Source organism: Neopelma chrysocephalum, unplaced genomic scaffold (genome assembly GCF_003984885.1).
Source record: "Neopelma chrysocephalum unplaced genomic scaffold, ASM398488v2 Primary Assembly neopelma1_23b, whole genome shotgun sequence".
NCBI lineage: Eukaryota > Metazoa > Chordata > Aves > Passeriformes > Pipridae > Neopelma > Neopelma chrysocephalum.
The window spans coordinates 2468301-2734578 of record NW_020897692.1 but is presented as its reverse complement, the minus strand read 5'-3'; the positions used below and the strand labels follow the sequence as shown (position 1 = coordinate 2734578).

The 266278-nt window shown below is 39.0% G+C and overlaps 4 protein-coding genes, 1 long non-coding RNA gene and 1 pseudogene across 14 annotated transcripts in view; 3 read left to right on the top strand and 3 right to left on the bottom strand.

Moving 5' to 3' along the window:
- Nucleotides 1-6042, top strand: part of FHL5 (four and a half LIM domains 5) — a 30999-nt gene extending 24957 nt beyond the window's left edge. For 2 of the 3 annotated variants that reach the window (XM_027694883.1, XM_027694875.1), the window contains exons 4-6: nt 1475-1644; nt 3757-3943; nt 5149-6042. In XM_027694883.1, coding sequence (XP_027550684.1) covers nt 1475-1644; nt 3757-3943; nt 5149-5300 — 509 coding nt within the window. In that variant the 3' untranslated portion in view covers nt 5301-6042. Of the gene's footprint in view, nt 1-402; nt 618-1474; nt 1645-3756; nt 3944-5148 lie in introns of those variants that run through there. The other variant, XM_027694894.1, reaches the window with a different exon arrangement.
- Nucleotides 6043-66551: 60509 nt separating this feature from the next.
- GPR63 (G protein-coupled receptor 63) lies at nt 66552-94059 on the bottom strand. Of its 2 annotated transcripts, none has more exons than XM_027694849.1 (4): nt 93795-94059; nt 77734-77819; nt 73020-73097; nt 66552-69920 (listed from the first exon to the last, which is right to left on the bottom strand). In XM_027694849.1, exon 4 carries the CDS (start codon nt 69776-69778, stop codon nt 68519-68521), a length of 1260 nt encoding a protein of 419 aa, XP_027550650.1. In that variant the 5' UTR covers nt 69779-69920; nt 73020-73097; nt 77734-77819; nt 93795-94059; the 3' UTR covers nt 66552-68518. The 2 variants fall into 2 exon arrangements, with proteins under 2 accessions (XP_027550650.1, XP_027550659.1); XM_027694858.1 differs by lacking the exon at nt 93795-94059 and adding an exon at nt 93482-93553.
- Nucleotides 94060-94290: 231 nt separating this feature from the next.
- On the top strand, nt 94291-100714 carry LOC113973114. The gene is made up of 5 exons (XR_003536137.1): nt 94291-94448; nt 96706-96846; nt 97751-97889; nt 99228-99351; nt 100191-100714. It is a non-coding gene; the product is annotated as an uncharacterized LOC113973114 (long non-coding RNA).
- Nucleotides 100715-121271: 20557 nt separating this feature from the next.
- Nucleotides 121272-124699, bottom strand: NDUFAF4 (NADH:ubiquinone oxidoreductase complex assembly factor 4). Its single transcript, XM_027694833.1, has 3 exons — nt 124532-124699; nt 123706-123803; nt 121272-121588 (listed from the first exon to the last, which is right to left on the bottom strand). The coding sequence occupies exons 1-3, from the start codon at nt 124656-124658 to the stop codon at nt 121292-121294; spliced, it is 522 nt and encodes a 173-aa protein (XP_027550634.1). The 5' UTR covers nt 124659-124699; the 3' UTR covers nt 121272-121291.
- Nucleotides 124700-138018: 13319 nt separating this feature from the next.
- On the bottom strand, nt 138019-140648 carry LOC113973102 (annotated as a pseudogene).
- Nucleotides 140649-142558: 1910 nt separating this feature from the next.
- On the top strand, nt 142559-261933 carry KLHL32 (kelch like family member 32). 7 transcript variants are annotated; one of them, XM_027694764.1, is made up of 12 exons: nt 142573-142675; nt 166413-166500; nt 168987-169167; nt 191063-191170; nt 199132-199230; nt 221676-221786; nt 223112-223327; nt 242450-243176; nt 253147-253205; nt 255967-256159; nt 258679-258773; nt 260584-261933. In XM_027694764.1, the coding sequence occupies exons 2-12, from the start codon at nt 166478-166480 to the stop codon at nt 260743-260745; spliced, it is 1974 nt and encodes a 657-aa protein (XP_027550565.1). In that variant the 5' UTR covers nt 142573-142675; nt 166413-166477; the 3' UTR covers nt 260746-261933. The 7 variants fall into 7 exon arrangements, 6 of the variants coding, with proteins under 6 accessions (XP_027550568.1, XP_027550565.1, XP_027550577.1 ...); XM_027694767.1 differs by lacking the exon at nt 166413-166500 and having other exon boundaries at nt 142571-142675; XM_027694776.1 differs by lacking the exon at nt 221676-221786 and having other exon boundaries at nt 142578-142675.
- Nucleotides 261934-266278: the final 4345 nt, after the last annotated feature.

The window sequence follows — 266278 nt, the reverse complement described above, 5'->3', positions numbered from 1 at the left end:
CCCTCCCCCTCCCCCCCGCTCCCCCCCAAAACCTGGAACGGCAAACCTGTGTGTTCCGAGGCTGCCCTCTCCACCTCCACTGGGTCCAGCACCCGACGGCAAGGTTCCCCCTCCCTCCACCACTCCCTGCTGCCCCCGCTGCCCCTGCCGCCTGCTGCAGCCGTGCCCTGGGGACTGACCCGCGCGCGCGGAGCGCGCAGTTTAAAGACTATATACTGTATAAATTGTATATAGTTCACAAAAATGTTGTCAAATAGGCACACCTTACTAGATGTGATGAGAATAGTACCAGAATTTACTCAGGTTTGCATTATTGTCTTCTGGTGTATATTCATGTCTCAGATATTGCCCCAGAGTCTAGGAGTATAAATCCTTGCAGTAAGTGCCTGAAGGTAACAGTGCAAACAGAGAACTGAAGGGGCATGGGAACACCAGCCTGTCTCTGTATCATTAACTTCCTTCTCATCAGCTCGCTAGCTCTGTGTTGAAAAGACCTAGTAGGCAAAGATAGTGAAGTTAGCCTTCTGATCACTGGGATTACTGGGATGAAGCTGCAAACCTTTTCTGTTTGAATACAACCAGTAGTTTCTCCACTAGCCCCATAGTACAGGAAACAGGTTATGTGGGATTAATCCATTATACTGGCAATTCTCTTCTTCACGTGGAAAAGATGGTAAATTACCTTGCACCTCTCTTAGCAGTCTGATGCTACCTACAGGGAAGGAAGTTATGATGGAGATTCATTGGAAAATTTGTTCTCAGTTGTCTGTGCATATCTTAGACTTATGCTTCTACCTCAAGGTGTGCAGGACACCTGTACACAGAGATAAAATCTCTGAAACTCCTCTGACAGGCATTTAACTGAACTACTTTCTGTCCTTGAGCTATATCCAAAGCATCTGGTTAAACATGATTAAAAAACTGTTGATCTAGGATGAAATTATGAGTTATAAGAAGAGGCAGTGTAATGCACTGCATCACAGAAAAAATATTTACTTTTAAAAACTTGCCAGTTTAAGATGATTAAGATAAATAATGCATTTATAATTGAAGGAGCCTTAGTTAAGGAAGACAAAAGGCAAGACAATAATAGATGTAGTAAGCATCCAAGAAATTAATCTCTAATTTACAGAAGTGCTGTGAATCTGAACATTATCACTGAGTTGGCTGGCTTGAGAGAAAATCTGAGTAACTGAAGCATAATCACAAAGAAAAAACCCCAAAAGATTCATATAAAGACAGACTCAAAATCACAGCTTAGGCATTTTAGCACATCTTTTGCCAGGTGATTGTATGGATCTGAATATGTTCTTGAAATTTCAAGTACATTCTTAGAAGTTCTATTAAATTTAAGATAAGTGCTTTCTTAGATAACCTGCTACTAAGATTGAAGGTTGAAAACGAGTATTCTCAACATTTAAGACTTATACTACAAGGCTGTATCGGGGGGATTGTTCACTTTGGGTTTTTTCAGGTTCTCGTAAAATGGAATTTAAGGGGAGTTCCTGGCATGAATCCTGTTTCGTTTGCCAATATTGTCAGCAACCATTGGGAACAAAACCATTAATCACCAAAGATAATGAGAATTACTGCGTGCCCTGCTTTGAGAAGCAATTTGCCCACCATTGTTACTCTTGCAAAAAGGTAATTAAACATGTAATATAAAAACTGTCCTAGTGAGACATGGGGGAAAGGGATGGGTCATACAAAATGTCTGGTGAACTAAGAATAAGAGCAGAGTCTTCCTTTTGACATTGGGCACTGAAAGCCAACTGCAACAGTGTTGGCTGTCCACTCTGGTTGATATTAATCTAAGACTGATTATCTTTGAAGTATACTTATTGACTGAAACAAATGCTTTGGGCTTCTTTTTTTTTTACTGATTGTGATTTTTAGCAAAGGTTAAACAGAAAGTTATGTAAAAGCCTTCTTTCCTGATAATGTCTGATTTTGCCTTGGCAAACTTGCCTCTCTTTCCATCATTTTTATGCATATATTCACATGTATAAGTCACCTAAGCTGAGCAAAGCATCCACAGTCTTGTCTTTTTTTTCCTTGAAATGTATCAGGCAATTATCAGCTCAAGTAACATTCAATTGTGCTAACACTAGTCAAGAGTTCCACTGCTTCAATACATGATACTTTCCCTGTGGCTACCAGAAAGCTTGATTTCAAATGAGTTTTTCTTTTTTCCCCAAGTACAAATAAATCAGTTCTTCCCTCCCTTGATTTCTCACGTTTTAAAATTGTCTCTACTTGATGAAAAAAACTCAAAGTATCATACTATTCATCATACTATTCTAATGTGATACTGTTTTCTAGGGAACTGTTTTAAGCTGGTTTTTATGGCAGAATTTAACTTATTCTTTAGTACCTCTATCACTCTGGAAGCAAACAAAATTTTTTTTTTCACTTCATCAAATAACTTATAATTTATGTTGTTATTTAATGTTTACCTGTAAACTTGTTTTTTTCTTCAGTAATTAAACTTTAGAAAGTACTTTTATATATTTTCATGTTTCTACATCTAGCCTTTAATTTGTATTATATGGTCATGTGGCAATTGTAGTAATTATGCTTGATGTTTATTAGACGCATTGAGGTTAGCAGCACCAAAGTGAAATAATAAGGATTTGCTTCTTAAAAATTCTAGGAATGCAAAGTGTCCCCCTGCATAATAGCTGAAACAATTGTACTTCTTAAACTTGCATCAGTTCCCATAAATGAGAATTGAGCCCAAAGTGATTAAATTGCCAAACTGAAACCTTGAATTTTGTGCCAGTGATTTTTGGATTTTAATGGAAAAGCAAACGTGAATTTGGAATAGCCCAAAACTGGAATGTTAAAGGGATCAGGAACTATTTAAGTCTTTTTATTGCTTGACATGATGCAGTATTATTCTTTATTTCCCTGAAACTGTATTCCCCAGGGAAATTTGGTGATAGCGCTATTTCTACTTAAATTTCTCCAACTAGCGCTATTTCTACTTAAATTTCTCCAACTTTTTCTCCTCCTGTTCCAACTGTATTCATTCATTCATTCATTCATTCACTGTCATGCATGTGATTTGACAGTAGAAACACTACCTTACAACTCATCTTTATAGAAATTTTTCTGTACAGTCTCTCACAACTTCTGTGAAACCAGCTCTTTACCACACATATGGGAGCAATAAAAAACTGGAAATTTCACTCTTCAGAAATAATCAGTGCAGAGCTGTGAGTGAGTTGCTGGGAATGAAAAATTGATGACACTGTTAAACACCATTTTTTCTTCTTCTGACAGTGTAAATGTCTGTTTCGCTTAGACTTCTTTACTGTCTTTCTTCCTATTTAAAATAGTGTTTCAATTGTGAGACAGCAAAATACCAGTTCCAGTTGGAGATTAACCATTATCTCAGCATCAGTTCTCTCACCCACTGTCCATCACTGAGAATTTTTCTTCTGAGAGCATCCCTGATTTTAAACCTTTATCTACAATAAAACAGAAAAATTTCATTAGAAGATAACCTGATTATTACACATTTGGAGGCTATATTGTGATAAAAAATTGAAAAACAAACCACTAGCACATTGAGCTCAACTGCAGTTAGTCAAATTGAAAATCCAGATGAAAAACAGTTGATGTGACCACAGTCTCACCTCTTGTGCATACGGGAAGAGAGAAAACAAGTGGAATTACTTATGTAGGATTGGACAATCCTTCCTGATTCACACCTTTGTTTCATCGCTCTATCCTGCTTTGTCTATACATTAGGTAATAACTTCTGGAGGCGTGACCTACCATGACCAGCCTTGGCATGAAGAATGTTTTGTTTGTGCTGGGTGTAAAACCCAGCTGTATGGACAAAGGTTTATTTCCAAAGATGAGTACCCATACTGTGTGGACTGTTTCAGCAAATTGTATGCTAAGAAGTGTGCTGCTTGCAAGAAACCTATTACAGGTGAGTCTCATCTTCTAAAGCGGACTGGACAGTGATGAATCATCAGTCTCTTCCAAAAGCTTTATTTTAGAAAACAACATTAAAAAATAGTCTCATCACAATGAAAGACTGAAGGAGTTCACTACTAGAGAGACACACTCGATATCACATGTAATGTATCTTGCTAGGACATGCTGATTATACGTGTTCCCTAACTGCCGAGTAGTCATTTTATGTGACGAAAGGAGTTCCTCCATCATTTGATTTGATTCTGTACTAAAATTCCTCCTTAAGAATATAAGAAAAGGTGGTTTTTTTTGCTCTTCCCAGGACAGTACGCACAAGTCCCTCATGTCTGTAATTTCTTCAGATTTGTTTTTAAATGCAAGTGTGATCAAACTGAACACAGATTAATTGCCTGCTGGTAAGGCACACTTGTCAAATTAGAAAGCTTGCCAAATGCAACAAAGCTGTATTGCATGCATCCTTTTGTACTTAGATGATTTATAATTAGACATATATGTCACTAGTCTATGAGAGCTGAAGTTTTCTGAGAGCATTTGCTGATGTTCTATGTTGTAATTCTATTCTGTGTAGACTAAACTGTTGAAAAAATACTGCCTGATTCTTTCAGGTGCATGCTGCATATTCATATGATGAATACCCAATCAAATGTGCATGATTTTACCAAAAAAATCCAAATGAAAACAAAACAACAACAACAAACAAATCAAAAACATTCAAATCCCCACAAACCTCAAGATTTCATTTCAGATACTTTTGTTAGGAATTCCATAATCTGGTAATTTCCAAAAGACTCTATCTTGAAGAAACTTAGGTGGAAATTATTAAATTTCATTAAATGTTGTATAGAAACTATATGTATAAGCATATTGCAAATAATTTTCATGAGAGTTTGTTGGGAAGATCAGCAAATCTGAGAGGACATTCTGATAAAACCATTGTGTTCAGAGCTCATACTGGGATATGCAAGCAAGCGAGTGACTTGTGGCTTTACTTACAATACTTCTCACTTTATTTAATTTTCAAGTTATGGAGGTTTTTTTGATTCAGCCAACAAAGAATATTTCAGACTACGGATTTTTGTTCATTTGTTTGTTCACTGTATGCATAACAATCTGATCACACATCAGAAAACAATCTGTTACATTTCTGAACCATCTTCCGAAATACTGGATTCACATCTTTTTCATAATCTATTTCAGCTCTTGGAAGTGCCAAATACATCTCATTTGAAGAGCGACAGTGGCATGGGGAATGCTTTAACTGTGCAAAATGCTCTGTCTCACTGGTGAACAGGGAATTCCTCACTCGACAGGATGACATCCTTTGCTGTGAATGTGCCTCTGCTTCGTAGTTCTGTGGAAAGTTGTACAGCTGCATTATTCTCACTCTGTAACAACACAGTTCATTACTCTGCTGTAAGAAAACCATATAAAAGTTATAACAGTTATTTAGTCACTCAAGTAACTTTTCCTCAGCGGTTTAGTTCTATCATATCTATAATTGCTTATAAAAAAATTTAAACAGCCCCATACTGGTTAAGAAAATGATGCAGAAAAGATTCATATATATTTTGAATCTAACTACAGTATGTTTTCCTTGTAACACACTGCACTCTGCTGTTAGAAGCTTAAAAATTTACTTTTCATCTCCCATGCAACCAAGGAGGATTCTGAAAAGTCTGTATGGTATATGAATATTGATGAGGCATTAACATTGTTTTACAGATGCAGACCTGGGCATGGAGAGCTAGGCATGCACATTTTTCTATTGGATCATAAAATTGATGAGAACAACTCATAAATAATTTATTCATCCACACTTTAGGCCAAAAAGATGTTGACAAAGCAGGCAGAAACTGTGAGGAGGAGGTGCTTCCACACAGCGGGCCACTGAGTCAGAGATGCCCCTTCCGGGGCTAGATAAAGGGGAAAAAAGGTCACTTTCCTCCCCTTACTGGGATTGCAATTGCTCCTCAAAAACATAGTCTTCAGGCATCCAAAACAGTACAACACAAATCCTTTCCCAAAATTGGGTAACTGTGCTTAATTTTTCAGACAGAGTTGCTCTAGAACATAAATAAACTCGTATTTTGAGCTACTGAAAGAGGTGAGGATTGCCCAAGACTGAATAGTGCTAATGTACATTTTCCCATAGCTAATATACCTTAAGACTCTTTCTCCATTGTCTTCACTAGACCTTCAAATACATGCATAAAGTATATATTTTAATTAGCAGACACAAGAGGACACTCACATTTGTCCCTTTAACCTTGTCCCTTCAAAGCTTCTTTGACAGCAATCAAAGCCCTGTTAATGGCCTTACCATTTCAATCCTGCTAGGTCTTTGATTCACAGTCCATCTTTTTTCTTGTAAATGCCTGCTTGTGGACAACAGGTTATAAGCTCTCCAGAACCAATACTCAATTCACGTTACCATGTGCCACATGTACTTGCCAATAGTATGTCAAGAATTAGTAATGTTGTCATTGCAAGCTAGGCAGTTCTTGCTTGCAGTGCAAGGTCCTGGTTTCTAGGTAGCTGGCTTCAAGAAGGTTCTATCTGCTTGCTAAGCTTCAGCACTCATGTACTGGGCCGTTGTGAATGGAGCAGTGATGTTAAGAATGGTAGATTCTGCACTGTGCAGCACTGTTTGAGTCCTCATCTAGCATGTTTTTAAGTCACTCTTCTTTAGGCTCTGACCTTAAGTGCATAGAATTTTTTGGCTGACTTGAGTGGCCTTTATTCACAGTGAAGACAGCTGTTACTTTAGGTAGAAAAGTGAAAAAAAAGGTAAAAAAAAGGGATATGTGTGCATAGCTAAGCCAAGGCTGAACTGCAGTGGCATAAAATCAGTTCAGATAATGACTGACCAACAAGTACATAGCAATCTGTTTTCCAGTCAATAAAATATTATCTTTTGCTCTACATAGTGTTCATTTTTGGTTTTCAGTTTCCTCTTTCATGGTTTTTATTACATTCTAGATTTTGATGAGTTTATGCCTTTTCATTTTATCCCAGCTGCTTTCTTTTCTATTTACTAATCTCACATGGCTAATACAGGTTCTTGGTAAGGCTTAAATTCCCATAAATAGAAATATGTTTAATTGCATTATATAGACAGATATATATATATATATACATATACACACACTTATTGGTTCATGGTTGTGTATGATGTTCTAAAAATTTGCACTGAGTTATCAGAGATTAGCATATTAGTAAATGTTAATGGTCCTCAATTTTTTAATTAAAATGATGAATCACCATATTCAGGTTTGTCTGTGGGGTGTACCTTTTGTTTGTTTGTGTGAAATAACATTCAGCACATTGAAAGAATGTGGTTTGGGCCCTTTATTCAGTCTTGTCTGAACAATATTCCAGCTTAATTACAAACTGACGCAAGAATTACCAGGCAGACTCCTAAGACATGACGCAGTCACAGGTCAGACACGCTGATCATGATAAACCCAGTCTTCCAGCCTTAACATTTATGAAAATGAAATTCTTCTCTGACTCATCAACTAATTATATTTTTAGAAATACCAACTGAATTACTTATTTCTTCTGCAGTAAATACACAACAGTCAAATCTGAAATGGAGCATTTTCACTTCAGAATAATAGTAAGAAATAAATGTTATTGCTATAAATAGTTTGAATAAAAGTTAATAATAATGGCCCATCTTCGCGAACGAAGATTTTGGGAAAGGTCTTTTACCTTTCCAGCCTGCGCAATGGATTTTTTAGGTGAGACACAGCCTGCGCTGAACTGAGCCCACCCTTTAATCCTAAGGTTCATCTGCCGGGGCCAAGCAAGCTTGGACAATGGCAGTGAGGTCCTCAGGACGTAGGTTTGTTTAGAGTGTCCTTCTCATAGATGGATGGCCACACAGGGCTAACGACCTCCATCAGGCCAGGAGACCGGGATTTGAACCCGTGGTCACAGCAGTGAAAGTCCTGCACGCTAACCACTAGGCCACCAGGGGTCTCAAAAATAAAAGTTATATTAGATAGCAAATTGCTATTTCCTAGTCTCTGTCACCAGCTACCAATGCCTAAATGTAAATACAGTGATACTCTTGTGGTGGGCTGACCCTGGCTGGACATCAGGTGCCCACCAAAGCCGCTCTGTCACTCCCCTCCTCAGCCGGACAGGGGAGGAGAAATATTACAGAAGGCTCATGGGTCTAGACAAGGAGAAAGAGACATCATTCAGCAATTACCGTGACAGGGAAAACAGTCTTGACTTGGGGAAAAATAATTTATTACCAATCAAATCAGAGTGAATAATGAGAAATAAAACAAAATTTTAAAACCACCTTCCTCCCAACCCAGGCTTAACTTTACTCCTGAATTCTCTACCTGCTTGCCCCACAGTGGTGCAGGGAGATGGGAAATAAGGACTGCAGTCAGTTCATCACAGGTTGTCTCTGCTGCTCCTTCCTTCTCAGGGGAAGGACTCCTCACACTCTTCCCCTGCTCCAGTGTGGGGTCTCTTCCATAAGGTGCTGTCCTTCAGGAACAGACTGCTCCAGTGTGGTCCTGCATGGTGTCACAAGTCCTGTCAGCAAAACTGCTCCAGCATGGGCTCTTCTCTCTATTGGGCCATGGGTCCTGCCAGAAGCCTTCTTCAGCATGGGTTTCGCACAGGGTCACAGTCTCCTTTGGGCACTCACCTGCTCTGGCATGGGGTTCTCTAGAGGCAGCAGGCAGATAGCTCCACCATGGACCTCCATGTGTTGCAGGGGAATCTCTACTCTGGTGTCTAGAGAATCTCCTCCTGCTCCATTTTCACTGACCTTCGTGTCTGCAGGGTTGTTTCTCTCACGTGTTCTCACTCTTCTCTTTGGCTGCTGTTTCCACAGCAGTTCCCTGCCCTCCCCTACTCCTCCTTTTTAAATCCATTATCCCAGAGGCACTACCACTGTCACTAATGGGCTCAGCCGTGGCCAGTGATGGGTCCATCCTGGAGCAGGCTGGCATTGGCTGTGTTGGAGACAAGGGAAGCTTCTGGTAATCTCTCACAGAAGGCCCTCCTGTAGCTCCTCACTACCAAAACCTGGTCATGCAAACCCAACACAACTGTGCACAATTTGGGTCAACTACTCTTATGCAGATGAAGCCAACTGGAATAGGTGTAGAGAAGGGCTACAAGAAGGAACAGTGTGTCTCTGTGGAGGACTGCAGATGGTGGAAGAGATTACATGGCTACTATAAGCAAAGAGGATACATTTGATTCAAGAACAAAGGCAAGTAAACTCCTCAGGACTGGAAACTGGAAATTAGAAGGTGACAGCTGCTGCTAAGCAGTAATGCTCCAGGAGAGCCTTTTTCCAGAACCAAGAGGTAAGATCTATGTGGTCAGTTTCAAAGTGATGCTTGATCTCTGCGTTAAATGCTGTATAGAACATGTTTGTCTGGTACAGAAAGGCACTGGGCAAAATGAACCAGATGATCAGCTTCAGTCTTTGTTGCTAACATTGAATTTACTGCAGGATGACCAGGATACAGACTTCAGAGTAATTCAATTTTCTTTAACAAATTTCAGAGGGTGGAATTTTGAGAGATTTATTTTTAAGTCGATTTTTAATGTCATGTTTTTCTTTAACATTGTACTATTTTAGTTTAAAATATATCTAGTTCTTCCCTGCACATGTAGCAGCCCAACTCTAAGATAATCACATTACTTTTGTTACAATCAAGCTAAATTTCCCTAAGGTGTAGTGATGTCTCTAGTAACCTGGTCATATCTCCACTGTACTCATAGTTATCGCAGTAGACTGGGAGGGAGGCTGCCCTTTGGGACTAACTAAGAGTGAGGTAGTTGCCCTATTACCTCCCTCAGTACTTCCGTCTATAGTTTAAGTTCCTCAACCACTGCCTAATTCTCAGAGAATTCCCAGAAATAACAGGTTTAAAATATTAAGATAAGCCCTGAGGTATTGTTGTCTAGTGACCCTTCTTTACCCGTGTTTCTGAATGTCACATTTTTCACTCTGAGGCAAGTTCATGTTCTGAGAGCAAGATATCAGCCTTTTCCTGGACTATTACTTTTAAAATCCAGGCAAATTATTAGTAGATGCTATAACAGGCAACACAGAGCAGCAGTAATGTCAGAACTTAGTGCCATGGTCTACCACAGTAGTAGTGGATCAAGGGTTGGACTTGATGATCTCAGAGGTCCCTTCTAACCCAGCTGATTCTATGATGCTATGATTCTCTAACTCGGGACCACTTCTGCATTTCACAGACTCCAGACTCATGGCTTCTGTCTATGGTTAAACCTAGATATTCTTCATTCTCTCTCCTTATGTCCCAGTTCTCCAGAAAGAAAATCTCTGAGCCTAGACTGGGAAAGAGATAGGCATGGCCTGGCCCTGTCAGTGAAGAGGGTGTCACACCACAATGTAGCTCTTCTGCAGTATCTCAGCACATGCAAGTTCAACTGGTGCTTGTACTCTACCAGTGGATACACAGCAAGTTTTCCTCATGCTAACAGTGGCTCAGTGCAATCAGAGAAGCATTAAGAAGGGAATAGTAAGGTTTTGCAAGTCCTTCTGAACCTGTGGTTTCAAATGCTTCATGGGCCAGGCCCATCACAAGATGGGGGGAGGATGTGTTTGTGTGTACGTGTTTATACCCTACTGAATTGACCATCAATGTCAGCACCTGGTCAAAGGTTTTATGAATCTCACTTGATTCAATATAGAATGGATATAGAGCAGGGTATTATATTTTAGGAAGACAAGTAAAAACACAGTGATTTTTATACAATAGCTGAAGGAAAATAATGTTGAATTACTGCCTAAGTGGAAGCTGAGACATCATTTCTGTAAACAAAAAAAGTTGGATGGGATTCAAAACTATAGCCTGAACAAGCTTGTTTACCAATCAAGCAGGAATGCTGCAATAAATCCTCTACATTCTTGTTAATACTATCTGAAAGAAGACTTGTGTGTATACGTGCATGTTTGTTCACCTGGAATTGCCAAAACTTGAATGGACTGAATCATGGGAAACCTGGCAATTTAAACTAAAGTACAAAACACCTAGCATGGTTATAGACTACTATAACCACAAAGTTTCAGTTCATCATATTTGAAAGTACAGTCATGTTATTCAGAAGCACCAGGTACAAGTAGTTCAATACCAGAGATAAGTGCTTTGGAGGACAGACATGGCTGCACTCAGGGATGTAACACAGGGATGTTATCCAATTGGCAATACACAGCTGCAGTGGAGCATCTAGAGATACCAGCTTTGGCCTGAATCATTAAGCTTTTCTTAGTTTGTTAGCAAGAACTTTTGTCCAATAGTGTTCATTTAAACATTTTTGTAGACGTTCATCCTGCGTTTTCCACTCAAATCCTTACTGGGGGTCCTTGAAGATGAGCCCAGAGAGAAACAACCCTACAGCACAGTCACACACACTTGCACAATGCCTATAAGAACCCGAATTTACTCAGTGAAAACTAATTCAGTGTCAGAAGAACAACCATTTCACAGCATTATATCCAAGCTAATAAACCTTATCTCTGTCTTGGAAATAATTCAATATCTGGTTTTATTAACTTGTGCCTCTGCTGTGCAGTTTTTTCTGTCCTCTCCAGTCAGATATTGAAGACTGTAGGCACTCACCTGATTTACTGCTGGCTTTCCATAGCACGAACTGAATTTTAAGTTATTGAATACAAGAAGCTGCACTACCACCAATGTCTGAAAAACAGGAGCCATGAGTCCCTTTCATGCATAGTCTATGTGAGGCTTTGGGAACAAGTCACATTACAGCAACAAAGAAACACACGGCTCCTGTCTGTAGCCTGGGCACAGATATGAATGTGACCACCAAAATACTCAGACAAAATCACTTACAGAGCAAGCAAAGGAGCATGGCCTCACATGTTTAAGGAACTGAGTCAGGTAGAAGACTACCTAGCAAAATAAAAAAACAACTGAGCAAGTTTTTGGGTCTTCGGACATTTCACTCCAGTATCTCAGCACTCTCTTAAGTCACTTGTTAGCTTGCATCCAACACCTCATATCCTAACTGTCCTCAAGTACATTCTCATAATTTCCATTTGTGACCAGGAGAACAGACTGCTGGAAAAGGATCTCAGTCTGGCATAGTGAACCAATCTCAGGAATCTCCTGGGTGGCTTACTAAATAGAGGATTGGCTCAGCTGGAAGCAACAAAAATCCAAACAGCCTTAGATAGATGCTCACGTTTTAACCCCAGTGCTCAGCTTAGAGTACCTTTTTAGAAAAGACATACTTCAGGTAGCCATTGTTTCTGGATGAAAATCCTCATTTAACCATCTCTGTCTTCACCTTAGATTTTTTATTAGCTTTTGCTAGACTAATTATCAAATAAATAAATAAATAAAACCTCTTCCATTCACGCACATCTTCCCCGGATTAAAAAAAATAAAAATACAGTGCAAAATGATGTAAACAGTTTATCAAGTTCCGCTAAATTACATTTTTTGCTACTTTTGTTTCCCAAAGGAAAAAAATGGACTACTTATTTCTTGAGAAAAAGCTTTTTACTTATAACAAAAAGCAAATTAAACGCTTAGTCAAATATTTTCATTGGAAGGACAGCAATCTGAGCAGAAATTTATGGCTATGAATGCAGATGGTCACAAAAGGCTAATATGGAGAATAGGATTTACCTCAAATTATGAAAAAAAAGCCTGCAATGTAGTTTGTGAGCCTGTGACAGAGGACCAAACACAGGACACTAGTTTCCTTTTGGGGGCCAGATTGTTCTCATATGGCCTTGGAGAAGCAAGAAGTTGGAGAAACAACAACTTAGGTGACCCTAACATCACATTCCAATGTTTTTAAACATTTAGAATTCTTCAGCCTTTAACTCTTCAATTTCCTGGCTTTCTTACAATAGCCATCTTATTCCCTGTTAGCTTGATTCTTTTTTAATTGCTAAAAAATTGTTATTGTAATCTTAAGTCTTAACTCACTGGAAAGTAAATCCACCCTGACTGATTGGAGGGCAATGTCTATTATTGGTTACCAAGATCTTTGGTTTAGGGTATGTTTTCACAGTCAAAGTTAAATGTTTTGTGCTGCAGTCTGTGCCAGACTTTCTCAGGCCAGTTCCTGATTTCTTCTTCACCTTTTTCCTTTTCATTCTCAGAAGACTTCAGTCAAAACCATCTTACACTTCACAAAACAAAGCATAGAAAAAAATATAACATTTTCCCTACACTTAAAAACTCTGAACCTTTTTCTTTGAAGAATTCAGGTGCTTTGCTTGATTTTGGCTTGGGAATTGATGTCAAAAAGGAAAAATTTCTTTTGTGGAGATGTCTTCTGCCATCCCTACAATAATCCAGTTGTCCCAATTATATCTCTTCTGCATTAAGGAACTGCAGACACATTTCCCACAGGGTAAATATGTGATCAAGATACTATGTGCTCAGTGACAATTACTTGTAAGCATTTTAGGTTGGGTACATGTTTCAGTTCCTCAGCTGTAAAAGGGATATACGTCCCCATCTTGAAGAAATCAAATTAGATAATTGTGAGAACTGATCTCTCTAAAGCACTGTCACAGCAGGCTGATGGAGACCGATCTGACAAGGTTAGCCTCTGAGCTGAGCTCCCAATTCTATCTTCAGAATAGTCTTCAGCATGGAGCCACAAAGCAAGCAAAGCTGAGAGTCCCAAATGCAGGCTGGTGTTCATTGTGAGAGCATGATCCGCTCTGCCTGAACAATGGGGAATGGCTTCCGTATTAAAGTAATCACTTTGTGCCATCTTGCTTAAAGCCTGTGCAACGCAGGAGAGGTAAGGATGCCACAGAGGCAGCTCTAATTCCAATGCTCCTTCACCTGGATCAGAAAGAAACTCTGAAAAGTCTAACCCAAATTTGCCAGGATTAGTCACTTTTACTTTTTTTTAATATTTTTGGTAACCTGCCAAAGCCCAAAAAGCTTTTCAAAAGAGGGCTTTAGGAGGATTTCTACCATCTGCCTGTGCCAAGAACACAGCATAGGGTTAGCTACAGCACCAGGCAGGCCTTCACCTTAACCCCCACTACACAGCATGGCATGTTGGCCACCTGGACTGCAGCCATTCCAATGCAAACCTGCCACCAACCCCAAAACTTCATAAATCCTTGAAGTTACATGAACCCAATAAAGTTTCCCTCACTTCTGAGGCAGAAGCATGCCTGTGGACTCAGGCTCATGAGTTCACTGCCTTGAAAATGCAGTGATATTTATCTTTTGGATTTATTAATGCTCTCTGGTCCTTCTGTTGATGTGCTGTCAGGCACCAAGATGCGAGGCACACTGGACCCAGCTGCCTCTCTTTCCACTTGTCTTCTGATTTCCACAGAGCTATGTGTGGAAGATGGAGATATCCCATCAGAAACAATAAATGTCTGTTAACTACAGAGGAAAGACTCAGGCTATGATACTGTTCTTTATGGGCATCTAATTGATTCTCAGTACTAAAATTAAAGTCAGTCTGTGGGACAAAAAGCAACAGTGAAGGGTGGAGATTGAGCTGGAACTATAGTCTGTTAGTTAAAGAAGAGTAACTTAGACCTGCCAGAATTCTTGAAGAGGAAGGTAGGCTTAACAGGATTCCTACCTTGCTTCCCTCTTGCCCAGAGGCTTAGGTAGTCTGCTGCATTCATGGTACAGAAACACCTGCTGTTGTTTGATCATGGGAGGGAAGCAAGGTCATATCCCTGTTCTACCCTTCACACTTAACTCCTGCTTACAGCAGGGTCCTCAGCAAGCTGGGATTTGCACTCTCTACCAAACAGAGCACTTGCACCAAGGAAAGGTAGCTGGTAGGCACCTTAGTGTCTTACATCTCTTTTTTGCTGCCCAAAACAAGAACAGCAAGAACGGCACATTCTTTCCTTTCAAGCATTATAACCATCTGACAGTGCAATGGAAAAGACTGCTAAATACTCTGCCATCTGCAATGGTTGTGGTGAAAAAACATACCCTGAACACCAATGTTTGTTTGCAGACACCTTATCTAGTTTTACAAAGTCTGTGTTGTACTACTTAGATTGCAAGGACATCACTGTCCTGAGGAATCACAAGGGGCTTTCTTTGAAGAGGCACAGATTGGCTGCATGATCAGCATTTACAACCACCATGGTGGAGTGTCTTAATTTTCCAAAATTAAGTAAATTGGAAAGGTTATAGGTTAAGTCACTTCCAATTCATTAAGGACAGGAAAGCAGCACATCTTTCTTTGGGATTCAAAGCTGTGAAAGCTCTACCAAGATATTCAAGGACTACCAAGTTTTTCAAGAATCTTGACAGAAGGACATTTGTGCATTACCATTTTTTTAAGTGTGAGTGTTTAGCAGTGAGCATGGTCACCAGAAATGTGAAAAGCTCTCTTCTTTGTCCAATTTCAATTAAGGATTTAAATTTCCTCAGGAAAGTGTTCTGTCCTGAGCACTGGTTATCTGTGCATTCTGGAATCAAGACATTTCTTGCTGAAGAAAATTTTGTATTATGTAGACTAATTAAACATTCATTGGTTCAAACATGTAAGAAGACCTCTACTTTACATAATCATGTTGCTCTCCAAGAAATCTGGAGTATCCAATTCTAGCTTCAGCAGATGACAAGTCTCTGTGTGACTGTATCAACCAGCCCCAAGAATCAGACATGCAGTTTCCCAGCAGAAAGACTATGTCTGTGAACACTCATACAATAGGGTGAGGGCATTTTTAGCTTCTCACCTCTTGAAGTTGCACTATAGACATCATGGTGTGGATTTAGCTGAGATACTCTCCAAAAACAACATAGAACCAGGTTCAGCACGGTGGTTCACAGCTATAGTTATTAATCAGTAGTATTTGCTGCAATATTCTGAACAATTAACTTTATTTCCTCAAAACAGTAAACATGGGAAGCAAGAAATTTAGCTAATTCATAAATACTATCAATAACATTATGACTTCAAATACTGGCCCTGACAGGAATTGTCTCTCTTCCCCAGCAGCATTGGAGAAATGGGTTTGCAGAGATGCTGCTGGACTTCCAGAGGCTGGGACAATGACAAGACAAGGGGTGGTGGATCCTTTGATGGTGGTGGGTCCTTTGACAATGGTGGAAGTTTGTCATGATCTACCTATGATCAAACAACCTGAGAGCTCCTCTTACACCACATTCCTATAGGCAGTGTGGAGGTGAAAAATCCTACATTTTATCAGGCAACTGGGAAACCTTATAAACTTGTCTACTTTCTGCTTCTCATTCCATGTGGCCAGATGGGAATTTTAAAATTGTATAGAATGGAAACTGTCAAGAATACCTCTCAGTTAGAGGAATTGCTGGGTTAAAAAGGATTATTTTTACTCTCCTGAATGATTTGATATAATTGACTGCTTTTAGTAAAATCTCTGATGGGTACTAAAGGAGATAGAACTAGTACCAGCTGGATGAGAACTTCTCAAATATAAGGGTATGGTGTAAGCAACAAAAGAGTGGCATTAATGAAAAAGTAAATGCAGTAATAGCTAACAAAATGAGACAGAAAATAAATAAATAGGTCTGTTGTAGCTACTTCCATGTTTATTTATGAGAATAATCCTTTTAAGTACTGAACCAAAAGCATATGTGTAATTCTTCTGAATATCAAATATTACACATGCAGAACATGTTCCAAGAGTGACAAGCATAGTAAAAGAAAAGTGAAAGGAAGCAAATGAAATATAGGAAAATAACAGTAATGCATCAATCAGTATTGAAAGCAGAATTTTCTTATTTTAAAATGATGTAGTAGTTTAGTCATGGAAAGGTGATGTCAAATATGAATACTTGCCACATGAATCAGTAACCTTTGGAAGAAAAAAAAGAAAAGAAAAAGGAAATATCTAACTAAAAACCAAAGTCTATTGTATTGTCACAACAGTCCCTGCCTGGGTGAGAAGTTAATGCAACAAAGTGCCATGACAAATTTAAATACATTTCTCCCTATAAATGATTTATATATTTTCAGCATACTTAGTATTTGCATCATTTAAGTCACATATAGTAGAGTGTGTGTAGAAGTCTATCATTATAATTCACACTAGCTAAGATTACTTTCACTTGATGAAAACATTTTGTGTTACCACACAGATTGCCTTACATTGTTAACCAGAGAAATAGGTAAATGTGTGTACATATTTTTTTCTCACTTGTCCCATAGCCTTCATACACAAAGAATGGAGTTCTCTTTGTTCAAGTGGGTGTATGAAAAGCAAATCCTTCAGTGTTTTTTAGTCCTGCCTAACACAAATAGGACAAAATTTTGAACAGGTTTTGGCTATCCTACCTTGTGGCCACACTAGCAGTTACAAATTCAGTTCTCAGTAACCTGGAAAAAGTCAGGAAAGTTGGTTTTGTACAATTTAGAAGAACTGGTTTCTTCATTCACATATGGAAGACTTCAGTCAGATAGCAATAAGCCTGCCTTACCTCACTGCATGCAAGTATGGCCCATCAGGGTGCAAGCAGCTTGCACAGCTTCTCTGTTGTTATACAGCACACAGAGAAGCATGGAAGTTAGCTGGATAGCCAAGCAAGGCCACTTTTAATCCACCTTTGCAATCCATCCTCTACTCTGTTCAAATGAGTCTATGATAAATTATTTACCACTGTAGTGACAGATGTATTCTGTCACACAGCATGTGCCAGCCACTTGAGATGGCTCAGAGACAAGCACACCAATCCTGACCTGGTCACATGAAGCTCGCTCAGCAGCCCCCTGCTGTCCTACACATCAAACTGGTGCTGAACAAGCCTTCCAGAGTGCATTCTTCAGTGAACTCAAAAGCCTGTTTTGTCAGGTCATGAAAGAGAGATGGCAGTTCTGACAAGTGTAACGAAAAACCAGAGCAAGCACCTTTTACGCTCAGCCCTCTGGAGTGACCGGAAACTCAACTTTCAGCATGAAGAAGCAGAAATCCAGCTAATTTACCGTTATCCTGTAGAAATGCAAAACTTTCTAAGGAAAGCTGTTGAAAGGATGATCTATTAGAATTGGTTAAACATCACCTGCAGTGCAGTACTTTTCTCTCCCACCACAGGAGTCTGTTCATATGTCAGTCAGGTCAGCTACGGTACCTCTCACAAAGGGCTCTTCACAGATTCCATCATTTAAATCCAGATGACTGCAACTAACTCTCACTGAGTTCATCATTAACTTCATCATAAAACACTTGTCACTTCCTTGGAAACAAGAAGTTCAATATGACACACTGTTGCCACTTCTACAGTTGGTTGAAAGTCATCTCTCTTGAAACATAGTTGCTTGATGTTGCTACATGTTACTTGGCAAAAAGCCTGCCAGAGAAAAGTCCATCACCCCAAACCCACCTGTAAACTCAGTACACTGCCAGTTACCTGCATGACAGGTTTACTGCATGACAGTGTGAAGGAGAAAAGCTACAATATTTTTTGCTTCCCTACCAACTGTCAATCAATCCAGTAGTTCATCATAGATATCGATACTACTTGGTAGCTAACATTCACCATCTTTAATGCCAGAATCAAAGATAAAACTATCCTGAGTCAGGAGTTCCAGCTTTGCCTGGAGTTAAGGTCCTGCTAATACTGACAAGTGCATTGCCTCTTTGAGGATAAACTCTTACTGACAGTCTGTCAGCAAACCTAAGATCTAGTTGTGTGTTCTGCCTGGAAAGGAAAAAGTACAGTTTGAGGCTGTCCTCAAAAGCTGCAGACTTGTGGCCATGTCATGAGGACTAATCAATGTCAAGGGAAATTCCGCATTCAGCCTTTCAGTACTGGATAACTGGTCTGGGCTTGTTTTTGAAGCACATCAGGAGCAAATGCTCATGTATCAGTTTAACACTTGGGATAGGAGAGAAAATGCTTTATTAGGACCATCATAAGAGAGAAGATGGAGGCTTTTTTGACAGTGATGCATTTAGAATTGGAATTACATTCATAAACACAGTTCTTTAACTGTGATTTTCCTTTTTCATATCTGAGACATTAAGCTTTTATTTTTAAATTCCAGAAGCACAAATCTTTATTTAATGGTATTTGGCAGCTTTTCAGTATAGCACTTCACAGTGCTTTAAAAATGTTAACCACATTTTCAAGGTACAGAATAGCAGCTAAATAAATTGATTGATGTATTTATAGAGTCATGGGCAGTTGGGAAGCATGGGAAAATGGGCACATAACTGCAATTCTTTATTCTGTGGTGAAACAGAAGTCTCATCTTCATAAAAACCGCAGCAAGCAACATAAACAAAATCAAAATCTTTAGAAACACAGTGGGAATAAAGCAACACATAAAAATACAGTTCTTTTAATGATGTAGACACATTTTGAAACACTATAACTGGTATTGCTTAATTTTGCTAATGACCCAAGTAACAGGAGAGAATGTACCCCAAGAAGCTGTGGATCACATTAAATTGTAGGTAGTAGTTCACATGCTAGAGGGCTGAATTGCCATTCAGAGGGCCTGTATGAGCTGGGGAAATGGGCCAACAGAAACCTTATGAAATTCAATGGCAGGAATGCAGAATAGACCAGAACAGCCACATGCACCAGTACAGGATGGAGTCCAGATAGAAAAGATCTTGTAGAAAAAGATCTGGGGGTCCTGGTGGACGTCAAGCTGAATGTGAACCAGCAATATACCCTTGCACAATAGAAGGTCAAGCACATCTTGGCCTAGTGCTAGCAGGTCGATGTTTGCCCTCTCTTCAGCACTGGTGATACTGCATCCAGAGTCCTGTGACCAGTTCTGGGGTTCCCAGTACAAGAGAGACCATGCTAGTGTGGAATGAATGGGTCTCTATCCCATTCTTATTTCTGAAAAAGACACTAGAAAGGAAGATACTTGAAAGAGCATGGAAAAACTTTAACTCCTTCCCTCTACATAAAGAAAAAATGGTTGTATCACCTAATGGAATTAAGAATCTAAGGGAGAAAGCATAAAAGAAAATGTTTAAGAGAAAAGAATGGGATAGAGACCTGCAACCCAAGCCCAAAAGGTTAACTGAAAAAGACATTTCCCAGGCACATAATAAATAATTTCATGTGACTTTCTCATTCTTTCAAAAGGAAAAGGAAAAAACCCACAAAATTCATCTCTACTTCCTACCAACACTCCCTCATATCCATCTAAAAGGAAAAAAATAACTTAAGTCCCCCAACAACAGAGTTTGCTGTGGGAGGGGAGAGAAGAGCAGAGCCCACTCCCAACAGAAGCAGTCAGTGACGCTTGACTACACCCACATCCACAGATGGTTTGCCAGGGCATGCTACTGAACTGCATCATCAGCTACTTCAAGACCAATTAAAGGGCACCTGTTTTATTTTCCTACTACTACTAGACAAGTTCTCTTTTCTGAAAAGTGACAATAGCCACATAAGTAGCAAAACAGTTCAACTACAAAGGACTTCAGACACCTAAAACTGGCAGCACAGAGTGGCCAGAGCTTAGAATGCTTCATGCCAGGGTTTCCATAATCTTAATAGCTACTGAGACTCAGAGAAGAATCAGATAAATTAGATGTCTGCAGCTCTTCTCTTCCTCTCCATTTGTAGATTTAGAATTTACCAGGATAGTAGGTGAAGGGGAATGGAAGAATTACTTGACTTCTTTTGGTCAGACAGACCAAGCCAAACATGCTGCCACAGCACTGATGGTGGTAGTGCACCACTAATCTAACCCTTGAGAAGTTTCAAAATTTTTTAGTAAATCTTCTACTTAAAAATAAAAAAAGGGCTACTGTATATGTTCCTAAAATGAAAGCACAAGAACTAGAATTATTTTCTCAAAAAAGTAGAAATCCAAGCATCAACAAAAATTAATCAAATTAATTGCAATATCCTGGTAATACTTATTTTCATTTCAAAATAGGGAGAAAATGTTTAGCTTGCCTTTCATTTGTCTCAAACTAGAACAAATGGTTTTTATGCAGTTGTTCTGTGTGAGAGCAATGACAGTCGAGGTTTTGGGTTTAAAGCTATTGTTATCCTCCCATTTGAATGTCCATCTTTCTGCTTGCGGTTACCACAGCTAAACCAAAAGCATCCTCTGTGGACTAGAGAGATTTGTTCTAAGGGACTGTGCCGTGATCTGGAAACACCAGTGGTTTTGCTGGTAGAAGCTCAAACACTGATCAGAGCCACCATAACCACTCAGACAGCAACCTTCCTTTTATGTCTTCTGCTGTGTCCCAAAATCAACTTGCTATAGGAAAGCTTTGACAAATCAATGAATGCCACAAAACATTCTGCTTACAGACAGGATTAATAATTTCCTCCAATAGCTCATTCCAGATACATCTCAGGCATCAGCCTCCCACTGTTGACCTTTAATTAGGTCAGTTTGAGCTGATTCTTTCATGAGAATCCATTGAGAGAGGTAGGAGGAGTACATAGCCCTCAATGAACTGTGCAAAACTGAAGCCCAGGTTTTGAGAAATGGCTTTTATGTGGTCAGCCCAACTGCATTTAGTTTGCTGACAGCCAGCCTGACTCTGACCGAGATTAATCATTGTACATATGCATTTGATCATATACAGCAAGTGTGAACATGGCAGCAGCTGTCTTATGACCCTCTTTTGTAGATGGTATTAGACCTCACAGGCTGATGCATTACTTTTCCATATTTTTTTAAGTATATTGCTCCTAGAGATGTTTGTGAAGCTTGTCAGGTGCCATTCAGTACAGACATACATTTAAACTTACAGGGTTAAAAACCCTTGCATAACTCTGACCGCTAAATAAGACCATGAAAACCGCTTCTGTGTTGAACATAATCTAGTCTCTCATCTCAAAAATACTTGCATGCATAGATATTTACATATGCATGATGTAGAGTTCCTGTGTTTTCAAGAGCCACTGCTACAAGGCTATCTCAGCCAATATCATCTAAACCCATTCTTGCACCATTTGATAATAAAAATTTCTTAACACCATTGATAAAGCTGAAGCTATGCCATTTGAAGCCCATCAATATGGACATTTCTTTCTTCTATATTTAAACTTTTCTGGTTAATTTCTAGTGATATATAGGGTTGTCCTTGCCTTTCCTCCATGCAGTAAAAACCTTACCCTCAATGGGACCTCAAGCTTGTATTCCAACATCTTTAAAATAACCTTTCAGACAGTGATTCAGCAAGGCAATGGAACTTTCTGGATTTATTTGATCTGTATCTTTGGAGCAAACAGTTAAGCCGCCTGTCTCAGAAAGAAAATAAAGCACTTGAACTCTTGCCTTGGTCCTAATTTAGAGTTCTGTTTGCATGTTTGTTTTAGCATCTTCTGGGAACATTCTGTCTCCTCAAGAGCTATTCTACCAACATAGAAACACAATTTCATAGATTTTTTTTTTTCCCATAGCCTTTGTCAACTTGATTTTCTCTTAAATATGCAAAATGCAAGGATATAAATTATGCCTGGCATGGTAAACATATATGCCCATAAATAGAAAATCTCAGCAACCGTTACGCTGCCACTATATGTGAATACATATTTGGCTGCTAAATAGGTCAGACAGAGGTTTTTTCAGAAAAGCTGAAAGATATCCAATTTCTTTCTCCCCAGTAATTTTCTCCAAACCACCTAAATACATGTGAGACACAATAACTAAGTGCAAGATCACATCTTTATGGGCTTCTCACTTCCGTGTCTTTGAGTGTTAATCATGCCTCATTGAACTTAATGGTGTTTTGCCTTCTTAAATTACTGCTACGGAAAAGCAAAGGGAACAGTTCTTTGGGTTTTGATAGTCTGATCAGTAGGCAGAGAGTCAATTTAAAGCAAGTTCAGTGAGCTGTAGCATTATAGTCATATTGGAGTACTTCGCAGCACAAAAAAAATTCATCTTTATTGAGGGTATGAGCACAGCAAATGTCTGCCAGAACTGGAAGCATTGTTCTGCATACATTAACATATTTGTAACATTGCAGAATCATGTAAAACCTCACTGTAGAGTGAGTCAGTTGCACAAACACATGGGAGAAATCAATTTGTTACCAAAGGCTTAAACTTTGGTCAAGAGGCTCCTTGTGAGAACCAAACTGGGATGGAAGTACAATAGGATTGACTGAAGAATGGGACAAGCTACAAGGTAAACAACTTTGGACCACTGTAGCATGTTTACATTGGATATTCTCAAATGCCGTCATCAGGGCAATGTCAGTGATAGCCAATCTGTCAATAAGAGACATTTACTTTGCAGCCATGCCAGCCTCAGAGGCTGATCTTCTGCACCAGCCCAGAGTGTCAATTTTGTACTTACACTGTCATGTCATGTAATGTCATGTCATGTCTATGGCACCAGAAATTATGTAGTTTTAACCAATTGTTTTCTCATTGCTGAACAGCACTTACTGGTCTCTTAAATTTAATGCTAATTCTGGAATAATTCTCAGCTGGTGATCCTCTGGCTCACAAACCTGATCAGGTACAACATACTAAGAACCAAATGATAGCTTTCCATGCAGGGGATGGCAGCAATAATGTGTACCCATGGAAAAAAGCAAGTCAACGTAGCAGCTGCCATTGTAAGTGTTGGGGGAGAAGAGGAAAGGGACATTTGCAACATTAACAGCTTTTTCAAACAGTCATCAAGATTGAAGTGTAGTAAAATATGTAAAGTAGAAATATCAAGACTTGAGTGCCCCAGAATACAATGCATCTTAGGACTGTATGAACAACAACAAAAAACCCCAACCAACCAACCAAAAAACAACAAACACAATAAAAAACTATTCATCTATTGATATAATAAAATTGCAAGGAATTTAGACCCAGCATATGAATTTTGGTATGACTTATCACCAAATGGACTTGTCTTCCCTCCTGTTTTACTAGATTACATAACATGAATGAAAGACCCATGCTTGTGTACCTATTTACAATCCTAGTGGAAACAAGCCAGTCATACTTCTCTTACCTTTCTATATCTGAGGACTGCAAAAGCTGACAGAAACTGCAAAAGCTGACAGCTGTTCTCCAGTCCTCTCTTCTCATAGTTTTTTTCTGGCAGAGCATCTAATCAAGTTTTGCTTGGATGCAGTTTATATGGTATTGAGTAAACAAACCCATGTATTTACTAAAGCGAAAGAAAACTCCCATTGTCTGGTTGGATCATTCTGCTTAACACAGCTTGGAGCCATCGCTATATACCACATAAAACTGCAGAGAAATAAACATCTGAAGCCTGGTGGATGGTGGAACTAACACTAAGAAGTACCTAAACTTTTAGTCAAGAAAAAGCAATGTAGTGGAAAAGTAGATGAGAAAAATGAATTCTCAGTGGATGTGAGTGTTCATTAAAGGGATCTACATCATCACCAAAATACTTTCGTAAACCTCCTGTGTTAATCCTTTGTTTATTAGGACAGTGAAGTCCAAAGTCTCTCTCATTAAAACAGTAGCCCAGATGTCTGTAAAGGAAAGCAGAAAAGCTCTAAGGCAGGCAATGGAACGTGCTCTAGCTGAAAGCTGCCAGTTTATTTCCAATATAGTGGCAAAGGCCTTTTCTAGAGCCAATAGGACCATTTCACTATTTGGCATCTAGAAGTCTGGCATTCTCATCAAGAAGAAGGAGGAGGAAGTGAAGAAAAAAACCTGTTGCAGTGCAATAATATATTTGTCATAAAATCTGAGGGTTATATTTTCCCTCCTCAAAGTCTAATGCAATTTAGTCTTTTCTGGCATACATTGAAACAACAACAACAAAGAAACAAAATATCAGATAATGGTTACAATAGGAAAATAACAACAATTGAAACATGGTGATTATTGTCTCTAAAATTGTAGAATAAATTTAATATAATGAAGGAGAAAATGTGTTAGACAAGAATAACCAAGCTTCAGGCAAGACTCACAGATGCAATTGGTGTTCAGTTCACATTAAAATTAATGAAAACCCATTTCAAGCCACTTATTCAGAGAATTGTACCTTTTAACCTACAATGACATTTCTCCTAATTTAAGTAAAGGAGTTCTATTATAAAGTTCCTAATTAAAGATGCAACAAAATGCTATAACAAAAATGTATCACAAATACAACTGAACCTAAAAGAAAAAGAATTTTTCATGTTCTCTTGTATATGAGAACATTTGTTCCTGTGAGTGTTTCCAAGTTTTTTAACTGGATTCTAATTCTGGAGAGGAATAATATCATTCCTACCCATTTCCACCCTATCCAAACACTATTAGTTTGGGCAACAAAATGATGCTTTTGCTGTTACCGCTTTTCTAGGGAAAAGTCTATGTAGAACACGAAATCTCATTTCAGTCAAACAAGATATTCTGTAGCTTATTCAGCTTTACTGAAAAAACGCATACCTTTCCAGAATATATGGGCTTTCTAAAACATTCAGACAAATTGAAGAGTAATACAGTTCAGTTATACCAAATGCAGAAGACTACACCGAATACTTTAAGCTAATATGTTCAGTTTAAACCTTTGACAGCTCTGATTATCCACAAAAGTTCTCTGTCCCTCCTCCTACACTTTCCTCCAACCTCAGCTATATTGCTCCCAGCTGTTCTTAAGCTTTCTCTAACTTCCAGTAGCTAACCATCCCTCATTCCTCCTGCAGCATCTTGCAATGCTCTCCAAGCCATATACAAACTGGGTTCCAAATGAGTGTTAGCAAACTTCAGAGTTGGCTGACTCCAATGCATGGGAAGCATTCAGTTGCCAAACTGGGTTTCTTTCTTAAACAGGCTGTGGAAAAAGAAATCACATTTTGGAAGATAGTTTGCAAAGGTCTATTGGTTTTCAAGTTCAATGCAGTGAGGGATTGGATTCTTAATAACTGTGTCTGACTGTGGAGTTCTATTTCCTTGCACTTCAGCTTTATTTTTGTTATGGGAACAAACAGACACTAGAATAGATCTAAAATTTACACTATTTACAGCAAGTTCTTGTTGGCAACCTAAAGCTGCAATCACCAGTACTATTTGTAGGTCCTCAGCTGGCTTCTGGAAAATTTCCAAGTTATTTCACCAATAATTTGGGGATCTTATGCATATAACCTAGGAGGACTGCACTGCTAGGCATCTGAAATGAAGGCACAAGTTGGACACCAAATTTAGGCAGACGATACACCTCCCTTAATTCCCTTCCTCCTCTTTTGCAATCATTTCTGTTGAGATAGCTCAGTTTAGCCCAGACACCAAACCATGCAGTGAACCTGAGCAGTTCTATCTAAATGAATAGATTCAGGCAGTACCCTGAACAACCTTTCCCTGAACTGCAGCTGACTCTGACAGCAAAGGTTTCAAAATACTTTTTTCCTCACTGATCTTCCTGTCAAATTGCCAAGGAACTCTAAACATATAAATTTACAGAGTATGGCCAATGTTAGAGAGTCCAAAATTGTAAGAACTGGGTCCTGATATTAAAAGGAGCTAAAAACAAGAACTAAAAGATCTTTTTGTTAGTACTGTAGCTTTTGTTAGCATTCAGCTTTCAAAGTCTGCAGTAGTTTCATACAAGTTGGAAGGACACTTCTCTACAGCACAGAGAAACTGAAACATGCCTTATCTTTTGTAAAATATCTGATCTTCTCACTGAATCAACCAAAAACTTGGTTATTAAGGAAAAAACCTACACCACAAGCCAGGCAGGAAAATGGAGAATAGTGGCAGTGCTGCTTGCCATTTCTCTCTCATCCCTCCCCCAACAACATGGAAACACTGATGGTTTAGTTCACATTGAAAAGACAAAAGGAAAGGACCAACACCTGCAAAGAGCTGCTCCTTTTTAATTCCTCTGGAAGTTAGACTTTTCAGAGTAAAAATGGTCCAAAGACTTGATTTGGTACAAAAGGACAACCTTTTGGTACTTACCTTTTGTCCTCTGAATATCAAGGCAACTCCCCTTTGGCAAACCAGTTTTGAGCTGGTTTGTCTAGGATTAACCATGATCAGCTATTATTAGGATGGAAGTTTCTGAAGAGTCACCCACCAGCCTTACAACTACCTGTCTTTGGAGTATCAAGAGCAATCCAATATCCAGGCTGGGTGGCCTCCTTAAAAGAATCCTGGGATTCCTCTAAACGCTTGCATGCTGATTACCTGTGTCAGTGTTAGGTATTGTGTCTAATCCTCAAAACTAATGAGGTCTATCTCCAGATCCGAGGCACTCTCATCATTCTCAGTCTTCCTGAACTGAAAATTCTCCCAGGGACATAGCATGAGACAGCTCGCTGGAATAGCTAACAAAGGTGCTAAACATTACTATCATGGCTAGGCTTCGCGAACGAAGATTTGGGAAGGACTCTACCCACGTTTCTTGCAAGCGCGTTGGTGGCTAAAAAGGCCAATACGAGATAGACACGTCCGGTTGCAAAAGACACAACAGAAAGACTCCTTAGATGGTATATTCTGCAAGGCTCGATTCTTTCTGCGTTGTCTTTTCTCCTCAAGAGTGATCCTGCGTGCTTTCTCAAAAGCATCAGCAGCATTATAAATGGTCTGTCTCCAGGCCTCCCGATTAGAGGCCAGAGTAGACCAGTTATGGTGATCAATATGCCCAAGGCTGAGTTGTTGCTTCAAGGAGTCCTTGTATCTTTTCTTCGGAGCTCCTCTCTTGCGACAGCCAGTGGCAAGTTCACCATAGAGCAGGATCTTAGGGAGGCGGTGGTCCTTCATCCTGGAGACGTGCCCTGCCCATCGCAGTTGCGTTCTCAGTAGCATGGCCTCAATACTTGTGATTGCTGCCTGTTCAAGAACAGATGTATTGGTCACGTAGTCTGACCAGTGGATGTTTAGGATTGTGCGGAGGCAGCGTTGATGGAAGCGTTCTAGGAGACGCAGGTGGTGGCGGTAGATGACCCATGATTCAGAACCATATAAAAGAGTAGACAGCACTATGGCTCTGTAAACACTGATCTTGGTACTTTTCTTCAAGTGTTTATTACGCCAGACTCTTTTATGGAGCTTTCCAAAGGCACTATATGCCTTTGCTAACCTATTGTCTATCTCCCCGTCGATCTTACCATCTGAGGAGATGAGGCTGCCTAAGTAATTAAACTGTTGGACTGATTTGAGTTCTGACTGGCCGATGGTGATGTGGGGATGATGGGGGACTTCCTGAGGTGCAGGTTGATGGAGAACTTCAGTCTTCTTTAAGCTGACTTCCAGCCCAAAGAGCTCAGCAGCATCTGCAAAGCAGGATGTTAAACGCTGCAGAGCTGCTTCTGTGTGGGCAACAAGGGCAGAGTCATCAGCATAAAGCAGCTCCCGGACAAGATGGTTTAGGGTCTTAGTGTGGGCCTTCAGTCGCCTTAGGTTGAATAGGCTTCCATCAGTACGATATCGAATGTAAATACCGTCCTGATCATCGAGGTCTGCCGTGGCCCTTTGGAGCATCATGCTGAAAAAGACTGTGAATAAGGTAGGAGCGAGAACGCAGCCTTGTTTCACGCCATTCTTTATTAGAAAAGGCTCAGAAAGTGTGTTGCCATATCTGACTTGGCCGTGCTGATCCTCATGAAGTGAGATGATCATTTTAAGGAACTTGGGGGGACAACCTAAACGTTCCAAAATCTGCCAAAGACCTTTTCTGCTCACAGTATCGAAAGCCTTGGTGAGGTCGACAAAGGTTACATAGAGACCTTTGTTCTGTTCCCTACACTTCTCTTGCAGTTGTCTGAGAACAAATATCATGTCTGTGGTGCTCCTGTTGGCTCTGAAGCCACACTGACTTTCAGGTAGAGTATCTTCTGCTATAGCGGGTATTAGTCTGTTCAGGAGTATTCTTGCCAAGATTTTGCCAGCAATGGAGAGCAGAGTAATACCACGGTAATTTGAGCAGTCTGATTTAGTACCTTTCTTCTTATACAAGGTGATGATGACTGCATCACGAAGGTCTGAAGGTAGTTCGCCTAGTTCCCAACAGCGCACCACAAACTCGTGAAATTTAGCATGGAGTGCAAGGCCTCCATGTTTCCAGACATTACTATAGCAACTGGGGAAAAACAGAGGCTCAGTATATATCCCAGATATATTTGCTATGTCTTTTATCATTCATACTCAATCTTTACACAACTGTAATGCAGTCCTTTGGCAATATAAGCCCTTATATTTATTACAAATAAAGTAAACCAATGTTAGTCAGAATAATTGCATTTCCTTCCCTGGAGATTCACCTTGCACATTCATTGACAGGTTGGCTCCCTTTCTGTATCAACATAGGTAATTAAAGCTTTCTGGCCTAAAGTGAACTGAAGAAGAGTACGAAGCAGCATGACAGAATGTATAATGAAAACATTCTTTGAATGTAAATCATGTAACTTCTTCTTTTTTTAATTGTTTCATAGGTTTTTTTACTGTAACTCTCGTTGAATTGTAAGAGACATGAGGGAGACCTTAACACTTCATTTTTCTGGTTTTTCAGCTATAGTATTTCTCTGGTAGGTGTTTGAAGGTGCACAGGATATGGAATTCTGCTTGAGTGCATAACAATTTTTCTTCTTTAATTCTTTTAAACACCTAAATGTACGATGTTGGATGAAGAGAATTTAGTCTGTCCAAGAGTGTGCTAAAGGGTACTCCAATACCTGGATTCCAAAACTGCCTGGGACTAGGGACCAGACCCTAGATTTCGCCTTTATGTGACAGAGATTATGCCAAAAAATATTGCATTCTCTGTCTGAAGGAAACTATCTCCCTTTTCTCCATTATTGCTGTGTGGGTTTCAGCACTGGATACCACTCACTGTTCTGGCAATTCTCTCTAGCTTCATAACACTCTGCTGAACTATGCCATAAAAAAACCAGAAAGAAAGTCCATCTGCTTTCCAGCAATATGAGCTAGGTGCTTGTTTTTTTATGTTGGCCTTCAGATATCAGCAGAAGATGGGGATGTAAGTTCCACATGTGTACTCCACAATGACTTCTTCTCGTGTAAAAAAAGCCTTTTACAGTTATTAACTTTTTATAGAGAGAATGTTTCATGGAGATGGGTGTATTTATCTCAGATGGCTTTGATGAAATAATTCACTTTTTTTATTGTGCATTTTATCCGAGTTTTGGGATAGTTCTAATAATTTTCAGACAGCTCAGACTAGGTGTACAGTCGAAAGAGATTTTGAAAATTAATCTTTAAAATTAATAATCCTTTAATCTCATATTTGGACTAATCAGCATTTGCTCCACTGTGCCTATTTTTTTTCACTTTTGTTTAAGGTGATTCTTTTAATATTAATCCTAACAATGTGCTAACCCAAATAGTAGTACTCATATTTGAATAAGTGATTTGTTAAGCAGTGTCAAAAACAATGAAGGCCTTGATTTTCATGAAGTTTTATTATTTTTGGTTAACAGCTGGCAAGGTACGACTAATTTGTTTAATAAAGACAACGTTATAATTCATATTCATTTGTTAAAGTATAAATCTGGAAAAAGGACATAATGGGTTCAGGAAAAGTGTGAAAAAATCTTAGCAACTGGAAATGGGTCATAAAAACTAATATACCTTGCCTATTTCTAAAAAACTTCAGAAGTGTTCTCTTTTATAGGCATATGTCTGACATACGTCAGGTAAAAATAACTTACATAGCACTAAGGATAACTCTGCTATTACCTGAGCCTGCTTTCATAATCAAGTAGATGCTGCATAATCTGCATTTTTGAGAGTAGACTTACATAGCAAATAATTGAAAACATTTACTGTTTGTAAGTAAATACAGTATAATTAGCAAGAGAGAAAACTTATGAGTAAACATGAGAATAATTACTGAAGCAATAACAAAAGAAAATGCTACATGAACAGAGAGACAGAAGAGGCCTGGAAACATCAATCTACATTGTGTCTCAGCCCTGTCCTGCTTCTCACCCCAGCTCGTCCACACGCACTGGGAAAACAATATCAGTTACTATGACTCATCTGGAGCTGAGTCCATGTGGATAGGCCAACCTGTTATGTGCATGCCTTATTAGCCAGGAGGTTGCTATGAAAGAGGAATACAATGACTGAGCTGTGCCTTCCTCAGAGGAGTCATAAATTTCTCCTTTATGCTGATATTCATTTCTGTTAGACTAGTAGGAAAACGTCTTTGAGTACTCCACCCTTCTTAAAAGCTGATTAAAATTATCCAACATCAAAAATAATGGGGGGAAGGGACTTGGCAAAGGGATCAATGCAAAAATTATATAGCAGTAATTTTTTTTATGAACTTGGGTCTAAAATGATTATAAGTTGAAGCACTCATGTTCTGTTTTATTATTATATGGGTTTTTGCCTGTCCCAAATGCAGAAAAGTGAAATGTTCATTAATTTCTAAAGTAAAAAAGTTTTCACAGCTCATAACTTGAGCCTGACTTGCAGTGAGCACTGCAATCTCACTGAGTCTGCTGCAAACCCCAAGGACTCAGTGGGGCTGAAACGTTCTGGATAGAGATGTGGAGCTAAAATAACTACCTAAGTTATTTTGATGACAATAGTTACTCAGCCAGTATTTCTTTGGTAGCTAGCACCTCATAAACTGCAAACAATTTATTTTCATCTCTGTGAAGTACAGAGGCTTCTAATTTACATGTAAGATACCTCCTAAAGTTACGTCCACCAAGGGAGATGACTAAAAAGCCATTTAGCATTGTTGCAGTAAATTTTCAGATGCCATGTGTCTAACCAGAACACATGAATATTCATCAGGTCCTTGATTTTTTTTTATTCTGCAAAGCTGAGCAATTTAAGTGCCCATACTTGGGCAGACAATATGCATTTAGACGCCTTAGGGTATCCCGTCTTGTCTCCAGATGACAGTCCAGGAAGATAAACGTCTCCAAACATACTGTACTGTCTCTGTCTGCTCCACATTGATGACTTGGTAACCAAGGACATCTCCACTGGCACTTGGCACTTATGTTTATGTATCTAAGTTCCACCATAGGTGAGGAATTCACAACAGCCAGGACTCCACGGATGAGACTGAAATATCTTTTTAAAAAATTAACAAGCCCAGAATAGGCAGGAGCATTAGAAAAAAATACTGAAGGACTTAAAATTTGAGAGATTTTTTAGGGTTTGGGCATGAAGTGGACATGTTCCATGTAGCATTCACCGGGAAGATACTGCCCACACTGAGAGCTGTAGATGTGAAGAATTTTGTAAAACTTTGCAGTCACTTGAAGACTAAGAAAGATCTGATTTTCAGGACTTACGTTTTGAACTTGGCTGCTTAAATACCAGACCAAAACAATATTTTAGGCCTTAAAATCATTTGCATGCTTGAGCCAATATGATTTGATCTGTCATAAAACATCTGGAGGAGAGAAATAAATTAGGCCTCTTTCTCCCATCACTTAAAGCACTTGCCCATCCACCCTTAGAGCACATCAGCCTGAAAACTAGTAATATAACAATACCAACCCAGTCTCTACTTGCTTGATTCTTTGTTTTGATTTTATATTTTCTGTCCTAGAAATGATTCTCAGAGAAGTCTAACATGACATTAAAGAGGTTTAAAGAGAACAAAAAGGATGCAGACTTTCTGGTAAGTGAAAGGGAAAGCTTGAAAGTAGGATTGGAGAAGGTTAAATAGGACTTATTTGTCCAATTGGGAAGTACTGCTCAAGAAGGGTCTTACTTCCTTTAGTTCTAGTACCAGAAATGATGCACTGCCACTGCAGAATGATTTCTAAAAAAATTGAAAAACAAAATAAATGGCAGCCCTTACTTTCCCTAATTAAAACAGTTTAGTTACAGCAATTTACTGTCAGGATTAATGCAGTAGCAGCCAGGCAGATGAGGCCTATTAAACAGCTCTGCTTTTGCCAAAAGGATTTCATTCAGTACAACTGGATTTTATAAAATCTTCATTGCATCTAAACATCTGCATCTAAATTTTTACAATTCCATAGCATTTTTTTCATTCTGTTTTCTAAATGTTTTATTACCAGAGCGTATTATAGGCTTTAAGATACTTATAAATATGCATTCCTTTATCTGTGTCCTCTTTTGAGTTTAAAGCTTTGCCTAGATCCCTGTGGCAATTATTTCAATCTCATCACTAACAGGAAAAATCAAGAAAGCTACAGTTTACATGGCACTGGACCTCCATCTAGTGAGAAGAATAATAGTGCATGTTTCTGGTGCATAAAACCGGCACAGTTCTTGTTTCTACATTATAGAAGATTTTCCTAAGGGGAATTGTGTTTAGCTGCCAGAAGAGATGTGGATACCTTTACATAAAATACAAAGGAAAATGTTATTTTTTATTGCAAAAAACTTCACATAAGTTATATCCTCAGTTTAAATTAAGTGTCAGTGATTGCTCACAAATCTCAGTAAAGGAAACAGACCTTGAGAAAATCCTGCTGTAGTCAGACACACATAATGGCTGGTATCATATTGTGATATCATGCTCCACTATTTATCCAGTTTAAAGACTGGAAAGGCCAGTCTAAAGCCGCTGTTCCAAGATGGGGAGGTGTTGTCACCCCCACCGGATAGGTATGAAGGAAACACACCAATCCAGGGCTGGATTTTAAAGGTTTAAAGGTGTCGAGATAGGCACCTACTGAGCTTTTCAGATATGCCTAAATCTCTATTTTTAAGTCAAGGTGTTAAGTGCCTGACTCCTCCTAAGCATCATGGCAGATGGCTGTCTGCATCTATTGCCACATAAATGCCTGCAAAACTTGTCCTGACGTGCCAGACTGATAGTCTGCTCTTCTTCCCGTTCGGAGGGAACAGAACTGCAGAATTAGTATCTGCTCACTGATGCACCTGCAGTAATGACAGTCCAGTATTCCCTAGGGCTTATATCAAGGAAATCTTCAGGGCATATTTCATGAGACCTCTGTAAAAATTTCTGTGATCCTTTTACACAAAAGACAAAGCCACCAAGGCCATCTGAATGCCCAGTTTTCTCTGATGCTGTAAAATTGTCTACTTGAAATTTTTTTCAGCTGCTTTTTCCAAATCCAGGATTATGTCTGTGAGATGCTATAGTATAAAAACATCTTTTTCAAGCTAGAAAGAATACCTTTGCAATAGCATGCCTCAGTATTTGCAGGATAAGGACTATTTTTTAAGAGGCATAGGTATTCCTTATAAATGACAGATAATGTCTTCAGACATCAATTTGCTTTAAAAGTAATAATATAACTATACTGTATTTTCAAAAGAGGTTTGCAAAAGAATATAAAGCACTTATGTTGATATAAATCCAATCCTATTTTTCAATGCCAAAATCTGCTCATAAATACAAATTCTATTTTGATAATATTATAATTTCTTTTATGTAAAAAATAACTCTCATTTCCCAATTTTGTTAGACCATATAATTTCCTCCAAATCATATATTTTGTGGGTGCACAAGAAAAGTAAGAAACCTAAATAGTATGATCTGCATCCCTGGAAAATACCATTGTATACCAAGGAAATTTCTTCTCATAGTCTGAATTCCACATGAAATACTGCAGTGGTGAAATTTATTGTCACTGTGTTTCACTGTTCACTGGTGTTTTATTCACTCTTCCAGCCTCACTGTAGTCAAATTAATGATAGTGAGTGCTTCTATATCATTTGCACCTTGAGCAGCAAGAAAAATTAAATCCACTAGGTACTAGAAAAAGTGGATCTTAATAGTAGACTTGGTCAAAATATGTTAGGTTTTGCTATCTATCATCTAACCCATTTTTAGCACTAGAGTACAAAGAACTGCAAAAATGATAAGGAAATAAATGTATATACTCAAACCCCCAGACAAGCAAAAAAACACAGTCAGGGAAATGGGGTTTAAAACAGAAACACTGTACAGTATGGTCCTAGACTTGGAGTAGCAGCAGGGTTTAAATATTAGAAGGTCCTCCGATTTTATTTTTCAGAGTGGTTAACTGAGCCTTTAATTTTCAAAGGTTATGAAACTTTAATTGAATTTATGTTCACAGTGTTTTTACATATGATTCCTTATGATCCTGGACTTGTGCAAACCATTTGGCACCGTCCTGCATGATTTCCTTGTCTCTAAACTGGAGAGATGTGGATTTGATGGGTGGACCACTCAGTGGATGGTTTCACTCACACAGCTCTCAAGAGTCACAGTCAACGGCTCGATGTCCAAGGCGAAACCGGTGATGAGCGGAGTTTCTCACGGAGTGGTTTTGAGACTGGCACTTTTTAACGTCTTTATCTCTGACATGGACAGTGGGATGAATTGATGTTTGCTGATGATACAAAGCTCTGTGGTGCAGTCGGCATGCTGGAGAGAAGGCATGCCATTCAGAGGGATCTGGACAAGACAGAAAAGAGGGCTCATGTGAAATTCATGAGGTTCAACAAGGACAAGTGCAAGGTGGACTTAACGGTACACAGCCAAGTGGTTCACAGACAGTAAGAAGTTGAATGAGACAAAGCTTCCAGTGGTTCAGGAAAGACACATCAGAGATTGGAAAACCCAAAAGCAGAGCTCTGACTTCCTACATGAATTCCAGGGATGCCCTGGAAATCTCTTCATTTGATTCCATAGCCTAGATGTCACTCCACTCTAAATTTTTTTTTACTTTATCATAAAATCTAAGGCAAGAAACAAACCCACGTTCACAGCAATTCTCAGTTCAGTTCTCATTTTAGAGGTGGTGCCACTAGGCAAACAGGAGCTATGGATAAAGCCAAAGTAAACAATAAATAAGTTCTACAAAGAGAAAAACAGCTCCTTCCTCAAAAAAAATGAATATATCACTTGACAATATTAATTACTTGCAAATTACAGACCACTGAGATATGTATATCCAGACTGAAATTCTCTAAATAAAATATAAAGACACCAGACATTCAATGAATTACATCTAGAGAGCTACTGAGACAACTTAAAATACCCTTAAATGAGTTGAGCTGTTAAATTGCAGGGTCTGTATTTGGCACACAAATCTAAGCATCCAGTTTAGCCCACGTGGATACTTATTGCAAAATCCTGTCTAATAACTGTGTCCTTTTTTTTTTCTGCATTGTAAAATGAGAGTCTGAGAGATTGGTTCTGTGTATTAAGATGCTCTAGTCTGGTTTTATAAGGACTGGGAAATTTAGTTTCCTTTTTCTGTGGAAATTCCTACAGATACTAGAGAAGTATTCGTGTTCTACAACCTTGCTACAGAATGAATGGATCTGCCCAAAGATAATGTACATCAGCTATTTTAATCCATGTCTTAAGCCATGTAGAGAAGGTTGGTTTAAACAATAAAGAAGATCAAGTCTGGCAGGGATACACAAGAATGTTAGAGTTGACAAAAAATCATACAGACTGGAACGGCTTCTCTACAACTGTAACTATAAACATACCATGATGCACTCTAAGAAGATAGTATTGTTAATCAGAGAAATCCATCGATCATTTGAGACATGTTCTTAAAACAATGCAGCATTTGAAAAATAGAATATTAGGAATTATTATAGAAATAATTGAGAAGAAAAGAAAAAGTCTAGTAAATTCCTCCAGAACACTGCATATAGTTTTGGTCACTTCATCTTGAAAATAACAGGAAAGGGTAGAGGAAAGGATGACAGAGATGATGGAAGATAGGAAATAATTTCCTAAGAGCTTTGGAATAGGATCCTGACAAGGAAATACTGAATAAATTAGGATACTTCGGTTGAAAGGATACAACTGAGAGAGGATAAAAATTACCCTACCCAACAGATTAGCAATAGAAAATAGAAACACCATTCAAGATCACAAAAGCCTAGCTCTGCCTTTGCTCATTCCTTTCCTTGTGCCTTTCTTGTGCTGCAGGAAAGCCTTCATTTGTCCTTGGGGGTCATATGTGCCCAGGCAAGGAATCCATTGAGCAGGTTCTCCTTATAAGAACCTTACAACAACATTCAATGCCTTTGACAACAGGCCGAACTTTTAACAGGAGGGACATTGAGTAAAAACCAGGTCCCAGGCTGTGCACTAGTGGGTAAGGCTTTACAGGGGCTTGGCCAGGCTCACCACGTCCCCAGATCATAGCTGCATTTCTTCCACCATGGTCTCACCAGAATGACCCTTGGCTTTAGACTATGCTCATTTCATAAGTCCTGAAAGAGCTTTTCCAGAGCAATGGTATTTGTTCTGCCTCACCCTTGTCTTCCTGATGTAGAAATAAAGTCCAGGTGCAGTTCCTTAGCTCTGGTTAGTATCAATTTCCATTCTGAAGACCAGTATTACAAGAAAAAGCTGCAAAATCTTAGTTTTGGAGAAAAGCAAGGTAGCACTGTTCCTTCTGATTCCCTAAAGTTTCCTCGGTTATCCTGGGACTTAAAGAGCTTTCGCAACCCTGCTGCAGCCCAGAAGCAAAACACAAACACACAGGATAAATAGAACAGATCCAGCCAGCTTTATTCAACTCCTTCAGGTGTTAAAATTTCAAGTATTTATAAACCATGTAAGAGAAGTTTACACAATTTCCATATGTACAATAAAAGTGTGTAAGATACGTATGTAGATGTCATTAAAATTGCCTCTTTGACTAAATAGTGACAGTAAGACCAAGAGCTATTTTATGAGTATTTGCTGCATGCAAACTGGACGTAGAAATGCATAAACAAATGTCAGATGCATCATTAATACCATGGTAATTTTTTTCCTCTCTCTTAAGTTCCTGAATACTATGAAGCCCAGATAAGTCTTAAGAAACTTCCTATATTATTGTCAGTCACAAACTTGACACCTCACTCAGAATAAAACCATCAAACTAGCATGCTTCTCTTCGTTGAAAAGATTCCCTGTATTAGCAGGAGATTTGCACTACCAGATGACATTATACCTTCCCTGCTTCCCTATCCTAATTTGAAACATTACTTTTGAAGGCTGAACAGAGGTAATAGATTGAGAGTAGTTTATTAACTGGCATAACACAAAAGAACCAAGACTAGAAATGAGATAAAAATGTTGCAAGAACACAAAAATAGTATACATGAAATCATTGACTTCCTGAGGCTCCTTACACCTTGATGTCATTTCCTTTTAAGTGTCTTGGCTTGTCTGCAACCACCACTACATCCCATAAAAATATTCTTGTACATTTAATAGAAGAACACTGTGCTACATTCTGAGGGCTTTATGTAAAAAAATCCATCCAAATCTCATCTTGAAACTCTGCAAAGAATCACTTCTCTAGGATGAGGTATCTGAAATATGACTATAAGATTACAAGGTTCTCCAATATGTACAATTATATTCTGCCTTCCTCTAGGTATGTTTGGTATTCAAAGTTACCTAATTGCTTTGTTATCTTGTGAGAAAGTAAGGAAAAGTGATTATAAATTTATATACATACATATAGCCACACACAAACTTATCATTGCTGTATATATATATATATAATAATAATGGCCCATCTTCGCGAACGAAGATTTGGGGAAAGGTCTTTTTACCTTCCCAGCCTGCGCAATGGATTTTTTAGGTGAGACACAGCCTGCGCTGAACTGAGCCCACCCTTTAATCCTAAGGTTCATCTGCCGGGGCCAAGCAAGCTTGGACAATGGCAGTGAGGTCCTCAGGACGTAGGTTTGTTTAGAGTGTCCTTCTCATAGATGGATGGCCACACAGGGCTAACGACCTCCATCAGGCCAGGAGACCGAGATTTGAACCCGTGGTCGCAGCAGTGAAAGTCCTGCACGCTAACCACTAGGCCACCAGGGGTCTCATATATATATATATCTCCTTGTTATTATCTGGTGTTCACTCATTTGTAGTACAGCTGTCATACTTAATTATTTCTTAAATTCAAAACAGAGTAAATTATTATTCTTTTGTTCTGATCTGCATATTTATTTGCATTTATTCTATATGAATGTATTACACTGCACTGTTGTTATTATTTACTTTTTTTTTTTTATTTAAATTTCCCAATTATTTTGGATCTGTGAATTTACTTAAGAGATAAAAATGGGGGGGGGGGTGTTCTAAATACACTATTGCCTTGTTCCCAGCATATGCAGTAATTTCTTGTGTTTTTAAATGCCTCACTTGATTTCCTTTGTCCACTTCAGAAAAGCCACTCTTATATACAGCAGGCTCAGGTGTGGATTCCTCACAGCTATTTTTAGGATGTGTTTGTACTAAGATATATACCATTCTCTGGAGGTGTCTGTCTTTCTACACTGATTAAATTGCAAGGCTGTGTGATTAAGCTTCTAATTTAGGCATCTCGATGCTGGGTTTAGGCACAGGCTGTTCTCTAGGGTCCTGGCTACATCACCTGCATATCTGGCGTCATGAAGAAAAGCATTTCCCTTCTTACAAAAAATTCTCACCGCACAGTGAGAAAGTGACAATTTGTTAAGTCCTTGGCCAGGGGAATAGCAAAATTCAGCAATACCTTCACTTCATGAGAAGACTTTGGCCACTTTGAGTGGATATCTCAAATCAGTTGCCTGTGATTTTCTAAGTCCCAGATCAGCATCTCCACATACAACTTGAGTTCAGCTGGTAAGACTCTACACATGTGAAGAATGAACACGTACAAAGCCCACCACGTAACGCAAGGCTCACCTTCAGGATTTATGAGTCAAGAGGATGCTATTGTCAGTACTGCCAGAATCTAGTCTCTGTTTCTGTTCACTTCTTTTATCCTAGATCTTGATATAAGAGCCACCCATCACTTTTTCTCAGTGTATTGTTTATAATTTAAATTTGTCATGTATTTTCATCCTGAGGTTCATACATGATTGTCAAATATCACAGAACTTTATAATTCAGATAGAGATGGAGAACTTTAAATCTTTTCCTGTTTCAAACATGAAAATTAAAACATTTCTGTCCCCTTGACTCTTAACCATTCATTCAACGAATCATAGAATTTTTTAGGTTGGAAAAGACCTCTTAGATTATTGAGTCTAACCATTAACCCAGCACTGCCAAGTCCGCCACTAAACAATGTCGTTAAGTGTCACATCTACAATCTTTTAAATATCTCCAAGGATGGTGACTCAATCATTTCCTTGGGCAGACTGTTCCAGTGCTTGACAACAAGCTTCTATGAAGACATTTTTCCTAATATCCAATCTGAAGTGCCCCTGTAGCAACTTGAGGCTGTTCCCTCTTGTTCTATTGCTTGTTACCTGAACAATAAGGTCTCTCCTGAGCCTCCTTTTTTCTCCTCGGCTACTTCTCATAAGACTTGTGCTCTAGACCCTTCACCAGCTTCGTTGCCTTTCTCTGGACACGCTTCAGCACTTCAATGTCTTTCTTGTAGTGAGGGGCCCAAAACTGAACACAGGATTCAAGGTCTCCCAGCTCAGGGGGTGGCTGGGTACTCAGAGAACGACTGGGTTAACTGTTAAAGACTGAGGGAAAGAAGACCTTAAGTAACTCAGCCTTTTCATCATCTTTGACACTATGTTTCCCCCCACATCCGAAAAAGGATGGAGGGTCTCCTTAACCATCAATTTGTTGCTAATGTATTTTTAGAAACATTTCTTACTGTGTTTTACAGCAGTAGCCAGATTAAGTTCTAGTTTCGCTTTTCTCCCTGCATAACTTCACAACATCCTTGAAGACCTCTTGAGTTGTTACCCCTTCTTCCAAAGGTCATAAACTCACCTTTTTTCTCTGAGTTCCAGACAAAGCTCTCTGGTGAGCCAGGTCAGTCTTCTGCTGGCTCATCTTTCAGCACATGTGTATGTCCTGCTCCTGTGCTTTTAAGATTTCGTTCCTGAAGAATGTCCGATTTTCCTGGACTCCTTTTCTTTCAGGACTGCCTCCTGACTCTGTCAAACAGGCTCCTAAGCTAGCCATGCCTGCCTCACAGAAGTCCAAAGCGGCACTTCTGCTGGTGCCTCTCCTTACTTCCCTGAGAACTGAAAATTATCATTTTGATGACCTCCAACATCACCCACCAGTCCTTCTCTGTTCACGAACAGCAGGTCCCTCAGAGTGTCTTCCCTAGTTGACTTCCTCACTAGTTGTGTCAGGAAGTTATCTTTCACACACTCCAGGAAACTCCTAGACTGCTTTCTCTCTGCTGTGTCATATTTCCAGCAGACTTTGGTAATTGAAGTTCCCCACAAGAACAAGGGCTAGCAATTGTGAGACTTCTCCCAGCTGCATATGGAATATTTTCTCTACCTCTACATCCTGGTTGGATGGTCTCTAACAGACTCCTACCATGGTATCTGCCCTGTTGGCCCTCTCCCTGATTCTTGCCCATAAACACACAAGCCTATCATCACTGTCACAGTGGACTCCCATGGAATCCCTTCCTGGAGGAAGAAACCTCCCTGCCACGGGTAGGGACACCTTCCACAAGACCGGCATGCTCAAAGCCCCATCCAAACTGGCCTTGAACACTTCCAGGGGTGGGGCATCCACAACTTCTCTGGGCAACCTGTTTCAGTGCCTCATCCCCCTCAGAGTAAAGAATTTCTTCATATATCTAATCTAAACCCACCCTCTTTCATTTTAAAGCCATTATGCTGTGCTCTATTGCTACATGGCCTTGTAAAAAGTCTCTCTTCAGCTTTCATGTAAGCCTCTTTTAGGTACTAGAAGGTGCTATAAGGTCCCCCTAGAACCTTTTGTTTTACCAGGCTGAACAACTCCAACTCTCAGCCTGTCTTCATGGACAAAGTGCTTATGGTTCCCTGATCATCTTCATGGCCCTCCTCTGGGCTCGCTCAAGTAGTTCTATGTCCTTACGTTGGGGGCCCAAAAGCTGGACACAGCACTCCAGGTAGGGTCTCAAAGTGGAGTGGAGAGGCAGAATCACCTCCCTCAATCTGCTGGCCACACTTCTTTTGATGCAGCCCAGGATATGGTTGGCTTTCCGAGCTGCAAGCGCACATTGCCAGCTCATGTCAAGCTTCTCTTCCACCATGACCCTCGAAGTCCTTCTCATTGGGGTTGCTCTCAATCCATTCTCCGCCCAGCCTGTATTTGTGCTTTGGATTGCCCTGAACCAGGTGCAGGACCTTGCACTTGGCCTTGTTGAACTCCATGAGGTTCACACAGGCCCTCTTCTCAAGCCTTGTCAAGGTCTCTCCAGATGATACCCCTTCCCTCCAGCATGTTGACGGCACCTCACAGCTTGGTGTCACTTGCAAACATGCTGAGGGTACATTCAGTCCCACTATCCATGTCACCAACAAAGATGTTAAACAGTGCCAGTCCCAATATTGACCCCCGAGGAAGATCACTTGTCACTGGTCTCCACTTGGACATTGAGCCATTGACCAGAACTCTTTGAATTTGACCATCCAGCAATTCTTTATCCAGCGAGAGGTCCACCTATCAAATCCATGTCTCTCCAGTTTAGAGAGGAGGACAGTGCCAAATGCTTTGCACAAGTCCAAGGAGATGATGTTAGTTACTCTGACATCATTCATCAGTGCTGTAACCCTGCCACAGGAGGCCACCAAATTTGTCAGACACAATTTGCCCTTAGTGAAGCCATATAGGCTGTCGCAAATGACCTCCTTATTTTCCATGTGCCTTAGCATATTTTCCAGGCGGGTCTGCTCCATGATTGCGCCAGACAGAGGTGAGACTGACTGGACTGTAGTTCTCCAGGTCTTTCTATTTTTTCCCTTTTAAAAATGGGGGCTATGTCTCCCCTTTGCCAGTCAGTGGGAACTTCGCTGGACTGCCACAGCTTCTGAAATGTGATGGATAGTGGATTAGCTACTTCATCAGCTAGTTCCCTCAGGACCTGTGGGTGCATCTCATCAGGTCCCATGGACCAGGTTCCTTTGATGATCTCAAACTTGATCTCCTCCTACAATGGGAGGTTCTTCATTCTCCCACTCCCTGAGTTTGTCTTCTGTGACTCAGGTGGTGTGGCTGGAGCATTTGCCGGTGAAGACTGAGGCAAAAACATCATTGACTAACAGCCTTCTCTATGTCTCAGGTAACCAGTTCTCCTGTTTCTTTACGGAGAGGGCTCAAATTTTCCCTAGTCGTCTTTTTGTCCTTGATGTACCTATAGAAGCTCTTCTTTTTGTCCTTGACATCCCTGGCCAGAATTAATTCCATCACAGTTTTAGCTTTCCCAACCTGATCCCTGGCTGCCCAGACAATATCTCTGTATTCCTCCCAGGTGGCCTGTTCTTGCTTCCATCCTCTGTAGACTTCCTTTTAGTGTTTGAGTCTCTCCAGGAGCTTTTTGTTCATCCATGCAGATCTCCTAGTGCTTTTGTCCGAATTCCTCTTTTTTGGGATGCATCACTCCTGAGTTTGGAGGAGGCGATCCTTGAATACTAGCCAGCTTTCTTGGACCCCTCTTCCCTCCAGGGCTTTATCCCATGCTCTACCAAGCAGATGCCTGAAGAGGCCAAAGTCTGCATGTAAGTGAAAATGTGGCCAATATATGGTTCTGCTCTGATTTCTATTTTTAAGTGTATGAATCCAGGAGATAAGATGTCCTTTGGAGAGGAAGGCAATGTTTTTCTTTCAAGTGGTTTTCTTTAATATATCTTTGTTTGGCGTGTGGGATGGGGTTGTGCCGTAACTATTACACAGTAAGAAACAAACAGAGAAAGTGCATGAAATAAGCAGAGGAAATACACATCAGTCATATCAGTCTGATCTACTTCAGTATTAGAGGTCCACAGAAATGAGGGCCTTGGGAAAGTAAATATGTGGATTTCTCTGACAGAAAGAACAGTTGCAAACTGTAACAAATATTATAAGAAAAAATGCATCACATGGTGAATTCGAATGAATCACACAACAGTACATGGACAGCATTATCATAGCCATGAAAGGCATTTTTCTTAATACAGCACCTTGCTGACTCCTTTAAACACTGTTATTATTTCTGCAACTCAAAGCTACAAAAACCCAGCACAAACTGAAAATAGCTGTATCATTCTCCTCCCTCACCAAAGTTTAAAGTTATCTAAATTTGGATAATCTTTAGATTTACACTGTGTTAGATTACAGAATATTTTGAAAACTAAAACCTTAGGAGAAAGCAATGGCTGTGAAGCTAAAAAAGGCTTGAAATAATAAACCTAGCTCCTGCTGGAACACAGAGATTCAGCACTGCAACAGTGTGAAAGCAAATCAAATAATCAGTTTGGAGTACCAGCAGATCAGGACTCCCCAGCAGCTGTCTTTTCAGTTTCTCAGTGGAGACCAACAGATGGAAAAAAGCTGAAGAGAGCAGGCTTGCTTTCTCTGCCCACTGAATTATTTCATTCTTATGCCTTTTTGTGTATCTATAGCTTATACCTCTATTTACCCAAAATGATTTCAGCTTTCTGTGAAACAGAAGCTTGGAGGAACAACAGAAGGTCATATATATTTGTGCTGATACAGCCACTTCTTGTCTTGCCACATACTCCATTTATTTACTACTGACTAGCTCAACCTTCCTCCCCAAGCCCAGCGAAGCCAAATGGAACCTAGATTTCTTCTTTTCAATTTTACTGTAGCAAGGTAACAAAATTATAAAAACTGCTCAATTTTGTAACCTTTCTGTAGTGAAATCTGCCCTATCTTAACCAAAAATTGTCGTGGTCTTACCTCCTGACACTCACTCAACCATATCAAGGAGGTGATGATGGTACAGGTTTCCAGACATAGAAAATAATTTTCAGTCAAGTGCACAGTCAGAAAGGCATGAGAGGGGGAGCAAGGCAGGCTATTTATAATTACAGAAGAAGCTTCACAATAGCAAATCAACTAAGCCCTGGTTTATTTTCCAAAGCAACTTGGCTCTGCTAGAGATTAATTTTCTCAGCAAGACTTTTGGCAATGTTGTTATAGCCTGCTGAGACACTTTGGACTGCCAAAATCCACACTAGTAAGGATCTCCGATATACTGCCATTTCTAGGTCAAGTTGGTTCTGAGATAAGATTTTTATAGAAAATATCACAAAGCATTTCAAAAAATGAAACACCTACATTTTTTTAGATGCCCTTCTCTGTAAAATAGACATTGTCCAATTATGTGGAAAGTTTCTCAGAAAAAAATGTAGATCTAGCTACAGCTCCACTCTACCTGACAATTTTTTATGGAACATACTTTAAAAAAGAAAAAAAAAAGGGGGGTAATCATTTGTTGATCGGATAGGGATGAAGCAGCCAGAATTAGACTTACAACAGAAAGTAATTCATATTTTATCTCTGGACTTACTGTACAGCATCTGTAGTTTCAACTGCTCTCATTTTGCAGGAAGGCAAGAAGCAGAAAAATGTGCAAAAGACTGGGCTGTAGATAAGGTAAAGAAGGCCATGGACACATGTCTCTGACTTTCTGGAGCAGCCAGGGGAAATGCAGATAACTAGTTTGGTGGCCTTTTGCCACGGTCAGTGTCCTCTGCTTCTCAGAGCGGCTGGATGAACTAAGGCACATATTTAAGATATTTTCCCAATTGCTTTCAAACTGTAATTGACCTTTAGACAGGTCATCTCTCTTACTGACTTCTTCCATGAAGAAGCAGTGTTTATTTTTATTTCCAATCACAATGGTTTAGTGTTTTTAAATGTTTTGAGAGGATACAGTCTTTAAGTTGGCAATCTGCTTTTGTTATTGTGATCTTTTTGTTTCTAATGAAACCTGTTAGCTGCCTGGACTGAAAGAACAACTTTGTTTGTTAACAATACTTGCACTGGGAAATATTAGGCTGCTTTAGTCAGCATCAGCATTTTATTTCAGAAATTCTGTTACACAATCTGTCAGATTATATTCATTGTTTGAGATTTTTCAGGAAGAAGCACTCAAATTAGACTTAGAAATATTGCAAAGCATTGAGATATGCTAGAAAGAAACCCAGAAAAAAAGACCCTACTGAAAAGAGGGCCCGGAGACTTCAGGTGTGTTATATAGGCTGGTAGCAACCACCTGCCCAACCAGCACGTGAACAGGTCTAGCTTAGTCAGGGTCTGTTCTGGCTGCCATTTAGATCCAAGGGAGCTCTGTGGGGAGGCTTTGGCACACAAATAGCTTGAGTTGACTCCAGCAGCTTCATGGTTTCACACATGCTGGGTCTCAGCTCCCTTATAGTTGGGGAGACCCACAGAGTACCACTAATTTCTTTTCCAGTACTACATCCATTGCCAACAAGGAACCCATCAAGGACACATATATTTATTTTCAGCTCAGAGAGTGTCTGGAAAGAAGTATGAGGTTATATCTGGGATAAATCCAGGTAGGGCACATCAGGACACAGTGACAAAGGAAATTTAAATTGTAAAAAAAATCAATACCTCCTATCTCAAGGGCTAGGATTAAATTTCCCATGCACACCATATCTACTCCCCCAGTGAATTCACTCAAGAAGTCTCTGACTGGAAATCTGCTTCTTTAAGTTACAAGATTATAGAATCATAGAATCATAGAGACTGGAAGAGACCTTAAAGATAATCTAGTTCCAATCCCACTAGACCAGGTTGCTCAATGCTTTATCCAACCTGGCCTTGGATAGGGTATCCACAACTTTCCTGGGCAACCTGTTCCAGCGCCTCACCATTCTCACAATAAAGAATTTCTTCCTAAAGCTCTTTCTGCTTGCATAATTGAGGTGTTCATCCACTGGAGGAGACTGGTCTGTGACTCTTGGTTATCTACAGAAACTTTGAACAGCTCTTTTCCTTACCCTGAGGGGACAGACACTGAGCTCCAGCCAACGAGGGCAGGCTCCTCAAAGTTTGAACAGATGTCCCAAGTTTGGCCATAGTCTTTTTGTATTGTAGCTGGGTACCAGCTGCTTGAACAGTGCATCAAAGATCAGAAAAATTTGCAACCCTTGAACTCTTGCCAGTAAGAGGGCGCAGAGTTGATATAAGTGATGCTGGAGAGGGGATGCAGACAAGCTGGGGGAGAAGCGTGGGTAGAGGAACCAACGTTGGTGAGACATGAAAAGTCCATGAAACATCAAGATGGAATTTTTTTCTGCAAAGCTTTACACTCAGCTGAAGCAAGCTGGAGATGAATGGCTGTGTCTAAAGGAAGTGGAGACCAGAGTAAAAGCCAAGCAACTTATAGTGTTCCCTTCAAGGAAAGAAGGCTTTTTACGGTTTATGCCTAATTCCACTGCTAGAATAGCAAAGCACTCAGGCTTCCCAGAAGCAAGAGAAAGGAAATTGAAGAATTCAAGCTGTAGAGTAATGAAATGCGCTTTCCACCCACTTAGATTTAAGATTGTGATTCAGTACTGCATTTATGCAGTTTCTGGAATCGAAGGGCATTGTGATGCATCTAAATCAGAATTCTGAGCCAGTGGTAGCAGATGGACCTCAAGAAAAAAACCACACAGTCAGATAGCTAAAATAAGGAGATATTTTTTCCCACCTCTATTTCAGTGATGGTCACCCTCTGTCATTGCCAATTCTAACTAAACTACTAATCTCTTTAAAAAACGCAGCACACGGGAGATAAAAATATCAAGAGCAGAGGTTAGCTAATTTTGTAACTTCGACCTCTTTTGCACAATTTGAGGCACCTATACCATCTATCTGACACTTTGACACACAGATATTTTACTGGCAATACAGGAAACCAACCATTAAAGGCTATTTCATGAATATTATTATAAAAGATTACATTAAGAGACATAATTAGAAACTGATGGCAACCATACTTAATAATGAATTCAATTTTAAGGAAAAACTGTAACAGACTGTGAATTTGTATAGATTTATTTTATCATTAATTGGCTTTATTAAAATACAATTCTGAAATAAAATATGCCTATGAGGCATTGGAAAATCTTTTATGCATAACAACCTTAATAGACAAAAGTTTCTTTCACTTTAGAAGTTGCGCAGCCATCCTGCAAATTTTGCTTAATGTTTCCCTATCAAAGCAGCATTTGCTTTTCTCATTCCTGCATTGAGGAGTTCTGTACTGTCCCTTGCTATTTAGGAAAAAGCAACAAACAAACACATAAAAAACCAACCAACAAACCAAACAAAAAAAGCCACAAAAACCCCACTAACTTCAAGGACAGTATGACTTATTTGATTTGGACAATCCAGTGCTACTTGACAAACCCAAAGTATTCAGTTTAATCTGATGGAGATAAATCATCCCAACATAATGCCAAACACTGCCTGTGGTTCCATGTGGAGGAATAATTATTCCTTTCCAAGTCTAGCCTAGGTGGTGATATTAATAACAAGTAAATTTAGATTAGCATGTAAAGTAGAAAAATTCAGTCATCAAGAAGCAAATCAGAATATTTTATAAATTAGGAAGAGATATGCACTGACTTAACATTTTTTGTTTCAGAGACTTCCAGTTACAGAAATTGTCGTAGTCAAATACGTCATTACCATTTCATTCAGCACTTAAGATAAAATGTGGCCAAAAGCATCCATCTGTTCAGCTTTAGCACCCACCCAGACAGAATCCATCGTGCCAGTTTCTGCTCAGAAGTACACTGAGGTAAACCAATAAGAACTACTTTGACAGTAATGTATTCGCTTCAGGTTTAATATAGCATAAAATTTGTTTTCTGTTTGGCAGATCTCAGAAAGACTAGAAAATCTCCCTGAAGCCCTACCTCATATTTCTTCTGAAAAAATCTCCCTAAAGACCTACCTAACACTTCTGGAAAAAATAACGCTCCTTATCTACAGCAGTGTTTAGGTCACTGTTCCACAGATCAGTGTAAATACTCTGTCCACTGTTTAACTGCTGGGCAATCTGCTTTAATGTATCATAAGTTAGAAAAGGTTTGTGAAGTAGCACTGGATTGTCCAAATCAAATAAGCCTATTGAATATGTAGAAAAACAACCTCGAAGAACAGACTTGCTTTAATATCAGGTTCTCTAATTAGAAAATAAGATATCTGCAGGATATTGTAGGAAGTTTTGAATGTTTTTCTTCAAACACCCAGTCTCACCCTGCATGAAGCAAGGATACAGAGGGTTAAAGTCACATCAATCTTCAAATCAATCCACCTTGTGTGTCAACCAGCATCATAAGCACATGAAACCCCACATAAGACTTGCACTACACATCAGATTTCATCAAGAAGAAATGCTTAAGAAAACCTGTTTGCACCCATCTTCGGATGGGTGCTACATTCCTCCATATTGGCAGATAATGCTTCACTAAACTTGCCTGGACAATTTGAAAGAATGGAGTATTTTCCCGCACATATGCTAAGGACAATATTTTGCCTGCCCATCTCCACCTTTTTTCCCCCAAATTCTGTAAAGCCCCTTTAGTCTCATTTCAAAGACGGCCCAGCCTGTACCAAGTAATGTAACGTGCAGTTCTGTTGTTAATTTGAACAGAAAGGTAAGGAATGATATTACAACACAGTGAAAAAAAAATAATCCAAACTTGTCCCTCCCTAATTTACAATTTTCTACAAGAACACAAAAGCAAGACATCAAAAGATTATGTGCTGTCTATGTGGCAGGATGTGGAAAGCTCTACACCTCTTATGTTCAGTGGAGACCACAAGTGAAATAATGTCGAGAGAATAGTGATCATATGATCTGTGATCATTTGCACTCTCCAGAAAAGTGAAGGTCTACAGAACTCTACAGAAGCTATACATGAAATGAATATCAAAAATTGATTGATATTAAGTTTAGAAGAACCACCTGTTACTTGATAGCTTCAGAAATCTACTTTGAAACCCACTCCAATTAATTCAAATTTTATTAAACTCTCTTCAGCCTGAATATTAGAAGCACAGTCACCATTTACTAATGAAACTATGACCAATGGAAATGCATGCTGTGATCCAGTGTAATAAGTTAGGTTAAAACAGCACTGGGATTGGCTAACAAGGTACTTTGATTCTTCATATCTAGAGGCAAAATGAAAGACATTTTCTTTATCCTTATGTTTCCAGTTCCAGTTATTTAGGCTAGCTAGGATAATGAAATAGCTGTTGAAAAAGTTTTAAAATAAGCCATTGACACTACCCTACAAAAAACAGAAAGGCGGCCTTATTGAGAAGTGGAATGGATGGAAAGAGAGCTGGGAGCACTCTCTCCTTTGTTTCCTCTTTTACTGTTTCTGGGGCAAGCTACGTACCTGCCCCGAGCCAAGCAGCCAATGGGCTTCCAGGACCTGCCATGGGCAATGACTACTCCACAGACTCAGTCTGTTGCCTCACTTCAGATGCCCTTCTTTATTCCTCTCCCCCTGGATATACAGTAGACCCAGGATATGGTGCTGGTGAGAATTTCATTCAGATGTAACAGCCTGCTTAGGAATTGAGCAAAATGTTCCTCACTGCATTCCTTGCAGAGGGGGTATCAATTTAGCTGTATGACTTTGTTGGCACTAGTGGAGTCATGCAGCAATATCTGGCACAAATGAGTTTGTCTACACATTCCCATGGCTGACATTCACTAATAAGATTGTGTCCAGAGAAACACGGATTATCCTGTTCTATTATGATTCTCCCATATAGTGGGTAACAAAATATTTGTCTATATTTCTGTCCATTTTCACCTTTGTCTTTGCTCAGACAGTAAAGCTACATTGATAGATCAAAAACTGCATCTGCATGCACAAATAGTTTTCAAAACAATGTACGTTTTGCAGCTCCATCTGTTTTCAAACAAATTTATCAGTTCTTGCAAGGGCTAAAATCAGTTAGGCGTTTAGAATTTATAGCAAGGAAGAAGTTCCTTGCTTGCCTGGTTATCAACTCCCATTTTGACCTGTAATCAACAGATGAAGAACTATTTGGTGCCCTGGACAGATCTTGCAGAAAATCCTCCTGATGAGTCTGCAAACTCAGTATGCCAAAGAGCACCAGTGTTGATGGCAGCTTGTTAAAGCTTAGAAAGAGTTCTTAGAAACTCATCTTGCTTACCCCACAGACTTGCTGGGAATAACACCATATGCTATGACATTAGACACTATTTCTTCTGCCTATTTAACACAGCACTAGGTTAAAGCAACCTGGGCTATGTACTGTAGTCCCATAGTACATTACAGTAACTATTACAGTACTCACATACCACAGTACATTACAAGATGTGTTGTGGCTATATTTAGGTCCCAGATTGTGAGGACAATTCTCTGTAGGTGGAATTGAAAGACTGATTTGCTGAAGGTATTAAAAATATCATTGGAGAGGTTGGATGAAAAAAAAGAAATGCTGTTGGATGCAGCTTGGAGCTAAGTGAAAAACCTTTAGGCAAGCTTTTCTCTGTGCTGTATTTTATATTAATAATTTTTTTAAAAATAGCTAAAACAATATGATATACCCATACCATAACAAGGACTGCTATAAAGCAGTCTAACAGTACCTAAATATAACTAGCAATATAAGTATTAAATCCAGAATGTGACGGTAGTAACATCATCGTTAATACTAATACTAATGATGGAATATCTGCCTTAACAAAAGCTTTTTTGATTAAAAGTCAAAATCTTATGGCAATGATGCAAACATACAGTAAGTTAGCTACAGGCAAAATTAATGGATCAAGTTACTGGAAGAAAGTAAAATCTGATGAGTCCTGAAAAAAGGGTGAGTGTGAGTGCCTGCAAGGCCTGTCATAAGAATCACACTGTAGAGTCTGAGAACTGAGAACTGTCACCTAAAAGCTTAAGGGGTCATTTGCAAGCTTTAAGTAATGTCATGCAGGAGAAAAACATGCTTATTATTTCTGCTGCTCACACAGAGGCAAAAAAACCCCCAAGATGAGACAACCCTGGCCAGTCAAAATTTGAACTAAAGCAATCCACTGCTTCTTTATACACCTGAGTAGAGAGGACTGTTGTATGTATTCAGAACACAGTGGGAATGCCATATGAGGAATCTCACTTCCCTGTCCACAGAGGATTTGATTCAGTAAAATTATTGAACAAGTACCACAGGATAATCATGGTGTAAATCTGTTCTTCTTTCTTTTTGAAACAAACATGACCATGGTAATAAATAAATCACAGCTGAAGAGAAGGAGAAAAAATGAACCTTGTCTTACCACACTTCAGAAGTTCAAAAGTTAGCGTTCCCCCACTCCCTCCCCATTTAAGCTTACCCTCCTTGAGAGTCACCGGAAGCAGGTGGGCATTTCTGGAGAATGATTCATTCTTCTAAAATAATTTTCTTGGATAGAAAGGATGATTCACCACCTGAAGATAGCTAGAGAGCACATGGAAGTAGTTTAGATTAGATCCCTCATCTATTAGTGCTGAAAGTTAGGTAAAATGAATCTTTAATACAGTAACTACCTGATATTTCTCAGAATCCAGAAATAAAAAAATAAAAAAAAAATTACAAAAGAAGATGCATGAATTTGCCTCACTCCGCTAGAATTACATTGCCTTTGAAAAGCTGACAAATAGTTACCGCTTATTCTTGACAGAATTCAAAGCAAATGCCATTAAAAGACATGTACCAAGCAGGTAAATGCAGTAACAAAGTAACATGTTACTGTTTCTGTTATTTCTCACTTTGCTATTACAGAAAGAAGACACAAAGTGATGTTCAGGAAACCATAATGAATCCCATTGTTACTTTCCAAATACAAACCTGTTAAAGCAATGTGCATCTCACATAAAAAACCCACACAAAATCATGCTGATCCAAGAGATTGACACCAAAATCATTAAGAAACATCCAGCCTGTTTCCAGTAAAGCCCACCAGCCTATAATAACTGAAGAAAAAAAAAGTCCAAATTCAATTCACTGCTTCGTCAAATGAATGTTTCAGAGTGGTAGAACTGGATATACTTCCTGCAGGTTGCATAATGGTGGATGCTTCCCAGCTCCTAATCCTTACTGGAGACAGAGTGCCTTTTTTTATAAAATATCTGAAGGTATAATATACAGTACGTGGAAGTAATAATCCATTATTCTCAAAATGAAGCATCCTCTGTATTAGTTTCACATGAGGATAGCAATATATGTCTCCAATGTCTTCAGCTGGAAGAGGTTTCAGTCCACATGGCCATGCAACTCTTTTCGTGGGACAGGTGTGAACAAACTGCCAGCAAGAGACTTCCACAGACCTTGTGCTATACTAGTCCTGTGGCAAGGAAAGATCAGAGAAGTGAAAAAGTCATGCATTTATTTTTAATATTCCCTTGGAGGAGAATAATCTGGCAAACACATTTAAACTAATTCCTCAGATGCATATTAGGAAACAGCAGGAAACTCTGGGCAACAGCGTGTCCTGACAGGCATGTTTAGGAAAAGGCTTCTTTTTCCAGAGGTGTAAGCACATTACTGCCTAAGCCATATTTGCACTTCCTCTACATTTTTTATGAATGATTGCATTACTAGTATTGAATGAAAGGGTCAGAAAAGCAATAAAAACCTAGAGTTTACTATGCACATGCACACACTTGTTTTGAGTCAAGTAAACCAAAGTTTTCTATTGTGCTCTGAGCTTGGCAGGGTATCTTATAGTTTGGGGCACTGTTCACACAGAAGGCTATGATTAAATACCCCTGACTGGAAACAAGTTAAATTAAAATACCACTGGCTTGGATAAGTTAATTGGAAAAAATGTCAAAATGTGATTTCTCAAGATTTGCTTGCTAAGAAATTTTTATGAGGTCTGGATAAGAAAAACAACATATAGGTCATCAATGCATTACGAATACAAGGGTTTGTTGTTCTACAGGAGACATTATACTTCCATGTCTGAAATATTTACCCAGGTTTACATTTTCAGCCTGCTTGGTTTTTCTCCCTCTGTCCAGGGTAGCCCTCAATTAGAAAATTGAGCCCCTAGATAGAGATTGATATTATATAATGAGCCAAGGGGTGGTCAGCAGAACCCATTCACCCTTCAACAGCCCCATCTGGCCTGTACGTAAGTCCGATGGAGAATGGAGACTGACTGTAGACTATCATGGCTTAAATGAAGTCATGCCACCGTTGAGTGCTGCCGTGCCAGATATGTTGGAGCTGCAGTACAAGCTGGAGTTCAAGACAGCAAAGTGGTACGCCACCATCAACATTGCCAATGCATTTTTCTCCATTCCCTTAGTGGCCCCTAGCGGGCCACAGTTCGCTTTCACCTGGAGAGGCTTTCAATACACCTGGAATCAACTGCCCCAGGGGTGGAAGCACAGTCCAACCATCTGCCATGGACTGATTCAGGCCACACTAGAGAAGTGTAAGGCCCCCGAACACATCCAGTACATCGATGACATCATTGTATGGGGGGACACAGCAGAAGAAGTTTTCAAGAAAGGACAGAAGATCATCCAGATTCTCCTCGAGGCCGGTTTCGCCATCAAGAAGAGTAACGTCAAGGGACCTGCCTGAGATATCCAATTCCTAGGGGTGAAATGGCAAGATGGATGACGCCCGATACCAACAGATGTAATCAACAAGATTGTAGCAATGGTTCCACCCACAAACAAGAAAGAGACCCAAGCTTTTCTGGGAGCCATAGGCTTTTGGAGGATGCACATCCCAGAATGCAGTCAGATTGTGAGCCCTCTTTACTTTGTGACCCATAAAAAGAACAATTTCCAATGAGGTCCTGAGCAACAACAAGCTTTCAGGCAGATCAAGCAAGAGATTGCACATGCCGTGGCTCTTGCACCAGTCAGGACGGGACCAGATGTAAAGAATGTATTCTACACTGCAGCTGGAGATAAAGGTCCCTCCTGGAGCCTCTGGCAAAAGGTGCCTGGTGAGACGCGAGGGAGACCACTGGGTTTCTGGAGCCAAAGCTACAGAGGTTCTGAGGCCAATTACACCCCTGTGGAAAAGGAAATCTTAGTGGCATATGAAGGTATACGAGCAGCTTCAGAGGTAATTGGTACTGAAGCACAGCTCTTCCTGGCACCCTGATTACCAGTGTTGAGCTGGATGTTTAAAGGGAAGGTGTCCTCTACGCATCATGCCACCAACGCCACATGGAGCAAGTGGATTGCTTTTATTATGCAATGTGTCTGAATCAGGAACTCGAACCTCCCTGGCATTTTGGAAATCATAACCAATTGGCCCAAAGGTGGGAACTTCAGTCTGGCAGATGAAGAAGAAGAGCCAGTGAGTCGAGCTGAAGAAGCTCTGCCATACGATCAGCTGCCAGATGAAGAAACACACTATGCCCTTTTCACCGATGGTTCCTGCTGTATTGTAGGGAGGACCCTGAAGTGGAAAGCAGCTGTATGGAGTCCCACCTGATGAGTGGTGGAAGCCACTGAAGGTAAAGGCGAATTGAGTCAGTTTGCGGAACTCAAAGCTGTCCAATTGGCCCTAGATATCGCAGAAAGAGAAGGATGGCCAAGGCTCTACCTGTACACCGATTCGTGGATGACAGCCAATGCCCTATGGGGATGGCTAGACCAATGGAAAAAGATGAATTGGAGGTGTAGAGGGAAACCAAGCTGGGTTGCTGATCTGTGGCAAGACATCGCTGCCAGAGTGAAGAAACTGAATGTGAGAGTCTGCCATGTAGATGCCCATGTGCCCAAGAGACGAGCTAATGAGGAACATGCTAATAACAGACAGGCAGACCAAGCTGCACAGGTCAAGGTATCACAAGCAGACCTAGACTGGCAGCAGAAGGGAGGAGTGTTCCTAGCTCGATGGGCCCATGATGCTTCAGGTCATCAGGGCCGAGATGCCACTCATAAATGGGCATGAGACCGAGGGGTGGATTTAGCCATGGATACTATCTCTCAAGTTATCCGTGACTGTGAAACCTGTGCCACTATTAAGCAGGCAAAAACGTTGAAGCCCCTGTGGTATGGTGGACGCTGGGAGAAGTATAAGTATGGAGAGGCCTGGCAGGTTGATTACATCACATTGCCACAGACCCGCCAAGGTAAATGCTATGTGCTTACTATGGTGGAAACAACCACAGGATGGTTGGAAACATATTCAGTATCACATGCAACAGCCCGAAACACCATTCTAGGTCTCGAGAAGCAGGTCCTGTGGAGACATGGCACTCCAGAGCGGATTGAGTCATACAACGGGACTCATTTCAAGAACAGTCTAGTGGCCACTTGGGCACAGGAGCATGGTATTGAATGGGTAAATCACATTCCATATCATGCACCTGCTGCAGGAAAAGTATAAAGGTGTAATGGACTGTTGAAGACAACTCTAAAGGCACTAGGTGGGGGAACTTACAAAAACTGGAATAAGAACTTAGCCAAGGCCACCTGGCTAGTCAACACTAGAGGCTCTGTCAATCGAGCTGGCCCTGCCCAAGCAGAATCCCTCCACACTGTAGATGGAGACAAAGTTCCAGCGATCCATCTAAGAGGTATGTTAGGTAAGGTCGTTTGGATCACTCCTCCCTCAGGCCAAGACAAACCCATTCATGGGATTGTCTTCGTTCAAGGGCCCGGAAATACCTGGTGGGTTATGAGGAAGGATGGAGAGATCCAATGTGTGCCTCAAGAAAACCTAACCTTGGGGAAAAACTAATTCTGTGCCTTAAGTTGTGTTTTACAGGAGGCCAGACACCAGACGAAAAAGACCCGAACAAAGCTCATACCAGTATGCAAGGATGTCCGATGATGAGACAGCCCAAACCAGTGAACCAGTCCTAAACCAGAACTGTGATTGTGACTAAAGGGCCAAACCGAGCTGCTGGTGTTGCTGATCTTCAATGACAGACGACAGCCTCGAAATAAAACAAGGACTATATATATATATATATATATATATATATATATATATATATATGTATATGCGCGGGATATAGATGAACACAATATACAGGTGTTATGTAAAGAAATAGTATGGAATAAGGGGTGGAGAATGTGATAGTTTTCACCCTGGGCCTTCCTGGAGACCAGCTTGTAACCAGGAAGGAACTAGGAAAGTGACAAAGGAAGTATTCCATGCTATTCCTTTACGTAACCTGGGGTATAAATAAGGCGCAGATAAGAGAGCTCGCTCTCTTCTCTTCCGGCGAGGTTTGAGAATGGTGGGTGCCTGTCTTGGTCTGGCTTATCTGGAGCTGAGGCCCACAGTGACTGCTGTTGTCTGCCACGTGTGAGGGGAGAGTGCTGGGCCGCGTCCAGTCGTCCTGCTTCACTCAAGGGAAGTGGTGAGATTTTGCCAGTTCTTTAGTTTGCTGGTTACCGGGTTTTAGATTGTTTAGACCTGTTTTGTTTCTGTCCCTTTTCATCCTATTTTGTCCTTTTTTCCCTTCTCCCTTCCCCTCTTCCCTTTAGGAAGCTATTTAGGGTTTCTGGGGTCATAGGTATATAGTATTTTCACTGTATATATCTTGGCGGGAAGCCAGCTCAAAATATGCACAACTCTTCACCATCCACCCCAAAATAACTTGAGTTTTGCAAGCAAAGTCATTTGAAAATGGTTCCTTGGGCAAGATGTAAATTTTCTAGCACCACGAATGACAGCTTTGTCTTTTTCCACTCTAACAGGGAAGAAGGCCAGTATAAAGGACTATGGTCATCTCATTATTTTTACATACTGAAAGGCAGGAAGAAATGCATAGCAGCATTGGTTGTATATATCTTTGAAGACCAATTATATGGATGCAAAACAAATAACAAATGCATGACTTTTTCATATTATAGCATGACTTTTTCATATTATATAGAGCTTTGTGTGGGTAGGTCTGTAAGCATAAATGACATGTAAGTACACATACACACATCTCAAATCCCTCCCAAAAGTACACTCATCCAAAAAAATACTTAGTTCTGGAGAGTGTCATACCTTTAATACTGGTGTCTGCATAAGTCCAGAAAAGTAAGACCTACTGCAGAAACAAAACCTGAAATTTTTCATCCCAAATTATTCTTTAGAATAATATTAATTACTCCACCAGTATCAGAACTAAGGAATCCTGTTTTCCTAGTTTACAGATTAAATATATATATGTACCTTCTCCCAGAATAGCCACATATTTCTCTTCATTCAACTTAATCTTTGTTCCTTATAGTTTGGGATATAACAAAGTGTTCTGAAGCCACTATAAACAATAACTGCTCTAACATCAAATTTTAAAGTAGTGCTAGTATTAAAATTTTTAAAAAACAGTAATTTTCTGAAGGTTTATGACTCAAATCCCTAAAATAAGAGTTCCAGATATGCAATTGTCCTGTGGCAACACTGTAAAATCCCAACTGCTGCAAGACTGAAAGCTATACTTACTGTAATCAATTAATCAGACCTCCTGCAACTTATTTATTCCAAACCCTTACTTAAATGATTTACAGCTTACAACATAAAATGAAGATATAGTTAAAGAAGAGAACATATTTCTAACCGCACTTTCATTTTTTAAAAGCCTTTCAGTCACTCAATACATGTAATAGAAGCAGATCCAACAGAGACAGGGGTGATGTTTAAGCCGAGCTGTGAAGTTTCTACATAGCTCTGGGTGGGAAAGATATGAGGGGTTCAGATTCCTAGGCATGATGTCCCTGACTGTTTTTACTTCATTTACTCTCAGAGAAGTCCTGAGGAAACTGATTCTTAAAAAAAATGGGTCTTTGCTCCCTCTAAAAGCTAAATCCCTTTGAATTGCGTAAGCTTTAACACTCAGAATCAGTCATCCAGAAAAAAAAATCCATCATACAAAATGTATGTACTGGAAAAGGTATGAACCATTTTAGTTCTGAACCGAGCACAGACCTGAAGTTGAACATAACCCTTATCTGCAGTTCCAGGTCAGTCCAATTCTATTTTCAATTTATTTATCTGTTTGAGTATTGAGATAGTGCTTCACGGTAGCATCATCATTTTCACCTGATAGGGCATCCTCCAGAACAATCACCAAAACACGAGCTGCAGATTATTCCTGGGGACAGCACTAGACTGTTTTAAGATGCTCACTACATAGAACTAAGGTACTTGTAAGTCCAAAACCAGTTACTAGGTGCAATTGCTACAGGTGCTTTGTCTAGAAGAGGAGAGAAGTTAATTCAAGTCCTTGTTTAATGAACAAATTGTTTTATTAAAGTCCTGGGTTCTTGAGGAAAAGAGTGGGCATTACTGTAGTAGTTCTGTAGGCAAGAGTTGCATTAAATGCTTGGACAACTGGAATCTGTTGCTTAGTAATAGTAACCTTCATGGAAATTAGCTTTGGTGTGACTTAAGTACCTACATTGTAGCAAGATGAGGACACGGCTGCTCCCAGGCATGCCCAAAGAACTGATCCCATGTAGCTTGTAAGTGTAGACACCTGCTGACCCTCAATACCTCCAGGGACAGGGAAGCATCTAAACAGAGATTATGTTTACTTCTTCATTTCTTTAAAAATCAGTGTCTCTTGTGCCTCACTTCTCATTTTATAAAACTTTGGATAATAATAAATATTTCTTTTATAGTGATAAAAACAAACTCAACCATGTTAAAAAAAAACTGTGAACATAATGATCAGAGCAGCTAAAAAATTATTTTTGACATTCTATTCTTATCTTTGGGAATTTGACATTCATGACAAGAATTTTTTTTAACTCAAATATTTAGAAGCTTTTACTTATTTCCAGATTGTATATATCCTGCCTATCCTACACATACCATGATTAGTGAGTTAAGTTGTATGACATCGATATTGATATAATACTGATATTTTTATTATTGTAAAGTTTATGAATTCCATTGAAAAAATATTGAAACTCATCTTATGCAAATTCTATGCTAGAAAATTACACCACTCAAACAGTTACCCAAACCGAACACAAAAAAGAATGGACAAGACCAAAGGAGCTTACTCAAACACTTAAAAGATTACTGGAAGTGCTTGTGAGGTTTTGTTTTTTCCCACTTTATCCTCTATCATTTGTATCTTGCACTTAGCAAAGCTGGTGGATAAAGGCAAAGTAAGACGACAGAATTAAATCTCTGTCCTCAAAAAGCTGAATATACAGATGAGGATTTTACTTAAGCAAAGCACAAATATTTATTTCTACTCTGACACAAAGCTGCATAAAAGGTGACATCATCTTTTGTTACTCAAGAAAGCACTCCCATATTTCATTTCACTCTCTCCTCACAACTGGAATAACTATTCTTTTAATATGGCTAAGATATATTTCAGGTGATTGCTTTTCTCAGAAGAATTGTGTATGCTGAAACATATTTGGGACTGTTTTTTTCTGCCTTGGTCATGCTCTGCTCTGTGTTTGAGTAGAGGCTGAGTCTTGCTTTACTTTCACTGTAGATGGTTCATACTGGTCTTTTGCTCCCAATGGAGTTTTCCCATTGGCCGAACAACAGCTTTCAAGGAAGGAGACTACAAAACAGGCCCTGGACATGGTAATATTTGTGGCCCCTGTGTCTGGGGATAATATTTCATCATTCTTTGCACTGCGTTTTGTTTTACTTTTTGACCATATTGCAGTTTCAGCCCCTCAGGAGACACTCTGCAGAACCTGTTGCTTAGTAATAGTAACCTTCATGGAAATTAGCTTGAACTTCAAAAGAACAAAACATTTTTCATTAGTCACAGGTTTTCAGATAATGAATTCCTCTGAGAAAGTTTATTAGAAAAGCAAGCTTTCCAGAGTCAAGTGCCTCCAATGTTGACCTAAGATGAATGGTCTTCTTGAAAGGGCCATTTCTTTGTGCCCCTTAAATTACGTTTGAGATTGTTTCTATCAATAGTTAGGCTCACCTTGACAGTGTCACTAATAAAGTGAAGTTTTATGTAAGTGGAATCAGCCTCTCAAACACAATAAAGCCAGAAAAAATTACCGTAGTCATATAGTCTGGCCTCCTGTGTAATACAAATCACATGAATTAATTAGTGTGCTAACAAAAGCACCTCTTAAAAAATTATCTCAAACATAAAATACTTTTAGAAATTTTATTTTTCCTTGAAGACCTGCTTTAGTTAAAAGTACTCCTGTTGTGTGATAAAGAGGAGGTGATAAGGACCAGAGGGGCACCAGAATTGCTGCAGATTCCATTTGGGAGGGTCAGAGGCAAAGACCTGCATCTGCTGCCCTGTGAGTGGAGAAAGTCAGCCACTGCTGTGGGCTGTCTCAGGTCATCCAGGCAACAGAAAAGCAGCTGCTCAGTAGAAATGCTTAACAGGACTGAGACCTTCCTGCTGAAGTTCTGGCTTCCATCCCCCACTGCACCTACCTGAAATCCTACATTTCCATTTCATGTGGAGGAAGGCAAGGATCCAACTATAAAGAACACATCTCCTTTAAAACACAGCCACATGTTGAAGGACTATTCTCTCAGCATGATAGCTAGCATGTGCTGCTAAGGAGGCAAAGTGAGGTCTGATTGCCTCTCCCACCACTCACCTGGGAGGCACAGCACACTGCAAGAAGCAGTAAAAGCTTTGTGGGGACAGAATGCACGGCACAGGAATTAATGAGATGCTGGTGTCTGGAGACCAGGACACATAAAGCCTCAGCTTCCACCTACATTTACAGGGTTGCGACTGCATTTCACATCAGGTAATCTCTGAAGAAAAACTGAAATCAGCTAGGTACTTTGGGCTGTCTTCAAGCATTCTGACTTGCCCAAATTAGTAGGTAGCAAAGTCAGGCCCCCTCAAGTGTGTTCCTAGGCTTCCTTCTTACTTTAAATTTAGTCTTATAAATTTTGCATTGCTCCCTCTATCTAGTCTAACAAAATAGATAGGAGAGCAGCTCAGCCTTGATGCCTTCTGCATTTCTAAATTTGACATAACAGAAACTTAAAAATCATACTAGAAGGCTGGGTGATTTTAGAACAGACTCTATAAAGCCTTTTCTATGTTGGAACATGAAAAATCAAAGACCAAGTAATTAAAGGTACAAGGGCAATACATTCTAGTTTAACAATGCCAAATCTCAGTGTAAGTTTTCTCACATAGAGGCAAAGTGCTCTAAGTCCTTCAGACAATGTGGACCAAACTGAGCCCAATATAATTTTGCAGGAGAAAATCCACACCATGGTTAAAAGTGCAGGAATTTCACACCTCATCTACAAAGAAGCACTGAAGGAAGTGAATCAAGTTTTAAGATGCACAATCTTCTGTCCAGTACAGTTATCATCGGAAATCAAAAAAAAGTGTCTAGGGCTTTTTTGGGCTCTCTCACTCCTTTTGGAAGGTTACCTGCCAGAAGAGCTCCTAAAAACCTGAAAACATACACTCATCTCCACTGACTGCAAAGGAGCCTCAAATGATTGGTGGAGTTGTCTATGCTATAGATAGCTAAAATATCCACAGATGTATCTCATCATGGATGTCTGCTTCTGCATATATCCAGAAGTGTTGCAGCACTGATGACAATGAACAGTGCTGTGCCCATCTCAAACTGGAATTTACAAAACAGGCTTTACATTATCTATGCCCCATGAGAAAGTCCAGCCATAAGCATTTTCAGAGCTCAGTCAATAGCTAAGGCTGCAAAAACCCCCACAAATGAACCCGAAAGTCCTGGTAGACTACTCTCCTAACCTCATAACTCAGTAGTGAAAATATTTAGGAAGGAGATATGATTTCAGTTGTTCTCAGGATCCCAGAGGATTTTAAACAGTCTCTCCTCAATGCTTTAATCACTGGATTATTACCTAATCTGAGGTAAGAACAGAAAGGGGACCCTCCCCTACCCTGTAAAAGCTGTTTCACTTTCAACAGAATAATTAAACATTCAGCAGAAGTGAGACACGCATGGCTGGGGTAGTTACTGCACGTGATGGGGAGAACCTGACTTCCACTGCTGGTCTCCTGACAGCCTAACTGCGAAACTCTACACCACCTTGCATCAAACGCTGGCTGGAGCACAGCCTCTCACTTTCTTCCCATCTCCTCTGGAACAGACCACAGCACACAGGCTGATAAATGACTGCTTCAAATCTTCTCCAGTGAGGAAGGGAAGGAAATCCAAGTCCAGGGAACCAAATTCAGAATTACCATTCTCACAGTTAAAGTGTCAATTAAGAAGCAGATGATGGAAGAGATGTCATTTCATCTCTCTCCTTTGAAAGGAATTACTTTTACAGGAAAAGGCAGCACTGACACCCCAAAGAACAGCAGGGCTTAAACTACAGCCCTGAGATTTTCACATAAGCTTCAGTGGCTCCCTCTTGCCATCCGAGTGTTCAGGTAGTACCCTCAGCTACGAAACTCTCACCTCTGTCTTTGACACAGAGCCCAGACCCAGTAAATCAAAAGAAGCTATTGTTAAACTTATAGCAGCTGTGATTACATCCCCTTTGGAGATCAGACAAACTGACTTTTGGAGGAATTGTCATTTATTTCACTAGACCTTCTCCTTCAACAGACAGGGCAGTGTTGGTGGAATTCCTACTCATGTTGGTGAACAGGCTTAATTTTATTTCAGGTCTACCACAGAGGTTTGGATTGCAGTAATCTATTTAAGGCAGAGCACCAATTATACAAGGAGTATGTCTCATTATTGCTGTGTTCTGTGCCCACACACCAGCAAAGATGGTTATCTAGACAGGACAATAATATAAACCAGGAACATGCTCTTCTTTGGTATTTGGTCATTGACTTAAGGCTGTTTTCCCCCTCATATCTGAGTAGAGTTGTGATTGTCTCCATGAATGCCATTTTTCTTTGAGAGCAAGCTGTAGGACCTTTTGTTATGGTGAAAGGTCACTAGCAGATCCTGTGCCCAGAGCCACAGATACAGAGACACGAGTCAGCTAAGGGATTCTTATTCAGTCATGAATTGCCTATAGAGAGATGTAGCTTGGGCTCCAAAAGATGAGTGTGGAATAAAACCTGTAACACTACTGGGGATAAAACAAGAATCCTGCACTAGCAGGATTGCTATATATTCCACATATACTTGCACTAGAGGCAAATATATGTGCTCCTGTTCAGTCCAACCTGAACTCAAGGCAGAAGAGAGTGGAGAGGTGAGAGGTTTGCTGGCTGCACAGCTTCTCCAGCCGCCTCCACCTCCTCCTGCCACCACTGTACCTGTTGCAACACAGCAGTGCAGAAGGCGCTACCTCAGGGAGGTCGGGGGGACCAGGAGAGGACAAGAGAGAAAAAAGTAGTTGTTGCAGAGGTACAGTTCTCACCATCAGGCATGTGGGCAGCTGAGAAAGGCCATTTCCAAGCAACCAGAAATACCCATTCCCTCTCAGGAATTCTTTAGTGACTTTAGCATTTAGAGAAATTGCTCCAGCAGAATTTCTGTTAAATCATTAGCAAGCTGAAAGACTTCCCCAAAACAGTCAAGAGCCTGAACATTTTTCACTCTACTAATATGAGGAATAATCTGTCACATACAAACATGCAGCACTTGAATCATAAAGGTCATTATCTTGTGTTGATATGAATCATGCCATGCAGTACCGCTGCCTAGTTTATTTATTGTAGAATCTTAATTACTCAGTCCAAACTAAAAGGTAGTACACCCAGTTCAGGTAGTATTTTAGGAAAATTATTTTCTTTTTAGGTATTTTCTCTCTTGCTGGATACTATTTCAGTTGGTTTAGGTACTATTTTCAATTGTTTTGACATGTCTCTACCCCCGTGTCTTAGAAAAGAGCACTCTAAATGCTTTACATGAGAAACATTTTGGCTTAAACAAAACCACTTAAATCAGGCAATCTTTGTTATTTAATATACAGATAAAATAAATTGTTTGAGACTATGAAGTTGGGCATTAAATCCAAGAAACCTGTGAATGTACAAACATAGAGTCAATTCTGAAGACTTTTGCTACCTTTTCGGAGAATGTTTATGTTTATTTTCTCTCTTTTTTTTTTGTTTATTTTCTCAGGTGTTTTCACAGGTGTAATATGTACAGAAAAGACAATGCCATTCTACTTAACAGCTTGTTTTAAAACAGTAATTCAACGTTTCTCCACATCAGAAAAGGACTACTTCTCAAAAAAACCCAAAAAGATCAAGCCAGTTCATAATGGTTCCTGGAAAACTGGACTTAAAATATTCCTCATCATTCTAACCACAACAAACTTGTGCTCTGAATTTTTAGTTTTCACACAAAAATAAATTAAAATCTCTTTCAAGGAGGGCATTGTTGAATGATTTGAGAATTTGAAATCTCAAATGGTTACAGAAAAATCATTGAAATCTTACCGTTTTTTATGCATATGCTCAAAATAAAATATGAAAGCATTAAGCATACAAGTGAAAAAAATAGTAACAGAAAGCAATAAGAGGCAAAACAATTTTCTTCTCTATATACAGAAATATTTTACACGAATAACAAGAAATGACAAAAATACACAACTTTGAGTACAAAAGAATCATTTCATTAATAGATTTATACAATTGAGAACTCTGTAAGCAGCATGCTTTAACAGAATGAATTAAACTGCAACATAATTCAAAATACATTCATTTAAATCCTCCATATTAAAGATGTCTGAAAATGTAACGTGAGGGAATACAGATTAGCAATGACTCATTTCTGGAGAGGAAGAAAATTATAATTCCCACATAGAGTCAAGAAGGATTTATTTGAGTTTTTAAAATCCTTGCTCTTGGTCAAGCCTCAATAGCCCAAATTCTCCCAATATGTTTATATTTTAACATTACAAATGTTAGCATGGTTATGCAGGATCCTTGGCAGGATCACAGGCAGCAAGACTGAGCAGTTTAGAGGTCTTCAACTTGGTTCTAGGACTTCAGCTGCAATTATCAAGGCACTGCTCTAGAGATGTATATTAGACACAATAGCTCAAATAGACCTGTAAACACATAATTACCCTGGGGATACTTCTAAACCACCTTGATTTTTGAACACCCTTTTGTTCACATATGCTCTGATCACCTCAAAAAACCTAGTAAGTGTGAATACTGTATCACTGTGTAAATGACCTCTGAATATGGGTCAGGAATTTGGATTTCTTTCCTCCAAGGATCAGCAGATGCAGCTCTGAGAATAAACCTTGTTACAGTCAGTGTAAGCAAACACTTAATTATCAAAACAAATTAACTGTCTTTGATGTTTGCAATTTCTACTTCACAGCCAGTACTTATCGCAGATTGAGAAATCCCCACAAAATGTTTTCCCCTCCTCCTTCAAGAAAGTAATTTCACTAACTTTCCTGTATTACTCATCTTCTTCTCTTCTTGAATTATTATGTTTTACAACACTCATTCAAATCTCTTACGTTGTAGTGCTGGAAGACAGCAAAAATACCTGTTCTTGCCATTTAGACAGTGTATGCTCTCTATTACCTTAACTCTAAGCACAGTTTTGCTGCTTTCAGAGATAAACAGGCATGACAGCTCTGAAACGGAAAATCTATCCTAACCAGGTCATAAACTTCTGCTATCAATGTAAATGTAATTGAAAAATAAAAGCTTTACTGCAAAGACACACTAAAACACACTCTCTTTTATCATGGAAGTCTTTTACTGTCTGTCATTTCAATCAGAAAAATCCATACCATCATCAGTGAAGTTGACAACGAAAGGAAAGCATGGACATCAATAACCTCACCACTGCTGGGCAACATGTAACTTTACATGTAAGCCACAACCTCACAACCTCAGCTAACAGCTTTTTTCAAAAAATGAAATTACTAAATTCAAAATTGTTCCTTTTATGCTCCTAAAATTTAAATACTGCCAACACTTTTACCAATAGCTGTCAGTGAGAAGAACAGAGATAACTTAAATTAGTTCTTCATTGAAGAAGAATTCACATTGGGGTGTGAATGTTTTGTTGTCCTCAGGAAGCAAGCAGTCCCTGGACATCCACACAGAACAAGGCATTTTCTTCATGCAAACATGTACTGCGTAGATAGACAGAAGTAGATAAAATTGCTATTATTTGCTCCTCAGGTACAAGAACAATGAAGAGGTCCCCACGTTTTGGGGTTCTGAAAGAGAGATGGAAGCAAGAGAAGCCCAAATTCTAGCTCTGGTTGTTAGGTTTGTTGTACATCAATGCCCCTGTTCTCAGTCATGGCCTCAAAAAGCTCACTGCAAGGACACACAAATTTTACCGGCATTTTTCCCCAGCCTCAGAGCAAAAAGCTCTGAGCTTCAAAGCCCAACCTAAATCTTAATTTTACTTATCTCACAATAAATATTTATTTAGCTGATTGAAAAAAAAAATAATCTGAGTCTGGTTTGCCATCATTAAGGAAAATCTTTGCCTTTCTGCTTTCCAGGCAGGTACCAAGACAGCCTGACATTAATCAGAAAGGTAGTTTGGCATTTCAGGGAGAGAAGCTGATGCCTAACAGATGAGAATAGCAGAATAAACCCTTGAGGCAGCAGCCACTACAGAGACAAAGAGGCAATGAAAAAAAATCAATGTAAAGTAGTATCAGAGGGAAAAGGGGAATTTAACTTACATCCCCAGCAAATTCTGCTGGCTGACTATTATAAGGGGTAATGGCTGAAAGAGGGTAGATTTAGATAAGATACAGGAATAACTTCTTCCCTGTGAGGCAGGTGAGGCACTGGAACAGGTTGCCCAAAGAAGCTGTGGATGCTCCATCCCTGGAAGTCTTCAAGGCCAGGAAGAATGGGGTTTTGAGCAAGCTGATCTAGTGGAAGGTGTCCGTACTCATGGCAGTGGAGTTGGAGCTAGATGATCTTTATGATCCCTTCAAAACCAAGCCATTCTATGATTCTGTGATTGTCTGTTTATGGTTTTGATCCAATATTTAAGTTGTAAAACAAGCAAGTTGAGGATTTTTTCTTCCCCTGTAATTACTATACAGACTAAATCCTAACCTCAGCTATGGGTTATTTGTCATCTCTTTTCTAGTTTACCCTACTATTTCCAATTCTATCCCAACAAATGCCTGACAGCATGATTTCAACAGTGTAGAGCATACCCAGCCTTATATGAGCTCCGAGCAGAAACATCACTACAAAAACGCAGTATAAATTGCAGGCCCAAAAATCACTATTTCAGATAGGTTTTCAGGCATATCATCAGGTTTGAGTACCTTGTAACAGCCTCAAGTAATAACTAGTCACCCTTTACCTCATAATAATTTTCACATGAACACTATTTTATTAAATCTTGTGTTAGCCTAAACCTCGGGTCATGGAATTTTTGTTGCTCTCTTTCCCTTCCATTCCTCCGTTTTCTCCTTCTAACTCCTCTGATAACTGAGCAGTTAGTTACTTTTGACCAATTGTTAAAAAAACCAGCAAATTTATGACTGTACATGTAGCTATACCAACATAAATTGCTCTCCTAGAACTTACGAGTCTTTCATTGAAATTCACCAACATAACAAATTATAACAGCAATAATAATACACCCTCAATACAGAATAAAATATTCCGATGAACAAATTATATAGTAAATTTTGTAAAGTGCACAAAAATATTAATGGAAATATTAAAAAAAGTTTTCTAATGTTATAATGAAAACTTCTGAAATATTGTTAAATTAAATAGAAGTAATCTAATGAGACTTTTTGGATCTATTATATCGGCAGACAGCAGCAACATTTTCCAGAAAAATTACATCAACTAAATACATCATATCTCAGCAGCATAAAAAGTCCCTACAATTAGATTGCAGGCCTAGTAAGCACAAACCTGACAAAATGTTACAAACGTAGTTTTCATTTAAAAGAAAGGATTTCCATGGAATCCCAGAGGTAACATTTGTTATTTTGTTTACATTGTATTCTGGTAGTAAACCCAACTATAACCAATCACTCTCTCTCTCTGTCTTTCTTCCCAAAATTGCACAGAGTAGTGGAAAATTAAATCAAGTTATAAGATATGGCCATACTGAAAAAGCCATATGGAACAAAACAAAATTCAACCTAAAGCCTGAAAATAATCCCAAAACACAACAATCGTTGTCCAAGAGCCACAGTTTCAAACCACTGATCGGTGCTCCCCACACACATAGATGGCACTGGGTCGAATGCGCCGCCTTGTATGGCCAGGTAGCTGTGGCAGAAACTTGAAGAATTTGGGCATCAAGTCTAAGCATGCATCATGAAACTTCTTAATCCTCCAGTAGTAAATCAGTGGGTTCAGTGCGGACTTGAGGTAGCAGAGCCAAAGGAGCCAAGTGCTTATCTCAAAAAAGTTGTGCTTGTAGTAGAAGTGGCTGTTGAACGTGGCAATAAGGCTGTAAGTGGTGAATGGTGCCCAACAGACTATGAAGACAAGGAATAAAATCAAGATGGTTGTGAAGGCACGAGTTTTAAAGCTCATATCAATATTCATCTGAAAAGGTCTCTGTAAGCTCATGAGACCAAGTTTGCTGGCCTGGCTGAGACATATGCTATCAGGGTGGCTATGGATGCGAACTGCATTGTGGCGGACGGTGTTGAGTATGCCCATAAAAGAATATAGCATTACCAGGAAGGGAATAAAAAAAGAAATTAGCAAGATAACTATCACATAGGCTCGGTAACCTGGGCTCGTAGAGTAGCCAAAAACACACTGAGGTGCTCTCGAGGGTATCTGCAGGTTAGGATTCCCTACTGATAATGGAAAAGCAACAACAAAGGATGCTGCCCAGGAAATCACAATGAGAATCTTTGCACGGTAAGGGTTCAGTTTATCTTGCCTCTGAACTATGATAAGAAATCGGTCAATACTAATAATGAGAAGAATGGCTACCCCCTCTATGACAAAAAGCCAAAAGAACATGGCAGAAACTCTGCAAAATATATCCCCAAAAATCCACTGAGTGGTAATGATTGTTATAAGAGCAAATGGCATATTCAGCACTGCCAGCAGCAGGTCTGCAAAAGCCAGGCTTGCTAAGAGGATGTTAATTGCAGATCGCATAGCTGCCTTCTGGTAGACCATGAGGCAGACAACAAAGTTTCCAAGGAAAGAAACCAACAGGATAAATATCATAGCAGCAGAAAGAATGATCTGGAGTGGCAAACTTAAGCTCCTGAAAACTTCTTGCGATGGCAGGATAGCTGTAGTGTTTACCAGAAAAGTACTTCTCTCAGTGGTGAGCACAACACTTGAACTATATCTCAATGGCTGCGTTGTGCCACTATGAAGCAAGAACTGGGGAGTGGTAAAATTCGTATAGGCATTTTCATAGACAATAAAAGTAGCATTTGAGGTCCCAGAGTGGGCCAGCGTCAACATTGCTGAGAAAACCATTGCTTCAGGAGAAATGAAAGCAGAACCAAAAGTCTTCAAGGCATTTCATCTTGTTCAGGCAGTATTTTTAACTGATCGTTTAACAATCAAAATTCAATGTCTGAAAGCATCAAAGTTCTTAAGTTCATGTCAGTATTTCCATCTGAAAAATAAGAAAGAAACGTAAAGAAACAAAGTAAAACTCTAAAACCAATGGGAACCAAATGATTGCTCAGCTTTCCTTAATGATAAAAGCACCTTTAATATATGTTTACGCTTCAGGTTGACACAATTTACTTAAGCACTAGACACAGAAGTCTCCTAATATTTGGCCTTTCTCTCCTGCTCCTGTAGTGCTGCTGATACCATACAACACTCGCAACTCACCAAGTTTTTTTTCTACCATAACCAAGGCTGGAAAACTTTTGTGTTTGAAAACAAACTTTACTGATTAAGAGTGAATAAATCAAGTAAGTATCTTTACTTAAATCTCATAATTTTTAAACCAACGTCATTATTTTGTTTTGGAATTGCCTACAGATGGAAACTTTAATGACATTTTTAAATAGATTAAATAGTATCAGTATCGCCTATCTGCCTCTTTGGTAAGCACTAAAAAGCCTACCTATCCAAGTTACTGTACATAATACAGAATTCTTGGTTCTGTGTCAGTCATCCACATTAGATGTCTCAGGAAAAACATGCAAAACATTCTAATTATCAAGTAACTTGTCCACAGGATAAAAGTATTTCTCAATTTGTTGCATTTAGAGACTGACTCATATCAAGATGCAGGAAACTATCTCTTCTTTGCTCACTACAACTCTTCCCATGGCAGCAAGTTTTCCTGCTTTTACTGGTGTAGGCATGTCTTTGTTAATTTAACTTGGTATCCCAAATAATTCAACTGTGTACACCCTCTTTTTCCCTGTAGATCTAATCCTTAGACTGCTCAACTCTCTCCCTTGCCATTATACAGCTTGGGCTGGGAAGGACTGTAAAGGTCATACAGTTCCAACCCCACTGCCACCTTTCACAAGTTTTCACCAGGTTGCTCAGAGCCCTGTCCAACATGGCCTTAAACAGTGCTAAGGATGGGGCATCCACAACTTCTCTGGGCAACATGTTCCAGTGCCTCACCACCCTCATAGTAAAGAATTTCTTCCTAGTATCTAGCCTAATTCTCCCTCACTTCAGCTCAAGGCTGCTGCCCCTTGTCCTATCACTACATGCCCTTGCAAAAAAATCCCTCTCCAGCCTTCTCGTAGGCCCCTTTTAGGTACTGACACAGTGCAACGTTTCTTTTTATAGTTTACATGTACTGACTCATTTTTACTATCTTTACGTGCACTAGTATTGTATTATTACATGTACTTACATGTACACGTTCTCATAAATAAAATACAAAGATTTGAGAGTTCTCTCCCCTTTTCAGTGCTAGCTCCTCCCTTCTATCTTGGACTATTAAAGACTATTAAAGACTCAGAGCACACTGGCATCTGATCAAGCTGGAAACCAGATGGATTCTACGCCCTTTTAAAAAACAGATCACTACAGCCAGAAACAGAAAGTGGGATTCATCTCATTCATTCGGGATGACTGCAACAGTCCCTTCTGGCTGTTTTCATGTTTTCATGTTTATAATCAGAAGAGGGATAGAGGCATCTTCAGAGGGCATCTCCTCCATTTCTGCACACAGTGACAAGCTTGTGCTGCTAACACGAACAGCTTATGTTTGGTAGCACAAATCTTGCCCGCAGTATTTAAGCAGATTCTGCTTGGTATCAACGTTAGGCAAAAGTGATGGAAGGAAGGAATTTTTTTAATGAATTTACACAAGGACCACATGCTTCATGTAGGATCAAAAGTTTACCTTTCACTGGATAATACTTCACCGGCAAAAAAAATAATGGTTAGCTTAATTTATTAACAATTAAATCAGAGTAGAGTAATGAGAAAATAAAACTAAGTCTTAAAAACACCGTCGCCCCACTCCTCCCTTCTTCCTGGGCTTAATGTTGTGCCTAATTTTCTCTATCTCCTCCCCATCAGCAACGCAGAGAGACAGGGAATAGGGGTTGCAATCAGTTCATCACATGGTGTCTCTGCTGCTCCTTCCTCCACAAGTGGAAGACTAACTCACACTCTTCCCCTGCCCCAGTATGGGGTCCCTCCCATGGGAGACAGTCCTCCATGGACTTCTCCAACATGAGTCCTTCCTACAGGCTGCAGTTTTTCTTTGAACCAGTCCAGCATGGGTCCCTTCCACAGGGTGCAGTCCTTCAGGAACAGGCTGCTCCAGCATGGGTCACCCCCAGGGTCACAAGTCCTGCCAGCAAACCTCCTTCAGCATAGGTTCCTCCCTCCAAAGGGTCACAGGTCCTTCCAGGAGCCTGCTCTAGTGTAGGCTTCCCATGGGGTCACAGCCTCCAACTTTGCTGGCCTGGGGTCCTCCTGGGGCTGAAGGTGGAAATCTGCTCCACTCTGGACCGCCATGGGCTGCAGGGGCACAACTGAATCACCATGGTCTTCACCACAGGCTGCAGGGGAATCTCTGCTCTGGTGCCTGGGGCACATCCTCCCTTCTGCAGAGCTCTCTCACATATTCCCACTCCTCTCTCCAGCTGCAATTTGCTTCTGCCCAGTAACTTTTTCTCCATTCTTAAATCTGTTACCACAGAGGCGCTTTCACTGTTGCTGATGGGCTTGGCCTCGGCCACTGGTGGGTCCGTCTTGGCACCAACTGACATTGGTTCTACTGGTCATAGAGGAAGCTTCCCACAGAAGCCAACCCTCTAGCCCCACTGCTACCAAAAGCTTGTCACACAAACCCAATAGAGTCATACAAATTCCACTTCCTAGAGGTCTGACTGCTTGAATGGGAGGGAATGACATAATTTTCTATTTTATCCTATTATATTTCAAAGACTGTAAAACTCAGTAAAAGTATACTAGCTACGTATATTGACATTTTTGCAAAAATGAAAAATTCCATTAACTTTATTCTAGATTTTTTCCCCCCATTATTTCTCTTAAATTTTATTTTCACACTAACTCTTTTAGAGAAAGCCTCAATGATAATTACAGGCTAAAGCATCTATATTAGCCAAAATTATTCTTTCTTTGGTCTTTATAAACTTTTCCTTTAGTAGTCTTCTTTAATATATTTTTTAGAATAAAGTATGGAACCAACAGCAAAAAGGTTAACAGAACTTTTCAGAAAAAGTAAGAAATATTTTAGCAATGAAAAAGAAAATCTCACCCAAAGTTCCACTGAGGTTTATGACTCCACAAGACAAGAACACTGAAGAGGAAAGGAAGCTGTAGCATTCTGCAGGGACTGCAAAAGAGAATAAATTCAACAAATCATTTTGGATTTAAAATCTTGGAGCAAGAAAATTAGATCCCCTGGGCAGTATCTTTTAGAGGTCTGTAAGCAATAAGCCAGCAAAGGTAACTTTTACATTTCTGATTGGCTTTGACAAGGTCTCTCCAACAGTGCTCTAAAAGAAAATAATCTGCCATTAGATACATGTAAAACCCTCCTATAGACAATAATCAGTTTCAAACAGGAAACAAAAGAAGGAGCAGTTAGTTTTACAGAGAAAAAAGGTCACCAGAATGATCCTACAAAGCAAATCTATACTAGGGTTCAAGCTCATCAACCTACAGAAGAGAAGAGGGAAATGCAAAACTATGACATTTGCCGAGGATGAACATGAACTGTTTTTCATGGCAATATAATAAAGACTAAGATCAACTATAAAAAGGCATAGAGGATCTCTTGAGAAGTAGTGGCAAGCTACCAGTCTGCCCAATAAAATTCAGTGCTAGAGATAAAACTATGCCTGGACTGAAAAAATTTATCTGCACAGTAACAGGTGCTAAACCAATAATTACCATCCAGAAGAAAAACAGATCTTCAAATTTTCATAGTCTGGTCTATGAAAACATAAGCCAAGTGCTCAGAATTGTTAGCAAAGACACTGAGAAGAAAACCAGGAGGTAGCTATATACACTGTGTACTCAGATACCGTATCTGCTACAATACATATCCATGGCATCTCTTATCTTCAGTACTATGTTCAATTCTGCACCACCTGATCTCTATTTAAAGGTGACTAGAAAAAGGTATCATAGAGGTCTACAGAATTATTAGTGGCACAGGGAAAGTGAATGATTGCTGTCTTTCATAACATAGGAAAAATCACAAAAACACAGACTAGTTGAGGTTGGAAGGTACCTCTGGAGGTCATCTTGTCCAACCTCTGCTCAAGCAGGACCACCTAGAGTCAGTTGTCCAGGACCATGTCCAGGTGGCTTTTGAGTATCTCCAAGAATAGACTCCACAACCTCTCTGGGGGATCTGTTCCAGTGCTCAGTCACTCTGAGAGTGGAAAAAAAATTGCTTCCTGATGTTTCAGTTTCTGCCCATTGCCTCTGGCCCTGTCACCTGGCATGACTGAAAAGAGCCTGGCACTGTCCTCTTTGCACCTTCCCTTCAGGTGTATATATATATATACATTGATAAGATCCCCCTGAGCCTTCTCTGCTCCAGGCTGAACAGTCCCAGCTCTCTCAGCCTTTCCTCACAGAAGGGATGCTCCAGTCTCTTCATCATCTTTGTAGCCCTTCACTCTATTCTCTCCAGTATGTCCGTGCCTCTGAGGAGCCCAGATCTGGAAATTATTATGTCACAATTAATTGTGAAAACGTTTGCCACAGGATGTTGTGGATGCCATAGAGCTTCTGTGGATTAAGAAGGCAATTTAGGACATATTTCACAAGATCTTTATATAGATGTCCATGTCAGGAAGAGGTGAATCACCCATCTCCCTCTGCTGACTGCAAAGGGTACATGGCCATCTGATTTGAATACAGACTTTTGAGCACATACATATGCAGTTACTGGACTAACTTTAAATATACACAACAGAATTTGCTCACTTAGGTTAAGTTTACATACTTTATGCTTAAGTTTACATCCTTTATGCCACATAACTTTATACTCTGAAGTATGAAGTTCAGCAGAGGCTTAGATGGTAACATGTATCATAAAAGTTTTAAAGAGGAAAAAAAATCAAACAAAAATCAACCAAACAACTGCTAATATTCCACAGAAAAGGACCAAAGTTTTAGAAAATACTGCTTTATCATAAATTTTCCTTCTAAACAGAAGGAACCAGACAAGAGGAGCAGGAGCAAAGATGTTCTGCACCCTTAATTCAGTGAGAAAGATTGTGCTACTCCACATTTCTCAAGACAAGGAGCATCCAGATTATAGCAAAGGACAAAGGACTCACAGACATCTATAGCCTATTCCTAACAAACCCAGGAAAAGTATCTAAGAAAACTAATCTCATATATGCTCTCTCACCATCCCAGCTCACTGTGCAAATAGCTACCTCCTATTTTGTGCTTCCTCCCCTCAGTGTGATGCTTATATGTTTTCCTGTGTGGCGTTAACAGAACGACCTCATGCAAGCTGCTGCCTGGACCAGCCAACTGCTTAAAGTGGAAATGAGTGGAGGCCATTTGGCTATTGCATAAGTCATCAGCGGTATCTTTTCAAGGACAAAAGAGTGAGCACTGATCAACTCTTGCAAAGAAGACACCTAACCTAGTAAGAGGACTGCAGGCTTTGGATCCAACATAAAAAGTAACTGTTGAGTGTTGTCCCTGTGCTCACTGCTTCCTGATGATTTCCAGGCAACACCCTTCTCTGTACTCTGTTTATCACTTTGAGGTGAAATCTTTCTGTGCAATGCATACTGAATCTGTATGTTCAGATGTGATTTGGATTTACACTTATCTAACCTGCAGGCAATGCTCTTTCTCAGCTATCATCCTTCATAAAAGGGACTGACAATTCAGCCAGTAAATTCAAGAGGATCCCTTCTATTGCAGTCATAAGTCCTTTTTTTTTTTTTCTACTTAAAGGGCTTCTACCATGAGCATCTACATGATTATTAAACGTGTTCCCCCATCCTTCTTCCTACCCTTCCAACTTCCCCAAAATTATGTAAAGATAGAAATATAAGATGAAAGGAACCACTAAGATAACTTCACAGCAATTCCATTTCAGTCCTCACTCGCTCTTTGAGAAAGACCGATCCTATAATTTCAAAGCCACAGTCATTCCTGAATGGTAATCACATAGCTTGTAAAAGACAACCACATGCTTTGATAGTTTAAATGGGTAAGTCTATTGATGGTCAAGTGCTCAAGCAAGAGGCAGATAGATACCTTTTTGTCACAGCATTCTCACTTTTGGAACATGTACTCTCACAGGTTCTTTTCAGATGCAAAAGAGGTTCATACAATCACTGTTTTCAATTTCAGTGCTGAAATTTACTGTGTATGCACATGTTCTCTCAAGCAAGGTTTTCACTCATATGCAACTTTCTTTTTATGGAACATAATAGACACAATTATTTCAATGAAGTACATACTTAAAGCTAAATAACACGCAAATTCCATTCATCAAATATACTTATTGCTAGAACTATGGCATCTGTTTTTAACAGCTTTAGAAGCTAAAAGGTTTCTGTTCAAAATTTGGATAGCATGCTGAACTGAAAATAAAACATTATATCTTATATGCAAAGACAACATCAGTCAAAGTCAGTAACAGGGAATCTAACAGTGCCATAATAACAGTTAGGTTTAATGCAGATCAGAACACAGCTGCCAAAATGTTCAATGATTTAATATATTTGTCTGCTAAAAGCATATTTTCAATACTGACCAGCATCAAGATTTGGTCTAGCACCCAAAAACACTGTTCTTATTCAGGAACTTGAAGTTAGTAATGCCTGGTACAGTGATCCTATTTCTTGGGGATGTTTTAAGGTTACAAATGGGAAGCTTCTGCATGCTTTATAGCTACTATTAATGGTTTTATTTTAAAGGCAAACTTTGGCAAAAATTACTTTTGCAATATAAAATCAATTTAAAAAGCAAAGTATTTCTAGGGGAAAAACAATAACAACAAGCATGAAGGCCATGGGCTTATTTTGTTTTCAAAACAATTTATATGTCGATAGAAAATACTCAAGTATGTGCTCTCTGACACCCCGTTATTGTACAAAGCAGCCCAGGACATACATCCCTCTCAATACGAATCAAGCATTGTTTCCTGTGCAATTAAGTAGAGGCAGGAACACGTTGCAATGGAATCCTTTCTGCTAAAGCCAGTGCAAAGAATGAGTCAGAGCACAAATCAGCAGGGACAATGTTCTTACCTAAAAGGAACCAGCAGTTTTCAGTTTTAATACATATTTACATATCCTAAATTGAAACTAATCAACTCCACTGCATGAGTAGATGACCCATAAAACTATTCACAGGAGGCATTACTTTAATTTAGAAAATTGTCCTTTTTTCCACTCTACAAACACTACTGTAGCAATTGTGGGAAAACAGTCACCTCTGCTTTGGGTCATTTAGTACAACTAATTGCCCTCTTGAGGATATTTCCTTCTGTCCTTAATTCAGAGAGCCATTAACTGTCAAGGAATGTCAGCCATGGGAATCATTATTACTACTGCAAACCACAAATATGCAAAATGTAAAGAATAAACCTATTTTCTTAGCTCTCAGGAAAACTCATGTTCTCAAGTTGTAGATCAAGTGAAAGGACTTATGCAGTTCTAGGTTCATTTCTTGTACGGTCATATTTCCCCTAACTTCTAACTTTCCCACTAGCTCAACGGTCATATAACTATATTCATGATGAAGTGCTAATTAAATACTGTAATACCTAGAACAACAGTAAACATTGAAAACATTACTGAAAATATACTGTTTTAATTCATAGTCTCCTAGTTATTAACACACAGCTAACAAGTTGGAAGTTTCCTAAATGCTTGGCTTCCTAAATTTTAAGTGGACTATAACATACAATCACTATATATCAGTGTAGCAAAAAAAATCCAAAACAAAACAAAAACCAATGAACAAAACACAAATCATACCAATCCAGACAGGCTCCCATGAAGAGCAGGAATCATAAGTCATCTTGTGCTGTTGTGTTCAACAAAGTATTCCCTTCCCAAATAACCTGTCAAAAAAATAAAGAAAGTAAAATGTGACATATTTACTCTCAAGGCAGGACAAGATCAGGATAGCAAAATTTTCCCTGTAACAAAACTTTATTTTTATTGGGAAAAGTAGAATACGCTGTGTCTCCTGACAAAAGACAGATTATAAGAATCTCACCATTTAATACTAACATTTGCCAGGACTGGAGTAACATGTTGTTTTAGGTTTCATTCAGACACATTTATTTCATTTGTAGACAAGCACACAGCTGTTAGCTGCTGGATCTATGAAAATACATGCTTGGCCTTAACCATCAGAGTCCTGATCTTGATATCCCCAAAGACTCAAAATAATGACATTTAAATCTACCAGGTACTACTGAGAACTATAAAGACGATGAATAAATTTTGCCCAAATGGCAAAGATATTAGCATAACAGTATCAGAAAAACAAAGGGCAAGAAAACAGGTCTAGAGGGGAAGAATAAACCATGAAAGTTCAGTGCAGGATCTCAGCACTTCTTTTACATGCACTTGTACCAATCATCATCACGGTGCCAATACACCTTAGGTAGTTAAAATTATTTCTGCAAACTGGGCCTAACATAGCTAAAAAGCTGCACATTCTATCATGACATACCTGTTCTTAACTAAGAAAGTCAATTTTTAATGTAGCTTTTACTGATACTCTTAGAAGGAAGTCATAAAATTTCAGTGAGCCTTGAAAGCTGAGTTTATGTCACACTAATAGACTTAGGTGATCTAATTAATTTATAAATATTATTTATATACAAAAATCAAGAGAACAAAGATATGGGACACAGACACTTTCACACCCTATTTTTTAAAAGGCTACAAAAGTTTTAAGTTCTGCCAGAATAAGCTTTAGGAACATCTCTAAGTCACCTCCACACTGGTGCAAAAGATGTCAGGATCCTTCAGGAACAAGTTTCTAAATAAAAGCTGTACACAGAGCTTGAAGGACAAACCAACGAATGAGTTCACACGGCAATAAGAACAAACTGTATTTGAAGACCACCCAGAACATACTGGCTCCTACAGTCACTCAAGTGCTGAGTTTCTGTAACTGCAGCCAACTTAACACGGACTTCAAACACCCCAAACATAAGGCCTGATTTACCAGATTTATGTCTGCTGAGAAATCTGCCTTCTGCAAAAAAACCACATTATCTAGCCACAATGGAAGTCAGTGTCTGAAAGGTTTTTATGATAATCTATTAATACAAGTTGTTTTCCATTAGCATACAAATTTGATCTTTACATTTATTCCACAGAACAAAGAGGGAAGGAAAAATGTGTCAGATTTAGCTATGTATAAAAGAGATAAAATGTAGCCATTGGATTATTATAGACTTTCACCATTTGGTTTGTTCCCTCTTTAGTGAGATAAGTATTATGAACTGCTAATCTTCCCTCTTTCTGAAGTGTCAAAGAAGTGAACAGGTTTGCAAGCAGGCAGAAAACTGCCAGGAGCCTGGACAGATTAAATACAGCAACAACCTGTAAGATCTTCCCACCGTACAAGCATATTCTCTGACATAAGAGCCATTTCTTTTCTCAAGTGATCATAGAAAGTACCACAGAAAATATTCCCAACTCTCATTAAAATGAAAGTATCTTTAAAATCAATTTAGAAAAGCATCCAAAACATCACTATGAACTACAAAGTTCTTCCACTTTGAGCCTCCAAGAAGGAAAAAAATAAAAGTACTTTTTCCAAAGTAAATCTGGAAAATTTTACTAAATTTGAGTACCTTGCAGAGCTTGCTCTTAACTGGGCAGGATTGCTTTAGGTAGCTTTCTGTTGGCAATAGGTTAACACTGTTTCATAACAGCATTCTTTTTCCCCCCTCCATTATAAATGATTAGTCAGGCCTTTTTTGTAAGAACAGAGGGGAAAAGCTCTGTAACCCTTCATGAAATTGGAATGCAAGGATTCCTGTTTCTGCAAAGAGCTCTACTTGTGGAATTAGAGCCTTGATGATATCAGCATTTAGACCTGGCAGAGCTCCTGAAAGGGTAGTCCTGACCTTTTCCTCATTCATTCACTCATCCCTGAACCCAGCTCCCCATTCCCAAAGCCAAAGGACTGATCTGGACTAAAATAGACTTTGACAAGCAAATTTAAAAGCTTCACTTTTCTGTCCTGAAGCTCTGAGATGCTGGGGTACACAGATTAAGGCATAAATTGTAGATTTAGCTTCTACATAGTAAGAGGTATTTTAATTCAAGACAGTGCTGTTCCATAAGCAAGAAGGGTGCAAAACCTGTTCTTACTGATGATCATAGAGAAATTTAGATCTTGTTAGATCTATTTCGATTCCCCAAACCAGGAGCTGTCATTTCCAAAGACCTGAAATAGCAGAAGTCACAGGGATCTTAAACACCATTAAATTTAAAAATGTTTCCCACAAGCATTCAGATTACATTATAGACTGAGTGAGAGGCTGGAGAAGGTCTTAAAAATATTATGAAATTGCTTTTCAAATTAGTAATAACTTTTATTACGTACTTTACTGACAGCTCTCTACATCTATTTGCACCTAGTCTATCGCCATATTTTATCAAGTTTCCCTAACATTTTCTTGGGATATTAAAATAAAACCATGAGCAAAAATGAAGTTAAATAAAGAAAGCTGTCATTATTCATAACAATAGTCAATCTATCGGAAGATAATAGGCAAGTTAAAAAACCTGCTTCAAGTTAGAAAGCTTTACCAGAGTTGTCCTAAGGCTATTTCGGCTTTTCAACTACAGAAACTTCTTCAGTATGCTCTCTCAATGAAAGATTGAACTCTATGAAAATGTTTCACCTTCATATAACATAAGGTAAAGAGGCTATCTATAAAAGCTCCTTGTATTACACCATTCTTACTTCCTCTGTAGTGCCCCAGTATACCCAACATACACTATTGCATTGCTTTCTGCTAAAAACAGGGAAAGATGAATTTTCTTATTTTTCAGTGGTTTTGACAACAGCTGTTAACACACAGTCTTCTTTTGTAAGCCAGGGTTTACAAAATTTACCTTATAAAAATGGTAACACCATCATCAACAGAATTCTACATTGATGGAATTTAAGCCGTCTCTCCCACAAAAATGTACCTGTTTCTTGAAACAAGATTATTTTAACAAAAAGTCTTCTTATAAAAAGATGCAGGGATGTTAATGGAAAAGTGATTAGAATGACCAAATTTGTACTTTCTTCACACAGCATGCTGCACACAAGTTTCTGGGATTTTGTTTAGTTCCAGAACAAAGCAATCAGCCTTGATTCTGCTTTTCCCACAGGAATTCCACTCATGCTACAGCTAAATCTGTGCCTGCCCAAGAGTCTTGCCTTGCTGCTGCAATACAGGTGTTATGGATCTTACTTCTTGTCACTTGGCTCACAGAGAAGAGGTGCTGATAGAAAGTTAAATGAGGTGACTGTATTTCAGCAACAGGAACACTGCTGATCGGAGCATCCTGTTCTGAGAGTACTAAAAGGTTGCAACCGTAAGATTTAGCTGAGAACTAAACAAATATTTAGTTTATATGCATATTTATGTATTTATATTACACACTTTTCTTCTTATACATATACACACGCAATTCTTTTCAATACTTATTAGCATCTCTATTCAGCCAAACACAAACATAAAATGCTCAATGCAACAAAATAATGTTATTTGTGTTCCTTTGATTTTTTCACCCCAGATTTAGCCTACACTTTGCTGTTAGTCTAAATGAGTCTGTTAAATATCAGTAGATGTTACAGTAATAACTTATTTTTCATATCATAGAAACAGAGAATAAATAAACTACCTAATTCTTAATAGTTATACATATAATCTATTTTTTTTAATAGCTTCAGAATTATCTTTGGCTCATGTCAGCCAAGTGGAATAACACTTTCAAGATAGCAACTATTTTGGAGAAACAATCCTAGTTAGAAATCTATTCACACTAGATATTAAAAGACAGTTAGATTAAGAGTTCCCATCTGGACAACTCTCAGTGTGAGACGACATATTACAAACATTGTTTTAAGGATTCTGTATCAGGATTCAACTGAAGGTGTCAAGACTTAAAATACAAATATAGTTTTCCTGCCTTTCTCTGGGATTAATTTGAAGTTAAGTATTTTTGTCTAATCTTCTGATTATTTTCTCTCTATTTCAATCAAACCCACTTTCCTTCTTCAGATGTAATAATAGTCAAGCTTCTGGTAGCAGCTGCTTTAAACTCGTAGAGCGGTTGAAAAGTTATATAGATTTTTTTTCCTATCAAATCACTATTATCTTTTCCATTGACAATCCAGTTGAATTTAACATATATCTACAAAATCTCTCCAACAAAAGTCAGAACTGTTTATATATGATTATTTTGTTTACACAAAAAGAGTCACTCTAACAAGACCTGTTCCATATCTGGCTACAGTACAGTTCATTTACATTAGTTCCCTCAAAATATTTTTCATTCAGGTTCAACCAATAGCCACAATTAATTCTTCAGAACATTTTCATCTGGCTTACTATCTTCTTCCTACCATCCCTCTCTATGGGCACTTTGCAGCAATAGTTAACCTGGTCTACAGCGTGTTCTTTATTGCCAGCTCCCTTATGGGTCCTAGAGCTCCTTCCACCACACAACAAATACACTGTTTGTCACAAGATGAGAGAGACTTTCAGGAAGGATTCAAGGCATCCTTGGGGAACAAACAGCCACCATGACAAATGTGCTTAATCCCAAAGTCCCTCAGCAAAGGGACAATGAAAGAGGAAAAGTCATCCTTCACATACTATGAAGTTATAGTCTGCTCCTGGTTACTGTTCCAGTGAAAAAACAGTGGCAGATTCTGATCCATATGTATACTGACAGTACTCATATAAATACAGTAACTCCAGTCATTTGACAAACACGAAGGGAAAAGTTATAGCGCACTTAAAGCCATCTCCACAATAACCTCTGTTGCCTACCTGGCTGAAAAGACCAGAAGCAGTTCTCTCAAATGTACTCTAAATAACAGTTTAAACACCGCATGTTGAGGAGGTTTAACACCGATGGAATAATGACTTATTTTCCAGAATGTGTTTTACTGAAAATAGTTTCATTTCAATTCAGAAAACATAGAAGGGAAATTCTACTGACCACCTGCACACACTTGAAAACCTTCCTTAGCCTTCGATTTCATATTTAGCTCACAGACTATCTTTGCTTGGCAAGTTCTTACCACTTTCAATCTTACCAAGAGCTTTCCAGATGTCCTTTTTCTTACAGAAGAAGCTAAGGCAAGTTTCTGAAGCTCTACAGACTCAACCATCACCTGTTCTCCTCCCAGCCCACTGTTCCTTTTCTTCTTGAGCAAACCCAGCCTGTGAAACACTCAGTCCATGTCCGTCTTGAGTAGTTATGCCTCATAAATAATAAAAAAATCTGAAAAAAGCTATAACCACTTGCCCGTATGCTTGAATTTACACCCTTGTATGCATGGCATACAACTTCAGAACAGCAGAGCAGACTCTGTGTGTTAGGTTTTTGTGTTGCCCTTCACTATCTATCTATCTGCTATCACCAGGGCTTTCTTGGAAGTGGGTGCAATTCTAAGTATATTGCATTTAGATAGTCTAGTTATTCCTTTTCTCTTAAAATCACAACTCACACCATGCTGAGAACATGGGTACCACTACCTTCTCTAGCATTTCAGTTTCCAAGCCCATCAACCTGCAAAGGGATTTTAACTGCATGAACACAAGGCACTTGAAGTAGAGCAGCAATGCCAAATAAGCACTTTACCTCTTACATTGCAGACACTGGTAAGCAGAAGATTCACATCTTATTTATATGCTTTTTAAGGTCTGAGGTCTGCAGGTATTTCAGGCTATGCAGAACTTTTCCTGCCTTCTCCTTGTCCAGTCAGTCCATCTTACCAACTGGAACAGTTGCTGTCTGTCCTGTGGGTTCAGTTTACTTAAGCCTTTAACCCTATTAGCCACATGCTTAGCTAGAATGGCTCAGATATGCCCTTCTCAATGGTAAGAAGAAAAAAACCTCTGCTGTATCAGTCAATAACTCTGGTTTGGAAACCTGATACATTTTCAGCAAAAGCACCAGGAAAAAAGAGCCAAGGTCTCTTCTTGGGCGAACCAAGTATCGAAACCACAATTCAGTTCCCTTGCTCTGAGCAATTTCATATATGTATATCAAATAGGTACAATACAGATGTTAAACACTTTATACATGAAGTTAAAAATCTGTAACTTCACCAGATCCATAGCAGTCCTATCCTTTCTAAAGTACTTTGAAGAATCTCAGTTCACTTCCTCATCCCAGTTTTTCAGCAGGACCATATTGCTGCCAGGTCTTCGTTACACTGTCATCTATTCACTGGTCAGTCGCCTAAATGATTATTTTAGAATCTGTTTTACTGTACAGCTTTCTAATTTCAATAGTAAATTTTTGTTCAGTGACCCACACACTAGGTGGTCTGAGTGGGAAGTTAAGGTACCTTTTGTAAATACTAACAAAACAATAAAAAAATTAATGAACTGTAAAATACAGGAAATTAACTTCTCATCACATCATGTATCTACCCACCTAAATGAGTTTAAAATACCAGCTTCAAGCAGTCTGATGTTCTAGGGACACTCAGTTGCCATTTCATTTATAGTCTGTTTCCTTAGCAACACTATAATCCATCTGGCTGCAGAAAGCTAAATTCCCAAACCATATCCTCTCATACACCGGAAATAGGCTCGAAAACATTTATATTTTAAACAGCATACAGTCAGCATGATTAGTGAGCATATAAATGAATCTGGAAAGGCAATAATATTCTTAAAACACACACACAAACTTCCCTGCTCTAGTCTGAATAAGAGGTTCCTGTACTGAGAATATCTTCCACCAAGAATTTCAAAAATATTTCTCTCATCTTTGTTTCACTATGCCCAGCTGAAGGAGCCTTCAGAACTGCATATGGTCAATCAGTTCTCTTAAGATTTTTCTAAGAGAAGCAATTTAAAAGACCTGGGATGCAATGCTACTAACGGCAGCCAAAGACAGCCCGATGAAAGCTAATAACATTACAAAGTAGAGCCACTTGTCTTAAAAATACTTACTCTTCAGCTTTTTGCATCTAAACTATAAATAACATCTATACAAACTAAACTAAAAATCCAGTCCCGAACAGCAACATTTAAACATTAAGAGTGTAAAAATCCCCAAATCAAAATATTCAGGAAAGCTAGCTCAAGACTTGGAGGATAACTAGCAATTCCCCAATGAAACTGGATAACATCAGACCTTTATCACCAGAATGAATGGATACAACTTAAAATCACAGAATATATTTTAAGTGTACACCATTTTGCATGAATTTGGCAACTTCAACCTTGAAAAAGGCAATTTTGTTCTCATGTAGTTATGTAGAGTAGAACCACCTCCTCGTTGCCTATATCTCAAAGACCTATTAACAGTCTTTAATCCACAGAAGGATTCTGCCATGCAATGAGCCATTTTAGTGACAAATCTGCACAGCTTTGCCTGACTCTGCTGTACAGTAGTGGTCCACAAGTCCATATCGCTCTGACCTGCTGACAGCAACTGAAGACAGATTTGAGCAGGCTGAACTGGGTAGGCCTTTTGGCAATGTCTGGCAACTTTAGTAAGTGCTCATAAATACAAAGTCCCAACCTCAGGCCTTAGGTAAGTCTGTTTCCTTATCAGCATCTGTTTTTACACACACCATCCCCCTCCTCATTTTCTTCCCACTAGGGCTGAGGCTGATCTCACCTAACTTCAACACAGCTTTGAGGTAACTACATAAGCTTACTCAGCAGTCAGAAAGAATATGCATTTCTGGAAAGCAAATTCAACTAAACTATTTCATGCATTTATTTTATTTTTCTTGTTTCTTAACAGTACTGTACATTAATACCCCTATGTATCTACATCTGCATACATCTGCCTCATAATCTGACTCAGACGTATGCCTCTACATTTCACAATTCTGTAGTTTCAGAAAACAGAAATTGCCCTGTCAACAGTTGACACCAGCCTACCCCAGGAGTGATTCACTGGTGCCCCCCTCTCTGGAGTTAAGATGCTGGGATCCTCAGTGTGCTCTGGAGCTTGCCAAGCTTGCCAGGAGGCCACAAAACACCACAATGGAATCAAGATCACCCATCTGTCTCATAATTTCAGAAGTGTGAAATTTTGGAAGACCACTAAAGCAACTGGTCAGTCTCTGACTCGATGCCAAACTCACACTCATTTATACTGGCATCAAGAAACGAAGAACCTGATTATTTATTGAAATTGCTGCATATTCAGGAACAGAGACAGACTTTCAAAACAGCGCAGAAAACAGAGAGAATATTCTAGGGCTGTTATATTTTCAGCCTTGTTGATAATATTTCGAAGTATATCTCTGTATTGGCAGTGTACAGTGGAGATGCTTTTTCAAGTCTACTATTTGCAGTGGACTTGAAAATACACATTTAATCCCATTTATTTGGATCTAGCAGTTCAACAGCTGAAGTGCTATTACCTGAGATTTCATGCTTTGATTTGATATCTCAAGAAAAGATGAATGCAGTTGGAAATTGCCTTCTTATCAAAATGAAGGGAATGGGGAGGCAAAACAACTTCAGTCAGCAAATGCACTCAACCCCATCCCTATCCCTGTAATAAATGCAAGGGAAACTTCTTATAGCAGCTGCAGATGTCCCAATATCTTGGGGGTGCTGATCGACAGGAGGCTGAACATGAGCCAGCAGTGTGCTCAGGTGGCCAAGAAGGCCAATGGCATCCTGGCCTGCATCAGGAACAGTGTGGCCAGCAGGAGCAGGGAAGTGATCCTTCCCCTGTACTCTGCATTGGTGAGGCCACACCTTGAGTATTGTGTTCAGCTCTGGGCCCCTCAGTTCAGGAAGGACATTGAGGTGCTGGAGCGGGTCCAGAAAAGAGCAACGAGGCTGGTGAAGGGACTTGAGCACAAGTCCTATGAGGAGAGGCTGAGGGAGCTGGGGTTGTTTAGTCTGGAGAAGAGAAGGCTTAGAGGCGACCTCATCACTCTCTTCAACTACCTGAAGGGAGGTTATAGCCAGGCGGGAGTTGGTCTCTTCTCCCGGGCAACCAACAATAGGACAAGGGGACATGGGCTCAAGCTCTGCCAGGGGAGGTTTAGGTTAGATGTTAGGAAAAAATTCTTTACAGAGAGGGTTATCAGACATTGGAACGGCCTACCCAGAGAGGTGGTGGATTCACCATCCCTGGAGGTTTTTAAAAAGAGATTGGATGTGGCCCTTAGTGCCATGATATAGTAATTGGAGTTGGATCAGGGGTTGGACTTGATGATCTTGGAGGTCTCTTCCAACCCTACCTATTCTATGATTCTATGATTCTATGAATATCAGTAATGCATAATACAACTTCTCCCTGTTATAAATACTCTCAACATGTCTTTATGAGTCATTATTAAATATTGCCAAATTTCTTTTAAATGTCACCTCCTTATCATAAATGACACAGTTGGAGCTTCAGCAGACATGCTGAATGAATTCAGTCGTCTGAAGGATGGAATTAGCTTTTCTCCGCTCTAACAACTCACGAACCCTTCACACCAGAAATAAGGCAAGTGGTGGGAGGCCCCACTGTGACTCAGTTGATTTTGTTTCAAAAAGAAACAGGTAGTTCCTCTCCAGGCCACAAATTTTTCCCAGAGTACTCAATACAAGCATATGAAGGTCTGGGGTACTAGTGTGCGTGAGTGCACTGTTGAGAGAATGGAAATGCAAATACAGCACACATATTCCTTCAATGTTTCATAACATGTCTTTGGCTAGATGTGGGAAGTTTGGATTTTTATTTAGACATTTACTTTGGTTCTTAAAATCACTTTGGTAATAAGATGAAGCACAGGTAATTTGTATACAAATGTCATTTGAAATCATTATCTGCACTTTGGAGTTTAGATATGCAAAAGCATACACACATATAGTTAGTGACATCAAAATATCATGTGTATATTACATTCAATACTCCTAAACACATCCACGAGTTTCATGTAAGTCTCAAGAAAAAGGTCTAGAGAAATCAGAAGTGATAACTGACAGAAGAGTGGAAATCAAAATGATCAAGTAATAAAAGGCTTGTTGGAGCATTATCTACTGAAGAACTTAATCAACATAAAATGTGTTTTCAAATTACTTTTCAAGTCTGACAAAAAAAAGTCATCTTTATTTTTCACAAGATATCAGTCTCTTTTCTATCATTATATTCAATGAACCTTGTACAATCCTTTGAAAGGGATAATTTTGTGAGTTACACTACTGATGCAGATTTGTAGCAGTAACCACTTCCAAGCAGTATCAGGTTTTGAAGTTCTAAAACAGCTTTAGAAAGACAGGATTATTATTTTGCGATTTGCATTAAAAATACATGCTTTTTCTTCCACTTTGTTGCAGAGGTTTCCTCTTTTGCTCAAAGCAACCCAAACTGAACACCTCTTGTTTGTGAACGTTTTTCTATCGCTTTTTTCCCTTTATCTGTTTTTAAAATGAGAATATAACTTGCACAAGACAATAAGGTAATGAAGATAATTTAAATGTTCCTTAAGAAGTGAGATATTATAGATATGAACACCAGCACAGAAGAAACACACATTGAAGTTTAATTATTAAGCATTCAGAATAGGTTGTAAATAAGACATGTGATCATATATTGAACAATGACAAGAAAATAAAGGACTGAAAAGGTGCTCATTAAGGATTAACCTTGCCTAAATGTGGCTGCCCTAAAAGCTGGATAGCAAGGCTAAAAGAGCCATTGAGACTCCCATGATACAAAGCAGAAAGACACTGAGCAAGTAATACAGCCACACATATTATAAACCACCTTATGGACAGGCTTATTTTTCTCCATTGACTGTGCCTGAAAGGCTAGTTGAGACCATCTCAGTGCCACCACAATACTCTGCAGATCATTTCAAACAGAGCCCTGAAAGGTAGCCTATAGTCAGTGGGTTTAAATTTGCTATGCAGTGGTCCATACACCTAACAAGGCTGAAAAAAAAATCACAATCACAGGACAAGATAGTTGGCTTTCAGAAGCTCTGCTTGAAGACTTAGATTTACCTCCTAAACCACCAGCATCCCTTCGCTGCACATAATGAGGCAGTCACCTGATGGAAAATACAATGCATGATCATGTGGGAGAAAGAAAGGAGAAATTTCAAACATCACATGTTTCAAAAAGCAAGGCTAGCAAAAGATTTTTATTTTGCCCACATAAACAAAAAAGTAATAATCTGATTTGATCAGCCTACTATTGAATAAGGTGTGCAAACCTGACTGGAAGAGGATAGCTTTTGCCAAGCATGTAAAAACCTATCTATATTCATGGCAGAGAGTGTGTTATTAAGCATCTGAAAAATATTTTTTGCTTTTAATGAGCACAAGAATCTGACTTTTCTTGGAGGTTCACAACAAAGGACAAGGGAAAACACACACAAGCTACAGTATGGGTCACTTTGATTAGGTCTTAGGAAAAAAGCTTCATAGTGACAGTGGTCAAACACTGGAACAGGTTACTCACAGAGGCTGTGGAATCTCCATCTTCTGTGATATTCAAAACCCAAGTGGACATGATCCTGAGCAACCTCATCTAACTTCCAATCAGGCTCAGCAGTGAGCCAAGTGGTGGCCTACATGACCTCCTGAGGTCTCTTCCACTCTCATTCTGTAGTTCTATGCTCCAGCCTCAGTCCACTTAGGCTATAACACTGATTATTTCCTCAAAAAGCCTGTAAAATCTAAGCATAGGACCTGAAAGCCTGTTTCCCCTTTGCTTTCTTGACCTGATCTTCTTGGCCAGATGACCTGACCCATGCAACTAGAGGGTTGCATGCTAGATTAGGATAAAATATTCTAGCTGGCCAACAGAAGTGACTAGCAACTACAAATTATATATTACATCAACAAAGAAAAGGATCTGGCAGAAAAACGTAGGCAGCAGCTGGGCAACAAGATAGTCCAGAAGAAACAGGTCAGTAAAATATTGCAGGGAAAACAACAGTAAAGTCACCAGACAGCATTGTCCTGTGGACAACAGAATGGAAACGAAGCATTGAAGTTTCACCATCCTTCTTAAGTCAGTGACATCATATTACATAAAAATTATGAGGTAATGTGGGTCATTTCATAATCCATGTTTAAAGCATGCTATTTCCCTTCATTGTCAATCCACCTATTGATCACGACCTACTGCTACAGCTTGGACAGTTACAGCCTGAGTTGGCATTTAGAGAGTTCTAACTCTGCTAAGGACATAAGAAGTGATCAAAGATACCCCAGAAAAAAATACACCTTTTGCTTCTATCTGTTTTAGGGGTAAAAAAGAAAGCACTGGGGAAATTATACACCCAAAAACCATGTTAAAAAATTAATGCTATCATGGTTCAAAAGTCAAGCTCTGAAGCCTTGAGAAGTAGCAGTTATAGAACTGAAATTAAACACTAAGATATAGCCTTTAACTATGTGACTAAATACTACTTATCCACACAGAATCCAGCTTCCTTTTGAAAGTGCATTAGTCATCAAGATGAACAAGTGTCCAAAACCTTGCTTTCTCCACAATTATTCTCTGTTACTATGTCAAACCTAATCAACACAATTCAAGCCTTGCTTTAGTAACTCCCAGGAGGAGAAAAATCAAGAAAGACATGCAAAAATCATAACCATTCTTTAATTCTGACTGCCTGATTTGGATGCAAAGTGCTCTGAAAAAAATGTGGTCCTAGACCAGCACAGCTCCCAAAGGCCACATCATCATCACTTCAAAGCTTTAAATTTCCAAACACTTCTGGGCTTATGTGATCTTAACAGTATTCTTTTAAACACAGCTTGTGTATAATAAACATCTAGATTGATGTAAATTAGGTTACAGTTATGCAAGAGATTTCTGAGATTTCTCAAAGTGCCATTCGGACCAGTGGGACTCCTCAGACACTGACAATGTGTGTTTAAGTATAAATACACCTTGCTGAATCAGTGCTTTTACACATGAAAAAAATGGATAGCTCAACTTTCTCCTAAAGCACACACTGAAATGTCTCAATATTAAGAACTGTATTTTACAAGGTTTCATTCATACGAAATGAACTGGAATGTCACTGAGCCGAGCTGCCTGTTCGGGAAAGCACTTTAGAACATTTACCCAACCCCATCACATATGTAAGGTTTACATAAGTATCTAAGTGTTATTCTCAACTGGAAATGAGATGGTTAAACAATTACCCTATTTAAGTTCAAACTGTACTACTAGCTAGGTTAGCAAAATAAAGGCTGCGAGCAAATAACAGAGATAAGAAGTACACCATTCTATTAAAGTATTTTATATGTCTATGAGAAGCACTGCAACCTGACAGAACAATTTTCAATCTGAGACTCTACTTCTGGATCCTACAACTATGCTTCCTCAGATAATAGTCACACTTCCTCTTGCCTCACTTTCCTCATTTGTAACAATGAAGTCTGACAAACTTTAGAGCATTGAAAAAAAACCCCAACATTTGCTCTGCCTAACTTGCTACTTGTAACACATTAGGAAAGTAGCAAACCAGCATGTGACTGCATTCACATCGAGCCATCAGGATTGCTTATGGACACGCATTGCCCTGGGAGCACATTTCTGGACAAGCAGAACAAGTCACATGAGTCTTTCCCTGACCCTGTTTACCTCTCCTTTACTGAGAGGTGGGAAAGCCACCACTCGTTCACCTACTCCCTCTTCACCCACAAGCGGAGATGAAAGGAAGAAAGCCCTGCCAGTTCTAAGCAGCTGACTATGAAAAGCAGCATTTTATAGTGCCAGAGATCCTCAATGAACGGAAATTAAATCACTATGATTGAGTATAGAGTTAAGGGAGGCTACCTGCAGATAGACTATGTTACAGATAGACTATGTCCACACTAGTAAATCAAGCAGTGCCAGGAACCATTCCCAGGAAACAGAATTCCCTCAGTCACAGACTGCTGAACTGAAGACTGGCACAGCATTCTTCTAACATAGGGCAACTACAGGTCTCCCATGCAATTTTGAGGTACAGTTTTGGATTTAACACAGGCCAGGTGCCAGTCACAATCACTAGCTTGTATTCAGCTATCCCACTCTGGAAGGCAGGACAGTTCAGCAGCATTGACAAGAGCCAACCCACACGAGTTGGCTTCAGAACCAGAAAACAGTCTTGGGTGCATTTAATTAGCTGCAGAGAAGTGGTCATAGCCTCTCCAGGCTTCATCTGCTATTATTCCTAAAGGAATATTTTAAAAGTGGAAAATGCAACGATGAAGCATATAAGCATTGCTTGATCAACACCACCTGACAAAAGTCACCTACGCACTGTAGCACACGAGAAGAAAATTAGAAATTAGCAGAGCTCATCTTGGCTTCTTCCTGTTTCCTCTGAGTAGGCAGACCTTGCATATGATCTACTAATTTCCACAGTCTCATTTATTTTCTCAGTTTAAAAAAAGACAAAGTTTATACATTTAGAATACATTCTTACAGTAAAACTACCCTCTACATGAATAATGCAGAATAGCGTAAGAGGCTGCGCTTCTAAGGGCTGATCATTTGGCAGTAAATATTTCAAATTATGGTTATTTAGAAATTATTTTTCTTCTAATTATTAGTCATTACCAAATTTGCTTCTGTAGACTAAAAATGTAATTACTGGTGAGTCTATTATGTTATTCCGGAGCTACTGCAATTTTGGCAAATACATTTTCACAATAGATAACTGCGCAAAAAAACAACAGTAAAAACACATTTGACAACTGACAATACACAGCTATTCCGTGTTATTAATCTTGAAACAAATCTGAAGTTTTTTTACATTTTCATCTATCTAGAAATGGTCTAGTTAAAAATGCCCTTTTCATAATCTGATGCCTCTGATGCCTTTGCTCTAATGTTAGAATGTGTAAGATGTCCCACAGAAAATGCATTATGCAAAACCCTTTTGCCACTGCTTAAGCATTCATGGTTTCAGTAAGGACAAACAATTTCATTAAACAACCCTCTTGGGCATGGATCTAACTTGCTCTGACCATTTAAAATATGTATGTTACCTGTAAATCTTTATGTAAATCAACCTTTTTCTTGGAAAAGTGTTTTTATTGATTTACAAGGAAAACTTCATTATATGCTTTGGGTTATATATATATATATATATAGTAGGCTGCACTGTATTATCTGACTTTTACAAAGCAAGTATGAGGAAAACCATGCAGCACACCCAAATAAAAATTACATACTCGTCTAGGTAGATGAAAAATCATCAAAACCAAGCGAGGCACTTCTATTTTTTTCCAGGAGCCACACGCACGCCGTACTGACACCGGCAGGTTCAAGAGTTGTGCACAAGCAGGAGCCTAAAGAAGCAGGTGACAGCAAGAAGCCAGCCCCACCCCGTGCCCCTGACCAGCGGCCCGGAGGGCAGGTCCAGGAGAGCCGAGGGGAGCCAGGCCACCTCCCGGGGACGGAACCCCGGCCGGAAGCGCGGCCCCCGCACGCCGCCTCCGCGCCGGCACCGCCGCCGACGGAGGAGCAGGAGGCGAAGGAAACCCCCCGCGGGCGGCCCGACGGGCCATGGGACGCGGCCGAGAGCACCCACCCGGGGCTGGCAGCGCTCCCGCCCTCGCTGCCCGCCCGCGGCTCCGGCGGCTCCACCGGGAGAGGGGGCGCCCGGCTCCGCGGTGCCCACGCAGCCTCCTCGGGGCGCCGGCTCCCGAACCGTCTTAGCCCACGGACACGGATCCTCGGGGTAGAGCGGCTTCCTGGTCGTGGGATCCCGGCTGGGGCGAACCAGCATAACCGTGCGGCGCTCCCGGCGCAACTCTCTCCCCGCTCCTGCCGCCCGTCCCGCCGGCCCCGCGGAGCTGCCCCCGCCGCTGCCCGGCAGCGCTCCTCGCCCCGGCTCGGCTCACCTCACGGCGCGGCCGGTGCCCTGCGGAGCCCGGCGCAGCACAAGCGCGGCCTGAACCCATCCCTCCGGGAAGTTTCCTGCCATCGCAGCAGCTGGGGAAAACAAAAGCTTCAGAGCCAGGAGCGGGAGGAGGAGGAGGAAGGGAAGCGCAAGGGGAGAAGTGAGAGGCATTGCTCGCCCGCCGCGCCGCTGCCCTCGGCTGCCGACTCCCGCGGACGGCAGCCCGCTCAGCGCCGCCTCCCCATTGGCTTCGGCGGCGGCTCTGCTGCCCGAGCAGCGCCGCGGAAACGCCGGACTGAGGAGCAGGCAGGCGAGCCAGCGCCTCTCTCCCCTCCCTGCCTCCGTCCGTCCCTGCCCGGCGCCGGCAGCGCTCCCCGCACCGCCCGTCCCGCCGCCGCAGCGCCGCCGAGCCCCGCCCGCGCCGCGGCTCCGCCTCCCGGGGGCGCGCGCACGCTCGGGCCGAGCGGGTCCCACCGCCCCCGGTGCCCGTGGGCGCTCCCGGTGGAGCGGCCCCGCCGACCCTCCGCTCCGCACCAGCGGGCAGCTCGGGCTGGGCTGGGCTGAGCCGCTCCGCAAGGCCACCCCTTCCAATTCTCACCGCCCAGCGCCAGCACGTTGTTCCTGTAAAGTTGGAGGCGTGTCTTTAAAAACCGAGGTAAAAGATGCTGAAAAGCAGGATTAACAAATACAGAGGAGCTCCAAGCTTCCTGCCAGGCAGGGACATAAATATGGTATGTGCTTGGTGGTACTGCAGTCCTTGTGTACATAAAGGGAAAATTATTGTATCTCTAAGAGTCGCTTTATCACAGAGAATTGTGCTAGATGATTTTTAAGGACTAGCTTTCAGAAGCCTTTATGTCACAGCTAATTTGGTAAGGGGGAAGGTTTGCCAAATAGGATATGGTTAGCAACGTTAAGGTCGCATAGTATGTGGCATTGGCAGCCCTATCGCTTCCGAACTGGGATAGGGTGACTGCTGATGCTGAGAAGTGCAAGGCCATAAATTGTAGTTTCAAGCCAAAGTCTACATGGTTCCGGGTAGCTTTTTGTGGTTCTCAGTAGTTCTTTTAGTAATTATGTATTATTGACAAGACTCACTATATCATAACAAATAGCTGTACAAGGATGTAAACTGATATGAAAACTCTGTATTGTATTACAAAACTTGATGTCTAAAACAAGGAAGAGTCTTTCAGAATCCCTTTTCCTATTCAAAGTGCATTTACCTGATTGCCAACTAACAAGTCTCTACATCAGATCACAACTGCTCACAGTGAACTCAGACCGTGAAAGAAGAGAATGAGGAAGCTTCTCATTCTCCCAAATGGATCTCTTAAGCATGCAGCTGATGGGATGCCAGCAGAATGCTAGCAGCTACATCCAGTCAAAGCACTGATATTGCTTTGATTTTTGAGAAGTTCAGGTCTTGATTGAGTTCAGCAGCCACAAGGCTGAGAACTGCAAAGCTAATACAGAGAAAAAGCAATTCTTTATGACAGCTTTAAAAATTCTTTACTGAGTAAAATTATTTCTTTATTCTTACATCTTGTGTAACAAGTGGGTGTCAGCACTTTTTAGGTTGTAATTTCCCATCACAGAAAAATCGCTGTGAAGTTCTGCTACTCATTTGGAATGCATAAGGAAAATAACCTGTGGACCTTATTTGTTTTGTGGGATGCACTCTGAACTCCTCCCATCTGAAATAGGCATAACTAACTACTGAGAACCTGCTCCACTGGGGCTTCTGATTTGTTTTGCTGTGGTTGAATAAAGTTTTTCAAGGCTTTTTCTAACATAGGGGAGGCATGATATATTGATTCAATTTGAAAATTCTCAGATATTATCAGTGCACTCCATCTTGTGGAAGAGGCTACAACGTGTTTTAAAATGATCCTGTTGTGGTTTGTTTGAGTAATTAAACCTAACAATGTTTGGTTCTTACTGCCAAAGCAAGCAACTACATATAGCAGTGGATACAAGAAGTTGTTTAATTCTCAGTCTGCCTAATTGTACCCAATGGATTTGTGTAAATGTCCCTTGGTTTAGGTATGAGCTTCACATCTCCTCTTCCTTTGTTTTTGGAAGGAGCTTTAGGAAAGCATTTGAAGAGTCTAATTTGAAAAGAGAAACTAAAGCAGAAAAGAATCTGCTTTCTAGGTGAAGTTGCCAAGGAGCACCCAGATTTGTGAGAGATTTGGGGATGATGATCTGTGGGGATATGTGGCTGGGGTGAAGACTCTACTAAGCAGGACTGTGTAGGGAGCTGACTGGTTGGGGTTTTGGTTTGTGTGGGTTTGCTGGGTTTTTGTTACCCCTATATGAATCACAATAATCTAGTTGTATCTGGACACTATTGAGGATTACTATCTGTTTTACCAATAAAAAAGAAACAAATGATGAGGTTCTCTCTGTCCTTCTGAAACTGCCTTTCATGGTTTGTGACCTTTTTCTCCTTGATGTTCAGTGCTGCTTTGGGAAATCAAAATAGGTGTTGAGGCAACAACTATGAACCATAGCAAGGGCATAGTCATATGTATTTATGTCTGGCCAGGTTCAGAGAAAATTGAGATCTGGATTCACTGCTATGGAAAGGTTAACCTTATAATAGTTACCCAGGACAAGCTTGAAGAGAAAGCCATTTAACTTTAATGAATAACTTAAAATACAAAGGGCTAGTTATTCCAGCTGTTCCTTGGATGGAAAAAAAAAGATTTTCTTGAGAAAAGACTGTAGAAAAGCTTAGTCATTCAGACCCAAAGAAACAGGGGAAAACAGGAAGAAGTTAGGAGGAAATTCTTTTGTGCAAATGAGGATCTTACAAATTGCCCCACCCCAGAAGTAGAATTCACAGGGAGACTGAACTTAATTAGCGGCCATAAACTGTGATTTTCTTTTTGTCTTTTTTTTCCCAGAATTCCCCTCTCTCTTGCAGTAGCAGAAAAGTATGCACCTCTCTCTCTGTTGTGGTGGGGAACAGCAGTGCTGAATGAAGCACTGGCCTTTTCTGTTTCATTTACCAGTGAGAGCCTTGGACAACAACTTGCTGATTGCTGGTATGTCTTACTGCTCCAAACTGTGCTAAGTCTGGTAAAGTAGAACTGATCTAAGTAATGCCTCAGTGCAAACAAGGCCTTGAAGGTGGAATGTCTCTTTCTGTCTACTATTCTAACATTGGTATCATTAGTTCCTGATGTAATAGTAAAGGCAGGGAATCCTCACTGACTACTGTATTTATTAGCCTTTTCCAGATTCTTTGGTCATTTTCCTAGAGCAATGACTCATGACTTCATCACTGCACTGATTACATTAAATTGTTATTATTATTATTACAATATAAGTAACATAATGCTTATGTTAATTCACTTTGTGTGAAACTGTCAGAATTCCTGAAACAGTCCTCAATTGAAAGCATCCTACATGAGCATTTTGGCATTACTTATACTCTTGCTAATTATTCTATTCATATTTATTATATTTAACTCTGTTCAGTGATGGTTTTTGATATAGTATGCAAAAACTCGGAGCAAATGGTCAGACCATTTTGTGAAATCATTAGTCTCATTGGAAGGGAAATCAGGTCATAACATGACTGCTCTTTCTCTTACAGAATAGGCCAAAGAGTAATGTTGGGGCAGACGTGAAATGGAGGAAAAATGAAGAGTCTGCTTTTTAAAACCATTAAACACAGATGATAAAATGATGCAGTTATTTTTTTTTTCTAACAGTAGCAAAAAAACATGCAGATGAACAGAACACAAGTCAGATGTTGAAAGATTTTATATTTGCACTTATTTTATTAAGTGGTTGTTGTATACAATCCCAATAGTCTTGAGTTTCAAGGCTGGCTCTGAACTCTGTGCCCTGGAGAAAAGAAAGATTTCAAAATGCAGTTTCTGGTATATCCAACATAAAAAAACACCCTTATCATCTTTTTTGCTTGCTTTTTCTTCGTAATAGAGTGAATTTGAGGATATGAAAAACCACAGCATAGTGTAACAATGAAGGAATAGTACCAAGGTCTGACCTTGGTGCATTTATTCATGTGCTTGAAGTTACACATGTATTTTGCTCTGTTTACCACAGTAACTAGCGTGAGGTAAGAAAGACTGGGTGAGTTAAGGACCAGAGAGGAAAAATAGACTGCTATTTTGAAACGGAAATTTATGACACTGATCTGAGAATTGGCTGGTGAATTAGAGCTGAGTTTGAAATGTAGCATGAAAATGCTTTCACACCTTTCTCTAGAAAAATAAAATCCTCTAGAGCCATGTTTGCAGTGCAGCAAATATCAACTAGTCATTTCCTCACAGCTTCAGTTCTTTGTTTTCTATCCTGTTTTCATTCTGAGGGTAAAAGAGAAAGAGAAATCATGTCAGCAAAATTTGTGCCATTGCCAAGCAAATATGAGATAATTTAGTATATAATTTCAGGTATTGGCATGCATTCAGTCTCTCTTATCCTCTTTTGGCCATTTGACTGCTATTGAAGTAATATATCTTTTATTTCTCATAGCAAAGATGAAAAGATGGTCAACAAACCTCATAAATTCACCTGCCTCTCAAAGGCCATTTGCTGCTTCAGTTGCTACTGTTTGCCTTTGAAGCAAGATAAATGAGCTCTACTGCATCTCTGCACCATCCACATTAATACAAAAAAAATGTTTTGGGAAAATTCAGCATTCAGTTTCCAGTGTCCAGTCTATAAGACCCTGAAGTGTCTGGGTCTTCAGCAATTATAATCATTTAGGAAGCTTGTGGAAGTGGAGGACATGGCACAGAGTAGTCTCCAATGTGATATTTTGCTCCTAAAGCTCAGTTCTGAGAACCATGTATCTTCATCCCACTTCTAACACTTCTCTTCATTTGGACTCTCACGTAATAGAACCAAACCAACCTCCCCTTGTAGTTAACATGCTGGACACTTCCTGGTATTTCTGATCTTGGCAGGGAGGCTATGTCCAGTATTACTGAAATTGATACACTCTTTTTAATATGGCATTTGTTTCATTTTGTTCTGTAATCCAGGAACCAGGGGCAAAAAAATCTTGATGCAGAGGTTTCCTAGAGAGGAACAATAAACTTCTTCCCCCACTCTCTACCCTTCCCTCCTCCCAGTTTAATGTTTCTTGTGCTTCCATGCAGAGAGGGTAATAAAAGAAGTGTAGTCTTGCCCCCATCCCAATCCCAGCTGTGCCTGGTTTTGGAATTTTGCTATTCTGTCACATTCAGCTTCCATTTATATCTACTCCAGTTACTTGATACAATTTTCAGTAGAATCTTTGTGGTATATATTGGTATCTTTGTTTTCAAAATTATTTTTACTGATAACATAGGAATTAAAATTAACGGTCTTTGTTTTTCAGCAAGTGCTTTGGGATCCTTACATTATAGTCTAGTGAAACTAGCTGGAATGGCTTTCCAATGTCTTAATGCAGGAAATTATCTACAGTGCATCATCTGAACGTGTCCAGTGTTTTGTGCAACTACACTCTCTAAGAAGATGATAACACAACGGGACTTCTGCCACAAGCACCTTTCTTTTGTGATGTCACAAATTTGGTAAGGCAAAATCTAATTCTCTGCATCATGTTAAAACTGTAGCCATTCATTCATCAGCAAATTTGACTTTCAATAGATCCTGTAAATCAAGATGGACAACATAGATGGTATTTATTAGAAAATTACAAAGAGTCCCTATAATAATACAGGTTTCTGAACTGCTAACCAATGACAAATGCTTCACAGATCCTCCAATTAAATAAAAAACAATGGTGAAAAACTCATTTATCATTAAAAGAGAGCATTACTTTAAGTAAGGTAAACCATTTACCACTGAGAAATATCTGTGTTGGAATCCCCTTCTATGAATAAACAATTAACTTCAGCAAAGAATGAACATGAAATAATGAGTTTAAAACAAAATTTTCTGTTCAGTCAATTTAGTAAGAATAAAAAAATTTTACTGTGGTGTTGCACATAATTTTCAGTTCTCTCTTTAAAAAGGTTACTACCCTATTTTAACTACACCTGGGATTAGGTAAGCTTTCGAATTCTTTTTAAGTACCCCTTGTCCTAAATATTCCTTACCATTTTTAGAACAGCACTAGTAACTTAACAGTGACTTTCACCTGTGGAGGCCTTTACAATTCATACTCCTCAGACAGAATGAAGATGTCTAAGAACGTACATGAATGTGGGAAATGCCCCACTGGGTTGGACTGTGGATCTTTTTTTTGTCTCAGACAGGGGTAAGAGACCCTGGTGCACATAAGATATTTTGTGTGTACATCAAATGAGGAGGCTCCCATCTCTCCTCCAGAAATGCTCATTGAACTTCTAGCTGCACTTTTTCCTCTGAACTTTTTATTTATATGCTTCCTAACCAAGGCCCTTTCCAGTTGCAGGGTCTCCTCATCAACGGCTTCCAGGCCCTGCCTGTGTTGGTTGTTAACGTCACCAAAAGAAGTAAGCTTGATGGGGGGATCCTGGTGACAGTGGGACCTGTGTCCATTCATTCCATCATCCTTCCACACCTCCAGGCAGAGCATAACTGGGCAGCATCCACCTGCTCCTTGGTTAACCTTCGAGAAGCGACGGGTGATGTCAGGGCTTCTCTGCTTCATGCCCTCCTCCAGTTCCCTATCTGTGTATTTCCAGTCCTGTAACTCTTCCCTTTCTATCATTTGTTGTTCATTGCTGTTCAATTTTTTCTCCTTGTTTTCATTACCTATAGCCCTCTCCCTCCCTAGGGGGCCTTCAAGGTTTTGCTAATACATACCTAAACAGAAAAACAAATAGAAACAGCAGCAGTAAGAGAAACTATTCATAGAGTGCACGCAAGCTTGGCCTCCTTCTTCAAACCATGTTCTTTGTACTCCCCTAACTTCCATGGCTCTTATGAAGATAAATCGTTGCTTAGTCCTTTCACTATCCATTTTTTGGATTTTTTGTATGTGAACTTATCCAATTCCTGTCTGAACCTACTGATGGCATCTGCTGCCACAACCTCTTTCAGCAGCAAGTCTAAAAATACACTAGCCACTGTTTAATGTGTTATTTTTATCTGTTTTAATTTAATTCCACCAAATGAGCCAAACTCTGTAATGTGGTGAAAAATGGTTCTATATTCATCTTTTCAGCCACCTCTGTGATTTCATAAACAAGTCTTGCCACAGTGCGCTCCCAGTTGATAATTTTTTATTCTGATCTCGTAAAACAGCCGCTACCTTTAATCCCTTTAATAATTGCAGTTGTTTGCTATGTATCTTCTCTAACTTTTATCAGGTCCTATTCCAGATACTAAGACCAAAACTGTACAGAGCATTCAAAATGTGGATACAATAGAGTTGCATTAGAGTTAAGGCAAAATGATGCCTTCTCGCTACCATTTCAGATTATGCCAAACACTGGGTTTTGCCTCTTGTTTGACAAACTCACGTAGGGATTTCAGAGAATTTCAGTCTCAAGAACTTTAGCATTTCTGAGCTGTATCTGGTCATTAGATCTGGAAGTGCTTTGTGACAATTTGTATGCTTCAGAGAAAGCTAATTAAATACTGTTGTTAAGTTTTAGAAGCAATGTTAAGCAATACAGGTCCAGAATTTCATTCTGAATCCCATAAACGATTAATTTTTACCATTTTTCATATCATCCATGAATATGTCTATTGGTCCCAGTTCTGTAGGTCTTCCAAAGGAACAGCTCTACTTGGAGTGAAGTGGAATTTTAGTTTAAATAAGCTCAAATGTGTCTTTGGTATAAGGCAGACAAGGTGAAAACACTGTAGATCTTAGCTAGGAAGACAGCAGAGAGAGCAAATTGGAATTATTTTTGGATCAGTACCTGAGTCCTATGATAGAAAAGCCAGCTGCTTCTTCTGTGGTTGGTGATCTCCATGCTGAGTGTAGAAGGAGGGGAATGAGTGCTCCTTAAACATCACTGAAATTTTCATAGGTTTTTGGTTTTTTTCTTAATTTCTAAATTTTCAATGTCCAAATACCAAAAGTGAACAATTAAAGGTTTTTATCAGAGACTTTATGACTTTGAGCTGTTTGTGTGTGTATGTGTGCAGACATCCTGTATATGATGCACTCTTTGACTTGAAGGCCTTGCACTCAAACAAACAGGTACTGGGTGAGGAAAGAAATTTGTTTGTATCCATTTTACGTAGAGGAGTAATGGCTATCTAGCAATCAGACATTTTGCATATTACATTTTGCTTGGCACATTAGTTCTTACCTATTCAATATCCACATGAAACAGTAATGTATGACACCTGTAAAGGCAATTGCAGAAACAGACAGCAGGCTATTCTTTTATAAGGTTCTTTCCTGGTTTAGTTTGTATTTTAAAAATCCAGATATTTTAAATCCATTTTATAGCAAATAAAAGAAGGTGCTACCTGTTGGGTTTTTTTAGGGGGGAATGTTGTAAAATATCCAAAGAATAAGTAAAATATCCATTTAAAAATTAAGAATTTCACACCATTCTGTTCTTATGAATGCTGATTACTGGGGAGGAAAGGGTTGTTAATGTGAAATCTCTATGTCCTTTTAAAGGAACTCTGTTATTAAAAGGAGACATGTTTGAAGAGTGAACCTTTTGGTAATGATGAGCATCCCCTTTCCATTTTTGCCTTCAAATGGAAGATCTGATTTATTTTTTTTTTTTAAATTCAGGGAGGAGGTGGTTACAGCAAAGTTGTGCTTTAACTGAAAAATTTGATAAAGCCATCCTTTTTTTCAGTTTCAGATCATGTTTACTGAAGCATATTTCTCCTGATTGCTCTCTAAAAAGTCCTTTCTAATGTTATGATTGATGCCTCTAAATACACAGGCAGTGAGATGGCAATCACCAAGAAGGGAGAAAAGACATGAATAAATTTAGGGTTGAAATTCACAGTGTTTCTAATCATCAGAAGAATCAGGTTCTGGAACAGTTTTTCAACAGAAATCATGGTGGGATGAACTCTTTTCAGTACAAGATGACATCTGTGATTTCCAGCTCTGCCAATTTAATCAGAAGACTGTAACACAGCCTGGAGTCTTTATTTCTTGTGCAGAACAAAGAAAAAAGCCTGAATTCTGCAGTCTGGGCATCCTACTGTCTACATGGGGACATAGTTACAGCTCTGTTTTAGAGATTAAAAGGAGAAAAACCACAGTCTGCTCTGCTGCACCTTGCCTGCGCAGGCAGTGAGCTGTTACTGAGCTGTGGAGTTAAGTTAAATAACTTTTGTGAAAGCATCTGTGGAAGTTTTAGACATGACTGCTTTTCTGCTGGAGGGCACTGTCATCAGAACTGAGCTGGTAGAAATGCTCATACAAGTGTTTCTTATTTTCTTCAGCAAAAGGTCAGCCAAGATTAGCTCCAGATATGTTAAACAATAGGTTAAATGATGCCAGCTGACTTAGTGCAGAAGTAGATTTGGAGTGCCCACAAAGGCCATTCCACAACTGAGCTCTAGAGGCAAATGAACTCAGAAAGCAAAACCAACAGCTTCTGCCATTTCTTTGGTGACTGACACAGCTCAGTGGCTGTATCTATGCAACCAGTTATTTCTGCTGCAGTCTGAATTATAGTCTCCATACAGTGAGGACCTTTAAAGTATCAGGCTTGTAACATTTCTGGACAAGTTGAAAACACTTTGCTTCCAGATTTATGCATTCTCAGCTGTTTTCCTGTGGTACACTGGGAAATGCCTGATGGAAGGAAAAATCAGTGGACAATACGGACTTGTGCTTGCTTTCATGCTGCCTTGATGTCCCTTTCTTCTTGGCCTGGATGGCTCTGTACCACACTGCTGGGCCTTGCAAGTGCTGAAATGCTGGTGAGTGGGTGTTTGACACCTTGACTAATGAATGTGTCATTCTGGCGAGTCACTCACAAAGCTACCACAGAGCTTTAGCATGGCACTCACACTGGCACATTTTAGCCCAGTGTATTCTTTCTAAGGGTGATCAGTAGGTGCTTACAGGAGCAGTGTAAGAAACATGTACCAGATTACATGTACTCTGCTTTCCAGCCGTGAGTGACTTACGGACTTCCTAAATCACTTGTTCTTCCTAGGTGTTACATCCCAAATGCTGTGTTTAGCAACTACATATTAACTTGTACTTCAGCGTTGCTTTTTGGGGTGTTTTTTTTTTACTTCTTTTTTAATCTACTTATATTTTTGACCTCCATAACATCTCAAGGCAATGAGTTCTGTGGGAAATAAAGAATCGGTTTTATTACAAGCAAATGAATTTAGCAAATCACTAACATAAGAGTTTTTCTTTACTAACCTATAGGGCGTATCGCGGAGCTGTAAGACGCCGGATTCAGCCTGGAACCGGTGTCAGGGAAACATGCGAACGGGAATAGGGAACTGTAAATGAATATTGGTAAGGAAACCCCTTATACCACATGGCTGGTCCTGGAAGCTGCCATGCTGCTGGACACTCCACCTCCCAGCACGACACAGCCAACCAGAAAGAGGGGAACGCCTCTTCTATGACGTAAACGGGGTTGAACCTTAAGAATGTTTAAAAAGCGGGACTTTTGAATTGAAGGGTGTGTTCCTGGGAATCCTGCGTGCCTAGGACACCCAACACGTGTTGTAATTTTTCCTTTTCATTTTATTCCTTTTGTTTTGCAAACTTTTGCCGTCTTTCTAAATTCAATAAATGAGATTTTTCTCACAGTTCCAGAATTTAATTATACTTTAAAAAAAGAACTGACTGGCTTGCAGGACTTACAGTACACTGTAGCTATACATTCCTCAAAGCCTATTTGCCATTTTAGTGCCCTTGTTGCAAAGTTCCAGCCTACAGGGACACATACAGAATCTAGAAATGGAAAAGATCTATTATATCATAGTGTTTGCTCCAGCCTTAATAGAAAATGTTTCAGTCACAGCTTGACATGATAACATCAGTGTACTTTAAAGATACAGCAGGTCTCCGAACTGGTCTGCAGGGTGTGAAAACAAAATGACTTCTACAGCCCCCAGGGTGTTTTTCCTTGACAGAATGAGCAGGGCACGATTCATGCTAGAGCTACTGTGAACATTTCTTATGGAATAGGTGTTATTTTGAGTAGGCTTGTCGTTTTCCTGGCAATTGTAGTTCTAGAGGTATTTCCTATCTTTCAACAATTGCTAGACTAAAACTGTGTGCATTTCCTTTTATTTATAATACAGAGATGACCTCGTTGTATTAATAAGCCACAGTTTGTAAGTATCTTCATGGGGAATACAGTTGGTTTTCCATACCATAAACACTGTTTAAAGAAGAGGCATCAAATGGTTGAAAGTTTACCATAAACAGTCAGTCCAGAAGTAGAGCTCAGTCTTAAACATGAAGGTCATCTTCTAAGGATTATGCAGGATTGTCTCTCACTTGAAATTGTTTGATCAATAGTGGGTTTGTTCTTTTTTCCCCAAAGCTTCTTCTCTATTTCAAAGAAATAGAAAATTAAGGAAGCATTTACATCACTTTATTTTAGATCACATTAGAGCATCACAGTGCTCATGTCTAAGATTATATAAAGTGTGAAATAAGAAAAAAGGAAGAACTCAGCATAAACTGTTGAAAAACACAATTTCCTCTGGAATAATTCAGAAGAAATAAACATCAGTTAGTTTAAACAAAAACCCTTTTGGTTATCTACTGAGGGCTTTTCCTAACAAACAACAACAACAACAACACTGCAGATTTATGTAATTCTTTTATTTAGTGGCAATTGAAAGTGGTATACAGATGATATATGGGAATATTTCATGCATCTTTAAAAAGCAATCTCTTCCTGAATAGAAAAATTGTAACTATTCTCTGTAAACAGTAGTATACTGTATGTCGGAGTAGCAGGATTGGTTTCTCAATATCTGGGTAGTTCTATCTATAGGCAAAATATATGAGCTACTGTCTGTTTTCCTCTTTTCAAAAAATGATAAGAAACAAATTCTGAAGAAAATGTCTAACTATATGCTAGAAAACCTTCCTCTAAACCAGTCCTCAATATCTGATTAAGATAGCATAGATTTTACATTAACCTAGCTTTTTTTTTCTGAAAGAGAAAAAATATATTACCTTTTTTTTTTTACTCAAGAAGTTTTAAATCCTCCAGCCCTGCTAGTAGATGCAAGGTTTTATTTCTGTCTTTTTTAAATGGAAATGTCTAAACCTAGTGATTGTAGAAAAAATATTATAAATCTGCATCAAAGGATCAGTAATTCTAAATCAAATAAACCCGAAAAACTCTATACTTCTTTTAAAATTCCTTGAGGGCAGTATTATGATTCTTGGCAACTGGGACAAAAGACTTTTCTGTGCTTGGGACTGATAATATTGTAATTCCTACCTCTTTGTACCCATTTGTTGTAATGATATATAACTTAGATTGTGTTTTAGCCTCACTCTGCATTCCAACAAACTCATACAGATTAGGTGACTCCGAAGTGAAGATGTTATTTATTTTCAAAGGTATGTCCTTTTTCCCAAAGTGCCCTCAATTAATAGGAACATTCAGTAGTATGCTGAACAAGGACACCAAGCTTTTATAAAAGATGAAATTTTGTAAAACTCAGTAATTCATCACATCACCTGCCTGAGTTTATTTTACCTAGATAGAGTTGAAATGTCATACACATTTTAATTAGCACACTATATACTATTGGTAGGTTTTAAATCAGGTACAGGTTTATAATATCTGAGAGTATATGTAGCAAGAACAAATTGCCAATTTGTACTTGCCTGAACACAAAATTAGCAAAATTTGTTGCAGGCCAGTTACGTAAAAGACCTCAGTTTTATTGACCCAGATCTCAAAGCTCACCTTAGGCTTTTTATAGGAGTTTTAACCATTATAAGTGGCTATGATTTATGTACATTTCTAACTGAAGCAGGCTTTCCAAACTGCACATGCATGGAGTCCACCTACGAGGCATATGGGGACTGTGGAACAAATAAGATGCAAGCAGCATTGGCTTTGGGGAACAAATGGATTCTTAGTGAACCACTAGCATCACCTCAGTAAGTTTTGGAAGTCTGTTCAAAGCTGCCCTTCTCTGTCCCCACTGAGAATTCGCATCATTAAAAGTAGTATAACGATTTTATTCAAAATTCCTTTTCCTTTTTTTTTTTTTTCTGTGATACTCAACATTAATTTTCACTGTAATTCTGTTCCAGGTGTGGAATTCCAGGTGCGGTGTAATTCTGTTTCCAGGTGGAAACAAAAGATTTTTGTTTCCAAGTACATGTTCTGCTACGGTAATTATCCATCCTGCACTGTTGTTCGAGCCTGAAAGTTGATTTATTCTCCATGTGTTCTTTGTAGAATTGAATGTGTCACCTTTGTAACTGACTTACATCTGACAATGCTGATCTAAACAGTTGCAGAAATGTCTCATTGCCTTTGCAGTTACGAGCCCAATTAACTTGTCAACATTTTCCAGTAGTTATTTACTACAGATTCACCACATTTCTAATCAGCTACAGAGGTGGGAGAAAGAAAGACAATTAGTGTAGGGAGTGTCTTTCTTTGCAGTTTTCTAGTAACAAGTGTAACTAGAGCCTCATTTCACAAGTATTTTAAGATATGTAGGAGTTGGAAACGGTGATGGGTAAGAAAATCACAAAGAGGGTTGTTCACTGAATGTGATGTGACTCCAAAGCCTACTGAAATTAGTTTTCGTACTAATAATTTTTTCATCTACAGACACATTTAAAAATGAGATTACCCCATCTGTCTTAGCATGCTTCATATGCCACTTCACATGCAGTTTGCTTCCTAAAGACCAGCTTCTGCTATCTCTGTTCATCATATGCTGAGAACACCACAGCTGCATGGAAAAGGTGAAAATTCAGAACAAAATGAGAACATTGGCCATTGTTCTGATAGCATTAATCCCTTTCATAATTTGCTTCTTTGTGTGTATGCAGTATTACCCAAACTAAATTTCTCCTAGGGAAATATCACAGTGAAAGTTGTGTGATTTAAATATAGCCAGAGACAGCAAGATGCCTTGCTAAGGGCAGGTTACTGTGCATTGCACTTTCTGGAGTTGTTGAAAGGTGCAAAGATCAGAAGCTGACACCTTCACAATAAACACTGTCTTCAAAACACCTTAATTCTTTTATGAGACTACAAGCAACTACTCTCTTTGAGAGGGCACTGGCCTCACACTTTTTCTTCAGCATGCTCTTCTGGCAGTGTGGCAGGAGGCAGTGGCTTCGGTGGTGGCTGCTGGAGGTTTCCAGCAGCCTTTTCCAGGCCTTCAGTCCATCATCACCTGCTAGTGACATGACAGTACCATGGTGGTGGTGGTGCTGAGTGGAACTGTCCAATCCATTCTCTGTCAGGGTACATCATAACCTGCCATGTTTAAAAGGTTCAGCACTCTTTGACAAAAGGTTTCCCTGTGAATGTGTTTAGTGTCAAACCCTGCTAGGGTGAAAGGAGATGCTATTAGGTCTGGGAAAATACATACTGTGTTCAAAAACGAAATCATGATGATCTGTCCTTAGATAGTTCAAGCTGTAATTCTGGTTTTAAGATACCCAAGGGATATAGGTAATGAATATAAAACTAAAGTTGTTTCTTTTCCAAGAGGGCGCTCTGGCTGAATGGAAACCATGGTAACTAGGGTGGCATATGCTGGTACCTTGCTCCTGAGTGATAAAAATGCACATAGAGTAGGTTTTGTTCTTAGTAACAAGGCCTAATCAACTGAGTTTTCAAATAGCTCCCTCCAGCCCTTCATTGCAGCTGCCATGCTTGTCCCATGCAGTATGTATGCCCAGGCTTCATGCTTTCATGATCACTAATCCTTCAGGCATGCAGTAAGCAGCACAAAATACATTTCACACAAAAGAAAACAATTTATTCTTGTTGGTCATTGCTTTAGTAGAATATACAACTCAGATCCCCTTCCCTGCAGAGCTGTTGTGAAGTATGACTCATCCTTGCCCAACATGTTGGATGTTCACTTTAATTAGAATATGTGCATCTAAAGATTTTTGTAAACACTTGCTGTTAATAGCAGATTACTCCCCAGTATACAATGGGAAGTATAAGCAATTTTAATACATTTAATATAAGCTGTACATTTTAAGTCATGTTAGGGCAGCGCACTGACAGAAATTAATTAGGGAAATTCTCTCATTAGCGTACATTGGCTGCCATACAAATCACGCTGGCATGAAAAATTGGAATAATGCAAATTGTACTCCACAGTGATGATAAAATATTTTCTAAACACTAAATATTATTATACAGATCTTTGATATCTATCCTGTGTGGCAAATCTGGATGAAGATCCAATTTATTTATAATAATGAGTGAAAACAGATAAAGTATTGCTACTTTCTAGTTGCTAATGGTACATGTGAAATAGGCTAACCTTCATAGAATCATAGAATAGTTTGGGTTGGAAGGAACCTTTAAAGGTAATTTTTTCCAACCCCTTTGCAATGAACAGGGACATCTTCAACTGGATTGGGTTGCTCAGAGCCCCACCCAAGCTGACCTTCAATGTTTCCAGGGATGGGGCATCTGCCACCTCTCTGGGCAACCTGTTCCAAGGTTTCACCACTCCTGTCATACAAAAATTATTCCTTATATCTGGTCTGTATCAAACCTCTTTAAAGTAATTTCCTCTTGTCTTATTACCATCTGTCTGTGTAAAAAAATCTGTCCCACTCTTTCTTACAGGCTCTCTGAGTGTATTGATAGGCACCTATATGGTCTTCCCAGAGCCTTCTCTTCTCCAGGCTGAACAACTCAATTCTCTCATTAACTAATGAGGCTCCAGCACTCTGATCTTTGTGGCCCTTCTCTGGACCCACTCTAACAGGTCAATGTCTTTCCTGTCCTGTGGACGCCAGAGCTGGATTCAGTACTCCAGGTGGGGGTCTCACCACATTGGAGTAGAGGGACAGAATCTCCTCCCTTGACCTGCTGAACACGTTTCCTTCTCATTTCACATACAGATGTTTTCCTCAGTGCAGGCAGGTGAAATACCTTTATACTTACTGGGATCTAACCAACCCACGTAACAGTGCCAGCATCTGACAAAGCGCAAATTGATGATTCAGAGATTTTACAATCTCTCTCTGGGGAGATTGTAAAAAAGATTGTCTTTCCAAACGTAGCTTAGCACACTTGAGTAAGCTTAGACTGTTTTCAAAATCTAATAAGAGAATGATAATACTGTGTGTTTGTGTGTACATGTCTTTGTTGTGCAGTAATAAATCATACTTGTCTGTAAGCAACTTATCTTTTTTCTATTTTAAATTTCAGTGTCATTCACTGACTCAGGATGTCAGAGATTTCATTATGTACCATAATGCTGTATCACTATGTGTTAAAAAGAAGGCTCTAGGGTATTAGACTAATTGACTTTATTAAAATAATGTATACTTTGTGTTCTCACATCATCAGATCAATAGCACATGATTTGAGCATTATCATGCCTTTTACGTCTCAGAAGTCTTCACAGGGTGCCACTTCATGCTTTCACAAAAGAGTATATTTCAATGTTTTTATCTGTCAGCCAAAAAAATCCCTGAACACCAGAATCTTAACTGAACTAGTCTTATTTCTGAGAAATTCATAGACACCTTAATCTTATTGTGGATATTTTTGATCACATGCATCATTTCTGTTGGTGGAAACCTGACCATTTAGGTAAATAAATATTCACATATCTAAGCTGCAGGATCAGGAACTTAGGGGTCTAGCTCATTCCATTCACTTGTTGTGGATAACAGTGTACCCCTGCACTGGCACAGGCTGGACTTCACCAGTTCTCCCACAGTCCTCTTGTGGCACGTCAGAATTTTTTGGCTTTCTTTTGTCATTGATTTGAACTTAAGATGAAGATCTACCAGAAAGAAAATGTGCATATGTCACAGGACTATCAGAGAGTCTTCCTGGAGTGATTTAAGTGATATAATGACAGCAATTTGGTGTATGCTCCTAAGGCAATGATCAAAAAAATAGAGATTTCTTCATATGTCTGATGTAGACTTGAGGCATTAAGAAATTGGGTTTTTTTTTGTGGCATCATTGAGTAAATGTGGGAGAACTTGAAAGTAAAATGTCACTTCGCTTGTATCAATGTATCAGTACTATTAAAACACAGAATCAAGGCATCATAACAATCTATAATAGCCTTGTTTCCAACTATTTCATAGAGTTTGGTGCCTTAGAAAATGAGTAACAACTGTGGATCTTTAAAGTGTGCAATAAATGGAAACAATTCCTTCCGTAAAATGCTCAGACTATAATGTGGATCCTGTAACCTTATTACCAGAAAATGTTACAACAGAGGAGTTGCTAAGGGAAGAGAAGCAGTTGTGAGCTTACATATAATTCTTCTACATTACTGTTCATTAAATAAAATAAGGCAATATTATTTCCAGTGGTAAACCACAGAGAAAAAACAAGGATAAATTTTGTTTGGATTTTTGCTCATATTTCCTTGTTCACCCACCCGCGGCCCTGGCTGCTGCTCTTCAGAGACAAAAGTATTGCCTGATACTAAGTATTTACAGAGAAAACATGCAAGCCAGCTGGAAGAATGATCCTGTTACTATTGCAGGAATAATCCTTAAATTGTATATTTGTATTCTGTTGAATGATTTCTTTGTCTTTTAAGCTATATTATAGTACCTTTTCTCTCTACTTACGTTTTATAGATGAGGCAGTAGAGTTAGTTCCCCGTAGAAACAGGAATTGGAAGAATAACATTCCAAGCAAAGGAGTAAAGAATAGATGGATGGAACCAGGTTTCTTTCCCCATAATTTTGAATATTCTGGTGATGCTGAGAGATGTTTGGCTAGGCATAAGCAATATAGAGTCACTCTTCCAGCAGAACAACGATGGGCAATAGTCACAAGTTGCAACAGGAAATTTTGCCTAGCCATAAAGAAATTACTTTTTCCTTGAAGACAGTTAAGCACCAAAACAGGTTGCCCACGTTGTGGAATCTCCAGCCTTGGAAGTATTCAAAATTTGACCACACAAGATATGTTATTCCCTTACAATCTAAATTATTCTCTGGTCCTATGAATTCAAAAATGTTTACAACATTGTGCTCCATGTTTTGAGGTAGCAAGTGGTCTGCCTCTTTCCCAAATGAAATGCTCAGTTCTTCTTCCAAAATCATTCCTTGTCCCATTAGATCCCAGATGTCTAGATGGCTAACTGCAGTTGACTTGCAGGATGCCCAGCCATTGTTAAAATTGTCATTTAGGTCCTGCAGGTCAGTAAGACTCCAGTACTCATCTTTCCAATGTGATTGCCTTTGTATAACCTTGACAGAATAAGGACAAGCTCTGAAAATATTGCAGACATTATAGGTGCTGCTAATGATCTGCAATTTCATAAGTAAAATTAAAAAGTGAAATAGAAATATTATTGTAGCGTGGCAAGAGATGCATATGGAAAAAAGCATGCCTAGGAAAAGTCAAGAATAATTTCTCATAACTATAATTTTATAATTTTTTTATTCTGACTCTGCTGCTAGCAAACCTGAGGAAAAAAAATAAGATAATATTATTCCTAATGGCAAACCAGAGAAAAACATAGCGGTAAATTAAGTAATGTTTTGTATGATGACTTTTCTAAGAGCTATGAGGTGAAGTGTCCTTGCAGAACACAGACAAAACAAATATTATTCTCATAGTTTACATTTAGGTGCATCCTGGTAAGTCACCTTCCCAAATGATGCAAACAGGTCCCCTGAGATGTCCCCGCATAAATTTAATGATATTCTTATAAATCTCTGGGGACAGTTAAAAGCTTTGCTAATTAACAACATTAAACAAAAATAGGGCCACCTGCAGCATTGCCAGGGCTTTTGGGAACAGCTGGTTTTGCAGAGAGGGATTGTTTGCAAGGATTCAGCAACAAAACCATCTGCCAGTATCTCCTTCACAGCCTGGAACTCCATTTTTGTCTAGTGTATCTAGTGAAGGGATGCAACAGATAAGCTGTTTTCTCATCTTTAAGCTACATTTTTTCAGCTGAATCTTTAGATAACCGCTCTGCAACCATAGAAACAGTTTGACCAATTGAAATGCACACTGGATTTTTATCACTTAAGTAATCGTTTTTCCTTATCATGAAAATAACTTGAAAACCAGCAGCATGTGAAGTTAGTTCAGATTCAAGTTGTCTTCCACTGGAAAAAAACCTTTGATCAAGACTCCACAAATGCAATGTATCCATGTGTAATGCCTAGTGTAGAAAGGACATAGCATTTGAAAATCCTTCATGACACATTCTTCAGCCTGACATTTGAATCTATTTATCTACCATTTCCTCCCTCATTCAGGAAGCTGAGATGATCTGTGCAGAGGAAGGCAAAGGAGGTGCTATCATTTAATTAAGGATAAAAGATTATTTTAGCAAAGGTATTTCATATTGTTAAAAACTAAAACCAAGGGAAATTGTCACAGAGTCTGGGTTAAATTCAAGACAGAAAAGATTAATAGCACATCAAGAACGCTATGTAACTTGTATTCATATATTCTGCATTTTGACTCTAACTACATTTAGATTTTCATCTTTCATTTCCAGAAGTATCTAGCAGCTAAGGCAGAGGAAGCAGTTCATATTTCTCAAAGTATTGTTTGAGGTTGCAGCAGACTCAAGAGGATTTGAGTAGGCATGGTTTACAGTGCGTTCAGCTTTTTTTCATAGCTGAGAACTAATTACACTTTTTTGGCAAAATTAAACATGTTGTGCTACAGCGTGATGTTGTAGCAAGGGGTGAATTCTGTAACTAGTTCCACAGCAGCAGAATGACAGAAAACACAAAATTTTGAGGCTAAAAAATCTAACAAGGGTTTCCCATAGTGCTCTGTCAGTAAAACTATGGTTTTTCCTTAGGGTATCTCCAAAGCATTGCAGTTTCATTACTTTCTGAAGGCTAGAGAGTTATGTGTGTCATGTACCCTATGCATCACAAGCAGGTATTTAGGCTGTTGAAAGAACAGACTTGGGTTTAGTAGCAGCTTCTCAGTTTTTAATTTTAGCTATGTGACCATGGTAAAATTCAAATTTTTTTTATTCCAAATGTACACATTTATTTTAAAAGGGTTAAGAAACCATGATTAAATGTCAACCTATTAAGAGAGTCACAAGAAAAATGGCTCTTTCTCAAATTGCTACATTAATGAAAACTTTGGAATATAAAAAGGGTTTAATATTGAAGTATTGCATGTGCAGAAGTGAGCTGATAGAATTTATCTTTGTTAAGTGACAACAACTGTGAATTCATTCCCACAAAGGAAATCTTTAACTGGTGACAGCTAATTGAGAAAGGCAGAACACAGTATGAAATTTATTCCCTCTTTCCTCTGTGGAGAAGCAAAGCTAAGAGTGTGGTATTATTTCTTCCTGAAGACATCTTCAGTAGCCTCTTTTACATTGATTCATTGCTATTCAATGCACTTGCTTTCTATTTATTCCAGTTTCACTGTAGCTTTGGTAGACAGTAAATCAGCCTCGCTCATTGTACACAATTAATTGCTTATCTATGAAACAGGACTAGAAACCTGACAGATGATAATTGTCAACAAAGTAGCAGGGGGAGTGGGAGGACTGGATTTAGGTAAGGGTGGGAATGGTAATAACTAGTATGGGGCAAACTTTTGTTTAACAAAAGTCTTAGCATTTCTTTTTGATATTGAGTAAAGTAAAAAAAAAATCATTATTTGGTAAAGCAATGAGTATCTTTGGTGTATTGTTTGGTGAACAAAATACTTTGCATGCAGTTTGAACTGTTCTTAGAAATAAATGTCATCTCATACCACCAAACCAAAATATGTTTTTACAAATAAAAAAAAGGTTTTACAATATGCTTTTCCAATCCCAAGTCAAATAACTTGGAGATGATGCATTTCAAAAATTTCACAGAAGCATTTTGGTACCTCTACATGTTCAGCTTTTTGCCCCTAAATTTTGTGCAAGCAAAACATACCCAATTTTAATAACTTCTTTCCCCCAGTAGACATGGCTGATAATAAAAGTAAGCTGAATATGTGCTGGCTGCAGCCAAAGGGTAGCCACTGATGCTGACAATGGTAAAGACTGTTTCTCCTTCTCAGTTTTAAATATATGTGTTTTGGTTTGTTTTCTGCCATGCTGATGAATTAAAGTGGTTCATAAAGTGGTCTGAAAATTGTCTTAGCTAGCATAAAGAGAGGAGGTGGGCTGTAGTGGGCTGCAGCACTGGGAACAGGTGATGAGTGATAAGGAACAAGCAAGGCTTCCCTCCCTGACCAGCAGTGAGCCGCCTTCCTGTGCCCACTGGGCTGTAGCCCCTACCATTTCCCCACCTCAGCCCCACCAAGAGGGACTTGAGCCCTGCTACTCTTGGTGTGACTCCTAGAATGCTTCCGTCAATGCTGCCTCCGTACAATCCTAAACATCCACTGGTCAGATTATGTGACCAATACATCTGTTCTAGAACAAGCAGCAGTCACAAGTATTGATGCCATGTTGCTGAGAACACAGCTGTGATGGGCAGGACACGTCTCAAGGATGAAGGACCACCGCCTCCCTAAGATCCTGCTTTATGGTGAACTTGCCACTGGCTGCTGCATGAGAGGAGCCCCGAAGAGAAGATACAAGGACTGCCTGAAACAACATCTCAGCTTTGGCCATATTGATCATCACCATAACTGGTCTACTCTGGCCTCCAATCGGGAGGTCTGGAGACACACCATCTATAACGCTGATGATGCTTTTGAGAACGCACGCAGGATCACCCTTGAGGAGAAAAGACAACGCAGAAAGAATTGTGCCTTGCAGAATATACCACCTAAGGAGTCTTTCTGCTGTGCCTTTTGCAACCGGATGTGTCTATCTCGTATTGGCCTTTTTAGCCACCAGCGCGCTTGTGACAAACGTGGGTGCCCTTCCCAAATCTTCGTTCGCGAAGCCTAGCCATGACTCCTGGTGCTTATGAAGGAAATTTATGGTGCAAAGGAATTATGCAACTAAAATGAGATCAATAGTTTACATTTTTTAGGGGGCCTGGATACTGCTAAGATAGACTCCATTCAATTTCTGCTTCGCATTAAGGGGGATGCAAATCCACAACCCTACTTTAAGAGGAGACACCTAACCATCAAGCCTGTAGCATCCTTTAGCCTACAGTGCTGTGCTGCAAACACCACAGACCAGGACAGATGGCAATGGAGTGTGACACGTCTGCAATGCACAACTCCCACATATACAGCAGCTGAGCTGACCATCCAGGCCTACTGTGCTCTGCCCCTGCTTCGTTGCTCTGCCTCTACTTTGTACCCAATGCATGGCATGGGCAGAGTCAAAACTCCTTGAGTTATGAACCACACTGTGTTGATTTGCCTGGGAACAAAGCCTGATGCAATTAACAAAAGCGTCAGAGAAAATGTTCTGAAGATTCCACCTTTATCTCTTTTTCCTGCTGCCAACACAGGCAATTATAACCAGCTCTGCACTCCCAGTTGCACCCAGGTTGCCAGCACTGTCTGTTGTCCTTTCTCCAGAGCCCCAATCTCTGTGTAACCAGAGCTCCCAGCTGTGACTTTACATTCAGGCTTCCAGTTACATTGGCCCTTGGCAGGACTGAATCTAGCTTTCACCAGCACCATGTGCAGCTCATCATCATTGGGATCCCTCAGTCCCTGCATGATCCCAGCTCGCAGGTGCGGGTGCTGCTGAATGACTATTTCAAAAGTAGAAATTCATTCAGTCACACCATCACTTCCCTCAGCTTACTAAAAATAGTGGCCTCGCTCCTACAAGACACCATGCATTTTCCATTCCAATGCAAGGAATCCTTATAGGAGATGATTATGGGGTCTGTCCTGCCAGTTGCTTCCCTCCAGGGTAATGCAACATTAGTTGCAACACTGCTGCTGTGCAAATCTCAGTCTCTGTTTCAGACCAAGAAAACTTATGTTAAGTTTTCAAGAGAATTTAATCCATGGGATTTATCAGTCTTTTTCAGCAGAAAACACTTAGCTCTGATAACAACCCAACAGTACCTAAACTGTGAAAGGTTACAGAATTCATTAGACTTGTAGATTGCTAGAAACAGATTTAATAACAGCACTGACAGGCTGTTTTGATTGCTAATACCATATTGGTGTACAACTGCCACAGTCTCAAATGCCAAAACCTGTTTGCACCTGAAGCTCACTTGCTCTGGTCAGGCCTCCCCTGTCAGCTCAACACCAGTACCACTTAATTAAGAACCAGAAAAGTCCTGTTTAAAAAGGGGCTGCAGAACAGAGCTGTGAAACATGAAGCTTCATGCAATCTCAAACATGCAAGCATGATGCTCACATGGAACAAGGTGAGACAGTCACCTTTTTTATCTTTTGCATTTTGATCCTGTTTTATGACTACTTGAGCTTTGACTCCATTTTTCAATACATAAGTAAGAAATTCCATTTTGTAAGTTCAATACACACCTCTCACATATAAACATGATTTTCTTTTCTCCTTGAGTAAAAAGAGGCAGCTTAAAAGAGAAGTTCCCTGTGCTGAAAGGCTACAGAAAGATCACTTTTTGTACTGAAGGTCCCTCTGACTAACCTGCATGGAAAGCAGAGTTAGAACTCTTTCCTGCCTCACAGTTCCAATCTTGCTATCTTGCCATCAGACTGCAACAACCAAGCTATGATTAATACATATACAGTGAGACAGAAAAAGATGACTTAGGTTCTCATATCCCAAAAGAGCAGCTTTTGAAGATGTAAAAGCTACATTCCTTTTGAAAACCTGTCCTATTCATAAATTCTGCAGAGCAAAACATGTGCTCAGTCCTCTCATCTTTACCTCAGCAGGTGTGCTACTCCTAGAAGGCAAGAGAGCTCTGCAGTAATAAAATAGGTTGTTGATACTGAAAGGGCAGAATACAACCAACATTTGCATGTGAGCTAGTACAGAGGAAGGGTGCAACTGTGACAAGTTTTCATAGCAGAGAAGACTGGCTGGAGAAGGCTGGGAATAGACTTAGTGATAGAACAAAGCTGGAGAAATGGGATTATGTCCAAGAAAATATGGGTAAGTGAGCTACTAGACTCCCCCTAAAGAATCTTTTTAAAAAATAAAAAAAATCAAGTCAGGAATTCCAGTATACCTGCTGGAACTCCCCTGAAGAAATTAAATTTTATTTCTCACCAGGAATGTAACCCTCATTTTCCAATAAGGCTCAGCCTGCCCCTGTGTGTTCACTCTGTATCAGTGCCCAAGGCAGCCTGGAATTTATTCAGTGACATTTGGAGAACTGGTATAATAATGCCACATATAAGAAGTTCGTCAACCATGTGCCATTTACACAAGAAATGAAACAAATCCCTTACAGGCTCACAAAGCTCCTACTTAATATACATTTTACATTAATTCCACAAGAAAAAAGCAGTTTGAGTGAGACAGGTTGTTCCTTACCAAAGGTAATGATCCTACATGGTGGCCAAAAACACCTAAGCTACATTTTAATGCACTGCATGCATGGCAAGAAGACATGAAAAATTCTTCACATGAGTACCAGAAAACTGAATTGTGAGTTCCCACAAATTCCCCATAATTGCCTCTTCAAAACAGTTGCTTGAAGAATACCTTCTCTTTAAGCTGACAGCCAAACAGCTATAGGAAAGGGATATAGACAGAAAGGAACACAGACAAAACCAAGTCTGAAGGGTAAAGAAAATACCATTATTCTTCCAATTAGAAACTAGTAAGCAGGCAAGATAACTGATGGGTAAAGACTCCCTTGAAACTGGAAAAAAGGAACTAAGTAGTTCCAGAAAAGACATAACAGTAAGAGTAGTCTTATCCCAGACATCAACCCTAAAGACAGCATTATCTTCAAACACATACTCACTGGAACGCTGGTGTGTTAAGCACACACACCTACTGTGGTCAATAAGCTGACACAGGACAAGATGGTAGCAGTGACAGTGCTTGATCAGGGACAAGCTTTCCCACCGGAGTAAAGATCCATGCTTCTGGCTCTCCTTGTAATCTTCAGACAACTAAAATGCTCCATGTCTGAAGACACAGTGAAAGCTAAACACTCAGACTGTAGATAATTTGGATAAATAATGGTACAGATTTTACATGATCCTGTACAATCAGCAATACCTTTGAAGTGCTGGTTTGATGCTGCCCAGCAGGTGGGGCAGGGGACCAGCAGAAGAATCTGTGTGCTGACAAACTGCATTGCATCTAATTTTCCTGGAGTGAGCGCCCTTTGCCAAAGAAGTTCCCTGCTCCAGAGGAGCCTTCTGGGCCACAAGTTTACCTGCTTCCAGGGAGATGGATCCCTAGACCAACTCTGCTGTGACCTCTGCTTCCCCACTGCGGATGATACATTCTGAGGAAGAGATCTTGGCTCCAGAGAAACAGGGAATAGCTTTGCAGTCACCACATTTGTGGACAGGATTTTGTCCTGAAGGTATGGCTGGAGCACTGAACATGATGAGCATCAAATGTCCCAAAGCACATGCCTATTGAGGGTGTAAGCAGTGCAGTAGTATAATGCCTCTGGGGACTTTCAACATGAAACAGGACACTGTCACGGTGCTGACACATTACAAGACTTTTCACAAAGGCAGACAGAAGATGCCAAAATACATATCACAGTGATCAGGGGGGCATGGTTAAACTGCTGTCTGGTGCCAGTTCTGGTGTATTTTTAATTGACTACAATCCATAATTAAAAGATTCATTTTTAAAGAAGGAAATCGCAGCATGTCCAATAATAACAGCAACAATATCTGCACCAAATGCATTCCATAGTTGTTTTCTAGATATTACTTAACTATTACATTAGGACGAACAGGATTCAAACAATGAAGTATTTCTATTAAAACATTCTATAAAATAAGAGTATTTTGTGCAAAGCAAAGAAATCTTAGTGTTGTACATAACCCAGGTACCTTAGTTTCAGAGTGCAGCTCTGTACCCCATTTTATATTACAGGACAAATGACAACCCTATCCCCACACATCCAAAGACTAACAATTTTGAATTCTTATACAATGCACTTGGTGTCATCTTCCACTATGGTACAGTGTTATGTACTTCAGAAGTGAATCAAGCAAAACCCTGAATACACTGTGGCAAACTGTACTGTAAATACTGTGTTCCAACTCTGAGAGAGAAGTGGAAAGAATCTTGCTGTGAAATAATAAAGCTGATCATCTTCTTGCTAAAGTGTTTATCAGACTCCAAATCTAAGACCAGGCAAAAAAGTTCTTGAAAAGAAAGTTACATTGTAGGCCTGGTACTGACTTACACCCTTTTAATAAATTCACCTTCTTTGGTGATGGGCTCTAGAAATATTAGTGCCACATAAAATTAAGTTTTTGGGTTTTGAATGAAGGCAGCCATAATGCATTTTTAAATATCAGTTCTGATTATCTGCCCCAGCTTATCTGGAAAACATAAACCACTTTTCACTACAGTAAGTGCAAAACTTCTTACTGACACAGACCTGAACAGTCACAGTATCAAGAAGACTACAATCCACGGCTACCACCTCACAGTTTGTGTCATCCTTTACGAACAATTGGAAAGGATGCTGTTCATCCTCAGTCTGGTAGTATGTGGGTAACTTGCTGTGAGTAGACATGACCTGATCTAGCCCACATTGGGTCAGTTAGACAATGCTTCCGTGGGAAAAAAAAGGGTTGTTGTAACAGGATGGGCACATATTCACAAAAGACCTACCAGTGGGTCCAATTAGTAGATCCGGTTGAATTGCACAGCTACCTATTAACATGAAGCATTATTTCTCATACAGCAGATGCCATGGACTGCTGAGACCATGGCAGGTGCTAGAAGATCATCACTCTTTACAAATTCCCTGGCTGACAGCACCTAGGAAGGTGCAGATATTTAAGCTAAATCAGAATAGAGTAGAAAAGGAGCTATGTATCAGCCATTACTGTTCCAGCACCAGAAAGAGGCTTTCTTGCTATTCACTTTTTTATTTTATAGTTGACACAGCTGAATTTCCCAAATCTTGTGGTTAACCTTCTTTACAAAGTATAACTACTATTCCATTCTTATACAAAAGAAAGACAGCTGTTTGCATATACACACACCTTGGCAACAAATCCTTGAAAGAACACAGCAACGTGAAACTACAGAGCTAACACCTGCAGAGCACCTGTTTAGCTGCAGGCCAGGAAGTCTCTGCTAAGAAAGGCAATCTTTCAATGTTAAAGTACTTTAACTGAACTTGTAATGTTTGAATGGGATAATCAGAACTGTGTGACATGCTCTCATACCACTTACTGGTCATATTCTGGTTTACATACTGTAATTGCTGCATTTCGTTGAAGACATCCAATACAGAATGGAATTGCTTGAATACATCTCACTGGTATAAGGACGCGGCACCAATGCACAACATGTTACTGACTTTGAACTTTCAGACACTGAATATACTTAAGAGTAAAATTAAGACGCAAGTGAGATCACACCAGGTTTTGGCAAGTATTTTTATGTTGACTTTATAGCTTTTTTGGTTTCTTTAGGAAATTCCTGCACGGTGAAAGGAATGAAGAATTCCAGAAGAGAGTTGACATCCTTCAGTTCCAGACTGTATTCTGCTGCTATTTTCTCTGCAGTCCATATTTGAGGATGAAGTTTATGGTTATTAAGAAGTGTCAGAGCCTCCACAATGGAAATTTTGCCTTTGGAAACTTTCTTAACATCTAGAGCTCCCAAATGGCCTAGTTTTGTAAGTCTCTTTTCCTCCTGTTTACACGGAAGATGTTTTCCACCTCCATCTTTTACCTAATTGTGGGAAGGAAAACAAAAAGAAGTTAACAGCAGTTCTGTTTACTATGCATACTGTAGCAAAGCTGTTTTCCTAAATATGGTATTTCCTGTAAGCTTTCTTCATTTTCACAAAAAAAATAATTTAGCCAGCCTTGCTGCTTGTAATTTCTTCCACAGCCATTCCACATACAACTGCCTACATGTCAACTCCCAACCAAATGCTGAAAAGCATCCCATCCATTGGACTCTACATGTTGTACAAACTTGGCAGCCCTTCATACAAATTTTGGTAGCCAAATGTAAACGCAGATAACCTAATACTTGGTACTGATTCACTGCAAGGGACAAAAAAAATAAAATCATACAACAAATTGGTATCCTTCTGATACTACTGGAAAACTTTTTTATGTAGTCTCTCTCCCCTTCCTTTCATATTCAAATTTTAGTTTTGCTACTAAAAATATTCCTTCCTTTGCTCTGTCTAGAGAACAAGCTTTCCTGGACAAAAAGAAACTATTTTGCAGCATCATATAGAGTTTCATTGCCATGACTACTGAAGCATAAAGACACACAAAGTCTCTTCTCCAAGATCCCTTCATATTTTCAAGTAATTTCCAAACCAGTTTTGGTTTCCTCATATTGCTTTTATTAAGATTTTACTAGTGAATGACACACACACACACAAAAAAGGACACAATTAAATCTTTCTTACATTTAAGAAAAAGTACTTTTAAAGTAATCAGAGTCCACAGCCACTGACTGGTGCACAAACACTCTGTATTAACTCACATGCTGAGAAAACTGATGTGGATGCTACAACATCTGTGTGTCTGTTTCTAAACTACAGAGAATGTCTGATCTGTCCTCCATGTATTCCTTCTACTTTGTGCTAAAATTGTGCCCAGATAATGAATGATTTTTCAAGTCTTGATTATATGATCTGTCTCTGGGCACCTGCCACTTCAGGACTCCAGAGCTGGTGCTTTTCCACCTACCGCAGACAGACATACCAAACATACATAGAGGTAGGTACACATAATATACACAATGCACAAAGTTGTCAGTGTGACATCAGGAATGGAAGGAAGCGCTTGGATTAAGTTTTGCCCATAGGTCTCTGTTCTTCCTAACAACTACAAGCAGACACAAACAAGCAAGTCTTATGTGACAGCAACCTCAGAATTAAGGAGAGATTTGTTCCACTTTTGGCTTTTTCTCAAATGTCTCTTGACAGGCTTACTGAAAGATACTGAAATTAGACCTTCAGCACTTGAAGATTAAAGTACTATCCTCTATGATGAAAATTAAGGATAGAGATTAAATGGAAACTTCAGGGAGAGACTGAAGAAATTTGTTTGCATTTTAAATATTTTTAGACTTGAATACCATGTAAGTGGCAAATTAGAGAAACTTGGGAATTTTGCTGATTCTAAAAATTATTATAAAAATTTTATTATTGAATAAAGTAGCTGGAATAAAGTGGTCCAATAATGCAACAGGTAAAATGCACAAGCCATAACATAACATGATGGAAAGCAGGAGACTGAACCCCAGTCTGCATTTTACTGAATGAGAAGGAGTATGCTTTGCCTTCCCAAGTCAAAGACTGCAGCCTGGCAATAAGGAAACTGATAATCATACAACCTGAGACACTTTGACAGCCAGATAAGAAAAAGTCTCCGCGCTATATGACATGAACATCAGTAGTTAAAGACTCCATTAAAACGTTAACATCTTTGTTCTCTATCACATCACTGCCACAGCAGTCCCAATCTCTTCTTGCAACACCACAAGCAATCTCTGGCAAATTCTTGTGTCTTTGCAAAAGGCTGGACAATTGCCCACGTGAGAATTTAAGTAAAAAACAAAATAGGATCAACACAACGTTAAAAAGAAAGACTGTAAGCATTTAAAAACTTGTATAATCACAGTCCATCACATATTCAAAACACAGGGTCAGACACAGTCAGTGCTACTGATGTACAGAAGGGTAATAAAAACACCACTTTTATATACTAAAATAAGGTAGTTTTTAGGCACTGACAGAGCATTTTTCTTTACACAAAATTTGCGCTGAGTTTGATGACCCCAAAGCTGATGCTGGTATGGCTCCTACAAAGAGACATACTCACCTGTACTGGTGGATCTCTGGACTCGACATAAACATCTTTTAGCAATGTGAGAAGCCTATCATCCTTTCTTAAAATTTCTTCTTTTATCTCTGGGTGATCTAAAGGCAGTGAGGTGAAGAAGGGAACGGGGAGAAAAAAAGGAGAAAAGACAGATTTGAGTCAAATTGTTTCCTTTTTGTTAGTTCTGCCAGCTCGCTGCTTCCCCAGAAGGCACGGCATGGCTCCTCCAAAAGTACAGGCCTTCTTGGCAAGTTGTCATTCTCCCCACAGCTCTGGCTTCAACAATGCTGCTTCACAGGGCAGTGCCGCCCGGTCACCTGCCACAGCACAGTGGGAAGCACACGCTTGTGGGAAGCACACGCTTGTGGGAAGCTGGGTACAGATCTGCAGTACCACCCCAGCAACTGCCCCTAGCGACAGCCCTTATCAACTGTTCCCAGCAACTGCCCCAGCAATCACCCTCATGTAACTGCCCCCAGCAACGGCCCTCATCAACCGGCCTCAGCAACTGCCCTCAGCAACCACCTCCAGCAACCGCTTCCATCAGATGCCCCCCCACGTATTGCCCCATGAACCACCCCCAGCAACCGCCCCATAACCGCCCCCGGCACCCGCCGCCGCCGCGGCGGCTCCCGGCATGCCCCGCGCGCTCTCCGCTCTCAATGTCACCGGCCCCGCCGCGGAGCCACCGCCCCGCGCCGCCCGCTCCTCGCCCGCGCCCCCCGCACCCGGCCTCCCCTCCTCCGCCCGCGCCACGGCCCCGCGCCGGGCCCACAGACACCGCTCCCCGCCGGCAGCCCCCCCGCCCGGCGAGGCCGGCACGCACCGGCCGTGGCGTCCATGCGGGCGGTGTGGTGCCGCGGCGCGGGCGTGGGCTTCTCCTTGCTGATCTCGCGGCGGGCCCGGTTCTCCACGTTGAAGGTCCGGAAAACGCGGGTCACCCGCCCGCCCATCGCCGCCACCCGCGGCGCGCCTGCAGCGGCGAATGCACCGGAAGAGAATAATGCACCGGAAGAAAAAGCCGATTACCCCGGGCAAAGAGACAAACGAAAACTAGGCACAAGACGATTCGCTTTTTTATTTCATGGCGCTCCGGCGGACGCTGGCCCGGGGCGGCGTTGGTGCTGCCGTGGCTTTTCTAAAGGCGTGTGTGTCCGGAGCCCCCGGGGAGGCGGGGTCGGGCGGGTCCCATAGGGAATGCTCCCAAAGCCGCGGGCTGGCACAGTTTCCTTCTCAGCCGCGGCGGCGGGAGTAGGAGTTGCCGGGTGGCGCATGAGCTCGTGATGTCGTGGCTTGTCGCCCTTTGTTAATGGGTGGAGATGCGCTCGGTGGGGCAGCGCAGTGCTGCGGCTCGGCTCGTAACCGCACTAAGGCATCTCGGTGTACATAACATGTCGCACCCGCTTTTTTAATATTTTCAAGTCTTTACTTGGATAATGATAACGTGGAAGTATTTAGGGATGTTCTGCCTTACACTCACGTTAATGTGTAGCGTTTCCTTATAAGCATCTCACTGGTCTATTCAGTAACAGAAAATTAATTTTACAAGATGTCGTCTAGAAGACCTACTCCACATGGAAATCGGATTTTGTAGGCTACACAATGCCATCAGGGTGTAGACCCTCTTTTTCAGCCCAACCAACTAACCTTTCTTCTGACTTCTGCAAAAATTGCGAGAAAGACTTGAGAGGAAGTACTGAGAAAGCCTTGAGCAATGTAAGATAAGAAAGGTAAAATTGTAGACAGAATCAAAATTGTTGCTGTGGAATCAGCAGTTTATAGATTCAAGAAGCAAAGCATGAAAAGATACAGAATCCTCAGAGAAAGGAAAGCAGAAAGAGCAACATTAAGGACTTTTATCCTGATGCAAGAAACAGTAGAGCCTGATGGTTGACTACTTGTTTCAACCAGGACTCACAGGGTCTCTTACCAAAAGAGATTAGTGTCTTACTAATTCCAGCTGGTGTGTGATTTAGTCAACAAGTAATTCCTTTAAGTTGTGTATATGCTGTTTGCAGACTTAAAGCATGGTAATAGTTGCCTGAGTAAAGTGATTTGGAGCAGGAGTGTTAGTGAAGGACAGAGAGAAGACCAGACTTCTCGCTGTACTCTTTTTTTTTTAGGTGGAAATCACCTATTTTCTGCCTTTGCATCTAGTTGTTCTTATTATTGTGGGCATGCAAAACTTGTGTTTTCAGATTTTGGTCTTCTACTAGTAGTACTACTTAGTAATAGCGATTGTGATGTGATATTTATTAAAGCTACAGCATGCTTGAATACTGGATTAATAAATGACAGTGTTTTCCTTGAAGGGGAGCCAAAAGACGAGTTGGTGGATGAGGAAAACCAGCTAGATCTAGAAAGACAATGGAGACAAGGTAGTATGACCATGGTCCGTGCTGGATCTCTGCTTGCTTTGGGCATCATGATGGTGCAGTTTCTCCACTTCTTTATTTTAAAGACTCTCACTGTCTGTAGGAGGACAGAAACATGTCTTTGTTCTCTGGTAATAAACTTACTGACCCTATCTTATTTTGGACATCACATGTGTAATGATACTAAGAAGACAAGTAATATAGTCATAAGAAGAACATGGAAGCTGTTAAAAGCTGCTGAAGTCAGACTGGTGACTAGTTTCCTTAAATATCAATTACTTGCAGGCTAAACCTGTGGTTTTGACTACAGGATTTGATACTTTTGTAAGTGTTGAGTCTGTCTGGTGTGGCTACAATGGAAGAATCCACATGGATGCCTTTGGAGGTTGTAGACCTTTGATGTGTACTTTAGCATTTCTCTGAGACATTCTTATTGATCTGACTGTGGATCAGCCATTGTGCCAAATTTGGAAAAAATGATTCTCCCTTCAAAAGCTAAGAACTGCCAACTTCTGGGATCATACTCAGCACAAGGCTTCTGTCTCCTTAAAGGCTGAATGTGATTAACACTGCCATAATATTTACTGACAGCAAAATAAATTCACCAGAAGGCAGTCAGTTAAAAACAAAGAGTGATGTCATGCTCTGCCTGTCACTTCCTATCACTGAGGATGGCACAAGGCTGTTCTTTTCATGTATAAAGAAGAATCAGAAGTACAAGATTTTTATTTAGAAGAGTCTTTCTTAGACTGTAACAAGCAGAAGAACTGAGATGGAAAACTTTTTTTTTTTTACTAATTTGGTATTTTACCAATGTGACCTTGCTGATATTAAATATCAATAATCAAGAACTTGGATTTTTTTTCCATATAAAGTATCTGTAAGTGTGATTATTAAAAAACGAATGTGTATATATTCAGTTTAGGTAGCGTTTCAAAAGGGATGCATTTTTCATGAGCTAGGACTCCGAATTTTTCCAGGGAATTTAAAAATAACAAATATATCGGTTGTCAAGTAGCTCTTTAACAAAACAGTCCATTACAAGAACACAGACTATCCAGCTGAGCTCATGTACACTAGTAGCCTGTTCTCATCACTGGACAGCACCAAACACATCAGAGAAAAATACTGTAACTCACACAATATACGTGTGTCATAGGCTGCCACACTAGATCTCCTTTTAATCCTTTCACACCTCTTAAAAGAGAAATTTCTAAAGCTATTTTGCACCTGGAAAATAAAAAGTACATTTGTGACCATTGTTTGAATCTTTTCCATTTTTCATCCTGGTTTTGATTATATGCTGTGTTCTTTTTTCTTTCTCAGCTAGTTCTGTAGCTAAATGGAAAATCAAATTAATTTTGGTAGTTAACTAACATCAAAATTCTGATTGACCTACTGAAAATTCCCTTAAGAGAAGAGAGAACAGGAATGTCGTTATCATCTTGTTTTGCTGTGTGGTAGTTCTAAGGTTTCTTTGCTGTCTTTACTATTCAGAAGATCAGGAATCAGAGTATGAGTCCAGATGGGCAGGTAATCTCAGTGAAATAAGAGTCTTTTTTTCATAACAGGTGCCCAACTTGAGAATTTTTGAGAAGAGGCAGGTGAGGTTTGCTACATGATTTGTGGTCTGGAAATGACACAGCAGTCAACGGCAGAGGAAAATTAGAAGTGCCCTTATACAGCAGCAGCCTAGGTTTATATTTGATCCTGTCCATGTTTTCTGCCACTGACCCTTTCCTCTTCTCATCTATTTGTTGCTGTTTGTTCATAATTTACGGCAGTCTAAATAGATACTTGAACAAATTCATGTATAATTAGGATTCAGGGAATTGAGTCCTGTGTCCTGATTACTGGTTTCCCAGTAAACACAATGAGAGCATTGATCCTTTTGTTCCTTATCTCATCAGTGTTAGGCAGAACCAGAGAACATAGCATTAGCAAGCATTGATTATGAGCCAAGAAAAAATTACGGTCCTGCAGCTTTGTGAAGATGAACTCGAGAGACGGACTCACTGATGGATCACTGTTGCCTTTTAGTGACTTCTGGTTGTTCTGTTACTTAATTCAGTTTGTTACTCTTATTGGCTTCAACAGATCCACCTCTTACTGGCTTCTGAAGTATCTACAAGTACATGGAAGGATTTTGCTTAACTCAAGTTTGTGATCAGAATGTTCCTGAACACTTGCATCTTTTCAAGGCTAGGTGGCTGCAGTGCTTTATTTAAAGGAGTTTTTGTCAAGTCCTTATGTGGATGAAGTTTATGGCGAATGGATCAAGCTCAGCCTTACAGGGTCACATACCAGTCCAGACAGGTCCTTGTCAGATAATACTAATTTCAGACATTGCATTTAAATTCTCCTGGTTGCCTGTGGCTTGATATATCTGACATCATTCCATATTTTTCCTGTCTGATTGTCGTATCTCAATTAGCAGGTTACTTCGACTTGGAAATGCACAGTAGGAGCCAGCATATTTGAGAGTGAGCCAGCCTGGTACTGGAATGAATTAATTTTAGCAATTACACATGCATTTTTACTTCATTTTTACTCACAGGGTTCAGTTCCCCATGTTCTCTTCTTAGTGGCAATACTAGTTGAGACAACCGACAGCCTCATTATTTCTTGTAACCCTGGCTTCAGTTCATCTCTGTTGCCAAAATGGGAGTGTAGGAACTGTTCAGAGCAAACTACATCATATAGCTAGTCTGATTTAATAAAGAAAGAAACTCATAACTTTTCTAAGCTGTATCAATTACTGATGGTTTGACTGGTCCCACAGAAAGCTGCCAGAAACACAGAAGGAAAAGCAAAAGGCAGATGACAGGAAGAGTATGAATACCTTGAAGTTGTATTGCTGTCAGGTTGGTTGGTTGGTTGGTTGGTTTATGAGACTTTGCTCCCTGACCATTTCACTCCAGCAATGACAGAAATGATTGTACCAGCTCCAATGAGGAGGAGGTGAACCAATAGTGAGAAGAAACTGGGTGGAATAGAATGGTAGCTGGCTCACCTTGGTTGGCTTTGCTGGTGCACCAACATCACCCAAGACAAACACCATCCTTTGTACTGACTTGAGGCATTAACAGTAGCCATGATTTTACTGCACTGCCACTGCAGTAGCTATCTGATGGTCCAGAAGATAGCTAATATTATGAATCCATTTATCAGCTATCTGCTGGAGTTTCTTTCATTAAATATAGCACATAACAAATATGTAACAAATATATAACCAATATGGGCTGGTACATATAATGTAATATATTTCTTCTAAAATAATGTAATGTTTTTCCATAAAGGATATTTATGTTTTCTCCATATGGTTATTAATTTGTGATGATGCATAAATATTTATACAGGTGTGATGCATTTGGTATACAGAACTTTATAACTTAGTTCTATTATCTGTGACTTGATGTATCAAGGCATTTAATTTCCATGCTTCTATAAGTAGTTGCAGAACCAGTTTTATTTATTTCATTTACACTTTAATTGCATCCTTCTGCAATTTGCAAATTGTGTTTTTGCGGGTGTGCTTTACATAAAAATTTGAAATATGTTTTATTTACCTATGAAAAGCTAAATTTTGTGCAGAATCGGAAAGCCAAAATGACCTCAGTGAACGCTTCTAAAACCATTTTATATATTCCTCAGTCTTAAAGAAGGCTTAAATATAGATCTTAAGAAGCTGGAGAAGTTACAGTGTGGTTTAATAGCTAAGTGGCTTAATCAGTGTTATGCTGGGTAAGTAGCATTTGAATCCCTGTCCTGTACCTGTATTTTTCTAGACATACAGTAGCTAAAAATCTGCCTGGCACACATGAAGCATGCTTCCTGGCTGCTTCCACAAGCCATTGCCACCGATTCCAGCGTCTACGCTAAAGCTGGAAGAGTCTTCTGTTAGGGGAAGGATTTGGTCTACACCTAATGCAGTAAGTACCCATAAATATATGTCACAGAGGAGGACATAAATAAGACAAATAATGCTGTATTGTTTTAGTTAGTTTTGCATTATTTCTAAATACTATGCTTTATGTACAGTAATACAGAAAATTAATTACATTCTTCCTACAGGTTTTCTGAGCATTTTCATTTGTATGTATCACCATATACCTGAGTGATTACATATACAAATTGTGCTGGTAGAGAATGCATTAGAGAAACAAGAAAGGTTTCAATGATACCAACACATAACTACCAGTATTAGAGTTCAAGTGGAAATCATTACTGAAGCTAGAGAGCCCTTTAGTGTGCCTCTTCTTCCCACAACATTAAAAAATCTGGGGGCAGCATGTGGGACACAGATGTATTTTGAACAGTTACATTTACTAATTATATAGAGAGATACAGTGGCTAAATATGTAAGTGTCAGGTTGCTCTGGGGGCTACTAAAATAGACTATTAAAGAGGTCCACAAATATTTAAAGAAGTGCTACCTCTATGTACTAAAAGTTCATTTTTAGATTATATAATAAGGACACGATTATGCTTCAAAGCTCCAGCATTATTACTCAGATTTACTGAGACTCCTTGAAGGCAGAGTTCTTTCTTTATGTAAGATGTCTTTGGGATCATGATGAAACTACCACACTTTCCTATATGCATAATGAAATGCAAAAAGAGCATTCTCAAGCATTAGTTCAGGAACTCTATACAGACTAGCATACTTTTTGAGGCTAGAAAATGCTGAAAATGGTCAAGTTTTCTTTAGTTGATAAACAGTTTGTCAGGATGACTCATGTTTTTCTAATACGAATTAAGGAATTTAATTCTGCACAGAAAGCTATAATGATGAGTGGTTGGTTACAAATGATAAATTTCACATGCAGAAAATTGCTAGAACCTTTTCCAGTAAGTTGCTGACAGAAATCCCTCTGAGCACCTTTCTGTGGGACCAGGCCTCAGCATCTTAACAGCTGCCTTGAGATGAGGTTCCCTGCTGTACCTACAAGTAGCAGGCCTCTCAGCCTGTGGATGATGGAGACTTTAAATAACTCCATACACTGAGTTAATACAGAGGAAATGTCTGTTGATGGTCTGCCTGAATTATGGCAGCAAAGCTTCTCTTGCCAGAAGTACTGCCAGACCCTTCAATGGTTTGTGACAGGGGCCAGCTTTGTCCTGCTGTAAAATCTCTTGTAAGACTGTAGAAAGGACCCCTGCAGGGCATCTCTCTTTGCAGCATAGGGAAATTCACCCCAGTGACAACTGAGATTTTTAGATTTCGGCAAGCTGCTCCTGCATTCTTTTACCCTTTGTTCAGACATCAGAGGGAATGTGGTAACTTATTTGTTGTTTAATACCTTGATCTCTTTGTAAAATATGGGTCATCTTGTAATGGTTAATTGCTAAAACAATGTGGTGTTTTCTTTTATTCTGACACCCCTATGGATGTACCATACTCTGTCTTTGGGCATGGGGCAGAGAAACAGAACTACAGACTCTTATGTGGAGACAAAACAACATCTATCTCAGAATCTCTCTTCCAGTGCTGAAAGGCACATACCAGTGATCTCCCCTAGCAGACTGCAAGCATACTCTGCATGGATATTCTCATAAAATGAACTTGTTACACTTCAGACTGTTGCAGCTACCAGTAAGAAAGCAAGATACATTTTTCTCCTTTTAATGAATGCATGATGTTGACCATTGCCTTTTGTTCTTTCTATTCATTCACATGTATTTCAGGTTCTTCCACAATTTCCTAATATAGGTTAGAAAATGGGGTGGAAAGTAACACTACAATTTTTAAAACAGTAGCTATACTTTTTGCTAAAGGTAATTTTTTTTCAGATGTTTTGTCTTTCTGAGGCATAAATAAGGTGCTTCTTTTTTTTGTAGTTCAGTGTATAAATTGAAAATAGAGAGTAAAAGGCTAAAGTATAGTAAGCAAATGTATAAGTAAAAGCTATTATGAAAAAAATATGAAAAACTATGGAACTGTGTTCCTAACTCTGAAAGGTTTAGATGTTGATACTTTTTACAACTTAACATTTTATTAATGAATTATGTGTGTTTGCCAGAGGGTATCACACATATATTTTCTTTATTGCCCCTGTAGACTGGGAGTTAAATGGCAACAATATTTATTTTTATATTAGAATTTTAGCCAGTGTGTCTAATTTTCCAGGTTGTTTCCATTGGGCAAAACAGAAGATGGCTTCAATGACTCCTCTGAAGGCATCTTGCTCATTTGAGTTCTGTTCCTTTCAAGCTATACTCAAAAGCTCCTTTTTTTTTGTCTGGACACAGCAGGAAACAGGAGATAGTTTTCACACTCAGTGTCAGACCCCCACCAGACAACATTCACACACACATGTACACAGACACATAACTGTATGCTTTTGTTGCTTTTATGGACATGAGGGTCTATTGCCATCTATACCCCCTGCTGTCATAAGCCAAATGTTTCATTTAATAACTTCCATAATCTGTCTCCCTTCCTGCAGCTTTTTGTCTCTTCATCTCAGCTGTACAGAGTGACCCCCCCAGACAACTCCCAACCCTCCTGGCTTAAGACCAGATTATTCAGTTTTCACTCCAGGCCTGTCATTCTGGTAAATGATTTGAGCAGTGACTTCTGTTGTTTTGGAAAAAATAAAATAAATTTAAAACAAAAGAGAAAGGTATTTAACTGTAGCTGTAATGGAAGTAACCTTGAATAGGATTTAGAGTTTTCCATAAATCAAAGGTGTATCTCTTGAAAGTTAGTTGTGGTCTGCCTTTTAGTGTCTCATGCACCACTACGACTTGCTATCTATCTGAGTAGGCAAGTGCCTGGTTCCCAGAGTGGAATCCTCATCCTGAAATTATTTTCAACTACCTTTTTTGTGTGCTTACCAGGAGCAATTCAAAGCTGCAGTCTAATAGTGCATTGTCTCTAAAGGAGAATCCTTCTTCTGCTAGTAGCCACCTCTCAGTCCCCTTGCAAGAAGGGCATGGTAAGCCAGCTCAACCTATTGCCTGTGCAGAAAACTATTCACTTTCTTTTCTTTTTTCAATCAAAGTTTTCTATCTGAAAAAAAAAAAAAAGGGTTGAATAAACTACCAAACAAAATAGGTCAAGGAGCAGTCTTTGGCCCTTGGGTCAGTTACCACATGAAATCCACATCAGTATGTATAAATTTTATTACCCCTTTTTGTCCATAGTGTCACATACTGTACCACAGCTCATACTTAGTGCAGTCACATTCAGATGATATTAGTAACTTGTGTAAGCACTCCTCTGTTTCACTACAAGTTTGGCCAGGTTAGCTGAACAGCTACTGAAGATAGAACAGAACAGCATAGCTATACGCTGTGATACTATCCTTGCCTATTAGCAGTACTCAGCAAAAGTGTGCTGATAAAGTAGCTTTCTTTTTGCCTCAGGTAAAATTGGAACTTCAGTACTTTCTTTCGTATTTTTTTTATTTTAAAACAGCTATGATAAATGTTTGTTATTGGTGGGGGCTTTTTGTGTAATCCCAACCAAGATATCTATGTTAGCAAAAAGATTTTAAATTTAAATGAGGACAAACTTGTCTGTATCTAAGTCAGGTCACATTTTTAATTCTTTTTTTTTAATAACATAAAGGGATGAACCTTAAAAAAGCAGAATCACAAGAGTACAAGCTATGTTTCCCACTTTGGGTTATTCAAAAGCCATACTGCCTTTCAGTTTCTTGGCACTTAGGTGGCTCTATTAGTACAGTCCTTGCAGTTTCTGTGTGTTCAATTTTACAGAACCCAGAGGTATAAGAGTACTTTTATACACTTTTTACGTGGTGTCAAATGCAGACACAGCTGTGAAAGTCCAAGAACCATCTACAACAGAGGATTTAGGGGCCTAAATGGGACTGATGGGGAATGTAGGTAAGTCCAAAATGGTGATCCTGAAAGCCACCACTCAACTGCTGCTTAATATTTCATTCTTTCTTTTCATATACCCCTTGTTTAAGCGGGTGAGTAAGAAGCATAGCACATATATCTTCCTCAAGTACAATCATAATCCTGAAAGCAGCTTAGGGTTTTCAAGACTTTGGTATCAAATGTAGGGATTTTATTTCTACTAATTTGTCAATGACAAGAAGAGGACTTCTAACCAATGCACCAAGGATCTTCCTCTTGCTCTTTATCCAAAATGAGCTCAACAGATTTAACTTAAACTTTAGATAAATGTTAACTGTCAGTCTGTGAATACATCGAATATTCCATTCAATGTTTGATTTGTTGGTGTTTGGGGTTTTTTTTGTTACATCATGTATTTGATTTTTTGTAGTGATTAAAAGAGATATGTTGTATTCTGGTATAACATACCTGTTAAAAATCCTTGAGGTACAGAAATTCAACTCCAAATACATACATACATACATACATACATACATACATAACTATTCCCATACCTACCAGATGGAGTGAAAATCAGTGTACCTAAATTTGATCTCTTCTCAAGACACAGCCAGTCTTGTGCCGCATGGAGTAAGCAGTCTGTCTAGTATTTGGTGTATGAAGCACTGTTTCTTGTCTTTCATCATGATCCTAGTGATGATACTACAGACCACCATGCATGCAGCCTAACCAGTCTAACAAACTGTTGAGGAAGCAAACATGGATCTTTTAGAAAACTGTGTCTGAATTTCTGATTTGTTAGGCAACTATGCAGAGATGTGTTAGAGTGGCTTTTACGTTATTCAGATACTCCTATGGCTAGTTAATGTCAAGAATGGAAAAAACCAAAACATATGTTCTGGCAAACATGGACAAAAAGATATATATTACAACAAGCATGTTCCTTATCCCTACTGGTATTTTCACAACATCCAAAATAAGCAAATTTGCATACATGTGGATCTTGCAATCACCTTCTATCCTCAGTTGGTTGATTGATTAAAAATTTTATCCTATTAGAAAAAACAGATTTTTGTTAGGAAACTGTCTATTCCGGATTTCGACTGCCCCTTAACAATGGAGTTAAGCACTGAGAAGTCAACCTGTGAGGGTTCAGTTACACTGTGTTGAGTGAATCTCAATCAGTTCTCCCTCCACTGACTTAAGAGCACCAATCATGCACATGAAAATAACAGGCTGTTGGAAACTAAGGTTTCCATATTGCATAAGTACTACTGTGAGTGGATTTATCTCTTCAGTGAGTGTGTGGACTAGAATATCTTCTGTTTCCACTGCACAAATGCTGCTCAGTTCAAACACTGAGGTGCTGGAGTAAGCCACAACCTTGTATCACTGGTATCTACAGAACATCATTATTTTGGAAATCTACGTCCTGGCACTCTTTGTGGATTCATGCTCTGACAACATGAAGCCATACAGGACCTTCAATAATGCTCTAAGAAACACAGAGAACTGTTAGAACACACACTGAGAAAGATCAGAGGCTGGTAGCATTTGCAGAAACAACTTAAAATGTAGTAAACCTCAAACTGTAAGTGCTGGGTGTAGCAGCATACAATAACTGATATCTGCAGGTGCTTTTGCATGTGGAAAGACTGGAAGTCCTTAATTATATAAGGAATCAACTATTTTCAAAGTGGTACCTGGAAAATGAATAATCCCAGTTTGAAGAAGACTACACATGATCATATTTCTGTCACATGCTGTGTTTCTAATGTGTACCTGCTAGCTCTTCTTATTCTGCTCATCTTCAGAGGTTAGAAACTTACAGGGTGTTATGATTAAACAGTCAATTTTTTTTTTACTGTGTGAGGAAGGAATTGCTGGTGTGCAGAGTTAGCGCAGTGAGGTCAGCTCTGTCAGCTGTAGTTGTAGAAGGGATGATAGAAAGTCCTTTGGTTCTGCAGACAGGCTAAACTCAGTAAATTACTTATAGAAGCTCTACCTCTCTCTACAGGTTTCTAACACCTGCATCCTCCCTCTTATGAGGAGGAAGACTGGTTGTCTAATTGTCCCAGGATTAAAAGTGCAGCAAACATTCCGTCATTGTTTCAGATCTTCACTACTTGTGCTACTTTCCATTGTAGAAAGGCACTGAATGTAAGAAAAACCTGAAGAGTAATCTAAAGACACCATGGAACTTTAAGCTCAATGGTTTTGAAAACAAAGGCATATAAGGTGCTCTAAACAAAGGCCTACGCTTTTGTTAGCAGAGTGACAGTACCAAGGTTGGCTCCAGGCTCCATAAAGCATTATATATATATATATGTATATATATACAAGCTCATCTATCACAGTGGAAAAAGCACTGCAGGAGTGCATGGTTTCTTTCCCTCTTCCTGACCTCAGGCTCTGCTCTTGTTCTTTTGCCAGCCATGCCATGATCCCTTTTGTGAGTTGATGGAAGTTTTCATACATCAGAGCCTTCAGTCTGATGCTCTCGTAGCAGCCACATGCTAAATGGAGAAACTGCATTTTCAGAGTACTGGCAGTAAAATATGTTTCCTTGATGTTAGAAATACACCTCCTACTTCACAGAAATAAAAGCTGTGGATTGTCACATCTAATGTGCTAGACTATTTTATTTCAATGGTTGAGAAGTGGAGAATGATTTTGTTTAAAGCAGCTTCAGGCTGAGCCATACTCAACTGTTCTTTTGGAGTAGAGGGAATCCAGGAAAGGGAAGTAGAGGAATCAGAAAATTGTTAATTTTCAGTGGCCAGCAATTTACTTACCAACAGTACTATATGCGTTGCTTAGAGAACTGTTTTATTAGTTTCTTGTCTAACCTCTACTTCCATTTTTCCTTTCTGTAAATGTTAAGGGTTGCGTCTGGGGCTGTATTCAGAAAATACATAGCAGAGGAAGCATTGCAAGGTTCAAGCAGGACCTTACGCTCCCTCCTACCTGTCAGGAAACTTCTTTCCTCTGGTAGGGAATGTCAGCTCGTGACTAAATATGTTCCAAATGAAAGAACCAGGTCAAAGCAGTAACCTAGACAACTCCAATGTTACAGCTAACAGTACTATTTATATATCTTCTACTGAGAAGGGAATAGTTACTCCCTTACCTGTTTTAATTGGTTTTTTTTTCCCATTGGGCTTCTTTTAAGCAGGTTCTGTCATGTGGTTGGTGTTTGTCAGCTCCATCAATAAGCAGAAAACTGGAAGCACTTAAGGGTTTTCTTCTAGCTCCAGTTGCAATGAGAATAGAGGATGGAATTGCAGCTATTCTTTTTTCTTCCTTTTTTAATGTTGGACCTTTATTCTGATTGTTTCTTTTATATGTTTGTGGTACTGACATGTAACCTAGAAAATGCTCAGCTGAGCAAACTGCTCAGAACATAGGGTAGTGTTTGATGTTTTTATGTTTTCAATCAAAATAGTGGTGCTGGGTATACTTTCAAATGTAACTAGGAATTGGCTGTATTTATCTGGCTAATTTTCAGAACGGTGAGATAACATGGACCAGTACAGCAGGTTTACATTCAGCTTTGCAAATCAGGAAGAGCACCGCAAGAGGAAATGTTGGGTTAATTATGGATGAGTTGTAAAGAGCCTCTGAAGAGAAGGTTTACAGAAACATTCATTGCACATGATCAGAGATGCTGTAACTTGTGGTTATGTGGGAAACTCACCATAAAGCACCATAAAATCAAATCTTGTGAAACCATACAGGAATCTGACCTGAAAAATTTTTGGATCTGAGTGATATGTGATCCTGACACAGTGACTGTTAATCACTTTAGATGTTATCCAAAAACTAGAAGGAAAAAATATTTCCTAGTGTGGCTGGAACCATGAAGCACTGTAGTGTTCATAGAGGTTCCAGTAACAGGAATTTTGAATTTACTTTTCCTTCATGGTGTCAGAAGGAGTAACATAAAATTCTGTATTTATGTTTGAAAGCAGTCTCAGTTTTAAGTTCAAGCCAGCTGTACCCTGAAGCTGAAACATGGCTATATTTTGGCAGCAGGGAAGACTGCCATATGTTGCAGTGATAAAGAAATTACACTCATGCCAATCTCTAAAGTCAGTCTTCTGTCTCTTTAACAGTCGCACCCTTTGTAAATGCTGCAAGCCGCAATTCACTATTGTTCTTGAGAGAAGTTGTATATAATACATAAATCCATTGCATTTCCCTGTTGCACAGAATTGCTTGCTCTCTAGCTCCCAGCTTTCAATAGCCATAGGACAATTCCGTTCTTTAAATAAGTTCTTACTTATTGACTGGCTTTTAGTGAGCACATACTGAAAATAGATAAGAAGATCTTTTTTTTAGGAGTCGTTCAGTCAGGCCTCTAAATGAGAGCATGGTTCTGGAGACCCTGGACTTGGCTGGCACCAATATGACATACTCTTTCCTTTTTTAAAGTCAATATAGCCTGTTGGTTTGTAGCTCTCATGGGTGAATTCCAATGCTCTTAAAATTGGCAATTAGCTTGTTTAAGTGCCAGCAGTATGTCAAGGATCTTTGAACACAACTATTTGTATTCTTGATATGTAAATAATAAAGTGCATTGTAGGATCTATTCTTACAATGAGGTAGTTCCAAACCACATCTACTGCAACTTAATGCAGAACAAAATATCCAATACAAAATATGGATCTCAATCATAAACTTTCTGTTTCCTATTATAAACACTGGAGCTGCTGTTTCTCATCACTGAAAAAGGACTTCTACTGATCCATAACTCTGACTCTTGAGCAGTTTCAAATTCTCTCCATTCACCAGTATCCTGAGATACATTTGTTAGATTGCCAAGAAGTTACTGAAAACAGACTATGGATTCCACCAGCATCTTCTTTTATGTCCATAAAACATATGGACATAAACCACCATTTATGTCCTTGAGCTCTTGAAAGAACTTATCCAGAGATGCAATAGATTTGTTTTGAAGCAGAAGTTTTACTATTGTCTAGGTCAATAGTTTCCAGGTACACATTTTCTTGCTCAGCAGTGATGGTAGTCTTCAAACTTCCATTTTTGACAGTATACAAGCTAAGTTCTTCTGTATCTCCTGTGCCAACAGGTTCAGCTGGCTTTGCACTGAGGACACCAATTCATTTGCATTCTTTGTATATATACACTTTGCCATTTCCACTTCTCTTAAATTCTCATGGTATTTTGCAGCTGAGAAAAAACATTGGCTGTTTCTTTCTGTAATTTTTTCAGAGTGAGTTAGAGATCTCCTAAGAAGGTATTAATTGCTTTTTATGGCCCTTCATCTCATCAGCCAGAGCAGAAAATTTCCTTTTGTTATTCTGAAATGAACACTTTAGTTCCAGGAAAATTTCTACCATTGGTGTCAAGATATTTAATGCTCCTCCTAATCCATATATATGCTCCCCAGTCAACCTGAATGGCTCAGCTTTACTAGCAAATGGCACAGTCATATTTTGTAATATGTTTTCAGACAGTTAAGAAAGTTCAGTGATCAGCAGGTAAAAGACCCTGGTACAACTAATGCAAATACATTATCTGCTGAACAACGCGTAGATATGAGGCCATCTATAAAATATGCATAAGATGTCAACAACTGTTGCTGCTTCAGGCAGTTCTCACTAACTGAATCGTGTATTTTATTGACCAGAATATTAATTTCTCCTGCCAGTGTATTTGGATGATAGCATTGTGTCAATCACCAGTTTTCTTATGATACAGTTTTACATGCATACATCATTTGTATTAGCAGACCAAATGGCTAGCTGCACCATGAAGTTTTTCTTCAGTGTATTCAAAACTGAAACCACATATTTTTTTCTCAATCAGAGGAATCTTGGTTTCTTGCAGATTTGTCTGTGATTTTTTTCAGTCATTTCTCCTTGATTTGCAGATCTGTTTTCATTGTTTCATTACATTTATTAACTGTGAATGGTTTAGTGATTGTTTTCACTTCTTTTTCCATGGTGCTCATTATATCAATATATTCTGCAACTTGTTCTTCCCAAACTGTCAGCTTTCCTTTAAGGGCTTCATGAATTTTCAATGAAAATATAGGTTCCATTTTACTCTTGTGCAGCAGTGAGGTCTCCTTTTAACTGCTCGGTCTCTTTAGTATCTTCCTTAATAATAGCGCCTTTGGCAGCTGCTGGTTAACTTCAGGTTTCATTGTGTTCTTTGCTGTATAAGCATACTCCACTGTGCTCAATTTTTCCTCAGGATTTATAGACGTGAGACAAACTGTGGCTGTTATTGATGTTCTTTGTTGTTCTCCAAGAGAGTCTTGAAGGATTCTATTAAAATTCTCCATGTTTTCTTCCACAGGAGGAGTAATAACTCTTTCATGGATCAGAACAGATTCCTTCGTGTTTCCAGCTTCACAAGCTCTTTTATCAGCTGCCCCAAACTGTAGTGTTTTTACTTTTTGCAAGTTTATATTCCCAGTTCTAACAAGCTCTTGGTCATCTGCTCAGGTTACTTTCATATGGATGGTAATGGAAAACAGTAGGATCAACTGGAATATGATTCATGTAAGTAACTGCAGCAGTTCTTTTTGCTGCACCTTTTTCCAGAATTTGGTAGGCTTAATTTTTGTTGTGTACAGCTATTTCTTCTAAACCTTTCCCATTTACACCTTATGGGTCTTGTTTATGGGATCATCAAAACATCTGCAGCACTGGGAATAGGATTCAGAAGTTCAAAAAGCTCTTCATTATATATTTTCAGAAGAGAAAATTTTACAAAGAAGAATAAAAATCAGTTTCAATTTGTGACTTTTTCTAATATTCAATACAATGTATTGCAAAACTCTTTTCAGTGGTGCCCAGTGACAGAATGAGGAGCAGTAGCCATAAATTAAAGCACAAGAAGTTCCACCTCAACATGAGGAACTTCTTTACATTGAGGGTGCCAGAGCACTGGAATAGGCTGCCTGGAGAGATCATGGAGTCTCCCTCTCTGGAGACATTCAAAACCCAGCCAAACATGTTCCTGTGTAACCTGCTTTAGGTGGCCCTGCCTTGGCAGGGGGAGAGGACTGGATGACCTCCAGAGGTCCCTTCTAACCTTAACAATTCTGTGATTCTTTGACTCTGTGTAGCTGGAAGAAAATCCTCTTCCCAAGCATGTTCTTCACTGGAGCTTCCCTGAAATTGTGAAGGTCTTTCCAATACCAGTTTGGCCATAAATGATCACTGTACAGCTGTACCTATAATAAATTCATCAAGAATATGACTACACTCCTGTACATATCAGTTGTCCATGACTCCTCCAGTGCATACTCTATAATTTATTTTCTTGCTTGAAAGGCTACAGTCTACAAAACAGGCACTTGCTCTAAATCGTAAGGGATTAAAAGGCACCACACCACCACCTGGATGCTCTTGCCCTTTGCATTCTTCATCTAACCACTTGCCTGAAGTGCAAGTAAGACATGCTGGGTCTCGGGGCCAATCTGCCAGGGAAAGCAGCAAAGCACTGAGTGCCCCATAATACTTTTTCACCCACTCGAGCTCCAGCCAACTGCCCTCTGCTCACGTTCTGCTCACCTCAGCCACTAGCACTGTGCTTCCTGCAGTTCTGCACTCAAGCTCCTGCCAAGCTCCTAGTTACAGTGGCTCAGAAGTGTCTTAGGGAGACTCTATTCACTGCTTACCTTGTCATGTCCACACACTGTGCAGTGCAGCAAGGTGTGGATATGTTTAAGCTAACACTGATCAAAATAGCCCTGGAACGAAAGGTACTGTAGCCACAACAATTTTATGTTGCATGTGAGTTAAATGGCCCTGGTACGAAGCATTGGCCTTGTCTTTCTGACTCTGTTTTGGAACAGAAATGGGCCTCTGCCTGGTATTGCACTGCATCAGCACCAGCCTGCTTGACACTTGACTTAGGGAAGGTTTGCATTACTACCCAAAACACTCCATATACTGCATCTGGCACCACACACTCTCTGAACCAATTTTCCAGTTGTTGCTGTCTGCTCTACAGATGAGGAATTGCACTATTTCTAGATATCTTTCATGGACACCTTACAGCAAGGCAGTTCACGTCAGTAGGCTTAACTAAAGGCCCACACACTGAAAAATGTCTTAGGAAATTGTCATATGAGAAAGGCTTGAACTCCTCTGATGTAAAATTTAACATGGAGGTATGTTGGAGATGGAGGCAGAGATTTTTGGGATCTATTGTTTTGTAGATTAACTGCACAGATCAGAAGACAGGAACTGACTCCTAAGAAAATATAGTAGCAAGATGCAGACTCTGCTCAAAACTAAAGCTGCTCCGTTCAATTCTCAAAATGATATTTTCTCCTATATATTACAGCACTGTCCAGGTGCTCTGCCTTCAAACTTGGTCCTTTTTGAGGGCTCAACCAGGCCTTCTCCCTCCAGCCCTCCCGCAGGGCCGCGAACCCGGCGGGTGGGAAGCTCGGCAGTCCTCTCATCCCGTGGGTACGGCGGGCTCCACTGGCGGCCCTCCAACACCTCGGAAGCGACCGACACCCGACAGCGGGATCCCGCGGCCCGACCCGCCTCCTCCTCCTCCGGCAGGTGCGGCCCTCCCGGGCCGCCGCTGCGCACTGGGCGGGGCGGGTAAGCTCCTCCTGCTCGGGCACCGGAGCGGCACAGCCGGGACGGCAGGTCTGGGGCGCGGGAGCTGCTTCCCCCAGGCTCGTCCAGGCGCTGCCGTCGGAACGGATCGGAGCGGGGTGGAAAGGCGGCTCCGCCACTGCCGTGCGCGGCCCCGGCACCTGCCGCGAGGTGAGCGAGCGGCCGGGCCCGAGGCGGCGCTTCGCCGCCCGTGTTACCTAACCAGGACCGGGGCGAGGGCGGGGGGCGGCCGCCGGTCGCGCCCCGCCGCCCCGGTCGCTCAGCACCGCTGCCGTGGGGAAGGGGTCTGTGATGGGGAAGGGAGGGGGCGAGTGTCCCCGTTGTCAGGGAGACGGGTCAAGCGGCAGCTCCGGCCGCCGGGGCGCCCCCGGGTACCGGCCGCGCTGCCGCCGGCCCTCGGCTCCGCGTGGGAGCGGCGGGGAGCGCGGGGGGAGGGAGGATGACCCGGAGCCCGGAGGTGGCTCCGGGACGCCGTGAGTCCCGCTTCCCGCGGGGTTATGCGAGGACGTGCTCCGGGTGCTCAGGCTGTGGCGGCTCCATGAAACATGGCTCTGCCGCCTCGAGACGGGCGCTGGAACGCGTCTCGTTACTTGGTGCGAGCTGCGCTCTTCTTGTATCCGAATTTAAAGCTACTCGCTCGATCGACAAAAAGCCTTTGCTCCTCTCGGGTGCTTAAATATCTGAGAGCTCCCAGCTGGGAATGATCTAGTCATCTTGATAGCTGGAACGTTAAATCTGCAGCTCTCGAAATTTAAAAGGTGCTGCTCAGGTGGTTGTAGCACAGGGTGGAGAAAGATTTGGTTCTCGGCACGAAATTCCCTGTTTGGTCAATATGGAGCATTTCTACCGAAAAATCTCGGGTCCCTGCGATGCTGCAGGTTGCAAAGGGCTCGTTGCTGCCAGTTTCCCAGGCCATCGGTGGAGGGTGGATTCAGCCCGTGGAGCGAGCCCGGCTCGCCTGTGCGGGCTCCGGCGGAGTCGGACTGACAGCTGATCCATAACTGTCACACCAAACAGTGGGAAGCAGCGTGCTTGGCATCAGGCACTACAATGAAATGTGAAAGAAACAGAGTTACAGTTTAGATCTTTGTACGGTGAGATAAACTGCAGACGTTGATCTCAGCAAAATAGCGTGACTACATTTTTTAAAGCTTGTTATAAATTTTTGCAGTTTTGTATGGCTAGGAGAATATCTTACAAATGTTTCAGAAGCAAATTGAGGCAAGTCTTATTTGCGTAAATGTTCGTGGCAGCATTTGTTCAGTCGTGAAAAGATCAGGAGCAGACCCAGAGGCCAGAATTCTGTTAACTGTACGGTAAAGCATTACTGTAGCCTTGCCAATTCCTGTTGATTCCGGGATCTGCCTGCATGAAGGAGTTGGCAGGGGTAAGACCACTGAGGCGCGTTCAATAGTTTAGTTTTTGTCCAATAACAGTGTTTTCTGTTTAAGCAGATCCTACAGAAATCCAGTGATATGCTGAATAAGTACAGATGCATAAAAATCCACCAATATACAGCTACTCAGTCACATCTCTGTGTTGTTCAAGTATACAGATGATCAAAGAAAAATTTTTACTTAACTTTGAAAGTATTCCAGAAAAACTCCTTTAATCTTTTGTCTGCTGTTCAGATTGTGAATAATTTGACAGCATCTGTAAAGCACTTTACAGTTATTATGTATGAAGTACTAAGCTACGTATGGGTATTCTGAGAAACTGTTAGAGGATAATAAGCTCTCACTTTAGTAGGACACTAAAAATAATGCGGTCATACCAATTAATGCCTCTTAAGCATAAGATTTTTTTTTAGATGCCTACAGTGTTTATAAATATATTGTGTTTTATTTAACAAAAGTCCCTGTCACTTCCTGTATAAGTACGCATGAAGAACCGTACATTTGGGCAGCTAATGAGTTGGCAGATGGGGGAAAATTGTACTCCTAATATTACAAGGGGGTAAGAAGTTGCCTTAGGATTTCTTCAAAAATGGTCCAGTTTGATTGGTGGGTATACCTTGCATTCAATTCCAAGCGAGAGCAAGTGCTTTTAAGGAAGGGAGTTTTAATATGGAAACTGAGGTGTTGTATATTTCACACTTTGTAGCTCAGCGTGTTGTACAAACCACATAGAATATGAGATTAAGCACTGTCTTTACTGTTAGAAAACAATGTAATATTCTACAACTAAAGATGACTATGCAGAAATTAAATTTCTGGATATATTTTTATGAAAGCAAGCTTGAAAGTGACTGAACTTCAAATTGGCCCTGAATAAATAGCGTAGAATATTGTCTCGGACAGGAAACTTGAGATTCCCTGGGATTTTCTAGTGGAATTTTAGTCTTTCTTCCATTCTTCTTCTCAGTATGAAGGACATGAACAACTGTGATTGAGATGGAAACACCTGTTAAAAGTCTGTGTATTGCTAAACGTGCAAGTGAATTTGACTCAGCATTTGAGCTTGAACACAAAAAGAAATTTGAGTAACATAAAGGAGAGTGGTTTATTTTTTTCCTCTCTTTTTATTCAGAGGAGCAGTACATTTTGAGTTTACAGTAAGCAGAAGTATGGTTGGAAGTTCAGTAGCAGATGGATATTTATGCTTGTATGGGTCATTTCTTCAGTGGGTACTTACACAGCAAAGTAACCGTGATTTGATCAGAGAAAATGCTGTGTTCATTTAAAAAAAAATGACTTTTTTGTTATCTCTATTTTTGATTCAGATGTTGCTTCTGCCTGAAAAGTCAGAAATTGATATAACGTAGCTTCTGACACTGATGATCAGCTTCTACAATGTAGCAAAAAGGAATGTATTCAATAAGAAATTCATGGCACTGCTGTGGTGTTTTTGATCATCTCTACTGACTGGAATATGATTAACTTAATGGCCAAGGATGACAGTAATTTAATGCCACACTAGTATGGGGAAGTGATGATTATAAATTGAACTAGAAATGGGAATTGGATTAAATGAAAAATTAAATTAATTTAATCACTTGGGTGAGAACAGTTGACAGAGTTATCAGGAAAAACTGTCCAAACAAAAATATCATCCACTGTAGTTACGCTTTCCTACTGTAACCACATAGTTGTCTCATTTTAATTCTTTTATTGTAAAGAAATTATCCTTCATATTTCTCATCCATCTAAGATTTTCATATGGTACTTGCCAGTGTATTCTATGCTCTGAGGACTTCAATCACTCAAGAATTGATTGCAGGGGGCGTAGGGGAACTTGTGTTCAAATTTTTGTATCTTTCTTCTTTGGAGATAGAGAAGTGCCAAAAGGCTGAAAATTACAGAGATTTTCCTGAGCAATTAGTAAATTTTTGAAAACCTGATTTTTAATTTTTAACTGTTCCCCACAAAAAATTACTAACTTGTAGTGGTGGTATATCCCCTCAGTTTCTTGAATTATCTGACATTTATACTTGATAGTGAACGACATAGGATCCTTGACATAGTGATTTCTAAATCTTCATTTCTTTCTGTTGTGACTTAATTGGCCTTTTGACCACTTACGAGATAAAATGAGGTCTGCTCTTCTGTCATTCTGTATGCATACTGTATTGCAATAATGTGTGCTTGTAAATGGGATGCTTTTATTTCCAAGAGATTTCTGAAATTTTACTATCAAATTCTGATTACTAAAAATAAGTAATAAGTTGAAATTTTTCACAGGATCTTGTACACAATTTTTTTTAATAATTTTTTTTTAAAACATTTTGGCTCATGTGTGGGTTTTACCCCTGACTGAGTTTTTGGCTTTGAACAGTTAGAACCTTCAATTTTAGAAGAAACATGCTTAGGAGAGCATTTTTTGAGGGGCATTCCTGCTAAGTCTGAAGAAATTCCAGGGACAAGAGGCAACTCTAGGAGGTAATTTCAAGAGAAGAAAATGAAGCAATGATGTTGGCTTTTGGCAGCTTAAACTGGGATACCAGGAGATCTTTGAAACTCCTGGTTCTGGCTGCTCCCATGTGGACCAGCCATCCTGAATCTGCCTGATTTTTATAGAAAGGGAAATGTCTAATGTACACCAGAAAGGAGCTGTAGCAGGTTCTGACAGGTGTTAGGCTGGGTTCTAGGCCACAGTCTTTTGCCATTTCCATCATTCATGGGCTATTGATCTTTGGGCTATTGACTACTGAGTAACCTGGCCGAGTGGGATTGCAAAAATGTTTTGTCAAGATTTTATCAGACTTGTGTTTTAGTTGCACTTTTAACTGTGGAAAAACTTGGAAATAGCTTAGATTTGACTCTGAAGTCCATTACCAGATTTGCTGTGGACCTGCAATGTTTGACTTTTTTCTAGGGAAGAAGTTTTGCACAGACAAGGTACCTGAACTAGAATATGTTTTGTGGTTCATGCTGTCAGTGGCAGCTAAGTCACTCAATGGGCAGATACCTTGTGGGAACTGGGGTAGTAGTAGGGGGTCTATACACCTACATACATTTCTAAGCCTTTGAAATACGTTTCTCCTTTGTCTTGAGAAATGAAAGATGTAATTTCAAAAAGTGAAATTCCAATAGTGAATGCCATGCAAATTCCAGTCACACTAATGCCTGTTTGAAGCTACTGACATTGATATCAGCAGTTGGAGATTCCTCTGTGATGAGAAAGCAATAAAATATTTAAATAGTTATGAGTAAAATAAATCAGAGTCTTCAGAACGTCAATAATACGTGGGAATGCATGATTTTTCCCTAAGTTAGGTGACTACTCTGAACAGTTATGTAAATTGAGAATGTTTTCTGCCAAAATTTCTGTAGCAATATGCTGCAGCAGTTTAGAAGAGCTGTAATTATAGGGAATGAGCTTTTTAGGGGGATAAATATTGTAAATATTTTGATTCATCAGTACTTGAAGGTTATGGTTGTTCTGAAGACTGGCTTTTGCTGCAACCATCTGTCTTTATTTTTCCTGACAGGAATGATATGTATAGTGGTGGGTTTTGACTGTATAGATGTTGTAATGCTACAGCCTAATTTATTGTTGGTTTTTCCTGAATGCTGTGACTATATAGAATGCATCTTAAGATAATGTATTTTTCCCCTGATAGCCTGAACTTTAACATCTTCAAATTTTCCAACCCCTTGTGCCTCCAGAATAGCCTTTCATTCTACCCTTCACTAAGGAAGTGCTTGAAAAAATTCTTAGCATCACTAGTTTGGATGACAGGGGGCTTTTGTTTTGAAGGTGTCATATCCAAAAGTGATTGAGGTCCATTTCTGCAATGTTGATTTCTATCCCGTATGTTTGGGGTTTTTTTTAAATGATTGCTTAAGTGAAAACAGCATGGCTTAGATGAATAAGAAATTTTGAAGAGGATGTGAGCAAGCTTATGGCCTTATTATGTCTGAAACATTTTCCATCAGGTTTCACTTCAGGTTAAATAAAGTAAAAGGGCTACTGCCCTTTATAAGCTAAACTGTACCTCTACCTGGCTTATCAAGACAGAAGAGATAAAAACCTGTTGTTGAAGAAATGTCATCAGATTATGCGGAATGTATTCTTCCCAGGTTTATTTTTTTAATTCTCTGAAATTGGTATTAATATTTTTTTCTAACAGCTACATTTATAAGAAGGGCATGGCTTGAATAATATTTTTCCTGATCTAATACAGATTTTTAAATTATGTCTTTAAAGCAGTAATAGACCATTGTAAGTTTCTCCACTTGAAGGGATAAATCTGTGGTTTTCCTCTCTTCTGTGTTATATTTAGTTTAGAAAGCCCCCTTTCAGTCAGTGGCCTATATTTTAGTTGCATAAAACAACAAAAAAAGAAAGAACTGAGGTGATGTTTTTCAGAACAGAACTGGGACTTTGACTTTAGTGAACTGTGGGGATCAAAAGAGACGTCTGGAGCTAAAGGCTTAACTGAAGTACTAACTTCTTTAGTGGGGATAACAGTACCTGTTTTGTGGGTTTGGTATATTCCTTAGCTGAACTTCCTTTTCTTCCTTTTTCTCTTTTGGTAGAAAACTGAGGCAAACAAACAGGAAGGAACAGAACTCCTTTCTGGCAGGGTCTTAGTGCATCAGCACTGCAGAATGCACTGGAGAGTGTGCCATACCCCTGCTGCGCTGAACTTCCCATCCTCAGTGAGGTTACATTAAAGTACACTCGGGATCTCTTGGATTCTGGGGTGACTTTTGCATACAAATGCAGCTGCTGTATTTGCTTGTTGAGAAGGTGCATAGGAAATGGAATGATGGTGATGCGACTGTGAAGTCTTGTCTGTTTATTTTCATGTATGTGCTCCGTCTTCCAAACAGAATCACAGAGGTGCAAAAACATAGGTTTTGCTGAGAGGTAAATTGGTGGACTGGATGTGTTTTGCTTGCTTACTTAGGGAAGATAACTATGAGTTGAGATGGAACAGAAATAGGAAGTCAGCATTAGAGAGCAAGTCAGTTCCAAAAGGTTTCTGTAGCCAGGGCTGGCCATGTAACACAGGAAGCTCTCCTGGACCAGTGTGACTGGACCCTGAAGTATATATTCAGTTTGAAGCATGCAATTTCATTTTTTAATTTTTTTTTTTTTTAATAGGCCTGTTTATTTTCTTTAAGACCTTTTAATCAGGACCATTGTGCGTAATGGAGTCAGATTCTGTGCTTCACTTCTTTGGATGCAAATGACAGCAGTTGAGAACAAGTCATACACAAAACTAGTGTAGTTTATACTCCTTGCAGCTGTTCACATTTCCCCAGGATTCCAAATCTGGCATAGTGCAACTCTTACCTTAAAGGTGGGAAAGCTGCTAGACAGGCTGTTTGAATTTAATGAACTAATTAGAACTAATATGTGCACTATGGACTTGGATTGATTTTTAGTGGGTTTGCTGGATAAGTGAAGAGAATTGAGGCTCCAGCAACTAAACCTTATCAGTTGTAATTTGTGGCAGTTTAAGATGTAAATACCTCCCTCTGCTCATATAACAGAGCTGGAGGAGTAGAGCAAGTGCCTGCATTTTACATGAAGGTAGGCACTGTCATGGGATGTCAGTGTAGGTTGGTACCATCATGCCAATGGGATGGTGGTAGCACGAGTGTCACTTGTACTCTGGGGCAATAATTTGTGGCAGAGCATGGGGCATACAGGGGAAGGAGACTTGAAGCTTCTTCAATGGCATAGATTGCTTCAGTGAATTACACATTGTTTCTACATTTTATCCTATCACTGGCCTGTGCACTGTGAATATTGAGAATTGTTGTTGGAAACCCAAGGAATGAATTTTCATAGACTGTGTCTTTAGGTCCTGACGTATTTATTCTTTGCCTGGGTAGTGAGGGAGATTGCCAAGATCATAGCAAACCAGAGCAAGCCTTGAACACCTGAAGGGAGAAGGAAAAAAAAAAGTGGTAGTGTGTGGCGGTCTAAAGATATAAGAGGAAAAGGTAGGATTTTGTTGTTTATTTGGGGGTGGTTGTCATTTGGTGGTGGTTTTCTGTTTTGTTTTCTGAGCTAAATAGTATAGTCTGGGAAGGAAGAAGAAAGTGCAAGACTTACAAACAGAAGTGTTTCTTTTGCTTAGACCTGAAGAAAATGCAGAAGTCGAAACACTTGTCTGTTCCTTTTCTAATTCAGTTTTTGCTCCTAATTAAAGGTCAGAGATTAAAAATTATTTAAAGTCTTAATTTTAAGCATTTTTCCTTGAAACAGCAGTTTTTCTCCAAATAAAAGTTGTGTCTCAGACTAAGGAGGATGGAGAAAGGTTGAAGAAAATCTTGAGCTGTAAATTCAGAATCTTTTATTTGAAGGGACAAAAGCTCCCCTCTATCTCTTCTCAGGATTATTTTCCCCCTGTTCATCTCTGATACATTTGAAAACTGTCAGAAGGAACAGACTTTATCAGAAAATTCCGTCTAATGGGTTTATGGCACCTTGTGCACTTTGTCTGGATAGATAGTTTTCAACTAACTGCAAGTTGTGGATCAGTCTCTCCTCACCTTTCTATCATGTTTTGACACAAGATGTTCTGCAGCAATAATGGCTCGAGGTACTTATAATCTGCCTGCCCTCCCTCTGCAGCTTATAGCTCTTGCGTTTTGCTGGCATTGCTGTTTGTGGAAGTGTACTGTGGATTGGATCACCAGCATGTCTCTTAAAGCTTTAAGTAAAAAAAAACAAACCAATAAAATAAACCAACACCCACAGAATTCTCTCTTATACCCTTAAACCAGGTCAGGCAAGAGAAAGTATAGAAACCAGCATTGCTGCTGAACTTGTACACATTCTGTCTTGAAAGAATAGGAAGTTGCTTTTCCCTGTAGCGAATATATGTAGTCTAGAGAAAGGCACATTGACTGTAAGTACTTACTTTTTTTTCATATAATAGGGGGTAAAAGGTGTTAAATCAGTGGTTTTATTTACCAAATTCTTGCGCTAAAATGTAGTAAGCAAATGTGTACACTGCAGCTTGCCATAAATAAACAGAAGGGTGTTTGGAAACCCTGATCAGCTTTTGTGTAGGAGAGAGCAGTCATAACAAACTGGTTCTGTGAGAAACTGAAAACAAATAAAAGATGGGCTGCTATTCATGGTTCACAAAGGCAGAAGAGACTGTGAACCAAAGAAGCAAGTAATTTTCAAATACTGAAAAACATTGTTTGTGAACCTGGGATAAATTTCAGTAGCATTTTGTGTTTTCCTCTTTTCAGTCTTTAGAAGATCTCAGGAAAAGAAAGGCAATGATTTTAACCAAATCCAGCCTCAGACAAGGGTGAAAATCTTCAACTACTGCGTTCAGTGCTGCTGTGAGTCTTTTGTACCTCCCCAAGGTATTTCCAAGAACATTTCCTACGTATTTCTGAGCGTTAACAATCTTGCAGTCACTTAAAATGTTGTATTTAGCTAAAGGAAAGAATCCTTTTAAAAATTCTTTAGCAAAACTTTTCCTACAAGGAAGGCTCTTCTTTTAGTACTTAATGAGAAACCTACTACATGGAAGTTATTTTCCATATTATTTCGTGTTCTTAGCATTTGTTCAGTCTAGCATTACTATATAAAGTGATAGTCAGGCAATACTCAGATAAGCAAAATGTTTCCAGTTGTGCAGTTGAAGGATGGATTTCGAGGTTTTTTTAAAGTAGTTATTTTTAAATGGCACCAAATCCCAAAATCAGTGTTCCATTTTTACTTTATACTGACATGTAGTTTTTGTGATTGAGCAATGTCTGAGTATCTGAGTAGCTGATAACTCATACTGACTTCTTTGCAACTTTTTTGTGGTTTTAATGCAACCACAGCAGTGTCCCAAAGAAAGGCTCTAGCCTTAAAAGATAAAGGTAGACTCAACCTAGAAATGGAGCTGATGAGGTGGTATTAAAAATCACGGCTAAAGCTGAACCTTTTTCCTCGTTATTTCCTGTGTGGAGTGGAAACCTGTCTTCAGCACTCTTAGGGTCTTCATGGATAATCTCTTGGTTACACAGTTCCACTGGAACCAAGTAGGCTAGAAGATGGTATTAGTAGCTCAAATGTTTTTGTGACTGTGATGGTAGGAAGAAGAAATATAATATTTTACGGAAGGGATGAAACCTTCCATATAAACATATCATTAGGTCATACAAGTTGACTGACTGTGTAGAGGTACCCACTTAGCTCTGAGCGAAGTAGCAAAACACGTAGGAGCAGTATTGTTAGTGTAATATTTTGTGTGAATAACATGTTGAGAAACTACTTGTATGTCTGCAGGTCTCTGCTTTGGGCTGTGTTGAATGCAGGCTCGGTGGTGATCTTTTAGGAATTGCCAATTGATAAATTCCAATCCAGATTCAGAAATTTTATTCTCTCTGAGAAATAGACTTTGAAGACCACATTTACATAATAGTAAATTGGGGAAATAGTGGAGTCCTAATATTATTGCTGCATAGGATTTCAAGTCATCTGTGAGAAGGTTTGTATTGCCAGTGGCGCTTACTGAAGGAATTTCATAAATACCTTTTAGTTCTAATTAGTCTGCAGTTTGTGCTCTTTCTCTTCTGGAAGTGGGTGGGAAGAGCCTTTATTTGATTATCTTAGAATTGGTATAAATGCAGAGGTAAAAACTTACAGTTTTTTTTTCAAATATATTCAAGAGTTGCCTGAGAGCAAGCTGCGAAACCAAGTCCTAGTGATGATGTAGCAGCTTCTGTCTGCTCACTGGCTGATAATGCTGTCAGATCTATGACTTGAAGCACTGCAAGATGGGAAAGATCTTTCAGACCTATTCTTGCATAATTTATTTATTTATTGGAGAACAGTTGTCTCCTGATTAGGTAGAGGTGACTGTAGTGTAAATGAATAAAGCTGGCCAAAGCAAGAAGTCAACCCTTTGCTTGGTTATAGTGACTCAGGTCATCTGGATGCGGTCCTACACTTCTTGGCTGCATTAGGTATGTTACTGTCCAAAGATGGAAAAGACGCAATGAGTCTATGCTTAGAGTGATGGATCATGTACAATACAACTGCTTGATTTATTGCCAAAGTGAGGAGCAGTCTGTCCCTTGCAAATTCTCTGATTCAAATTCAACTTCTTGTGTTTGTCATTTGGTAAAGAGAAAACAAACACAATTTAATTATCCTCTTAGTCCTTGGATCTATCTGCAGTATTCTTACACTTGGTCATTGAAGGGAGATGGATGGGTGCTTCAGGCCATCTCTTTTTGCCAGTTAGCATTCTTTGGGTCACTGTGTCTCTGTTCCCAGCTCAATACATTGATAAGTTTTTATACCATTGAGTGGCTTTTAATTTTAGCATTGTCAATCTCAAGCATTCAAACTCTAAAAGTCAGTTCCCAGACATCAGTAATCACATAAATTCAGACACTTTCCATTAGAAGTCAAAAGCTTGGTGTTAGATTATGTTTTCAAGCTTCTCCTGGTAAACTTCAGACCTCTAAACTTTATTCCTTTTTTTTGTGAAGTGAGAGCTTCAAGTACAGTTTGATTCCAGGAGATACATTTGGTGACAGGGAAGGAAACCACTATGACTGCTTTATTTTGGCTTTTTTGTACCTTAAAATGTGTTTATTTTCTGATCATTGCTTACCTGTGATTGCAACAAAACTATTCTCTATGTTAGAGACTGAATTAACATTTTCCTTCCTAAATCAGTCTGTGTCAAATTTTGATTTAGAAGGTTGGTTGATTTTAATGGTGATGTTGTCCCATTGATTCTTCTAGACATGTATTAACAGGGATATATTTAGATCTTATTATTTGCTATGGTCCAAATATAGAAGCAACCTAGGTAGTTCCATGTGGATTAGAAGCTAGGAATCTAAACTAATGAAAAAATAACTGGAGTAAAGGAAAATGTGAAAGTGTTGTGATATAGCATATAAATCAGACTAATATAGTAAAATACAGCAATTCAGACTTTTCCTAAGCAAATTAACTTTATTAAATGTTATGAAGTGTCTAGTATAAAATAGTATTGTTTTGTTGGGCATACGCAGTTTAATTTGGTCATCATTCCTTTACGAAGTGGATTGTCCCTTTTATGTCAGCAAATGTTGCTTTTGCTTGTTTGAAAGGTCATAGCAGCTGGAATCAAATGCTTTACCCTCAAACAAGAGTGATTATTAATAAGTTAATCTCAGATCATGCTGGTACCAGCAATATTTAATGTGTTTTAAATAATTAAAAATGCTAATGTGAGATCTTGTAGACAAAGTGCACAGTTAAGGCAATTAACAGCATAAGATCTAGTCAAATGAGTTGTTTGATGTAAACTCTTTTCCACTATCAAAAAATCCTAAACCAGCCAACATCTAAATGAAAGAAAAAAACTCTGTGTAATACAAGTCTTCTTACTCTGTGCTTTGAACTGCTAAAAAGATTGTGGATCTTTCAATTTTAGTTAAAGCATTGGCTTCTCCAAGTACTTCAATAACACTTTTAGGAATGAAGGTACTATTTTGACCTTATGTGTGTCCATGAAGAAAAGATTTTGGGGAAAAAATCTCTTCAGGGCTCTCTTGTAGAGTTTTGTTGTTACCATACCCAGGAAAATCTTCATTGTTTTCTGGGAAGTAGTAGTAATAGTAATAGGCCGCTGTTGTCCCTTTGGTAATTCATGGTTTGCTTTGGTTTTGATTTCCTTCTCTACCTGGCACTGTAGTTTTGGTGGAGATGTCTACCATGGCCTCTAGGAATCCTGTCTGGAAACATGCCCATTGGGAGGTGCAGTTGCTGTCCAAGTTGGCTTTACATTCATCACCATTGATATGGTGCTGAGTGAAGTGCTTCTCTTCCAGGGATAGCACCTATCCCCACTTTGCTTAGCTATGGCTTGTTTATTGCTTGAGTGCCTTTTACAGCTCTTCCCGTCCAAACCCAGAGGCCTGTTCCATGCTAGAATCCTAGGTATCTGGGCAAAGTTTGATAAGTTACCTTCCGTTGTATAAGGAGCTCCATTCCTTTTATTGCAAGAAGATCATTAAAATACAAGTGGTTTGTTTTAAAGATTTCATTTCTTATTTCTTCGCTACTGGGAACGCTGTACAGTTGTGTACCCTTGGAGAACTGCTTGCCAATAGCTAGGCATCTCTTAATTTGCCTAGCTGCATCTGCAGAAATGATCTAGCAATAACATGTCCCTAAATTTTTTTTTTCAAACATGCAGAGGCATTTCTACTAGCAAACTATGAAAAAAAGATACACAGAAATGTAGGCTGTTAAACTATGAATTTAGTCTAAATCTCATTGAAGACCTTGACCAAACTATTAATGAATTTGAAAATAGCAAGGTTTGACCTCAAATAAATAGTAGAATACTGTGAGAAAATTTTTAAAAATATCCTCACTGAAACTTAGTTACATAAAATATTTTTGCTCTTTATCAGGAGTCATTCAGGGCTCAACTTACTCGCTGGAACATGGATGTCTAGTGCAATTTGAGTCACTGATCTGGAAGAGACTGAATGTCTTGTGTGTTCTATGTCATCTCTCTCATCTCCCCAGGAAGATGTCTTAGATACTGTAGTGGGTCTGAAATGACAGTAAATTTCTGTATATTATCATCTGAATTTAAGTCTTAATTGAGTTTAATTGGAAAAATAAAAATCAGTACATGCATATATAGCTTACAAAGTATTATTTTTGTTTATCAAGTGAAATAATCATCAAACTTCATATAAACGGTAGTTGCACCAGAATTGCTACTGAGTTTTCCTAATCTTAAAAAAAAAAAAAGAAAGATTATTTTCGTATGACAAAATAAGTGTTTAGTGCTGCAGTACATTTGCTTTGGATTGGTATAATTCTAGACAGGAGTTAAAAGGATTCTTAGGTGGTTCCAATAAATGAAAAGACTGAAACTTATAAATGTGCCCTAGTGGGACACCTAAGAGAGATGTGGAGCATGTGCATTCACTCTGGTTTTGATAGGATTTTCCCTTTTTTTTGATAGAATTTTGCCCCTTCTGTTTCCTTTTATGAGATAAAATATCTTCAAGAAGAATGGAATGTAGAATAAATAGGACATATGGGACTAATATGCTCTTGCATGCATATAGTACATTCAGAGTCTTCTCAGCTGTACCACAGAGAATGACACAAAACACAGAATTGTCTAGGTTGGAAAGGACCTCTTGAGATAATTAAGTCAAACCCCCCAATTTAAGCAGACTCAACATAGAGCAGGTTGTCCAGGAAAGTGTCCAGAGGTGTTTTGAATATCTCTAAGAAGGAAGACTCCACAACCTCTCTGGGCAATCTGTTCTGATGTTTAACCATTGTCAGAGTAAAAAGTATTTTCTGGTGTTTAGCGGGAATTTCACTTGTGTTAATTTGTGCCCATTAAGTTATAGAAGAAGCAGTGTTTTAACTTGAATTACAAGTAGCTATTTGTAGCATTTAGTGACTTTTAACAAGGTAATTATTGCCCTTATAATTTTAAAAAATATACAAGTTGTTTTAGAAACAAAGCAGTGCTCCTACAGCCTTTTTTTTTTCTGCTTCGAACAATTTAGCTTTCTCAAATCACAAAATCAAAGGATATGCTGAGTTGGAAGAAACTCACGAGGATCATCAACTCTAACCATTAGCCCTGCATAGGAACATCCTCAAGAGTCACACCATGTACCTGAGAGTGTTGTCCAAATGCTTCTTGAACTCTGGCAGGTTGGTGCTATGAGCACTTCTCTGGAGAGCCTGTTCCAGTGCCTGGATGAAGAACCTTTTTCTAATATTCAACCTAAACCTCCCCTGTCACAACTTCAGGCCATTCCCTTAGGTCCTGTCACTGGTCACCACAGAGAAGAGATCAGTGCCTGTCCCTCCTCTTCCCCTTGTGAGGAAGTTGTAACTGCAATGAGGTCCCCCCTCAGTCTTCTGCAGACTGAACAGACCAAGTGACCTCAGCTGCTCCTCATACGGCTTCCCCTCAAGGCCCTTCACCATCTTTGTTGCCCTCCTTTGGATGCTTTCTAACAGCTTAATATCTTTCTTACATTGTGGTGCCCAAAACTGCACACAGTGTTCCAGGTGAGGCCACAGCAGTGCAGAGCAGAGCGGGACAATCCACTCCCTTGACCGGCTGGCGATGCTTTGCCTGATGCCCCCCTGGGCACAGCTGGCCCTCCTGGCTGCCAGGGCACTGCTGACTCATATTCAACTTGCCATCAACCAGGACCCCCAGGTCCCCTTCCATGACACTGCTTTCCAGCAACTCATTCCCCAGTCTGGATGTACTTCCAAGGTTGCCCCATGCATTCCAGTGCAGAATCTGGCACTTTCCCTTGTTGAACTTCATGTGGTTGGTGATTGCCCCATCCTTTAGTTCGTGCTGGGAGCGAACTCAAGCTTCACATGGAGGACAGTGTTGCCTTTTGCAGGGATGCCCGCTATCTTGTGAGCCTGCTGATGCTCCGGGGATGCAGCATCTGCTATGGGGAAGTCTAAGCATTCTGGGGTCAGTAAGACAACCTTGTAAGTAACACCTGAGTACGTGGGGGGGGTTGTACTGAGGGCTTACCTCCTCTGTCCTCTCTTTCGTGTTCTTGTCTTGTTGACCCCTTCTTTGTAATAAATATTGTTTTGTTGAGCTTTCAACAGTGTACTGGTTTCAGTTTCAGCATTCTCCCGGCTACAAAATCCCTTGCTCTTCTGTAAGCAAGGAATTAACTGTACTCTTACAAAGTCTTTCATAGGTGCCTACATTCATGGTGCCCTTGGGAATTTAAGCAACAAGTTGTTTCACACAAGAAAAAAAAGCGTTTTACTTTTCTTTTGAAATTTAGCTTCTCCTGGTTTGTTTGTTTGTTTTTGGTTTTTTTGGGGGGGGTTGTTTATTTTTGTCACTCTGGGGTCTGTTTGTTTAAATAATCTAAGAAGCATTGATGCACAATTTGCCTAAAAATGGATCTGAGTCTATCGTTACATCTGTATGTACCCAAAGGATTTAAAATATTCTTGGATTGTCTCTGAAAAAAGAGTATAAAGCACATTCAAGTCTGATGTTGGCAAACAAGAACTCAAATGTCTCTCTAGTAACCTATTTGATAGTGCTTAATTAGAGTGATTTTTTTACTTTAGTACAAGGTATTACCTTAATGTGAGTTTCTTAAGATGTGTTGTCAAAGTCACGACTCACACTATGAAATGCATCATGTGCATCTTCACAATGAGTTTTTTTAGACTGTATGTCTTGACACCTCCTCTCCCTACCTGATATGTTCCTTCTGCTCTGAGAGGAATTTTTATTTGCTGGATTGACACTGGGTATTAATGACAGTGGTCAATATCAGAACATTTTCTAGGTCGCTGGTCTGGAACATCGAATAAAGTCTGGATTAGGAATGGAACATGTGTTGAGCAAAGGATAAGAGAAAAAAAGAGATCTCCTGTTTCAGTAAAATATGGTAGTATAAAGTCTAAAAGTCTTGTGCAAAGCCTAAATAAAAGCTCTGGATGAATCCCTGGAGAAGAAGAATCCATTAACTCTACCATCAGTTTGGACATGGCATTCAGCAGTTTTCCTATGTAAGAGGTCAGGTGTCCTGCTGTTTTCCTTTGTGTTCCCAGCAGATATGTGAACCACAGCTTCTTCCATCAGGGGATGGGAACTGTACTGTTCCCAACTGTCTTAATGCTTCAAAAACTCACAGTCTAGCAGGTTCTACTCACAGGGAGGAGGGAGGATGCCACAGTTTCCCTAGTAAATCTGCCCCTTGATACCTGTCTTGAGGTGAGAGCATTTCTCCTTCTGTTCGTATGGTAAGAGTTTTCTTCCTTGACCAGTATTCTGTCTCTCTCTCTCTCTCTCCTTCCCTCCTGCAGCTTGAACCATGTGAGTCGGTAACCATTTTTTTTCCTCCTCTCCTCTTCTTCTCTTTTCCTTCTCCAGCCGGCACCATGTGAATCATCGAATCTTGTCGGTAACTATTCGCCTCTCCTTTCTCTCTCTCCTTCTCTCTTTCTTCGCTCTTTCTTTACCCCTTTTAATCTGTTGCTTTCTTTTACTCTTTTCCTTCTCTTGTGGGTAACTTAAAACCAATGAGTTGTGTTTTACTAAAGCTGGTAAATGGATTGTTTTTAGTGGGTGTTTCCTGTGGAATGGGTCTTTGTGCTGAATGGTTTAGTGAAATGCTTTTTTCCCGGTTATATTTTACTCCTGTAAAAACCTTTTGCCAAAATATTTTATTTTTCTCACTAAATTAAAAAGAATTTCTCTTAGAGGAGAGTGTGTGACTCTTTCTCTGGATGCTAATTAGAGGTTATAACAAACCAGATGGTTTTTAAAAGGTCTTAAATAAAAAATGCAACCACTCTGGGCAGTTTATAGCTTAATCCAAAGCACAATAGGGGTGCAAAAAATTTCTCTGATTTCTTCAGTGCCACTTTCCTCATCCCAGATCAAGCTTATTTGTGTTTTTTATTAGGTAGCCTAGTTAAGGTTATAGAGGTAGCAGTGACTGTGTAAACATGTTGCAGGCATGTAAATGTAAGAAATAGTGATCTTACAGTAATAAAAGAGTGTACGTGGTTGAAATTCTGTTTTTCCCAAACAACAGGTGCTTTTTTTTGATCTGCAGAAGGCAGTGCAAAACAGGGTGAAGGCCTGGAAGCAGACGACTATGCAGACTTCACTGCTTATGGCTTTTGTGACTGCAGTGTCTAATAGAATTCGAAGATGGGCAACCCTCTCCATTCTCTCCCCCTACTTCTTGCCCACAAACAATGGCCAGAAATACATTTACCTGTAGGTCTTATTTATTCTGGTCATCTTCATCTAATTAGTTTTAGTTTTCCCTTTCAAAGTAGATTTCTTTAATGTTTAAATCAAATCTATTGTTTCAGTATAGAAGTGTTTTAATCACTCTGAGTTTGTTGTAAGGAAGAGGTTTAGATGGATCTACTTCAGAGCTCTAGCTAACTTCAGCTCCCATCACTCCTACTTAAACTTCTAAGTTTAAGGCTGCATGTGAAAATTCCTTTTATACTTAAAGCAGCTTTCAGCCAAACAGTAAATACAGGCATCACTCTAATTCAAGAGTTTATGCTGGAGTGGTATTAACCAGGCTTATAGAAGTTTTGACATAATTTAAGTGTGGAAAAAAGGTCCTAAGGCAGTGTGTGTGTCTTCCTAATGTTGTTATACCTCATTGACTTTAACACGAACATAAGTCATATGAGAGGAATTTCACTTTGCTGCTTTTTTTGAAAATTCAAATGTTCATTAGGAAGTAATGCAATTAGGAACCTGTGCCTTTTATTGTAGTAAGATGACTGAAGGGAATTTCGGTTTTGGCATTGGAGCATTTAGCTTTTTGCCTTTTCTAGCATTCTTAGCTTCATGGGTGTGTAACCTCTTAACACTTTTTAAAAGGTAAACTAAAGAAAAAATCTGGAAGAGCTATACTGACTGTGTGGAACAGCAGCATAATTGCAACCACTAGCACTAAGATCAGCTGCTCAAGAAAACTGTCAGGGATTATTTGCTATAATCCAGCACCATCAGCAGAAAGTGAAGGCAAATGTTCTGCAGATGTTTCTCCACAAAAAAGATGTGGAACTTTGTGATCTTGATTTCTATTCTAAAATCTAGACAGAATGGCCTCTAACAGACATTGATTCTTTTAATTGGTTTCTTCGAAATCTGATGGTTTTGTCACATGCAGGTTTTAGTCCAGGATTTTCCCTACCCTTGGCTCTTTATCTTTCTTCTTTCTGTGCCTTCCTAGTCTTCACTCTTGAGCATTCAGTCTTCTTGTACAGCAATTAGAATTTTTCCCAGCTGACCTCTGGCATCTCTTCCTGTGATTGTGCTGTAGAAAAGTCCATCCCTTCTCATCTATTTTGCCCAGATACTCATTTGATTTTAGTATTGTGTACTATTCCACTGTTTCCCCTTTGCAAAAGAAGAAAACCAAGAAACAACTGCAGCTGTCTCACCTGGTCTTCATTACCAGCTTCTTCCATATAATTTTTGTTTCCTCTTCTGACTTCTTTCTCACTTGTCATCTTCTTCTTGGCCTCATCCAAATTTGTTTCATCATCAAAATGAATGACACTGCCCAATTTGCTTAAAGCTGCCAGAAATCTTTTGATGCCCATTTTTCTTCACAGAAAGGTGTTTGCAAATATCTTTGTTGTCTTATACTGAAGAGTGGAGGAATAGTCAATTAGCCAATTATGTCACAACGGATTAGAAGGCATCTCCTGTTCCTTCAGAGTAACATTCTATACTTTAGTGTTGACTTAAATGATTTGATTTTTTCTGTTCATAAAACCTGAGAACCCAGAAACTCTGTAATAAAGAATGCTCTGTTCTGCCCTTGACCCTGCTCGAGGGAGTGAGATTGGAACTAGATGATCTTTAAGATCCCTTCCAAACCAAGCCGTTCAGTGATTCTATATGGGGTAAAATTGATGGTGATTTTAGTGGTCAGTTACTGTATGACTTGAATATTTTTTCAAAATAGAGACATGGGTATCAGTAACCTGTTGCAATGCTCTGATTTTCAGAGAAGTGCTGTGTGATTGTACTGTTATGTACAGACTATTTTCTTTTTTTTTTTTTTTTTCCTTTTGTAATTCCTGGTATTGAAAGCACCCACTGGACACGCAGCAAGTATTTTATATTATTGTAATTATGCTGGGAGGTGGTGGTGGAGGGGAAAAGACTTCTTGAAATATTCTGGTCACCGTCCTGGAGGTGTAGGTTATCTTGAAGTTTAGTTCTGCCACCCTGTGGCTGCTGAAGGCCATTCTTAGAAGGTACATGTTTTCTTGGCTGCTGGTAGTCACAGCTTTTTACTTTTAACTTCATGAATGCTGTTTCATGGAGAAAGTTGAGGGCCTTGTAGGTCCATAGAAATGTATAAACTCTATATGTTTTTATTGAAATATATAAATACTTGTTCACTGGAAATGCCATGTAGTATTTAGACATATAACTGGTCACCTCAGTTATGCAAGGCTGTACACTATTGATCAAGTCAGATAGTCTTTTATTTTCTTTTTGTTGAGTCTAGGAAAAATCTTGAAAGCATACTCTGGCAAAGTAACTGAAGATTTTGGTTCATGCCAGCCGCACAATGCCTTAAAAACTAAAATGCCCAAGAAATTTCATCCTGTCCCTTATAATGACTGTGAACTTAATCTATGGATTAGATACTATACATTGAGAGTTCTTTGCATATTTATTGCCTAGCTTTGAGAAAGATGAGAAAATAAGTTCACAGAACAATAGAATAGTTTGAGTTGGAAGAGGCATTTGCAGGTTATCTAGCCCAGTCCCCTGCCATGAGCTGGGATATCTTCAGCCAGATCAGGATCCATTTGTAATATGGATCCTCCTAGCCATTCCCTAACAATGATAAATGGGTCAGCTGTAAGTAATGGCTGCACCTTTCAGCAGGTAACTAGTATCATAGCTTAAATGGTAGCAACAGTGAGTGGTTCTGAAAAGCTAAGCTGCTGGTACACGATGGTATGCTATTATAGTTGTATAAAACTTCCCTTTTTCAAAGGAAAAACATGAAACAGTATACACGCATCCTGGAAGCAAACATGTTCTTGAAAGTCATCAAACTCCAACTGTGTGGTTTCCAGTTGAGTTACACGATTGTATGTGGTTTTATCACTAGAATGCAACAACTTCTTGCTCAGGTGGTAGCTGAGGTAAAATATGCCTTAAGTTACACAGATGACCATGACCTGGATTTTATTTTATCTGAATGCCTCTTCAGAAAAAAATGTTCAGAATGCTGATATATTGAGATATGTAGAAGATATAAAGTCACAAAGAGGATGTAAAGACATAGAATGTGTTTCTGCTTGTACGGCCTGTGGTTTCATTTTATATTTCTGTGGTTTAAGATCTTAATGATTCTATGAAGTCAGATAGTAATTTGGTAGTAATAGAAAATAAACTTCATTATTCTAAATGTCTGTAGCTGATGGCCTGAAGATAACAATGACCTTTCCAGTCTCACAAGAAAATAGTTTGTTATTAATCAGAAGACTGCAAAAATTTGATTTTATTTTATTGTTTTGCTGAATTTTTTCTGAGTGTTTTGATCAAACCCTATTTTCCCAAACAAATCCAGGTTTTCAATTTTTTTATTCCCTTACTGTTGTAATTGTCATTAAATCTAAGGGCTTTTTTCGGTACTGTGAATGCTTTCTCTTGAAAGTCACTTTATTGAGGGACTACATTAGATGAGCAACTTTTGATTGAGCTGAACTGTGGTTTCACTGACAACAGTGGGCAATGGCAGATTTTTCCTCACAGTTGTGAAATTCTTGAACATTTTTTATGGAAAGAGAAAAATATTTCAGCTCTCAAGGATCTCAACGAAAAAGGGATAACGTGGTGTCTCCCTGTCATGGGGGAGAAGTGTGTTAATATACTCAGAAGAGCAGGTTTGCAATGAATTTTTTTCAAAGCTGTTTCCAAGTGTTTTCCCTTTGACAAATTAATTTGGCAGAGCTGTGATTAAAAGGATAGAAGAGAATGCTGTCCTTTTTTTTTTTTCTGTGAATAGTAAGCTTATAATTTTGTTTCTGAAGAGACTCTTACTCTGAGAGAAGGTGAAGTACAGCTTGAAACGATGGATTATTCTGACTTACTAAAACCACAGATAAAACCAGAAGCTCCTATGAATAAGGCTCTAAGCTGGAATAGAAAATTGCCATGGGTAAATCTTAATGGTTTTATTCTGTATCCATGACAGCCTCCACCAAGATGTGCTATGATATAATTCTGAAATGAAATTAATGTGTACTTCTCATAGTTTTTAAATGTTGCATTTTCTTAAAAAAAAAAAAAGACAAAATTTAAAACAGATATTTGAAGCTGTCAAAGTGAAAATACCATTTCACTGTATAGAAATGCTTTATCTTCATGACTTAATCAGTTGGTCTAAATTTTGCTCTTTTACAGGGAAGATCTTATGATCTCTTCAGTTTGCATATACATCTAATTTAAAGTGGTGTGGGTTTAAGTGGAAGTGTTTTTCAATACTAAAAACACACATTTAGAAAAGGAGTGACTTGAGGGAAAGAAGATAACTAATTAAAGATAACTACTTGAAAATGCAAAAATCTCTTCAAAATATATTCAGTATTTGTAGTAATTTTAACCAGTTTTTGAGTACATGAATTTTCATCAATTTCTACCTAAGCTAATTTAGTGCACACCAAATGTAATGTAAGTAGTGTTGAGTCACCATTTTCCAACATAAGTTGAGAGTCATAATTAAGAATATTAAGAAATATATCTAAATGAATTATTGCTAGCTGGAAAGATACATCATCTGTACTCATAGAAACAAAAAAAATCACATTTAATGCCAAGTTTTACAAATCACCCATTTTGTATGGTTACTGACAAGGGAAACAGCTTCAGTTTAGGAAGATAACTAAAAGCTACCTATGTAAAATGAGATTAAAATCTTTACTTAAATACTTGGGGTTTGCCTGGATGGTTTGAATGAGTTAAAACTGATTATTTGAAATAGATTTTTAATAAGCAGTATTGTTTTAAGTAATGTAGAAATAGATAAATGTGTGGCTTTCCCAACTCAATGTAAAAAATTAAAGGAGAAATTAGAGGGCTTTTCACACACTAGGGGAGTTTAAAGGCAGAGCAATATTTAACTAATGCAGTGCCTCTGTGAAGTTCAGTGGTAAACAGAAGATCATCAACCTTACTTGTGATGAACTAGGTGAAAGCCTTTTCAAGTGGTACTAGCGTAAAGGACCCTATAGTTCCCAAACGACATGAATAGCACAGATCTCCCCAGGGAGGCAAACCAGTCTTCCTGTGAGTGGGTCTGAAGCAGCAGGGGCTGTTGAGGGGAGAAAAGCAGTTATCTGCTTGAAGATATGCCCAAGGGTTCTTGATCTAAGTGTGGATCATCAGAAGAGCAAAGACTGCATCTGGTAGCAGTAAAGATTTGCATATGCTAGCTATCTGAATCTAAGTGAGCTGAAAGATAGTTAAAATTTTGTGTTGCAGCTTTTCACGGTTAAACTATTTTCATTATGTGGGGATAAAAGGCATCAACTGCTCTGTATTTCTGGTAGTGCTGGCTCTGGATCGTAAGAGGGACAGAAATAAAGTCCTTAGTGGCCTGTGTGCACTCAAGGGCCCACTTAGGCCTGTGTTTTGAGGTGCTTCTGGATGTGATTGCAGTGTGGCATGAAGAGACAAGTCCAACAATGTGGGAAAAAAAAAGAGGCTGTATCTTAGATCTCTCTTGCAAACCTTGATGAAAGTCCCCTTGAAAATGCTATCAAGCTGTTTGAAGGCATCTGAGAGAGATTTCCTGTTCTGAAACTTGAGTTCCTAGGAGAAGAATGGCAGTTTTTCCTTAATTCTTCAGGAAGTCCAAAGTTCTGATCCCCTGAGACTGGAAGAAGTTACTTTGTTCAGATGTGACATCAAGGTGGATTGCTTTAAACTTGGACAGTGGCTAGAAAACCAGTAAGCTATGTTATTTATTCCTATGCAGGTGTTTTAATATATATAATACTCTGTATTTTATGTATGGTATGTTTCACCAGAAACATATAGTATATCTGCATAGACTTGAGGTGAGTTGCTTCTGGCTACTGTCTCTCCAATCAGCAGAGGTCAAACCTTTGATTTTGATGTCCATATTCACACCTGTGATGGAGTAAGGAATTTTTGCTCGAGAATTCTTTGTGCTGGTATGGGCAGTGCTGGCATTTATATAGATGTTGTAGTGGAGTAATACTTACAGATATTACTTCTGTATTAGTTCTGGTGAAGGACTTAGGCCATTTAAGGACCTAGTTAAAACTTCTCTGTATATCAATCGAGTCAGCTGTTGAGTCTCTCCTCTTGCTACTGGTGAATGTGAAGGTTGAACTTAAAAGCCTTCTATAACCACTGAAATGTCATGTAAGTGACATATGGGTGTATAAAATAGTAGGTACCTTTATCAGAAATGTGTTTGCTTCATTAGCACCTGGACCACTTACTTAATATGCTGTGTTTTACTGTCTCTTGAAGGATAAGGTGAGTTATAATATAACTAGAAACTGAGTTGATGGTGAGAGTGAAATGTTCTGAAGCTGTATGTTATTCAGGGAAGTAAGCAAAGAGTTATACATACTTTTGGCCTACTCTTCATTGAGGGATTTTTGGGACAGTTATTTCCCTCCTCACCTCTCTTCAGTTTTTTGAAATTATATGTGTTCCTGTGTTTGTAGAAAGCAAACCTCAAGTGCAGTAGGTGCAGGACATTCAGATGGTAGGGTGTGAAATTCTAGAGAAGACTAGAGGAAAGGCCACTTTCATTGGCTGGAATTGAATACAGTCTGAAAGTTGCTTTTGAATTACATATCCTGAAAGTATTGATCTTTAAGGCTGAGGCTGTGTATGCTTTGAATTTTAACTTTCCTCTCTGTTCCCTCTTTCTAGCTGGAATGTTTGCTGCTTTCCCTACAGGGTTATAAGCTTTGATATTCAGAAGACCAAACTGAAAGATGCCATCTGAGAGGTGCCTGAGGTATAGTACTTGGTAGTGTGTAGGAAGTATTAACATTTAGGATGATGTTTGCATCAGTAAACAAAGTAGAAAAAAGCGAAACTAGTACTTTTGTTCATTAGATAGGAATTCACATTATTAAATACTGCAAAATATTACTCTCTTGTTGACACTTATCTCTAGTAAAGAGAAGTGTGCCTAGGATTGACTGGAGACCCACAGCCTCTTCATGTGTTATGTTGTTTATGCCTTAGTTTATACTTGGAGTTTTTGATTGTGGAATCAACTTGCATTTTACATTTATGCATCCAAATTGGTGGCTGGTGACAATTTTGGGGGTGTGTAGTGTTCCACTGTTCAGGATGTATATTACTCTTCCAGTTGTTTAAAATGTCTTCAAAGCATTCTCTCCAAACTTATCTTTCTGCCTTCCCTTCTGTCACTTTCCCAGTGTAGCCATTCTCATTTGTATTGCCCATTGTCACAGCAGAGTATTTGTTATTTATAATTTAATTACTTTCTGGAAACACTTTCAGGCAGAACACTGCAGAACTTACTAACTTAATTGTTTTTCTGCAGAACTTTGTAGTAGTGTGATATGCTAATGGTTCTGTTTTACAGAGTAGCTAACACTCTGATCTGGGACTTCAGAGAACTACCTGATGCTACTGGAACACCATATCATTTCAGTTCTATTCCCCTTTCCCATGCCATGCTTCTGCAGTAGAAGAGAAACAGGACTTGCTTGCATTTATAGCTGTTGAATCTGTCAACTGCTAATATCACTACAAAGTCGTCATGTTGTGTTTAATGATTCTGTGTATTTTCATTCATAAATTCCAGTTAAATTGCCTTGCATGCATATGTTTCATATGTTTTTAACACAAGGATTACAGGCAATTGATTTTTCATTTTGGCATTGAATTGAAAAACGGATTATGATAGAGCTCAGTTTAAAACCATAGGTATGTTTTCTATTGAGTGAAATAGTCCTCTGGATGATGGTGAAAAAAGCAAGAGGAATGAAGGTCTTGCTTCACAGCACTGGGAGAGAGGCTAATAAAAACAGAAATAAAAAGAAGCCATCGCTGGGTATAATTAGCATGTTATACTTGCACTGGTTTGGTTTAGTCACTTTGCTATAGAAATGACAGAAGAGAAATAACTGTTAGAAATAATTGTATTTTAGCAAGTCAGATTTCTTGATAACTGTGATTTAGAATATGAGTTGGGTTCAACAAACAGAACAGCCGAACAAAAAAGAATAATTTGAATGAGTAATTTTTAAATGTATTTAGGACATGTGCATACATGAAACCTAAACTATCAAAGAGGGCTGAAGTTCAGGTACAGGCTATTCCACTTTGGCCAGCCTTCTTCTAGAAGTAATGTCTTAGTTGTCGTCTTTTTTAAAAAGTAGGTTGGATTAGAGCAAACAGTCTGCAAGGCAGGGCTGCAGTAGTTTAGAGATGCCCAAGGTGCAGGAGTGGGATAGGCAGAGAGTGTGTATGAATAACAAAGAGAATATAGCAGCCACACAGCTGCTGCATAGCATATGTATGCAGTGAATTACATGATTGTAGTGGAAAGTTGATAGGTTACTCACCCCTTAATAACAAAAAAATTTATGTCTTCACTTTGATATACACCAAAATGACTCTTCGTAAATTCACCTTCTATAAAAACATAAATTCTCTGGCAATATAAACTGGTACTCTCATAGATTTCAAATCAATTGCATTGTTTGGTGCCAAAGGGAATTTGCCAATATGTTTGATTTGGTTCTATTTACATCAGCAGTTACATTGTCTCTTCTTCTGCTGCAGAAAAGGAAGCTGCCATCAGACAGTCTTAGACTGGATTATGTTCAAATCTTTTATTCATACATGGAGATATTCAGAGGTGGAGAAAGCCTTAGCATTTTAAAACAAGCAAACGTCTTTCCCCTATCCCCAACACAAACCAGACAATCAAAAAACTCCCGCAACACTTCATAAATATGAATAACTTGAAATGGTCTGAAAACATTCAGTGGCACAGTATTAGTCTTAAACAGGCCACCTGAGACCATGATCCTTCATTCTTTTTAGTAGAACTAGTTGCATATGTACATACATACTCCTTTCCACTGATGAATCAGTTGGAACCACTTAAAGTTTTCTGCAGTCCCTTAACCTAGGACCTTTATTCTTCTCATTTGATTCCAAAATGATTCTGAGTTAATCATGTGAGTTCAGCTGACTTCCACTACAGCAAATGAAAATCAGAACCACTGAGGTTTTTAAATATGAGTATGTAATCAGGTTTCATAATACTTTGTTATACTGAGCTTTTTTTGTGATGTCTATGCTATATTAAGTTTTTTTGCCTGACAGGGGTCATGACTTTTTTTTGTTTCCAAGAATTATCAAACAATCTTGCCTTAGAAAAAGTTGTTCTGTATTTCTGACAGAATATGCTTGTTTCCTACATTTTTTTGACAGAATCTTTTCCCTTTCCCCTCTCAGTGTTCAGGAAATGCTGACAGGTCAGAGGCTTTGTCAGTCCAGCTCCCATAATGATGCTGTCCTGGCAGCCCTGAACCAACAAAGAAGTGATGGCATACTTTGTGATATTACCCTTATTGCTGAAGAGCAGAAATTTCATGCACATAAAGCAGTCCTGGCAGCCTGCAGTGACTACTTCCGAGTAAGTACAAAGACTTTTTTCTTCATATAATAATATTAAAAATTATTATTGTGGAGGACAGGAATGGTTATAGATGTCATATTGAACAAGCTTCAAATTTGAGCCTTTAGAAAATTCAGGATTATTACAATTTAGTAGAGTATATAACTTTAAATATCTGCACACATCATAGGAAAGAAATGTTAAAACCTTATTTTTTTTTAATCATTATTTACAGTAAGTCTTCCACCGCTCTTCACCTCCAACAGAGGTAGGCAATTTCTATGAATTTTATGCCCCAGTAAAGTCAGAAAGTGGAAGACTTTTTAGTAGAATGAAGAAATGTTTGTAGAACACTGGAGGCAGTTGTGATTAGAGGATTGTGAAGAGGAAACTGAGGGGAGACCTTATCACAGTCTTCAACATCCTCATGAGGGGAAGCAGAGGGACAAGTACTGATCTCTTTATTCTTGTGACCAGTGACAGCACTTAAGGAAATGGCATGAAGATGAGTCAGGGGAGGTTTAGGTTGGATATCAGGAAAAAATTTTTCATCCAGAGGGTGGTTGGGCACTGGAACAGGCTTCCCAGGGAAGTGGTCACAGCACCAAGCCTGACAGAGTTCAAGAAGCCTTTGGACAATAGTCTCAGGCACATGCTGTGATTCTTGTGGCTGTCCTGTGTAGGGCCAGGAATTGGACTTGATGATCCTGATGGGTCCCTTCCAACTCAGCATATTCTGTGAGTAGAGCATGGAAGCATGGGGAGAGGGAATTTAAATGTAGTCATTACTGTGAGAGTGGTAAGGCCCTGAAACAGGTTGCCCAGAGAAGTTGGGGCTGCCCCTGGAAGTCTTCAAGGCCAAGTTGGATGGAGCTTCACTGGTCTAGTGAAAGGTGCCCATGGCAGGGGGAATGGAACTAGATGATCTTTAATGTCCCTTGCAACCCAAGTCATTCTGTGATTCTATGATAAATGCAATTTAATTCAGCTTGAGAGTGGATTTTTGTAGGATGTAAATGGTTACTCTCAAAGAGGAGGCTATAGTAATTTTTTAAATGTGGTAAGACTTATTTTCAGAAACAAGTGTTTCCAAAATGTAAAGATTAAAATACTCCCTGGGAAATCTAATTCAGATACTCAGCAGGGAAAATTGAACCCAGGTGCTAAAATTGGAGTAACTGAAAAACGGAGTTTGCTAATAAGGAGGAGTATTCCACATATGAAGCAATTCTTCTAACCTTCATTATAATGTACCCGCTCAAAATGTTGGACTGTCTGTAGCTCTGTAGTTGACTGGTATTTTTAAGTGTGAGTCATCCTATTGTTAATCAGCGACTAAAGCTGAAATTAATTTGAAGGTCTATTTTCTCTGACAAAATAATTATATTTAATATTTTGTCTACACTGTAATTGTAGTGTTATGAACTTCTTCATGGTGACCTTTTTGTTTTGTTACAATAGTAATACGGTGTATGACAACAGTTCTATATCCTTAATTACCTGAGCAGAATTTTTATCTTCCTGTCAACTGTCTCTCACTTTTGGTTAGAACTTAGATTTAACTTATTCCCTGTATTTAATAAATATTATTAACCTTGACATTACTTTTTCTGTGATGGTGTTAAGACAATTGATTGCTCATTTTTTGAGCTTATCTGCATGCTTATGGTTTCTGCTACAGCATACTTTGTACTGCCATAGTTACTTCATAATGGTGCCTGGGCCCTGCTGTAACAGAGATTGCTTTGTACTTTTTTCCTTTTACTCACAGAGCACAGAGAGGGATTCTGGAGCTCTCTAGCTCTAGCAGGTGCTATATATACTTGTCAAAGATAGATATACTACCGTGCTGTTGTTCTTGTTTGACTGAAATATTTTAATAAGGGTGCCATATCATTACTCCACACATGACATTCTTTCCAGAGCTCAGTTTACAGTGTGCATAGAAACATCACAGAGTGGGCATCTGTGCCCAGCATTCCAGCAGTGAGGTACGAACAGCTTCTACTTTTGTCACTTATTGATTGACATTGAGATTTGGGGCACTGTGACTTACTGTGTTATTTCCAGTTGAGTTACGTGGTATTGGCTGGACAGTTACTGCAAATTAAAATCTTAGTGCCCTTAATTGCTACATAAATATTTTCTATTAAAAAAATATTGAGAGAATGATCTATGCAGCATTTAGTAATTTGGTCTGCCTCTAAACTGTTATGGTTTGATAGGATGTTCTTCAGACTTTATGTATCAGCTCTAAATATGGAACCTGTGCTTTCTGAAAGCAGGCAAACAGTTTTTATTTGTAACGGACAAAAATCTTGGTTAGAAAATTGTGAAATGAGTCCTATATTCTGTAGGAAGATGGCAAAAAATTTACTATACACTGTGTTCCTGATTCTAATAATTTGGAAAAAGCAAGAGATGATTAAAAAGTAATAATGTTTTGTATATAACCTGAGATTATTGATCTTTTTATATCTAGGGGGATTTTGAGCTACTCAGGTATTAATTTTTTAAGCTTTAGGAGAATGATGCCAAACTTCATTCAAAGTCAGTGAAAAGAAACGGATGTTTCCAGAGTATGATAAAAGAGGGTAGAAGATTTATTTAGAATGAAATTAATGACTATCTGAAAGTGCCAGATCTCTCTCAAATGGTCGTAAAGATTAGACCTACATGCTTCAAAATTAGCTCTTAATATTATATTATTTTAACCTTAATTTTTCCTGGATTTTCCTGGAGGAATTCTTGGGTGAAACTTGCAGATTTTCTAACACTGAAGTCATTTATGAAAAACTCATTGTCATGTGAAACTTACCTTTCACTTTTTTTTTTGAGATATAAGCACAGAACTGCAGTGAACAGGATTCTGGGAACATCAGATGTTGGAGTTACCTTGAATAAAACTGAGATGACACAAATATATATCAATGTGACACAAAGAACTTCCCTACCATAGCTTCTGGTTTCTACAGCTCATAGATTTGATTAATATCCCAGCCTATTTTCAGCTCTATCTGGAGAGGCTCTCATCTGATTCTTATGATCTCACAGGTGTATTGGGTTTGGGTGGCTGGGTTTTGGTAGCATGGGTGACTCCTGTGAGAAGCTGCCAGAAGCTTCCCCCATGTCTGGCAGAGCCAATGTCAGGCAGTTCCAGGATGGATCTACTGCAGGCCAAGGCTGAACCAATCAGAGAAGGTACTAATGCCTCTGGGATAACATATTTAAGAAGGAAAAAAAAGTTACTGCACAGATGCAATTGCATCCAGAGAAGAGCAGAGTGAGAATATGAGAGGAACAACTCCGCAGACACTAAGGTCAGTGGAGAAGGAGGGGGAGGAGTGCTCCAGACTCCAGAGCTGAGGTTCCCCTGCAGCCTGTGATGAAGACCATGGTGAAGCAGCTGTGCCCTTGTAGACCATGAAGGTCAGTGGGGGTGTAGAGATCCACCTGCAGCCTGTAGAGGAGATCCATGCTGGAGCAGGTGAATGCCTGAAAGAGGGCTGTGAATCCATGGGAAATCCATGCTGGAGGGATCAATCCTGGCAGGGACCTGCAAACCTGTGGAGAGGAGCCCACCTTGGAGCATGTTTTCCTGGTAGGACTTGTGGCCCTGTGGAGGACCCAGTATGGAGCAGGCAGTGCCTGAAGGACTGCATCTCATGGATCAGTGACCCATGTTACAGCAGTTAGTGAAGAATGTTGCCTGTGGGGTGGACTCACATTGGAGAAGTTTGTGGAGAACTGTCTGCTGTGGGAGGGACCCCACCCTGGAGCAGGGGAAGGACTCCTCTCCATGAGCAGCGGCAGAAACAACCTGTGATGAACTGACCATAACCCCCACTCCCCATCTCCCTGCACTGCTCAGGGGAAGGAGGTAGAGCTCAGAACTGAATGGGGGGCAGGGGGAAGATGTTTTTTAGTATTTATTTTACTTCTCATTATCCTGCTCTGATTTTGTTAGTAATAAAATTCGGTTAATATCCCCAATTTGAGTTTGTTTTTCCTGTGATGGTATTTGGTGAGTGATCTTGCCAAGTCCTTAACTCATGAACCTTTCACTGTATTTTCTCTCCCCTGTCCACTTGTGGAGGGGACTGATAGAGTAGCTTTGGTGGGTGCCTGGTATCCAACCAGGGTCAACCGACTACAGTCTTTTCTGGGTCTCCAGATATATGTTCAGTTCTACACGTCTCTGTCAGAATGAATAATTTGTTTTCTCTTTTTCACTGCTATTGGACATTTGCTTTCTATGGAGTACTTTTACAGTTTTCTGCAGTTTTGTTCTGCGTCTACTTAGATTTAGATGGAGCTACTTCTTAAATAGTTGTGTTCTCTGAAGCAACATATTTTTTTCAAATTGCCGCTTCTGTCTTTCTTTTATTGCAAAGAAAAGTTTGTTAATGCTTTAGAAGGATAACTAAATGTGTAACGTTACAGACTGAGGGAACTGGAGCCACTGTGTGAGGAAAAGTGGATGGAGAAGGTTAAACAGGGATTCCCTTATCAAATTTTCTTTGAGGTTATAGTCTAGAGTAAAATCTTTTGCTTTTCTAAAACAAGTCAGAGTCCTGAGCTTCAGCAAAATACTTAAGGGCAGCCTGCCATCCATTCTTCCAGTTGTCTTGTAGTTCCAGCTGTAAAGAAACATTGGAGTTTAAATCCTAAGTATATCTCCTTGTTTGGGAATTTGCCACATTTGTACACCAAAATGTTGTGGGTTTTTTCTTAAAAACAAAACAAAACAAAAAAAACCCCAAAAAACAAAAAAACAACTTAGGAAATTGGATACAAAGACCACACTGAAAATACAGAGTTAAATTGCAAGATTATACACTTGAAAATTGGGTGTTTTAATTTGTTTTCTGCTCCTGTGTGACCTCTTCTTTCCGAATGTGCTAAGGAATATAGTAGTTATATCCGCACCCTAAGAGAATACAATAAAGAATAGTAACATATGTATTTTTATGGATTCTTTTTTAAGCAACAAACAGCATTCTAGGTAAACTTTTCTGTATTGACATACTGTAATTTGCCTTTTGTCTCAATCTATTGCACCGAGACAAGGCGGTTGAGTTAGTATGAGTGCATTGTGATAACTCTAGCAAGCCAAGTCATTTCCAATTAAAACACTCTTCTGCTTTTTTCCCCTCTGGGACCAAAATGAAGTGTTACTTCATGACTTCATTAGTAGGATTTTACAGTGTTGGCAGGTGATTATATAACCTTAAGATTTTCTTGTACAAAATGCATTGGTTTTCCAGTCAGAACAACTCCTTTCTTCGTTATTTTTCTTTTGAGTAGGTTTATAGTTGCAGGACTTTGATCTTTCTCAAAAAGATGCAGATTTTCCATCTAATATGGATGAACAAAATTATATCAACTATCTGGAATAGATTTTAAAGTGTGAATAATACTCTGATTTTTTTCCACAATAAGCATGCTCAATTCTTAGAAGAATTTTTCTTATCTGAAATGAACTAGTAGATTATAATTTTGCATACAGACTTTGTATTACTAACTGTCTCAGTTGCTTCTTAAACAGTTTCTTTTCCGGGGTTTTCTTTATCACCTTTCCTGCCTGTTGACAGATAGTTTCCTCCTTTGCACACAACATTGCTGATTGTTCATATTTTACGGTATATTGCATTGTTTCTTGATAACATTAGAGAATTAATTTTTATGAACAAATCCCTGAGGTGTGAAAGACTGTATGATGCAAATGGCTTTCAAATCTTGTTATATGGATAAAGAGGAAAAGGTTCTCCCTGATATGTCTTAGGGATAGATCTAAAGACCTAGTTGAGAAATCAGAATTAGCTGCTGCTTTTGCAGTGTAATGTGATTTTTGTCTTTCAGTATTTTACCATTGGTACGTCTACTCAACAAACAATATTTTCCATACTATTGTACCCTGAAAGTGATGCTACTTAGAAATTGTCTGTCCAGATAACCTTTAGAAATCTTAGCTCTTCCCATAGGACCAAATCAGCTCTATTCTTCTAAACAAACACTAGTTCTACATGCGGACCTTCCCTGCACCCAAGCCACGTATGGATAGGTATGGCTGTTTCTGAACTTCCTGAACAACAGGACAAGGAACAATGGCCATAAACTAAAACACAAGAAGTTCCACCTCAGTATGAGGAAGAACTTCTTTACATTGAGGATGGCAGAGCACTGGAACACGTTACCCAGGGAAGTTGTGGGATCTCTGTCTCTAGTGTCATTGAAAACCCACCTAGACACATTCCTTTCCTGTTTTACCTACTCTAGGTGACCCTGTCTTGGCAGGGGGATTGGACTAGATGATCTCCAGAGGTCCCTTCCAACCCTAAGGATACTGTGATTCTGTAACCAACAGACTAACTTTCTAGCTTGAGCACTAGAAGAAAAATTTTTGTACTAAGGGTCAGGCTCACCAATAGGCTTGCTTTTCTTGGCCCTCTTCCTTGAATCCTTACAAGCATTACACAGATTTTTCCCAAACTAGTTGTTTGGAAATCTGACAGTACAATTGTAGCAATGTCAGATGAACATTCCAGAGTTGGCAGACCATGCACCCTGCTATGATTCCTTGCATCTTTTGCTCTCACTGATAACTTATATGACAATTGAAACATTTTCCATGAAATACCAAGCTCCCTTTCTGCTACCATCATGATTTATGCAAAACTAGTAATATCCCAGCTATGAGGCATCTCTCGTTTACTTATACACCCTTGCCATCTTCTTACTCTTAACATTCTTGCCCACAGTCTGAGAAGCCTTAAGACTTTTATCCAATTAATTTCATATTGTCCTGTGCCATTCTCCACTGTCGAAGCCCTTAATTCAGCAGCAGTTTCCAATTGCTCTACAAAACTTCAGAGTATTGTATTTGCAGAGTATTCTCGTTTACTGTCACACCAACAGTATTCTTATATAAGAACTTTGATAAAGATGTCTCTATTAAATATGCTTAGTATTAAGATAAAAGTTTCCTCCTTCTTAATTCTCTGTTTAATCTCTCTTGTGTTTTTTGTTTGTTTGTTAATGCATTCTTCCTATGTAAAAATGCTAACTGCAAACTTGGGAAGGAATATAGTCTTAGTAGTGGTTTCAGGCTTGAGATTATTGAGTTTGTAATGTTCACTATATACAGTGATGCTGTAAGAAATCTAAGGGCTATTTTGGCATCCTGTCTAACTGTTTAGCATTGTTTTTAAACTCTCCTACACATGAAATCAGCCAAATGTGCCAACACATGGATCTGAGTGATGCAGAAGGTATTTGAAGATTCACATTGGTGTCTAGTGTTGTCAGCATGTTACTTATACACCACCTGTTGAGAATGAGAACTCAATGCTGCTTGCTTCCCATTAGGAAAAAAAAGAAACTTGCTTAAATTAAGAGGAGACCTGGGGAAAAAATATATGTTATACTACTAGCATAACATAAATGTTCAAATACAAATTAGAGTTTTACTACTAATTATTCAATAACCTAGTTACAGTTGAGTGTGAAGAAAGCTGCACATTTCTTCACTTCTTAAAATATTGTTTGATATAAGCACTTCAGTACTTTGACTAAGATTAATCAAAGTCTTGAAAGTAATATAGCATGGGCAGGTGTGAAATGTCTTGTGTAATATTTATCTGAACAAACTGTTTTTTACTTCTGGAGTATATACAAAAATGGTTTGCAAATGTATTAAAGATTTTTAAAATAAATACTTTAATATTCTTTCAAAATGAACAAAGTAAGGATGTGGATCTGGTTAATTTTCCTTTGTTCATCCTTATCTTTGCAATTAATGAGTTTTTATCCTGTGAGGCTCTGAAGCAGTTTTTGTTTGCTGCAGACAGAATTCCCAGAGCTCAGGAGTGTGGGTGTTATCAAAAGCATTTAGAAGAATCTTCTCTTTTCTGCATTCTATGTTCAAATTCCCAGTAGTTGTTATGCTGTCCTAGTAAATATGTTTCTGTTGCAGTTCTTATAGTTCATAAATGAATTCATTGCAATTCTGCCAGTGTTGGGTGGTAAACAATGTGGTGTCATATCATCCTGATTTTCTTTTTCCTTTTCCTTTTTTGAAGTGCCTGTATGGTAATTAGGTGCATTGTGGTTAAGTATGGCAGAATCAATTCTGCAGTTAATGAAATAGGCCATTGGAGACTGTGGCTTACTGTCTCAAATTAGCCTAGTGTGATAACAACATGTGGTGTTTGGCTACTATTCAGTTGATGCGTTTTCTCAGTTTAATACCGAGACAGAAAGGAATCATTGCAGCTATGTTGTTGTAGTTGCCAATTTTCTTTACCATCTTCTTTGCTCACTCCAGGCTACCTCATTTTAATTTTGCAGTGCTGCCATAGCAAGTGTTCTGAAGTTGGGCTGGGCTCAGCTGTAGTTTCTATGTTGCTAAGTGTTTGCCAATGGAAAGCCAGTTTATTGGGGCAGGTCTGTGGCAGAGAAGTGTTTCATACCTGTTTTCTTCACGGCATTTCCTGAGCAGGCTGTGATACCTGTCTATTCAGCAATCCTAGATAGGTCTCTCTTCTAAGCTTTCATCTTCTTTCCCATAGAGCCTCTGTAAGATTTCTCGTCCTCCGTACAGCATGGCTGACTGCCTTTTGTGTCAAGATCTACTTTCGTTTATTCTCAATCTGATTTCGAGCAGTTTCACTTGATTCCTTCTAGTTCTTCTATTGGAAAAGGTAACCATTGGTTCCTCTGTGTTCTTCTCACGGCACTGAATCATCTCTTTTCCAGGCTGGAAGTTTTTAACTTAATCAGATACTAGTGCAATAGACAAAGTTCGAAGGATGCCGAGTTTGAAACCAAACACCATTGAAAGCTCAACAAAAACCAATATTTATTACAAAGAAGTGGCCAAAGTAAATGGGAACTCGAGAGGAAGAGAAAATAATGAGGGAATACGACACCCTACTCAGGTGTCATTTATGAGGTTATCTTACCAACTCCAAATGTCATAAAAATCCTCTGCAGCAGGTGCGTTTTTCGGAGGGTTGGCAGGCTTACACGTAGCAGGTGTCCCTGCTAAAGATAACGTGGTCCTTTGTGTGAAGCAAGCTTCCTCCAAAAACGAGCTATCTGCTTTTTATACAATTAACTGATTATGTCTATCCAGACAGGTGTGGCCAGCACCGCCCATCTAGAGGCTTTCAGTCCCACCCCCTGGTTATGCAAGTAGCATTACTTCTGCGCATGCGTGGATACTTTGGAATTCCCCTCCCGCACGCGCAGTATGCCTCAGGGGTCTTTCTTAATTGAGTCGGTGGGTTTACTTCATCCTCCTCCTCCTCAATCTCTCCTTCAGGTGACCTTGAAAGGCGATTAGCCAATCGTAGAACACCAATTAAATATATTTATACAAGATTCTCCCTCCAAGGACAAAGTTCCCATTTTATCAGTTCTTGTTTTCTCATAAATTGGCGGGGAAAGGATACACTCTCACAGGTGGCTGGACCAAACACAGACCAAAAGTATCAACGTCCCTGATACAGCTGGTCAAATGGAAGCTGTGCAGGATGCTTGAGAAAGTTTGTTGCTCTTCTCTGAAGCTTTTCCAGCTCTAGTGTACGTTTTGTGAGGTGAGGGTAAAAGACTTTTATGCAGTAGGCAAAATGTAGATTTCTGCATGGGCATAGGGTTGATTTCTGTTTTGTTTTCTCTTGCCTAAGAATTTCTAAGTTTCGATTACCTTCTTTTTTTTTTCTTTTTTGTTTTACTATTGCTAAGCGCAGGGATGATTTTTTGTTAAACTCATGTGCTAATTTTTATAGCCACCATTTTAGAAGCCAACTGCTTATCTAATACAATCCTTTGTTTATCACAGTTTATCACACTTTACCCAGGCCTTTACTACCTTGGATAGCTTTGCCTCAATGGACTTTCTAGCTGCACTGCTCTTGCTCTTTTCCAGATCTTCTCTGGTGTATTAAGGAGTCCACACTGAGGTGCTCCACTGGGATCGTGACTCCCTGTGAAAACTGTCCCAGTCTCTTCTTGCTCACCATTTTATATATTCAGTCACTTATTCAGGCAAAGATCTCTCCTCTTTTCTCTCCTGCTTAGTTTGCCTTCCAGGCATTTAAAGGCCTCTGTCAAAAGCTTTTTGTGAAATCACTTTGTGAAAAAGTAATGGTTAGAGCTCAGCATAACATACTCTTCACCATTAGGCTGCATGTATTCCTTTAATATGTATAAAAACAAATATGTTTTTCTGTGTATGTATGCCAAAACCAAATTAGAAATTAGCATCTCCTTGGACATGTGCAACATTCTCAGCTACTGATGAAATAACTTGGCTTCCCAGGGCCACAGGGTATCAGCTATGTGAATAGGCAACAAATGTACACAAAGTCCATTTTATATAAAAATTAGAGAATATTAGGACACCTTTTGAAATGTCCATCTGCATTTTCAGAAGCTCTCATACCTGGCACCTAATCATCTATTTTGTCAGGGTTAGATTTCAACCAAGGAGTAGGTCTGTAGAACTTGAGGGAATAATTAAATTAATATCATCGTGGTCTGTTAGTTTGGAAGAGTTTTGTTTGTTAGAGTTGAAGGAAAAGCCAAAGGATAAATGAGCATGGTCAAATGCAGACTACTAAAAATAAAATGAAGAGATGGTTTTATAGAGGCATTTGTTCCAGAGGAGATAGCTGATGGAGGGTAGAGCACAGCTGCTGATGAAAACTACTGTGACAAATGACTGCAACATTAACACAAGCTTGGTTAGTCAAGTCATTCTTTTATTTCGCAAATTGTTAGTGCTTGTTTACTTTTTTAGGTTTTTATCAGTAGAGGATATGAACAAACCAAAGAAAAATAGCTGGTTTTATTACTTTGCCTTTGTATAAAACACTTTAATAAATATGAGGATGGGAATTAAGGGCCATACTTTAGCAAAATTGTACTGTATTCTTAATGGAAAGCAAGATTTATAATTGTAATGGAAAACAGGATTGTTTTAAAGGATGCGAAGGTTATATAGTTCAAACTCTCATAAAATTGGCCAGATATGAAAGGTATCTAGTACAAACGTTCATAAGATGAACCATTTAAAATTTCAACATTAGATTCCTCACATAATAAGTATGCTTTCTAGTTATGATGCAGAATGGAAGTAATTGCCATAGTTTATTATTGCTTGGAACATTTGGATGTCAGTGTCGAATGACATTCACATCACATTATAAATGGCTTCTTAGGAAGGTAATTATAATAATGACTAAGATTGTTACTCAAGTTCTGGTAGATTAAGCCTTGCTGTACAACTGTTTGGTTAGAGTTTGTATGAACTGAGCTGGGAACTTGTCTCGATGGTATTGTGTGAAGTATGTTTTTAAAAATAAGTCCCTTACAGGTGTCCAAGCTTTGATCATGGTTTTTTCTAGGGAGAAAAAAAAATTGCAGGAAGCTTTGTCTCTGTGAGTGAAATGTATTGTGATAGTTAAAATGCTAGTTCAAGAGCTAAGTGACTTTTATTCCAATTTTATTTTGGGCTTGCTTTTGATATCACTTGCTAAAATCATCAAAGGACGTGAACAATAGGCTTATGCATTCATTGGGAAGCATTAAAGCAATTTAAGCCAAAATTTGCAAATGTGACTCATCCTTTTCTGTGCTTGACTGGAAATGCTGGAAAAAAACCCTAGTTTCAGTTATGCTGCTTCCTTTATTTTCCAAAAGGCAGGCCTGCTTATGAGTGACTGTTGTTAGGACAGACTGTACATTACTGGAGTTTTATGCAGTGCTTTGCATGGCACTGTTCTTATAATTCAGTTTTCTTGCTTCTGCCGTAAAATAAACAGTAATTTGATATTCAGGACCACCTGTGATGACTTATTAATTTTAAAATATTGGAATTAATAAGGTTACTGTAGCTCTAGTAGTTCACCGTTAATTTTTTTTTATTCTGATACAAGTTTTCACATGGAAATTGTAGAATTATTTTGTTTCTATAATACTACTTGAACAAATTTTGAATATAGGTCTTTTTAGTGATGACTCAGCAACTCATTAGCAGTAGCATGATACAGTCTTCCTTTTTCCACTTCTTAAATTATGTTCATGCATCTAAGCAGAGATTTGGGGAAGACACATTACACTATTAAACTGACTGTGACAACGTGAATTACATTTAATGAAGGTTTAAACAGGATATAACTTATTAGCAACACATGCTTTTTTAAAAAAAATTTTAAGTTTTTATTCTGACTTGGAACGAAGACCCTGTGCCTTGTTACAATAAAGAAAATTACTTTGCTTTTGATGGAATACCCACTATACCATCAGGAAAAAATATCACATGCTTAGGTCCTCTAAAGTTTAACATAGTTCTTTATTTCAATTTTGATTACTTATTCAGGGCTGTGTAATTATGTATCACTGTCTGACATTGACATACTAAAAGAAACACCAAAGGTTCAGTGAAATTTGCTTTGCTAACAGTAATATGTGACACTTAAGTACTAGGAATAAAATTGTGTAATTTGCTGCTCAGTTTTTGCTTTAACTATATATTCCCTTAAACTGTGAATGATAGCTGACCTTTTCATTTTATAGGATTCGTTTTAGTTGCTTGGCAAATGCTTAAAACCAATATTTAGGTAGATTTCATTGGGCAGATGAGTTACTGCAGGCTCAGTTATCAGTGACTGATGTTATGTGACATTTTCTCTGGGAATTCATATAGAACTTTTTCAGAAGAATCATGTAATGAGCCTCTTAATCATGCTTCACGCAATTGGTATTGATGGATATGTTTTTCAGTGTGCAAGAGACTCCAGAGGACATGGCTGATGATTGATTTAGGTTTAAATTGGGAGGGAAACAAAGCTGGTTATGAGAAGAACAAAGAACAAAGCACATTTTTACATGCTGTAAAGAAACAGTCACATATTAAATTGGTTATTTGGATAAGTATACATTGCACATCTAGAACACAGTTGATATTTGATATAGACATTTTCATCTGTCAAAGCAGTATTTTGACTTCTATTCATACATTCTGAATATTTTCTTTTTTGTTGTGATAGGTGAAAAGAAGAAAGAAAAAATTATATTGCTTACACAATGAAGGATTAGAACATGAAGTTAAAAAACCCTAAAGGTTAATTCAGGAGTAATGCAACAAAGTAGATTAAATAGATTATGTTTTATATATTTAATACTATTGTTACACAAACAGGAAATTGCTATTTTTAATACAAACTGCAAAGTATAATGTTTTGTCCTGAAAAAGTTTACAGTCCAAATAGATAATCTCAGGACTGGATACTTAGAAGTTTGAGTGACCTGTATACAGATAAGTTTAGGTCCCAAATGAGAAAGAGTACATGACTGAGCTCTTCCATTGATGCCAGTAATATTTCTCACAGGCTGAAAATTACAGATGAAATAAAAAAAATCTTCAGGTATCACATCATAATTGAGTTCCCTGAGCAGTGTGGGACTTGGATCTGAGATCTCTGAAGTGTTAGTTTGCTTTCTTCATAGCTTTTCTGATGTGTGACATGAGAAGTATGGTCACTTTCCTATAAGGAAAGTCTATGGAACAGGTGAATATAGAAGTAAGTGCATATGCTGTGGGAAGTGAATTTGAATAAAGAAGTGCCTTTAATAAAGACAGCTATCTAACACCTATCTATTTTAAAATAATTTTAAAAAGAACTCAAGCAGTATCATTGTGGAATTGTGGAGGTAGAAGTTTTGAGATAACAATTCAGCTCTGTTAAACCTATAAAACAATGCTAGATAGTGTTACTAACTAAATAGCTAAGGAAAACCTTGGTGATTTCATTGGTCAGCTCTTTAGCACTTAGTTTTCTAGATAAGCAGAATAGGCATTAATTCACTTTCAAAATTGTTGTAATATGTTTTTTTTCAGCTACAAGTATATATTAAGTTTTTTGTTTCTTCAGACATGCTTCTGAATTAGGTGGAAAAAAGTTAGGTAAATAGTTAACATGGCTACCATACAAGTTGTTTGGTGCACTTTAATTTTTTCCCATAGAGTTCAGCCTCAGTAATAAGAGGCTGGATGAGATGGCGTACTTTGTGGTTTTACCATAAATTAAACCTTAAGAATTTTTTTTCCCCATAACATTTGACCAGGGTGCTTACAATATAGTTGATAATAAGTAGGAAAAGTAGGAGTGAGTTTTTAATACAGAGCTCTATAGTGACTTAGAGGTGAGAAAGCTCATGTGCATTGAGCTTAACTTGCTCTTAGTTCATCTTGACTTCTTGGGTGTTTGTCTCTTTGCCTGTGGTGCAATGAAAGGAACTACAAGAATGCTGGTTCACCCTGTGCCAACTTTCCACTCTCCTTATCTGGTAGTGATTGTGAGGAAGTGCAGAAAATGCTTGTGCACGTTACAGTAGAGAATGTGTTATATTCCTGGACAACCACCCAAGAACAACAGCTGAAGGTAAAGGCAGGCTCTTGCACATCAGTTGCAAAAGCTTTCCACTGCCAGTCAGTTGAGGATGAAAGATGACAGGCTAAGCCAAGGGGCGAGATGGACTGAGTTGAGGTATTTGCATTGTGTTTTGTAAAACAAGCTTGGCCTTGCTGAAACTCTATGAACATCATGTGAATGCAGCTTTTAATGGAGGTGGTTATGAAGTATCCCAGACCCTTAATATTGTGCTTGCTGCCTGCTGTTAAGTCTGACATTGAACAAGAGTTTATGAAAGTCAAAGCTATGCATTGTTGGGGAGTTCCAAATGTTCATTTTGTGTTGTGATGGACTTGGATCTAGGGCTGTTGGTAATTACTAGAGCAATGTTTGAGAAAACAGAGGGGGGGAAATTTGGAAATGTTGTCTTTTAGGTTACTGTACTGCTGTAGTAAGCTCAGCTTACTTGCTGGTTTTTGAAAGTTTAGATTCCTTTTGAAAGTTGCATTTCAAATTGAATCAAACAAAAAACGGATAATGATGAATGTCTGTTCACAATCTTGCTGAGGGAACTTTGAGATATTTCAGAGGTTATTGCTATGCACTGGAACCATGTACTTTACTCCTAGAAGAGTCAGGGTATTTCTTGAAGGCAGTAATTTAAATGGTCATTTATTTGCTCATCTCCCATTTGGAACATATCAGAAAAGCTAGCTAGTGGCTGATGTAGTTGAAGTCATGGATGAGCATAAGAAGATCAAGATAGGCAAACTGAAGGCGTTTTGTGTGGATTCAGCCTCTCATCATTTGCAATCTATAATTTTTTTCTTTAAAGAGCCACTCACCTAAGGATTTTTAATCTAGAAATGACTTCATGCAAGTTGAGAAAAGTAAAAGAAAACTTTGCTTCCTGTGACAAATTACTATGTGCAAGAACCAAACTTACAGGTGCAAACATTTCTAAGGTTATCATTACTGTCATTGTTTGTAGCTTTCATTCAACATCTTCAGGAAGTTCTTCTGTTCTTGTAAAATGAATACACACAAAAGACACAGTTCACACATCTCTTCAACTTTAATTCCTCAGTTTGCTCAACCCTTTACTCTTAAGATTAAAGTTTTCACCTATTTTAAGCATCTAGGCTAAGTGTTTAGGCTTCTTTTACAGTCAGAGTAAAAAAGAATACCTTATCCCACTAATGTCTCTATCTTGGAGTCTAAACATGCCTATTTCTATCTATTGATCTGTCTATCTAGTGATATAAAACACTTTTACTTACTTTTGTTATACAGCTACCTAACTTCAGATACTGTTATTGTAGGCTCTGATGACAATTTCCTTTCATTTTCTCTCAAGTTTCCAGGTATTTTACCAATTTTCCTTCTACCTGGTACTTACCCAATGTATCATATTATTGGTCATTTAATGATTTTAATAATTCCCTTAAACATCTCTTAAGCGTTAAACAGGTTTTATGCAGATTTAAATTAGAATCCAGTGGTTACCTCAGTGTTCAAATATTAATTTTTTTTCAAAACTTTCAGCAGAAAACTTATAGAAGTTCAATAATAAGAATTCCAGGTCATAGCAGTAAGTTACTTAGGATTTAAGTCGCCACATTTTTTTGACAGCATAATCATTTGTTCTTTTTATATCCATTTACCTGTCTCCTGACACTGCATATGTTTTGGTTCTGTTTCTTGCCTTTAAAAGGCCACTAGGCTGGGTGGAATTCACTGACAGTTTGCTTGTGTAAACTATCTTACAACTTGGTTTAAGTTGTTTTGTGATTTACTGTTTGCTGTGACTGACGTGACTGTAACACTGATATGTTCAAATGAGGAAAAGCTCGTTACTCTCATGGGTATGGAACATCTGAGTAAGTAAGAAAATAACTCAAAGGCAAGGATCAATTCTGGATCTCACCATTGTAACAGTGAGCAATTTATATTTTGGGGATTTTGAATATCATCTTATGTGTCTGTTACCCTGGTGCCTGTTCTTCCAGTTATATGTTGTGAAGGAGTATATATATATATTGCTACAGTGCTGCCTGACTGATAAAATCAATGTGTCCAGACATTTGAACAGTAATACGTTATTCTGATTTGATGGTATTTTACAGCTGTCTTGCATTTTGCTTTTGAAAGCTAAGCAACAGCATGTTGCCATGCTGACCATGGGAAGTTAGACACAAAGACTGTGCTAAGCATCTTTTACTTGGGCTCTTCTGCCTGGTTACATCAGATCTCATTACATCTGGGCCTCTGCACCCTGTGGTTTTGTGCCACTCAGTTTTGAGCTCTTGTTGTCTTTTGTGTTCTATGTTTGCAGAAGAAAACATTTTATAAAGGTGCCTTTGGCTGCTGAGAGCAAAGTTGTGAAGCTACAAGTGCGCTCTGTATTAAATGCCCACCAACTTGCCAGATTACTTTAAAGTCAAGTTTTCAAGAGTCTGAAAATTTTTTTTGGTTTGAATATTTTTATCCAAGGATTGTGTGTTTTGTTTTCTTTTTCCTTTGGGTATAGTTCTGTAGCTTTGTTTCTGATGGAGGCCAAGATTAGAAGAAGAATGGAGGGTTGATTCCTCCCTTCCTCCAAAAAGAGGAGCTAATAAAGTGTCAGTGTGCACCACAAAACTAAGGCCATCCAAATTTGTATCATCTGAAACAAGCGTGACCTCAGGTGGAATTCTACAAATGCAGTATATCCATTTGTGACAGCATGTTGAGACTTGAATTTTGGAGCAGCTGCCACAGAATGGCAAGGAGATTGTATTTACTTTTCATTGAGGTATTTGCTTTACTTACGTAAAATCTTAACTGGAATAGCAGAATTTAAAGAATCAATTTATTTACCACAACATTGGCTAATTATATGATTGAATGGCAGAACAAGATCTTGACATTTAAAGGAACTGGAAGAAAAGATAAGTCGTTACATCATTGGCTTTTATTATAAAAGGGATCTTTGGTTAACATTGGCAGTTTGTACTGTCCACTCTCATGAAGGTCTTGAAGGGGAAATGAGCCATTTTCAAAGAGATTTTATTTTGTCCAAGCGGAAATGTTTTAAAATAAACTATAATAGCATTGTCGAATGAAGTCAATAACTAACATGATTAACATTTCATGCTTAACCAAATTTGCTAACTTTTCTGGTAAATTTGACTTATAATTGTGCACTTGTCCAATATTTTGTATTTACTTTGTTTTTCCTGTCTTGTCACTTCTGCATCCACCTGAGACATTTATCTTATTGCCTTGTTTTTAACGTACCCAAGGGAAAAATAAAGTAGACTACTAGCCTTGCATTAAAAGCATGACTGATGAATCTATTTAAGCTCACAAAACCTCAGAGTGTTTTCAGAGATGCATCTTAAATTAGAGTTTGACAGCCCAACCATAACTCATTCTCCAGGTATTGGTGAAGTCTCAAACTATAATTTAATGATTCACATTTTTTTACAGTTAAAACTACAATATTCAAGTACCATAGGGCAAATTAAAAACTGAGTTTGAATTCAATTTCTGCCTATGTTAGAACAGATTTTTTTCATGCTGGATTAAACCTTAAAACTATCAGGCTGAGAAGGAAATTTGCCTGCTGGTGAAAGCAGTATGGATCACTGAGCAGTACTAAGTTCATCTAAGTGGCGGACTACTTTCCTGAAGGCTAATTCAGTTCAGCTGAATGTGTACTGCCTGAGGACCGCTGCAGACCTTATCTTTAAATCCGATTCTTTGGCCTTGCCTCTTTAAAAAATGTTGTTCATATTTAGTATCAAAAACCTTCACAGAATACTTGAGGGTATTATTTGAGAAAATGAAGTCTGAATAGCAGATGGCATCACATCTACGATGGAATGACTACCTCAGTGGACAAGGGATGGGCTACAGATTTCATCTATCTGAACTTCTGTAAAGCCTTTGACATGGTCCCCCACAACATCCTTCTCTCTAAATTAGAAGGAGATGGATTCAGTGAGTGGACTGCTGGATGGATAAGACAGTGGTTGGACAGTTGGATCCAGAGAGTCAATGGCTTAGAGTCCTGATGGACATCAGTGACAAGTAGTGTCTCTCAGGGGTCCATATGGAGACCAGTGTTATTTAATATCTTCATCAATGATGCAGATAGAGGTATCGAGTGCACCCTCAGGAAATTTGCAGATGACACCAAGCTGAGTGCTGCAGTTGACACACCTGAGTGATGGGATGCCATCCAGAGGGACCTGGACAATCTTGAAGAGTGGGCCCAGGGGCATCTCATGAGGTTTAACTAGAGCAAGTGCAAGATGATGCACCTGGTTTCAAGCCCTGGTTTCAATACAGGATGGGAGATGAACAGATCTAGAGCAGCCCTGCTGAGGTGGAAGAGCAGCTGGACGTGAGAGCCAACAATGTGCACTTACAGCCCAAAAAGGCCATTGTGCCCTGGTCTGCGTCAAAAGCAGTGTGGCCAGCAGGATGAGGGAGGTGATTCTTCCCCTCTGCTCTGGTGAGACCCCACCTGTAGTGCTGCATCCAGCTCTGGGCTCCCCAGCATGGGAAGGACACTGACCTGTTGGAGCGAGTCCAGAAGAGGACCACCAGGTTGATCAGAGGGATGGAGCACCTCTCCCATGAAGAAAGACTGAGAGAATTGGGTTTGTTCAACGTGCAAATAAAAGGCTTTGGGGTTACCTAATTGTGGCCTTCCATTATGTAGACAGAGCCTACAAGAAAGCTGGAGAGGGACTTTTGACAAGGGCATGTAGTGATAGAACAAGAGGGAAGGCTTTCAGTTTAACTGAAAGAGGGTAGGTTTAGGTTGGACATTGAGAAGAAATTCTTTACTGTGAGGGTGGTGAGGCACTGGAACAGGTTGCTCAGAGAAGTGTTTAAGGCCAGGTTGGATGGGGCTTTCAGCTAGTCTACTGGAAGGTGTCTCTGCCCACAGCAGGGATTTGGAACTAAATGATCTTTACGATCCCTTTTAACCCATGCCATTTTATAATTCTGTGCAAAGCCATAGTCCTGTCACTTACTGGCAGCTGCAGTTCTGACGACCCATTGCACCCTATGTCTGTAGTGGTAAAAAAGGTGAATGAGGGCTTGTTTTCTGGCCCTGAAAGGGACTGGCATAGCATGACTTGTGACAATATGGCTAAACATCTGCAAATGGGCTGGCTTTATCTAGGCTGCCTGTTTGGAACAGCTATGGCTTGAGTTATCCCCAGGACCGTAATCTGGGCATTGCCTAGGAGAACGCTAGTTGGCAAGGATCAGAGCTCTTCTGGAGGATGTGTTTGTTAAAAACTCTGGATGATTATGAACAGTGACTGAGCTAGTGGCCTGATCCTGCTGAGTTTACTGCTAGGTGTAGTAATAAAGCTTGTGTAAAGACAGTGTTGGAACCTGTGTTAAAATAATCTCCTAAACGTAAAGTTAGTTAAGTCTACACAGAAGAAGTCATATAGAAATGATTCCTGATCTACAGATGAGATTCAGTTAAGTGTTTCTCTGTATCTCTGTTTCTCTGTTAAACTTATGGTGTGGAACATCATCTCTTGATCAGAATAAAACCTGTATTAGTAACCACACTGTCTTTTGATGGTTCCTATGTACAGGTTGATAGTGTACAGATTATTACTGTAGCATAGTTGGAGAATGCAGAGCATCTTGTATCACTGAGCATTTCCAGCATTTCTGCAGGCAGTCTATGATGGAATTGAGTGTACAGAAAGTGTGCAAATCTACTCCTGTGAAGACAGGTGTTGCTTTGATATTTTATGCTCATTATTCAGAAATTCAGAAAGGAATATTATCCAAAAAGTTTGTTTAGTAGTGAATTTCTGAGAAGAGAAGCTTATCTCTTCAAGACACCAACTGCAAGTCTGCTTTTGCAAGGAATAGGTGGCTGATGGGTACTTTGCAGCTCCTGGCGAGCTCTGAAGCTTCACAGTACCTACTAGAGCTCATTTGATACATCTAAATGACAACAAAATATCTAACTATGATGACATTTTTAATGGATTAGAAAAGTGTCTGAACTCACTAGATTTTTTTTTCTATCTACATTGTGTCTTCCACATTTGTTTGATAAACTTTTTAAACTATTTGTCACTTTCTTTCTGTTGAGTGAGTGTGTGATAAGTATCACTCTTGCTTATACTGGATGATTTCCAGGCAACAGATTTACGCCAAATTATGGTGTTTTAATGATGGAAGTATTGCAGGAAGCATTTGGTTCTTGAAGCCACCTGAGTGTAGGTGAATCATGGAATAATTTGGGTTGGAAGGGACCTTTATAGGTCACATAGTCATTCATATGTGCTAAAGAGTTAGAGGGGGTAGAGCTTATTTTTTTTCCTTTAAATTCAGCAGTGCTTGTTGACTGTCTCAGCTTCTGCAGGTATCAGCCAGAGTATAGAGAGAAGGTTATGTTCACGAGAAGTGCTTTGTAACTCAAGTTCTCCAATGTGAAGTTTGGCAGCCACAGTAGAGGCATTAAGTTTGGCACAAAACCTACTGGGAATAAATTTAGACTTTCTTTAGCAATGACAGATGGTAAACTATTCAGTTTACTTGTTCGCAGTTTACTGTTTAAAGATTCTGAGTGGTGTATTTTGTTAAAAAAGTATGGAAGAGTGACAAAGAATGGAGAATGGGACTGACAAGGAGGGAAGAAGTGGTAAGTAGGGGTACTGTAGCGGGAGTGCAGGCTGGGGGGAAAGAGTGAAGGGCAAAGAAGTTTGACAGAGATGAGAAGAAAAAGATTCTCACAAGGATTCAGAGGCTGATTAGGGTTGCTTCAGTCCAGGGAGGCACTGAAGACAAATCATCTGGAAAATGAGGCTTGATAAAATGACAGTTGCTCTCCTCAGTGTTATTTTCAGGGATGCTCCATAGCACCTCCCCTGTCTTCACTTCAGGTTTTATGATCTGAGAAACTGGGGCAATAGCAAGTAAGCAGAGGTTGTAAGTTTAGGTGACTACATCTCCATCCTTCCTCTTCATTCAATAGCTAGAGTATTATATTGTTCACATTCTGGTGTGAGATGCTTATTTGGAAAGGATTGTTTTTAAAAGATGGTATGTTAACTACCCCTGTTTCTCTAACAAGTAATTGCATATGGTTTATTGCTCATTCTTAAATATAATGATGTTATACATAAATATTATTTCTAGTGGTACTTGTGTAGATTATTTTTTCCCAGAGTTCAGTTATCTTTTTTTATTGAATTATACCTTATTGTGTGACTGTTCCCATTGATTTCACCAGAATTATTTAGTTAAGAAGCATATATACATGGACCAAAGGGATTTGTTTCAGTTTTTCCAGAATAAGTTTTTGTATTTCTTTATTGATAAAAGGACTCAGTTGAAGGATTGATTGCCGTAAGGTTAATATTGAAAACTTGGTATAGATCTCATTCTAACTCTCAGGTGTGTTGCTATTTAGATTTCTTATCCAAAATTGGTTAATAAGGTTTCTCTTTTTTCAATAGGCAATGTTTAGTCTCTGCATGGTTGAAAGTGAAGCTGATGAGGTGAATTTACATGGTGTCACAAGCCTTGGTTTAAAACAAGCCCTGGACTTTGCATATACTGGACAGGTATTGTACAGTTCTTCAAAGTAAGAAACACAGTTGAAAGCAACTGCAATAAAAACTGAATATGACCTTTTCAGAAGTACTAGAAATTATTTTTCTTCTGCACTACCCAGTACAAGATATTTCAATTCAACAGATCTTAATGTTTGTATACTGTGATGGATTTTTTTTCTTTAGAAGGATTGTTTAATAAAAACACCACTTATGTGCATCATTGCCAGGTAGTGAACCATGTAGGATTTGTATTCCCTTTTTGTGGTTGCCTAACTGTTCGTAAAATCTTAATATGAGTTGATTCTGCATGCTAAATTAAATGTAAAGAAAGGTGTTTTCCTAGTAAAAGATATTTATAAACTCTGCTGTGTTTGAGAAATCATATAATTGAGGAGGAAAATAGTCTCTTATTCTCTGGACAGATGCAATTCAAGCATCTTTGTAAATGCTTATAGGTACTATACATTTTCATTGTAACACTCTTTATGACCACAGGTTAGATATCAAATTATATCACTTTAGAAAATGCAGAGTGATGCTCCTTTTCCCTTTGCCCCTTGCCATATCTCTGCACTGCATGGTTTGAGAGCATTGCTGTGTGACTTCATCTCAATTCCGAGTTCATGGGTAGTGAGCTCAGAACACCCTATATATGCTGCTTTGGATTCTAAAATTCCAGATAACCAAACTATTTTTGGAATATTGCTACAACAATTGAGTCCACTGATGTATTAGTGATCTTTATTAGTTAATTTCAAAACTGAAAGCTTAAATCCGTATTGCATTATTCTGGAAGAGCTGTTGGGTTATATAAATTTAAGGCATCTGCTTCCATACTGTAGATTGAGTATATGGCCTTTTGTGGGTCTTTTTGTTGTTTTCTCTTGGTTTCTTTTTTTGGTTGGTTGGTTGGGTTTTTTTTTATTTTGTTTTCTTTACAAAGAAACTAAATAGGAATAAGGAAAAAAAACCTGCCCGTTTTAAAGGATCTATTTTTGTCACCAGCCCACACAACAGTTATGGTTTAGCATTTTAATTTCTGTGTTTCTGCTGTTATGGAAAACAGAACTTATTGAAAGATTTCTTTTATATAAGTGATAGATAGAGATGCCATACTATATTAGTGAATTAGCTGAAGATCTCAGTACATGACTTGTCATTGGTATGCTTTTTGTTGTTTCAGTTGAAAGTTTTGATAAAAATTGAAATGGTAGGCACCTGTATCACCTTTTTAGTAACTTTAACCTATAGGTTGATTATTCTGAACGGAGAACTCTTGTTAGAAGTATCTTTTGAGAGGATGGGTTGTATTTGATTTCTGTCTGACCCATCCTGTCTGTTGTGATTAGATATATTCACCATCTTTCAGCAAAACTCGAAGTCTAATAAACCTGTGTAAAATACATTGAGAACCTTTGAAAGAATGGATGTGACTTTTATGTAACCCAACAAGCAACCTCACATTTTTTCCAGGATAATATTCCCAGCTCTCTAGCAGGTAATATGTGCCTTCTGTCCTTGGTTCTTTTAGAGACTTTTGAGTCTTTCATTTTCAGGCATAATCTACTTTGAATAAATGAATGGGGTTCTTAAGTTAAATATAGATGTGCATGTATGTGTAGTTGCTCATACATATAAGTGCTTATAAGGTGAAGTTTGCTCTGTCCTGTCTATCAGGTACACCAAGCACTACTTTGATGAACAGAGAAATGAGAAATATTCTGCAGGAGTTTTCTTATAAAGGTGCCTTTGGAGCGTAACTCAAGTGATAATGTGGGTCTGAGAATTGGCAGTATTGCTTTTTTGCTTTAGGCCTTGAAATTCTCTTCTGGCACTGGGTTTGTACGTCTTGAGCATTGCTTGTGTACTGACTCAGGCTGACAAAATCTGGGTGAGCATTTCAAGGTAGTGAGTGGGAGTAATCCACAAAGGCTGTTAATAAGCAACTGGATTACTGGATGCTTACATCAGAGAGAGAGTTCTGAAGGCAGTCATCTTTGGTTTGGTTTGCAAACTGTTTCTGATTTAAAAAATAAAATATTGGTTAGTAGCCCAAAACTCACTCATGCCAAATACAATCTTATATTGCTCTGAAAATGTACGTATCAAGACATGATCTGAAATACCTCTTAAAAGTGAAACCCATGAACTCAATTTAGTTTCTTTTTTTTGTTTGGCGAAAATGTTGGTCAAAAATGGGTGTTTCTCTAGGTAAAGCTGTGGCATTCCTTAGGTGTCCATGTCTAAACAGGTAAGTAATTAGTTGCAGCTTTCTTCTCTGTATTTCTTTAATATGCTGAACTTACGTTTGAGATGCTATACTTCAAATTGAATGCAGCTTTCTGTGAAAAATAATATATTGGAGACATCTGGTGGAAATATTTAATATTGCACAATGGCCTGCAGTTTTTGAAAGTTATCAAAATTAAGAAATTTAATTTTTAGGGTGACACTGAAATCTGAAATTAAACTCTGTCATCCTTGCCTCTATTTTGTTAATTCTAAATATGCCTGTGGACTTAAAATAAAAATTTTGTCTTCCTGTCTACTTAGGCAGACAGTGCCTTATCATAATTACTGTTGGAAATATTTTGTTTGTAAGGGAAACCTGATTGTTCAGAAGAAAAAAGTTTTAAAACTCAAATATAAATAATACCATTATTCCAACTGAGTTAATCCATTACTGTGGTCCTTAATCATCACAAAAAAAGAAATTTGGTATTCAAATAGGTAAAACTAATGAAAGGAATGGCAGCAGAATTCGATTTTGTTCTAGGCATATAGGTTCTCAGTAATCCTCTAATAATGAAATCTTTGGTAAAAAAAAGTCTTAAATATGTTTCATCTTGACCATAGGCATTTTACAATATAATTCCATAATCAAAATTGAGAGGTACAACTGCTTTCCTGTTGTAGTTGACTCTTGTCCTGTTGTAGTTGCCATATCCTTTCTTCGTAAAAGGGCCTTAAGGCCATTCTCTCTTCTGCTTCACAGCTGGCAGCAGTAAGACCAGGCCAGAGCCTCAGTGAGTAGATTCCTTGCCCTGCCTTTTCCAAGTGTTAGGTTTGCATTGGAAGGAGATGCATGAAGTACAATCAATATAGGAACTATGTATTTTAGATTATTAATATAGAGAAGCAGTTCTTGGTGCAGAGTTTGGAGCTCACAATTCTTTCTGTCCAACTAAGAGTCTTAACCACTATGTTAGAGAGTCATGGGCATTGTTCTTTTCTTTTTGACTGTTTTTTTTTTTTATTTTAACCCTTCTGTTAGCAAGAGACACAGTCTTATTTGGAGGAATGGGATAGCCCCCAAATAGGCCAGTGCAGTTGGCTGGCAAGTCACAAGAGCACTGGCTTTAATTTACAGTGGATGATCCTAATTCAACAAAAATACAAACACACAGTTGGAGTCCTATGCATACTGAAATGCACCAGAATTGGATCTTTCTTCTTGGTAACTATGTTTTATCATATGTTTTTAATCTATGGTAATGGAAATATTTTGCATTTAGATAGAATTTTATTTAAGGACCTCAAAACACATTATAAAAGCAAGTAATCACTGTCCTTACTTTGCTGCATCATAAACAGGAAATTATTTTGGGAGAAAATTACTTTCCAAAGACAGCACAGCAAACCAGTAGCTTTATTAGGGTGTAATGCCAAGTTCTGCTGTTTTCCTAACTGGCTGGTCTCTTTTCTTTTTGGTTGTTTTGTTTTTCTTTTCCTAAACTATGATATTTTGTTTCTGTATTAATAGAAATTAATTTGTTGTCGTAAAGTTATACAATTATTCTGAATTGTCAAAGCTTACAGCTTCTTTGTGAAACTGTACTTTCATTAGTTATTTCTTTAACAAAAAAAACCCAAAAGACCAAAACATGAAAGAATGAAAGATCTTCTCAGATGGTAAAGAAGTAGTAGAAATAAATATTTTCAAGTACAACAGTTTCTCCTGATAATTGCTTTGACTCCTTTATAGAATCTTGGCTTTCATTTCTCATCAATTCCTCCCCTCATTTGATATTCACAGTTTTTCTAGTGATCAACAAGTATTTCATCTACCATTTTTAGTTAAGATCGGGGAAAAATAGCTATCAATATCTTAGCACCTCTTATTGTGTTAATCCTCTCTATCTCTCTTGTGGATGGAGGTGTGTTGCAAAGGTGTATTGTGATGGTTGATTTTCTTGGGTAAGTGGCCTTCTGTATCCTGTGCTTAGCAGTTCCACTGGCTGCCTTTTGAGTAAAATGAATCAGTTAAACCACCTGCTGTCCCTCGCAAAGGTGACTTCAACTATCCTTCTTTTCTACTGGGGACAGAATGCCAAAGTCATGGATACCTGAATACAACAGGTCTGTGTCTTACTGTAAATACTTAACATCCTTTTTCAATGCAATTTCAAAGCCAAAGATAAAAATTTGATACTTAGATAGAGGCGTTTCCTTTTTCACTTATATCAGGAGGATAATCTCGTTTCTGTGCTTAGCACTAGGTTATAGCTGCTAGGTGTTAGGTTCACAGTTCAGCTTCAGATTGCCCAGAAGGCTTAGAATAATACAAAACTTAATTGACTCACTATGAAGTTTATTGTACAGAAAGTTAAATGTTCCATGTCCATGCTCTGGACAGGAATTAAGCTAGGGACAAGACAGCTTTTCTAGAGCTAAAAGTGATTAAAGTAATGAAACATATTCCCAAAAAACAGTGAATTTGCTTGGAGTCTTGCTTATTCAAATCCTGTTTACTTCTAATAGTGGTATTTACTTCATAGTGGTATGAAACTATGTCAGGGAAAGATCAACCTGAACATTAGGAAAAGGTTCTTCACTGAAAGGGTGGTAGATCACTGGAACAGGCTCCCCAGGGAAGTGGTCATGGTGCCAAGCTTATCAGAGTACAAGGAGTGTCTGGACAACACTCTTAGTCATGTGGTTTAGGAGAAACATGGAGCAGAGACATAGGACTAGATGATCTTCCAACTTGAAATATTCCATGATTTTATGATGTATATGGTGTGCATTTAACACAAATTTTCATTTAGTTTTCTGGAAAAATATTGTAACGTATCAGAGGATGCTGGTTGTGATTCCTTCTGGCATTGGCTAATGAGACATCTGGATTTTGTAACGAGTGCTACCAAACATTACATGCCAGGGCTTTGGGCTGTTGCCTGCAGGGAACTAGAACATTCTTTCCCCACTCACTTTTTTGAAGCAGAATTTGTCAATGTGCAAGGAGCTCAGAATTCAACTGAAGCATGAATGAACAGGGAGACAGGCAAAAGTGCTGTCTGGTTGAGAGTGAAATGCAGTCTAAATTACTTTAAAAGAAAAGTTAAGGGTTTTGATTGCTCTCAAGCACACAGGAAGATCTCCATCAGGCAAAAACAAGTAATACTTTTGTTAGATGCCTGTCTCGTTTTAAATGCTGATCACTGCAAGTGAAGTCAAGAAGGAATTTTCTTTTTCATCAAAGTGGCAGGAATCTTAGATTTTTTTTTTCTTGTTTTCTGTGTTAAATTCCATATCATTTACTTTCTAGAATTTTCTGACATGAAATTACATATTTCCTTACTGTGTGTACTTGTGGTGTGCATGTGCTGGTATTTAACTGCATTTATGTTAATATTCATTTATGTTAATATGGATGGCCCAAATAACATATAAACAGCTATGCTGGTAGTTAATAAAAATCAAGTCATTTTATTAGTGTATAGAAGCTGAGAGGTGTGGAATAATTTTGAATCACCCCAGTTTTGGTAGAAGGAAGGTTTGCAATATTTTCTTCCTTGTTATTGTTTTCTTTTTCTTGTGGATTTCCCCAGCATGCAGTTTGCTTTTGGTGAATGTTTAGCATAGATGAACTAGTATTTTTGCCTATCCCCAAGTGAGTATTGAATAAAAGTTGAGATAGTTCCATTTATGGCAAAGTTTTTTGAAGGGATAAACTAGACTTTCCTCAGTTACCTTGGGAAACTCAAAGGTGAATATGTTTTCTCAGCAGAATAAATCTTGCATGGTATAGGAAAGCTGTAAGAAATGGAAGAGCATGTAAGAAGTAAGTCTGCCACCTTGAAATACACTTTTGTTGCTGAGTTTGTGCAAATCACCTCTAGACAGTAGCCAGTCACCCTCCTTGTCTCTTGTCCTACTTCTCATCTCAAAGTGCTACCAGTATTATTTATAAATGGATTGCTGTAGCTTTAAAATACATTAATACTATCACAGTTAAATACAGTTTGTCTATGCCTACAAGGTACTAATGTGCTTGGGGTTCTGATTCTCTTCATATTGTGTCTTCAACAATGCAAAACTGGTGGCTGGCACTTAGTAACACACCATCAGATGGCAACTTTCTCAGTGTAGCTCATGTCTGAATAACATACACTGCAAGATCTGTACCAGCTTGTTTTGTCAGTCTGACCTTGAGTTCTCACTTGAACATACTTGACAGTGCTGCTTCTTTTTTTTTTTTTTAATATCCATACCTGTTGGAGATATTTTTGTGACTAAAATCTGTTCTATTTTTCCATATTTTTCTCATCATGCATAGCAACCTCAGTAGCACCACCAAAAACCTGGATGGTGCTGGGGCTGATCAACATTTACATTAAGATCCTTACATGTTATTCTGGCTTGATGAAGAATTTTTGTATAGTATGTAAATTACATATAATGTTCAGTTAAAACCTAGTATTAATATATAGATGATGATTTGCACAAGCTTTAAGCATGTCATATACTCCCAGAACTCAGTATAAATGAGTTCTTGCTATAAACAAGGATTTCTCGGTATAAACAAGGATCAGGCCCCTTCTCTTCTTATATATCCATTGTGTTGGAGATATTTTGTGGTTTTGCTTGAAGAAATGCATACACATTTTCCCTCAAAAATAGTTAAATTACAAAAGATGCAGATGAGTCTTTCCTTTTGTTTGCCTTCTTCCTTATTCCGCTTTATTTGAGGTATACAGTTGATGCTGTGAGATAAAACTGAATCATGTGGGCAGAAGGAAAAGGATCTGAAAAAAAGCTTTACTTCCCTGTGGAGCAGTGAGACACTGACCTCATGTGGTGTGAAACCAAAGTTGTCAGAGGAAATACAAGGATAAAACTGAATAAACCAAGCATCTTTGAAAAATTAACTTTTCTTATGGATTTCTGATTTTTGTTGGATATTGCACTACTTAAATAATTTTAGTTTGTATAGTTTATACTGTGATTGCTGATAAGAAGTTGACCAGTGTCTTTATTCCCAAAGACTTTTTTGTTTCCCAAAAGGGATGCTCTAACAAGCTGACCCCAAGACAGCAGTCTAGCAGCTGTGGTCCAATTATCCTTACTGCTGCCTCTACATGATTTTAATTGAAATGAGTAGGAGATTCATGTGAGCAAGTGACTGAATAATCAGTCTTGGTTTCTAAGCCCTTTCTGGCACTTCCCCAGCAGCATGCTCACTGTGCTTTCAGAGCCCTGCTCTGTAAAATGAAGACAGTGGTTAGGAAAATTATAAAGTGGTACCATGCAGAATAGGAAGGGTGTTCCTAGTCTGTATATTTTTAATACACATGAATAATATTAATAGTGGAGACTTCTGAGTCAGTTCTGTTGGCCTGATTCATCAGTATATATGGATGCATCCAAGTATGTAGATAACAAAAGGAGGTTCTGTTATTTTGAAAAGTCTCCCTCTTAAGTAAACAGCATGCATTTAGTTTCAAAATATTTAGAGGGTAATGTGGCTTATGGACTGTCACAGGAAAAAAAAAAAGCTTAAAAATCCTTTGAGCAATTCAGATGAACTTTAGACACTGTCCCCATCCTGCAAAGACTTCTCTATATGCTTAATTGTACTCTTTCTGTTCTTTATGTTGACTCAAATGTCTGAAATAACAAAGGCCTTTACTGTTTTCTACAAGTACTCTGAGTTCCAGATGACAAACCTTCCATTTTCTTCTTTACAGATCCTCTTGGAACCAGGGGTGATACAGGACGTCCTGGCAGCCGGGAGTCATTTGCAGCTGCTGGAGCTTCTCAGTTTATGTTCTCACTATCTCATTGAGGTAAGGCTTCTCAGCCTAAACAGCCATTTCTGTTTGGTACGCTTTTGTTAAAAGTCTAATTTCGTTAGGAGAGTATTAGTACAATGCCTGATGTAACCTAAATGGCAAAAACTGGATTTCAAGAGGTCTGATTTTTGAGTGTAATTGGGTTTCAGTTTGTGGGAGATGCTTTCTCCTTCCGTACATTTTGTCCATTTCATTCCTGAAAGCAAGAATGCTTTCTTCTGCCTCAGTTTACCAAATGCTAGGTATTTCCCTTTTGGGATCATGAGTATTATGAAGAATTCAGGTGCATAAGTGTTCACAACAGATTTTGATATGTATCCCAGGGCGCTACTACCTCTGAAGGGATAGGGCTTGTTATAATGGCACCTTATTCTCAACTGACGTCATGCCCATAATGCTGATGTCTTCATGAAACAAAAAATTTGAGTGCAGTAAACTAATTTTCTGTGACGGCTTATAGCAAGAACACAGCTTTGATGTGTAACTATGAAAAACCTTATAAAAATAAAATAGCAATAGCAATTCTACAGAACTGTTTACTTTTCTTGGTAATTTTTCAGTACTGTTTCTGAAATAGGTTGTGTTAGCTGCTTCTGGGCAACAGGTGGGCATGGAAATGCACATCAGCACAGTCCTCTTAGTATGAACTTGCCTTCCAACAGCGTAACTGCCTTTGAACAGTCTGAGTGTGCTTGGCAGCACACTGAGCTACTGAGTACCAGGGGCAGGCAGCATCTCATGGTAAGAACTTCAGGATGTACTTGAAGGCTCTGTGTCTTATGGAGAAGTGTTAGCCTTACAAAACCCTTCAAAATGTATGTTCAGATAATAAGGCAGTGTTAATTTGTACATTATAAATTGATTAGAAAGTTAGAGGAGCTGGTAGACTGCTGCAATTCATTTTTTTTCAGGAATGTAAGGAGGGATTTAATTTTTCTGAGAAAATAGACACGAATTGTAATGGGAAAGATTGTTGGTTTGAGAAATAAGAACTGTGAGATGCCAAATAAGCCACAAAACCATTTGGCTTACCAGTTGTCAGGCAGGCCTGGGAAGGGGTTACTATAATGAAAAATAAGACACAAATCTAACATTATACCCTGTATTTAATGGCCCCCTAACAAATCAGTCAATGGGAGTATGCCTCTGCTGCTGATGTGGTTCTGTGTTTGTCAGAAATTGAACCGAAGAGAATATTGCAGCAAAGAATCTAGGGAAAATATTAAAAAGTAGGGAAGAAGCTGGGTATTGTGCTGGTGAGATGGGGACATGAGAGAACTGTAGGAGAAGAGCAGGTATATGCTCAGCATAAATCCTTGTGCTGACTACAAAGTCTCTGGTATTTGTAGCTCTTCCCTCAGCACTATCTTAATACTTTTAATCCTGAGGCCACTGCAGGGGAAAGGCGGACAACTGTAGGATTAGCAGTGCTTTGGGTCTCGTCCTTGATGTGCAAGCCATAGTCAGCTACTTAGGAAGAGATTCATAATTAATTAAAAATCTCCCAAAATAAAACAAAACAAATCAATCCCAAAATCACACTACCCCCACAAGAAAACCACTCTGGAGTGAATAAACATTGCTTCCAAATTATTCTATAATTAACAGACCAGGAAAAATTCTCTGGAGATGACAATCATAGAATCCTTTAGGTTGAAAAAGACCTTTAAGATCAAGTCCAACCATAAAATGATAACTTGCAAAAGAAGCAGAGGTGTTTTAATTCCTCTTCCGCTAATGCTTTTTCTGTTGCTCTCATGTCTTTAGATGCAGTTTGTCTCATGCATATTTATTTGCATGTTTTTTCTCCTTCTATAATTTAGAAGAGAACCATGTCCTTCATGAGTCATAGAAACCACAACTCTGTGGTCTGCAGTTGCTGTAAGATGTATAAAAGATGTGAAATAGAACTGTTGTACTCTGAGTAGTATGCCAGGGTAGGATAACTGGAGCTACACTGGTGTAAAAATTAGGAGGAAGTGGAACTCAGTGTCCGGATTTTTAGTAATGGAGGTAGGGAATAAGGTAGGGTTTGAGAGGCAGGGAAAAAGGAGGAGTATGTGTGTTGGAAGACAGAGAGCAGTGCTATTTCTGTAGACTATTTTTTAATCAGGATCTCATTGTAAGGTTTTGAAACTGCATGAACATCTGTGGGATGGCTATAGCTTATATCATTTTGGATTCTAGGCTGTATTTTACTCTTTTTCTGGTATTTTTTAACCTGGTTCACCTCAACAAGGCATATATGTAGACAGATTTCTAGTCTGAATAGATCATAGTTTGAATTTACCTGTCTTTTTTTTTCTGTAGTGTTGCAGTCCATACGAGTAATCAGCCTTGAGTGATTGTGTAAGCCTTTTTAACAGAGGCCAACAGGGTACTGCACATTAAGGCTGCGATATCTTTCAGGGTCCAAACTAATTATATCAAGTACCTGTTTTTTCTACATATTATTGAGTGACTTTAAAAAATGTTTCTTGCTTTATTTTAGTACTATCTGAAAATAAAATCAAAGTAGGAAGTCTTCCTTAAAGCTACTTACCCTTGCTGCAGTTGGTAACTGGGGTGCTTGTCACCCCACGTACTGTGATACAGATGCTGGAAAGAGATTAGTCCTTGCCCTTTCTCTTCTGCACTCAATCTGAGTGCACCAGAGCTCTTTATTTCCAATGCTAGTGAATTTCTTTCTTGCTATTTGGAGTTGTTCAGATATCATGAACTTAGCTTACTTTAGCATAAATTCAGGAAATACAGTATGTGGGATCTAGCTGTCATTTAATGTTGTGTAATGATGACACAGAGTTTTAACTTGTTAGGATTGTCTTTAAATGTTTGGATTAGACCAGGCTTTTCCCATATGAGTGCTGCTTTAATTGTTAACACTCATTCCAGCTCTTCTCTCTTTCTAGATATTCCAGCTTGTCATTTTATTGGAACTGTCTTGCACAGTTTCATCTTTTCTTGATACTTTTATCTGGGGCCTGTAATGGTTCCATGGGTTTCAATAAGGAGGATTTTTTTGCTACGAATGCAATTGGCATCACCCATATCTTTTTCAAGGCATATTGGTAGTCTGTGAGGTTTCAAAGAAGACTGTTCTGATCTGATTCATCTAAGATGATTGTCAAAGTGTCTAATTGACAAAAATTATTTGTAGTGCACTGGGCACACATTAATTTGCAGCCAACGCTGCATATTCACTGGTCTTTAAGGAATTTCCTCTCAGTTGTCTCAAAATAAACAAGATGTTATTTTGACTATAAGAGAGATCCTCTGTCATAGACCAAACAGCTTAGAAGACTTTAATTTGTTGATGAATCTCAAAAAGATTTCTGTTACAAATTGTTTGAATTGCATTTATGGCAATTTTTTTAAGAATTCTCAATCAAAGGAACAACAGAAAAAAGGAAAGGAACGTTCTTTCTCCCCACTCTCAATTAGGTAATATCAATCTCTAAGACATTTATGATAGCGTGATGCAGTGGAGATTTCTGACAACACTTATAGTTTATTAAAACACTTATAGTTTATTAAAAAGTGCCAACAGCTTCTGGTGCTGTGTATATATGATTTTGAGCAGAAGTGAACAAGACGAGTGGTGATTGACTCTCCAGGGAACACTGCCCTGGCACCCAATCACCTCTGAGCCCCCGATTCCCGGGGGGGCCATCTCAAACCATGACACATCTATAAACTTCTCATTATCAAATGTTCTGTAGCATCTAATGTTGATTCAATATTCTCATTTGAAACTCATGCTTATTTTGGATTGATAATTTACTAATTTTTATTTTAAAATAGCTATTGTTCATATTTTCTGTATTTGCAAACAAGAAAAATGCCCAAATATTCCCTACTTGAGGTCTCAATTCCAGCTTTGTGTTGTGCAGACTTCTCCCCCACCTCAGTCATATCTTGAATTATGATTACTCCACAAACTCTGCTGTTTGGGGGTTTTGTTTTTAGTTTCATTTGTAGAGAGGGGCTCTTTCGAAGCATGCTGATGTGTTTTATTTGAGACACATACATATTCATAAATCTTATGTCATCTGCATAATTCTCAGGTACATTAAACATTGAAACAAGGCTTGTAAGCTCACACATCTGTTTCAAGCTGAACAAATGGTAAGGCAATGTGATTTTTCTTAGCTGTGTTGGTGTTATGTAGGTGTATGAAAGCTAAGCTAAAGACTTGAACTTTGTGTACCTTGAATTGCACTAAGGTCTGTGATCAAGCACACAGCATTTGCTTGCAGAGAGCACATCCAGCTCTCCAAGATTCTTGTTTTCTGAGTTCCTCCTCCAGCTCAGATTGATTGTCAGTTTTGGCTGAGGTCTTTCAAAGGAGGCTAACACAGAATGCTGCAGCCAACAGCCAGACTTGGAAATTTAATGGGAACAGGTTATCTGAATATCTTCTTTACCTTTTGAAAGTTTTAGTCTGTCGAGTTCCAGTGGACTGTATTTGTCCTATAATGTTGGGGGAGGCAAGAGAAAGCTTAGCTGAAGGCGTTGAATGTGTTGTACATCTGAGAGTGGACTTCTTAAATGGAGCTGTAGAGAACATGGTATTAGGTAGTGTGTTGTTGATGACCTATTTTGCACTTTAAAGCTTGTAAATGTTTTTCTGAAGGATATATGACAACTTTATTCTTATACAAGAGAATAAACATATTAAATCATTTATTCAGAACATAGAAATGTTTGTTTCATAAATAAGTCTGAGTTATATAACTGATTGTAGGTCTAAGAAGTTTTGTCTTTTTCCTCAGCTGTTTTGTGTATTCAGTACCAAAGAGAACCACAAACTGCAAGTTATTTCAACAACCAAAGAGTATTAATAAAGAGGGAATGCTATTGAGAATACAAGTTTTTAATGGAATTTCCTTCTACTGATCAACATCAGCTCAGTATTGTCTGGGAAGTAATTGGTTTTTAAACCAGAGTTTGATTACCACTAGTATTCAGGGATCTGGGACATTGGACTGTCTGTATTTGAAATCTTAAAGCTAAGTGATTTTTCTGTATTTTCCAAAGTCCAGTATTATTTTTTCAGTGGAGTTCGAGGTACTTCCTGACTTACATTCAAGGTAATAAGATGATAGTTGTGAGGGGTTTAGAAGTTGTAGAACTGTCCTAAGCAAAATACTCATTTCTGAGAGGTGGCACGTGGCATGATGTTAGTTGGCGTTTATCCCATTAACTTTCTGCTGCCAGATCAGGCACTTTTTGTGAAGAACAAGTTAAGTTTACGTACTGGACAGAATCTGAGGTATCATTTATGTTGGGTTTATTGGTTGGACAGTTGCATAGTTTCAATAACACCTTATTAGATGTGGTGTTAGCTGACTGTCCTTGTACTCAGTGCTGGAAAGGATTTCCTATTCCCACAACAGCTAGGAGCACTGGATATAGTAGACATGAGCAGTGATCCTGATTACTGCTAGAGATACTTCGACTGGTAAGAATTGTTATTGGGATCATAAATGTTTCTGTGTCAAGTGAACTTGAAAGTTTGATGCCAATTTCCCCATTAGTTTTAAGTGCATTAATGCTTCCTGCTAAATGGTAAATGTTGTTAGTTACCTTTTAAAAACTTCATTATAGTAGACAGAACTCTGCTATAGGTATATCTGCTTGCTTGCTACTGATGTCAGTCACAGCATCTTTAAACAGAGCTAATTTAAGCTGAAAAGAGCATTTTAGCTCTTTAGGTGAGTGATTAAAATGATCCTGAAGAAACACAGCACTGGACAACAGCAGTCAACTGGAATTTTCTTGGATCTGTACTGTACTGCTCTGGATTCTTGCATACAAAAGCAGATAGTGGACAGGATCAGGCCTGGAATGCAAAACTTAGATTAACCAAGACGCAAATGATAGAATAAGGCCTCCTGGAGTAATTCCTGGTAATATTTGAAGCATTGTCTTGGGTAGGGGCATTTGATTTTTAACCTAGTACTGTAATGGTCAATTTAGGATTATAAAACAATTCTTTTTCATGTTTTATGGATGCCTAATGATCTGGATCTTTTCTTCTTCTAATTTTAAACTATTTGAATGTGTTGTAGAGTGAAATATGTTACTGTTTTTACAAGGAAGAAGCTACAAATGAATCTGCCTGTGGAATTAAAAGGAGGAGTGTGCGTGGTTTATATGCGTGGTGAGGCCAGAGCTTCAAAGTTACTTATTTTTCTTAAACACAATTTCTCCATTTGGAACCGTGCCAATGACACAATCCCAACTTTCACTAAGATACACTCCTTCAGAGATTAATTAATTTGTACACCAGAGATTGAGAGCATCACCTTTGTATTGCTAGAAACCCCAGCTCAGTTGGGATTTTAGCTTCTGGGTTTTTTATATAGAACAAATTAAACTGCTGGAAAAAAAAACTAAAGGTCATCTAGAAACCAAGGCTTGCCTTTTTTTAACTTAATACAGAGTTTTTAATCTAAGTACATGCATGCACACTCTGCATACCCCACAATCCCCCAGAATTAGTCACCACCATTAAACTTGAGTCTACCAACTTTATCCTATGGTGGAGTGGCCTTCCAGTGCTAAGAATACAAAGTAGACAGAAATAACATTGCCTTGCATTTTGCTGGTTTTAAGTGTTATGCAACCATTTGTTGCTGTGCTAGCCTGCTGTTTTTTGAAGGAGCATGTTTTGTCAGCTGTTGTCATTGAGCTATTGACAGTTATTAGGAAAGTTCTTGTGAAAAGCTCAAAAATAACTTCAGTAATTTTTCTCTGCACTCTCTTTAACGTACAGTTACACTACAGAGATACAGATATATGAAATATGAATGCACTAAGATTCCAGCTTAGAATGAGACTGAATAAAAAAATGACAGTGGTTTTCTCCATTTTTCAGTTGGTGTCAGTGAGGAAAGTGAAAATATACCAAAGTGACTATACCTAGTCACTTTGAATCCTATTCTTACTGTAACCCACTTGCTGCTATTTAGCTACAATGTGAATTGAAACTGCTGATAGATGTGTAAAAAAATGATGCTGGAAGGTTAACTATTGCTGGCAAGATTAAAGCTCCTGAGCTGGCTGGCGAGTTGTATGGATATACATTGCCAGTCCTCTGCAGCAAAGTTGCAGGAGGGATCACAAGTTGGGAAGAGGCTGTTACTGCTATATCTGCCTTCTCTTTGCAGATTCCGTCAGGAAGGGAGAGCAGCTTTGGTGTGTATTTTAAATAGGAACACAGAAACTTGTATGGCTTCATAGTTTCCCTCCCTGCCCTTCTCATGTTGTCTTTCTAGCCAGTGTGGCCTCCCTACCTGACCTTTCTGTCCAACAGCCCCTGAAAGACTTCTGCTTCTGGAATCTTTCCAGTATTTTTATAAAGCTGTAAACAGAGGCTGATGAATCCCAGAATGCTTAGTGTACAAAATTCTTCTTTGGTTTTATTACCGTCTGATCGATACTAATGTTTTATATTCTCCTTGTGCCTCCTGGTCTCCAACATCTTTAGCTTTAAATTCTCCTAATTAATTGAGGCAGTTCAGATGCATGAACCCCAAAAATGGAAGTATTTGTAAATGGGTAGTGCAGCTACCCTTATCTGCTGCTGTTCTTGGTGACATGCCCAGTTAGCAGTCTGGGAGGAAAATTTTGTTGATTGCAAGAGACGACACCCAGAAGACAGAATGGCTGAACTGACTTGAAATGAGACAGTCAGGGCCCCCTCCCCAGGACTGGACAGCAGGTGGCAGTGTGAGTCCATAACAGTTTGAGCAGATAAATTCAAGCTAAAATCAGAAAAAAATGAAAAGAAAAATTATTTATTTTTACTCCATATTAGTCTTCTGACCTAATCAGTAAAAAAGTCATTATTCACACAACACTGGGCAATATGCATTGTAATTTTTAACAAATAATAGGAAACTGTTAATGTTTTCACAGGAAATACAGTTCTGTCTTGTGCAGCAATGGTCATTTATCACTGCACTTTGTGAAATCACTCATTTGTTCTAATTTGAATGTAAATGACTCTAAGGTTTTACAAATAAGGTGACAGACTCACATAAATGTAATTGCAGGGTTCATCTCTCTCTTTTTATATATCACTCATTAAGTTATGAATTAAATACATCGTATTAAACCAGGGGCATGTCCAATGATGATATTGTAATGGCAAATTACTCTATGCTATTAGAGGTGTATTTTTTATTCATGGACATTAATTTGTCATTAAGCGGCATTAGTTTAGCACTTTTATGTGGAAGACGTGACCTGAAAGAGGAGACTTAACAGCTCTAATGTGAAAGAACAGAAATACAGGCACCAGATATACAGGTTTTTGTTGGTTTTTTTTCTCCTTACCTCCTGTAAAGAGGCAGAGGGACATTTTATTTGAATTTGCTTTGATCTAAAGCACTTTGAGTTATATTAAGCTGTTTTAGCAAAGGTATTTCTAAAACATGAACATGCTTTGGTTGTAAAGTATTTACCAATATGGGAGAAGCCAGAATGCTAAGTACGAAATGGTGACTATAAATCATGTGTAACCTATGAACATGAAGAGAACACTGGGCTTGAAGTGAGTTACAGTTTGATTTTATCTCAGAAGTGTCACTGTGGTAGAGAGTCAATTGTCCATCTTTTCTTTCCTCTGTACTGGCTTAGCCAAAATAGAACTGTTTGTTTTTTTTAATTCATAATTATGAAGTAAGTCTATTTTAACTCCTCTCTACTTTGTATTTTTAGGTACACTACTATTATATTCTCAAAGGTAAATTTCAAGTTTGAAATGCAGGAGCAGAATCTTTCTTAAGAAAATGAGTTAGAAAATGTATTATTTGATGAAATTTCAGAGGCAGCTTAGCCCCTGAAGTATTAAACTAAGGAAAATAGTGAATGACTCAGTCTGCTCCATCTTTAAAAGATTTTAAAATATCTTGTGAATTTTATTTAATTTTACAGTCAATTTAATAATTCAGTTTCAAAACTTTGGTTTTTAATAGTGAAGATGGATTGAAGTCATAAGGATCCAAGTTGATACATTTCAGTTACGCAGTATTTGCATTTTATTCTTTTTTGTAGACCATCTCTAATTAAAGACAAAAGAAGTCTGGACTTAATATGAACCTGTGTATTTGGCAGTTGATTCCCTGCCCACCCACTATGTGTTATATTTTTCTGACGGCTTAGTCATTACTGTTTGATCCATCTATGTGAACTGCTCACAACATATTCAGCTAATATTGTGGTAGTCATGAAAATGACCTAAGCCCAAATTATTTTAAACCCAAATTTAACACTTTTAACTACTGTTAGGTATTATTTCGGTACTTAACAGAGAAGCATTTTTTAATGAACCATTTAAGTTTGTAGGGCAGCACAACAAAGGAAACAAGTTCCGTGTCAGGTTGTTGATGTTTTCCGGTAGATCTCTTAGCAGCAGTAAATCAAACAGCATTCTAGCACATTCCATCATTTATGGTGTGTTGCTTGCACAACTGCATGAGTAGAATTTGCCGGGGAACCAGCATTTTGCGTCAGAATGGTGATGTAGACTAACTCTATTTAGAACAAAAACTCCATTTTTGTCCAGGGTATTGAATAGGCCTTGAATCCAGAATGAATATAAACAGATACATGCTATAATGACTTACTGAATCTTCAGGCAATATGTCATCAGAGCTTTGAAGGTTATAAATTGTCGTCATTCATCTCACTAATTCTAAAAATTAAAGATCCAAACCTAGGGATTAGTGGTATCAACAACTTTTTAACCATCAATTCTCCTGCAAGTGTGTTATTTCAACCTGAGAAATGTCTGTACCTTCATTCACCTATGTTCCTGTGTAATGTAGTCTAAACATCTGTTTATGAATTTGGAGGAAGTTGTTGCTAAATTTCCCATCTGTTAAAACAGAGTTTTACAGAGTCTGTGATTTCTACCATAGAGTGTATCTAGCTGCATAGGTAGCACTGGATCTTAACTGACTTAAATCAGGAAATTTATTTGTGGTTCAGTGGGAACTGAGCTGATAACATGTGGTATTTTCTCTATGGTAATTTTTATGGGAGCTATTGTACCCTCTGGATTAGTGGGGTAGTAATATATTGACTGGACTTGTAAACACTTTGACCTTGGTTGTGAAAGCTATACAATGGAATTTTTTTCTAAATTCCACTTCAGTGTTTTCTCCTTGTTTACAGTAAGCCACATCTGTTCTAATTATATATGTAAAGGGCCTTGAATTTACATAGCATCTCAGCACACCTGTTTATCATGGGGAAAGTATTGTAGTAACCTCAGGTATGTTCAGTCCCCAACACTCATTGAGATTGGAATTCCCGCTGACTTGAGATGGCGCGTTGTGGACATACAGAAAACTAGGGGGACAGGCCTAATGTATGCCAGGCCCCAAATCAGTGTTCTTATGTGCTTGTGTTTTGCTTTTGCCTGCCTCTCAATATTTTTACTCATATTTGCAGCATTACCATCTTCATGGGGAACTGAAGTATGCAGGGAGTATATGTATGCAATGGTGATGTCAAGGGCCCCCAGAAACTGATATTGAAAGTTTACTGTAACTAAATACTTGAAATTACTTGATAGCCTAGATACGGTTGTGACTCTTAACCTGCATGTGTATTATACATCATTGGTAAAAAGTCCTAATCAAGTTCTGAACTCATATATAGCGCCATTCAGCCCTGGACCAAAACTTGAACAGATAAAGTAACTTCTTGAAAAGGAATAAAACAAGTAGCAAAAATGATCAGTGTGTGTGTGTGTGGAATATTTTGGGGTGGGGGAAACCAAACAACATTAGGTATATGTAACCTTTTATAAGCTGTTGATAGGGTTTTGCTTTTAGATGTGGTTGAAATCTTTGAAATTTGAATGTTTTAGCAATATTTCTTATTAAAATCTATGTTTGAAAAGGACTAATTTTTCTAACATTGCATGGAATAATCATTGACTAAAAAGTTCTTCAGTAAGCTGTAGTTAAATTTTAAAAGCAGTCACTGTTGATAGATTAACTGCAGAAATACAGTATTTTGAAGTAACTGAGCTATGTCTCATCTTTAAATGCCCTTCAACTGTTAGAGTGTCACAGAATCCCAGAATGGGTCAGGCTGGAAGGGACCACAGTGGGCCATGTGGTTTAATGTCCTTGCTCAAGCAGGGTCATCCTAGAGCACATGGCACAGGATTGCATCCAGAGAGTTCTTGAATATCTGCAGTGAGGGAAACTCCACAACCTCTCTGGGCAACCTCTTCCAGTGCACGGTCACCTGCACAGTAAAGCTCTTCCTCATGTTCAGGTGGAACTTCCTGTGCATCAGTTTCTACCCAGTGCCTCTTGTCTTATTGCTTGTGACCACTGAGAAGAGCCTGGCTCCATCCTCTTTGTCACCCTCCCTTTAGATACAATGTTGAGGTGCCCTCTCAGTCATCTCTTCTTGAGGCTGAACAGGCCCAACTCTCTCAGTCTGTTCTTGTAAGAGAGATGCTCAGGTCCCCCTAATCATCTTTGTAGCCCTCCACTGGACTTGCTCCAGTAGCTCCATGTCTCCCTTGTACTGAGAAGCCTAGAACTGGACACAGCACTCCAGATGTGGCCTCACCAGGGCTGAGTAGAGGGGCAGGATCACTTCCCTTGACCTGCTGGCAATGCTTTTCTTAATGCACCCTGGGATACCATTGGCCTTCTTGGCCAAAAGGGCACACTGCTGCCTCATGGACATCTTGTTGTCCACCAGGAACCCCAGGTCCTTCTCCTCAGAGAGTGTCACTTCGCTTGATTCTGTTGTTTTTAAAGGGGAATACAGGAGAGAGGCCCTTCAAACCCTTTAGGATTTTGAGAACCTGGCAAATATCTGTAGTTGTGAACACTTAAAAACTGGGCCTACAATGATCTCTTCTGCATTTAAAGGTGATGTCTTCAAGGTGAAATCTTGAAGTCAGTGAGAAATGTCTTAAATATATGGTGCATTTATTACATGTTTTTCTCTTCTATTTCTGTGGGGAAAAAAAAAGACTTGGTGGTAAAGCAAGGAATTCTGATGGTTAGCTGTTTGGGATTTGGGAGTGGGAGGTTGAATTATTTTTTATTCTTGGTAAGAGCTGCTAGAAACTAAATGAAGAAAAATCATCATGATTTTTGAAGGCTCATGCAATGCTGATGCTTGTCATCTTCAGCTTCAGCAGTGTGAACATTCACGTGTATTAGTTTTGGGAGGACTTGTGACTTGTTTGGCACTACTGAAGATCAGATATAGGAAATGTCAAACTGGACATTGAGTCAAGGCCCATTTTTCATGTTTGGCCTTTGCCCTTTCTAGGTTTTTGGATGTTGAAAGTCAGATTTATAATAACTTCTGACCAAGGGAATGATAGGTGAATCCTGTCATTAAAATATGACCCGGCTCCCCATGTTCCTGACATATACATCTCCATTTTTTAATTCGGTGGTTCTTCCAGATTTTTTTTTCATTCTTTTACTTTTCTACCCCTTTATGGCCTACTACTATCCTTTTTTATGTCTACCTCCTGGAATCAGTTCTGATTATTGCATTGTAAACCTACTAATCACACAGTTCCTAGTTATGGGAAAGAGAGATGTTCTTTTCACTGCATAGATTTAGGAACAGAGTGTTGTACAGTATTTTACTGGGAAAAATGCCCATACAAAACATGTTGCAGACATTTTGCTGATATATTGAGTTGTACCATAACTTTAAATTCTGTTAAAGTTAGTGAAGACAGGATTTATCTAACTAACTAGAGCACTGGAGTGGGTTCCAGGCATTTGAGGTTCTGTTCTTTGTATATTCTGCATCGTGGGAAATCTTTTAAGTTATTCCTCTGCTCCTCCTTTTTTCTTCTCTAAAATGAGAACTTGCCTTGATTTTAGTGCTGTGAGCTAAAAAAAAAATTCTTAGTGATTTTTGAGCTGAGGTCAGATATTGCAGGAGCATCGAGATACCTGAACAAATAACAGTTTTCCAAATAAAATGGAAATGTTGCCTTTTTATCATTCACATACTTATAATCAGGTTCTTTTAACTGCTGAGTACATTCATATCTTCCTGCAACTGCAACGAGTCTTGCTTTTGAGAGAAATGAGAAACCATTATAACCTCAGAGGTCAAATTGCGCAAATATTTCCTTCTTTACCTGTACAGAGAGTTGCCAAAAACCTTGTTTTATTGCAGCCATTTTTTTTAATGCAGAGCTGCAAAAAGTTCATAATCCTATGATAACAATGCAGACAGACCTATACTTCCTAGTGCTTTGGCCAGAGTAACTCTGATGCTACATTCACGTGCTAGAAACTACTTTCTGAAAATTTAGTCAAAGCTTTTTTTGCTTTCATATATTCTCTCCATTTTATAAATATCTTTGCTCAAGATCAAATCTTCCAGCAGTCTTTCTTTAAAAATCTAAGTTGAGCACCTTAAATCTTGTAAGGTTGTTTTTCCAGCCTATAGTATTTCTGTATCCCTGAAGTGTGAACTGGAGAACTGGGACCAGTAATTGAAAAGCAGCTTAAAAATGCAATGTGGAAGCAGCAAGAGGGTTTGTTTCTTTTATTGGACAGTACTTGGTGTGCATTTTATGACATGAGCTTTTTTTTTTTTTTTTGCCACAGCACTGTTCTGAGAACTGATATTGCTATTTATGTCTGCTTTTTGATGCCTCCTGATGGCTTGTCAGTATTGTGCCAAATAGAGCCTGGTATATTTTCTATATCTGTGTAGCTGTTTTACTGGTTCTCAGACAGATATAGACATACACACACTTTTTTTTTTCTTAATGTGATTACTTTAAAAGGAAAGCCTGACCGTACTTATCCTGTCATTCTCATAATTTCATAATTTCTTACCCAACTGCTCTTGCAGAATCTTCCGCAAACCCTGCGGACAAAACTTACCATTTTCTACTTCAATTAAACTGTTAGCAGTATTGGATCAAGAATTGTTTCCTTGAGGACCTTGCTGAAAGAAGTTGCACTGCTTTATAAGTTACCATTAATAACTTCATTTTAAGATTGTCATTGAACAAATTTTTGATCCATCTAACACACATCCTGCTGTAAGTATGTACTGTATGAAATTTATGAAATAAATGTGTTAAACTTGTCCCATTTTATGCTGCCAGTATATCTTGTAAACTTGGAAAACTGAACTCTTACGAAGTTTCAAAAAAATATGTTCCTCTACTGATGCCTTACTCCTTTCATGCAAGTCAAATGTTAGTATATAGCTCAGGTGATGTAATTTTATAATGCATTAGGAACTACTGATTTTAAATAGGTGACGGATTCTGCTTTGTCTATCAAAGTTATACTCATTGAGTTATCCTGCACTGGATTCAACCATTCTGTAGATAGAGTATCAGATACTGCTTTCAAATTCTAACAAAGTTTTGTTGTTTTGGGTTGTATAGCAAATATTTCTGAGATTTGAATTTGTCTGGGTTAACTAACCCATCATTCCACATATTTTAGTCAATTTCTTTCATTCTCTGATGTTCAGCTCACTACAGTTACTATTGTCTAATTCTCAATTTTTAGCTGTTTATTAGCTTTGTTAGCCTTAAGCTTTTGGTAACAGGCTGTTGCCCAAGAGAGGTCTTCAAGAAAAGTGGCCACTTGCTGGGCTTATTACAGAGCACACGTGTACATCAGTGAAGTGTTCCAGAAATAAATTGTCAAAAAAATGTTGTGAAACAGTCGTTTGTATCATATTATATATTCTTTGCATGTGAATACCATTATTTTTATTTATACCTAGAGTGTTAACATTAGTAAATTGATAATTTTTAATATACTCCCTGTTCTTTAGTGTAACATCATGAGTCTTGACTTTGTTAGTTAGTGACTGATGCTGTTTATCAGTCTTCATCATTTTTCGTTTACATCTGTGCAGAGCAGTTGGGGGAACTATCACCCAGCCTCACATCTTCTCTCAATTGTGATTCTAATTCTCCTGCTACATTCCAGTACTGTTTGCCCCTTGTAATCTCTGTGCTTCCTGTTGGGATCTGCTCTCCCGTTCTTTGGTCTGGTTTTTTTTTTTCATGCTTCTGTATCTGAAAGTGATAGTGTCTTTCTAAGACCTGCTGGGGCTCCAAAGTGAATCCCAAGCAGCACAATAGAAACAGACTTTCATTCAGCCTTCAGGTTTTGTCATTGTGATAGGCCCGGAGTGGACAATGATGCAGACATAATCTTGCTTAGCTGTGGAATAGATGGTTCAACTAGAATGGGATGAGATTTTAGACTGAAAAGTTTAAAGAAGTCATTATTGAGCATATCCAAATTATTTTTCTAGAGCCTGATGAAGGGTGTCGGTGAAAGTTTTTCACAGTGTTGGCAACTCCTATGAGCTATTTCCATTCTGAATATTTTTAATATGGAAGAGTAATGATCTTTGCCTGTCAGTCTCATTGTTAGTAAAGTGTAATATGCTTTTAGAGACTTTTTCAAGAGATTTTAAGGTGATTCATCTTGAAGCTGGAAAACTTCAGCTTGATATATTAACTGTTGGCAAAATAGTAAGTTACTTTAAAAAAGGCATTGGAAAGGGAAACTGCCAGGTACACTAATACCTCTATTTATAGATGTATCAGTAATGTGGATTTTTAATTTTTTTTTTTTTTTACTTTCCCTCTCCCTTCCATGCTAGTAGTGGGGATGGAAATTAAGAATAAAAATCACACTCTAATAAACTCTGAATCAGAAATAATTTTTGTATTTGTATTTTCATTATGTCTGAAATTTTTCTACTTATTATGGATTTAAAACTTACTTTGGTTTTCAGTATATTAATGGTGGTTTACTTGCCTACTTTTCACATAATAGAATCTTTAAGGTTGGGAATGACTCCCATGTCATTGAGTCCAACCTTTGATTGAACACCACCGTGTCAACTAGACCACAGCACTAAGTGCCACATCCAGTTGTTTCTTGAACACCTTCAGGAATGGTGACTCCACCACTTCCCTGGGCAGCCTGTTTTAGTGCTTAACCACTCTTACAATGAAGCAATTCTTCCTGATGTCCAACCTGAACCTCCTCTGCACATCTTGAGGCCATTTCCTTTTGTCCTGTCACTAGTTGCATGGCTACAACCTCCTTTCAGGCAGTTGTAGAGAGCGATAAGATGACTCCTGAAACTCCTTTGTTCCAGGCTAAAAAAACCCAACTCCCTCAGCTTCTCCTCACAGGACATATGCTCCAGACCCTTCACCAGCTCTGTTACCCTTCTCTGGATACGCTCCAGCACCTCCGTGTCCTTCTTGTAGTGAGGAGCCCAGAACTGGACACAGGACTCTAGATGTGGCCTCACCAGGGCCACATACAGAGGGACAATCACTTCCCTGGTCCTGCTGGCCACACTATTTTTGATACAAGCCAGGATACCATTGGCCTTCTTGGCTACCTGGGCACACTGCTGGCTCATGTTTAGCTGACTGTCAATCAGCACCCCAAGTCCTTTCCGACTGGGCTGCTTTCCAGCCACTCCGCCCTCAGTCTGTAGCATTGCATGGGGTTGTTGTGACCAAGTGCAGGACCTGGCATTTCACCTTATTAAACCTCATACCGTTGGCCTTGGCCCATTGATCCGGCCTGTCCAGGTCTGATTTGAAACAAATCTCAAGAAAATTATTGAAATAATTTTTCCCCCTAGTAACTGGGTAACTGGTATGGACCAGGACAATTACAAGATTTGTTACTCAAATATAGAAAGAAATTAAATAAGTAATTGGAAAATAGTTTCTGAGCATCCTCAGTAGAATCTATTGCATCATACTTAATTTGTAACATATCATATTATTTCTGTCCTGCCAAACAGATGGAAGGGCTGTTACTGTGTCCCACTTCAGGACCAAGTTTGTAGAGAATTTTCATGATGGCTTTGAGCTACTAGTGCGATACTATCAAGAAAGAGGCTGTTTGAGTCCATTTCATGCAAGGTAATTTATAAAGCTAAAGAAGTATTAATGCTAGTTTACAAGGTACTGCTGAAAAACCATGAGTACTGTGAAGTTTGCCCATGCAGAAGAATAAATGAAATCTTACTGTGAGAGGTATAGAAAAGGGCAGCTAAGATGATCAGGAAGGCCTGTTTTATGTGAGGAGATTAGAAGAGCTTGGCTTGTTTAGTCTAGCAAAATGAGGGCTGAGGAGGAATATGATTGCTTTCTGTAAATATATCAAGGGAGTAAATACTGGGGGAAGGGGGAGTAGGGAGAGAGACATAGTGCTGTTAAATCTAAAAGATAATGTTGGCACAGAAGCAAATGCATATAAACTGTCTAAGTAAATTAAGCTGGAAATTGGGAGATGGAGTCTCAAAATCAGGTGAGCCTTCTTGTAATACTAGTTGGGAACAATATGGATCTTTCTTCATTTATGCTGAAGATGCTTTGATGAGCTTGTATGGTATGGTAGAGGAATAGGCTTAAAATAAGAAAAGGCCTCAAACTCCCATTAGAGCCTGTAAAACATATATATATAAAAGGAAGTAACACTACAGTCCTATTTTTTGTATTGTCTTGTTTTGGTTTGTTTGTAATTATTTATTTTAGCTGCTACTCCTATGAGCTTTGCGTTTCTAAAGGACAACACTTGCTCTTTCTGGATTTGTCAGTATTAGCAACAAAAACAAAAAAAAGAGAATGTTTACCATAAAAAATTGATGGTAGTTGATAGATACACTAACTCTGAAGAGTTAGCAAAAATATAAAATAATAAAACATCTGTAAAGACTATGTACCAATATTTTGTGATTTCTACTGGAGTAAAGAGTACAGGAATATATGTGGAATATGTCATTCCTCACAACATATTTGAAGACAAGGAAAGCAACCATAATTGGCAAAACCAGTAAACACTGATAAATCTTATCAAATCCTCCTTTTGTGTTTCTACTCTCTGAAATGGTATAAAAGGGACAGGTGAAGGGTTAAAAGATCCTCAGTTTCCACTTTATCCCTGTGTTTTTATTTGTTAAATAGTATGTTTTCTGGCCAGGAGTACCTGGTGAGATGTGAAGCTTTTCATGTGGGGAGTTTCTGTGCCAGGTACAGTTAAGAAAATTCTAAAAATTCCTACAGCAATATCGGTTAGCCGAGGGAAAGCAGCTATTGAAACCTCTGCAGAACCTTACCTGTCATTGTTCCACTGGTCCCATGAAACTTTAACTGTGTAGTCTTAATGTTTTATTATTATATTTCTTTCCAAGATACACATAATTGTGTATGCAGTATGTAACAGGTATGTATAATCAGAGTCACTTAAAATATTTGACTGGATTGCCAATTGAAAATATTTGTACTATTTAATAATGTAGATTAATCTGGCTGAGATTCTAGAAAATGTTTGCTTTTTTGGTTTTACTTTAGAGGATCTGCATATGGCATGTTTGTTTTTTGAAGACCACACATTTGTGTCATCAAATGAGCAATCTGAGAATGTCATGTCTTTCTGCTGTTCGTGTGAAGCTCACAGGCCTCCTTTGTGCCTTCAAAGAGGATTCTCACTAGCACCAGCCAGCAGGGTTGAACCAGAAAACCAAGCAGACATAGAGAAACACTAAGTGAGAAGGGAAATGAGTTCTCACAGAGTAGAGGGAAAATAATAGGACTGATATATTTTGATATTGTTGGTTTTTACTTACCTCTAGACCTACTTTGAAATAGCAGCAAGGATGCAAATAAATTTTTCGTGATCAAAGAAGAAAACAAAAGAAATAATTACAGAAAGTGTAATTGCCAGAAAAATTATTTTATAAAATGAATCAGTTAGAAAGTCATCCTTTCCTGTGCCTATAAATGCATCTGCAATCTGCACTTATAATAAATGGAATCAGTTCTATACATTGAAAAATTCTGACCCAGCTGTTCCACTGCAACCACGCTTCAGCAAAATGCCCTTCATGGCTCAACTGGATGGCTTTAGTGTTTGATGGAGGGAAATTTCAAATAAGATCCAAAATACACTTTTTGTACTTCTGCTTATTATGAAACATGCCTGTCTGTTGCTGTGCTGTTGAGTGTGTTCATGTTCTGTTAGTTCTTTGATCAATGTGTGGGGTTTTGCAGAATTAAAAGCTTTGATATAGAAAGGGAGAGCTAGAACCAATAGAATGGTATTTCTTTTCTCTTAAAATTGTGTTGATTGCTTTTGTTGTCAGGCAAGTGTATTTTTGTCACTACAATTTTTCATTTTGTTACTATGCCTTATCTGTTTAGAGTCCATCTTTGCTATGATTTTTGTCAAGGTTCTATTCTGAATGGTGGAGCTGGTTCAGAGTATTTAATGTAGCAGAGAACCTGGAGGGCGTAGGGTCAAGACCTGTTGTGCTAGGTGCTGTTTAAGGATTTTGAATAACCATGTCCCTGTCCCATAGACCTCACATCTGGGGTCTTTTTGCTTTAAAGAGGCTGAACTCCTTTTAGGAAAAGGGGAAGTAGTGTCGCCATGCAGCTCTTCTCTGCTACAGCAGCTGGGCTAGTCATTTAATACCTTGATTTATAACAGTGTTGTAATCTAAATAGGAAGCAGGTGGAGTTACAACTGGGTACGATACTTTCGATATTAATGGCTTGGCTTGGCAGTGGAATTCTAAAGCTGTATATACTTTTTCCGTCTTAATTATGCATTCATTAAAAGCTTTTATACCCAACAGAATAAAGTAAATATTGTTTGATCTCCATAGCGTGCTCCCAGACTGTAGATTTGCACAGCAGGGTCTTGATAATCTGAATAAATTGTATTTCCCCAAGGAGTTTATCTTTCAAATAAGGTCATAAAGAAATGCATTCTTTCCCCTTAGTTCTCCTTGTGCTTTTTCTGCTATTTATAACACGGAGCAGAGGAATAGAGGTATATTGTAGTCTGCTGTGTACTTGGTTATGATTAACTCTAATTTATCAATCTGTTATATCCTTTTCTTTGGCTTGTGCAAGGCAATTATTCTTTAAAATACAAATGAATAAAGACGGATTTGGAAGTAATTTAAACACAATGTTTATATCTATTTTTCCTGTTTGGCAGTTTATCATATCTCTGTATTAAAATACACCTCTGCATTAAAATATGGACAATGTCACATAATTTATTTTGAATATTTAATATTGTCATCTTTCAGATTATGTTTGTTTGGAAAACAGATTTTCTTTTATGAGGGTTTTAAATGTCAGCTCATTGTTAAATTGGTTTGGCATCTAAAGGTTGATATTACTGAATCAGAAGACCAGTAGTGTGGAACAGTGGATTCCCTTACTTCAGTGGAGGGATGTGCACTAAGTAGGATGCATAGGATCAAAGGTAGTTCTTATTTTAGCAGTACATACTGATAAATAATTTGGCCAGTTTACTAAATTGTTTGAGTTTACTGTGATATTTCAGAACAATTTCAACTTCAGTTGTAAGTGCTGTATATAATTTTATACATATTTTCTTAGTCTGAGCGTGTTTCAGCAGTGTAACGTACATCATATTAGCAGAGATAGTATCGCTACCTTTCCCTAATTCTCTTCAGCTCTTAGTGACAGTTCTGCTTGTGTTCATATTTTGTCCTTCGGTTCAGAAAAGATAAGTGGCATATACTTAAAAGTTTATAAAAAGAGAGATTGAGAAGTTCAAGAATTGACATAAGCCTGTTTTGTATTGCATGTTTTTAAAGAACATACTGTAATACAGTACCGGAAGAAAGCTACACACTACTTTAAAATTTTAAGGTTGCTCTTTTGGCACAATATAATAAAATCTGTGAAAACAGAGACTGCCAGTACTCTTACTCATGACCACACCTAAATTTCCTGTTTAGTAACCTATTTCATCATTTATCAAAGTTTTAAATTCAATTAAGTGTTTAGTGTGAAAAGTCTATTCAAATCAGACTCAGCTGGCAATAATTGCTTTGATCCTTCCTGTGGGATTTTATTAAAGCTAGAAAGTAAGGTGCATTTTTCTTGCTACTAACTTAACTACTGCATTTTAGCCTATTTCTGAAAGTCTTACTACTTATAAAGGGCAAAATTATCTGATCTAGGTTGTACACTGAGCAATCTCAGTGTGACATTTTTACCCTCTAGTATCATCACAGAGACAGTAATGTACAGTACTGTATAATCTTGATTTGAATAGTGTTATGACAATCTGATAATTATCATTTGTAAAAGCTAAAGCACTATTTGACTCTTTGTCTGTGAAATACAAACCTGCAGATCAACTCTAACCTTACAAAACCAAAAATGAAATGTTTCTGATTCCAGGCCAAGACCAGTTTTAACAAAACATACTTGCAGTATTCATCAAGCAGTAAACTGTAAGTCCAGTAGGTCACTAGCATATTATGTTAAGTGAAGCATCAAAAATCATCTCAAACTTCACAATAAAAATAAGTAAACAAATAACATCCATAATAAATAAATAAACATGCATACATAAATAAGCATCTGAAATAAGTTATAACATATAGTATAGTAAATAAATAACTGGTGAGATTTTATTTATCCATCCGTAAGTATCTTCAATTGTAAGGCAGCCTTCATAAAAACAACTTCAGCTGGTGTTGATCTGAGGGCATAGGGGAGTTTGGATGACCATGAAAAATAGCCAAACCAAAAATGAAGGCTTACCAGTGTCATTCAGATTTCACTGAAAATGTGAAGACTTTTCAGGGGAAGACTGCATTTGTGTGTCTCATTGCTGTTTCTCTCTAATGAGGAAAGATCTTATTATGTTATCCATAGTATTGTCCTCTTCTGAAGCCCTCTAAAAGCCACTTCTCCTTCTCCACTGACACTTATTGGGGTTTGATCAGGCGTTTATTTTAGTTGGGCTGTTGATCCTCAGGTCACCATGCTTGATTATTTATTCATTCATTCATGCATTTATTTATTTATTTATTTACTTTTATGCTCCCCAGATACAGCCATTGACTACAAAAAAGCTCAATAAATACACACTGAGCTCTTCTAAATTTCTTTCTGGCATTTGGCTTTAATTCAATCAAAGTGCTTTGAAAAGAAAGTTTTTCAAACCCGGGGACAATGAACTATGGTTCTTGCTTGTCAAATACTGTGATGTTTACTTTGATTAGACTCTTATGTGTTGTTGCCACCACTGCATAGCTGTAACAGAAGTGGTGTTGTGAGGTACCATCTGTGATCTGAGGATATTAAGTCACCGAGCAAGCATACAGACCAGATACTTCTCATGTAAAATTCATTCCTTTCTCTTTCTTTCTGCAACTGCAGATTTATCCCTACCTCCTCTGTTAGTGTGAAGAGGAGCTGACACTAGAATATCTGTGGCTTTTGGGATGATGGCTGTTAGTGCTTGTTCTGGCAATGTAAAGAACTTTTCTTTGTTCTTCCAAGAAAGCAATGTGAAACTCCTATGCAGCTGTTTAAGTAGCTAATGAACAGGATTTATCTTTAGTGTAGGACTCTGCTAGAGAAGTGCACTGTTCAGACTGGGAGGTTATGTAACAAGCAGGAACCTGCACAGGAATTTGATTTCATTTCCTCCAGTACAGACTCCTCTAAGCAGGTAAAAAAAATTCTTTCTCCACTCTCCATTGCATATGCATAAACAGCTCCACAGTCATTGGGACAGGCACCCAATTCACACGTTCAAGATGTAGTCCATAAAACATTCCAAAAAACCCCTCTTCGCACTTTCCCATCTTCCCTGTTGCTCTGCTCTATCTGCCAGCCGTGCAGCTCATTTGACATTTACAAGATTTCTTGTCAGTTTCATTTGGTGCTGCCATTCCATCCAGCAGAGCAGTGAAAGTGAAATTGACTTAATTTAGTCTGTTTCTCTTCCTTGCTCTAGTCCCTATGTTAACTAACCAGCAAAGTGAAACTGACGAGACTTCTTGTCATTTTCACACATGGGGCTGGTCAAAGAGAAGGCACCTGATAGGGAGCAATGCAGGAAATTGAAAGATGAAAACCAGGATTGTGGAGGAGAGAGAAAGAGAAGTGTGAGCGTACAGCAAGAACAGAGAAAACGAGTAAACATGCTTATTTCCCAGATGCACTGAGTACTTTTGTATAATACAAGTGACTTCTTGGCCTCTCTCCTGAAGAGAGCAGTATGGTCTAGAACAGCAGTAGTTAGTTGTCCAGATTTATGTCGAATTTATGAGGGATGCCAAGTTAAAAATGTTAGCCTGTAAATATAGGTCATCTGCTAGCAGGATGGAAAAATCTTACTGCCTTGAGTTACTGTAGCTTTTGTCTCTTCAAATTTTCAGCTGCTAGAAGGAGGGGGAGAAAAAGCAGGAGACCAACATCTACTACAGGTTGATGTCAGTGGTTGGAGAAAAAAAAAAGGGTTAATTTTTTCATTGAAGAAAAATTCATATGTAATAAGATGTAACTAAGCATCTTGTATTTTGTGAGGTTTCATGGAACTAAAAGTTGTACTACACAGGTGCTCTAGCTCAATCAAAACAATAAATAATGAACAAACAACTGCTTTGTAACAAATCATTGTAGTTTACAAATACATTTTTTAAATGCACTTGTTAGGTCCTGTGAGCTCTTGTCATACAGTGTAAATCATACTGGTTTATTACAGTATGTGCTAATCCGTATTTCTCACAGATGCTTTATGCACATATAACCTTAGAAGTTGCAATATAAATTAGTACTATCATATGTATTAGCATATGCACTGGTAGCATTTACACATACATTTTGAATGAGGGTGTGTTAATTAATTCCAAGTTATATTGCCTTCCTTCTCCACAGCTCCGAAAGAATAACCTTTTCTCATTATCTGAGACCTGTGGGGGTTATTATTCTCTGTTTTGTGTTTGTTTGTTTGTTTTTCTGAGATGTGTTTTGTTTGCTTCGTCCATTTAGGAATTAAATAGTTTTAATTACTTGGACCTGTATAAGCTTGCAGACCTCTTCAACCTCACTTTGTTGGAGAATGCAGTCATTGGCTTCCTAGTAAAACATCTCTCTGAGCTACTGAAGAGTCATCCTGAAGAAGTTCTGGCACTCCCATACTGTCTTCTTCGAGAGGTTTTTAAAAGCGATAGACTCACTTCACTCAGTGAAGAACAGATCTGGCAGGTAAGGAGATTGGTGAACAACCAGAATGTGTGATACTCTATAAACCATAGCAGTAATCTGTTGTTTTGAAACCCTGGAGCAATCTCGAGGGAGAATAAGCACTTGAGCAAAAACTGTGAATAACAACTGAGGGAAATTTCTAAATGAAGTTCCAAAAATGTTGTGTTGTGTTAATGCAATTACTTTGTTTGAAAGAGAAATTTGTCATACTGCTTAACTTGTGCTACTTAAATATAGCCCGAGATTTCCTTCCAGATCGAATTTCGTTGGTGGGAAGACATGGCTGATGCATGCAACTCAATTATCATTGCCTCTGATGAGGCTAGTGCTACAAGTCTGGTGGCAAACCTGCTTCTGCAGTCTGTCCCATTCACATCAGTCACATTTAGCTGTGTAACGTCAATAGTCATTTAAATTGTTTGAGCCACCACAGCTGACTTTGCCGGAAGCAAATTAGAGAATCATCACACAGGCAGCTCTGCTAAGAGATGAGTGGAAGCTTCAGTGAAAGGTTTGTGGCAAAAAGCTGGAGGTGGCGATCACTTCCTTTAAAAAAGCTGGATCTAGAAAATAGCCAGATTGCTACCCATAGAATATTAAGAAGATAAAAGCCTTATGTTGTGACCTTAAGTGTGTGTCTTGGGGGAAAACCTAATAGAAAAAAAAACCTCTTCAGAGAAAAACAAAAACTAAACCAAAATCTATCCTTGGAAACATTCCCATCATATGTCTTTAAAAATTGTAATTCATGATACAGTGGAAGTCAATCTCCATAATATTGGTTACCCGAAGACTTCTCTCTGTTTCCTTTTTATTGTCATGTTTTATAGAGGAAAGTATTCCATTGTATTTCAAGGTAGAATATAACTTGCTTGAAAGAAACCTGTGCACTCTTTTTAGGAAGCAGGTTATATTGATCCAGCAGAGAAGACTGTGAGTCAGAAAACTGATTTATATTTCAATGCGTATTATTTATCTACTTACATTTTGGATTATTCCAAGGAAATAATTACATTTGTATGCCATCATTTTCTCTAAGTGTAAAATGTGTTTTTATCTGAAGGTCAGTTCATGTTCTGTGGATTAATAACATCATATAGGGACAAAATATTTATTCTTAAAAGAATAAAATTTTCAATTTAAGCTCTTCAAACCACAAAACCAGTATGTAGATGTAACGTAACCCTTCAGGCTAATAACTGGCATATTTGTTTCCAAAATTTTGAGCCTTTAGATTATGTAGTATTTTACAAAGATGATATTTTCTGCAAATACTAATATGAAGTTAGACTTTTTCCTGTCTTAATCCTTGGAAGATACCTGTACAACAGAACCTGCAACACACTACACATGATGATGGGTTGGGATTGGTTGAGGTGTTCTAGGCACAGTACAGTACTCTGCAGTCCTAGCCCACATTCCCTTTATGCACAGTCTTATTCATAGAGATGTCTGGTTGGCTGATAGGGTTTTAACATCATTTCTCTGCAGGGTCAGTGAAATCCCCTAGCTACATGCTTGGGTATACTTTTGCTAGAAAAGTTGCTGCAGAAAGCCATGCAAGTACAACTTCATGCTAGCTCAGTAGTGAGCAACCGCATCCAGAGTAATATGCTGTCTGTAACCTGCTGTAATGACATTTGGGAAGTGGGAGTGATGCCTTTTTCTTCCATTTTAGGCATCAGGAGTTTTTAAATCTTGTGTCACTGTCCTGTCCTGTCCTGCAGAAAGACTCAGAAATAATTTTCTTAATTGTGTGCACTCCAGTCAATGAGCACTTCGTGAGGCAAACATGACAAAGGCTCTGTTTCTGTTGCAGGGTCATACTGGGGAGAGATACTTATAGGTAATATGCTGCTTTCTGAGTGACAACAAACTCCACACTGTCCATTTAAATGTTATCGTAATTGCCTCTCTAAAGGTTACTAATGCTGTTCTGAAGAATTTTTTTAAACTAGTTTTCTGCTGCAGGCAAAACGTCCATGGGTCTTTTTAATTCAGTCTGTGCAACCAGGAAAAAAATATATTTATAAGTATTCCAGGTCTCCAGAATGAATTAAAAGACGCATATAAATATTTACCAATTTGGGCATTCAGAAGGAAATAATAAACTGGTTTTTTGCTTTATCTTAGTAAATAAGTAATTCCCTCATAGTCAACCTAATAGAAGAAAATCAAATCAGACCAGCTATATTGCCTCAAGTGTAGTTAAGTTCATCATTTTTGCTAAGGTTATAGTGGTAATGCAATATACCATGGAAGAATCTAATATTCAGCCCAGGGTGAAGATTGGGCATGCCAGAGGATTAGTGTCAGGGTGCTTTATAGAAGTGAAACTTGATGGATAGGCTGGAGACAGATCTACAGAATCTCATTAAATTGCTGAATTGTTCATTACTGAGCACTCTCACTGTAATAAAGTGCTCATTGACTTTGACAAATCCCCATCCCATGTCTTAAGGAAGAACAGCAAAGCAAGAGGTGTTGGGGAAGCTGGAAGAAATTGGCACAAAGTGGGGGAGATAATAGAAAAGCTGATGGGGGGATGCTACCATTTGATTTGTCTTACCTGTGACTATTGTGGCCTCCTGCACATACATGCCTGCACGTTATGGTGATATTAATTCAGCATGTCCCCAAGGCACCTTTGCTAGTAGGCTGCCACGAAGCCCTAAGCACAAATTAAAGTTTCCCTGAGAGAACCTTTGAAAAGGGTGCCACTGTCTGCAGAGCACAGTTATTTACACTAGTTGGAATTCCCAATGTCCACTGGGTGATTTGATCCTAATGCACATAAAGATTAAGGCAGTTATTTTAATGTATCAAAATGTGTACACAGAATGATGCTTGAACATGATTTAAACTGAAGTGACTGCAGTTCTTATCTGTCACATTTTGGGTTTTTGTTAGACTACCAATTCACAATTGGACGATTTTAGTGAATATGGTGAAATACAACTGTGAACAGATCAAGTTTGAGAAAGCTAAACAGTAATAGTAATGGCAGTGTGCTAGGATATGGATTTATGTAGAATACTACAGTAATTCCTGTTAATTTTTCAGACTCTTTGGCTTCATGTAAGTGTCTTATTTTAAGTGGAGACAATAGACAAGGACTATAATGATGTATTTCTTAAAACAAATAAACAACAAAAAGCCCACCAGAAAGCCTGTGTAGGCTGTGAAATTGGAGAAATTTACTAGCTTCCATCATTAGGGGTTTTTTAGGTAGGCTAAGCCAGTAATAATGATCATTAGTTGACATAAGATTTGTTTTGTAAGAAAGAATTAAATAAAAAAAAGATGAAAGAAACCAAGGAAGAATCCTGAAGAAGTTGGAGGAAAAGAAACTAATTTTTTAGTATTTTTCTTCTTCATCATGATCTGTGCAGCACTTTTTTTTCCACAGGAAGCAGTCCTGACAAGGACATAAATGTGTAGTTTATCTTGAAGTGAAAAGTGAGTATTTTCATAATTAGCCATTATAAGAAAGGCTCATTGGCTCTACTTTAAGGAAGCAGGTGAATTCTTTCTCTTGATAATTGAAAAAGTAACCAACCCTGTAAGATGGAACGTGTTGGAGAAATATAGCAGTAGAGGGCTTGTTCTTGGAACCTTAGCAAATAGAAAGCAAGCCCAACATTTATGAAAAAAACTAATGTCAGCCTTAGTTATAATACAGTTATGCCTTATGCTTTTTATTAGAAAATTCAGTGTCACAAGGCTTAAATATTCGTATTTCCAAGATCATACTAACAGTTACATATAGAAATATCTACTGGATCATTCTGTCTCCCCACAGCACAGTGGTCAGCATTGGTGGTATTGCATTAAATACTGCCTTTCATCCAAGGTGAACTCCCAAATCACATTTGGAAATAAATCTTAATGTGAGATCAGTATAGATTAGTTTCTTCCATCTCTGCTGCTGTTTAAGTAGGTGGTTTAAAGATATATATAGTTTTTCAACAGCTAACATTAAAAGCAGACCAATTTTAGTATTTTTCAGTACTTCTGAAGCCAAGGTTAGAAGTTTTTTCTTGGTTTTGGTTTTTCTTTTTACTTTGCCATGCATCTTGGTTTCTTGGTAATCAACTGATAAGCAAGGAATCTAGGAAAAATTGGTAAATAAAACTACATGAGTGGTTTATTCAGCTAGAAAGCATGCAACTTTGTTGTGTCTTTTCCAGGGCTAGTCTCCTAAGACGTTCTAGCCCTGTTAACTTCTTTGTGTGTAGATTCTGAACTTGAGTTCATGAAGTACATGTTCCACATATGAAAGTGTAGCACTAGTTATTCTTTTTATTCCTTCAGATGTGATGTCCAAAACCAGTGTTTGGTCTCTATATTAGAGAATTGTCTTTGCTTGAATAAATAGAAAAATAAATTACAGGAAGGCTACAGTGTTATAGGTCAATATGAGTTGTTAACATCTCTTTTATATATGTAAAAAAATGTACAAATCCAGTTTTCTTAATACAGTCATGTTTATCCTCTTCTAAGGGAGAGCAAAGTGCCCTATTTTCAGCTGCCTTTTTTTACACTTGAGCTCCATTTTGAATTTCCTGGTGACATTTGTGGAGAGCCAAAAGTATTCAGCAGAAATCCTGCTGTAGGATATTTTGCAGTGTACGCATTGTGGCAGAAAGGCCCAAAGACATCATCTATTCATCCCCAGTAATGCTCACATTTACCTATGCAGAACAGCAGTTTCTAAAGTGGGTTGTCATGTTCCAGTACAAGCTTACCATTCCTTCAGTGCAGTACTTGATTTTTTTTTCTGTCTATCTTTTGGTATTGCAGAGCAATTTTTAATATGGAGAGAGCAAAAATAATTTTTCTCAGGGATAGATGTATGTTTTGATGAAATGTGGCCTAATTGCCTTGCTAAATGTGAATTAAAGTTTTAGTGCAAAACAAGTAATGACATAAAATAGCAAGTGAAGGAAAGCATCTCAGTAGTCAATCTTATGTTTAAGCAGTGTATTAGCCTTTCACTGTTCAAGAAATAAGCTTAAGTGCTCTCTTGGGCAATAAGTGAAATAATGTCTGGTCTAATGCTCGTTTGTAGTGAGTATTTACCCAAAGCAGAAAACCACCACACTAAAATGTAGCTGTCAACCTCTCATCAAGTGAGACATAGGAGAGAAAAAAGGAGTTTGATGCATATCAAGACTGAGGTGAATTGGTGAGGCTACATGGGAAAATGAACATATTGCCCATGCATGTTTTACAGTTCTTTCACCTCCTTTTTTGTACCCTTTTCGTGAGTAGTCTACATAAAAGCACCAGAGAGCCACCTGTGAATCCCAGTATCCACTGTTGCACTGTGTATATCGTGACTAGCTGCAAGCAAAATCACATAGTTACCCTCAAAGTAGTGGGAAAACATAACCTATGATAGGATGTACATTTCCTTTTCCTAAGGCTAATCCTCATAAACATAGGTATCTTCCCTGATTCCTTACAGTATCTCCAGACTGTGTGGGATTAATGTTGCATGTGCAATATTTTTGGTAGGACATCTATTATATATAGGCCAAGGTGGTAGTTGTGGCCTAGGGTCTTCAAGGAGGTCAGTTTCCACTGGAACTGTGGACTAGACAGGGTTCATGCAGGATATGTGGATCAAGCAGCGGAACCTCACACTGTCCTGCTGATGTGCTCAGGGCATGCACTATTTTCCTGATACAATTTCTGCATCATTTGTAATATGCCAAAATGGCATTTTGGCTTACAAGGAAAATAAATGCCGCCCCCGTTGGCGCTGTCCCCTTATTTTATGAAACACCTTGCCCCTTTTTATGCCTTAGCTTAATTCTAATGGGCTCTTAATCTTGTCCTCGACAGTAAAGTTTTGTGAACTTTACATATGCTTTTGTTCTGAGCTTTTAAAAGTTTCTGCCTCCTATTTTTCTAATGTTAGCTAATATTGTTATTGTTATTTATCAAGTATAGCAGTATAGAAAGGAATTTTCTCTATTAAAACTGGGTTTATGTTAGGAACAATTGTGTGTTCTTCTAATTTTCTTTTTGATACATGTCGGTTCCAATCACAAAACTTGATTATTTTGCTGCTATTGCTGTGAGCAGTAGAGAATTACTGAAGAGCAGTACTTTTGTTTCACTGTCCTACAGTAATACTGCCTCACCTTATTTATCCCAGATTACCTTCAGAAGTGCACAGAATATCACACCAGTATTTAGAAAGGCTGCTGTGCCCACAGCTCTTGAATTTAGGTCACTTCTTCAGCTAAGCAATGGATGTGCATTTTGATTTAGAAAGCCAAAGAAGAACACCAAGGTGTACACGCAGCAAGACTTCTTCCATGTTATTACATTCTGTGTTTGAATTTGTCTGTTATGGTGGGGTTTGTGTTGACTGTTATGCTCTTTGTGGCTCTGATCTATTGGAGATTAACTGAAGTATAATTGTATTAGTATACATGTATATGGTTATATAAAAAAAGATTGCTGAGGCTATTATGAAAGCCAGGTGTGGTTGAAAATATAAATTACTTTAATTTTTAAGTTAAAGAAAATAACATGAAGTCTACAACCCACAGATACCACAGATGCTCAAATGAGGCAGTCTGTTGTTTCTACCTTAATTAATGTCTTCCATTCAGAGATATAAATGTTCGTAATCTCTACTCTTTCAAACTCCTAGTAAAACTGTTTAACACTGTTACCAGTTGACTTAAGCTTGTGGAAAATGATAGAAAATTAGAAACTCTTGTGAGAATTCCAAGCTTCATATTTCAACAAGTTTTCCTTTGGGAGCTGGTAGAAGCATTACTTCTATTTGTAACTACAAAGCCAAAGAAGAGAAAAGAAAGAAAGAAAGTTGAATTTCCAGGTTTTCTGAAATCATACAAATTGTCATCAATATGTTAAGATATTTAGAATCTAGTTTTGGGGTTGAGCACCGAAAGTAATTGTGCCAAGGCAGATGTAGTAAAGTTGCACTCATATGTCTAGACCTGCTAATAAGTGGATTAGTTCAGCAGGACTGCTGAGCTCTGATTAGCTGTTGTCCTGTGCTATCACTTCTGCTCCAGGACCAGGACACTAGTGGCTGCAGGAGGTTGAGGAGGCAAGGAGATAGAAAAGCAGTGACGCTCCTGCATCTCTTTGCTTACGCCATCTCTGCCAACCTTGGCAGCTTCCAGATGTGCAAGTGAGCTGCACGGCTGGGGGTTTCATTGCCTTAGGACAAAGGGTTCCTTATACTCCCTTGATCACCTTGGACTCCCTCGTGCCAGGGAGAAATGGAAGAAATTACAACAAATACATTTGTCAAAAAGATCTTAAGAAGCCTTACTGTGAAGTGGCTTCCAAGTTACAGATCTATGTGGGATAGTAATGACAGATCGAAAGATCACAGTCTCTGAAGTGAAAATCTGTGCTGAAAAGCTTTCAAAGTGCTCCTTTAGGGTGGAGCCTATTTTAATGTTTATTTGAAACAGTAGAGGTGTGCATTTTATGAGGTTCAGCTTTTGGCAGTTGCAGGTGTTTGTTTGCTTCCAATATTATTTAGTCAGTTTAAATAATAAATTTATGTTTGTGTTAATCTTGTAGCAGGGAAGCTCTGATGTTCTTAATTCATTAGATACATTTGGGATCTAAAATGCATTTACAAATGTGGTTCTAAGTGTGTGACTTATTTTTTAAAAGAAATAGCTTTTATGAGAAAGATAAGTTGATAAAATGATACCTGCATTAATCTGAAGCCCATCATGTGGGAATTAAATGAAAGTCAATAAATTGATTGAGAGAGTGGGGTTTGTTCAGCCTGGAGAAGAGAAGGCTTCAGAAAGACCTTATGGCAGCCTTTCAGTACCTAAAGGGAGCCTACAAGAGAGCTGGAGTGGGACTTTTTACAAGGGCACATAGTGATAGGACAGGAGGCAATGGTTTTAAACTGAAAGAGGGTAGGTTTGGATTAGATATTTGGAAAAAATTCGGTACTGTGAGAGTGGTGAAGCACTGGAACAGGTTGCCCAGAGAAATTGTGGATGCCCCATCCCTTGAAGTGTTCAAGGCCAGATTGGATGAGGCTTTGAGCAACCTGGTGTAATGGACTCTGCCCACAGCAGGAGGTTGGAGCTAATGACCTTTGAGGTCCCTTCCAACCCAAACCGTTCTGTGATTTCAGCTGGAAAATTTGACTTCGGTGGTTTTGTAGTAACACAGTGTGTTGAGAGCCTGCATATTTATAAACCAACTAAGAAGAGCATATACTTTGGAGTACGTTTTTGTGTGTGACCAAAGGTATTAATGACATACAAGTCCTGTATAGCTGTTATAAAGATTATTATAGAAAATGATACATTTTTATGTGATTTGTTGGATTTGTCTATTAAATCCCTAGAAAATTATACCCTAACAATAGGAAAGAAAGGAATAGGAATCTTTTTACATTCAAGAACCATTTAGACTAATTTTCACAGAGCTGAATTGCATTTTTATAGAATTTTGTTGATTTTGTGCCTATTTCATTTTCTAACAACTTTTACTGATGAAAGCTTGTAGGTTCCTGTCTCCATAGTGAACCACTACACTTGTAAAATACATTTCAGAAGTAAAAGTAACAAGAGAGGAATAGCAATAAAAACAATGTGTATTAGATGGTGAAAAATTGTCTTTTCCACTTATAATTATGTACCAGCAACTTATTTTAATGCTAAATGTGGCTATGTAAAGTTTCAATGCATTTGATGTCAGACTGAATGTTTCCTCTAAAAATAAAAAAGAGCGAGTCTAGATTTTGAAATGATGGCTCCTGGGAGGAAGATACTTTTCCACCTCCCATGTGCTCTGTCCTTACCCTGTTCCAGAAAAGATAAATGCTGTAATAAACCCTGATCTGCTTAAACTGAAATAAAATCACAGTTAAGAGCCCTAGTTAGACAGATGTGTTTATGAAGAGATAAGCTTCTATTCTTTGCAGCTTCAGAAAAACTTACCAGCTATAAAGCACCTAGCAATGCTGGTTCTACCATCATAACAAATGATGGAGGGTCCAAACTTGTGCATTTTGTGATGAATTAGAAAATGGATGGCAAGAAGTTTTTACCTCGGAGCTTCTTGCCATTTGATCCAATTATTAAAGGAGAGTCAGGTTTTAGGGACCTATGAATCTACATTTTAGGAATGTTTATGATGGGGAGGCTTCCTTTTAGTTTCTAACGATCTATGGCTGGACTTGTTTCAAAGAAAAAAGTGAGATTGTGTCTCTGGAAAAAGCAAGATTGTGTTTCTGGAGGCCATATTTTGAATTTGGTTTATTGCTTTGCTTTGCTTGTTTTATTTGCTTTGCTTTGTCATCCTGCACAAATTCCTTTTTTGATGATCTTGTTAAAACAAAATTTACCTTGACTGCAAGAGTAAGTTGAGCCTTTCCAGTGTGATCAGTCCCAGCTCACTCATTTTATTTCTGTACGCTCCCAGCTGTGACAGTCATTGCAGTGCACAGGAAAATAGAGTGGTTGTGAGTAGTGGGGTAGCTGTAAAGTCTGTTGCAATAGGAGCTTCACACAAGCTCATACATTAAACACACACCTCTAAGTATGGAGTGTCATTGCTAGGAGTTACACTGGGCCTTGCTTGCTACTTCTATCATAGTGAAACAAGTTAGGTGCAAGAAGTGCATTTGTAGGTCTGCCTTTATAGAGAAGCTCCAAATGACTCTAGAGGAAACTCCTTCGTGGTTTGAGGACCTGGTTGCACAAGAGTGGACTTGAAGCACACTATGGGATAGTTTTGTCTTTGCTGCTCCAAAGTTAAGAAAAAAATGCAGTTTTATTGCTTGTATGGAGATGTACTTTAGAGCTGAAAAAATGCCTCAGGTACTTTTGACAGATGATATTTAGGGAACTGTTTTATCCTCAATTTCCAATACCTGCATCTCACCAGACTTTGCTCTGTGGTATGGAGCACCAAAGGATTTTTGTAGTGGAGTAAAGAGACTCAGTTGGACATCTTGAGGGGACAGAAGATTTTGATTAAGCCACTTAGTTTTTCTCTCTCTTAGTTCCTGCTTTGTGAAAGTGGTTGAAATGTACACTTCTCTCAGAGAAGCTTGAGTTTTACTGCTTATAAATTGCTTTGAGATACTTGGAAGGAAAATGCTATATAATTTTGAAGTTCAGATTCCCCAGAAGGTGTAAAATGGCAAGCGTCCATGAGCTGTGATAATTTACAACAGCTGAGAGTTTACCTTCTGTCTGTACCTTACTTCACTTTGAGCTCCAGTAGATGAGAAGTTCAGTTTTTCTTTTATAGCAACTCTTCCTTACCGTATATCATTTTATATATTAATGTAGTTTGACTAGCCTTTTGTAAAGCTGATTTTTTGGTCATGGTTGTTTTATTGTAAGTTTAAAAAGTGGAAAATATCTTTATTGAGTTTAGTCAATATCTTCCAGGTGGACTTCTTCCTAGTCTCATTGCCAGTAAATGTAAGAAATAGAAAAAATGTGAAAAGAAGTGAATACAATTCTGAAAAGCATCCATTCTATTAACTGTTATTATTAAACTGGCAGTTTTTTCTATGTGTTTCATAAGAAACACATACATAAAAAATTGAACTAACACTGTCTCTCTCACAAACTTTTTTGATAAAATAATGTCCCTTTTGAGAAGGCCATTATAATTATATAGAACCAGGGAAGAAGGAAACTTGCAGTAAATCACTGGACTGAGAATGCAAGGGACTCTACTTGGTTGGTAGAGATTTTGTCTTTGGATGAAGAATTCCTCTCTTCCTCACAAGGATGTTGTGCATAAATATTTAATGCAAATTTCTGAGATGGAAGTACAGGTATTAAAATAGTTACCAGTGGAGCTGTTTAATTATGACTAAGAAATCTGCCAAAAATTTGTAGGTTGTGTATCCTCCTTGCACCAATTGAAAGACTGTACAGGACAATATTTTTGTCTGGCAGCCTTGCGAGGAAATCGGGCAACTGGTGATGGTTGCTTTTCAGCTTAAATGCTTTAAAAAGATGGATCTTATCAGCACTTGAGAAAAATTGAGAAGTATTTTAAATACCTTGCGATTCACTTTAATGCCACTTATTTTTATAATTTTTCTTTATTTATACAGCTGCATTATGTACCTCTGCTTTAATCACAGTATAATATCATGAAATAAATCACTTTTGGTGCTAGACTTCAGCCAATAACTCTGCTTGCTGCAGTGTTTTTCAGCTGAAAGATCGAAATCAAATTTCTGCCTCTTGCAAAGTGGCTTACAGACAGCAGGGCTCATGTTCTGAAAGTTGCAGGTTGTCTTGACATCACACAGGTCTCAAAGCAGCCAACTCCAACCAAGAGCTTCCCTAAGTAGTATTCTGGACAAATCCACTGCAGCTTTTTCAGAGACTGATCACAGGTCAGGAGGACATACACTAAAAAGTGCTTTCACCCTCCAGATATAATGAACCTTGGTCTTCTCTAATCTTCCTTTGGGGCCATATATTTCCTGAAGTCATAACTCATTTATATTTGGCTTCCCTCCTTATTGCCTGAGCCAGTCCCTCAGTCCTCCAAACCCTGTCCGTCTGTGAAGCTAAGAGTCTGACTGCATGGTAGTGATTATGTTTGAGTCTGGAAGGATGCATATTTTGTCTTTCCTGACAGCTGGGATCTCAGTCTTCAGCTTGGGAAGACACTTCAGGGGCCCTCCTGTACACAATGCCAGTGCCACTGCTGAAGCAAGGATCTAGAACTAGTGTGGGATTGGCTGAGTAGGAGTTGAGGACAAATAGCAGAACAACAGGATCTTTGAATATGTGCTGTGATCCCTTGTGATGGGGAAATCTGAATGTGAGACATTGGTATTTATGTAAAGAAACGTTTGCTTCTGAGTCTTCTTTTTGCTGCATCCAAGAAAGCACGTGTTGGCAGCTTCCCAAACTGTTACTTCCCTTCCTCACTGGTGTGTTAGGAATGTTTTGGGTTCATTCCCAAGAGTTCACTAAACATATAGATATATGCGTAGATATATCTATATATTTCATAAACAGTGTCTTTATATTTGGAAAATATTTAATATTTGAAATGGAAGGAAAGTGAAACTCAGCTGTCAGCCAAGTGGAAGCACTGAGGGGGAAGTACTTGCCAAATCAGTGGAAGACTGAGCAACTTTGGTTGTGCTTCTTTTGCCTGGGACTTGGAGCTAATAAATCTTAATTGGGCTGGCTTGAAGCCTTCATGCTTTCTGAGGGTAGCAAGACTTCTCTAACTATACAAATAAAAAGGACCAGAAAGCCTTTCAATTTACTTACATTAACAGTAGACTTCAATAATTCTAAATGGCATCCTCTGTGTCAGCAAGGATGTGCAAGTCTGCTCACAGCTTCTTCCACTGAGGACACTTCTGTGTCTTCCACTTAGATGAATGTTCTGTTTATGGCCCCAAACTTTTAACGAAGAAAAACTTGCATTCTGTCCTGTGAGAAGAGGTATACAACATAAAATTTCTTAAGAGCCATTGGTGTTTGGATCAAACTTCTCTATTGACTCCCCCTTCAGGCAAATCTTAATCTTGGCTTCTAAGCTGCTTTTTTGTTTTAGTATGCTGACCTGAACATTGGCATGCATTTTGTGATGCTTGACAAACTAGAGAACATCTGATGATGACCAGGATCACAGAACAAAAGATTTACCACTCACCACTTGAAATACTTGCTTATTTGAGAGGTACTATTCAGTTTAATTCTTTTTGACCTCACTTTCATTACAGCAGAATTGTGAGGATGGGAAGCCATGTGGCTGGAGCAGTGCAAGTCTGGGAGAGGAAATGAACTATCTGAGGAGGTGCAGGAAACTTGAATCTTTCATTCTTTCCAAATTTTGCCTAAGCAGCCCCAAAATTTTTTCCCTCCCTTTCCCCCCCCCCCGCCCCCCATTCATTTGTGAGACACTCTGAATCTATGCTGATGAGTAAGGTAAGGAACACCTGGTGGGATTGATTAATTTTCCATCCTTTAGAATGTGGGAATGAACAACCCAACCCACCAGAAAACTAAATATTGATGCTGTCAGTGGCATAATAATTGGTCTCTGCTTTCATCTCCAAACAAACCTTTGCTTAGATTCTATTATTCATTCAAAGAGGAAAAGGGTTATTAATGCAGTGTTCTTTATTTTTTTTCTTTTGTGTGTGTGAGAGAGAGAATAGGAGAGCAATAATGCAATAAATATATCAGCTAAGAGAAAACGTTTGCAAGAGATCTTTGCCCATTTTTTTTAATCTTCTCTTATCATGAAGAATGTGAGCTGTGATAAATTGTTCTGCTAATCAAACAGCACTGAAAGGTTAGGTCACTGGAAGTCTTTAGTCATTTTGTGCTTTTCAAGAGTGAATTTGTTAAAATTATGCTGAATACCCACTTAAAGCCTGGGCTGAAAACCCTACCTGTGTTTTATAACTCTGCACTGTCAGAACCCATAATAAGTCAAACATTCTTTCAGAGGTACTCATAAGGGAGAAAAAACCCTGTAAATTTAAGAGTAATTTCAGATTGTAAATGAAAAAGAGAGGCACGACTGTTCATTTGCACCAATCATGCCTTCCTTTCATCTGCTCTGATTAGGCCTGGTGCGGTTTCATCAAACTACTCCATCACTGAGCTGTCACTCCAGTCGTCTGTTGATTGAAAACAATCAGGGCTCTGATGGCACAATTATTCTGACCCTTTAACTAGAGGCTGCTGTGATAATGAAAGGTTGATTATGATAGTTTGTGCCTCTTTCAGTTTGCCAAGAAGGTTAATTTGGGCATCAGACGGATGTTTAATGGGCGCTTGCTGGCTACACTGAGGTAAATGAGAACGTGCAGTCTTCGATATTGCACGGATATAGTTTGGCTGTCAATCATTGTCATTTTGAGTTTGTGCCTCACACTCTGGAAATCACATTTTATTTTTTCCTTGGGATTTAATTTATTCTGTGCCCTGAGGAAGTTCTTTCACTCTGTGACCTTCACAGTAGCTTTCTCTGTCTTTTTTCCCTTCCCTCACATGGAGCCCAAAGGCATAATACATCTAGAGGAACGTTTTTCTTTCATTTTTCACATTAAAAAAAAAAAGGAAATTTTAAAATCCCTGTTTATCAGCTCACCCTGAACAGAGCAAATGTTTTAATTCTAATTGTAAAATCAGAATGAGCAAATGAAAGCATGCCTACTTGCTAATGCAGCGCCGCACTGGGGGCTGCTTACGTAGACACACATTTGTAAAACTGACAAACAGGTAATTTTAAAATGTCTCTGTGTAAAGAGGGTGGGGGATGGCACAGCTTTGTTTTCACAGGCTACACCCACATGCCTCAGCTCAGTGCTTTGTAAATGTGGTCTCTCAGTCACTGTACTACAACTTTTTGAGTTGGAAAGTCTCTTCAGGGTTCAGGGGCAAAAGACATTTCATTGCTGATTCAGAGATTATTAATATTTACTGTGTTCAGATTGAGAGAATCATATGCATAATTTTGTAGTTGTTTGGCTCAAGGTGCACGAGAAATGCAAATACCTCATAATTTTGATTGTTCCACATGCAGCTCATTACAGTCTTATTTTTATGCATATTTAAAATTCAAAATAAAAAGAAGAAAAAGATTTTTATCTTTAAGGCTTTCCTGCATCTAGGCTTGAGACATTCGTTTTCTGTGCTGCCCACTGAAAGATAGTACCTGATTGATAAAATTGCAGAGAGTCTGAAGGCTGTGCTGCGTGGTTACTAACTTCTAAAAATATTCGTGTGTAACTCAAGGCTTTGAAAAATTGTGTGTATGTGTTTTGTTGTGTTGTGGGGTTTTTTTCCTCAGTAATTCTTACATTTTTCTTCTTAAATGAGTGATACAGACCAATTTCATTCACCTTACTTAAATAAAATGCTTAAATGAATATCCTAAGGGTTTTGTCCTTTGTAGTCTCTAGAGAGAGAGGAGGACTTAGGACCCTTTAGAGGTCCAGATTGAAACCCTTTGGAAATCCCTGTTCCTTGTCAATAGAGATGTGGTTATGAGACAGGAGATTCCAGTCTGGAACACCTGAGGCTTGCTGAGTTAGATAAAATCCAAAAAAAAGCAAAATTATGTGTGAGTTTAGACATAAATATATATTTCCAGGGTTTTCAAAGACCTAACTAGTAAAGTCCAAGTTTTGTTTTTTGAAGTTCCCTTGGTGGTGCTTTAAGGTGATTGCTGTAATAACTGTGTTGCTTTCATGACTCTTTTTGGCTTATCAATCAATAGGATCAGATCTATAGCACTGTCCGATATGCTAAGGATACGAAGATATTGACTTTTTTTTCTGGCCAAAATGTTTTGCTTATTTAAAGAAACAGGTGAGATTTGTTTTGAAAGAAGAGATTTGTGGTTCTTCGCGGTATATCATCAACAGATTGCCACGTACAAATCAGATAATTTGTGTTGCATATATCTGATCTCAGTCCAGGAAAATACATCTCTCCACTTCAGTTTCCATATTTAAAATTTTCTTTTCTCCTAAAATGGGAATGTTCACGAAGTTGTTATAATTAAGATTTCCATTTGTTTTAATGAGACAATGTGAATTCATTGTTTTAAAACTTTAGAAAATTTGTTTCCTTGTATTTGTTGTTGCTAAAACAAACAAACAAACCAACTCCCAAAAAGACAACACTCCAATGCCCTAATTTTTTCCACTACTGTCACTTTTTGGCTTCATATCAGTTATTAGACACCTTAGCTGATATAAAGTACCATATTTCCTTTGCAGTCCATTGGGCTACAATATGAATACGTCAGCTAAAGAGCAGACCAAGATGACTTTAATGGAGTTCCTGTGGCCCCTGTCAGAGCCCAGACTTAGAAAACTGTTTGATTTCTTAGAGCTCTGTGAACAGCAACTTTCCCTGACACTGACTTTGTGACTTAAAGTAGTTTCCAGGTGAACCTGAGCCTAATAAGTATAAGTATGTCGAGTTTTTTGCACTCATAAAGTAGCTTGGCTTTTCTGATTAGAAAACTTGCTGTGATGTCAAGTGAAGGTCTGGCACGTTCCCTTGCAGAGTGACGTGAGAAGGATTGCAGGGGGATGCTGAACAGGCAAGGCAGAGGCGTGATGGGCTTTCTTGCTTCCTGGGATAACTGGTAGCCCAAAAGACTAGGTAACAACTTCCTGCAGGGTTATCTTCAACAGGAGTGAAATTTCTTATTCAGCTTTAACTTCCACTGCCTCTGTGCCCTCTTCGGCTGTGGGATGTGTGCGGCATGTACACCATTAACAGCTGGGAGGGAAGGACTGAGCTCTGAGGCTGTGTGACTTGGACTGGAAGCGGAAGCAGGTGTTGGAAGAGCAATGAAATCACTATCTGACATGCAGGTATACTTCTATGTACACTCCAACTGTGCCATAGCATATTTTTCCATCTCTTTTCTGCTGTTTTGAGAATGCACTCTATTGCTATATCGTGTAATGTAACCTTGAAGAAGAATCCTGTGGGTTAAGGCATTAGAATAAGAGAATTAATCTGGCTTGAAAATCCTGTCCTTCTGAGGGTCTACATTTGTCATTTACTTAGTTTAGAAGATGAATATGGCAAAATATATTATTTATTAAAGTTGATATAGGCACAAGGCTGTAGCTTCCTTTTCTCACACATTCTTACATTAAAATTAATAGAAAAGAAGCTTCTAGCAGTTTAAACAGAATTTGCCTATATGACGGAAGGAGTAGGAGCCTTTCCTTATTTTTGTAAATTATTTAGCAGTGATACAAATATTTTAAAGCTCAAAATTGTGGATGGTCTCTTTTTTTCTTTTTTTTTTTTTTTTTGCTTGCTTACTTGTTAGCATATTAAACACAGTTGTAATTTCAAGTGCTACTGGTATCTCCGTAGAGAAGCTGGAACATCTTTCCTTACAGCATCATAAAGTCTATAATGGCTTTGACTTTATTTTGCCAATACTGATTATAGTTGCTATTTGTTATTGCCAGTGCAGCTAAAACATAGGCACTATAATTAGTGTATGGACATGGTGAATTTTGGAGTTTCTATGTAGGCACCAGGTTTCTAAGTCTGGATTAAACAAAACCTGAGTAAAGGTGTCATAAATTTTGTTGATAAATATACAGATGTTTGCTGCTATTGTACATGGAAGTTTCCGTCTCTGCCATATGTTGATGAGAGGTATATTTGGCTCCTTTGCACTGAAGGAAATTTAGAAGTGTGTTACAGTCCATCAGTGGCTATTTCTACCACAACTGGTTTTGGTTTGTCATCTTCCCTCTCTTCCAGAATACAGAAGCAGTAATAAATTTAATACATCATATATGAAAGTCATGAGTAACAGAAACCTTTATTTTCAGCTCCTTAGTGTGACATTCCCATGATCAGTACAGGGCAGTAGGTTTTAGTCAAATTTTTTTTTATCACGCAGCTAGTTAGAAACACCTGCTACACAAGTTCTGTGTCATAATGATTTGAAGTATCAAGTACAGGAGTCTGTCCTTACACAGAACTAATCAATGTCTTTGATAATGACTTGGATGAAAGAATAATATGGGGTTTATGTTTTCAGAAAATGAGAAGGTGGAATGGTCTTCAAGCACTTTTGAAAATACAATTAGGATTGAGAATGATCTTGACAAACTGGAGCAATGGCCTGAAGTAAACAGTAGAGAGTTCAGTTATGACAGAGAAAGCATGACACTTAGTGGAAGTTCTGCAGAAAAAAAAAGAAAAAAAAGGGGCAAAAAAAGAAAAAAAAAGAGAAAAAAAAAGAATAGTACTCAGTCATAAGCTTAAACATGAATCAGCAATATCATAGTGCACCAACAGTCTTGCATCATGATGTACAAGCAAGAATGGCATAGATTGTTATAATCAAAGAGGTTCTTCTAACCTCTTCACTACTACTATGGCCTTAAGAGGAAGATTTTGTCCAGTTTTCAACAGCAAACATTAAGAAAGAGGGCTGTTTCCTTTCAATAACAGAGAACTGTGAGCCAAGCAACAGTGAAGAGGAAACTGCAACATACATACTAAAATGCATCTGAGGTGGAGGAGAAAAGGAAGGTAGCAAACTGCTTTTCATCCTGTATGGATGAATCAATTTCAAGAGTTGCTCTTGGGATCCCAGAGCTCTGGAATATAAACCCAAATGTGGAAAATGGGGGCAATTAGTTGAAGGGTTTAGAGCTCCTGCAGAGGTAAGAGGAAAATCTGTCTGAGAGGATATTAGAGCATGGGAATGGTTTTCCTGAGGAAGTTTAGCTATCTTCCTTACTGGAGGTTTTGCAGAATAACTTATACAACAATTACTGAAATGTTTTAGGGCTTTCCTAGTCTCTTTTTAGGCCCAGTTGGATTCAATACACTTTATGTGATTTAAAGGGTATGTCTAATTTTGGCTGTTGATGCCAGCTGCAATTCCTGAGACATTTTAGAGTTTTCCCTGCTGCTTTCTGTCAGCCACAAACTAGCAGAGCCTCTTCTGTGTTTCTCTCTTCCCTGGCTTAATTTTTGGTCCCCTTACACCTTTCTCCACTTTATGAATAAAATAAAGGAAGAAGAAAAAAATATTTGAGGAATCAGCACGTATTGTGTTATATTCCTTTAGTATTTTGTCATAAATGGGCTGAAAGATGAAGGGGAGAAAAGGTTTTTCTTTCTAATCCTCTAATATTAGTCTTATTTCTTTCTGGTGTACCTATGGCATCCAGTGATCTCATAGTCCCTATGTTTATATTATCACTCCAGCAGCTTGATTGGGGGATAGTATGGTCTCCTACAGCATCACAGATTGCATGATGAGAGTTTCGCATAGCAGTAGTGTCAGCTGATAATGCTGTGGAAATTCTTTAGGGGGGCTAGTGCAATAAAATGCTTTTGTATATACACTGTATATACTACTATAGGTAGCTTTTTAGTAGGTATCTTTTTGTGTTGACCAATAGGCTTTCATAACTGCTTTTTAGATTGATAGATACCACTACTGAGGCAAATACATAGCTGCTCTTGCAGCTATGTATTTTGAAAAATGCAAGCAGTTTTCAAAAGACCAAATTTTTACAGAATTGTATACAAATAATTGGTGTCTTGTTTTTCCTTTCCTTCCCTGCACTTTTAGCTGGCTGTAAGGTGGTTGGAACACAACTGCCGCTACCAGTACCTGGATGAGCTTCTCCAGTACGTCCGCTTTGGCCTTATGGATGTGGATACATTGCATACTGTGGCTCTTACTCATCCTCTTGTCCAAGCAAGTGAAACTGCGACAGCACTCATTAACGAGGCCTTGGCTTACCACCAGAGCGTCTATGCACAGCCAGTTTGGCAAACCGCAAGGACAAAACCCCGCTTCCAGTCAGACACTCTCTACATTATTGGTGGGAAAAAACGTGAAGTCTGTAAAGTGAAAGAATTGCGATATTTCAATCCAGTAGATCAGGAGAATGTTCATATCGCAGGGATTGCTAACTGGAGTGAGCTAGCGCCTATGCCTGTAGGGAGAAGCCACCACTGTGTTGCTGTCATGGGAGACTTTCTTTTTGTAGCTGGTGGAGAGGCAGAGCACTCCACAGGGCGCACGTGTGCGGTGAGAACAGTCTGTCGATATGACCCTCGCACTAACTCTTGGGCTGAGATAGCTCCGATGAAGAACTGTCGGGAACACTTTGTGCTGGGAGCCGTGGATGAGTACCTGTACGCCGTAGGGGGCAGAAATGAATTGCGTCAAGTGTTACCTACAGTGGAACGCTATTGCCCCAAGAAGAACAAGTGGACCTTTGTTCAGTCCTTTGATCGATCGCTCTCATGCCATGCGGGATATGTGGTGGATGGTCTTCTTTGGATATCAGGTAGAAAACGTTTCACACAGTTTGAGGTACTAACAAAATACCAAAATATTGTCTTGAATTAAACTAATAAATCTTCTATGGTTTATATGTCGTGATAACTTTTGTCATAGGAGGTGACTATTTCAAAGAATTGAAGCCTGATTAGAAGTATAGGAGCATAACGTACCTATACAATGTTTTATTTCTCCTAAGTATCTCTCTGTGTTTCAAAGCTGCATGTCATACGTGCTATCTCATGGCTGCCATTCATACATCACAGCGAATTGGAATGATAATGCACTTTTGGACAAATTTCAGATGATAAATTCTGTGTGCTTCCTAAAAACAAACAAACAAAAGACAGTTTCTGTAGTATGATCTGGTGCTTCTGACAGTGACAGGTCCCGAGGGAATTGCCAGAAGTTGTGTCAGGGGAGGTTTAGGTTAGATATTAGGAAAAGGTTCTTCACCCAGAGGCTGATTGGGCACTGGAACAGACTCCCCAGGGAAGTGGTCACAGCACCAAGCCTGACAGAGTTCAAGAAGAGTTTGGACAACGCTCTAAGGCACAAGGTGTGATTTTTGAGCCGGTCCTGTGCAGGGCCAGGACTTGGATTTCCATGATCCTTATGGTTTCTTTCCAACTCAGAATATTCTATGATTCTACGATTCATTTAGTCCTGATATTGAAATGGAAAATTAGGTGCTTGTTGGCTTGTATTGTTCCAGGACTTGAAGGCAGATGTATGAATTGCACCCACTTGCTCATCAGGATATTGTAACTGGCCAAAATGACCTTTGTTAGAAATCATCCATGGCTCTATCTATAAAGAGTGTACAGGACTGTCTGGATGTAATCTTAGCTTTATGGCACAGATAGATGAATGTATAGGCCTTATAATCCTAAACTAATGTATCATTTGCAACTGAGTCTGATGTAGTTTTTATGTTATATGTTACATTGTTATGTTACATTGATGGGGGTTGAGGACATTGTTTACTCAGTCTTTCTAATGACTTCTGTGATTAGTTATTTTGGAGTACGGTCGATAGTGTCTACAGAAGATTTCTTGGAAAAATATTCCCCTTTTACTAAGAAGTGTTCCATGGAAGGTTATATAGTTACAATATTTATTAAGAAAGCTAATGAGTAAATGGGGCCAGCCCTTGAGGTTAACGTTCAGTGATTGGCATCTTCACTGTAGATACCCTGTGGTATCCCCTCTGGGGATTTTAATGTGGTCTGGAATGCCTTTGGTGAAAAGATGGTGTATGAATGGAAGATTAAGTTAGCTACCTAGGCCTTCACTGTGCTTCTCAAAGTACGTTGTTTAGGTTAGCAGTTTTAGTTTTGTCCATATGGATTAAGTGCCTCATGGGAATGGATTCCTAAGCATTGGCAGGGGACTTAGCAGGTATCTATTTTTACTAATATACACTAAAATCATGAACGACGACTTTGGAATTAACAGCAAGACAAAACACAGAAAATCAATGAGATCCCTGGCAGGTATTTGCATCGCTTCCTTCAGTAACCATCTTTTAAGGAATCTTGTAGAGTTTGTGCTGTGTATTAATCCTGAAGTGAGATCCAGGTACAGTACAGGAACAGGGTTTCTGTTTTAGGGTACCAGCTGGGTGTGTTCAGTGCATTATCCTCTTTCTTGACTACCTTTCCTATTTTATTAGTGAAAAGGGATGTATGTCTGTGATGGGCACTTCAAATGCATGGAGGTTACTACTGTTGTGTCTTGCTTACTGGTTTTTTTTCCCATCTTGCTGTTTACATTTGTCAGTCTCCATTTATGAAGAACAGAGCTTTTTAGGAAACTGTGGTAAACATATTCATATAAAATCATTGAATGTGCACTAGAAATCCATCAGTGTGGTCTTTCCTCCAGTAAATGAAAAAAGTAATAATTTTTGTCTTAATTTAATTGAAAAAAAGCCGAAAACAAGCAAAACAACAAAAACCAAACCAACTCAAAAACTCCAAATATCTGAAACACAAGATAGCATTTGATAGGATTTTTAAGTCAAATGTGGGACTGATTGAAGATTAAATTTAATCTTTCCAAATATGCTAAGAAAGGGGAAATTATGCTGAGGATTAATTCATGTACTTAGTTATGTAGGTGAAATGCATGCCTGCCTGTTTGTTTTAAATACTACCTGCATTTATATAATGATGCAGTGTGATATTGTGTTCAAGGATATGCCTCTAATAGAGCTTAGAATCAGGGGAAGAGGTAAGTGGAAGCCTGTTACATCAACTCTTTAAAACTGGGCAAAACAACAAAAAATATTTTGTCAGTATTGTTCCGTTTATATTTGTAAATGCCACGAACATAACTTCTGTTGTAAAACCACAGTCAAGAACAATGTTTTGGCAATGTAATAAGATAGGGCTTTTCAGTTGTATTTGGATAGTTTTTGAGAAAATGCTTAGAAGTTTTGAGTTGCTAGATTCCGACAGGTTATTATGAAGTACAAGAGCATACCATGCTACAGTTCAGTAGTGTATTGATCTGAATTATGTACTCACAGGTTGAAAACTGGTTTCTATGTATTGAATAGAGTTATTTTAAAATGAAAGGGAGATGGAGATAAAATAACTGTAGCTAGCTTTCTCAATTAATTGCTTAGGACTAAAATGTAGCTTGTGGTACATTCAGGGCTGGGGAAATAGTACAAAGAGATGTTTTATTGTATCATAGTCACTGCTGAAAACATTCACTGTTCGTCATTGAATATAAGATGTTAGCATAAAAGTAATCAGTAATGCAGGAGGGAACCTAATTTTGAAGTATGTGACCTAAAATTAAGTAATTAAAAAATTAGTCTGAGTTAGAGATGTTTCTGAGCTGTATCCCTGCTGCCTTTTCTGGGAAATATGGGTCATCAGCAAAGAGCTCTCAAAGTCAGTCTGCTACTACCAGCTGGCAAGGGAACCCTGAAAATGTGCCCAGTTTTTTAGTGAGTGAATAAATTAAACAGTGATAATATAAGTTTCTAGCCCTTGTATTTGTGGAGAGAGTCATCAAGGCATGACCTGCACAATGACCATTTACTTGGTGCCTCTGCTACAGCTGCTTGCCCTCTTTAAGGCTTTGCTGATCAAAAGCTGACTAGACTTAAGGGGTTTCTGTTATTATTGGGAGTCATTTTCAGCTTTACTTTGCTGCTCCTTTGGGACAAATACGACGAAGATTCAAAAATAATAGAGGATAAAATCATGGCAAAGGCAGCAGGGAAGGGAAATGAGCTAAACAAAATGCTATACAAGTGTAAGCATATATAGGAGATGGGGGGCTGGTGTTTCAGGTGACAGAGGGGCTTCTAGGCTGCTACCACCTCTTTAGGGTTTTTAACCTGACAGAAGCATGTTAAAAGAGGGAGCCTTGGAGCCTTTTGCACTCTAGAACTAGTCAGACCCTCTGGTCAGCACAAGTGGGTTCAGCTCTTGAGTTTTCTGGGCTCTATATTGTTATATAACTATTTTTTCTTGGGTGTTTTGGGGTTTTTTGTTTGTTTGTTTGGAGTTTTTTAGTTATTTTTTTTCCACAGCCATCATTTTATTTTCTTTAAAAAAAAAATACATGAGAATTCGTCAAAATAATGTGCTTGTTTTAACTTGGATAATTTTCCTCATAGCAGCCAATATGGGCTGTGTTTGTATTTGTGCTGGAAACAGTCATGATGACACAGGCATGTTTTTGTTACTGCTGAGCAGTGCTTGCACAGAGTCAAAGCTTCTCACCCCACCACACCAGCAAGGATGCTGGGGTGGGCAAGATATTGGGAGGGGCCACAGCTGGGACCCCCACTGACTAAAGGCACATTCCATACCATATGGCATCATGCTCAGCATATGAAGCTGGAGGAAGAAGAAGAAAGTGGGAGGACGTTTGTAGTGAATGGCTTTTGTCTTCCCAGGTCACCATTACTGCTTGATAGATTCCTGCTTTCCTGAGGATGGCCGAATTAATTCCTTGTTTTGCTTGCTCATGTGCGTGTGTGGCTTTTGCTTTACCTGTAAACTGTCTTTATCCCAACCCACGAGTTTTATCACTTTTACTCTTCCAATTCTCTCCCCACCCCACCCGGGGGGGAGTGAATGAGCAGCTGAGTCGCTGACTGGGGTTAAAACACAAAAGATAAGTTCTTTGTACTGACATTGCAGCATCAGGCAGATGGTTTGGAAATTTTATAGAGGGATGAATCTTACAGGCCCAAGTTAACATCTGATGCCATGACCAATTTCACAAACGAATTGCATGCCACGTGCTTGAAAAGTGAAGTATTTCAGTGAAAGTGAAGTATTTCAGTGAAAGAGAAACAAAATTCACCAAACACTTTGGAGTTCAACATTACTAACAATCATTAACTATAAAAGCGGCGAAGTATTTTCCATAAGAGCGAGAACTTGAACTATGCCCATTTCCCTGCATCCTCCATGGTGCACACATGCAAATCTGGAGATCTGCTTTTGCAGACACGTTAACCTTCCTCCACCCGTATAGGTGGAGTGCCCCTGGGGACAGCAAGGGGCAGGGAACCTCTGCCAGGCACTCCAGCTCTGGGCCATTCCTGTGCCTGCATCTTGGGATAATGATGCTTCCCCTGCCTCAGGTGCTCAAGAGATTAGCACATGAAAAGTCTTGTTTAAAGCAAAGTGTTATGCTGTTGTTTTGCAGAGGCCCGAGTTGTCTGACCTTAAGTGTGTCAGCTAAAATCACATCTTGTCATACACATAAAAACTCAACTTGGGAGAAGGGGTAAACAAGCCAACCCTGTACAGTTGCTTTGTATTTAGTATAAGGTATAAATATTTTTCTTCAAAATTCAAGATTCTTTTGGGGTTTTAACTGTTATTTTCTCCCTAATGGTGGTGATTTTGACCGAGGAAATGATGGTGATAACATATCTTGGAGAATTACTCTGAGTTTGCAAATGATTTGGAATGAAAGTATTACCTTACTATCAGTATGCTGTTGTGAAGAGAAAAATATTTTCTCAGTAATGCCTAGAAAATTCTTTTATGAAAAATAGATCTGGAATAATAGGAATTTACAGAATCTAACCAAATCAGGTTTTACAGTGTGGCTGGCACAGGATTTACCAGGAGCAGGAGGTTAACAAGTACATAAAAATTGCCTCAGTGGCCCAGTCTTAGTCTGTATATGGAACATTTACAGACCTCATTATTGCTGTATTTGAATAAAGGTAATAAATCTCATAGCTTTCAATCATGGACATTATAAGTTTGATGCCACTGACTCTTCTTAGATTGAATGTAAACATCCAGCTTTAATGATTAAAAAAAAAAGAAAAAAGCAGTCTGCTAACAAATGTAGGGCTTGTGCCCCTCTTGCTTGCAGCTGGATTACATCTGGAGTGGCACAGCATTAATTAGAGCTGCTGTTGGCATCTTCCAGGGCACTTCTTAGGGTGGGAGAATATGCTTCAGCTCAACTGCCCTCACTGCACCTGGGCTGGCTGAAGTAAGAGGCAATGGGTTTGCATGTTGAGGAAGGATTATCTTGTGTTTAACACACAGACACCTCAGAGAGGAGATTTCTATTCTAAAATAGAAGAGCACCTTGGGGTGTATGTCATGTCAATTTCTATATATTCCCTAGATTTGCTGGAAGGAATACACATGGGGGCTCTTTGCCAATATGTAGTTTTACACATCTCCCAATGAACTCGGATTCATGCAGCAACTGGGGACTTCCGAGAGAGTTGTGAGATTTTCCGGGTGATTTGGATTGGATTAGATTTCTCAAGTCATATGGGGGTCTTGCTAGGACATGTTATAAAGGTGGATTATAAATTGTCATTTGGGAAAATGGTGTTGAATCTACTACCTCCCACCCTTCTCTCTTTTTGAAAGTATGTGTCTTGAAGGTGTTTTTCAGTGGAGTTTGTGGACAGGTTGAGTGGGCTGTAACAACCCAAAATGTTTCCCATGTGTGGAAAAGGGCTGGGTAAGGTGTGTCTTGGAATCGTCCAGCAAATTCCTCATATAGACGGGCACTGTTGCATGAGCTGGGAAGTTACAGGTCCTGGAGGGCTTAAAAACATATACGGCCTGCAAGGGAGTGAGCAACAGTGACTGTGGCAGTGTAAAAACATTGCAAGCCCACAGGCTGGATGATGGGCTTTCTGTGAGGGTGTGCTCATGTCTGTAAGAGCAAGACACAGACTTGTCCTGAGAGTGCTTCAGGCCTCCCAGGAAGTGGAGTCCTCAAAGCCAGCTGCTCATGTCAAAGTGGTGTAACCATTGCTCCATTTATAAAACCCAGCAAGCACTGACCAAATTGTAAATTTTCTGTCATTTACTCAGCCAGACTTTTTCTTCTCTTTCATTAACTTTTGGGTTACTACCACATTAACTGCTATTGCTTGACATCAAATTTAGTAGCATAGTTTGTATTTTTAAATACTTTGTGTTGTTATGATGTCTCTCTTTCTATCCTCTCCTTTTCTCATAGAAAAAACAACAGAGAAGTTTAAGGAATTCTCTCAGAATTACACAATTTTTTTTCTAAGAAAGTATGTATTATTTTTAGTACCATTTAAACTTTTTTTTCCCTCCTTTTCCTATGTTTTGAGACACATATTGCTGTTCTTTTGCCCTTTCCCAGCTGCCTGGAGTATTTTTAAAAAAGTAGTTCAAGAGGGCATTGCAGACTTGTTAAATCTGAATTTTGGCAGAAAATTTTAAACTTCTGCTATAGCACTTCAAAGTTAGGAGGAACTAGAGTTTGAAAATTGATGCAGATATAAGATGGCATATTTAATGACAGATGTATCTATAGAAACCTGTTAAGATGCAGATTATCCCCCTGGGGAGGGGAGATCAAAACTGCCAATCTATAAAATATACTTGTTAGGGGAAGGCATGGAATCTATCTCTGTGAGCACTTTGATTGCAGGGGACAGTGTAGCAGCATGTGGCATCATAACCTAAGAGCAGACAAATCAGCTTGATGACTTTCAAAGCCAAGAATACTGCTGGAGGCAAGGGTACTCCAGTCTAGAAGAAATTAAAACATATAGAGACTGTTATTAATTCCAGATCTATTTTTGTGTAGTCAAATCTGTATGCAAATCCTTAGCATCTCATTTTGGCAGATTAATCTAAAAGTGAAGAGCGATATGTGAAGGGAATGTAATGACAAAACACCAGAGAGGAGCAATATTGCAGGGGAAAAGATGTAAGCTGTGTACTTGATGTGAGGGGCTCTTTGTGAAGAGAAGCAAATAATTTTGCTTATTTGATTATTTTACGAGGAAGCAACACCCTTCTTTCTCTTCTTCCTTCACATCTTTCGCCCCAAATTAAGGTGTCCTTTTGGAATCGAAATACATGACCCAGTATTGTGTTTCTGATGTGTCTCCTGTAGTTTAACGTTCTGGACGTAATCATCCAAATAACTATGATTTTTATTTTTCAAAATGCTAATCTGACATCTCATTTTAAACATTGTGCTGGGAGTGAAAATAACTGTATGTAAAAGAAAATCAAATTACAAAACAGATATTAGAAAAGATGGGTTTGTGCATGTGGCTGATGGCCACTAGGACTGTGGAGGCTGCACAACAGTGTAGAGACAAATAACAGATTGTGAGATTAGACACAGGAGCAGTCATTGCTTTCCAATGCCTGTTCTTGTGTGTGCACTTCACAGGTTCTGTGTTGGGCATAGTGCAGCACAGTGTGATGGAAATGGTTTGGAAAGACTGCATCTCATCCTAGCTCTCTCTGAACCTGTAAGTGTCTCTGAGCTGGGAGTTTGTGCCATTGTCCATGTGTCAGGACCAGCACAGGTTCGTGCTTGCTGAGATGCACCCAAGTAACAACATTATTTCTCTCTGCTACTGCAGCTGAAGAGGACTAAAATAGATAGATCTGTAGTTTCTGCTATCCACTGATCAAATTCGCAGCCTCACTCAAATTATTTGGAGTAATCAGAGGATACTTCTATATTAGCAAGTAGCTCAACCCAGTAGGAGCAGATCAGCACTAAACTTTGGTTCTGAGTTCTCTGTATTTACTCCATGTACATGTTCACATCTTTTGCTTTGGACTAGATTTGTTCTGGTCCTTTGGCCCAAATGTTCCCAGTACTAAGATGGAACAAAGCTATTCAAAAGACCGGTTATTATTTCACACCCTTATGCCACCATTAGGAAGTGGAGCACAGCTGGTGCAAATTTGGAACAGAGCTTCTGGTTTAACTTCAATGCACACCCATCCGAACATACAGCCTAAAATGACATGTGAGAGGTGGGGGAGTTGCTTCAAAATCACGATATGGCTCTGAACCAAAATGCTGCCCTAGCTGCAGCTGGACACTGGCAAAATGAGGATTCCCCAGCATGGAGCTTGGAAATAGAAGAAAAAAAACCCAGCAGCCTTAGTTCGAGTAGCTATAGCTCATCCAGCAGGAATGAGTAGTAGGAATTAGTAGCTGCATAATAGCTTATTGTATGATTAGTGTTGTAGGTGTCAGTCATCTTACTGGTATAATGTTAAGTATAGGTGGTAGAGGTTAGACAAGATGGAGTTCTTGCCATACCTCTAAAAGGGGGACTGATGTCTATGGATTTTCTTGATTTTTAGCTTTTTGTAGATTTTAGAAGTAGCTGTAGTTAGTTCACCCTTTATCACAGTAGTTTACACATTTACCCAGCCCTATTACCCCATTTCTTATCTATCTAAATTCCTGTAGCTTGTTTAGACTTCCCTCAAGGTAGGCCTTCTTTCTGTTTAAGAACATTTGCACCCTGGCTTGAACAACAAGATACATCATTGTCAAAGCATCCTTCAAAACCCAGAGCTTTGGAGAAACTCCAAGGACTGGACATGCAGTGACGAAGAGGAAGATGAGGAAGAGGGGGTCCCAGAACCCCCTAACTCAATTCCCGAAGAGGCATGCCGAGGGGAAGAACTGGGAGGAACTGGGGGGCAGATAAATCTGGGATTGGTTGGGATAATACCTTAAATTGTGGAACCCCCTGGACACGAGGTGCATCATGTGTATTTCCCTAAGAGCCTAATTAAAGGACCTGCTCTTCTTATCTTATATACTAAATTGGCCTGCAGGTTTTTTTTCTGGGATCTTTTGAGGTGTCAGTTTGGCCATAGCTCAGCCAGCAGGAATGAAAATCACTGTGCTGCTGACCTGGCTGAAACAGAAGAGAAGCATCAACAAATGCAATGACAGATGAAATTCCTTCTTCTCATTGCTGTGGATTTTGTCCACTATTGGCACATGCCATTAAAACTCTAATATAAAAAGTTTGTCTGTCAGTATGAGTCCCTCTGGTGTGTGGCCAGTGGCATGCCCTAGTTCTGCTCAGACCTCTTGGTAGGATGAAGGTGAGGTGCAACTTGCAGGTGTTACGTCTGGTCCCACCTTCCCATTGGCCCAGGGTGGTGAGAGAGGGGGACCGGGACCTGTGGCAGTGCTGCAGTGGCACAGTTTTCCCAGGAGGTTTGAGCACGCTCAAGAACATGTTTGCATAGGTAAGATTACAGACTTGACACTGAAGAAGTTTTCCATGTTTACTCAATGAGATTTGCCTTTTAAAAATAATGGAGAACAGGATGATTGGGCATTAAACATCTGTTTACTGTGTTGTGGTAAATGGTTTGCAGCATCTACTTGGGTCAGACTCTATTCTGAACTTTTCTGAGGTGCGTTATACTTTGCTTTCTGACTGTTATTGGAAAGTAAGTGGTAGAGCTGTTTCTGTCACTATGGAGGAACCTTCCAACCTAAGTCTACAACTAAGCCAGGAGATAACTCTACAAACTAAATATAGGATTTCTTTCAAATATGTAATGTAAGCAGAAGTTGTGGTACTTAATGTAATTATGTCAGCAAATGACCTCTAGAATTGGTTGTTTTGGTGTACCTGATCTTGGTCCTGGTTTTGCTTTTATGAAAAAATATAACTTGTATAAACTCTTTCATAGGAGGAGTAACAAATACTGCACAGTATCAAAACAGGCTCATGGTCTATGATCCTAAGCAGGTGGGTATCTGTGTTGTATGTTTTTTCTCAAATGTTTTGCTTTAAACAGGTCTCCTGTCGAAAACATACAATGATTTGTAAGGCTAAAAGCGCTGACCATTTGAATTAGTGGTATTTAAATTCACTGGGTACTGATGTGTGAATTTAACAGAGTAATGGAGACCCTGATGACTTATTATGTTTTTTAAGCCTGTAGGCATTAGAACCGTCTTAAATACAGAAATGTGCTTTAAATCCCCTGTATTTGTCACTATTTATTTTGCTTGTAGGGGACCCCTGGTGGCCTAGTGGTTAGCATGCAGGACTCTCACTGCTGCGACCACGGGTTCGAATCCCAAGTCCCCCGGGCAGATGGTAGCTCGTTAGCCCTGTGAGGCCATCCATCTATGAGAAGGACACTCTAAACAAACCTACGTCCTAAGGACCTCACTGCCATTGTCCAAGCTTGCTTGGCCCCGGCAGATGAACTTTAGGATTAAAGGGTGGGCTCAGTTCAGCGCAGGCTGTGTCTCACCTAAAAAAATCCATTGCGCAGGCTGGAAAGGTAAAAAGACCTTTCCCCAAAAAATCTTCGTTCGCGAAGACTGGCCATTATTATTATATTTTGCTTGTTCATTTTTTTTTGTAATCCAGCAACCATGGGCAACATATACTTAAAGTCAGTGTCCCAAAACCGCTCCGTGTCATTGGCATTTCTGCTTTGAATTGCATATATGATCCTTTTTGTTTCCTGTATATTTTGAGAACTGTACTACCTGGCTGTGACTTACTCTACTGCCTGCAAGGGTGCCATCATTTCATTACCCAAGCACCTAAAATATCTTTTAGGGATTATTTCATACATTATGTATGTGTTTTGATTAGGTTAGCATGGCTCAGTAACCATTTCAGAGGGTTAGGGCATGGTTATGCCCTCTTGGTTGTATTAGGAATTAAAAGTCCTAAGCTTGCAATCAGAGTTGCATAGCCTGATTTACACCCATGTGGAAGATTTTGACTTTGCTGATTGTACGATAGGGGCTTTGATTGCTGTATTTGGAACCAAATTGTGCCAGGAGATGCTTCTATGTTGTTCCCACTGACTTTTTAAAGCATAGCACATATGGGGCCTGAAGCAGAAAGCAGGCGATGGCACACGTGCCTCTTTCTTTTTGAGGTGCAGTTTTATGCATCGATTGTACAAATGCTGACTGTCCTAAATCCAAGTAGTAATTACAGGCAGCAATCTTATTTTGCTTATGAGGGGGACACACACTTAGATACTGTGTCTCTATTGTGTATCTGACACTTAGATTCTTTACTTGCTGATGTGAAAGTTGCACCCCAAAATACCAGTGGCAGGGCTACTTCAGCGTGCCGTGTTGACAGTGAGAAAACCGGTCTGGCATGTAAAGAGTTACAGAGGAATTGTGTGCCTGCATTCTTCAAATGAGGTCTGCTTCATGTTTGTACACACAAGCTCTTTTTAAAAATTCAGCTGGCATATTGTTTACGGTGGGTACTGGAAACCATCACATCTGCTTGCATCTCGCACAGAATCTCAATAACTCTATCATTCAGCACCAGCGTTTGCTTCTGCGCGAGGCCTTTGTGGCGAGTCGATAATGCCTGCCATCTGCCACAGAGCACACAGCTACCTGCCAACAAGCCGGCTGGGGTGACCTCTGCTTCCCCACCACTGATTAGTATTCACACACCGGCTTATTAGAAATGACCCCACCAGGCCCCTCTGTTTCTTTGCCTTTGCAGTGCTTTGCGGCTCACCTGGCAGGCACTGCAGTGGAGGAAGCTAAAGATATAATCAGGGGATGCAGGCAGGCTTTCCAAAGCAGATGGTGTCTATAGTCTGGTGTTAAGAGACTGGACTACTAATGCAATCATTAATGCCTAATATTCAACTACTACACATTGAAATGTGTAGCTATATATTGTGGAGGTTAAAAGGCAGAAGTTTTAGAGGCTCTTGAGTTACCACAAGTGGTAGCACATGCATCACAAAGAATTTCCTCACAGATTTTAACTTCCTCCACTTAAACTAATCTCATCTGTTGCCAGGTTGTTTGATTTGGTAAGCGTAGCAGGAGCGATTGTTTTCTTAGGTTTAAGTACTGTGTTTTAATCCCTTATCTTCCATGTCTTCTTGCCTCTCCCCATAACAGGTAGAATTCTTGAATATTGTTAATGAGTAAGAAAAATATGCAAAAGGATGTTACTTTGTAAGTTCCCAGAAATAAAGGGTTAACATTAAACCAAATACATTAATCATTTGAGAAGATTCTTTAGGAAATTATTTTTCCTTGTTGCTTCCTTCTCCAAGGATAAGATCAAATAAGCTTCTGAATAAAGAAACGTAGAAGAATCTCTCGTCTCATAACAGAGCTCATTGGTACAGATAATTGTAGCACTGTATACAAAGCAGGCATCTAATAGTCTGGCTTAAGTAGCATTTGCTACTGAGTTATAAAGGAAAAAAGTACTTTTGAAACCTGATGATCTAGACAGAAATAATACAGAGCAAGAAATACTATTAAATTAATGAATTTAAATGTGAGAACTGTAAACCACATGTTGAAAGTCCAGTATGTCTAGTCAGTGTTATAACCAACACACATGTCTAACATGTGAACAACACAAATATATGCACTTGTGATTCCTGACCAAGGGTAAGAAGAACATCAGTAACATGCTACTGTTTATTATACTACTAATACAGGTGTGTCTTTGAGCAGTGCTGAGACAAGTTCTCTCTTTCTCTTTCCAGAATAAGTGGTTAAGCCGTAGCCCAATGTTGCAGAGGAGAGTGTATCACTCCATGGCAGCTGTCCAAAGGAAACTTTATGTGTTAGGTGGGAATGATCTTGACTACAACAATGATCGGATCCTGGTCCGGCACATAGACTCCTACAGCATAGATGCTGACCAGTGGACGCGTTGCAACTTCAACATGTTGACAGGTGAGTATTGCACACCAAAAGGGGAACTTGCTACTACTGAAGAGAAACATCAGTTCTTTTCCCTTTAGATGCCTTTAGAATTTGGAACTACATGACTTTGCTACAATTGCTTCTGATTTATGGACCATCGTCAGCCAACAAGACATTTTGGATTATAGTTCTGGCACTGAGTGGTCTACAAAACCTTTGTGTTAGCACATTGTATACTAAATTTTTAAGAAGGTGCACATAAATTTAATTTAATGAAGCAGTAAAAAATAATTTGTCATAATATTACCACTACTGTTTTTTTGATTCTCCAGAAGCTTGCCTGCAGTCATAGATTTAGCTCCCTGAATGTACAAGAGACTGATGCATCTCTACCATAATAACATATTTTTGTAGTACTTTCTGCTGGAGTTATAGGGCAAAGATTTCACTCAAATTCATTAACCCTCACTTATTTCTAAACAGTATCTTCTTAATCAAATACCCAAAAGGAGGTGTCCTTGCTTGAATTCTGAGTCAAGCAGCTCAGTTAGCTGGAGTATCTGTAAAGTTCTTCTTGACTTTCTCTAGGAAGAACTGTTACAGTCAGAACTTGCAAAGCACTGCAACTCACTGTCCATGCCATCCAGTCCACCAAAGTTCACCTCCACCTGATACAATTCCCAGATGTACTACCCCCTTGAATCCCTGAGAGAGATATAGAGTCATAAAATGGTTTGGGTTGGAAGGGACCTTAAAGATCGTCTATTTCCCACCCCCCTGCCATGGGCAGGGACACCACCCACTAGACCAGGTTGCTCAGACCCCATCCAACCCAGCCTTGAACACTGCCAGGGATGGGCATCCACAGTTTCTCTGTGCATCCTATTCCAGTGCCGCACCACCCTCACAGTAGATTTTTTCCTAATATCTAATCTCAACCTACTCTCTTTCAGTTTGAATCTATTCCTCTTGTCCTGTCACTACATGCCCTTGTAAAAAGCCCTCTCCCTTCAGGTACTGGAAGGCCACAAATAGGTCACCCTGAAGCCTTCTCTTTTCCAGGCTGAGCAGCCTTACCTTGTAGGAAAGGTGCTCCATCCCTCTGATCATCTTTATGGCCATCTCTGGACTCACTCCTACAGTGAGTTGTCCTTCCTGTGCTGAGGTCCTCAGAGCTGGATGCAGCACTCCAGGTGGAGTCTCACCAGAGTGGAGTAAAGGGGCAGAATCACCTCCCTCGACCTGCTGGCCAGGCTACAAGACAGGCATGTGACACATTCTTAGAGTAGCACCAACAGTAGCTTTGCACAAAAGGTTGGATTTCCAGGATAGCACAGCATTAATGTTGTGGCCATTCTCTTGTGCAGCAAACTTGAAGCTCAGACTGCTATAGGAGTCCTACAACTGAGCATACCTCACTTTTCAACCTTTTTTATTTGGCATTGCGATAATTTCTGAGCTCTACCACTGAAAAGGCTAGGAATTAGGCTGTAGGAGCCTAACTTAGAAGCTCATGGTAACTAGAAACGCTGTGTCAGAGAGATGAATGTCTGGCAAATGAAGCAGTCACCTTAAGCCATTTTCTGCCTGGTAGGTTTAAAACTGCTCTAGTGGCAACTTTGTTCTTTTAAGATATTGCACAGGGTTTCTTAATTTCTGGGATCTGGAAAAGGGTTGCTTGGTTTCCAAGTCAGGCCTTTATAGAGTTCTTGATGAACACTGAGAGGCACAGATTAAAAAGTTTGACACATTGTCAAACAGAACCAGTTTTTTATCTCTCTTTTGCTCACCAGTTAATTATTTTATTATCTGGAGGAACTGACAGCCTTTGAGAAGGATGTCATCTGATTTGCAAGTGCAAAACCCTGGCACCACAGGCACCCTCATTCTGGAGCTGACCCCTGTCCTACTACAGATAGCTGCCTCTCCTTAACCTGCAGGGTTGTTTCCACAACCTGCACCTTGAGAAGGCATCTAAGCCTTTCTTTCTGTCTGTGCAACTGGCAGTAAATGTGCCTGTTGCATTGTGTAGTGCAGATTTTTCTAAGGCTGTATTTATCCTTCAAAACTTCCAAACTTGTTCAGGAGACCGTTGCTATGGGGATGAACTTGCACAGCAGCTTCTGCCATTTTCACCGTACTTGTACCTGGAGGAACGGTGTGGGTGAACAGGTGTGGGCAGCACATGAGGGGCCCTCGTCACTCTCAGCCTCTGTGTCTGTTTGGATGTTCATGTCTGATAGTAGCTGCAAGGCAGGTGGGGGCTGTGAAGCACGTGTATGCAAACCAGTGTCATTTACAAAAGAGTAGATAGTCCCTGCACTGCCACATTATTGCTCATCTGGGACATCTCTGGGCAGCACTGTATGGGGCTCCCGTGTAGAGCAAGGAACAGCCCTCACCCTTCACCTTCGCTCCAACATGTTGTGAATTCTGAAACAGTCAATTACTGCCAGGTGCATTTGCATCCTATTACAGAACTCCAACATTTGGTGTTTAAAGGGTTAATTAAACACTAAAAGTGGTTTCTATTTCCTTCCTTGCTTTAGGTCAAAATGAGTCTGGAGTTGCTGTCCACAATGGTAGAATATATTTAGTTGGTGGCTATTCGATTTGGACAAATGAGCCTTTGGCATGTATCCAGGTGAGTGACTTATGCTTCTTTTAAAGTCTTTTCCAATAATGTCACAAGGATAACTTTTGCACAGAGGTTATTAAAAAAGGAAAATATATGTGAAGTGGAGAGATTAAGGATATTTCTTATGCAGCCACTGAACCTGCATAAACACGGAGAGGAAATACTGTGGATATTAAAAATACTTCCAGATGAGCCAATAGATGCAATTCCTCTGAGATATTCCAGTAAACCAGGGTTGAGTTGTCTTTCCTTTGGCAAGGTTTGGATAAAATAATGTGTATATATTCACAGGTTACACAATCAGGTTCAAAAGAAAAAGGGTTGCAGAAATGGATGACAGGGCATGGGCTGAGAATTTTTCAGCCCGTCTTGTGATTTATTTTTTTTTCTTTCCAAGTCGTGTTTCTGAAGGGCAGCCAGAGTTAACAAGTTGTTTGTTGACCACGTTCAGTCAGCCTGCAACCTGCCCTAGTACTGACTGATTTAAAGCTTCAATGGAAGGTTTTTGATCTCTGCTGTAGGCAACAGGTTGTCCAACAAACTCTTCTGCTCTCTCATCTTGTATAAGAGCAGCTCACCTACAGATCCATGGCTTTCTGGTATTCCTGTACAGAAGTTAGGAATTCTTATCTTTCTGCATGTTCCTGAGTGAAGCAGTTCTGCATCACAGCCATCGCTTTGTGACCAGCCGGGCAGTTACAGACAGAAACTCTTGTTGTACATCTCAGTTTCTGCCCTTTTGCTGATAACGAACATTTTCATTAGTTTCCAACTTTTGGGGGTTTAGGATTTCCCCTCCAAACTGTCCCCATAAGACTACAAGTAAGGCTTAGCATAAGAAGGGAATACTTTAGGATGCCGAGCTGCTGGTCTTATAATGAGTTCGTAAAGAGATGATCATGCAAGATAAACAGTTAAAACCATGTTCTGGTCATAGTATAATTGTGTTTTACTAAGTTGTTGGATACTATACCTAACAATTTGTTGGAAAAAGTCATTCAGACTGGCTTTGCTAACACTAGCTGACATACAGTGCTTTAGGTGGAGTAATAGCGCAGTATAGAGGTGGTGGCTGTACTCCACCAATGGGCTCATTTATAATCAACAGGTACTTTACAGCGTTGCACCTGGGTTTAAATGCGGCTTAGTGACGAGTAAAAATGATCCTGGGATCTTGCTGTCTTAAATGGACATTTGTCCACATCCCCAAACTAGTTGTGAACTGGCAGCCTGCCTGACAATTCCCACATCAAAGGGAAAAGCCATATAATGAGTGATTTGGCAGAGCTGTGTGTGCTGCCCCTTCTCAGCTGCTGGCAGAGTGCCTGGCTTTAACCAGCATAACTAGCCCTTTTATGTTCAAATTAAGGAAAACTGAGGTTGTTTTCTCCTTTGGAAGACAAAAAATCCACTTTTCCCATATACCTTTACTTTCTTTAAGTCAGTCATTTATTTGGCATTTCTATCTTCTATGGAACTGCCGTGCTCCTTATATACCACCAAAGCTGACAAATGATTTCTGCTCTGTGCCAGCAGGAGCCCTTCTGTGCAGAGTAACCCACTTGCATGGCTGCACGTTCTGCTGCCAGAAAGCAGGATCCAATGTCACTGTTTGCTGCTGAGTGCCTGAGCACTCAGGTTTTGGTTTGGTTGATAGAGACAGCCAGTGGATCACTAGATCACCAATACAATCTAAAACTTATCTGAAACTACCTTTCTGTTGGGATTAATAGTACATACATGTGGTGTGTGCCAGCACATTTGTTTCAGCCTTCTTTTATGATCCTGAAAATATTTTGCATGCTTTGACCTGCAGGTGCTGGATGTTAGCAAGGAGGGGAAGGAAGAGGTATTCTATGGGCCTACGCTCCCCTTCGCTTCCAATGGAATAGCTGCATGCTTTCTTCCAGCTCCATATTTCACATGCCCCAATCTTCAGACTTTGCAAGTGCCTCACCACAGGATTGGCACAATGTGAGACACTCCTTGCGCTTCACAAAATCAGAAGTGGAGGGGGAGAGCATCAAACCCTGTGTATAGAAGGGTTTCTCTGGGTCAATGAGAAGAATCAATCCACACAGACTGCTGCTTTACCATCACACATTTGTCTTAAGGTCAGATCACAACAAGCAAGAAGGACGCTACAAAAACTGTCTGCAGTTTCTCTCCTCTGCCTCAGATGTAGAAGCACATACATGAGAGTGTTTGGCATTTTTGCTGGTGACTACTTGCTATGTGTCTACTTCATTTCCTTATGCAACTTTGTAAGGCATTGTGGATGCTCTCAGCTTCTTCTGGGATGCTCTTTTTTCGGGTCTTTATGTTCAGTTGTTCACCAATGGCACTTTCAAAGATGATAGAAAGCTCTGTTTATGTTGATAAATATGATATCTGGTAAAGATGATTACTCTGGTAATTATGCAACTTACTCGATACCTTTGGTAAAAAGAATAACAAATGTGTTGACTTCCAATTCCGAACTCTGTCGTTTACAATTTCTCATTTAATAATACTTCATTTTAAATTTAAATACTTCAAAACAGTTTAAAACAAAGCGAAAAAGCAAACAAGCCCTATAGGATATGGGGAACAGATAAAAATTTTCTCAGCTGAAAGAGAAAGAAACTGATGCCTCATGGTTAAACTCAAGTCTGAACTGAATTTTTTTGTCTGAGAATCTAAATATCGTTTGGGATGTCATTTACCAAGGTCTACTATCAAATAAATGTTACCTTCTGTCATATGATCAATTCTTCCTGACAGCTGCAGTCTTTTAATGGTGGAGATCAGCCCCTTTACTGTATAATTAAAATGTGCCATTTACTTAATATTTTTAATATCCAGTTTGCAAGGGGTCACCACATTTACAATTATCAGTGAACAGTCTCATTTGTCCAACATATGGTCCCACAAATCACTGGTCTCCAGAGGCTAAACAGGTGTAGAACAATGTCAATATTTATTTATTCTTTCCGTTTATATAGTGTGTCTCCATTCCATTCTCCAGGCATATGCCAGCTCACAACAAATACTCTAACCTGATATATTTTGGCTTTGCTGGGCTACTGCAGCCCCTCTTATTTCTGTGTTTTATTTACATAGCTAACAAAATTTTCAATGTTTGTAAATATTAACCAAGCATGTTATTAAATCTTCCTCTATTTCTGATTTATGGGTAGTCTGCACTTCTCTGCTTTACCTACTGATCAGCTCCCTGCCACTGCAGTCTGAGCAGACCTGTCAGATTCCTACTGATGCTCCTGCAAATGCCACCTGCAGAATATGCTGTGGCAGTAGCCCACGCCTGCTGGACAGGAACAGGTTTGACTTTGTCCAGGGAGCAGTGTTTTCAAATCAAATGCATCTTTTAAGTGTCTGGTTACAGGGAAGTAACTTTATCACCATTTCAGTCTCCTGCTGGGCAGTGTACTCATGGAACATCACCTTTTCTTTTCCAGTACTTATCAGGTTAGAATGTTTTATGGGGTTTTTTTGCTAAGCTTTCTCACTCTCATTGCCTAGAGAAGAGGTGCAGCTGCACTGTCTTTGCCTGGTGCACTAACTTGAGTTGCTAACATTGCCTCCCTCTGTGCACCAAGCAAGCCTACATCCAGGCAGTACTTTTCTCTATACTGCTTGAAAGCTGTATAGGCTGTACATCAAGATATATTTTAGTTTCTTGGTTTAATTTGTTTGATCTCCTGAAAATCTGCATGCAAGGGTCAGCTCTCTTAACAGGCCATTTACAATTTAGAAATTGTTTTCCTGTGTGGGTTGCAGGGCCCAAGGCCTGCAAGTATTCGAACTTTGACTTATGTGTAGTTTTCAGGGATACAAACATATTACATCTCATTCTCAAGAAGAGGGTGGCTAAAATAATCAAAACGTGTATGCAGGAGCTTTGAGCCTCATCCTGGAGGTATCACACCAGGTAGGTGATCAGCTTTTGCTCTGGGGGCAGAACTGACATATACTTCCTATTTTGTAGGTGGTGGGAGGATTAATTTCTCAGCCTTTGTAAAGCCCAGTGCACTTCTGGCAATAGTGCAAAGTATGAATTTGTATGCCTCAACTTAGTTTGGAGGCTTTTACTTCTAGGCCTCATAGCTTACCGCAACTCCAGCTATGGAATAATTTCTAAACTGCTGCTCCTGGAGAACAAGGGGAGGGGATTACAATGGATCTGGCTGACTGAGCGGTGACAGAAAGCAGTTTCCTTATGCAAAGCAGCATGTGCCTCTTGGTTCGAGGTCTGAAAGGCAAGAAAGTTATTTATCATGTTTGTTCTGCCCTTTAGACGCTTTTACTGCTCCGCTTGTTATCACCAATTGTCTGTACTGTGAATAGCAGTTTTAAACAGCTGTGCAATTGCATTATATTAGTTAGGGGTACCTCTGCCACAGAGCCTCAGGACAACACATATGCTCTTATTAGTGTCAGGATTCTGCTCTGGCTCTTAATCATCCGGCTCCGCTGATTACTGACAAGTCCCTCTTAGCCTCTAAGTGTTTGTGCCATACTTTCCTATCTGTGTCCTTTTGCTTTTGTTGCAGGACCTACAGGACAGATGGGGATGCTTTACTGCATCTTAAGTCAGAAAATGCCACATAGCCCTTGGCAGCTGAGCAAAACCTGGTTAGTTATTGCCAGGTAAGAAAAGAACGGTGTGGATGCAAGAGCAGACAGAGAGCATCCTACTGTGGCTGAGGGGTCTCAGCTGGGGAGGAGCTGGGGTGGGAGAACAAGATGGCTTCACCTGCCACCTGCCGCTGTGCAGGACTCCAGGCAGCAAAGGCTGCCCAGTGAGCTGAAGGTTCTCAATCACCATGTCCTCATTTTGCCGTCTTTCCACTGAGCGTCTCAGGCTTCTGAAACTGCCACAGTTGCAGGTTCTTGTGTGTGAGCTCCAGCTCTGACTCCAAATTTTGTGCCATTTTTGGCAAACATACAACTCTGAACCCAACCTTTGTCCCTACCCAGCCTACCAGTTTTGGTACATACCTCTGACATGCAGTTTAGCACAAAGCCTTAAAGCTGTCCAGAATATTTCCATGCTTGGAAATATTCTCGGGTAACTTCTGTTACCCGAGAGTCTGATCAGCACAGTCTGAGAGCTGATGCCAACACAAGTCTTTCATCCAGCTGGGAGTGTGCAAGGTAATGGGGCAGTTTGCAACCAGTGAGAACTCACAGTGCTTCAGGGAAGGTGTCCTTACAAGTCAGTAATGCAGTAGCAGTTACTGACTGCTGAGTTTGGAAGACAGTGTAATTCCATGCCCCGAAGTCCTTAGATTTACACATTACAGCTACTTAAATTTGCAGCTAACACTTTTGGGCCACAAGGTCCTGAGAGCTGTACTGAAGAGCTGTTCCCCAATCTCCTCTTTTGGGCCACTCCCATAATGAGTAATATTCAATCCTTTATATAGCATACTTAACCTTTGAGTCCTAAAATGTGTTAACAGCTCTTCTTAGCTATAAATAACCACAAAGACATCAGCTGCTTTGTGCTTTTCATCTAAAAAATACCCAGTTTCCACAAGCAGCAGCACCAACAGCATCTTCTGCCCCTTTAGTGTCTCTTGAGCATTTCACACCCAAGTGCTGACCAAAGACACACTCACATGTTATGAGCCAGTGTGCAGCAATTCTGTTTCTGTGCACTAATGGTTTTGTAATCCTTGCCTTTCTAATTGTGGCTTATGACTTTCTTCTTAATTTACCAGCTTTTGGGCAAAGTACCTGACTCTCAGAATAGCTGAAACTTCTGTAACTCTTTTTCCTTTAGGTTTCACCTTCCCCAGTTACCCTCCCCCAGACCTGTACAGACACTTAGTACATCAGTTGCAGAATCATGGAGAAAGAGATAATTGAATATTCACACATGCAGAAACAACACAGGCAGAATGTGGAACAATGTGGAAACAAGCGCGAAAAGAGGCGGCATCTGTTTATTGAAAATTAGAATGTAGAATAAATTAAGAGGGCAAGGTTAAAACACTTCATCTGCAGGCAGAGTTTGTAGGGGAGGAAGACTTTGCAGGAAGTTTAGCACACAGACCATATAAAGGGCTTATGTAGTTTTATTTTTGCAAAATGGATTTCCCTTAGCCCCCCAAGGACATGTTACAAAGGGATAAAAAGTGTCCACATAAAGAATAGTTTTCCAATAGAGATGATTATATATAGCTGTTTCACAGTAATGCCAGAATTAAAATGCTTAAAATGTTAATGTTGCAATGCTTCAAGTACTGAAGAACAGAGTAAGTATTTTTAGCAATACCCTCAATTCATGTAAGTGAATGCTGTTCTAATTTTTCCACCAGTGCCTATGCAGGTCATGCTGGGCCTTTCTAAAACAAATAAGAAATTTAAGCTTGCATTTTTAATGCCTGTTTTGGTGTCATTCTACAAGGAGGAGGGTAGATTCAAGGTGGTGTTTGATGGACAGAAAGATGCAGTTAAGTTGGTTGTGACATGGAATTACTCTGCTGACATTTCCAAAGGCCTGTAAAAATACCACATCTATGAATACAGGGTCTGAGTTTTTACAATTTTTTTTGTTGTTCTATACATACCTTCACACTTTATACATTAAGCCTGCAAAAGGTTCACCATTTTAAAGCTGCTCAAATAGGCAAAAGCCATATCCTAGTCATTCATCATAAAACAAGCTTAATTATGCTAGGACATATTGACACTGCATCAGATTTTTAATCTTCAACATAATTTTATAACCATTGCTAACAGATGGGCTGATTACACTGAATTTGAGTTTTAAGTAATAGTTAGAAATTCTAAAATATGATTAAACTGAAAATACCCATTGCATACATAATTTTCAAAAGCTACTGAAAGAGGGAAAACCAGAGCACAATAAAACCTCTTTTCTGTTTCCCAAGGGAAATATGTTGCATTTAAGTGGACAGTTATCAGAGTTCCTTAAATGGCCAAGCAGTGCATGCTATTGGCAGCTCCTCTTCTGTGCAATTACAACAGATATGCAGAACCTTATTCTTTCTATAGGTCTGCTGCTCTTATTCCAGCATAAAAGGTGTGAATTTTTCTATTTCAGAAGCTATTTTATTGAAACAAGTGCCTTCTCCCTCTCTACTATTTTTGTCATTGAAAATGAAAGCAAGGAGTAACTTAAATTACCGTGTTTCTGCTCTTTAATAACAATAACACATGAGAAATTCTTATAAAATAGAAGTACAACTTTGTGGGACTAATGGAAGTTGCATGTGAATTCTGAACAGAAGGCGTCTTTTTTATGTTATCATTTTGAGGTTACTAAAGGGAAGATAAGCCAGACTTCTCTCTGTCTGCCATTGTTCATAATATGCTGGACATCTGTTTCGTAGCACAAGGATGATAATGGGTCAGAGGTGATTGGTATCCTGAATTCTGGAATAGGAAAAGTATAAAAATGAAATACTGTCTATTCAGATCTCAGTTCTATATATTGCAGAAAGAAAAGGGTATAGTAGTCCTCTTATATCCTGGAACAG

Bases quoted from the DNA above. Each gene is read 5' to 3' on its own strand.
- NDUFAF4 (XM_027694833.1), bottom strand. From the start codon at position 124,658: ATGGGCGGGCGGGTGACCCGCGTTTTCCGGACCTTCAACGTGGAGAAC. The intron at 123,804-124,531 runs GTGCGTGCCGGC...CACTGCCTTTAG, and splicing joins CCGCATGGACGCCACGGCCG to ATCACCCAGAGATAAAAGAA. The intron at 121,589-123,705 runs GTGAGTATGTCT...TCCCACAATTAG, and splicing joins CCAGAGATCCACCAGTACAG to GTAAAAGATGGAGGTGGAAA.
- KLHL32 (XM_027694764.1), top strand. From the start codon at position 166,478: ATGCCATCTGAGAGGTGCCTGAG. The intron at 199,231-221,675 runs GTAAGGCTTCTC...ATTTATCTTTAG, and splicing joins GTTCTCACTATCTCATTGAG to TGTAGGACTCTGCTAGAGAA. The intron at 253,206-255,966 runs GTGGGTATCTGT...TTCTCTTTCCAG, and splicing joins TGGTCTATGATCCTAAGCAG to AATAAGTGGTTAAGCCGTAG.
- GPR63 (XM_027694849.1), bottom strand. From the start codon at position 69,778: ATGGTTTTCTCAGCAATGTTGACGCTGGCCCACTCTGGGACCTCAAAT.